Here is a 243,925-nt window from a genome sequence, read left to right on the forward strand (position 1 = left end):
TCCTTTGACTTTGGTTGTGGAGCATCCTTTTTAGGTTCTGGTCTTTTTACTGATGGCTATTCGGCAGGCAGTTGTGGCCTGGGCGTGCTCATGAGAGGACGTGGGCTCAAGGCCCTGCTACTCTGCCCTCCTGTCCCAGAAACCGAGGCCATGTAAGCCAAGGCCACCGTGCCCTCCACAAGATGGACGTGTGCACAGTAAGTATGAGAGACAAAACCCTTTACACCTCCAGCAGGAGACAGGAGGTCTCCTGAGATCTGTGCTCAGCGTGGACACAGCGGGCAGAGGCGAGGGGCTGGCACCACGCCTTTCTGAGCGCCAGCTAGCTCTGCACGTATCCTCCCATGTCCACGAGTGTGGGCGGCTGGCAGTCCGTCTGTGACTCGCTAAAGTGCTGCCCCGTGGTCTCGCTGCTCACTGTTGCACCCTGTGCTTGGCACACCTGCCTGGGATCTCCCTCGGACAGATTCCTAGCAGTAGAAATGTACAGCTAAAGAATAATTTAACCGTTCTGAAATTTTTGGACTTTTAGTATTACCACAGTACTCACAGAACATTAATTAACCTACCACCTGGAACACCAGCCTTTCCCTTTCTCGTCGGAGCTGGAGATGGCACCTTGTTCCACTTCTATTTCTTTGATTACTCTGAAACTGAACAGCTTTCATACTATATTCATGCTTCTACTTTTGTAACTTCGACTGTTGGTCTTTTTCATGTGACTGTTTTTAATACTATATTCTTGTCGTATTTTGCAGTTTTTTTAAAAACCTATTTGTCAATTGTCTTTTGGTTTCATTGATGGTAAGGGGCCTGCGTGCTAAGTTGCTTCAGCTGTGTCTGACACTCTGTGACCCTATGAACCATTCCCCGCCAGGCTCCTCTGTCCACAGGATTCTCCAGGCAATAACGGGATGGGTTGCCGTGCCCTCCTCCAGGGGATCTTCCTGACCCGGGGATCGAACCCCCAGCTCTTACGTCTCCTGCACTGCTGAGGTACTGGGGAAGTCCAGGTAGGGGTCTAGAGAAGTGAAAACATACTGTGTGATGATGTACATACCTGTCTTTTCATTTTGCTGCTTATTCTGAAATGAGTCCTGGCTTCCCCAGTGAAGTGACCACTGGCCCCATCCTCGTCCACGAAGAGGCTGCCATGCTGTGTTCTCACTGCGGGAGGCCAGTGTGCTCGTCTCCTTGCACACCCACGGTTGAAATCCACTTATGGTTCCTGCCTTTGCTCTGATACTGAGGTTATGTAAAAAATATTCGCCTGTTCTTACTTCTAGAACTTTGATGGTTTGCTTTACATTTAGAGCGGTTCATCTGGGATGATTTCTGGCACAAGGCGTGAGTTCCATCTGCTGTAGTCAGCATGACTCCCTCTAAGCCAGCCCGAACGTTGCTTCTTTAAAGAGAAGGTAGAAGTTGTAAGCCACTGGCCACAGTCACCAGGCACTTCCTGCTGCCCCTCTTCAATGCCACCCCAGGCTTCCATTCCAGCCTGTAGTGGGTGACTTGGTTCAGCCGGGCTGCTTGGTTCTAGGGGCAGTGACCATGGAGGTTCTGATCTGAGGAAGCTAAGAGGAACTGGCTGATGGGAGTTCCCATTTGTAACTTTGCTGAGGACATAAACAGTCCTGTTGAAACAGTGCTTTTGAAAGGGCCCGCCCTTTTGTTACTTTCTTGAAGGCTGTTCCAACCTGTCTCCTTTTTTAAAAAACTTTTTTGACACAGTTGATTTACGATGTTGCGTTATTTTCTGGTATACAGCACAGTGACTCAGTCCTGTATCTGTGTATATCTATTCTTTCATATTTTCCACTAGAGGTTTTCACAAGTTACTGAATATAGTTCACTGTACTATATATAGTAATGTGTATATGTTAATCCCAAACTTCTGTCCCTCGCCCCACCTCTCCTACAGTAGCCACAGGTCTGTTTTATATGTCTGAGAGAGTGTTTCTCTGTGCACGCTTTTAAAATTATGGCTGCACTGCAGCATGTAGAATCTAGTTCCTTGACCAGGGATCAAACCCCGGGCCGCCTGCTTTGGGAGCATGGAGCCTGAAGCCCTGGACCATCAGGGAAGTTCCTATTTCTAAGTTCACTTGTACCGTATCTTAGAGCCCATATATAGGTGACATACGTTCCTGTCTGACTTTGATCCTCTCTAGGTCCACCCGTGTTGCTGCAAATGGCATTCTTTCATTCTTTTCTATTCTGAGTAGTGTTCCATTGTGTGTGTGTGTATATATACACACACACACACCGCCCCCACACATCTTTATCCATTCATCTGCTGATGGACATTTAGGTTGCTTCCATGCAACCTATTGTAAACAGTGCTGCAGTGAACACTGAGATGCGTGTATCTTTTTGAATTCGTTTTCTCCAGATACATGCCCAGGAGTGGGATTGCTGCCTCATATGGTAACTCCATTTTCAGTTTAAGGAACCTCCGCACTGCTTTCCGTAGTGGCTGCACCAATTTACATGCTATGTGCTTTGCTGAAACATCAACCAGCGAGTTGGAACCATCTTTGACAGCTCCCTGCAGTGTCCACCCCCAGCCTCACACTCCTGTGCTGTAGTCGTGAGGTCTCGCTTCCTGCACAGGGTGACCCCCCCCGTCAGGCGGCCGAGTTCCCAGCGCTGCCTTCTGTTCTGGGCTGGCGAGCGCCAGCAGCTGCGCCAGTGGAAGGGCCGGGCCTCACGTCTGGACATCCTCTGGGGGCAGCACCTTCTGGCAAGAAGCCCTCGTGAAACTCTCCATGTGGAGGGGAACCAATGCTTCCTTCCTCCAAACGTCTTCCCTTACAAGCCTCAAGTTTTTTTAATGCAGTTACTGCTCTGCAGTATATGAACCCTAGTCCAGAAGCACAAAGTTCCGGGAGACAGCACAGCTCAGGGTGCTTGACGTGCCCCATACTGCTCACGGGGGCTGCCCAGAGGGAGGGCAGGGCTGCCCTACAGCTGGTGATGACTCTATATACTTTTAAATGTACCTCCTCTCAGAGGCCCTTTCCAAAAGCAGGAAGTAAGTACATTTACAGTGGATCAAATTGAGTATTTGAGTAAGGAAAACAAAAATGAAAATTCAGTCCTTCAGAGGTAAGATCTGCCTTGAGGTAAGATTTGCCTTTAATTCCCCCGAGCACCCAGCAGCACAGGCACTAGAGGGGGGAGTGATTGGAGAGATGGAAACTTGTATTTAGCACACGCCATGCTCCCAACAGGATCCTGGAAGCAAAAGAGCCCCGGCCAGAATAGAGCATCCAGTGCTTGGCTTATACCGACTGCGGGTGCTGACAGCCACGGGTCGGCCCAAGAATCAGCCCACAGTGTGTCTGGGCGTCAGATGGTGACGTCCCGTGGAGAGCGCAGGTGGGGGCCTTGCTGTGTCCTGAACTGCAGCAGGGCGCTGTGAGGGGAGCCACACAGGGTGCCTCCTGCGCCCACAGCTTAGCCTGTGCCACTCAGGGGAGAATCCTCTCCCCAGTCTGAGGTTGGGCAAATGGGTAACAACTTTGTCTTCTTTTTATTACCGCTCTCACTACCTAGGCTCTGACACAGATTCCACACTCCCAAGCGCCCACCTCGGACACCCTCTGGGCTTCTGCATTACTTGGCACTGACCGCTTCCTGCACCGGGCTTCCAGTGGGCCTTTTTGGCCAGTCCAGGCAGGTCTGCATTTCATCACTCTCTGTTGCACCCTTTCACACACACCAGCCAGGCTGAGGAGAACAGGAAATGTGCTCGCTCTCAGTGAGGAGGAGCCTGCCTGTGTCAGAGAGGAAGGCAGGGTGTGGCACTTCGCCCCACCTCCCTAATGCTCCCCTCGCTCTGGGCCTCTGTGGTTCCCGCTCCTGCTCCTCTCTACTCTGCCCAGCCCTCTTCACTCCCATCGGCTGTTGTCCTCCACCTGTCACCAGCACTGTGGTGGTCCCTCGGTTTCTTCTGTCACACTTCATATGCTCCTCCTGAAAAATCTTGTTAGTTTTTCATATAGAATAAATTACCAATTATTTGGTAAGCAGTTACCGAATAATTTGCTAATGACCCTTACATTTCCAGATCTATCCTAGACTCTGCCCAGACTCATCTGAATATCAACCACATGCCAGCCATTCCACCTGAGTGTCTCGTTGGTGTCCCAAACACAGCATGTCAACACCAAACTCACATTCTGTCCTCCAGACTAGCTGAGCTCTCCTAGGATAAATGACCTCCCCTTCCCATCAGCCACTAAGAGCCTGTCTCTTCAACCCATCCCATAATTTCCATCCACATAGTCACAGCCCTGGTCCCCGTCTTGAGTTCATTCTGATCTAGACCACTTCCCCTCAGCTTTCTTATTCCTCTTTTCAAGGCCCATTTCAGACAGATTGCCCTCTTTTACGGTAATTTCTATCCACAAAATGAGCTGACCCTTAAAAAAAAAAAGTTCCTCTAGTCAGTCTTGAATATATACCTATTATATGATGCATATCTCATTCATCATGTCACGTTCATCATGTTACTTACCTTTTACTTTGTCCAGCATGTTACTTTGAGTTTCAACAGCAAGTATAATGCCTCACACAGGAGCTACTCAAAAAAGTTTACTGAAGGGAAAGATGTTTTTGATCAATTGAAATCTTACCTGTTTCATTACTAGACTATTGCTTTTCTCTATATAATAGCTAAATATAAGGAATCAAATTCAACAGGCTCAAGGGAGAAGGCAAGCTTAACAGCATACATGACAAACACCAGGACAGTGGTTTTCTCTGGGGGTGAGCAAGAGGGTCTCTGAAGAATGTCAGGCATTACTGAGGGGTCAGACAGTATCCCACTGATCTGGATGCTGCTTATACGTGACCTACTGTATAGTTAATCGATAAATTATAAAAATACTCTTATTGGGACCAGCCTCACACACCCAGTGGACAGGCCCCAAATTCTGCAAGACAAAAGGCAGTGGCACAATATATTTAAAGTGATAGAAGGGAAAAGCCTACAAACTAATAATAATCCACCCAGCAAAGCTTTCATTCTAGGTTGATGGAGAGATCAAATGTTTTACAGACAAGCAAAAGCTATTTAAAGAGTTCAAGCACCACAAAACCAGCTTTATAAGAAATGTTAAAAGAACTTCTCTAAGTGAAAAAGAAAAGGCTAGGAGGAGAAAAATGAGAGTCACAAAAGGAAAAAGCTCGCTGCTAAAGTCAGTAAATTAACACCTTACTGACCAGGGAAATTCTGCAGAAACTAATGCCTGTGGCTGGTGATTGGTTATGTAAGTAAATGTTGAAATGTCTCTGGTCAGTCCGTAACCTTTGGGTAACAAAAGATATATTAATGTGTTTCTAGTCAATAATGTGTTAACCATGTACAAAGCTAGTAGGAGGTTAAAGTAGTAAAACCATCTGTGTCCTCAATAAGTAGTTACTGGTTATATAAATATTTAAAATATGAAAACTGGTAGTTGTTGAGGAGAGGAGCAAAATGTAGGGTTAGTTACAATGCATTTGAATTTATGAGATTAGAAACATATATAAAATAATGTACATACACACACAAAAAGAGGAATTATAACTCTAAAGACAGTCGTCAAATCACAAGGGAAGAAAACAAAAGAAGGAAGAGGAACAAAAAAGAACTACGAAAACAATCCCCAAACAACTAATGAGCTAAATGCTCCAATTAAAAGACAGTGATGGATATTTCTTTAAAAACTAGAACTAATTCATGTTGATGTATGGCAAAACCAATACAATATTGTAAAGTAATTAACCTCCAATAAATTTTATTTTTTTAAAAAAACTAGAACTAAAACTGCCATATGACCCAGCAATCCCACTACTGGGCATATGCCCTGAGAAAATCATAATTCAAAAAGATAAATGTACCCCAATGTGCACTGCAGGGCTGTTTACAACAGGACCTGGGAGCAACCTAGATGTCTGTCAACATATGAATAAAGATGTGTACATATACAATGGAATACTCAGCCATAAATATGAATACATTTGAGTCAGTCCTAGTGAGGTGTATAACCCTAGAGCCTGCTATACAGAGTGAAGTAAAGAAAGAAAGAAAGAAACACATTATTGTACACACACACACACATATATGGAAATCTACAAGAATGGTACTGACATGCCTATTTGCAGAACAGGAACATTGAGACAGACACAGACCTGTGGACACAGCAGGGGAAGGAGAGGGTGGGACAGGCTGAGGAGCACTGAAACCTATGACTGTATGTAAGACAGACAGCTAAGGGGTGTTGCTGTATACTACAGGGAGCTCAACCTGGTGCTCTGTGACAACCAGGAGCGGTGAGGTAGGGTGGAGGGTGGGAGGGCGGTTTCACAGGAGGGGACACATGTATACTTACGGCTGATTCTTAACTGCTCTAGGAGAAACCAACATGGTAAAGCAATTATCCTCCAATTTCAAAGGACAAGAGTGGCTGAGTAATAGAAAAACAAGACTTAATATATATACATTGCCTATAAGATACACACTTCTGACTATAGACACACACAGACAGAAAGGAAATGGGAAAAGGTATTTCATGCAAATGGTAATCAAAACAAAGATGGGGTAGCAGTACTTACGCCAGGCCCCCACAAACCTTTAAAATGAAGACTAACAAGAGACAAAGAAGGACATTTATAATGACAAAGAGACCAAGAAGATATAACAACTGTTATATATGCACCCAAGATAAGAGGGGCTTCCCTGGTGGCTCGGATGGTAAAGAATCTGCTTGCAATGCGGGAGACCCAGGTTCGATCCCTGGGTTGGGAAGATCCCCTGGAGAAGGGAATGGCAACCCACTACTCCAGTATTCTTGCCTGGAGAATCTCATGGACAGGAGTCTAGTGGTCTACAGTCCACAGAATCCCAAAGAGTTGGACACAACTGAATGACTAACGTTTTCACTTTTCACCCAAGATAGTATCTAACAAAAAGGTACAAATCATCATCAGTAACGTAACAGTCGGGACTTTTATATCTCAACTCCATCAACAGATCATCCAGAAAGAAAATCAATAAGGAAACACTGGCCTTAAATGACATTAAACCAGATGGACTTAATATATTTAGAACATTCTAGCCAAGAGAAGGAGAATGCATTCTTTTCAAGAGAACATGGAACATTTTTCAGGACAGATGACATGCTAGGCAATAAAGCAAGCCTTGGCAAATTTAAGAAAATTAAAACCCCTAAACATCTTTTCTGACCACAATTCTATGAGACTAGAAATCAACTACAAGAAGAAGACTGCAAAAAAACACAGACACGTAGAGGCAAAACTATATGCTGCTATAAGCAATGGCTCACTAAAGAAATCAGAGAGGAAAGCAAAACATAAATGGAAAACAAACAAAATGCACAGTGATCCAAAATCTACGGGCTACTGCAAAAGGAGCTCTAAAGAGGCAAGTTTATAGCAACAGCTTATCTCAGGAAATAAGACAAATCTGAAATAAGCAATCTATCCTTACACCTAAAGGAACCAGAGAAAAAACAAAACCCAAAGTTGATAGAAAGAAATCATAAAGATCAGAGAAGAAATAAATGAAACTGAGACTAAGAAAAAAAAAATTATCAATAAAATTAAGATCTGGTTCTTTGAAGACAAAATTGATAAGCCTTTAGCCAGATTCATCTAGACAGAAGACCCAAATCAATAAAATTATAAGAGAAAAAAGACATTACAACTTACCACTGAAATACACAGGGTCATAGGACTATACCACCAAGTATACCCCGATAAAATGGACAACCTAAAAGAAATGGAAAATTTCCTAGAAATATACAATCTCCCAAGACTGAACCAGGAAGAAATAAAAAGTATGAATAGACCAATTACCAGTAATTAAGTTGAATCAGTAATAAGAACTCCCAAAAACAAAAGTTCAGGACCAAATGGCTTCACAGGTGAATTCTACTAAACATTTAGAAAAGCTTCACAGGTGAATTCTACTAAACATTTAGAAGAGAGTTAACACCCATCTTTCTCAAACTGTTCCAAAAAATTGCAGAGGAATGAATGCTTCCAGAATCATTCTAGCCAGCAGCATCACCCTGATACCAAAGGTAGACAAAGATATCACAAAAATGAAAATTATAGGTCAAAATCACTGATGAAAACAGATGTAAAAATCCTCAACAAAACAGCAAACTGAATTCAACAACACATTAAAAAGATCACACACCATGATCATATGGAGTTTCTCTCTGGGAGGCAAGGATGGTCCACTGTCTGCAAATCATTCACTGTAGCATACGCCATTAACGCACTGAAAAATAAAAATTACGTGACCAAAGACCAAAAAAAGCATGATCTCAATGCACGCAGAAAGAGCTTTTAACAAAATTCAACACCATTCATCATACTCTCTGCAAAGTAGCTACAGAGGGAATAACCTCAGTGTAATAAAGGCCATATATCATAAGCTTATAGCTAACATCACACTTGACAGTGAAAAGCTAAAAGTATTTCCTCTAAGATCAGGAATAGAAAAATGCACAACTATTATTCAAAATAGTATTCAAAGTCTTACCCACAGCAACCAGACAAGAAACAGAAAATAAAAAGAGATTAAATTGGAAAGGAAGAAGTAAAACTATCCCTGTTTGCAGATGACATGACACTATATATAGAAAATTCTAAAGACACCACCAAAAAACTACTCGAGCTTACCAATGAATTCAGTAAAGCTGCAAGACAAAAACATACAGAACTATATTTCTCTACACTAACAATGAACTTTCAGAATGAGAACTTAAGAATTCCATTTACCACTGCATCAAAAAGAGTAAGATACCTAGCAATAAATCCAACTGAGGAGATAAGAGGCCATTACTCAGAAAACTGTGAGACAGTGAGGAAAGACCTGAAGACACGAACAGATGGAACAGTACACTCTGCTCACGAACTGGAAGAATGCTGCACAAGTGACCACACTACCCAAGGCAGTCGCGCACTCAGGGCATGCCTTATCCAAGTACCAATGACATTTTTCACGAACCAGGACAATTAATGCTAAACTTCCTAGGGAAACAAAAAACCCCAAATAGCCAAACCAATCTTGAGAAAGAGTAGCAGAGCTGGAGTTACACTCCCTGACTTCACACTATACTACAAAGATTCAGTCATTGAAACATGATGGCACAAAACATACACAGCACAGTGGAGCTGAAGAGGCCAGAAATACCCCACACGTGTGGTCACGCAGCCCACGATAGAGGCGGCAAGATCCACAATGGGCCAAAGGCAACACCAGACAGCTTCATGCAACAGAACGAAATCGGCACACTTCCTCTCACTGCATACGAAAATAAAATCAAAATGGATTAAAGACCTAAGTGTAAGACCGGAAACCACAGAAAAAAGAAATCCTAGAACATAGAACACTCTTTGACAAACTAGCAATACTTTTCTAGATCTGCCTTTTAAAGCAAAGGAAACAAATACAAGAATAAACAAATGGGACCCAATTAAACTTTTGCAGAGCAAAGGAAAGTATCGACAAAATGAAAAGACAACTTTCTGAACAAGAGAAAATACTTGACAATGATATGACAAAGCAGGGGTTGATATCCAAAATATATAAACAGCTCCTACAACTCAGCATCAAACAAACAAATAACCTGCTTTAAAAATGGGCAGAAAACCTGAATAGATGTTTTTCCAAAGACAACATACAGGTGGCCAACAGGCACATAAAAATATGCTCAGTATCAGTAATCATCAGAGAAAGGCAAATCAAAACCTTAAGATAGAACTGGCATCTACAGAAAGAACACAAGTAACATGTTGGTGAGGATGTGAAAAAAGGGAGCTCCTGTGCACTGCTGGTGGGAATGTAAATTGGTGCAGTCACAATGGAAAATAGTATGGAGACTGCTTTAAAGACTAAAAGTAGAACTACCATATAACTCAGCAATTCCACTCCTGAGTATATATCCAAAGAAAATGAAAACACTAATCTGAAAAGATACATGTTCTTAGCAGCATTATTTACAATAGCCAAACTATGGAAGCAACCTAAGTGTTCATCAACAGATAGATAAAGACATGATATATATACATGATACTACTCAGCCATAAAAAAACAATGAAACTTTGCTATCTGTAACAAGGTAGATGAACCAGGAGGGTATTAATCTTAATGACATAAGACAAAGACAAATACTGTATAATTTATATGTGGAATCTAAAAAATAAAAGGAATTAATACAGCAACCAGACTTACAGATATAATAGAGAACAAACGAGTGGTTATCCCTGGGGCGACAGGAGGAGGAGGAGCAAGACGGGTAGTGGATTAAAAAGTACAAACTACTATGCATAAAATAAATACACTACAGGATATGCTGTCCAGCACCGAGAACAGAGCCAATATTTTATAAAAACTTTAATGGGTTATAATCTATAAAAATTGTGATCCCTGTGTTGTACACTTGAAACTTATAAAACATTGTGAATCAACTACACCTTAGTGAAGAAATCAACATCTTATTGACTTTTCTGATATATTTAACAGTAAAAATTACCTGTTAATCCATCGTTTAATGAAAACTGAAAAATTTTTTAAATTCCACTTACAATAGCATCAAAAAGAGTAAAATAATTAGGAATAAACCTAATCAAGGACATAAAAGTCGTATACTCAAAAACTACAAAATGTTGCTGAAATTAAAGACAGAAATAAATGAGACGACATCCTATATGAATGGATTGGAAAACTCTGTATTGTTAAGACACCAATACTATTCAAAGTGTAGAGATTCAAAATATTCCCCATCAAAATCCCATTGGAATTCATTAAGAAATAGAAAAGTCCATTCTAAAATACACATGGAATCTCAAGGGACTCTGAACAGCCAAAACAGTCTTGACAAATAACAAAGTTGGAGGCCCTGTACTTCCTGATTTCAACTTAACAGAAAACTACAATAATCAAATCAGTGTGGCAATGGCATAAGGACAGACACATAGTGCAAAGGAATAAAGAGCCCAGAAATAAACCCTAGCGCTGATGGGCAAATAACTTTCCACAAGGAGGAAGACCATTCAAAGAGGAAACAACAGTCTTGTCAATGGTGTTTGGAAAACTGGACGTCCACGTGCAAAAGGCTGAGACTGGACCCTGACCTTACACATATCAGCTCAACTGGAACAGAAACCTAAACATAAGATGATACAACTCCTAGGAGAAAACTTAGGGGAAGAGCTTTCTTGGACTGGAATTATTTCTCGGCACAGGCAACAAAAGTATTAAACAGATAAACTGGTCTATATCAAAAAACTACACATCAAAAGAACACAACCAACAGAGTGAAACCAAGTGGGAAAAATATATTCAAATCATATATGTGATAAGGAGTTAATATCTAGAAAATGAAAAGAACTAGAATTTAAAAAAAAAAATCAAGCAACACTTTTTATATAAAAGGCAAAGACCTTAATAGACATTCCTCCAGAGAAGATCTACAGACAGCTAACAAACACTTGAAATGACAAAACAGTGCTCAACATCAGCAGACTTGGAGGACAGGGAAATGGGGAACTGTTTAATTGGTAAAGAGTTTCTGTTTTCCAAGATGAGAAGAGTTCTGGTGACTGGTTGCATAACAAGGTGAATTACTTAACACTACTGAACTGTTTCCTTAAAAACGGTTTGGAGAAGGAAATGGCAGTCCACTCCAGTATTCTTGCCTGGGAAATCCCATGGACAGAAGAGCCTGGTGGGCTACAGTCCATGGAGTCACAAGAGTTGGACACCACTGAGGCAGCAGGAGGCACTTGCTAGAGCCCCAGAGCTTTTGACGGCAGAGCCAGAACTGTGGCTGAGGGCTCCCAGCTCCCAGGCCTCTTGATCCTGGCCTCTCTCACTGGATACGTGTGTAAAAAACTACAATCTAAAACATGCCTGAGGGCTTCCCTAGTGGCTCAGTGGTGGGGAATCCGAGTGCCAATGCAGAAGACTTGAGTTTGATCCCTGGTCAGGGAAGACCCCACATGCCTCGGGAACCTAAGCCAGTGCGCCACACTTACTGACCCTGTGCTCTAGAGCCTGGGAGCCGCAACAACCGAAGCCCACGCACCCTCAAGCCTGCGCTCCACAAGAAAAACCACTGCAACAAGAAGCCATGTACCACGGCTAGACAGCAGACTGTGTTTGCCACCAGAGAAAAGCCCAGCAGCAACGAAGACCCTGGACAGCCAAAAAGAAACAAAATTGTTAAAAAGATTAAGATGGTAAATTTTCCATCATGTACATTTTACCACACCTAGAAATTTAAAATATAGGTACTAGGTATTATTTAAATGCATCATAGACCCATATGTAAGCCAAAACCATGAAGCACTCAGATGAAAACAGGAATAAATTTTCACAAGCCTGGAATAGGCAGAGGCTTCCTTTAGATACACCAAAAAGAAAAACTGGAATTCATCAAAATTAACAACTGTGCTCCAAAAGACAGCATTAAACAAGATAAACCACAAACTGGGAGAAAACATGTGTTTTTCAAAGGCCAGTCATTTGTCTTTAAGTAACTTGTATACATAATGTATAAAATAACCTCTTACAACTCAACAATAAAAAGACTCACTTGAAAAATGGGCAAAGGATTTGAACAGACATTTTCCCAAAGACATACAAATGGCCAATAAGCACACAAAAACATGTGAATATCATTAACCATTTGGGAAATGGTGGTCAGAATCCCAGTTAGATACCACTTCATATCTAGTAGAACGACCACAATCGAAAGGGTGAAAAGTACAGTGAGGTGCTCCTATGTTGAGTGCACGTATATATTTACAATTGTTATTTCTTCTTGCTGGATTGATCCCCTGATCATTACGTAATGTTCTTATCTCTCGTGTGTTAGTCACTCAGCTGTGTCCAACTCTGTGACCCCATGGACTGCAGCCCACCAGGCTCCTCTGTTTATGGAATTCTCCAGGCAAGAATACTAGAGTGGACTGCCATGCCCTTCTCCAGGGAATCTTCTTGTCCCAGGGATGGAACCCAGGTCTCCTCATTGCAGGCAAACTCCTTACCAGAGTCTGAGCCACCAGGGAAACCCCTAGCTCTTGTAACAGTCTTTATTTTAAAGTCTATTTTGTCTCATGTGAGTACTGCTACTCCAGCTTTCTTTTGATTTCCATTTGCAAGCAATATCTTTTTCTATCCCTTCAGTTTCAGTCTATATGTGTCCCTAGGTCTAAAGTGGGTCTCTTGTAGACAGCATACATATGGGTTTTTTTCTTGCACTCAACATAGGAGCACCTCAATATATAACGCAAATGCTAACAGCCATAAAAGGGGAAATCAACAGTAACACATTAACAGTGGAAGACTTGAACACCCCACTTATACCAATGGACAGATCATCCAGCTAGAACATTAATAAAAAATGCAACCCTTAAATGGCATACTAGACCAGAGAGACTGAACTGATATCTTATGGGACATTCCATCTGCAAGCAGCAGGATACACTTTCTTCTCAGGTGCACGCAGAACATTCTCCAGGACAGATCACATCCTGGGTCACAAATCAAGTCTTGGTACATTTAAAGAAACTGAAATTGTATCAGGCATCTTTTCTGACCACAACGCTATGAGATTAGGAATCAATTACAGGAAAAAAAAAAAACACACAAAGGCATGGAGGCTAAAGCAAATAAGCAATGGATCACTGAAGACGTCAAAGAGGGAATCAAGAACGAAGAGACAAGTGACAACAAAGCACTGCAATCCAAAACCCAGAGGACACAGCGAAAGCAAGTTTGAGAGTTTACAGCAATACGATGTTACTCAGAAAACACGTAAAATCTCAAATAAACAACCTAAACTTACACCTAAAGCAACCACAGAAAGAACAAACAAAACCCCAAATTAGCGGAAGGAAAGAAATCATAAAGACCAGAGCAGAAATAAATGAAATAGAGACAAAGAAAACAGTAAAGGTCAATGAGACTACGAGCTAGTTCTCTGAGAAGATGAAATTAAACCTTCAGCCAGAAAACTGATAAACCTTCAGCTGGGTTTCGAAAAGGCAGAGGAACTAGAGATCAAACTGGCAGCATCCACTGTTGGCACACACTGCTGGATCCCACACAAAAAATTCCAGAAAGACATCTACCTTTGCTTCCTGGACTTTTACTGTGTGGATCACAACAAACTGTGGAAAATTCTTAAAGAGATGGGAATACTAGACTACCTTACCTGTCTCCTGAGAAACCTGTATGCAAGTCTAGAAACAACAGTTAGAACCAGACATGGAACAACAGACTGGATCAAAATTGGGAAAGGAGTTGTCACCCTGCTTATTTAACTTACATGCAGAGTACATCATGCAAAATGCCAGGCTGGAAGAAGCAGAAGATGGAATCAAGACTGCCAGGAGAAATATCAACAATCTTAGATATGCAGATGATACCACTGTAGTGACAGAATGTGAAGAGCAACTAAAGAGCTTCTTGATGAGGGTGAAAGAGGAGAGTAAAAAAGTTGGCTTCAAACTCAACATTCAAAAAGCTAATAAGATCATGGCATCAGGTCCCATCACTTCAGGGCAAACAGAAGAGGAAAAAGTGGAAACTGTTACTTTCTTGGGCTCCAAAATCACTGGATGGTGACTGCAGCCATGAAATTAAAAGACACTTTAAAAAAGAAAAGATGCTTGTTCCTTGGAAGGAAACCTATGATAAACCATGACAGTGTATTAAAAACCAGAGACATCACTTTGCCAACAAAAGGCTGTATAGTCAAAGCTATGGTTTTTCCAGTAGACACGTACAGATGTGAGAGTTGGACCATAAAGAAGCCTGAGTGCTAAAAAATTGGTGCTTTCGAATTGTGGTGTTGGAGAAGACTATTGAGAATCCCCTGGACTGCAAGGAGATCAAAACAATCAATCCTAAAGGAAACCATCCTGAATATTCATTGAAAGGACTGAAGCTGAAGCTCTAATACTTTGGTCACCAGATATGAAGAGCTGACTCACTGGAAAAGACCCTGATGCTGGAAAAGAGAAGGCAAAAGGAGAAGGAGACAGCAAAGGATGAGTTGGTTAGATACCATCACTGACTCGATGGACGTGAATCTGAGCAAATTCCAGGAGACAGTGGACAGGGGAGCCTGGCGTGCTGCAGTCAATGGGGTTACAAAGAGACACAACCTAGCGACTGAACAATAACAGCAAGACTCACCAAGAATAAAAGGAGAGGATTCAAGTCAATAAAACTAGAAATGAAAAAGAAGTTACAATAGATACCACATAAAGACAAAGCATTTTAAGAGATAATACAAGCAACTACATGCCAATAAAAATGACAACCTAGAAGAAATGGACAAATTCTTAGGAAGTTACAACCTTTGAAGACTAAACCCAGGAAAAAATAGAAAATACAAACAGACCAATCGCAAGTACTGAAACTGATTAAAAATCTTCCAGCAAACAAATAATCCAGGATCAGGTGACTTCACAGGCGAATTCTATCAAACATGTAAAGAAGAGTTAACAGCTACCCTTCTGAAACTCTTCCAAAAAAATTTCAGAGAAAGGAACATTCCCAAGCTCATTCTACCAATACAAGGCCACCGTCATACTGAAACCAAAATCAGACCACGATATCACAAAAAAAATTACAGGCCAATACCACTGATGAACATAGAAGCAAAAGTCCTCAACAGAGTATGATCATATTGAATCTAAAAACACATTAAAAGGATCATACACTATGATCAAGTGGAATTTATACCCGTGATGCAGTTTTCAGTATCTGGAAATCGATCCAGATATACAACATTGTTGTATAAATACAATGTTGTGAGATACACACATCAAGAAATTGAAGAATAAAAACCATGTGATCATCTCAATAGGTTCAGAAAAAGCTTTTGACATAATTCAACACCCATTTATGATAAAAATTCTCCAGAAAGGGGGCATAGAGGGAACCTACCTCAACATAATAAAGGCCGTATACAACAAACGCATAGCAAACATCATTCTCAACGGTGAAAAACTGAAAACATCTCTTTATGATCAGGAACAAGACAAGGATGTCCACTCTCACCACTTTTATTCAACATAATTTTGGAAGTCCTAGCCATGGCAATCAGAGAAGAAAAAGAAATAAAAGGAATCCAAATTGGAAAAGAAGAAGTAAAACTCACTCTTTCCAGATAACATGATACTATACACAGAAAATCCTAAAGATGCTACCAGAAAACCACTAGAGCTCTTCAGTGAATTTGATAAACTGGCAGGATACAAAATTAATTAACAGAAATATCTTGCATTCCCATACACTAATAACAAGATCAGAAAGAGAAATCAAGGAAACAATCCTATTTACCATCACATCAAAAAGAATAAAACACCTACCTAAGGAGGCAGAAGATCTGTACTCAGAAAACTGTAAGATACTGATGAAAGAAATAAAAGATGATACACACAGATGGAGAGATATACCATGTTCTTGGACTGGAAGAATCAATATTGTAAAAATGATGACACCACCCAAAGCAATCTACAGATTCCATGCAAACCCTATCAAATTAACAATGGCATTTTCCACAGAATTAGAACAAAAAATTTTACAATTTGTATGGAAACATGAAAGACCATGAATAACCAAAGTAATCTTGAGAAAGAAAAATGGAGCTGGAGGAATCAGGCCCCCTGACTTCAGACTACAAAGCTAGAGCAGTCAAAATAGTATGGTACTGGCACAAAAACAGGAATACAGATCAACGGAACAGGTACAAAGTCCAGAGATAAACCCTTATTCCTATGGCTACCTAATCCATGACAAAGGAGGCAAGAATATACAATGGAGAAAAGACAGTCTCTTCACTAAGTGGTTCTGGGCAAACCGGACAGCAAATGTAAAAGAATGAACACCACAGACAAAAATACTCAAAATGAGTTAAAGACCTAAATGCAAGGCCAGATACTAAAAACTCCTAGAGGAAAACATAGGCAGAACACTCTGACATTAATTACAGTAAGATCTTTTTCAATCCACCTCCTAGAGTAATGAAAATAAAAATAAAGAAAAGGGACCTAATTAAAAGCTTTTGTATAGCAAATGAAACCATAAACAAAAAGAAAAGATAATCCTCAAAATGGAAGAAAATATTTGCAAGTGAAGGAATCAACAAGAGATTAATCTCCAAAATGTACAAATAGCTCAATATCAAAAAAGCAAGCAACTCAGTTAAAAAAAAACAAAACACAGATCCAAAAAAACATTTCTTTAAAGAAGATAGATGGCTAAAAAGCATATGAAAAGATGCTCAACACATCACTAATCATTAGAGAAATGAAATCAAAACTGCAATGAGGTATCACCTCATACCAGTCAAAATGACCATCCAGAAACAATAAATGCTGGAGGAGGTTATGAAGAAAAGGGAACCCTCCTACACTGTTGATGAAAAAGTAAATTGGTACAGCTACTATGGAGATTCCTTAAAAAACTGAAAACAGAGCTACCATATGACCTAGCAGGGCTTCCCTTGTAGCTCAGTTGGTAAAGAATCTGCCCGCAATGAAGGAGACCTGGGTTCGATTCCTGGGTCAGGAAGAACCCCTGGAGAAGGAAATGGCAACCCACTCCAGTTTTCTTGCCTGGAGAATCCCATGGACAGAGGGGAAGCAAGAGTCTGACACGACTTAGCAACTAAACCACCACCAGCAGCCATATGACCTAGCAATCCTACTCCTGGGCATGTATCTGGAGAAAATCATAATTCAAAAACGTACATGCACCCCAATATTCACTGCAATGCTATTTACAATAGGCGAGATGTGGAAGTATCCTAAATGTCCATCAACAGAGGAGTGGATAAAGAAGATGAGACACATATATACAATAGAGTATTACTTGGCCAAAGAAAAAGAACAGAGCTAGGCCATTTGCAGCAACGTGAATGGTCCTAGGAACTGTCATACTGAATGAAGAGAGGCAGACAAACAACACTAGAGCGGAATAACAAACAGCACTTATATGCGGAACCTTAACTGACACAGATGAACTCAGCTTTAAAAAAGAAAGTTGTAGAAAACAAATTTACGGTTACCAGGGAGTAAGGGGGGAGGGAATACACTGGGAGATTAGGAGGGACATACACATACGCTATATATAAAACAGATAATAAGGACCTACTGTACAACACAGGGAACTCAATACTCTGTAATGGCACATATGGAAAAAGAAACCTACAAAAGGGAAATATATACACACACTCACAACTGAGTCATTTGATTGTACACGTGAAACCAACAGCACACTGTAAATCAACTATACTCCAATAAAATTTTCAAAAAATAAAAATGACTTAAAAATAGTTATCATATAAAAAACAAACAAAAATATGAAAAATAACAACTGTTGGTGATATGGAGAAGCTGCAATCCTCCTACATTGCTGGTGGGGATATAAATGATATAGCCACTGTGGAAAAGTTTGGGAGTTCATCATTTAAAGCTGGAGTTACCATATGACACAGAAATAAAACATGTCCACGTAAAATTCATTCATGAATGTTCATATCATTAGTCATAATAGCCCCAAAGTACAAACAACCCAAATCTTCATCAACTGATAAATGGTTACATGAAATGTGGTATATTTATATTATGGAATATTATTCAGCAATAAAAGGAAATGAAGTACAGATGGATGCTACATATAGATGAACCTTGAAAACATGAAGAAAGAATCCAGTCACAAAAGGTCACATGTTACATAATTCTAAGTTTATGAAATGCCCAGAAGAAGTGAATCTACAGACAGAAAATGTGTAAGCGGTTGCTAGGAACTGGGGTACCCAAGGAGAGAAGGGAATGCCCGCTAATGGAGACAGGGCTTCTCTCTGGAGCGGTGTAAATGCTCTGGAATTGGACAGTGGTGATGGGTTCATGACTCTGTGACTACTAAGAGAAAAAAAAGCTGAATCTTTACTTTAAGAGTGAATTTTAAGGTATTTGAATTTCTCCCAGTGAAGCTCTCAAAAAAGCTGTAGCTAAGAAAAGATAGGGCTCTATAACATAATTTGAGTTTCTTAACAAACTTAACCTTTAATAAAAGTTGTGGCACTTAAACAGATATATACAAAAATTTATTGAAAAAAATCTATCATTTTCTTTTTACCAATGAATAATATATAAAATAGACCTCAGTGATGTTCTGCAGCAAGGACCAGTGCTGATAACAGAATTTTCACTTTAGGTGAACTTTTAAGAAAGCAAAGAGCTATAAAATACCTTGATTGTTCTAACTCCAGTGAACTGCAGATCTATGAAGAAGCAACGGCTCTTCCATCATTCTTCAATCCTGAAAATAAAACTAGAAACTTGGATTCATATCTGGCTCTACTGTATTATGTGACTGGAATAAAATCACTGTGATTGTAAACTTTTTCAAGTATTTCATAATTTTCAGTCTTGCCTTCTAACGTCAACACCTGCTATTTCAGTTTGCTCTGAATCCTTTCCTTTTAGGATAAAGGCCCACCACTCAACCAAGGTGATTCTGACATGAATTACCAAATACAGTGCCTAAGACCCAGCCCTGGCCAAGATCATGGGGTCCTGTCCCTTTTCCCACAGGGACTGGTCCAATTCAAAGGCAGTTGTTCCAGAGAAGACAACAGTTCTTTTGTGGAATCTGATTAGTGGACCCCAGAAAAGGAGGTTATCTTTCTTCTTTTGGGATCACAGACTTTAAGGATGTGTGCTTTGGGGGGACACTGGCCTCTTCCCCATTATGGAGAGAGGGCCAGCCTAAAAATGAGGTCAGGAAACAGAAAAACACTCAGGAGAGGAGGCCAGAAGGCCTGGCAGCATAGTCCCAGATTTGGATCCAGCTTTGCCTAATGAGTGGCATTAACGTTTTGAGGTTGTTACTGAATGAATCAGTGCAGGGGAAGCATTTCTTCACCAAGCAGTCAAACACAATTTATTTTAGAACTAAATAGTACAATCTGAATAAAAGAAAGTTTTACCCTAAACTTTCCAGACGGATTATCTTCTCATCAGGCTGCATGTTGATTTTCACAGTCCCATCCCTGGCCTCCACAGTACTGACAAAGGATGCACAAATTTGTGTCATCTAGTAGAGAAGTCAAGTTGGAAACTAACAATCTTTCCATTCCCTGTGCTTCAGAACAATTCTTAAAACACATCTATTATGTTCTCAGCTCATAACTATTCAATTGAATTTTTATTCTAAGAATAACTTAGAACAAGGGAATCATTTATACCTACTGAAAACCAGAACTCATCCATTTTCTTGTTTCATGGAGGAAAAAACTGGTCCACCTGAACAGATGTAACAAAAAGTATGTTTCTTATTTTGGCTTCTCTGGATTAATGACCAGAGTCCTTTCTTGTATCCATCTTGGTTTCAACATAGTAGTATCAATATCCTTTTCTTCCCCTGAATCTTGATCTGGCATCCAACTGAAAATAAATACACAAGTAAATCACATTTTGGACACCATAATCAAACACAGTTTTGGTAACAGGTGTCACTACATGAGAGGAGTAAACCAGCCTCCAGCATAATCAAAAAGGCGACTGTCCCAGCTCGGGGGAGGAAAAAATAACAAAGAGGGAAAGAAGGCGTTAGAAACAAGAGTTCCATTCACGGTCACAGTAAGAATTCTTAAGTCCAACTTACATTCATCTTTTTTTCTGGAGTACACTCAATATACATTATTCTTCTAACAAAGCTGACTTTCTGATTAAGCTTTATTTGGGTTAATATTCAAGTGTTTTTAGAATCTTTAAATAGTAACTGAGAAAAGAGCCTTGAAATATATGTAACACACAGCCATTTTGAGATTACAAACCCTTAAATTACTACTCATAGGTCAACTGCATATTCTTTCACTTAAGCCTCCCAGTAAGGCCACTTCTTAAGTGAGGCCACAGGATGGAGGGTCCTAGTCAGTACAGAAGGCAGAACTGCAGTCAATACCATTCCACAGAAATCCCAGAGGAATGAATTAGTTTAGAGCTAAACCCTGTTAATGAGGACAACACAGCCAGTGTGGGACAGACCACTATCTCTTCATCTGAGCATCAGATACAGTAGCTAAGAGCCACACTTTCAAAAACCAAGTAATCTTCAAACGAGAGTCATGATCAGGATGATGAGATGCTACTATTAGGAGGGCACAGCCGATTCAAACTGACCATTTTACCTTCACTCTGAGTTACATACCCATTGTTTGAAATAATAAGCAAAATTACCAGCACAATTTAAATCATTTTATTTCAGGTTTTGACCAACCGAAGTTGCAACAGTTATTCCTCACACTGGAGGACTACCAGTGCGTCCTAGTCTTGAAGAAAGGTTGCAAGGGTCTCTTAAATCTGCTATAAGGTTCCTAATACTGCTCCTTCTAGAGTCAAAGTGTGAGTCAAGTTCTGCCTCGTACTGATATTTAGAAATGGTCAGAAGCATGTTAACTTTTTTTTACTCAAGATTATTACAAATGTCTGCAGAAGGCAGATAAAACTGTGGAAAAGCTTTATATGTTCTGATTTCTTAATGTTCTTTGGAGATCAAAGCCTGAGTTTCAGGATAGGAATTAACAGGGAGTTTATTACAAATCCAGTCATTGTGATTAATAAGGACACCTCATTGCCTCCTACACTAACTGTTCTTTATGACTTCTCAATTATATAAACATGATTTAACATTCTTGGAAAGGTCTAAAGGCTTGCATTTTACAAGGGTAACAAAACTGTGTGGGAGAAGGCAAGAAAATCCTCTTTTCCTACATTAAATGACAGGAAAATATGGCAAAGAACTGTGTCACTTGAGAAAGCATTGCCAATTTTAATCTCACTTTACACCTCCCTGGATCTGATTAGTTAGCAAAGTTTTTCTCTGGCCTCCCAGATCATAATATCCTATACGCTCTGCTTCTCCTATCAACAAAAGGAAAGGGATGTAAGTGCTGCTGACCAATCGAGAGCATGTTCAAGTTAAAGTTACTGCTGTTTTTAAAGGGATGTTCATTTTTGTGATTTCTTATTTTCTTTTCACAAACACAAGGCTCCTGGTTTCTATTCCAAAGACCTTTGTGAATCTTTGAATCAAAGATGAGATTTGTAATGTCCTTCAGGCTGTCTCTCCACAGTTCATCACTACAGATTCAAACACAGATGCCAACATTTTTTCCAATCACATCAACATGTAAGGAGCAGTACACACCCTTTAGATCCCGCATTATGGCTGTGCAATCGCCAAATGACCCAAATACAGTGACCAACATCAACTCTTTTCCATTTATACTTGCCAAGACCATGGTCTTAACTCGTTTTTAGAAATTCATGAAGTTCAGCTACTGTGGTCAGCATAATAGAACAATCAGCTGTGGGTTTCCATGAACCTCACATTAATTCACTGGGTGAGAAAAAAGTACATCTTTTTTTCCAAGTGACACCACTGCAACCTATTTATAATTACTAAGTCACTAACATATTTGACTCTACAGAGCTAATTTTGAGCATAAGCTTTTAAAAATCTTTAGCCACTTACCATTGATCTTTTACACTCAAAAAATGAGTATTTCAAAGCTTTGCAGTTTCCTTCCTTCAGACACTGCCGAGGGGATTTTCCTTCCTATGACACAAAAACAATATAAATACAAGGGAAAATTTCTCACAAAGTACAAAGTAACTGTCCAGTGTTTTTTTTTTGTTTTGTTTTTTTAAGCTAAGCAAAAGGAGAAAACAGTAATTTATATAATAAATAATTCATAAATCATTTTAACTGTTGGTACCTAAGGAGAAAAAGATAAAATAAGAAATGTGTAAAATAATTTGGGGGCACTTTAAGGATACCCTTGAATTCTTGAAAACACTGGTTTCCATGGGACACTTTTCTTTAAAATGTTTGTATAAAAATTTAGAAACTGACATCTCTAGCTCCTTCTGTGTAAGAAAGGAAGAGAGTGGAGGTGAAAGTAGTAACGGGGTTTCTTCAGTGTTTTCCGAACTTAGACCCTCAAGGAGCCCTGAAGACAGGGAGGACAGTGGGTGTGACACAGCGGCAGAGGCGGGAGAGCACGCAGGTGAGACTTCAGCCACACTGTGGGAGCAAAGGGGAGGTGTCTGTCCTGGAAGCCAGGATCAAGTCGCTTTAAAGTCTCCAATCACATTATCTTTTTATACAAGCAAGTCTACCTGGAACACACCTTTGCTTTTCCCACCCCTTACCTTCACAGTCAAGTTCTCTATTCTGAGAAGCTCACTAAGAATTGGAAAAGGAAAGTGAAATTTTAAACAAAATTATATACACTAGTGAGGGAAGATCTTCCTGGGCGCAATGTGTAATTAACTTGTCTTTAAGCAGTGAAAGCTCATAAGAGCTTAAGAAAATTAGATTGAACCATTCCCTTTCTGCCAACAAGACAGGATACTGTTGAAGTTCAGAAGCAGGTACTGCTATAAGATTAGTGCTATTTCTGATTTTAACAAAATAATAAGACTTTAAAAATCACACTTGATAAAGTAACTGTGAAAAGTAGTAAGAGCTAAAATTTAGTAGTATTTTAGCAGGTAAATCCCAGACAACCGCCGGTTTTTCAGACACCTACTTGCAGCAAGCGGTGGCTGCGCGGCGCTGGCGTGGCCGAGAGGAGCTACCCCACGTCCAAGGTAAGAGAAACCCCAGTAAGACGGCAGACGCTGAGAGAGGGCATCAGAGGGCAGACAGACTGAAACCACAATCACAGACAACTAGCCAATCTGACCACATGGACCACAGTCTTGTCTAACTCAATGAAACTAAGCCCTGCCGTGTAGCGCCACCCAAGACACAGCTGACGGTGGCTCAGATCATGAACTCCTTATTGCCAAATTCAGATTTAAACTGAAGAAAGGCAATGCCAAAGAACGCTCAAACTACCACACAATTGCACTTATCCTCACACGCTAGTAAAGTAATGCTCAAAATTCTCCAAGCCAGGTTTCAGCAATATGTGAAGCGTGAAATTCCAGATGTTCCAGCTGGTTTTAGGAAAGGCAGAGGAACCAGAGATCAAATAGCCAATATCCGCTGGATCATCAAAAAAGCAAGAGTGTTCCAGAAAAACATCTATTTCTGCTTTATTGACTATGCCAAAGCCTTTGACTGTGTGGATCACAAGAAACTCTGGAAAATTCTGAAAGAGACGGGAATACCAGACCACCTGACCTGCCTCTTGAGAAATCTGTATGCAGGTCAGGAAGCAACAGTTTGAACTAGACACGGAACAGACTGGTTCCAAATCGGGAAAGGAGTACGTCAAGGCTGTTTATTGTCACCCTGCTTATTTAACTTATATGCAGAGTACATCATGAGAAACGCTGGACTGGAAGAAGCAGAAGCTAGAATCAAGATTGCTGGGAGAAATATCAATAACCTCAGATATGCAGATGACACCACCCTTATGGCAGAAAGTGAAGAAGAACTAAAGAGCCTCTTGATGAAAGTGAGAGGACAGTGAAAAAGTTGGCCATAGCTCAACATTCAGAAAACAAAGATCATGGCATCCAGTCCCATCACTTTATGGCAAATAGATGGGGAAATAGTGGCTGACTTTATTTTTTGGGGGTCCAAAATCACTGCAGATGGTGACTGCAGCCATGAAATTAAAAGACGCTTACTCCTTGGAAGAAAAGTTATGACCAACCTAGACAGCATATTAAAAAGCAGAGACATTACTTTGCCAACAAAGGTCCGTCTAGTCAAGCCTATGGTTTTTCCTGTGGTTATGTATGGATGTGAGAATTGGACTATAAAGAAAGCTGAGCGCCAGAGAATTGATGCTTTTGAACTGTGGTGTTGGAGAAGACTCTTGAGAGTCCCTAGGACTGCAAGGAGATCCAACCAGTCCATCCTAAAGGAGACCAGTCCTGAGTGTTCATTGGAAGGACTGATGTTGAAGCTGAAACTCCAATACTTCAGCCATCTGGTGCAAAGAGCTGAAGCATTTGAAAAGACCCTGATGCTGGGAAAGACTGAAGGCAGTGGGAGAAGGGGACGACAGAGGATGAGATGGTTGGATGGCATCACCGCTCAATGGACATGAGTTTGGGTAAACTCTGGGAGTTGGTGATGGACAGGGAGACCTGGCGTGCTGTGGTCCATGGGGTTGCAAAGAGTCGGACACAACTGAGCAACTGAACTGAACTTTTCCTTTTCAGCATTATTTTTTCTTTTGGGTAGTTTTGGTCACTGCCTCCTATAAAATGTTATAGTAACAACTTAACAGAAGCAGAAGAGATTAAGAAAGGGTGGAAAGAACATGTGGAAGAACTATACAGAAAAGGTCTTTATGACCCAGATAACCACAGTGGTGTGGTCACTCACTCAGAGCCAGACATCTTGGAGTATCTTGGAGTCCAGTGGGTCTTAAGAAGCATTTCTATGAACAAAGTTAATGGAGATAACAGAATGTTTACCTACTGAAATAGTACTAAATTTTAGCTCTTACCTAGCTCACATCATAAGCTCCTTACTGGAAGATTCAGGCTTAAACTGAAGAAAGTAGGGAAAAACACTAGACCATTCAGGTATTACCTAAATCAAATCCCTTATGATTATACAGTGGAGGTGACAAATACTTCAGGGGATTAGATCTGCCTACTAGATTCTTAAATGAATGATGCAAAGAAAGAGAGGAAAATAACAGAATGGGAAAAACTAGGGATCTCATCAATAAAATTGGAGATATCAAGAGCACATTTCATGCAAGGATGGGCACAATAAAGGACAGAAATGCTAAAGACCTAACAGAAGCAGAAGAGATTAAGAGGAGGTAGCAAGAATACACAGCAGAACTGCACCAACAAGGTGTTAATGACCCAGAAAACCATGATGGTGTAGTCACTCACTTAAGAGCCAGATATCCTGGAGTGTGAAGTCAAGTCGGCCTACAAACAAAGCTAGAGGAGGGAAGCAGTTCCAAGATGGCAGAGGAATAGGAGGGGGAGACCACTTTCTCCCCTACAAATACATCAAAATATCATCTGCGTGTGGAGCAACTTCCACTAAACAACTTCTGAGTGTTGGCAGAGGACCCCAGATACCAATTTCTCTAAAATTATGTAGCACAAAGGATAAAGACGAAAAGGGAGAGCAAGGATTTTCGGATGGAGACTAGTCCTGGGGAGGGAGTCGAGAAGTTTCCACACAACAGGAAACCCTCTCATAGGTGGGATCAGTGGGGAGCTTTGGAATCTCAGAGGCAGCATAAAAAATCACCACAGAAATCCTGCTGAAAGGCAATTACCAGCCAAGAAGCAGCTCCCAGGCTTGCAACTGCCCACAGTGAGTGGGGCCGGGTGCAGAGGTGCGTGCTGCAGTCGGTCCTTAGGGAAAAGGCCAGGGTTGAATGCCACGAGGACTCAATGAGGGGACCAATGTGACACAGCACAGACAGAATGGGGAAAACCCAAACCATGGGAAGGCCAGAGAAACAAAGAAAAGCAAGGGACCTTTCCCTAGGTAAGGCTCTAATGCCGCACCATGACCCCTGGTGCACTCACAGAGCAAAGGGTCGCACCCCTGCAAATATCAAAGGGGAGCTGCTGTTTGTGGCTCTCCCTGGAGGCAGAGAGACAGGTGTAGGACAGCCAGAGGCGAAAGGCAAGGGACCACTGCAATCTCAGCCCCAGGGACCATGTTTCCCAGCAAGCACTAAGCAGGCTGCCAACCGCTAACCACGTCTTCCTGGGATCCTGGATGGTTCCCATCTGCCGGCAGTGTCACAGCCTGAGACCAGCTCCCCTGAGGAAATGCACAGCCCACTGGGACTGTGCCCTCACAGTGCACCCGGGAGCCTGAGCAGCTTGGACTTGGGAGGCACATGCTGCCTTGCGCTGTGGCAGCCCCCGTGTGGTCCATCCACTGCAAGTGCTCCCCACACATGAGTGTTTTGTTAGCAGTGCCCCTCCCCCTCCAAAGCACAGCTGAGCAAGTGCACCCAAATTAGTGGGCATTTTCACCCTCTCATGTCAGGGCAGAAATTAGACACTGAAGAGAGACCTGCAAACAGAGGAGGCCAACCTAAGCAATGAAAAGGAGGGGGGACCGCTCCAGAACCGGCAGGTGCAACAGATTAAAACCCTGCAGTTAAGCTGCGACGGTACATTTGAGGGGCAACCGCAGACTTTGAGAACAAGCACGAGCTGGAACAAGGGAAAATCTGACACTGAACTGACCCCACACTACCCACAACAGCTCCAGAGACATTTCTGATATGTTTTTCTTGTTATTATTTTTAAAGTTTTTGTTAGTTTTTAAATTCCTTTTAATTTGTTATTATTATTTTATCTTTTTTTCCCTCTTTTTTCCCCTTCCTTTGCTTTTTCCCCTCATATTGTCCTAATATGCTTCTTTAGTACTCCTTTAACTTTTTAATAGCCTACTTATATCTTTCTTTAAAAAAACTTACTTTTTAAATAAATCCCACATTGTTTATTTTTATGTTTGACTCTGGCTTTTTGTATATTGTACTTTTGAGAGTCTAATTTTTACTTTAGTTTTTTAACTTTTGCTTTTTGGGCTCTTGTTATTAATTTTGTATCTTTAAGAGTCTGATTTTCAGTATCCATTTTCACTTAGGGATTTCATTACTGGCTTGATTGGTCCCTTCCCTTTTGACTCTCCCTTTTCTCCTGATCACCTCTATCTGCTTTCTCCCTCTTCTCTTTTCTGTATAACTCTGTGAATCTCTTTGTTTCCGGCTGTGGTGAGTTGTTTCACCATTAACCTAGTGGTTTTATCTTCTGTGCTGTGTGGTTGGAATCTTGATGCTACTGTAAAAGGTGGGGACCGAAACCCAGAGGCAGGAGGCTCAACTCCAGAACTTTGGACCATAACAAAACTCCTGACCCCGGGGAACATTAATAGATAAAGGCCTATCCCAAAACCTCCATACTACACTGAGATCAAGCTCCACCCAAGAGCCAGCAACCTCCAGTGCAAGACACCCCACACTGATCCTCCAGCAAAGCAGGAACACGACACTGAACATTAAAAAAATGAGAAGGCTGCCCAAAGGTATACCAAACCCATAAACTCACTACTGGACACTGTACTGTCCTCCAGAGAGACAACATCCAGCTCCATTCACCAGGAAACAGACACAAGTTCCCCAACCAGGAGACCTTCACAAGCCACTGGGCCAACCCAACCCACAGGCAGCAGACTCCACAATTGAGAGGAACTATGCCCCTCCAGCATGCAGAAAGCAGACCGTAAACACAGCACACTAAATAAAATGAAAAGGCAAAGAAATACCCAGCAGGTCAAAGAATATGAAAAAAACCACCAAACCAAACCAAAGATGAAGAAATAGGAAGTCTACCTGAAAAAGAATTCAGAATGATGATAGTAAAGATGATACAAAATCTTGAAAACAAAATGGAGATACAGATAAACAGACTAGAGACACAGATTGAGAAGACGTAAGAAATGTTTACAAGCACCTACCTAGAAGGAATAAAGAACAGCCAATCAGTAATGAACAATGTAATAACTGAGATGAAAAATACTCTGGACGGAACCAACAGTAAAGTAATTGAGGCAGAAGAAAGGATAAGTGAGCTGGCGGATAGAATGGTATAAATGAATGAAACAGTGCAAAAAAGAACAAAGACTAGAAAGAAATGAGGACAGCCACAGAGACCTCTGGGACAATGTTAAGTGCCCCAACATTCAAATCATAGGCATTCCAGAAGACAATAAAAGGAAAGAATATGATAAAGTACTGGAGATAACAGTCGAAAACTTACCTAAAATGGGGAAGGAAATAGCCACCCAAGTCCAAGAACAGAGTCTCATACAGGATAAACCCAAGGAGAAACACACCAAGACACATAGTAATCAAACTAACAAAAATTAAACACAAATAATAAATGTTAAAAGCAGCAAGGGAAAAGCAACAAATAACACACAAGGGGATCCTCATAAGGATAGCAATCGATCTTTCAACAGGAACTCTGCAGGCCAGAAACAAATGGCAGGATATATTTAAGTGATGAAAGGAAAAAGCAACCAAGATTACTCGACCCAACAAAGATCTCAGTCAGATTTAAAGAAGAAATCAAAAGCTTTACAGACAAGCAAAAGCTAACAGAATTCAGCACCACCAAATCAGCACTTCAACAAATGCTAAAAGATTTTCTCTTGACAGGAAACATGGAAAAGGTTTATAAAACAATAAAGTAAATGGTAATGGGATCATGCTTATCAATAATTACCGTAAACATACATAGGTTAAATGCTCCAACCAAAGACAAAGACTGGCCAAATGGATACAAAAACAAGACCCCTATATAATGCTGCCTACAAGAGACCCACCTCAAACCAAGGGACACATACAGACTGAAAGTGAGGGGATGGAAAAGATATCTCATGCAAATGGAGACCAAAAGAAAGCTGGAGTAGCAATTCTCATATCAGATAAAATACTTCAAAATAAAAACTGTTATAAGAGATGCGGGGAGCGAGCTCCGCCCATGGCAAAGGTCATGAGGAAGGAGGCTTGGCATACGCAAAGGCAGGATCAAGCCTCAGGAGTCTCCCTGGAAATTCTCGAGCATCTACCCCCAAAACCAGAGTCTGCCTACTTTCTGCTTTGTGCTCTCACCTACACCTCTGACTTTACGGGGGGCTATCCCCCCCTACCTCTCTCTGAAAAAAGAGTTAGCTTACAGCTCCAGTTAATAATTCCTGGGTGTGACAGTGTTTCAACCTACAAACTCCTTTGGAAATCCTCTAGCCTGCCAGAATAGGTTTTTCCGGCCACATGTGATTGTTCAGAGCCTCCCAACTGTGAGAGGCAGGAGATGTTCTAAACTGTCTAAACACAGATTCCTTTGAGTAGTTAAAAGATTGTTTAGAAATTGTATTGGTGAAGGGTTTTTCACTTATTGGGCCAATGTTTGCTTCTAAGTCTCCATACTCCCTACCTACTGTGTCCTTGGCAGTGTATTGATTGGTATAATGGGTGTATAGAAATGTAAGTAGTAGCCTCAATGTTTGTAACCTTGGACCCTTGAGTTAATTCTTTTCTTGATTGAGCCCACCTCACCTTTGCCCTATAGGAATGCAGCTTTGTCCAATGCTTGTTTAGAGGCTGGTGCCTGACTTTGGAATAATCACCTTTAGAGAAAGATAAGTTTCTTAAAATGTTAACAGACCTCCTGGCCAGAAGATGATGTAATTCACCTGAACTTTTGCATATGATAAATTTGAAAGCCTGGCTTCGATTAGGGCCAGGAGCTGCTGTCCTTGCATGACTCCACCCCTTCCCCCATTATCCTCTATGCACAATTTAAGGCAATTATAAATATATATGCACCCAACATAGGAACATCTCAATACATAAGGCAAATTCTAACAACTATTAAAGGGGAAACTGACAGTAACACAAAAATATTGGGGGGCTTTAATATCCCACTCACACCAATGGACAGATCATCCAGACAGAAAATTAACAAGCTTAAATGATACATTGGACCACACAGACCTAATTGATCTGCAGGACATTTCACCCCAAAACAATGGATTCCACTTTTTTCTCAAATGTGCATGGAACATTCTCCAGGACAGATCACATCTTGGGCCACAAATCAAGCCTTGGTGAGTATTAAAAAACTGAAATCATTTCAAGAACTTTTTCTGATCATAATACTGTAAGATTAGATATCAACTACAGGAAAAAAAAACTGTAAGAAAACACAAACATATGGAGGCTAAACAACACGCTTCTGAGTTACCAACAGATCACTGAAGAAATGAAAAAGGAAGTCAAAATATGCATAGAAACAAATGACAATGAAAACACAACAATCCAGGACTATGGACTCTACAGTAAAGCAGTGCTAAGAGGGAGGTTCACAGCAATACAAGCCTGCCTCAAGAAACAAGAGAAAATCAAACAAACCACCTAACCTTATACCTAAAGCAACTAGAAAAAGAACAATAAAAACCCAAAGTCAGCAGAAGGGAAGAAATCATAAAAATCAGCAGAAATAAATGAAAAAGATATTGAGAAGATAAACCAAAGAGACAAACTGTTAGCCAAACACATCAAGATACAAAAGAGGGAGATGACTCAAACCAATAAAATTAGAAATGAAAATGGAGAAATTACAACAGACAACACACAGATACAAACAAACATAAACTACTATGAGCAACTGTATGCCAATAAAATGGACAACTTGGAAGAAATGAACAAATTCTTGGAAAAGTATAACCTTCCAAAACTCAACCAGGAAGAAACAGAAATTCACAAGCATGGAAAACAGAACTATAATCAAAAATCTTCCAACAAACAAAAGCCCAGGACCAGATGGTTTCATGGGTGAATTCTGCCAAAAATTTCAAGAAGAGCTAATACCTATCCTACTCAAACTCTTCCAGAAAATTGCAGAGGAAGGAAAACTTCCAAACTCATCCTACAAGGGCACATGAATCACTCTGATAGCAGAATCAGATGAAGATGCCACATGCACAAAAAGTAAACTACAGGCCAATATCACTGATGAACACAGATGCAAAAATCCTCAGCAGATTCTGGCAAACAGAATCCAATGACATATTAAAAAGATAATACATCATGATCAAGTGGGCTTTAGTCCAAGGATGTAAGAACTCTTCAATATTCACAAATCAATTGATGTGATACACCATATCAACAAATTGAAAGATAAAAACCATATGATTATTCCCACAGATGCAGAGAAAGCCTTTTACAAAATTCAAAACTCATTTATGATAAAAAATTCTCCAGAAAGTAGGCATAGAAGGGACATACCTCAAGATAATAAAAGCCACATACAACAAACCCACAGCAAACATTATCTTCAATGGCTAAAACTTGAAAGCATTTCCTCGAAAATCAGGAACAAGACAAGGGTGCCCACTCTCACTACTGCTACTCAACATAGCTTTGGAAATCCTAGCCACAGCAATCAGAGAAGAAAAAGAAGTAAAAGGAATCCAGGATGGAAAAGTAGAAGTAAATGTCTCACACAGATGACGTGATTCTCTACACAGAAAACCCCAAAGATGCCAGCAGGAAATAACTAGAGCTAATCAATGAATGTAGTAAATTCAAAAGATATAAAATGAATACACAGAAATCCCTTGCATTCCTATATACCAACAATGAAAACAGAAAGAAAAATTAAGGAAACAATCCCATTCACCATTGCAATGAAAAGAATAAAATATTTAGACATACAGACACTGTAAAACACTGATGAAAAAAATCAAAGATAACACAAATAGACGGAGAAATACCACATTCTTGGATTGGAAGAATTGATATAGTGAAAATGAATATACTACCCAAAGCAATCTACAGAGTCAATGCAATCCCTATCAAACTACCAATGGTATTTTTCACAAAATTAAAACCAATAATTTCACAATTTGTATGAGCTACAAAAGATCCAAAATAGCCAAAGCAATCTTGAGAAAGAAGAATGGAACCAGAATCAACTTTCCCAACTTCAGACTATACTACAAAGCTACAGTCATCAAGACAGTACTGGCACAAAGACAGAAATACAGATCAACGGAACAAAATAGAAAGTTCAGAGATATATCCATACCTATGGACACCCTATCTTTGACAAAGGAAGCAAAAATATTCAATGGAGAAAAGACAGTCTCTTCAACCAGTGGTGCTGGGAAGACTGGTCAGCTGTGCTTAGAAGAATGACACTAGGACGGTGCTACCACCACACACAAAAATAAACCCAAGATGGACTGAAGACCTAGATGCAAGACCGGCAACTATACAACTCGCAGACAAAAACAGAACACTCTCTGACCCACCTCCCAGAGTAATGGAAATAAAAAAATGAACAAACAAATGGGACCTAATTAAGCGTAAAACCTTTTGCACAATGAAGGAGACTATGAACAAGGTGAAAAGACAGCCCTCAGAATGGGAGAAAGCAACAGCAAATGAAACAACTGACACAGGACTAGTCTCCAAAATATATTTAGCAGCTCAATACGAGAAAAATGAACAACCCAATCAGAAAGTGGGCAGAAGACCTAAACAGACGTTTCTCCAAGAAGACATACAGATGGCTAGTAAACACATGAAAAGATGCTTGACATTTCTCATCATTAGAGAACTGCAAATCAAAAACACAATGAGGTATTATCTCACACTGGTCGGAATGGCTATCATCAAAAAGTCTACAAACAATAAATGCTGTAGAGGACATGGAGAAAAGGGAACCCTCTTACACTGTTGGTGGAGAACAGTGTGGAGATTCCTCAAAAGCCAAGAACAGAATTGCCATGCAACCCAGCAATCTCACTGCTGGGCATAAACCCCAAGGAAACCAGAACTGAAGGAGACACAAGTACCCCAGTGTTCACTGCAGCACTGTTTACAATAGCTAAGACATGGAAGCAACCTAGATGTCCATTGGCAGATGAATAGATAGGAAGTTGTAGTACATATACACAATGGAATATTACTCAGTTATAAAAACTAATGCATTTGAGTCAGTTCTAATGAGGTGGATGAAGCTGGAGTCGATCATACAGAGTGAAGTATATCAGAAAGAGACAAATACTGTATATTAACACATATATATGGCATTTAGAAAGATGGTACCAACAATCCTACCTGCAGGGCAACAAAGGAGAAAGATGTAAAGAACAGACTTTTGGACTCAGTGGGAGAAGGCGAGAATGGGATGACTTGAGAGAATAGCATTGAAACGTACATATCACCATATGTAAAACAGAGGACTAGTGCAAGTTTGATGCACGAAGCAGAGCACCCAAAGCTGGCGCTCTGGGACACCTAGAGGGACAGGGTGGGGAGGGAGGTGAGAAGGGGATTCAGGATGGGGCGGACATATGTATGTCTATGGCCAATTCATGTTGATGTATGGCAAAAACCATCACAATACTGTAATTATCCTCCAATTAAAATAAATTAATTTTTAAAAAATAAAAACATAAGAAGCAAAGAACAAACAAACAAAAGCTAGAGGAGGTGATGGAATTCCAGCTGAGCTATTTAAAATCTTAAAAGATGATGCTATTAAAGTGCTGCACTCAATATGTCAGCAAACTTGGAAAACTCAGCAATGGGCAACGGATGGGGAAAGATCAGTTTTCATTCCAATCCCAAAGAAAGGCAATGACAAAAAATGTTCAAACTACCAAGCAACTGCACTCAATTCACTAGCTAGTAAGGCTATGCTCAAAATCCTTCAAGCTAGGCTTCAGCACTACATGAACCGAGAACTTCAAGATGTACAAGCTGGGTTTAGAAAAGGAACCAGAGATCAAACTGCCAACATTCATTGGATCATAAAGCAAGGGGATTCCAGAAAAACATCTACTTCTGCTTCATTGACTATGATAAACCTTTGACTGTGTGGATCACAACAAACTGTGGAAAATTATTAAAGCGATGGGAATACCAAATCCCCTTACCTGTCTTCTGCTGTCTCCTAAGAAACCTGTATGCAGGTCAGGAAGCAACAGCTAGAACCAGCCAAAGGGAGAAAAAGATGGCGGAGGCGGAGGTGGATGTGGAGTGCATCTCTCTCCATGGACACATCAGGAACGCACCTTCAGACACAGAAGCGTGTGCAGAGCACCAGCTGAGAGTGGGCAGGAGTGCCCGCCAGTGGGAAAGATACACAGAACCACGCAAAACTCGGCAGGACGAAGGAAGGAAGGGGAACAGGAGAGTTAGGAGAGTTAGCAGGACTGGACCTGCCCTCGGTGGGTGGGGGAACCAAAGCAAGGGTCTGATCCCCACACGGGACAACTCTTTGGGTCAAAGGAGAAACATTTGATGCTGAGAGTGAAGCAGCTGATCTGTGACAGTCTAAATGGAATGAGAATCGCACAGACAATCCTTGCTGCAGCTATACACATCCCAGACAGGTCTCCTAGAAGGCTCAGTGGCTGGGAGCTGGAGCACAGGGATTGTAGAGCAATTCCAGGGCGAGGATTTCTGTTGACTGTGGGGAGACAGCCCGAGGGGAGGTGAGGAGATTGTGGTGGGAAAAGCCTGTGGAGGAAAACCAGACACTGAGGGAACGCAATAAGCTCAGTCATGTGTAGGGGATGGAGCCATCACCATAGCATCTCTCTCGCCACATGCCAACACCAGTAGCTGAACAAGAGAGACACTGGCCCTTCAAGCTCTTGACTCAGGAAACAAGGGAGGGAAGTCCCTTTATGTGCCAGGGGAATCCCTTTATGTGCCTGACTTGAGGAGCTACAGAAAAGGACCCAAGCCAGGGAGCCCTCTAAGATGACCCACATGCAGAGGTGGAGATAAAACCCAACTGAAACCAGGGCACCATGGCTAAGGAAGAGGACCCAAAACCTTCCCACTAGCTGTACAAACTGTGGATTAAATCCATACAATCAACTACGCAGACTCTGTATCTATAGAATATATAAAAGGACTTTGAGAACTCTCACAAAAGAAAATGCATGTGCGTTCTGACAGCTGTGGCCATTAGAGGCAAGAACACACAGGAGTAGGACCAGATTAGAGTCTGAGCTGCCCCCACAGCAGACCCAGACACCAGCCCAGTGCTGGAGTGCATTCTAGGGAGGCAAGGAGGACTGTGACTCCCAACAAGGGAAAGGATGCTGACGGCAGAGACTCAAGAAAGACATTTATTATTCTTATATTTTGACTGTTCTGTGGTTACTTCTGGATTTTTTTTTTTCTTTTTCATCTGCTGTTGTATCTTTTGACTTTATTAGCACTATTAAATCTATTTAGCTTTATAAACTTTTTTAAATCACACTTTTTATTTCTGTTACATACTTCTGCCTCTACATTGGCCTTTCATGGTTCTGTGGGGTTTTCTTTTCTCTTCTTTTATTTCCTATCCTTTTCCTTTCTTTACTTTCAGCTTTTAAATTTTAAAATACTACTATTTTTTCCTACATGTATTCCTTTGTTTGCTTTTCCTACTGTTCTTTTCCCACTGCGGTTAATCTTTAATATGTCTTCTTCGTCTACCTCTATTTAACCCTGCATTTCTATTCTCTTTCTTTTTCTCACCGTATGTGTTTGTTTTGTTTTTGTTGCTTTATTCCCCAGTTGGCACCTTGCTTTAGTTTTGTTTTCCAGTTTGTGCTTTAGGTTAGTTTTGTTCTTAACTGATGGATATTATTTTTGGTTTTCTCTGTTCACGGGTCAATCCATTGTACTTTATTTTTTTTTGGACCGTTTGGCTTTGCTTATGGGTGTATATTTATGTACGTATATTCCATTATTTTAGCTATCAACTGCCTGATTATGTAACTGACATTTGTCTGTGGTGTGTCTTTTGTTTCTCGTTTTTGTGTTATTTGTTTTAATCTCATTTAATGTCATAAGAAACTACCTGTGGAATCTCCATTCCCATCAAGTGATCAAGCCCTGAGCCTTTGGAGTGGGAGCGCTGACTCCAAGACCCTAGACTACCAGAGAACTTGTGACCCTAGGGAGTATCAAATAATGAACCTCCACAAAGCTACCACGTGTATACAAGACCCAGCATCACCCAACTGCCAACAGAACCCTGGGCAGGACACCTCATCCAAACAACAAACAAGACAAAAACACAAACCCAATCATCAGCAGACAGAACTATCATCTCACTCAGCCCTGCCAGGGGGTAGGGGGGACAACTCACTCCCTCTACCAGAACACAAGCACATGCCACACCCTGCACAAAACTTATACAAACCACCGGACCGACCTCAGGAGGGCAGAAACCGAGAGGAAGAAAGAACTCAACCTCCAAGTCTCAGAAACAGACACCTCAGACACAATAAGTTAAAAAAAAAAAAAGAAAGAAAATAAGAAAGAGAAATACTGTGTAAATGAAAAAACAACCTAGAAACACACAAGTCCAAATAAATGAACAGGAAGTAGGCAAACTACCTGAAAAAGAATTCAGGATAATGAGAGTAAAGATGATCCAAACCTCAAAAGTAAAATACAGAAAATGCAAGAATCAATTAACAAAGACCTAGAAGAAATAAAGAATCAACATACAGAAACAAACAACACAATTAACTGAAATTAAAAATACTCCAGAAGGAATCAATAGCAGAATACCTGAGCCGGAAGGACAGCCAAGTGACCTGGAAGATAGAAGGGTGGAAATAACTGCCAAAGGGCAGAATAAAGTAAAAGGAATGAAAATAATTGAGGATAGTCTCAGAGACCGCTGGGACAATATTAAACACACCAACATTCGAATTACAGGGATTCCAGAAGAAGAAAAGAAAAAGGAAGGGTATGAGAAAAATTTTTAAGAGAGTCTAGTTGAAAATTTCCCCAACATGGAAGACAAAATAATCAATCAAGTCCAAGAAATGCAAGAGTTCCATTCAGGATAAAAGGAGAAACACGCCAAGACAGATTCTAATCAAACTAACAAAGATTAAACACAAAGAAAGAATGTTTAAAGCAGCAAGGGAAAAGCAACAAGTAACATACAAAGGAAATCCCACACCTTTAACAGCTGATCTTTCAGCAGAAAATCTGCAGTCCAAAAGTGATATATTTAAAGTACTGAAAGGGAAAAATCTACAACCAAGATTACTCTACCCAACAAGGATCTCATTCAAAATTGATAGCAAAATCAAAAACCTTACAGACAAGGAAAAGTTAAGATAATTTAGTACCACCAAACCAACATTATAACAAATGTTAAAAGGACTTATATAGACAGGAAGTACAAGAGAAGAAAAAGATCTACAAAAACAAACCCCAAACAATTAAGAAAATGGCAGTTAGAATGTATATATCAATAATTACTTGGAACATAAATGGATTAAATGCTCCTAGCAAAAGACACAGACTGGCTGAATGGATACATTCAAGACCATATATATGCTGCCTACAAGAAACCCACTTCAGACCCAAACACACATACAACTGAAAGGAAGAGGATCGAAAAATATACTCCATGCAAATGGAAATCAAAAGAAAGCTAGGGAAGCAATCCTCGTATCAGACAAAACAGACCTAAAAGTAAAGAATATTACAAGAGATAAGAAAGGACACTACATAATGATCAAGGTATCAATCCAAAAGGAAGACATAAAAATTGTAAATATCTATGCACCCAATATAGGAGCACCTCAATACATAAGACAAACACAAATAGACATAAAAGGAGAAACTGACAGTAACACATAACAGTAGGAGACTTTAACACCCCACTTACACCAATGGACAGATCATTAAACCGGAAAATTAATAAGGAAACACAAGCCTTAAATGACATATTAGACCAGGTCGATCTCATTGATATCTTCAGGACATTCCATTCAAATGCAGAAGAATACACTTTCTTCTCAAGTGCACACGGAGCATTCTCCAGGATAGACCACATCTTGGGTCACAAGTCAAGCCTCAGTAAATTTAAGACTAGATATCAATTACAAGAAAATAACTAAAAACACAAACACATGGAGAGTAAACAATACATTTCTAAATAATGAACAGGTTACTGAAGAAATCAAAAGGCAAATAAAAAAACTCCTAGAAACAAATGACAATAAAAACATGGTAACTCAAAACCTATGGGATGCAGCAAAAGCAGTTCTAAGAGGGAAGTTTATACAATACACCCCTACCTCGAGAAACAAGAAAAACATTGAACAGACAACTTAACTTTACACCTAAAACTGGAAACAGAAAAAGAACAACAACAAAAACCAAAATTAGCAGAAGGAAAGAAATCATAAAGATCAGAGCAGAAATAAATGAAGAAGAAATTTAAGAAAAAATAGTAAAGATGAATAAAACTAAAAGCTGGTTCTTTGAGAAGATAAACAAAATTGATAAACCTTCAGCCGGACTCATCAAGAAAAAAAGAGGAATCAAATCAACAAAATGAGAAAAGAAGAAGGAGAGGTTACAACAGACAACGCAGAAATACAAAGGATTATAAAACACTATTATGAGTAACTATATGGCAATAAAATGGACAACCTGGACGAAATGGACAGGTTTTTAGAAAAGTTTAATCTTACAAGACTGAACCAGGAAGAAATACAAATTATGAACCACCCAATTACAAGCACTGAAATCAAAATTGTGATCAAAAACCTCTCAAAAAACAAAAGCCCATAGCCAGATGCTTTCACAGGTGAATTCTATCAAACATTTAGACAAGAGCTAGTGCCTATCCTTCTAAAACTCTTTCAAAAAACTGCAAAGGAAGGAACATATCCAAAAATATTCTACGAGGCCACCATCACCCTGATACTAAAACCAGGCAAAGACAACATAAAAAAAAGAAAATTATAGGCCAATATAACTGATGAACATAGATGCAACACTCCTCAACAAATCTCTAGGAAACAGAATTCAATAACACATTAAAAAGCTCATACACCATGATCAAGTCGGGTTTATTCCAGGGATGCAAGGATTCTTCAATATATGCAAATCAATGTGATACACCATATTAACAAACTGAAAAATAAAAACCATATGATAATCTCAATAGATGCAGAAAAGGCCTTTGATAAAATTCAGCACCCATTTATGATAAAAACTCTTCACAAAATGGGCAGAGAAGAACCTACCTCAACTTAGTAAAGGCCATATATGATAAGCCCATGCTAAGTTGCTTCAGTCGTGTCCGACTCTGTGCAACCCCATAGACGGCAGCCCGCCAGGCTCCACTGTCCCTGGGATTCTCCAGGCAAGAGCACTGGAGTGGCTTAAGCCCATAGCAAACATTATTCTCAATGGTGAAACACAGAAAGCATTCCAAGATCAGTAACAAAACAAGGGGTTCCACTCTTACCACTACTATTCAACATAGTTTTAGAAGTCCTATCAATGACAATCAGAGAAAAAAAAAAGAAATAAAGGGAATTCAGATCGGAAGAGAAGAAATAAAACTCACTGTTTGCAGATGACATGATACTACTATATGCAGAAAACCCTGAAGATACTATCAGAAAATTACTAGAGCTAATCAGTGAATTTAGTAAAGTCACAGGATACAAAATCAATACACAGAAATCACTTGCTTTCCCCTATACTAACAACAACAAAAAAAATCAGAAAGAGAAATTAAGGACTCAATATCATTCACCACTACAACAAAAAGAATAAAATATCTAGGAATAAACCTACCTAAGGAGACAAATGGAGAAGGAAATGGCAACCCACTCCAGTGTTCTTGCCTGGAGAATCCCAGGGACAGAGGAGCCTGGTGGGCTGCCGTCTATGGGGTCGCACAGAGTCAGACACGACTGAAGCGAGTTAGCAGCAGCAGCAGCAGGAGACAAAAGAACTGTGTACGGAAAATTATAAGACACCGATGAAAGAAACGAGATGACATAAACAGATGGAGAGACAGTCCATGTTCCTGGGTTGGAAGAGTCAATATTGTGAAAATGACTACACTACCAAATGCAATCTACAGATTCAACACAATCCCTATCAAAACACCAATGGTATTTTTCACAGAACTAGAACAAAAAATATCACAATTCATATGGAAACACAAAAGACCCCAAATAGCCAAGGCAGTCTTAAGAAAAATGAAAGGACCTGGAGGAATCAACCTTCCGCACTTCAGAATATACTACAAAGCTAAGACAGTATGGTACTGGCACAAAAACAGAAATACAGACCAATGAAACAAGACAGAGAGCCCAGAGATTAAACCCATGCACCTATGGGTACCTTATTTTTGACAAAGGAGGCAAGAATATACAATGGGGCAAAGACAGCCTCTTCAATAAATGGTGCTGGGAAAACTGGACAGCTACATGTAAAAGAATGAAATTAGAACACTTCCTAACACCAAACACAAAGATAAACTCAAAATGGATTAAAGACCCAAATGTAAGATCAGAATCTATACAACTCTTAGAGGAAAACATAGGCAGAACACTCGATGACATAAACCAAAACAAGATCCTCTGACCCACCTCCTAGAGTAATGGAAATAAAAACCAAAACAAGTGGGATCTAATGAATCTTAAAAGCTTTTTCACAGCAAAGGAAACTATAAACAGGTGAAAAGACAACCCTTAGAAAGGGAGAAAGCAATAGCAAATCAAACAACTGACAAAGGATTAATTTCCAAAATATACAAGCAGCTCATACAACTCAATGCCAGAAAAACAAACAACCCAATCAAAAAGTGGGGAAAAGACCTAAACAGGCATTTCTCCAAAGACATACAGATGACTAACAAACACATGAAAAGATGCTCAACATCACTCATTATTAGAGAGATGCAAATCAAAACCACAATGAGATATTACCTCATACTAGTCAGAATGGCCATCATCCAAAAGTCTATAAACAATAAATTCTGGAAAGGGTGTGGAGAAAAGGGAACCCTCATGCACTGCTGGTGGGAATGTAAATTGATACAGCCACTATCGAAGATGGTATAGAGTCCTTAACAAACGAGGAATAGAACCAATGTATGACCCAGCAATCCCACTACTAGACATACACTCTGAGGAAACCAAAACTGAAAAAGACACCAACGTGTGTGTGCCCCAGCGTTCCCTGCAGCACTATTTACAATAACTAGAACATGGAAGCAACCTAGATGTCCACAGACAGATGACTGGGTAAAGACGCTGTGGTACATATACACAACGGAGTATTATTCAGCAGTAAAAACACACATATCTGAGTCAGTTCTGAGGTGGATGAAACTAGGGCCTATTATACAGAGTGAAGTTAAGTCAGAAACACAAGGCTATGGTTTTTCGTGTGGTCATGTATGGATGTGAGAGTTGGACTGTGAAGAAAGCTGAGTGCCAAAGAATTGATGCTTTTGAACTGTGGTGTTGGAGAAGACTCTTGAGAGTCCCTTGGACTGCAAGGAGATCCAACCAGTCCATTCTGAAGGAGATCAGCCCTGGGATTTCTTTGGAAGGAATGATGCTAAAGCTGAAACTCCAGTACTTTGGCTACCTCATGCGAAGAGTTGACTCATTGGAAAAGACTCTGATGCTGGGAGGGATCGGGGGCAGGAGGAGAAGGGGACGACAGAGGATGAGACGGCTGGATGGCATCACTGACTCGATGGACGTGAGTCTGAGTGAACTCCGGGAGTTGGTGATGGACAGGGAGGCCTGGCGTGCTGCGATTCATGGGGTTGCAGAGTCGGACACGACTGAGTGACTGAACTGAACTGAACTGAAGGCATATATATGGAATCTAGAAAGATGATACCGATTAACTTATTTACAGGGCAGCAATGGAAAAACAGACATAGAGAACAGACTTATGGACACAAGGCGTGGGGAGAGGAAGGAGAGGGTGAGATGTATGCAGAGAGTAACATGGAAACTTACATTACCATATGTACAATAGAATGCCAACAGTAATTTGCTATATGACTCAGGGAACTCAAACAGGGATTCTGTAACAGCCTAGAGGGGTGGGATGGGGAGGGAAATGGCAGGAAGGTTCAAGAGGGTGGGGACATATGTATACCTATGGCTGATTCATGTTGATATTTGGCAGAAAACAACAAAATTCTGTAAAGCAATTATACTTCAATTAAAAAATAAATTAAAAAAAAACAGAACTGGACATGGAACAACACACTGGTTCAAAATTGGTTAAGGAATACAACAAGGCTGTATACTGTCACTCTGCTTATTTAACTTCTATGCACAGTACATCATACGAAATGCCAGGCTGAATGAAGCACAAGCTGGAATCAAGATTGCTAGGAGAAAGATCAACAATTTCAGATATACAGATGATACCACTCTAGGGAGAAAGTGAAGAGGAACTAAAGAGCCTCTTGATGAGGGTGAAAGAGGAGAATGAAAAAGCTGGCTTAAAACTCAACATTCAAAAAACTAAGATCATGGCATCCAGTCCCATTCAGTTCAGTTCAGTCGCGTCCGACTCTTTGCGACCTCATGAATCACAGCACGCCAGGCCTCCCTGTCCATCACCAACTCCCGGAGTTCACTCAGACTCACGTCCATCGAGTCAGTGATGCCATCCAGCCATCTCATCCTGTTGTCCCCATCTCCTCCTGCCCCCAATCCCTCCCAGCATCAGAGTCTTTTCCAATGAGTCAACTCTTCGCATGAAGTGGCCAAAGTACTGGAGTTTCAGCTTTAGCATCATTCCCTCCAAAGAAATCCCAGGGCTGATCTCCTTCAGAATGGACTGGTTGGATCTCCTTGCAGTCCAAGGGACTCTCAAGAGTCTTCTCCAACACCACAGTTCAAAAGCATCAATTCTTCGGCGCTCAGCCTTCTTCACAGTCCAACTCTCACATCCATACATGACCACAGGAAAAACCATAGCCTTGACTAGACGGACCTTTGTTAGCAAAGTAATGTCTCTGCTTATGAATACGCTATCTAGGTTGGTCATAACTTTCCTTCCAAGGAGTAAGCGTCTTTTAATTTCATGGCTGCAGTCACCATCTGCAGTGATTTTGGAGCCCCCCAAAATAAAGTCTGATACTGTTTCCACTGTTTCCCCATCTATTTCCCATGAAGTGATGGGACCAGATGCCATGATCTTCATTTTCTGAATGTTGAGCTTTAAGCCAACTTTTTCACTCTCCACTTTCACTTTCACCAAGAAGCTTTTGAGTTCCTCTTCACTTTCTGCCATAAGGGTGGTGTCATCTGCATATCTGAGGTGATTGATATTTCTCCCGGCAATCTTGATTCCAGCTTGTGTTTCTTCCAGTCCAGCGTTTCTCATGATGTACTCTGCATATAAGTTAAATAAGCAGGGTGATAATATACAGCCTTGACGTACTCCTTTTCCTATTTGGAACCAGTCTGTTGTTCCATGTCCAGTTCTAACTGTTGCTTCCTGACCTGCATACAGATTTCTCAAGAGGCAGGTCAGGTGGTCTGGTATTCCCATCTCTTTCAGAATTTTCCACAGTTTCTTGTGATCCACACAGTCAAAGGCTTTGGCATAGTCAATAAAGCAGAAATAGGTGTTTTTCTGGAACTCTCTTGCTTTTTCTATGGTCCAACGGATGTTGGCAATTTGATCTCTAGTTCCTCTGACTTTTCTAAAACCAGCTTGAACATCTGGAAGTTCACGGTTCACATATTGCTGAAGCCTGGCTTGGAGAATTTTGAGCATTACTTTACTAGCGTGTGAGATGAGTGCAACTGTGCGGTAGTTTGAGCATTCTTTGGCATTGCCTTTCTTTGGGATTGGAATGAAAACTGACCTTTTCCAGTCCCGAGGCCACTGCTGAGTTTTCCAAATTTGCTGGCATATTGAGTGCAGCACTTTCACAGCATCATCTTTCAGCTGGAATAGCTCAACTGGAATTCCATCACCTCCACTAGCTTTGTTCGTAGTGATGCTTTCTAAGGCCCACTTGACTTCACATTCCAGGATGTCTGGCTCTAGGTCAGTGATCACACCATCGTGATTATCTGGGTCGTGAAGATCTTTTTTGTACAGTTCTTCTGTGTATTCTTGCCACCTCTTCTTAATATCTTCTGCTTCTGTTAGGTCCATACCATTTCTGTCCTTTATCGAGCTCATCTTTGCATGAAATGTTCCCTTGGTATATCTAATTTTCTTGAAGAGATCTCTAGTCTTTCCCATTCTGTTGTTTTTATTACTTCAAGGCAAATAGATTGGGGAAAAGTGGAAGCAGTGACAGACTTTATTTTCTTGGGCTCCAAAATCACTGTGGACAGTGACTGCAGCCATGAAGATGCTTGCTCCTTGGAAGAAAAGCTATGACAAACCTAGACAGCATATTAAAAAGCAGAGAGATCACTTTGCTGACAAAGGTCCATATAGCCAAAGCTATGGTTTTTCTAGTAATGTACAGATGTGAGAGCTGGACCATAGAAGGCTGAGCATGGAAGAACTGATCCTTTCAAACTGTGATGCTAGAGAAGACTCTTGAGAGCCCTTGGACTGCAAGATCAAACCAGTCAATCCTAAAGGAAATCAACCGTGAACAGTCATTGGAAGGACTGGTGCTGAAGCTGAAGCTCTAATACTTTGGCCACCTGATGTGAACAGCCAATTCACCGGAAAGGACCCTGATGCTGGGAAAGACTGAAGGCAATAGGAGAAGGGGTGGCAGAGGATGAGATGGTTGGATGGCATCACCAACTCAATGGACATGAATCTAAGCAAAATCTGCGAGACAGGGGAAGAGAATAGAGCCTGGTATGCTGCAATCCATGGGGTCAGAAAGGACTCAGTGATTGAACAACAACAAATGTGGGATATAAATTCTAAAACAACATGTTCATTACCTTAAAATATTTTGAACAAATATTCAGCCATAAATTGAACACAAAGGCACTTAAACATATGGGACACACGGAAGCACCTACAGAAAGTATATTTTACAATTTAGAGAGGCAAGACTAAAATTTTACTTTAAAATTTCACTACTTTAAAATTTCTTTTTGAATGCCATACCCTTTAATTTTTCTAGTAACTAAACACCCATAAGGACTACTCTATTAAAAAAAAAAAAAAAAATCAGAACTGCCCCAGATCGGTTTAGCAGGAGGTTAAAAGTAAACACAAGCTATTCCTGCCAGGGTTTCCCTGGTGCCAATGTAGGAGACAAGGGTTCCATCCCTGGTCCGGGAAGACCGCACATGCCGAGAAGCAACTAAGCCGTGCACAACTACTGAAGCCCGTGTCCCAAAGCCCACATGTCACAACTTCTGAAGCCCAACCAGTCTAAAGCTAGTGCATCCAGAGAGTAGCCCCTGCTCGCCACAACTAGAGAAAAGCCCACATAGCAACGAAGACTCAGCACAGCCAAAAATAAATAAATACAATTATTTTTAAAAAACATATTCCTGTTTACATGAGCCTCCAATAGCAGGTAGGAGGTGTACCCATGCTAGTGCTCCCTGCACTGTGAGCAAGCCACACAGCATGGTGGGGCGGTGCTGAGGGGAGCAGGGGGCGGTGACAGAGGGGAGCAGGGGGCGGTGCTGAGGGGAGCAGGGGCGGTGCTGAGGGGAGCAGGGGGCGGTGACAGAGGGGAGCAGGGGGCGGTGACAGAGGGGAGCAGGGGGCGGTGACAGAGGGGAGCAGGGGGCGGTGCTGAGGGGAGCAGGGGGCGGTGCTGAGGGGAGCAGGGGGCGGTGCTGAGGGGAGCAGGGGCGGTGCTGAGGGGAGCAGGGGGCGGTGCTGAGGGGAGCAGGGGGCGGTGACAGAGGGGAGCAGGGGGCGGTGCTGAGGGGAGCAGGGGCGGTGCTGAGGGGAGCAGGGGGCGGTGCTGAGGGGAGCAGGGGGCGGTGCTGAGGGGAGCAGGGGGCGGTGACAGAGGGGAGCAGGGGGCGGTGCTGAGGGGAGCAGGGGGCGGTGCTGAGGGGAGCAGGGGGCGGTGCTGAGGGGAGCAGGGGGCGGTGCTGAGGGGAGCAGGGGCGGTGCTGAGGGGAGCAGGGGGCGGTGCTGAGGGGAGCAGGGGGCGGTGCTGAGGGGAGCAGGGGGCGGTGACAGAGGGGAGCAGGGGGCGGTGCTGAGGGGAGCAGGGGCGGTGCTGAGGGGGCTCTATTTCCCGGGAGCATGATGTATGCAACACCATCTGGAAAAAGGAGACTGAACTTGGATTTTCTGAATCACATGAGGTTTAATGACATTAAACTGTCAATTCATGAGGGGAAAAAATTCAAAACCTAACATCTTATTACTATTAAAAAAATAACAAGTAAATAAAACATGTACTGCTTATAAACATTAGCTTCATGAATTACTTGACAATATACAGGAAGATCACGGAATCTTCCTCATCAAAGAGAGTTCCAATGCAAAATGAGTCAAGCATATATGTCTGAGAATAAAAATGATTCTGTTCGATGTGAACTTTAAAAGCCCAAACAGCTACAATTAGGTGCTCTAAAAACTGAACAGCTTTAGTGCCAGTTCTCAACACTTCAGAAAAATGTTAATAAGGCTGGCTGGAGTACTACTTAAGTAGAAACACCTGGTATTTAAATTGTGCCTGCGCCTCCATCATCAGGGATTTCCCCTCAAGCAGATTTTTGACACCACAACCCCACCACTACAGTCACTCCCCAAAACCTTTATTTTGCAAGTGCCAGTCACACTCCTAGTTTTCTCTGTGAAAAAAAGCTACAGGATACATCTATGGCATTCCTGATCCCAAGAATTTTGGCCACATTCCAGTCTTCATGGCTGCTTGGCCCTAGATTTGAATGGTCATTTACTGGGTTGTCCAAAAAGTTCATTCAGGTTTTGTAATAGAATGGTATGGAAAAACCTGGATCAAGCTCTTGGCCAATTCAATAAATACCACAGTGAACCTCAAAAGTGAACCAGAACAGAGCAGTAAGCTTCTCTGCACTGTTCCTCCTTCAGACTCTGTAATGAGGCTGCAAACACGAACAATGTGCAGAGAGAGAAAGGACTACAATTATACAAAAGACTGTAATCTATAAACTGACGCTTCCTTAAAATGTATTTAAGATGCCATCTTTTTCACAAGCTTTCAACCCATACTGCCAACTGCCTAGTGGGAAGATACATCTAGCTAAAACACCTAGGAGAGAAATGTTACTTCATCTTCCTCCAACCCCTTAACAATCACTCTTTTATGGCTCAGCTGGATTAACCAGCCATTTTGCAGCTGGGCAGCATCATGTGACTAAGTTCTAGCCAACGGAACATGTAGGGCACTGGAAAGTCAAACTTCCGAGTTGGTCCTCAAGGGAAAGTGGCTTGCCCACTCTCCCACTCACTCCACCAATGTCACCAGGCTTGACGACGTGGCAGCATGGCATTCTCAGACCATGAGTGTGAGAGTAACATCCTATCTCTCATCACAGCACCCAACCCCACAGATCAACAGTGTTTAGATCCATGAAAGGCAGGATCAAACTAGACCCCAATTACAGGCACAAGAGCAAAAAAGAGAATTCTCTATGGTATTTTAAGCCAGTGTTATTCCTGTCTCTGTAACATTTACCTGAATCTATAAACTAATTAATACACTCCCACGCTTATTTGCCTTCTGAGGTCAAGATTGGTGACTCCCAAACATGGCTGTGTCCAAAAGCCAAGCTGGGACACTTTTAATTTATAAGGGAGACAGAGAGCAGTGGAATCTGTACTTTTAAGGGCTCCATCCCCAACGCCAGGTGATTCTGATAAAAAGCCAGCAATCAGGAAGCTGTTAACAGAGACACAAGGGAGATAACTTGTAGTTGAGTTTCCTGGGCACAGTTTTCAACCTTTTTGATCTCCCAGGAATCATAAAATCCTAAGAAGTTTATCTGAAAGATGCCTTTTGAATCTGCTTTTTCCTGTGTCTCTTCTCCAGCCCCACTGGAGTTTACATCCTTAGCATCATTACTTGGCATTTCTCTGAGCCCCTACAGTTGCTGGACTCTCTCACTGCAGCCCCAAAACTAAATATTTTATGTTGAATTCTTCCCTAAAGTGAGGTCCAGAAGTTTTTCAGGTGGGGCTCACTATCTGTCAAAAGACTGGGTTAACTTCCTTACTCAAGGAGCAGAGAAATCAAGAACCTTATCATGAATGTGGCTGCCACACAAAGCAGGCATTTCCCTTGGTCTGAGTGCCCATGGGGAGGGCTGGAGCTGCAGTGACGCCAGGGGAAGGGAGGGCAACCTGCTGGGTGTGCATGACTCAGTGTTTTGCCTCACTATTGCCCCTTTCCAGTCCTGCTGAAGTGACCGTTCAGGATGAATTTAACACAAACTGCAAATGCACTTCCATTTAAGAGACTGTTTATAAATACAATGACACGTTCTCCTAGTTGACCACATTCAGCAACAAAAAGGCCGTGTACTCAATGGGGGCAAGGAGCGTCTGTGCCTCACATCCTGGTCATTCTCTCTGCCTACAGCTTTCCAGCTTCCCAGAGGTCATTTATCTGTGTCCTGCAATCAGACTTGGCACTCAACTGTTTGCTAAATCAACCCATCACTGCAAAAACCAATTCAGGGTTCTCCTTATCACCAGTGTCCTCTTCCACTTCCAAAGTTTCTTTCCTCAGTCCTACTCTGCGCCCAAGCCCTTCACTCTGACACACCAGGGCCATCGTCCATGGCAACCTTTCTCTCCTCCTCCAGCCCAGCTTCTGGGTGGCCCTCCCACATCTCCCTGATTTTTCTGTACATGCTGTTGTTTCAGAGTCTCCCCACAGCCACCACAGCCTCCACTCCTTTACTTCATCAACTGCTGCTGCTGCTAAGTCACTTCAGTCGTGTCCGACTCTGTGCGACCCCACAGACGGCAGCCCACCGTCTCTGGGGAGCCATAGACAGGCTCCCCCGTCCCTGGGGTTCTCCAGGCAAGAACACTGGAGTGGGTTGCCACTGCCTTCTCCATCATCAACTACTACTCAACCTTTAAGACTCAGAGCAAAGGTCACCTCCTCTGGTGAGAAGTTTCCAAACTCTCAAGCAAAATAAGCTGCTCTCCCTTGGGCACCCAAGGCACTTTGCTCCTCTACTCATTAAACAAGTATTTACCAAAGCTCACCCAGTCCTTCCTTGTAGCTCAGCTGGTAAAGAATCTGCCGGCAACATGGGAGACCTGGGTTTGATCCCTGGGTTGGGAATATCCCCTGGAGAAGGGAAAGGCTCCAGTACTCTGGCCTGGAGAATTCCATGGACTGTACAGTCCATGGGGTCGCAAAGAGTCAGACACGACTCAGCAACTTTCACTTCACACAGCCCCTGTCAACACCAGTGAACCAAATGTAAATCATCAATTAGCAGAAACACCAATATCGCCAATATCATTGATGTCCATATTTGGGTAGTTGTCTTTCCTTTGAAATAAGGGCAACTTTCTGAAATTACATCTCCAGATGCAAGAATAACCACAAGCAACTTGCTGCAGGATAGGCAGCACTTGAGTGCAGCAGTGTGTACCTGGGACCTTTGTACAAAGGAGGTCGCCATTATCCTCATTACGTCCACCATAGTTTGGCCTCAGGTCAAATGACATGGAACACAGACCCGATTATCAACAGAAAATTGAGTTAAAGACTTATTGAGCACGGCCCCGCCCATCAGAACAAGACTCAGTTTCCCCCTCAGTCAATCTCTCCCATCAGGAAGCTCCCATAAGCCTCTTACCCTTCTCCATCGGAGGGCAGACAGAAAGAAAACCACAATCACAGAACACGAACCAATCTAATCACATGGACCACAGCATTGTCTAACTCAATGAAACTATGAGCCATGCAGTGTAGGGCCACCCAAGATGGACGGGTCATGGTGGAGAGTTATGACAAAATGTGGTCCACTGGAGAAGAGACTGGCAAACCACTTCAGTATTCTTGCTTTGAGAACTCCATGAACAGTATGAAAAGGCAAAAAGATAGGACACTGAAAGATGAACTCCCAGGTCGGTAGGTGCTCAATATGCTACTGGAGATCAGTGGAGAACTAACTCCAGAAAGAATGAAGAGATGGAGCCAAAGCAAAAACACCACCCAGTTGTGGATGTGACTAGCGATAGAAGCAAGGTTTGATGCTATAAAGAGCAATACTGTACAGGAACCGGAATGTCAGGTCCATGAATCAAGGCAAACTGCAAGTGGTTAAACAGGAGATGGCAAGAGTGAACATAGACATTTTAGGAATCAGCGAACTAAAACAGACTGGAACGGGTGAGTTTAACTCAGATGACCATTATATCTACTACTGTGGGCAAGAATCCCTTGGAAGAAATGGAGTAGCCATCACAGTCAACAAGAGTCCAAAATGCAGTACTTGGGTGCAATCTCAAAAACAACAGAATGATCTGTTTCCAAGGCAAACCATTCAATATCACAGTAATCCAAGTCTATGCCCCAACGAGTAACGCTGAAGAAGCTGAAGTTGAGCAGTTCTATGAAGACATACAAGACTTTCTAGAACTAACACTCAAAAAAGATGTCCTTTTCATTAAAGGGGATTGGAATGCAAAAGTAGGAAGTCAAGAAACACCTGGAGTAACAGGCAAATTTGGCCTTGGAGTACAAAATGAAGCAGGCAAAGGCTAATAGAGTTTTGCCAAGAGAACGCACTGGTCATAGCGAACACCCTCTTTGGTCATAGTGAAACCCTCTTCCAACAACACAAGAGAAGATTCTACACATGGACATCACCAGATGGTCAACACCAAAATCAGATTGATTATATTCTTTGCAGCCAAAGATGGAGAAGCTCTAACAAGACTTCTGACTCTAGCAAGTCAGCAAAAACAAGACTGGGAGCTGACTGTGGCTCAGATCATGAACTGCCTATTGCCCAATTCAGACTTAAATTGAAGAAAGTAGGGAAAACCACTAGACCATTCAGGTATGACCTAAATCAAATCCCTAACGATTATACAGTGGAAGTGACATATAGATTCAAAGGATTCAATCTGATAGAGTGCCTGAAGAACTATGGACGGAGGTTTGTGACACTGTACAGGACGCAGTGATCAAGACCATACCCAAGAAAAAGAAATGCAAAAAAGCAAAATGGTTGTCGGAGGAGGGCTTAAAAATAGCTGTGAAGAGAAGCAAAGGACAAAGGAGAAAAGGAAAAACATATCCATTTGAATGCAGAGTTCCAAAGAATATCAAGGAGAGATAAGAAAGCTTTCCTCAATGATCAATGCAAAGAAATAAGAGGAAAACAATAGAATGGGAAAGACTAGAGATCTTTTCAAGAAAGTTAGGGATACCAAGAGAACATTTCATGCAAAGATGGACTCAATATTAAGGACAGAAATGGTATGGATCTAACAGAAGCAGAAGATATTAAGAAGAGGTGGCAAGAATACACAGAACTATACAAAAAAGATCTTCACAACCCAGATAATCACGATGGTGTGATCCCTCACCTAGAGCTGCTGCTGCTGCTAAATCGCTTCAGTCGTGTCCAACTCTTAGTGACCCCATGGACTGCAGCCTACTAGACTCCTCCGTCCATGGGATTTTCCAGGCAAGAGTACTGGAGTGGGGTGCCGTTGCCATCTCCTAGAGCTAGACATCCTAAAATGCGAAGTCAAGTGGGCCTTAGGAGGCATCACTACAAACAAAGTTAGTGGAGGGGATGGAATTCCAGTTGAGCTATTTCAAATCCTAAAAGATGATGCTGTGAAAGTGCTGCACTCAATATGCCAGCAAACTTGGAAAACTCAACAGTGGCCATAGGACTGGAAAAGGTCAGATTTCATTCCAATCCCAAAAAAAGGCAATGACAAAGAATGCTGAAATTACCGCACAATTATACTCATCTCACACGCTAGCAAAGTAATGCTCAAAATTCTCCAAGCCAGGCTTCAATAGTACGTGAACCGTGAACTTTCTTATGTTCAAGCTGGATTTAGAAAATGCAGAGATCAAGCTGCCAACATCTGTTTGATCATGGAAAAATGAGAGTTCCAGACAAACATCTACTTCTGCTTTACTGACTACGCCAAAGCCTTTGTGTGGATCACAATAAACTGTGGAAAATTCTAAACAGATGGGAACACCAGACCATCTAACCTGCCTCCTGAGAAACCTGTATGCAGGTCAAGAACAAGTGAGAACTGGCCTTGGAACAACAGACTGGTTCCAAATCAAAAAAGGAGTACATCAAGGCTGTATATTGTCATCCTGCTTATTTAACTTCCATGCACAGTATATCATGAGAAATGCTGGACTGGATGAAGCACAAGCTGGAATCAGGATTGCTTGGACAAACAGCAATAACCTTAGATATGCAGATGACACCACACTTATGGAAGAAAGCAAAGAACCAAAGAGCCTCTTGAAGAAAGTGAAAGAGGAGATTGAAAAAGTTGGCTTAAAGCTCAACATTCAGAAAACGAAGGTCATGGCATCTGGTCCCATCACTTCATGGCAAATAGATGGGGAAACAATGGAAACAGTGACAGATTTTATTTTGGGGGCTCCAAAATCACTGCAGATGGTGACTGCAGCCATGAAATTAAAAGATGCTTGCTCCTTAGAAGAAAAGTTATGACCAACCTAGACAGGATATTAAAAAGCAGAAACATTACTTTGGTAATGGTCCATCTAATAATAGTTCTGGTTTTTTCAGTAGTCATGTATGGATGTGACAGCTGGACTATAAAGAAAGCTGAGCACCAAAGAATTGATGCTTTTGAACTGTGGTGTTGGAGAAGACCCTTGAGAGCCCTTTGGACAGCAAGGAGATCCAACCAGTCTATCCTGAAGGAAATCAGTCCTGAATATTCACTGGAAGGACTGATGCTGAAGCTGATAATCCAATACTTTGGCCACCTGATGCGAATAACTGGCTCACTGGAAAAGACCCTGATGCTGGGAAAAATTGAAGGCAGGAGAAGGGGACGACAGAGGATGAGATGGTTGGATGGCATCACCAACTCAATGGACATGAGTCTGAGTAAACTCCGGGAGCTGGTGATAGGGAAGCCTGGAGTGCTTCAGTCCGTGGGGTTGCAAAGAGTCGGACACGACTGAGCGACTGAACTGAACTGAAGGGCAGAATCCAGGTTTGCCAGTCGACTTTGAACTTCACTGGGCTTCCCAGGTGGCGCTAGTGGTAAAGAACTCAGTTGCCAACGCAGGAGACACAAAAGACACGGGTTCGATCCCAGGTCGGGAAGATCCCCTGGAGGCGGGCACGACAACTAACTCCAGTATTCCTGCCTGGACCATCCCATGGACAGAGGAGCTTAGAGGGTAGGGTCTACAGGGTCGCAAAAAGTAGGAAACGACTAAGGCACGCGTGATATCAGATTGGCTCCAGAGAAGACCTGTGACTGTACTGAGGGAAAGATAGCAAATTCCTGTCTCCCATCACAGCACCTAAAACCACAAGATCAACGGTAGGGGGCGCAAGATACAAAGTGTGAAAATAAAAAAGCTGCCTCTTTGACAGCTTATCCTGGAATACACAGAACTCAGCAACAAGTTCAGACCAGCACAAAGTAAATACAGCATCTATTCAGCCACAACTGAACTGAGAAAGGAGGTTTCACGAGGCAACACAGTATGCCAGGTTCATGTAATTATCTGCGAATTTACTGGTTCTCATTTTCGAGGGCTCCAGAAACCTGTGATACTCTCCTATATGCCACCAGAACCCAGCAAAGCAGCAGCATTTCGTGTTTCAGGACTCGAGATGGTTTAAACTTTACAAAAACCCAAAGGGGCAGCACCGTTCTCTCCAATTTCACTATTGGGAAGTCAGGTTCCAACAGTGGACTCGCCCAAGTTCATTAAGTTGGTGGACACCTAAGACCGCGAACTCGGAGGCACGACTCAGCCACCACTGGGGCCCGCTAGGGACCCTCCGCCAGCCTCGCCTCCCCGCTTCGGGCCTCGGTCATCCGAGCGCCAGGCCGCGCTACCTTGAGCACGCAGTCAGACTGCAGCAGACACAAGCCCAGATCCTCCTTCACGCCCGCGCACGCGCCGCCCTCAGGCTTGTCCTCGTAATACCGGGGCATGACTGCGCCTCCAGCTGGCCGCGGCCTCCACCCTCTCCTTCCGAGATGGCCCAGACTCCTCAGGACGCCAGTGACGCTGCGGCGGGCGGAACCGGAAAAAGAGCGGTAGCAACCACTTCCGGTGGGCGCGCGGCGAGAGACGTAACGCGAAAGGTATCGCGCGCGGCGTTTGTGGGTCACGTGACGCGACGCGCCCCCTACGTGGTTGACGTAGCGGGGAGGGAAGTTGGCCCAGCGGCTGCTGGGTCGGCTGCTCGGCGGTGGTGGCGGGTGTATGTGAAGCCGGTGGACGCCGCCGCGGGGCTCCAGGTGAGGCCTGCCGACGGCCCCGTCTGCGCGCGACTCGGGCTCGCTGGTCAGCCTTTTCCTCCGGCAACTTGCGGCCCCACATCACCCGGCCCTGGAGTGACCGCGCCCGGGTCCGGCTGCTCGGGCTGCGGTGGGGCTGCCAGACACCATCGCGGAGGCTGGTTACAGCCGAATTTCAGATAACAGCGAATGATGTCTGCATAGCTGTGGGTCTCACGCAGTGTTTCGGACCTGCTTATATTACAAATTACTGTTGTATCTGCAATGCAGTTGTAACTGGACGTCATGTGTTTTTATGCTCAATCTGGCCGCCGTACCGGAGGCCCCGAGCGGGCGGGGAGCAGCTGGCGTCCTGGAGGCCTGGGGAGTGGAGCCCGACACTGGGCTGCCGGGGCGGGACATGGAGGCCGGACGATGACCAGCGCCTCCCTGGCTTCAGACTAGTTGGACTGGACCATGATGAACTATTCAGGAAGTAAAACACTATGCGTTTGAGTTTTGCCTTGTTTTTACATCCCATGCTAATGAACGAGTTGTTTGTTGGTGAGGCGCTGATGGACTTGTGTGATAAGCCATTTACTTTACCTCGTCGGGAACATCGTTTCTGTTTGGGTTCAGCAAAGGCTTTTCCTTAAAGTCTTGATTGTTAGCACAGATGACAGGTGGACTTTTGATTCAGACTGCCTGAGTTCAAATTTTGGCTCCATCACTATCTCTGCTTCTGGAGAAGGGGTGGGAGGAGGTGGGGAGAGGTGGAGCATGTCTGAGGATTGACAGAAATGAAGTACAGAGAATGGGTGGACCTTGTAAAAGCGTTATTATGAAGGTTCAGAAGGCCACGGGGCAGCCCTTTCCTGAAGTGCAATGGGCAGTTCTCCAGCTCCCAAATCAGCCTCAAAACCAAATTTACTCTGAGTCCTGCCTCTTCTCAGGGATCGGGGCCAAAATGTGAGGTGACTTCTCTCCTAAATAACTCAGAAGAGGGGTGCTAGAGGCTGGCAGTTTCTTCTGGTGATTTGTATTAATAATATAGTTTTCCCTCCCTTCTATCTAGGAAGATGTTACCAAGTACTTCGGTGAATTCCCCAGCGCAGGGGAACGGAGTGTTGAGTTCCAGGGATGCAGCCAGACACACAGCGGGAGCAAAACGCTACAAATACCTGAGGAGGCTTTTCCGTTTCCGGCAGATGGACTTTGAGTTTGCTGCCTGGCAGATGCTCTACCTATTCACTTCCCCACAGAGAGTTTATAGAAACTTTCACTATAGGAAGCAGACAAAAGATCAGTGGGCCAGGGATGACCCGGCTTTCTTGGTCCTGTTAAGTATCTGGCTCTGTGGTAAGTGTTTATCTGCAGGAGAGTTGAGAAATCAATTGAGTGTTTCAGGTTGGACTTGTCATTTGGAGAATCCTGTTGTCAGCGTGTTATGGGTCATAATTTGGGGTTCTCTGAAGCCGTTGTCTTCCTTTCTGAAGTCTCCAAAATCTCCTCACAGGAAAGAGAGTGGTATTCTTCCTGATTTTAAAGGTCCCAAGCAGATGCCAGAGGAAAATGGTTCCTGGGAACTTTGAAAAGCACAGTACAGAGTCACTCCATGTCTTTCAACTGCCATGATAAATACGTAGGGCTTCCCTGGTGCTTCAGATGGTGAAGAATCTGCCTGCAGTGCTGGAGACCTGAGTTCGATCCCTGGGTCAGGAAGATCCCCTGCAGAAGGAAATGGCTACCCACTCCAGTATTCTTGCCTGGAGAATTCCATGGACAGAGTAGCCTGGTAGGCTACAGTCCATAGGGTCGCAAAAGAATCAGATACAACCAAGCAATTAACACTTTCACATTTCTCATAAATTCACTGATACCCAAATGCAAACTTACTGTGAAAAAGGACTACTGAGATTGGAAATTACATTTCACCTCAGGCTGATCCAGGGCTTCCCTGGTGACTCAGTTGGTAAATAACCTCTGCAGTGCAGGAGATGCATGTTCAATCCCTGGGTCAGGAAGATCCCCTGGAGAAGGGAATGGCAACCTGTTCCAGTATTCTTGCCTGAAGAATGCCATGGACAGAGGAGCCTGGTGGGCTACCGTCTATGGGGTCGCAAAGAGTCAGACATGACTGAGGGACTAACACTTTCACTTCTCACTTTCATCAGGCCCATCCAGAGTGAGGGTTCTGAAAGTACTAATGTGATCTTGAGAAACTGCTTTAAGTTCTCCAATAGTGCAGTGAAAGGGTCTGAACCACTTTTAGTGTCTCAATCATGTCTGACTTTTTGTGACCCCTTGGACTGTAGCCTTCCAGTCTCCTCTGTCCGTGAAATTCAGCAGGCAAGAATACGGGAGTGGGTAGCCATTTCCTTCTCCAGAGGATCTTCCTGAGCCAGGAGTCAAACCTGGGTCTCCTGCATTGCAGGCAGATTCTTTACAATCTAAGCCACCAGGGAAGCCCACCTTTAACTGGGTTTAAACATGTGAGTGCCTTCTCAGTAATGGTCGTATTCTGAATGCTGGGGCTACCCTGGTGAGTCACAGATATATGGGGGCCTCCTCAGTAAACGTCAGGTATCTCAGTGGTAGTTGTGTGTTCCAGGGCGATCTGCATTTCTTAATCAGTTACATTTATTAGTAAGATAGCTTATTTTACATACCTGCATCCCATTCTGGAATGGGCATCTGAAAGGCAGAAACTGGCCTGTATGCTTAGAATCTAGCAAAGTGCCTGAATGCATCTTGTAAATCTTTCTTGCAGTGTCCACGATAGGATTTGGCTTTGTGCTGGACATGGGGTTTTTTGAGACGATAAAGCTGCTCCTTTGGGTGGTATTCATAGACTGTGTAGGCGTCGGTCTTCTCATATCAACTTTAATGTGGTAAGTACAGAAGCTTTGGTTTTTCAGATGCTACTGTAGAGCCTCCCTCTGTTTGCTTCAGAGAGTAGCTGATGGAAATGGAAACTCTATGAACTGAAAGCACTGATTTTGTCCGCCAGGATTACCATATCTCATTCTCCTGTGTTGGCACCTAGAGCAGAAAATACTTTTCGGGGGATGGTCTGCTTTGTCAAACTGCACCAGATAAGTGAATTGAAGTCATGATTATGTCGTATTAACAAAATCCCTGATTTTGCAAAAATGTTTTACAGCCAATTCTGCTGAAGTTGACTGATTTCTCAGTCTGACTCTCTCTGGGTTTGCTGTACCAGTAATAGTGTGCTGAGTATCAATTTGGCGTTTGATGTTTTGATGGGTGCTCTTGTGTGGTTGGTGGAAGGGGTGGACAGGCGGGTGAGCTCAGCAGGGGGCTGGTGGTTGCTGCTGTGTATCAGAGAAAACACTGGAACCTGAGTTGCAGAGAGACCTGGGTTCGAGTGCCAGCTCGGCCATTTACCCTGTCCTTGGAAGATGGACGTTAATTATCTATTTGTGAGGTATTTGAAAAGCTTGTACTATGAAAAGCACCTGGCATACAGTCTGTGCTCAATAAATGGTAGCTGTTAACATTTTGAGCAAGATTGTGAGAGGCTGGCCTCTGATGGATACAGCCTGTTTGCTTTGTTAACTCCTGACCAGTCCAATAGGTTTTGTATGTGCTGGGTAGTCAAAAAATGCATGCACCAGTAATCTAAAATTCTAAGTGAAAGTTGCTCAGTCATGTCTGACTCTTTGCGACCCCATAGATCCCATAGTCTGTGGAATTCTCCAGGCCAGAATACAGGGGTGGGTAACCTTTTCCTTCTCCAGGGGATCTTCCCAACCCAGGGATCGAACCCAGGTCTCCTGCATTGCAGGTGGATTCTTTACCACCTGAGCCACAAGGGAAGCCCCTTAAATTCTAAAATCTGTCCTAAAAAGGATACTGCTAACTAAGATGGCAAATAGATGTGGAAACAGTGGCTAACTGTATTTTGGGGGCTCCAAAATCACTGCAGATGGTGATTGTGGCCATGAAATTAAAAGACGCTTGCTCCTTGGAAGGAAAGTTACAACCAACCTAGACAGCATATTAAAAAGCAGAGACATTACTTTGCCAACAAAGGTCCATCTAGTCAAGGCTATGGTTTTTCCAGTAGTTATGAATGGATGTGAGAATTGGACTATAAAGAAAGCTGAGCACCGAAGAAGATGCTTTTGAACTGTGGTGTTGGAGAAGACTCTTGAGAGTCCCTTGGACTGCAAGGAGATCCAACCAGTCCATCCTAAAGGAGATCAGTCCTGGGTGTTCATTGGAAGGACTGATGTTGAAGCTGAAACTCCAGTACTTTGGCCACCTGATGCGAAGAACTGGCTCATTGGAAAAGACCCTGATGCTGGGAGGGATTGGGGGCAGGAGGAGGAGGGGACGACAGAGGATGAGATGGTTGGATGGCATCACTGACTCAATGGACGTGAGTTTGGGTAGGCTCCGGGAGTTTGTGATGGACAGGGAGGCCTGGACACAACTGAGCAACTGAACTAAACTGAACTAATGAAAAATCTGACTGTGGAAGAGGATGAGCTGGAGAGAGTGGTGAGGCTGGGTGCAGTTGTGTGATCTGCGTTTGAGCAGAGGAAGCCCAAACTAGTGTGGTGATTCCAAAAGTGGAGGATGGTAGGGAAGAGGGGGGAGCCCAGGGCCTCTAGGGTGGCCTGCAGGCTGTGGGCTTATGAGTGCCCATGTGGGCTTTGGGTGCTGGTGCATTCCATATGGGACATGCTGAGTTCAGGAGACTTGTTGATAATGAAATAAAGGTTCATTAGACACTGGCGGCGGAGAAGGCATTGGCACCACACTCCAGTACTCTTGGCCTGGAAAATCCCATGGATGGAGGAGCCTGGTGGGCTGCAGTCCATGGGGTCACTAAGAGTTGAACACGACTGAACAACTTCACTTTCACTTTCACTTTCACGCATTGGAGAAGGAAATGGCAACCCACTCCAGTGTTCTTGCCTGGAGAATCCCAGTGACAGGGGAGCCTGGTGGGCTGCCGTCTGTGGGGTCGCACAGAGTCGGACACGACTGAAGCGACTTACCAGCAGCAGTAGACACTGGGGGAGGGAACTTGGAGGCTGCAGCAGTCTGGCCAAAATGAGGATGTGACTGGCATTCTTAATCTGAAGGTGGGAGGGGAGGACTCAGCTGTCTTGAGCTGTCCCGGGAGGAGTGTCAGTGTTCTAGAGGTGAGACCTGGATGAAGGCCAGAAGCCTGGGAAGCACCTGTTTAAGGGCTGAGCAGAGGGGTGGGGCGGCAGCAGGACCATTGAATGGGAGCCCTTGGATGGGCTAAACGCTTCTTACTCCGTTCATTTTATAGCACAGCCTTGGCTCATGTGGAAGGTGTTTTGGTAAGTTCCAGTTTGTTCTACCAAAGCACTCTGATCTTGACATTTTCAGACAATTGAGTATAGGACTATTTTATTAGTACTATAACACCTCTCGTTTCTTTTTCTATTTTTATTTCCACTGTAGGCATAGCATTTTTCTTAACAGTATCCTTGAAATCACATGTAGAAGCAAACCATCAAATTTCCATTACTGTTTACAATCCTTTTTGTTCTTTTCCTTTGCAGACCTGTCTTTCTGTTACCTGAATGTCTGCCTTTTCATTTATTCATCTTTTAAAGGAACCATGAGACCATGCTGTGGAACAGAGGCACGAGCTTGAGTGACTGTTCCTGTGGCTGGAGATGTCACTGGCCACTCTTTCCTTACTGGTTCCTCAGGATTCCCTGAACTTTCCACAGCGGGGCGGGGGTTGGTGGGGTGTATGTGACCCCAGTCTTAGGCCACAGACCTGTTCCCTATTTGTGTTCACTCTGGGTGATCTCATTCAAGTTCATGGCTTTTAATAGCATCTGCACACATGAATCTGTATATCCCCTGTGTGGACTGCTCCTCTAAGCTTCTAGACCTTCTTTCTGTATTTCTTACTTCTTCACCATAACAGGGCCAGGTCCAAACTCCTGTGCTCTCCCCTTCCTGCACCCAAATCACTCTTGGTGCAGCCACTCCTGCCTCAGTGGCACCTCCATCTTTCAGTGGTTTTAAGGCAGGAGTCTCTCAGTTGTCCTTGACTGACCTTTTCCTCTGGCACCCACTGTCTAGTACTCCACTCTTGTCTTTCGGGCGTCCCTGCTGTAGTCGCCCCAGACCAGCGCCCCCGCTGCCGCCACCCTCTCCTCTCTTCCTCACAGTGCCTTCCCTCCTGCCGCTTCGCTTCCATTGTCCCCAGGGTCTGTTCTCAGACTGCAGCCAGAGGAACCCCGTCAAAACAGTAAGCCAAACGTCCTTTTGGGAACTCCTCAGTGACTTCTTATTCCACCAAGAGTAAGAGCCAAACGTCTGACAGTGGCCACAGGGTCTATAAGATGCTCCTTTTTCTTGTGCCATTTCATTGCCTGCTGTCTTCTCACCAGTTGCAGGCACTCTGAGCCCCTCCCCCACTCTGTGCTCGAGACTCCTCTCTGCTTGGCAGGCTCTGCCCCAGGGGTTCCCATCACTGCCCCTGGTTCTTTGCCCAGATGTCGCTCTCTCATGACTTGTCATAGTTAACATTTCACCTTGGTAGCCTCTGCCCTTCTGTCCTGCTTAGTCTTTCTCCGTAGGGCCATCTGACTGTACTGTCAGTCCACTCCCACTAGATTGAAGGCAGAAATTTGTTTACCACCATATCTCCAGTGTCTGGAATAATGCTTGAGCCATAGAAAATAGTCAGTAAATACGCATGGGGTTAATTTTATTGTATTATGAAAGAAATGTTACCTTTTTTTTTCAGGTTTATCTCCAATAAGTATTTAGTGAAACGGCAGAGCAGAGACTATGATGTGGAGTGGGGCTATGCCTTCGATGTGCATCTGAATGCTTTTTATCCTCTCCTGGTCATTCTGCATTTTATACAGCTTTTTTTCATCAACCGTAAGTAGCAGTTTCTTCTAAACTTGTCATCAGAAAGTCTTCATTGTACTCACTGAAAAAAGACTCATTGTCCGTGTCTCTTCAGCAGATGTCATCCTAACAGACACATTTATTGGATATTTAGTTGGAAATACCTTATGGTTGGTTGCCGTTGGCTACTATATCTATGTAACTTTCTTAGGATACAGTGGTAAGTAATTGATTTTTTTGGTTGACAACACTACGGGGAGGGGAGAAGTTGTAACAGTAATACAGTGAGCTTTATGGAGCTGGCACTGTCCCTGGTGTTTTACATAAATTCTCCCAGTTAATCTTTAGTTACATGATACAGGTTTACTATTCCCCATTTTTCAAATGAGACAAGCCCAGAGAGATTAAGTAATTTATCCATGGTCCCGTAGCTCCAAAGTGGCATAGCTGGTACATAACAAACTTTGTAATTTCAAGGAACCATGTTAAACCATACTGATGCTCTCCCGGTTTCTTGCAGGAACCCATGACGAGTTTTTTTTCTCCCAGGCTTTTGGGTTCTGGGTTACCAGCAGGCAGTCAGATGAGGAAAGGGTTGGGTCCAGTGTCTGGGCATGTTTAAAACCTTTGCCGTATTTTCTGTTTTATGATTGGGGGACGGTTCTGAAATATTTTTCATTTTGTAAACATCTGTGTTGGTCCCAGGCCACCTGCTGGACTGGAGAAGCCTAGGGGTGAGAGGTGCTGTGGATGATCACAGATGATCAAGCCCAGCTTGATCCTGCTGAACTCAGGATATGTTTATAAATTCATTATTCAATCCTGCTCTCGGTTCATCTTTCACAGTATGAATGAGAACCGTATTTATTTTTCTTCATGTATGTTAAGAAATGACTGCTATTAGGAGTTAAATTTAGAGATCGTATGACTTGTTAGTGTTATGTGTTGTAGCCCTTTCCTTTACTGTCCCTCTAGATGTTCAGGATCTTACCGTAAACCTAAGTCACTTGGACTCACGTGTGACTGATTCCACTGGTCAGAGAGTCCCCTTGACTTTGTCAGGAACCACTTGCCCCCCCATCTCCAAATTGTAACACCTCGTTGTGGGCATGAGGGAGGTCCTGTCTCTCGTTCGGGAGAGATGGAAGTGGATTTTGGATCACTGTCCTGGTAACTCCCTACAATTTAGAAGATTCTTTGGGCACAGCTCAGTTTCAGTTTGGGGACTACTTGTATGAGAAACACTTAGATTTGAATGCATGGGGTATGGACCCACTAACAGGAAGTGACAAGTGAGAAAGAAAGAAACACAGATATCTGGGGGTGGGTTTTATATTTGAGAGCTTCATTTCTTTCCTAAAGTCTGGGATCCTAGTTGAGAGCTCACCTTCTCAAAGTGGAGGTGTAACACTCCCTCGGTCGGGAAATCTCCAACAGCTGAAAGTTGGTTTTTTCCTATAACATCATCCATCTCTGCTGGTACATTAAGATGGGAAGCTTCTGAAGCATCACAGGCTTAAATTCCCCACTTCATCCATTACTAGCTGGCGATGTTGACTCTCACCCTTAACCCGGATCCTGTCCTTTTCCAGCGCTGCCATTTCTGAAAAACACGGTGATCCTTCTCTACCCGTTTGCACCTCTCATCCTGCTCTACGGGCTGTCACTAGCATTGGGCTGGAACTTCACCCACACGCTCTGCTCCTTCTACAAGTACAGAGTGAAGTGAGCCAGGGCGCCCCTTACATCTGAGCAGCAGTATTGGTGAGGTGGTGATTTCTTGTGAAACCTGTAAATAAACTATCATTGTAGATATCTTAAAGGTATAAAGTTTGCAAATTTGAAGAACTATAAATGTTAATACTTAGTACATTCCTTAAAACTAATTAAATGTACATTTCTACAATAAATATTTTTTAAACTAAAGTGTTACCTTTTATTCATAAATATTTGCACACAGAATGATATGCAAAGTACTAAGGCTATGAAGAAAATAAAAAGGTAAAACTTTTTAACAAATTATTTTTGAACACGTATCCACGTAATAGTCATGTGTGTCCCATCCCCTCCCCAACTGTTACTGACAAGGTACAGAGTCACCCCCATTTCTAACAGGCCACATTTTAAACTTTTATATAAGCCACAGGGTCCTAATTTAAGCTTTAAGAGTCTCTTTAGGAATCACTGAACTACAGGCTGTAAATGTCACTAATAGCCATTATTTATGCCAAAAAAAAAAAATACCCAACCAACAAAATGTAGTAGATGAAGAGTCCCCCAGAAGCTATTCTTACTCTGGGAACTGTATAACACACGCAAGGCATGAGTGAACCTCTGTATCACGCTGATAATCGTGGTCTTAACAACTAAGGCTTTTTTTTTTTTTAAAGACTTTCCAAAACACACAAATCTACTATTGTTTTCTAACTGAAAATAGTCCTGGTAAGCTATTATTATATATCAGTGTTAAACAAAACTATAATAATAAAAAAGCTTGGTACTCATGAAGTTTTACCTGTTTTTTATTAGAAGGAGTCTTGAATTCAACATGGCTTTTTAAACTTCTTTATTTCAAATACACATGAACGGTTGTGGCACAGAGAAACAGTGATGAAGGCACAGTCAACGGGACCAGTTATCAGGTTTTCAGTTTTAGCAGCAAATTAGAAAATAAATAATCTGCCTTTGAAAATCCAACAGGACCTAAAATAGTACTACAGTTATTACCAATCCAACCAATGAAGATGTTATAAGGGAAATATGTACAATATTATTTCAGGGGAAAAAAAAAAAACATTGGTACAACCTGGAAAAGCAGTTCTTCAGGCAGCTTCTCCCAGGGGTGCTTCCAAAAACACCCCCAATCGCAAAGACAGCCTTTCCAAACGAAGTTTGTTTTCAAGGAGAAATGCTTTAGTTTTTCACCCCATAAATGAAACAATGGTTACATTTAATCAGCTGATCTCTAAAATCTTTCTTAGAAAACACGACCGACTACACTGAAAACGTCAAATCTGCTGGCAGTGCATCTTACAGTACTGTCCACACCGGCCATCATTAAGGCTCAGAGACTGTGTCTTCAAAAGGTATTTTCACCCAAATTTCAGCAAACTGAGCATTTCGAACAAATAATGGAATGCTTATCAAACTCAAGTACCAAATCTTTGATTCCAGGGCAATTTGCTAATCACTAATGCTCTGAATTAAACAGCCTTCCTTGAGTCCAAGAATATGGAATGTTCCCCACAGCAGACAATCCTTATTCTAGAACAGTTTTAGCACCACAGTTCCTAACGTTTTTCCACACAAGCGTTTCCAGGCCAACACTCAGTTTACGTTTTTTGAATGACATCTAAATTGCCCACTCATACTCCGAAGCTCCAGCCCTTTCTGGTTTGTTCCTCTGGAAATGCTCTAGCTAGCACCCTAACAGGTGAAGCGAGTGTTTCGGGCAAGAAGAGTCAAGTTTCTGTATAGATAGTGATGATACGGGTATATAAATATAAAAAAATGCCTGTTTTTTTTTTTTTTTTTTTAGTAATACTCTTGTAGTGGTCTCTTCAGCACTGTAGGTTCACATGCATTGAAGAAATGAAGCATATTAGTTATGCCATATATATGTTAAGATTACTAATTAAAGATATACAATTCTCAAACTAAATCTCACACACTATAAACACTGCTCCATAGCTTGGAAATGTTTCCTTTCCTTTAGGACTTCAGATACGATTATGACTCAAGTCTTTGACTTTTTGATAACTTTAGCCTCTCATTTTCTTTCAACTTTTCTTATATCAGGGCTATGGCAATATAGTCAAAGAAGCACAAAAAATATGGATAAACCAAAATTAAACCAGCAATTAACAGTTTGGAAGCAAAAGTATTTTGGAAAATAAATGAATTACAAAACTTTGTTTAGCACATATAGGATTTGATCTGTGCTTAGATTATAAAGTAATACAGAGCAGATGATTTGATCTCTACACAAAGGCATACTTTTCTTCCTCTTAATAGCTTATTTAAAATAGCATTATTCATTCTTAGTAACAACTGACAGGCTCAGAACAATCAAAATCAACATAAAGTGACACTGATTCCAGGAAAAATATGCCTTACTGGATCCTGCTCCTGCAATGTCATGCTAGCAGTTCCTTTATGAAATGCGCTGCTAAGCTGCTGCAGGTTTTTGCCAATAACCTTCCAATGAAAATTAACTGAGGTCTTTGGGAGAGAATTCCAGATGAGACTTGGATATATAATCTGGTAGGACAAGACTTTATTCATGTGTTTATCAAGAAATAACCCAACTATGTATAAAAAAATGAAACTAGAACACTAACACAAGAAATAAACTCAAAATGGATTAAAGATTTAAATGTAAGGCCAGAAACCATAAAGCTTTTACAGGAAAACATACGTAGTACACTCTGACATACATCACAGCAAGCTTCTCCATGACCCACCTCCTAGAGTAATAGAAATAAAAGTAAACAAATGGGACTTAATGAAAAGCTTTTGCATGGCAAAGGAAACAATAAAGATTAAAAGACAACCCTCAGAATGGGAGAAATAAAACAACAGGCAAACAAAACAACTGATAAAGGATTAATCTCCAAGATACACAAGCAGCTTGTGCAGCTCCAAAACAGAAAACCCAATCAAAAAATGGACGGATGACCTAAACAGACATTTCTCAGAAAACATACAGATGGCCAACAAACATGAAAAGATGCTCAACATAGCTCATTATTAATGCAAATCAGAACTACAAGGAAGTATCACCTCATGCCAGTCAGAAGGGTCTTCAGTAAAAAACCTACAAACCATGAATGCTGGAGAAGATCTGGAGAAAAGGGAACGCTCTCGCACTGTTGGTGGGAATGTAAACTGATGCAGCTGGTATGACAATTCCTTGAAAAACTAGGAACAGAACTACCACATGACCCAACAATCCCACTACTGGGTATATAGCCTGAGAAAACCATAAATGAAAGAGACACATGTAATCCCAATGTTCATTGCAGCACTTTTTACAATAGCTAGGACATGGAAGCAACTTAGATGTCCATCAACAGATGAATGGATAAATAAATTGTGGTACATATATACAGTGGAATACTACTCAGCTATTAAATAAAAAAGTGTACATCGGAGTCAGTCCTAGAGATGGATGAACCTAGAGTCTATCATACAGAGTGAAGTAAGTCAAAAAGAGAAAGACAGATATTGTATATTAATGCATGCATATGGAATCTAGAAGGATGGTACTGATGATCCTATTTGCAGGGCAGCAATGGAGATGCAGACAGAGAACAGATCTGTGGACACAGTTGGGGAAGGAGAGGTGGGACGGATTGAGAGAACAGCATGGAAACGTACATTACCATACGTAAAACAGCAAGTGAGAATTTGCTCTATGACTCAGGAAACTCAAGCCAGTGCTCTGTGACAATCTAGCGGGGTGGGATAGAGTGGGAGGGGTTTTCAGAAGGGAGGGGACATAGGTATACCTGTGGCTGATTCATGCTGATGTATGGCAGAAACCGACACAATATTGTAAAGCAGTTATCCTCCAATTTAAAAAATAAAAATAACACACCAAAGGAATCAAGTAGGAAGACTTTTCTGCTTCACCTCTTTTAAATATCATATTCATTTTCTATTGCTGCATTAAATCACGGCAAATTTAAAAGCTTAACACAATACCCATCTATTATCTCACAGGTCTGTAGGCCAGAAGTCCAGGCAGACAGGACTGTGCTCTCTGCTCAAGGTCTCAGAAGGCTGGAATCCAGGTGCTGGTGGGGACCAGGCTCTTGGCTGCTGAAGCAGAGTCCATCTGCAGACTCCTTCAGATTGCTGGTTGAGTTCAGTTCCTGCGGCTGCAGGACTGCAGTTTCCATTCCCTTGGCTGCCGGCTAGGGCCTCTCAGCTCCTTTAGAGGCATTTCTCCTCATGTGGCTGCCCCCATCTGAAACCAGCCATGGTGTCTCAAGTCCTCCTGCTTTGAATCTCTGACTTCTGCTGACAGCCTGAGAAAACTCAGGGCCCACATGATTTGGCTAGCTGTTCCCAGATAATCTCCCTTTTGCTGTACAACATAATTACGGGTCATAATCACAGGTTTCACATACACTCAAAATCTAAAGTCACTGGGGGTCATCCACAGAAGTCTGGCTGCTACAAATACACACTGCTATCAATTAGAGCAATCTTTCCAAACATGCTGTTTGCATATAATCACACTTGGCTCCACGGACAGCACTGTGAGCAGACAATGTTTTCATTACCAGGACACATTTAAGAGAAGACTTCACAGCACTGCTGACGTTTTTCCTAATTATTTACTGATGCAGTTGTTGATCTAAAAAAGCTATAAAAGATATCTCCAACAGTTGAATTAACCTATACACACATGTCTAGAGCCTGCGTGCTAAATAAGCCACGTGCATTCGTGTTTTCCAAAGCTTGTCAATCACAAGCTTTGGAACCTCAACTTAAAGTTGTAGATCTTAACTGGACTCCAATAGCAGAGACAGTGAATGCCGTAAAGAACGCATGAGACTGAGAGCAAGGAATTTAGAACTGGATGTCAGGAACCTGGAAATAGGTCCTCAACTTTCTCTTCTCCCTGCAAATACTCATCATCATTTACACTATGACATATTCTGCATGTCTGCTTTTAGCTTCATGATTGCAACTCATTCTTCTGAATTCTAAAATGTTAATATTAGCACTCTTGACACAGTGCTGTCCTATAGAATTTTCTGGGATGATGGAGATGTTCTACATCTGTGCTGTTCGATCCAGTGGCCACTAGCCATAGGGAGGGCCAGTGTGACTACAGAGCTGAATGTTTTATTAATTTAAGTAGCTGCCCGGTTGTCCAGTGGCTACTGTAGAGGACAGCAGGGCTCCAGAGACAGCATGCCATAGACACACAGAAAAGTAAAATTAGTCCCACCGCTTGACACACTTTTCCCCACTCACTCTTTGGGCAAAAGTGGTTCAGCATCCATTCAAGGTCAAGCATTTACTTTCTCTCTGTTCCAAGTTCCCTAATCTTCTGTCCCAATACTTCAGTCCCTAACCTGATTCTTAGGGGCAACCACCAGAATTGCCTGTTCTTGGCAAGCTTCTAATTGTCTAGTGGAAACCAGGGGAGGAGCGCTCAGCAGAGAAGAGGCTCCATGGACACCTGTACAACAGGGGATGGACAGGAAGCATGACGTACACGCTTGCCCACGGGAGCTTGACATTTGGTCAGAGTGAGTACATGTCTGTGCACACACACACCCCACAAACAGAAACTAGACAGTTGAGACCGTGTGTGTGCCCGCACGCGTGCAAGTGTGTGGCAAGGACAGCAGCTGAAGAGAGTTCAGGAAAAGGAAGAGGAGTGTGGGCTGGAAGAGCTGGTCCCTTCCCGCAGACCCTGCCTGGGTACCTGCCGTGTGTCAGGCAGTGTTCTGGGCTCAATGAGGTGCTGGTAACAAATTCACAGGAAGGAAGGGGTGCACAAGGGAGTCCTTGAAAGACAAGATGTGGCTAAAACTCTTCTTAGGAACAGGAGGGATGAGCTAATAAGTTTTCACCCTCAGCTCTGCAGAGCTGCCTGGATAAGGCTCAGTCTCAAGACATGCACCCTGACAAAGGGCCAGGAGCTGCAGTTACTGCCACTCCTCGGACTCTCAGAGCATGGCCTTTCTTCCTCAGGTCACAGTCGGCTACTTGGGAAGCAGAGAAACAAGGGGGCTCTAAACCCACCCCCAGATTTTTACCTCCTGCCACTTGGTTGTTAGAGCAGCAATTTAGTATGTGAAGCTGGTTCCAATATTTTATAATGAGAGGCTATGCTTTTCCAGTGAAATTTCCCTGCCAGGCACTGGGCCAAGGAGAGTTGGGAAGAAAAGGTAAATTAAAGAAAATACGAAGTAAATTTTAAAAACCTTGAGGAAAATGTTTAACTAGACTTTGACATAAAAATAATCATTGTTGGCAACGTGTAACTTTTAAATCAAGAACCATTCAAGTAATGGAAAAAATTGTACCCTATCTGTGTTTTCCATCCTTTTTCACTGCATGACCCTGTACAGAAAATAAGGCTGTTTGAAAGCTATTTGTTCAGCCTGCTGGGTATGGGTGACACTTCTCCAAGCTAAACGCAACCAGCTAGAACCTCCAGTGCCCAAGGCCTCAGCCATGGGCTATTTGGAAAGCCCAGAGGGTTTAAGCTCTGCACACCTGTAGCTGTCTGCAACCCACCTGAGGACACCACAGTGGCTGGGAACTGATGTTGATAATTCATAATTTTGTAAAAGACTTCAGTTAAGATCACTGACTGCTAAGGCTGATAATATTTTTGTCTACAGTGACATCATGTGGAATTGCAAGTTTAAGAGTAATAAATACTCTCTGGATGTGAATTTACTTACAGTTCATACTGCAACAGAATAAATTATTTTGAAAAACATACACCTGTTACAATACCTTTCACCAAAAACCCACCATTACATTTTTCTTTAAAATTAAACCAATTGTGACTCGTACAACAGCATTACCTAGAAAACATTTTGTCAGAACTCAGAATGAGTGCAGATATAAAAGCCTCAAGAGAAAATGCATCTAATTCGTGGATTTTAGACAAAGATTAATACAGAAAGAAGAGTTTGTCATTTTACATATCAGAGGAAATGTAATGACTTCAGTTTATGGTAATTTGGGTTGAAATGCATCACCCTTGCACATTAAAATTTATCAGACTGATTTTTTGTGGCTATACACCATACATAGTATAGTAAAATAACCCTCAAGAAGGACATTGGTCTTTAAAATCCTGGCTTTAAGGAATGACAAACGGCTTTGAAAATATTTTGCTCAGAATCATTGTGATTATAAAAGTACTTCAGTTAGGAAATCAATCTAGAATCATTCTTAAATGGCAGTGCATTTGAAAAATGGCATTAACTTGTAATGTTTGCATTTCCAAAGAAAAATATAGAAAGAACTTAAAAAAGCAAGGTAACTGGTTTTCAAAAAAAGTATTGATTCAAAAATTTACTGCACAAAAATATGTACTTCTTAAGTATTTCTAATAAATTAACTCCATAACATTTTATGTATATTTATATATTTATATATATATAATCCCTGATCATCTATAAAAGAGGGTCTATAATACTAAAATAAATGAACTTCAAAAGTACCCCCTTCATAAAATGTATTTAACATTAATTTTTCTCAAATTTAATGAATGTAACAATATGTACAACTCTTATGTATTAGTATAATACCAAAATAGTACAAGTCATATTAACAGGCTGTCATAACTGTAAAACGTTTGAGTTGAGTTAAAACTGGAGGACAGCTTAGATTCAAATGAATACAATTATCCGTGGGAGATTCATTTTCCAAGTGGAAATATGACAATCATTTTATCTACAGTAGATTTCGCGAGAGGTAGAATTCAAGTTACCAAAAAAAGGTACGTGCTCAGCTGTCTTTAATCAACAAATTCACAGGGAAAAAAATGTGTTGGTTTCTTAGTAGAGATGGTCAGTTTGTGACTTTTTTAATATGGATCTGAAATACAAGATAGTGAACAGCATGATATGGCAATCAATTTTCAATTCGAAAAAGATCTTAAGTATGAAATCCAAATGTTGTAAAAAAAAAAAAAATGTAGAATCTAATCTGTTCTACTGATTTAATGTATTGTCTTACCTCATTAAGAATGGCCCAAACAGCAGAATTCTGAATAACTGAAAGTCGGAAGGCCGAAATGGGGTTTAGGTTGGGATCCACCATCCCTTCTGCAACACCGTTTTCAAATTTCCCTGCAAAGGAAAAATCAACACTCGCTGGGGTAAGACTGAAACAAGCACGCATAAACTATCACTAACTCAAAGCGGGGAAGGAAAACACCAAAAAAGTATTTCCAGTAGAGGTTTTTACACAAAGGATGGGCGAATTTGTTTTCTTCCTACTACCTTTATTCCAGGTTTAAATTTTTCACAAAGTAGTACATGCTTTAAAACATGAGCAGCAACCTGTTTAACAGGCAGAGCAATACATTTTATTGCACATTTTTAAAAAGTAAATATATTTATTCTGACATCAACTAACACAAGTTTTTAGTAAAATATGTCATACAAGCCTTACAAAACATACTCCTTACCATCTCTCAGTCTACTTTGAGGATTGAGTCAACAGTAAAAAATTTCACTGCTTAATTAGACACACACACACACACACACACACGATGGTTGGCCTTGAGTGATTTCCAAGGTCAAATCTAGGAGGAATTAAGATATGATACATCCTCAAGGCAGGTCTAATATAAAACTCCATTATAAATGACAAGCTCATAAAGCTTTCCTGTAAGGATAAGGATCAAGACCTAGAAAAGATAATAAGCTCTCTACTCTACTCTTCTTGCCGTGAGGAAACAGCAAGGAAACAAAACAAAAACACTGTTGAAAAAGTGTCAGAAAAATGGTTGTTCTGAATCACACTGCTCTAAGCCAGAGATTGGCAAACTTCCTAAAAATAGCAGATAGTAAATATTTTAGGCTTTGTGGGTCAAGACAGCATTTGGGAATATCACACAGGTACTCATATAGGAAAAGAGAAAAACTAATTTCCATAAAATTTTTATTGATGAAATTCAAAATTTCAACTAAGTATTAGACTCTCCTCCCCTCCAAACTGCCACATAACATATGAGATTTTGATATATCTTGAAGGTTTCCTTTCACACAGCCTAGATAAGATACTGCCAAATAATGTTACTAATCCATAAGCACAAGATTTAATGTAGCATATCCATGACTTGGAAGGTATCTGCCATCAGATTCTATTAAGAGTCTTTTCTTCAAAACATATATCTACCTTATCATAACATTACAGATGAATCATGTCCAATCAAAGGTTATGTGGAACCTCCTCGATTAGCTTGATATTTCCTGTAGTTTGGTGTCACCAAAGTGACTGGAATGCAATATAAGTTTTGCACATAAGAACTGTTTTATTTTAATAATTTTAGGTTGAATTCACTAAGAAACATTATCAGGTCTGAAGCAAAAACTATTTTCAAAAAGATAACAGTAGTCGAAGGCACTCAAAAACTTTCTCACTTGGAAAATTTTCAATTCTTATTCCAGAGCTTAAAAATAAATAAATAAAATTTTATCACTGCTAAGCCCCAGAACTGCTGTTTGGTAGGGCAAGTCAGAATATTCAGGTCTTATTTCTGACAAAAATTCACAGAACTGATGTTGATGAAGTCAACGAGAGTGAATAAAATTCACTGGCAATACTACTAGTTCAATAAATTAATCATACACGACAGATTCAAGCACTCTGTAAAGCGTCTATTGACGCATAATAAGGTAACCATAGGCTTGGAATACCTTGCTGCTGCTGCTGCTAAGTCGCTTCAGTAGTGTCCGACTCTGTGCGACCCCACAGACGGCCTCCTACCAGGCTCCTCTGTCCCTGGAATTCTCCAGGCAAGAACACTGGAATGCCTTATGGCTTTTTAAAACTTTTTATTTTACATTGGAGTATAGCTGATTAGCCATGCTGTGATGGTTTCAGGTGCACAGCAGAACAACTCAGCCATACACAGACACGTATCCATTCTCTCCCAAACTCCCCTCCCATCCAGGTTGCCGCGTAACACTGAGCAGAGTTCCATATGCAGTACACTGGGTCCTTGTTGGTTATCCACTTTAAATACAGCAGTAAACGACAAGCTTTGTAACTGTCCATCAAACCCTTCTCCTGCACAAGTATTTTCACCACCATTCACTGTAACATATCCTAGCAGACTCCACTTCAGATGTACAAATTCTGTGTCTTCTCAACTTGTTTGAAAACACTCTTGCCTGCACTTGTTCTCTACAGACTATGCACAGAGGCCAGTTGTTCAGTCGCTTCAAACCTGGCATTGACTCCAAATAACAAGGCCGCGGTTGTTAACAGATGAGGCAGTAGTATCTGTCAACTCAAGCCAAAAAAAAACTACTCAAATAATTTGCTTGCCTTTTGATTACTGACATTGCTCTCAAGGTCCCCAACTCCTCAATCAAAAGTTATTACTGAAAGTCTAATGGTCTGAAATAAGATTTTTCTCTGTACACGGATCTCTGGCTGTTACAGCTAAACACTGGTGAATGGTTTTCTTGCTTGCTAACTTTGGTTACAGCCTCATTAGAATCTTTTATTTTTGTGAAGAAACTCTCAGTGATGTTAAATTTTCTAGTTTTTCTGACCATTGCTTTCCTGTGAGCTGGGGATACTGTTGTGAGTGGTTAGTTTGGTAACATATTCTTCAGTACAGTTCCTTTACACAGTCAACACGATGACCTGCCATCTACCTTTGTAAAAAGAACCCAAATTCCACTGTGTTAAAAAGCACAGCATTCCAAGTCCACTCTCTTCTTGTTTTTACCTGAAGGGTAATCGCTGGCAATTTTCTTTGAAATGCCACAATAGACTGATGTGTGTGGCACATCCACACCGCCAAACTGTAACGCATCAGTGCTACTGGTGATACACTGAGCAGCAATTCAAAGCGACAGGAGCACCACCTCCATCTCTTGGCAACTGCTCGCTTATCTCTGCTGTTGTAGCAGAAAGACACTCACAGACAACCCAGAAACAAACGAGCACGGCCATGTTCTAAACAAATTATTCACGGGCACGGAAATGGGGATATTCTCTAATTTCTACATATCATGACATAGAAGGCAATGGCACCCCACTCCAGTACTTTTGCTTGGAGAATCCCACGGACGGAGGAGCCTGGTAGGCTGCAGTCCGTGGGGTCACTAGAGTCGGACAGGACTGAGCGACTTCACTTTCACTTTCCGCTTTCATGCACTGGAGAAGGAAACGGCAACCCACTCCAGTGTTCTTGCCTGGAGAATCCCAGGGATGGGGGAGCCTGGTGGGCTGCCATCTGTGGGGTCACACAGAGTCGGACACGACTGAAGAGACTTAGCAGCAGCAGCAGTACTATTTTTATTTTTTTCAACCACTCAACAATGAAAATAATGAAAAAAGTTTCAACATTCTTTGCTCACAGGCCATTCAAACAAGCAGCTAACCCTTGTGCTGTTACATGATGTATCAATTCTAAAGTCTTAAAACATAATCAGATCAGATCAGTCGCTCAGTCGTGTCCGACTCTTTGCGACCCCATGAATCGCAGCACACCAGGCCTCCCTGTCCATCACCAACTCCCGGAGTTCACCCAGACTCACGTCCATCGAGTCAGTGATGCCATCCAGCCATCTCATCCTCTGTCGTCCCCTTCTCCTGCCCCCAATCCCTCCCAGCATCAGAGTCTTTTCCAATGAGTCAACTCTTCGCATGAGGTGGCCAAAGTACTGGAGTTTCAGCTTTAGCATCATTCCTTCCAAAGAAATCCCAGGGCTGATCTCCTTCGGAATGGACTGGTTGGATCTCCTTGCAGTCCAAGGGACTCTCAAGAGTCTTCTCCAACACCACAGTTCAAAAGCATCAATTCTTCGGCGCTCAGCCTTCTTCACAGTCCAACTCTCACATCCATACATGACCACAGGAAAAACCATAGCCTTGACTAGACGAACCTTTGTTGGCAAAGTAATGTCTCTGCTTTTGAATATGCTATCTAGGTTGGTCATAACTTTCCTTCCAAGGAGTAAGCGTCTTTTAATTTCATGGCTGCAGTCACCATCTGTAGGGATTTTGGAGCCCAGAAAAATAAAGTCTTGATACTGTTTCCACTATTTCCCCATCTATTTGCCATGAAGTGATGGGACCAGATGCCATGATCTTCGTTTTCTGAATGTTGAGCTTTAAGCCAACTTTTTCACTGTCCACTTTCACTTTCATCAAGAGGCTTTTTAGTTCCTCTTCACTTTCTGCCATAAGGGTGGTGTCATCTGCATATCTGAGGTTATTGATATTTCTCCCGGCAATCTTGATTCCAGCTTGTGTTTCTTCCAGTCCAGTGTTTCTCATGATGTACTCTGCATATAAGTTAAATAAACAGGGTGACAATATACAGCCTTGATGAACTCCTTTTCCTATTTGGAACCAGTCTGTTGTTCCATGTCCAGTTCTAACTGTTGCTTCCTGACCTGCATACAGGTTTCTCAAGAGGCAGATCAGGTGGTCTGGTATTCCCATCTCTTTCAGAATTTTCCACAGTTTCTTGTGATCCACACAGTCAAAGGCTTTGGCATAGTCAATAAAGCAGAAATAGATGTTTTTCTGGAACTCTCTTGCTTTTTCTATGATCCAGCAGATGTTGGCAATTTGATCTCTGGTTCCTCTGCCTTTTCTAAAACCAGCTTGAACATCAGGAAGTTCACGGTTCACATATTGCTGAAGCCTGGCTTGGAGAATTTTGACCATTACTTTGCTAGTGTGTGAGATGAGTGCAACTGTGCAGTAGTTTGAGCATTCTTTGGCATTGCCTTTCTTTGGGATTGGAATGAAAACTGACCTTTTCCAGTCCTGTGGCCACTGCTGAGTTTTCCAGATTTGCTGGCATATTGAGTGCAGCACTTTCACAGCATCATCTTTTAGGATTTGAAATAGCTCAACTGGAATTCCATCACCTCCACTAGCTTTGTTCGTAGTGATGCTTTCTAAGGCCCACTTGACTTCACATTCCAGGATGTCTGGCTCTAGGTCAGTGATCACACCATCGTGATTATCTGGGTCATGAAGATCTTTTTTGTACAGTTCTTCTGTGTATTCTTGCCATCTCTTCTTAATATCTTCTGCTTCTGTTAGGTCCATACCATTTCTGTCCTTTTTTTTTTTTTTTTTTTTTTTCTCGTTTCATACATGATATTTCACATGTTTCAATGCCATTCTCCCAAATCTTCCCACCCTCTCCCACAGAGTCCATAAGACTGTTCTATACATCAGTGTCTCTTTTGCTGTCTCGTATACAGGGTTATCATTACCATCTTTCTAAATTCCATATATATGCGTTAGTATACTGTATTTATGTTTTTCCTTCTGGCTTACTTCACTCTGTATAATAGGCTCCAGTTTCATCCACCTCATTAGAACTGATTCAAATGTATTCTTTTTAATGGCTGAGTAATACTCCATTGTGTATATGTACCAAAGCTTTCTTATCCATTCATCTGCTGATGGGCATCTAGGTTGCTTCCACGTCCTGGCTATTATAAACAGTGCTGCGATGAACATTGGGGTACACGTGTCTCTTTCCCTTCTGGTTTCCTCAGTGTGTATGCCCAGCAGTGGGATTGCTGGATCATAAGGCAGTTCTATTTCCAGTTTTTTAAGGAATCTCCACACTGTTCTCCATAGTGGCTGTACTAGTTTGCATTCCCACCAACAGTGTAAGAGGGTTCCCTTTTCTCCACACCCTCTCCAGCATTTATTATTTGTAGACTTTTGGATCGCAGCCATTCTGACTGGTGTGAAATGGTACCTCATAGTGGTTTTGATTTGCATTTCTCTGATAAAGAGTGATGTTGAGCATCTTTTCATGTGTTTGTTAGCCATCTGTATGTCTTCTTTGGAGAAATGTCTATTTAGATCTTTGGCCCATTTTTTGATTGGGTCATTTATTTTTCTGGAGTTGAGCTGTAGGAGTTGCTTGTATATTTTTGAGATTAGTTGTTTGTCGGTTGCTTCATATGCTATTATTTTCTCCCATTCTGAAGGCTGTCTTTTCACCTTGCTAATAGTTTCCTTTGATGTGCAGAAGCTTTTAAGTTTAATTAGGTCCCATGTGTTTATTTTTGCTTTTATTTCCAATATTCTGGGAGGTGGGTCATAGAGGATCCTGCTGTGATGTATGTCAGAGAGTGTTTTGCCTATGTTCTCCTCTAGGAGTTTTATAGTTTCTGGTCTTATGTTGAGATCTTTAATCCATTTTGAGTTTATTTTTGTGTATGGTGTTAGAAAGTGTTCTAGTTTCATTCTTTTACAAGTGGTTGACCAGATTTCCCAGCACCACTTGTTAAAGAGATTGTCTTTAATCCACTGTATATTCTTGCCTCCTTTGTCAAAGATAAGGTGTCCATATGTGCGTGGATTTATCTCTGGGCTTTCTATTTTGTTCCATTGATCTATATTTCTGTCTTTGTGCCAGTACCATACTGTCTTGATAACTGTGGCTTTGTAGTAGAGCCTGAAGTCAGGTAGGTTGATTCCTCCAGTTCCATTTTTCTTTCTCAAGATCGCTTTGGCTATTCGAGGTTTTTTGTATTTCCATACAAATTGTGAAATTATTTGTTCTAGCTCTGTGAAGAATACTGTTGGTAGCTTGATAGGGATTGCATTGAATCTATAAATTGCTTTGGGTAGTATACTCATTTTCACTATATTGATTCTTCCAATCCATGAACATGGTATATTTCTCCATCTATTAGTGTCCTCTTTGATTTCAAATCATTTGAATTGAATGATTTGAAATCAAAATTGAATGATTTGAAATCAAATCAAAATACATTTGATTTGAAATCAAAGAGGACATTTCTGTCCTTTATCGAGCTCATCTTTGCATGAAATGTTCCTTTGGTATCTCTGATTTTCTTGAAGAGATCCCTAGTCTTTCCCATTCTGTTGTTTTCCTCTATTTCTTTGCATTGATCGCTGAAGAAGGCTTTCTTATCTCTTCTTGCTGTTCTTTGGAACTCTGCATTCAGATGTTTATATCTTTCCTTTTCTCCTTTGCTTTTCGCTTCTCTTCTTTTCACAGCTATTTTTAAGGCCTCCCCAGACAGCCATTTTGCTTTTTTGCATTTCTTTTCTATGGGGATGGTCTTGATCCCTGTCTCCTGTACAATGTCACGAACCTCATTCCATAGTTCATCAGGCACTCCATCTATCAGATCTAGGCCCTTAAATCTATTTCTCACTTCCACTCTGTAATCATAAGGGATTTGATTTAGGTCATACCTGAATGGTCTAGTGGTTTTCCCTACTTTCTTCAATTTAAGTCTGAATTTGGCAGTAAGGAGTTCATGGTCTGAGCCACAGTCAGCTCCTGGTCTTGTTTTTGTTGACTGTATAGAGCTTCTCCATCTTTGGCTGCAAAGAATATAATCAATCTGATTTCGGTGTTGACCATCTGGTGATGTCCATGTATAGAGTCTTCTCTTGTGTTGTCGGAAGAGGGTGTTTGTTATGACCAGTACATTCCAGGCTCAAAATAAGATAAGACACACGCAAGTTGAAAACCATACTGGTAAAGTTTATACTCATTTTCTTGAATAATCATGGCTATTGTTTTTAATTTAATTTTTATCTTATATTGGAGTATAGTTTTTGGGTTTCCCAGGTGGCGCTAGTGGTAAAGAACCCACCCACCAATGCAGGAGATGTAAAAGATGAGGGTTTGATCCCTGGGCTAACAGATCCCCTGGAGGAGAACATGGCAATCCACTCTAGTATTTTTGCCTGGAGAATCCCATAGACAGAGGAGCCTGGCAGGCTATAGTCCACAGGGTCACAAAGAGTCAGACGCGACTGAAGCAACTTAGCACGCAAAAATGGATTTACAGTGTTCAGGTGCACAGCATAGTGATTCAGTTACACATTTACATATATCATTTGCACAGAAAATATTCAACATATGAACTTCCTAAGTAATGTTTTTATTAAAAAATTATTAATACTTGTTTCATAAAGGTATGTCCATATTTGGACTGGGATAGGGAGTGTGTGCTGCAAAAATAGTACTATTTAATATTTAGTTAGGATGTGGATTCAGGGATGAAAAATACTGTGGAACTCGAAACATTTTAACTTATGAGATATCTGAGCTCACTTGATGAGCTCATTTAATTAGAACAATAATTAGTAAATGAAAAGACTGGCGTCATTAAAACCCTCTCACCCAGCAATTTTATGCTGAAGAAATACTCCTGCATGTGCAGAAAGCATATTGAGACTGCAGCAAAAATTGCAAAAGATTTTAGTAGCAATGATTAGTGGACTAATTAAATTAGGACATGCTAATATAAGGGAATATTAGGCAGCCAATTAAAAGAATGAAGGAAGAACAAAGAGAATGAAGTAAAGTTGTAGATAATGCAGTTGTGAGTTACTTCCATTTCTAAGCATACACTGGAGAGAAACTCTAGTACACGTGCATAAGTTTTTAGACCAGCAAAAAGATGAAGACAAACTTGATGACCAAAGAGAAGAACAGATAGTAATGTAATCATATCTGGAGGTCTACCCAACAGTGAAAATGAAGGATCCATAGATATACAGATCCACATGGTTGAATCTCACAATGGTGAGAGACAAAAAATTGTAGATTACAGAATGACAATCATTTATACTTTAAAATAAACAAAATAAGACTATGCATTATTCAGGGGTATATTACATGTGTATTAAAAGCACAGATGGAAACAGTAACCACAAAATTTAGGATAGTGGTTACCTTTTTTTTCCTTTTAACTTTCTGGTTGTACCCTGCAATATATGGATCTTAGTTCCCTGGCCAGGGAACGAACCTGTTCCCACTGCACTGGAAGGTGGAGTTTTAACCACTGGATGGCCAGGAAAGTCCCAAGAGGATTTTTATTGCCTATCTCTTTCTTTGGTTCCCTCTGCCATGGGCTACTGTATGGGCTACAGTTTAGCTTGAATGAGGCTACCAGTTTCCTCCCAGTTGTTTATCATAAATCTCCAGCATATTCCACAGCACCCTTGGGCGTGGACTTCCCCAAGCTCTGTTCCAAGTCAGTCCCCTTAGGGCGAGCTACGGAGCTCCGTGTTCTGATGGGCTGCCTCTCCCCTGAAGCACACCTCTGCACCACTGCTCAGGATCCATGGCAAGGACAGCAGCTGGGGGAAAGGGACACTCCTGCTGTTCAAGGTGGTAGCGGTAGCCCTTCATGTCCTGCTGACTTCTCCCAGCATGAGGGGACCAGTGGGCAGGGAGAGGCAAGGGGGACCAAGAATTCATGCTCTGCCAGGCCTGCAGCGAAACTCTGCCCTAGGAATGGAGGTGGGGTGGAGGAAGGGAGCCTCAGGTCTCCAAGGGTCTGGATAGAGCTGCTGCAACATGGAGCTGGGGTTGGGCGTGGGGAGATGCCAGGTGCTGGTAGCCTGCCTTTCCTAGTGAGATGCCTTCGCCCTGGAGCAGGAACTGGCAGGGGGCAGACTCAGCAATCATGGCTGGACAAGCAGAGAGGAGCTTCTGTGTCACTGAGCTTGGCCAGAGTAGGCAATGGTCAGAGCTCCAATGCCATAAACTATTTTTTTTTTTTTAATTTTTTGATGTGGACCATTTAAAAAATAAAGTCTTTATTGAAATCTCTAACAATACTGCTTCTGTTTTATGTTTCCATTTTTTAGTCAAAAGGCATGTGGAATCTTAGCTTCCTGACCAAGGATCGAACCTGTATTCCCCTGGAATGGAAGGTGATGTCTTAACTGCTGGAACACCAAGGACGTCCCTCTAATGTCACAGACTCTTAATGTTTTTACTGAAATTCAGATGTTATAAGTAAATGGTTCCCCATATGCTGCGCTTTTATGAAAAATAACTGTTACCAGTTATGGCAGAGTCACTAGGAGAAGGTCTGTGAAGCCCTTCACACATTATTCCACTAAAGCATGCTTCTTAAGGGAGGAGATTTTTTTATATTCGGTTGAAAAAAAATCAGTTGCTTTTGCTTCTGATGCATGCTTTTGTTCCACAAGTTCCTAGGTCTCATTGCCCAACAGTTCTCTTCTGGTTCTAAATATGTATGAGTTGATGTTTTAGATGGCCATTACCTTCAAATTACTGCAGAGACATTTAATCATAAATGTCTCTATTTTCTATGCTACTTTCATAACCTAGAACATTCTCAGAAATTAAATAACTGACAGGTAATAGGGTTAATAAATGTCTCACATACGCAGCTAATTTTATGAACATTTCTAAAGTGGGCTAAAATATAATCCAAATATAAAAATAATTAAACTCATCAATCCACTAAAATGACACAGAAATTAGTCAGGGTTATTGCACAAGCCTTGAAGCAAAAACTGAGTGACATTCACTGAACATAAAGCTGCTGGAGGGCTTCCCTGGTGGCTCAGTGGTAAAGAATCCACCTGTCAGTGCAGGAGATGCTGGTTTGATCCCTGGTCCAGGAAGATCCCACGTGCCCCAGAGCAACTAAGCCCGTGTGCCACAACCACTGAGCCTGTGCGTTCGAGCCCGGTAACTGCAACTACTGAGCCCGCGCACCCTGGAGCCCGTGTTCCACAACAAGAGAAGCCTGCACACTGCAGCTGGAGAGCAGCCCCCACTCACTACAGCTAGAGAAAAGCCCACACAGCAGCAAAGACCCAGATAGCCAAAAATAAATTAAAAAAAAGTATTTTAACAAAACAAAACTGCTGGAGAGAGTTAGAAGAATGTATCTGTTCTGTATACCTACAATAGTAATTGACCAATATAGTCTCTTCTTGCATACCACTAGGAAAAGCATTAATTTAAGTAAAAGAAAATACCTAATCATTCACTGAGTTGATGTCTATCAAGGGACGGGCTCTATTATTATACACCTGGTAGCTCAGGCGATAAAGAATCTGCCTGCAATGCAGGAGACCTGGGTTCAATCTCTGGGTGGGGAAGATCCACTGGAGAGGAAATGGCTACCCACTCCAGTATTCTTGCCTAGGAGATCTCATGGACAGAAGAGCCTGGCAGGCTACAGTCCATGGGGTCGCAAGAGTTGCACACAACTTAGCAACTGAACAACAGCTATACACTGACTGTGCTAGGCACCTAGGCGAACTTTGTTGGACTTAATGAACAAATTGGACTTACGAACGCACTCTCAGAACGGAACTCATGCACATGTAGGGGACTTAATGCAGATATCTTATGCTAACGGACACCAAAGGGGTGTGGGATTTCAGGGTGTCTCCTCAGGTTAGACCAGGCAGGTAGATGAACATTAACGGCACAAACCATGGTGATCAATAAAGAAATGTCCCTACTACAGATGCCCAGGGTAGATGGCCACATGGCCTCCAGGAAACTTTTCAATGGGTATCTCAGTAGAGCCTTAAAGCTCAGGAGGAAGGCAGGGCTAAAGACATGGATTCTGGCCCTTGGGTATTGGTGAGACCACGAGAGGAGCCTGCTAAGGGCATCCAGTATGAGACTGCAGAAGGCGGCTGAAGATGGATTATCTGCCAGTGACAACAATGAAACAGCAGAGAGAGAGAAAGAGGAACCAGGAAATGAACCACTGCTCTGAGATCCTAGTTGGGTCAAGATAATAATAAAAGAATGTACTAGAACACGAGAACAATAAAAGAGTACACTGGTATATATAATCCTAAAGCTGCTCAACGTCTGAAAAGAAGGTAAAATTACTTCAGAACTAGGTTCAGAAAAGGAAAGGACGTTTTCCTAGTGGAAAGTGAGTCTTACCTATTCTGAAATAGCCATCTTCTAATCGTTTGTCTTTGGTTTCTTTGCTGATGTCCAAACCTTCACTCTAAAACAGAACAAAGACATGAATAATTACTTCTATTTAAAATAAATCTAAGTCATTAATCCATTTTATAAACATAAAGTGACACCTGCAGCACAGCTACCTCTGAAGAGAAAATGCCACTTCAGTCTTGAACCTCAAAAGGCTTATTAATGTTAAGTGTTCTTTTCTTAAACCATCATCTGACTCTGTATATAATATACTGTTGGCTAGGAATTTTAAATTTTAATTATTTCCCAATTTAGATCAATTTAATAGAATGCAGTTTTCTATTAAAAACAGACAGAAGTAAAGAACTGCGTGTTAACTAGAAAGATATTAAGCATCCCCTGTGAAAGTCACTCAGTCGTGTCCGACTCTGTGACCCCATGGACTGGGAGCCCGCCAGGCTTCTCTGTTCATGGGATTCTCCAGGCAGGACTACTGGAGTGGATTGCCATCTCCTTCTCCAAAGCATTCCTAGGAGACCAATAATTTTCGGTATTATTCAACAGGCATTGAAACTACATGGTATTTTGGGATTCAAAATACAAACAGCAAGTAAGCATTAACATCAAATAACGATTCATTTATTTTCCCAGTACAAATGTCCAAGTCATCTTCCAATAGGCAACAAAATAAAGGCTCTTTCTATGAATAAGGCAAACAGGACAATATACTAAGTATTTCACAGTTCCAAAAAGAGTCAGGATGACTCACCACCAAGGTCCTGCAATCACAAGAATTTTCTTTCATAAGCAAGAAGAGCCTCAAATCAAGTCTATTAGTATTCGTTCTCAAAGGAAACTGAGGGGGAAACATAGTCTTACCTTCAAAGGCAGAACTTCCACTGTTGTGTTGAGCAGAATATCCCCTGGATGATCCTGGTTGCCACTATGGAACAAATAACTGGAAAGACAAATAAAAATAAGAATATGAATCAGACTTGACAAAGATTCGGGAAGATGGCCTTTACCTTAGCATAAGGTCGACACTAGAGTTTGTAACTACACATCGTGTGTTCTGAATAGCTCATGGATGTTAAAAAGCTAAGCGGATACGTCAACTCCTCTGTCAGAGGGGCATGCTTGCTGCTAACATAATAATGCACTTAACAGACCAAAAGGAAAAAAAATGATGACAGTTTTTTGTTGCTGTTTACACTGCTTTAAATATATAAACTTCTTGATGGAAAATGACAATTGTAGCCACTATAGAACACTACTGTATCTTTTTTTTCTATATCTATTTGTTATTTATTTGGCTGCATTGGGCCTTAGCTGCAGCTCCATTTCACTGCAGCATGCGGCCTCAGTAGCTGTGGTACGCAGGCTTAGCTGCTCCCCACGGCACGTGGGATCTTAGTTCCCTGACCAGGGTTCAAACCTGTGCCCCCTGCCTTGCAAGACGAACTCTTAAACCACTGGACCACCAGGGAAGTCCCATTACTGGATCTTGTATCAGACAAAATGTTCACTAGGACAGCAAGGGGTTGTGGCAAGTTCAGAGACTAGTTTTAGCCAATATAAATAATTTTGGTATGAACAGATAAAGTGAATTAACCAATTCCAAATATCAGAATCACTCCATTTGTCAACATTAACAAATCTTTGGATATCATGACTGATTACATGATATTGTTGTTCAATTGCTAAGACCTGTTTACAACCCCGTGGACTGCAGCACGGCAGGTTTCCCTGCCCTTCAGTACCTCCTGGAGTTTGTGCAAACTCATGTCTGTTGAGTTGATGATACCATCCAACCACTTCAAATACTCTCTGGGTATAATGTTCTAGTGTTCTGATACTTTGAAAACTAGTGTGTAGGTCCAAAGTGTGTGAGAGAGGGTCGAAGCTGGATAGGGTGCAAAGCACACCTAAGCCTAAACCTAAAACTTGAGTTGAGTGAAGTTCAGTGGTTAAAAGCTCATGCTAAGGAGCCAGAGGCTCCTCTTGGATCTCTCATTTCCTAGAATTCTCATCTTGTGCAAGTTTTGTTAAGCTTTCTGAGCCCGTGTTTCCTCAATACAATCAGCTATTTCCATCTATGTCACACAGTTATACCAGAAAGTTCCTGAGAATTAACTAAAACTACCTTCTATGTTAAAAATAGTGAGTAACAGTCACAGAATAGTTACGATACCATTACAGTATGGTATTTGTGGGCGAGAATTTGGTTTTCAAATGTCACACAGACCAGGGAACCCTAAGAAGAAGCTGCTTCTAAGCTAAATATACCGAAACTAACTCCCAGAGTTTCCAGATGAGATATATTTTTTTAAAGGCATCTTTGACTCAGAATGTCATATAACCACAGGCCACTCAATAACTCAGCTATAGATGCCAATGGGACGGGGAAGCCACTTTTTAGAAGAGAGCCCATGGATAAAACCTGGAGTTAAGACAGACTGATTCAGAGGTGTTCACTATGTAATTATTTATAGTGAAAACCTCCATAGCACCTAAAAAGTTTAACACTGGAAGATGTACACAATGGTAGAACCATGCAATGAGATACTGTGCAGTCATCAAAATACTCGACTGGCCCAAAACTTTGTTTGGGTTCTCCTGTAAGACGCTATGAGAAAACCTGAATAGATGTTTGGACCAACTCAATACTTGTGAGTCACAACAGAGTATAATGGAAAATGTAAGATACAAAACTACATGTAGACCATGGTCTTAAGGTCGAAAATACACAGAATTACCAAGAAAAAGAGGTGCCAATATGGTCATAATGGTTTCGTTGGGGTTATGATCTTTTCCTCAGTATTTTTTAAGATTTTTTTTATGTGAATCATTTTTAGTCTTTATTGAGTTTGTTACAACATTGCCTCTGTTTTATGTTTTTGGTCATAGGGCTTGTGGGATCTTAGCTTCCTGATCAGGGATCCAACCCACATCCCCTGCATTACAAAGCAAAATCTTAACCACTAGGCCACCAGGGAAGTCCCTTTCCTCATTTTCACACTTTAAAATTTTTGTATAATGCACACATATGTTACAGAAAGAATATTTTTAACACTTCATTTCTGTATTAATAAATTTGCTACTTCCCCTCTCAGCAAGCAAAAATCAAGTAATCCCTTTTTTCTGTCCTAGGAAGGTCAAGAAAATTCTTATATACTGTTATTTTAGAAGACTTGTGTTTCACTAGAAAAGTGCCCGCAATAGAGTCATCATAAATATTACTTCACAGAGGTTTACTGTAAATATATTTGTTGTTACTAAGTTTGATCTCCAATATATGATCTCTTTAGCAGATTCTTTGATGGAACTGTTTTTATGTGCTAAAAATAAACCCATAAATTGGTTTCCAGCTATTCTTGTTGAAGTGAAAACTGTTGTTTCTAATTCTAGGATGACTCATGAAAATGTGGTGAACAATACCTCTCAGGGCAGAGTTCCACTATACAGTATAAAATGAACATTAAATAACAATAAAACCAATATTAAATACTCATGTAAGTGAAAAATATTACTCATAAGTTTAATATGTTTTGCCAGTGATCTTCCCATTGCTTATAACATTTTTACGCTTAAATTCCTCTTTAGAATCAGCATAGAGTAAGAAAAGAAAACTAATAGCATTACATGTGGCTATGCACTGATACTGACCACCTTAAAAAGAATTATTAAGGTGGCCAAATATTTGACAAATTCTAAAAATCAAATGGCCTTCACAGGAAAACACATAACACCATATGCCACAGGCTAGGAAATTATATTCTATTCTGGGGATTTTATGTAAGTATGCCACAGACAGTCTAGAGAACATACCCAAAACAGGGGAAAGATTGAAGGAATTGTGACCATTAGGTGAAAAATGGGAAAGAAAAAGCCCCAAGGTTTTCAAAGTGAACACAAACGCCAAATCACAGAAAAGGGTTGTAAGACACACGTGCCCCAACGCTCACTGCGGCACAATTTACAACAGGTAGGACGTGGTAGCAACCTAGACGTCCACCAACAGATGAATGGATAAGGAAGCTGTGGTACATATACACGATGGAGTATTACTCAGCCATAAAAAGGAACACATTTGAGTCAGTTCTAATGAGGCAGAGCCTGTTATATACAGTGAAATAAGTCAGAAAGTAAAAGACAAATATCGTGTATTAATACATACATATGAATCTAAAATGATAGTACCGACAATCCTACTCGCAAGCCAGCAAAGGAGACACAGACATTTTGGACACGGTGGGGGAAGGAAAGAGTGGGATGAAATGAGAGAAACAGCACTGAAACATATACATTACCATGTGTAAAGCAAACAGCCAGTGGGGGTTCAGTGTATGATGCAGGGAGCCCAAAGCCAGTGCTCTGCGACAGCCTCGAGGGGTGGGGTGGGGAGAGGGGTGTTCAAGAGGGAGGGGACATGTATATACCTAATGCTCATTCATGCTGACGTATGGCAAAAACTATTACCATGTTGTAAAGTAATTATCTTCTAATTTTACAAAAAGAAAAAGAAAAGGGTTGTAAATTCCTCCATGGCATATACTAAAAGTCATCCAGCACTTGCAAAATCACTACCTAGGAACAGTCATACTCTGATAAATTTTATCATTTCAGCCAATTGCTTGGCCGTCCACCAGCTCACAGTCAAATCTTAAGGGATATTCTAAGGTAAGGGCAGGAGAACTAATTGGAGATTCTGAGGAAGAGTTCCACATAAAGTATTAGAAACCTCTACTAGGGACTTTCCTGGTGGTACACAATTAAGACTGCATGCTCCCTACAATTCTACAGGCCACAGCTAAAAGATACTACATGTTACAACTAAGACCCGGGGTGACCAAGTAAGTTAATAAATAAAAACAAGTATATTTAAAAAAATCCATACTAAATATACTTTCAGAAATACCAATAGAATTTATCTAACATACTAAATGCCGGTGTTCTATCCGGAAGCAACCCACCCATGATATTACTGAGTTGTAGGAAATGTATTTTATGTGCGTGCCTGAGTGCTCAGTCACTTAGTCATGTTCTACTCTCTGCAAACCCACGGACTGCAGCCAGCCAGGCTCCTCTGGCCATGGAATTCTCCAGGCAAGAATACTGGAGTGGGTTGCATTTCCTTCTACAGGTGATCTTCCTGACCCAGGGATCAGATCTTCATCTTTTACATCTCCCGCCTTGGCAGGAGAATTACTAACTTCGCCACCTGGGAAACCCCACATATTTTATAATCTAACATTTAGGACTCATTGATTCCTTATATGTGTTACATATAAAAAAAAAAAAATTCTACCATAAATCACATTGTGAAGAAAAGGTCTAAATTGTAAGACCAAATTTTATTTCAATAAGGACCTACCTTTCCACATTGACTGGCTTGTCGAATTTAAATAGGATGTAGTCTCCAGCTACTGGGGTTATAGCCCAGAAGAAGTCCTCACCCATGTAAGTTTTCTCCAGTGTATGACCTTGGTAGACCTTCAAAGAAGTAGATACCTCTGCAGGGGGGTTTACATGGATTTTGAGCAGTAATGGTTTCATGTAATCTTTATCCTAGGAGGAAAGACATATATGCTATTAAACAACATACAGCTTATTTTTTTATTTGTTCAGACTAGCTTCTTTTTATTTAACTTTTATTGGAGAACAGTTGATTTACAATGTTGTGTTAGTTTCAGGTGTACAGCAAAGTAAATCACTTATCAGGTCAGATCAGTCGCTCAGTCGTGTCTGACTCCTCGCGACTCCATAAATCACAGCACGCCAGGCCTCCCTGTCCATCACCAACCCGGAGTTCACCCAGACTCACGTCCATCGAGTCAGTGATGCCATCCAGCCATCTCATCCTCTGTCGTCCCCTTCTCCTCCTGCCCCCAATCCCTCCCAGCATCAGAGGCTTTTCCAATGAGTCAACTCTTCGCATGAGGTGGCCAAAGTACTGGAGTTTCAGCTTTAGCATCATTCCTTCCAAAGAAATCCCAGGGCTGATCTCCTTCAGAATGGACTGGTTGGATCTCCTTGCAGTCCAAGGGACTCTCAAGAGTCTTCTCCAGCACCACAGTTCAAAAGCATCAATTCTTCCGTGCTCAGCCTTCTTCACAGTCCAACTCTCACATCCATACATGACCACAGGAAAAACCATAGCCTTGACTAGACGAACCTTTGTTGGCAAAGTAATGTCACTTATGCATATACATATATCCACTTCTTTTTAGATTCTTTTTCTATCGAAGCCATTACAGAATATTGGATAGAGCTCCCGATGCCATATAGTAGGTCCTTATTAGTTATCTGCTTTGTTGTTGTTTTTTTTAATTGGAGTATAACTGCTTTACAATGTGTGTTAGTTTCTGCTGTACAAAAGAATCAGCTGTAACACACGGCTTATTTATATTTAAGAAGAACAATGATTATACATTAAATAGCAAATTGTCTGTGCATGAGAAAAATAAAATTAAATCACTCACCGTGAGTTTCTGAATTTTTCCTGTGAGTGAAGAATGCAGACCAACGTGTTGGAAAAGGGACGGTCTGAAACGAATTCGCAGATTTGCCTTCTGTCGATCACAGTGTTTCTAAATATTAAAGAGGAATGTTAGCGTTACATTAGAAAGTGACATCTTGTCCTCCTCTGAAAGCTGAGACATCCTTTAGAAAAGTAAATATTAAAAAGAAAATCCAATTGCATCTCATAATTCCAAGTCATGTGTTTTTTTTTTTAGGGTCCTTTCGGAGAAGTTAATAGATTTTCTACCAACTTAATAAATAGACATGAAAGAGAAATTTAACATAAGCACTTCTAAGGGAAGAGATAAGGATTTAATTTCAACCACCTTTTACAAAGTGTCAATATCAATTTGGCTTTTAATATTAAAATGCACCAACCCCAGAGGCTTGGTTCAAATACACAAAATAATACAACGAAGAATCTGAAGATAAGGCCAATTTTGTTGCATCAAAGCAATGTGAAAACGGGAGGCAGTAAGTAGACTAAAAGCAAGGAAACAGAGTCAAAACAGACAAATCCATCTCGACACAGCTGAGGGACATCTAAATTTCAGCTTCAAGTGTCCCGTGGCCCAGTCTTCCTTCAGATTACAAGCTGCTGTCATGGTGATCACACCTGGCGGACCCACAGCGCTGGCTGGGCTCCCGTGTGTTCACTAGTTCGGTTATGTCCTGAAGAGTTTCATAAACTCTTTCTGTTTTCAGTGACTTTTATAACTTTTGGGTCAAGAACATAATGAAGAAGACAAATGTATAAGGCATTTTGTTTTGAAAAACCTCTGATAATTTTCCGGGTGTTAAAATGACTAATTTTTCTCAAGACCTTTACTTCATTAGCATTATTGCTAACGGGAGAATAGAGGTGAAATTTTATATATACAAACATTTTGTAAGATAAAATTTTATAAATTTTTACTTACATATTTTAATTTTATAAATTATTATTAAATTTTATATATTTAATAAAAATAAATTTTATTGTTGATTAAAATTAATAAAATTTTATTTTAAAATTATAAAAATAAATTTACACAAACATTAAACATTTTTTTTTACACAAACACAACAGTCACGAGGAAGGAGAGGAAAGGGAAGGGAGGGAGGCGAGGCCAGGGGAGGAGCGGGGAGAGGAGGGATGGTGGGGTCGGGCAGAGGGAGCAGGGTCTGAGGCCAACCCCATCACTCAACACACAGGCAAACAGGTAACACATTTGAGCCTGAAGAGTCAGAGCAGGTCCATAAACCTTTGGAAGAATGTGTGAATTATTTTTATCTCTTTTTTATGGTAACACTAGTTTATAATACAAGTTCCATGTGTAAACATTATATCTCCACTACTTCACCTCCCCTTACCCCCTGCCCTTGCCCCTCTGGTAACAACTACTCTCTTTTCTGTATCAACATGCTTTTATTTGGTACTATTGGTGGGAATGTAAATTGGTGCACCAACTATGGAAACAGTATGGAGAGTGCTCAAAAAATTAACAAGAGAAGTTCCATGTGACCCAGCTATCCCATTTCTGGGTATTTATCCAAAGAACACAAAAACACTCATCGGCAAAAGCAGAGGCAGCCCTATGCTCATCACAACGTTACTTACAATAGGCGTGATACGGAAGTAACCCGAGTACCCATCAGTGGATGAATGGATAAAGATGTGCTGTGCGTACACACAGACAAATGGAATACTACTCAGACATATAAACGATGAAATCTCTTCGTTTGCAACAAGGATGGCCCTTGAGCGTATTACGCTCAGTGAAATAAGCGTACGCTTGGAAGAGTCTCCTAGACCACCCTCAAAGGGACTGATTCTGGAGCAAGCAAGTGCATGGCAACAGTTTCCTTGACATCCTAGTGGAAGCAACTGACATGCTATGGGCCACAGAAAGAAGAGTCAGAGAATGGGTCCTCATGGTTTTAATTTTTATTTTCAGAGACTTATACCTCACAAGCTCATTTTAGAACCTAACCATATATTAGATAAAACTGCATGGAAGCAGTTAAATGCAAGTATGTTGTATGAATGTGAAGATGACATTAATAGTTCTGTGTCCTACAGTAAAAATTCCTGTAAATCCACAAGGAAAATACAGGTAAGGGCTTACATCATAAAAATGAGTTGATTGAATCAATTTCTATGTTCAGTCATTGTTGGAAAGTAGGCACTCTGCTATTTTGCTACATTCTATGAGTTGCTCTAAGAAAGCTGGTTTTGTTTTTTTTTTAAGAGAGAGAATGCAACAATAGCTTACAAACATTGTTTTCAGCTACCTATTTAACTGTTCCTTTACAAAATCTGGTTCCCTAGGGTCATCACTTTCACTAAATACATAAAATAAGCCTGTTCCATTCTCCTAAGAGATAAGACTTACTGCATCTTTTTCCGGGTTGCAGACTTTGACCCACAGAATATGGTCCAAGAGCCAGTCGATGGGCTTCTCCTTATAGAACATAAATATGAATTCCACAATCAGAGTGAGGTCGGGTGCTTGAAACATTTTACCTGAAAAGATACTCCCAGTCAGTAACTATAAAAGAAGCCAACCATCAAAATGACTTCAGTGAGTGAAGTCCATGCAACAAATACACTGACGCTTGTGCTTTCAACCATAAATCATTATGAATAACTGTCCCATCTCTCTTGTCAAAAACAAATTTGCTCTAGCTAAGTTTAGTTGTCACCTGATATAAAGGGAACTCAATTTTCTCTCCTACAGAGTCTATCATACCACCACCAGCCCAAAGGATTCAAGGAGATTGGAGATGTTTCCTTCATGTCTCATTAAACTGCTTCTCATAAAAAAGGAACTTAAGTTTAAACAAAATTTTAACTAAATCAATAAAAGCAAAACATAAGGACTCCTAATTCTGTCTTCACTGAAGCCTTCACAAATATTTTTTGAGTTCTGAGTCTTGAGTTTTGACATAAATGATCAACAAGGTCAAAGCCTCAGCCTCTAATATTTACAGATTTAAAGCATTATAGGAAGTGAAATATTATTCTCTGGGGTGTTTTCTAAAAACCCATAAATTTCCTTCAATCTTCAACTTTAAACATATTCTCTTTAGTTGGATGATTTAGGAATTTTAATGGAAAAAAAACAAACTTTTAAAATAAGCACCCTGACTAGCCCATGAAAGCACCCATGAATACAAATTAATGACTGAACAAGAACTTCAGGTACTACACTGAATACCAGAAATTCCTATTAAAAAGCCATTAATGCAGCATTCTTTTTTAAAAGGACCTCAATCTTGCAAAAGCTCTGGGCTTTAAAACAGGGACTAGAGGCGTCAGAGAAGGAACCAGATGTACTCCCAAGGACCACGGCTGGTTCTGTCAGCATGGAAAGTCAGCAAGGCTGCCTTGCAGAACACTCCAGAGTAAATACTACCATGTGAGACCTCTCCAAATACTACTCTGAGCTGACTTCAACATTTTCTACATGGAAGTCTACCTAACTTATTAGGTAGTTATCATAACTACTTAAGTTATTAGTAAATTTCTTTAAAAGCAATCCCTTTCCAGAGAAAAAAAGAGACAACCTTTTTAAGGTGATAAAACAGTCCAAGATTCTAAGAGTCACAGTTATTTCTGAAAAGTAAATGAATCCGTCACTTTTCTTACCAATGAATCCCAGCTGGGAGAACTCAAGTATCATCCATTCCTCAGAAGAAAGTTGAAGTGCAAAATTCTTTATGGTGTTAAAGTAATTCTGTTTGACAATAATATCATCTTCAAGCTAAAGAAAGTTGAATAATCATATTAATGAATCAGAAAGAGAAGGGAAGATTTAGATGGGACACTCTTTGGAAAAACTCAAGTACACTTTTATAATGACAATCAAGAAAACAATGGTCAAAAATGATGAAAATAAAAATAAATTTTAGGACTTCCCTGGTGGTCCAGTGGTTAAGACTCTGAGTTTCCAATTCAGGGGGCCCAGGCTATATCCCTGGTCAAGGAAGATCCCACATGCCTCGTAATGTGGCCCCCAAAAATAATAATAATTTTTAAAAAATAATAAAAGGAAAAGCTAAAAAATAAAAATAAATTTTATTAAAGGGGAATGTAGAAAATAAAATGGCAGATGCACACAGCAAATCAATAAAACCACTCCCTCACTATGAGAAATTACAAAACAGTCCATGAATTACTCATCTTGGCCCTTTTATGGCTTCCAATAGGATTTCACACTAACCTGTTTTCTTTTCAAAGGAAAAGAATTTTACAGGCCTTTAAAAAATTTGTTTTTCCTTTTTACATAATACATGTAACAAGTCATTAAAAAAAACCAAAACACCTAGTTTTCCTTCTTTATCCTCCACCCTTCTAGTGGAGGCGACTAAAGTTCAAGGTTGGGTGTGCACCCACTGGACACCTTTAGAATCTACATACAACATGGGGAGTCAAGACAGGTAAACCTACCTTAAGGTTCCCACCACTTCAGACTTATATTAAACTGGACTTTTTCCTCCTAATATATCATGAATATCTTTCCAGGTTAATAAGTATATATTTAAAGCAGTCTCTTCAATAGGTTTATACTATCCCCAGGGATGCATGGACAAATCATCTGTTTGTTCACAGGCAGACACCCAGACTGTTTCTCATTCTTTGTCAATGCAAACAGTGCTTACGTTTCACATCAGTGCTATTCATTTCTGTAGGACTGGCTCCTAAAAGTTCTCTTTTTATATTTTAAAAGATATCCTCGAAATAATGAAATAGCTGTAGCAACTCAGTGTAGCCGTTAACCCATGTGCTCTGCCATCACCGTGTATGTTACGGGCAAGTTCAACAGGGAGTGGACAGAGATCGAGGCTTCTGAGTGTCTGCAAAGACTTCTTCCCCCAAATGTTCAGAGAATTTTAAAGTCACAAGATGATTTCTTTTTTACCTATGCATACATTCTTTTAAAAATATTCTTTACCACTGATGATTTTAATTATCCCAGGAAAACTCTTCCTTTTTCTAATGACACATTATCATTTTCAGTTATCTGCTAAGTAATTTTTACTTATTTCAGTATTTGGGTTTTTCACAGATTTGAGCCCTATAAGCTTTCTTCCTGTCTGTGAAGAAACAGTAGCCGTATTTGGAAAGGCATGATTTTGACTGGGGCTTCCCAGGTGGCACAGTGGTAAAGAACCTGCCTGCCAATGCAGGAGATGTAAGAGATGTGGGTTCCATCTCTGGGTCACGAAGATCCCTGGAGGAGGGCATGGCAATTGACTCCAGTATTCATGCCTGGAGAATCCCACGAACAGAGGAGCCTGGACATGACTGAAGTGACTCGGCACGCACGCATACAATTCTGACTCACCAGTATCTACAGGGCTTTGATTATGTTCCAGACACAATCCTAAAGCCTGGGAACTCATCAGTAAACAAAAACACAAGTTTTATACACTCAGAGCTTGTAGAGAAGCCTGGGGGAAAACCAGAGCACAGAGTTCCCACTAGCACTTAACCTTGCTCTCCCAGAGATGCCCACGCTCACACCAAATGCTGACTGTGGATGCCCAAAGAAAAGATGACCCCAGATACCAGGCAATCCCACGTTTTCCCAACAAGCAGATTAGAAAACAAGCTTGGTACTGACTGACATATACAGAAGTGTAGATGAAACAATTCAATGCCTATTTAAATTTAGTACACTAAACTTGGCTATCACAAAAAAATTCACTTTTATATTAAATTAGAAATATTGCTTTGTTCCACTCTCAGCAAACAACTGTGCTTTCTAAAAAGACTTTTCAAGATAATTGTATATCATATACAGCTATGAAAAAACAATAGAGAGACCCCAAACAGTCCCAAAATACATCTTCTGATAAAACTACAGCATGATATCACCATCAGTAACTTGACTGACACAACTCATCCAGCTTATTCAAATCTCACCAGTTTTACACAGACTTAGTTGTGTGTGGGTGTGGTTTGTGTGTCTCTGTGTTTAGTTCCATGCAATCTGAACATGCGTGTGTCTGTTTGCCCGAGCACCACTAGAGCTCAGGACAGTTCCATCACAGGGATTCTCACGCTGCTCTTTATATTCACAGCCGCCACCCCCTCCTTTCCCCTCTTCCAAGCCTCTGGAAACCAAGAGTCTGTTCTCCATCTCCATAATTTTGTCATTTCAAGAAAGCTATATAAGGACTTCTCTGGTGGTTCAGTGACTACGACTCTGCCTTCCAATGCAGGGGGTGTGGGTTTGATCCCTGCTTGAGGAACTAAGATCCCACATCCCACAGGGCGCAGCCAAACGTATTTTTTCAAATAAATAAATTTTTTTATAAAGACTGGGTTCTTATTACTTTACTTCTTTCTGGCTGTGCTGGGTCTTCGCTGCTGTGCAAGCTTTTCTCCAGTTGTGGGACTCCTCTCTATTGTGGTGCACGGGTCTCTCACTGCAGTGGCTTCTCTTGTGGCAGAGCACGGGCTTCAGGAGTTGCGGCACACTGGCTCAGGAGCAGCGGCTAACCGGCTCTAGAGCGCAGGCTCAGCAGTTGCGGCGCGCAGGCTTAGTCGCTCTGCAGCAGGTGGGATCCTCCCAGATCAGGGATCTAACTTGTGTATCCTGCACTGGCAGGCAGATTCTTTACCACCGAGCCACCGGGGAAGTCCCAAAACTGGGTTTTTTAACTGAGCTTAATTCCCCTGAGATCCAAAAAGCCGTGCATCACAGTTCCTCTCTTTTCATTATTTGACAGTCCATAGTATGGAGGCACCAGTTTGTTTAACCAGTCACCTGCCAAAGAACATATGGGCTGTTTCCAGGTTTTGCTATTATGAATGAGGCTGCTATGAACCTTCATGTATAGGTCTTTCAGTGAACATACGTGCTTCTCTGACATCAATGTTTCATCACAGCAAGACCCGCTCTAGGAAAATCTAACATATACCTCATTAGTGATCACTAGTTTATACAGGGAAGTGAAAATACAAGGTTGTTCACTATGCTTTTGCACTATGTACCTGCAGAGTCTGAAAGAAGTGGAATATTACATTTTTGTTCCAATTTTTAAAGTGTACAAGGAGAAACCAAAAACTCATGGTGGTTGCCCATGGGGAAGGGAGGAGACATGGGAAGACAACAGGGATAAAAAGGAGACCTCTGTAAACATATCTTGTTTTATATAAGTTTTGATTTGGGAATATTATACTTTTTACAACTAAAAAAGAAAAAAAATGCTAATCACTGAATACAAATGGAAATAAATGAACCTACTTTCATATCAGGTTGTTATTAATGTGGTCACATAATATGAAGAATTGTATCAACTGACTTTCAAATATGGAATTTTGACTATATATCCATATCAGGATATACTCTTCGGGAGGGAAACAAGAATAAAATATTTTTAATTGCATTTAGTAGTTTAATTGATACTGTTATTTTGAAACTGTTCTAGGTATTATTGTTGTTGTTTAGTCAGTAAGTTGTATCCAACCCTGTGAGCCCTTGGACTGTAGCCCACCAGGCTCCTCTGTCCATGGGCTTTTCCAGGCAAGAATACTGGAGTGGGTTGCCATTTCCCTCTCCAGGAGATCTTCATGACCCAGGGATTGAACCCATGTCTCCTGCATTGCAGGCAGGTTCTTTACCACAGAGCCACCAGAAGAGCCCATTCTAGGTCTACTATAGAATAAAAGAATTATGTTATTTAGATAATTTTACTAAAACCAAGGCTTTGAATGTAAGAGAAAAGAAGATACATAAAATTCAAAAAAGTTAAATAGAAATATTATAATCTTACACTTGAATTGGGATTATCATGTATATACATGTGATTTTTTGTCCTCTGAGAAATAAGATGTTCCTTTCCTTACTAAAATACGTAGAAGCAAAGACAGTAGCCATGAGCATCTCCAGTGCACAATGTGGTTCTAAATACTGTATACCGCTAAAACAAACAGGACTCCTTAAAGAAATGGCTGGTTCTACATCCGGGACAGGAAATGCGCAAGACGTGCCAGTCAATAAGGAAGTGATCCGGGTGATTACCAGGCTTACATGAAAAGAATACAAGAGCCCATTTGAAGAAATTCTCACTGGCTTAGGATGGGCCAGTACAAGCGTCAGTATCAATAATGATCGCAGAGACTTCCCTGGTGGTCCAGTGGCTAAGACCTCGTGATCTCAATGCAGGGGGCTCAGGTCTGACCTCTGGTCAGGAAACTGGATCCTGCATGCCCACAACTAAAAGTTGTCATGTGCCACAGCTAAGACCGGTGGAGCCAAATAAATAAATGAATGAACATTTAGAAATAATGATTGAAAGACTGAGGCAAACCAAATCTAGTTGTAAAAATCCATGAGTTCACAACAATACTTTGAAAATGGTCACCACTGCAGACTGCTACGGTGTCAACTTAAAAATTAATAAAGAGAAAGAATCAAGCACTTAATCTTCTTTTCCTTTGTAAACTATTTTTCAACATCACCAAACAGTTAAGAAGGGAGAGTCCTTTTACAGAAGAGCTCTATTTATAAGAACATTACAATTTATAGAATTAGAAAATTACCAGTTGGCAACCTCTAACAAAAAAAGCAATCTGGGGGAAAATAATTACAGAAGCTCAAACCATGCAAGAAATGGCTTCTGGGTAGCTTTTTAATGAAGGAGAGATGAGACTGACACCCCTACACCCATGGATTAAATCTCAGCATCCCTAAAAGTGGGGCAAGCTGACTCAGCGTGCATCATGGTGTGATACAGGAAGAACGAGGCAGTACCACCCACGAAGTGTCTGTATCACCGAATAGTTTTCCAGAAGACTGTCTTCAAGTCCAAGTCACTTGCAATAGAGCACTTTATGAATCCGGGTTTGCGGCTGTCATGGAAAACTTCGTGACAAGCCACAAGCAAAGCAGTGAGGCAGGTGGCGTTTTCTTTTCCCTTTAGATGTACACCTGTGATGACCACAGAGTAACCACTGAGTCTAAGACAGACCCACTGGACATTCTTAAAATTACCCTATTTGTCCAAAAATTATGCCTCGGAAAAGGTGACTATAGCATGTTAACTTCCCTGGTGGCTCAGAGGTAAAGAATCTGCCTGCCAATGCAGAAGACACAGGTTGGATACCTGGGTCGGGAAGATCCCCTGGAGAAGGAAATGGCAACCCACGCCAGCCTGGAAAATCCATGGACAGAGCAGCCAGTCAGTGGGCTCTAGTCCACAGGGCCACAAGAGAGTCAGACCTGAGTGAGCAACTAAACAACAACTGTACATTAAGTTGCAGCCAAACACACTTTGATCCAGGATGTACAGCACCTTTCTGTTATACAAAGGGTCATAGTAAATGGGTTAATGTGTGGAAAGCATGAAGTGTAAAAAATAATGCCTGACCGGATAAGTGTGCAATAAATGTTAGTTCATAGCAGCTGTTGTTTTAAGATCTCATATAATACTGCAGTATCTCATATACTGACCTTGCTTAAGGGAAATTTTCCTAACCACCCTCTTTCTTAACCCTGTCCTTTCCTCAATTTCTTAAACATGAACTTTTCCTACATTCCCTCCCAAGAGCTTTATTGGTTCCATTAATCATTCCCCTGGAAGAAAACTGAAAACAAATTTCAAAAGTAATACAGCTGCACTTTTTAATGCTGTGTATAAAGTTCTTGACCATAATGTAAATATTTATATACTGGGCCTGAAACAAACAGCAAGGTTCAACCACAATAATATTGTGTGTGTGTGTGTTAGTTGCTCAGTCGTGTCCTACTCTTTGTGACCCTATGGCCCATAGCTCTTCAGGCTCCTCTGTCCACAGGATTTCCCCCAGGCAAGAATACTGGAGGGGGTTGCCATTTCCTTCTCCCGGGGATCTTCCCACCCAGAGACTGAATCCGGGTTATCCGCATTGCAGGCAGATTCTTTCCTGTCTGAGCCACCTGGGAAGTCCACAATAATATTGGGGGTATGTTAAAATGCTTCAAAATTATTATTATTATTTTAAAATCAGACTTCTCTGAAGCATTTGGAGGAAACCCACGACCTATATCTAGGGTACCGTGTTTTTATACACACAGCTGTTGTATCCTATAATAGACATGTCATGCCCTATCACCATTTCTATTTTTCATCCTGTGACTCGAGGAAGGGTTCATGCCCACTTGAATACAGCTGGCCCAAGGTACAGCATCATGAGACAAAAGTCTGCCCTCAAGAAGTCCGCCGTTCCACGGGATGCCAGCCCCTTTCCTTCCATCTTTCCTTCCCTCCCCAGTCCCTGCCAGCAGCCGCCCAGCCATTTCCTTCCTAATTCAGGGACTCAGGGCTGCTTCTTGCCACTCTTATCCACACATCCTCCTAGCACCTAATAAACTTTTTATACTGAAAAAAAGAAAAAATAAAACCTGACACACTTCATGTGCTATATATACCTCTCAGGGGTATCTGCATTTTGAACAGGGATAAAGATATCTGACTGAAGAAGTGAAATCCCAGTGCAGAAATTTAAGCTTAAATATTAACTGAAGAACACTTGGAAAAAATAAGAGCTTCCTAGAATTACTTAAGCTGTTGCCCACCTGGCTCACTTAAAACCTGCATCATGATGGACTTACTGTTTCAGCCACGCTACTGAAAGTCGCACCTGTGTGCGTGTGTATGTCTGCATTAGTCACTCAGTCATGTCCGACTCTTTGCGGCCCCATGGACTGTAGCCCGCCAGGCTCTGCTATCCATAGGATTCTACAGCCAAGAACATGACAATAGATGTTGGTTTTATAATCCTGAACTCAAATGTAAATGTATTACTGCACAAAACCACTCTCTGCCTTAAGACCACTAAATCATTAAGAGATAAACCAGGGAGTGCAGCTGCAGAGCCCACGCTCTTAGAGATGTGTCTGACCCTTCTGCTCTGCTACACTACTATCATCTTAAATATTTTAGAGTGCTCATGCTTTTGAAACTCCATTCTAATGAAAACAGACCCTCGATATTATTTTTCTTTAAAAAACTGTGAAAAAAAAACTAAAGGAAAAACTTACCTGGATGTAGTATGTGCCTTTTTCCTGAGCATACATCATTAGAAAACAATAATCTAGGTTTTGCTTTGTTCTCCATCTGAAATAAAAATGTTCAAAAATAAGTTAGGAATCAGACTCAAAGTTAGCAAAAGAAGGTTAGATGTATATTTTGTAATATATAACAATGTTATATGCCCTATATATAATATCACATATATTGTATATATGATAATATGATATTATACAAAATGTACAGTTATATATTGGTTTCCCTGGTGGCTCAGTGGTAAAGAATCTGCTTGGCAATGCAGGAGACATGGGTTCGATCCCTGGATTAGGAAGATCCCTTGGAGAAGGAAACAGCAACCCGCTCTAGTATTCTTGCCTGGAGAATCCCATGGACAGAGGAGCCTGGAGGGCTCCATAGGGTCACAGAGTCAGACATGACTTAGCAACTAAACAACAATAGTCATACATTAGATAGATAGGTAGACAAATAAATGGATGGAGCCACACATACATGGTGTATCCACTTAGGAAAGAGTGCAAGAGAATTCACTTTTCTTTAAGAAGGTTTTATCAAAATACATTCTCAAAAACACTAATCCTCAAGATGTCCTGAGGGAAAAAGGAGTCTAATGTCTAGTAAGTTTGGGAAGGACATTTATTTCTTTTCTAGAGACACATTAATATATTAGAAGCATTGAAACATTCAGCAGTAAGTAGCATCTGTTGAAAAAAGTTTTTAATTCAATATTTTCCAAATTTTCTTGACTACAGGCCCTCTTTTCAGTGATATCTTAATGTCTCCATGAACTAGTGCTTCCTATATAGGTAAAAGTTTTTTTTAAAAAAATCTTAAACATTGTATTAAAATTTACAATATTAGGTCCTTTTGATGAATTCTTGGTAGCCTACAGAAACCCACTGACCAATGCTGAATATAGAGAAGTGGTTTTTTAAAAGCCAGTTAACACACACACACACACACACAATAGAACTAAAGCTCTGAACCACTAAGTAAACTTCTCCAGAAAATACCTTATAAGCTGTTCTGAATTTAATGAGTCTATTCACTGGGTTTTTTTTTTTTTTTAAACAAACTCAATCCTAAATGTTTTAAGTAACATATTCATTGAGAGACAATTAACCAATTATAGAGACATATCTGTCTTTGTGACAAATTAACAACTCAAGAAATACAATAAATCTCTTCCCAAAACATCATTTTTGTCCTTTTTTCTGGTTATAGACAATCCAAAAATGATGCTAATATCTCTTAGATTACTTTGTCTTTAACAACAACACAAGAAAAGCTTCTAACTCCTTCAATGTTAGAGATTTAGAGATAAATAAATTGACTGTTTTATTGCAGTATGATTCTGCAGAAGACTATTATTGTTTTTATTACTTTTATTGAATCAGTTCTCATTTATGTTTCATGCAGACATGAGATTTCTATCTGGACTAACTTTGAGTTATATTGAATATACTCTTAAGAAAAGTTATAGCAGCACAGAGCAGCACGGTTATAAAATTCACTATGTTGACCAAATTCAACCTCTCATCAGGAACTCCACAGAATTTCCAACCAAATAATCAAAAAGGCATTAGCTCTCACTAATTAGTTCAACCCTAAAATGAAGGCTTCCCTGGTGGCTCAGATGGTCAAGAATCTGCCTACAATGTGGGCGCCTGGGTTCGACCCCTGGATTGGGAAGATCCTCTGGAGAAGGGAATTGCTGGCTACCCACTCCAGTATTCTGGCCTGGAGAATTCTAAGGACAAAGCAGCCAGGTTATAGTCCATGGGTCACCAAGAGTCTGGACACAATTGAGTGACTTTCACTTTCAAAATGAGTACAGTTTTGAAAAACAAGGATGACAGTTATTACATATTATACTCACAAAGGTGGGCGATTTTAAACACCACAGGCTCACCTTACTCTTTCTTTAGAATCTCCAAATGTCTCCTTTAAGTTCGTCAGGTCAGGATAATAGCTTTCAGGAGGTGATATTATTTCCACCAAGCCAGAACTGATTTCTTTAGAAAATCTGTCATGAGAAAGGTGGGCTGAGTTATAGAAGTTCTGTGGGATTTTATATCTTAATGATCAACTTAAGTATTTAACAGAAAAATACACCAGTAAAGTATACTGCTACAGTCACAATGTGGTAAGTGAAGCAGCTCATCACTGATTCGTTGAAATTCTAGGCCAACTGCAGGGACTGACGTCCCAAAAAAATTAGAATTCTTAAAAAGCAATCAAGATGCCGCAGAAAATAAGAAAGAAACACAACCTAATGCATGTGTATGTATACCAATATACACATATATTAGCAAAACCAGTTTTTTCATTTTCAGGAACGCTTAGTTGTGGGATACAGACTGTATGTCACTTTAAAATAGTATTTCTCACCTGGGGGTGATCTTGTCCTGTGAGGGTACATCAAACTATGTCTCAATGTCTGCAAGTTGTGCAAGGATAGGAAAATTTGTCCTAAAGTTTTTAAAATCCATCTTCACTGATTCAAATGTAATTTGCTTTGCATCTGCCTTCTTCATTACTTCAGGTTTGCAAATCTCCACAAAACACAATTACTTGCCTTTACACAAAGTTTCCTGGTGCTTCACCACCCTTTTTCCTGGGCTTGGTTTTCTTGCACACTGAGCAAGAAGGAACCAACGGAATCCTTGTATAAGCCCCTCAGACCTGCCCATGTGCTCTGTGGGAAGGGGGACCAATGATTGCCTGGTACCTATATTTAAGGATTCTACACCAATTTGTGCTTGTATAAAGGCTGCCAAGAAAGTGAGCAATTGAGGGGAAATCTAACAAATGCACAATTTAATCCTGAACTATGCATATATTTGTAAAAATTTCTGGTTTTAGCATACTGATAGACAAAGATAGAGCCATATTATCCTAGAGTTGGCAAACTCTTTGGCTCCTCTTTTGTCTTGCCTAATTCACATAAAAATACGTCTTTTGGGGGCAACAACAGATACATTTCAATCAAGAAACCCATAGCAGGACTAATTTTATGATATCACTATGAAATCTACAAGGGCAGTGTTATAAAAACTAATGGTATCGGCGATGAAGAGTCGGATAGCATCACCGACTCAATGGACAGGACTTTGAGTAAACTCAGGGAGAGACTGGAGGACAGGGAAGCCTGGTGTGCTGCAGTCCATGGAGTTGCCAAGAGTCAGACATGACTTAGCCACTGAACAAGAACAACAATGGTATCTGCAACTTACTAAGCTGTCCACCTATTACCTGCTACGTGCTCCACTCACAATAAACTATTAATAAACCTTTGCATATTTTTAGACATTATTAGCATTGAGATTTGAAACTGGTTCCTGACTGGCTGCCCTGACAGCAGAAAATTTTTCTCTTGGTAAACAGAGCGTGAAAGATTTAAGTGATCTCATTTAGTGTCATTGTTATTCAGTCGCTAAGTCGTGTCCAACTCTTTCTGACCCCATGGACTGTAGCACACCAGGCTCCTCTGTCCTCCATTATCTCCCGAAGTTCGTGTGCATTATGTCTGTGATGCTATCTAACCATCTCATCCTCTGCCACCTCCTTCTCCTTTTGCCTTTCATCTTTTCCAGCATCAGGGTCTTTTCCAATAAGCTGGCTCTTTGCATTAGGTGGCCAAAATATTGGAGCTTCAGCAACAGTCCTTCCAATGAATATTTGGGGTTGATTTCTTTTAGGATTGACTGGTTTGATTTTCTTGCAGTCCAAGGGACTCTCAAGAGTCTTCTCCAACACCACAGTTTCAAGGCATGAATTCTTTAGCACTCAGCCTTCTTTACGGTCCAACTCTCACATCCATACATGACTACTGGGAAAACCACAGCTTTGACTAGATGGACCTTTGTCAGCAAAGTGATGTCTCAGCTTTCTAATATGCTGCCTAGGTTTGTCATAGCTTTTCTTCCAAGGAGCAAGTGTCTTTTAATTTCATGGCTGCAGTCACCATCTGCAGCGATTCTGGAGCCAAAGAAAATAAAATCTGTCACTACTTCCACTTTTTCCCCTTCTATTTGCCATAAAGTGGTAGGACCAAGTGCCATGATCTTAGTTTTTTTTTTAAATGTTGCCTCTCTCTCTACTAACTGTCTTCGAGGTTAAAGACTGTTATTTGATAGTGTTATATATGACATTCAAGTCTTCTCTATAATGAAATACACCAATGTATCCCATCAAGTAACCCGATATACATACGTATACTTTATGATAATTTACATATAAAAGACCAGTGGTAGGTGATCTAATGAACACTGAACTCCACAGAAAAATGAACTATAAAAGGAGGTATTTTCTTTTCACAAAAAGCAAGAGATCATAGTAACTAAAATATTTTCAATTCCATAATTAAGAACTTACTCTTTCTCCAGGTTGGCTACAACACCATTTACATAATCAGTATCTGTCTGGGAGAGAAAAAAAAAATTATACCAACATTCATGTTTCTATGTTTTTATATCTTTATTTCATATTTAACTTTTAAATCTGAACTTAAATAAATGATTAAAACATTCATTGGAAACATGAAATTTTCAGATAACTTATGGGATTTGCATAAGTTGTACTCTATGACCCTGCCATATATCACTGAGTATTTACCAATACAATAAGCAGATTCTTAAGTTTTTATTGCTTTCAATTGTCTCTGTCTCCATTCAATTCAGCAGAAAAAAGTGAGCACAGAAACTATTTCTACTTCTGCAACATCCAAACTATAAGTAGTGAATAAATACCAGACACAGCATGCAATAGGGAAAGAATTTCCACTTGGAATCATAAAATCTAGGTTCAAGATTTGTCTCCCGAGCTACTGGTCTGTGTGATCTAAAATCACTATGCTGAGCCTCAGTTTCCTATCCTATTTAAAAGAAAAAAGGGTGGGAGGAGATAATATCTCAGAGACTATGACATTAAATGAAAAAGCTATGTAATAAAAAGCTGTGTTATTCTTTATTACTTTTATTATTTTATTTTTAGGCTGATAATGAGAATCCAAGTCAAGAGCGTGTTAACAAATCAGAAAAAAAAGTTTAACAAACCTGTCAACTTCTAAAGTATATACAAGTGGACAGCCAATACTCCCAAACAATTTTAACTACAGTGACAGCTTAAAATGCTCAATTGTTAAAAGGAATCAATGATATATATAATATGATCTATGTTACAAAGACTGCCAAAACACTTCATACTTGAGGAAAACAAAACTCACCAAAAAAGATAAAGCTTTAAGCCTGGATATTACAAAACCACTGAATTTTTTTTTAAATTGTTTTAGCAGAAGTCTTTTTTAAAAAGTATTTCGACTGTAACTTCTGTTCATTGAAAGTAACTCCTATTTTACTGTTAAAGACGTAAGAGTGAGGAAACTCATTAAGAACGTAGCCTTCAAATTCTTAACAAAGAATTATGGGAATACAACTAACACACAACTCAAAACCCTCCATCCTTCCCCTACACAAACCCAAACACATCTCACCACTCATCAGGCTATGATTTTGGAGAACACAATCAATTCTGGTTTGTGTAACCTTTAGTGAGTTTACTAATACCTGAAATTCAATTTGATAAGCATTTATTAAGAGCCAGTTATCTGCCTACCCAAGGAAATGGGAATACAAGACACAGAAGAGCAGCTCCCTATCCCAGGAGTCTGTCCAAGAATAGTCTTATGTGAACACAGATCTATCATGTAATGTATAATAAAACCTAAAACGCAAGTGATCCATACCTAACAGTACACACAACCCTTATGTTGCACATTAACTGACATTAAGTAGCAAAAGATTCATTTAAAGGACTATACAGCCTTTGAGATTTTGGAGGCTTCATTGCTTTAAATTTAAAGAACCTTTTTCCTGCAATCTTTTTTATAAAGGTCTGTGGAGATTTTTTTTTAAGATTTTTTTTTTATGTGGACCATTTTAAAGTCTTTATTGAATTCGTTACATACAGCTTCTGTTTTGTTGTTTTATTTTAAGTTGAGAGGCTTTGTGGGATCTAGCTCCTTGACCGGGGATGAAACCCACACCTCCTACACTGGAAGGTAAAGTCTTAATCACTGCACTGCCAGGGAAGTTCTACATGAAGACTTTTTAAAACGTAATACTGTTACCCAATTATCAGAATGTATCTCTGAATCTATGACTGAAATATTTATTCCAAGGGTATGTAAGTGATACGATATGATTGAGATAGGTGGGGGAAAAGAGTAGACATACATTGAAAAGAAGAAAGAGCATTTACCCCCCCTTGGAATATCAAGTCTTTTTTATGGTTAAGCAAAATTATTTTTTAATTAAAACCAAAAGATGTATAAATACATACTGAAACACAGATGAACCCTGAAGACATTAGGCTACGTGAGAGAAGCCAGTCACAAAGGACCACGTACAGTTCATAACTGTACTTTTAAAAACTGTCCAGAATTTTTAAAAAAATCTGAGACAGAAAGTCTCAGAGACAGAGACAGAAAGTAGATTAGTGATCTACTAAGTAGTGTCTAAGCCTAGAGGTAAGCAGTATTGATGAGTAATGGCTAAGGGGTGCAAAATTTCTTTTTTAGATGATAAAAAAATCTTCTAAAATTGATTGAGATGATGGCTATAGAACTCTGACTTTAAATAGGTGAACTGTATGTTATGTGAATTCCAAATAAAAATCAAAAACATAAAACCAAGAAAAAAGTTAAACGTAGAAAAAGAAGGATTTCAGACTGTGCATACCAAACTGTGGGTCAGCTTCTCTTAGGGATATATAAGGAAAAGTTTAAGAAGCATAGAAGCAGGTTCAATAAGTCACGAATAGTGACAACTCACCACTGTAAAGTCACACATACGTAACCACGCATCAACATGTATGCTTGGCTTAAGAATCAATTTTACCAGTAGTGTGTAAATTAGATGAAATGAAAGTAACAAATTCCAATCTTTACCTTAAATCAGTAATTTATACAGTCCAATTTAAAAAGAAATAATTCTTTGCCAAATGTCATGGCAGTCAGGAAATTGCAATAGAGTCAAAATATTTCCAGAAACTTTTGATTAAACTCAATTAATATATAAAATATCATATCACTTTTGAATATGCTATAGCTGTTATGTTCTGTGATACTGCAAAGAACAAATATGTGAAACAGAAATCTGAGTAAAAAGATACTTCTACAAATAAATTATAGAAACTTATTTCTAATGGTCCAATGAATAAAACAGAATGTTAGAGGCAACCTCCTATGAAAAATAAATGTTGCAAATGTCAGAGAATTTTAACAGATATCAGCTGTAAAACAGTCACTTGGATGAAAAGAAGAAATTTTAAGCAGTAGATCAAAAAGAACATAAAATTAAAAAGACTGAATTTTAAATCACTTGAAGGTAAAAACTGTCTTTAAAAAACTGATTCTGTGTTTAAAGAACATTTTTAAAATGTCGTTTATATATGGACAGAGGGGCCTGGCAGGCTACGGTCCATCAGGTTGCAAAGAGCTGGACACGACTAAAACAACTTAGTACACTCACACTTTACACACATAAGTAAATTTACTATCTTCTTTCTACTCATTTCATTCCACAAATATTTACTTAGTGTCTACACCATAAGCAGGGATATTTATATCCACAGCATATCCATATCCTCAAACTCTGAGTGCATGCATGTTCAGTTGCTAAGTTGTGTCTGACTCTCTGCAATACCATAGACTGTAGCCCGCCAAGCTCCTCTGTCCACGGGATTCTTCAGGCAAGAATACTGGAGTAGGTAGCCATTCCCTTCTCCAGGGGATCTTCCTGACCCAGGGATCAAACCCAGGTCTCCTGCATTACAGGAAGATTCTGAGCCACAAGGGAAACCCTTAGACAGGGTATGTGTAAGATAATCCACTGGAATACATCACAGTGTAAATTTTTCTATTTTGGATATATTTTAGAGGCTATAATATACTACTATTAGTATACACATGTACAAGCTGGGAGTATGGGATCAATGAGATGCTGAGCAGGAAGGCTGGGCTCGCAATGCTATACTGGGTGAGTCCTGGTGAGATAGGAAGGTTGAACTAGCCAAACAAGCCACCAGGTGGTAATGAAAATAGGCCACAGAAATAAGGATGCTATCAGCCACCTTTTACAGTTACCTTCTAAATAACCCCTGCTGGCTCTCTGTTGAGGTCCTTTAATGGACTGGAACCTGGTGGTCCGGAGTCGACTGATAAGAAAGTAAAGAGCACGCAGCCCGGCCCCGTGGTGCCGGAGGATGTGGCTGGGGGCGCGGGGGTGGCAGCGGGGCAGTGCCGGCCTGGCGCAGCAGGGCTGAGCCCAGCAAGGGCCGGGCCTCGGGGGCGCCCTCCCTGGCACCGCGGGGAGGAAGATGGAGACGCACATCTCATGCCTGTTTCCCGAGCTGCTGGCCATGATCTTTGGCTACCTGGACGTGCGTGACAAGGGGCACACGGCGCAGCCTGCAGGCTCTGGGCATCCGCCGGGTGCAGATCCTGAGCTTGCGCTGCAGCCTCAGCTACATGATCCAGAGTATGGCCAACATCGAGAGCCTCAACCTGAGCGGCTGCTACAACCTCACCGACAACGGGCTGGGCCACACATTCTTGCAGGAGATCGGCTGGCTGCGCGCGCTCAACCTGAACCTCTGCAAGCAGATCACTGACAGCAGCCTGGGCCGCATCGCCCAGTACCTCAAGGGCCTGGAGGTGCTGGAGCTGGGCAGCTGCAGCAACATCACCAACACCGGCCTCCTGCTCATCGCCTGGGCCCTGCAGCACTTCAAGGGCCTCAGTCTCCGCAGCTGCCGCCATCTCTTGGATATGGGCATCGGGCACCTGGCAGGCATGACGTGCAGCAGGGCCGAGGGCCGCCTGGGCCTGGAGCAGCTCACGGGGCAGGACTGCCAGAAGCTCACGGACCTGTCCCTGAAGCACATCTCCCGGGGGCTGACGGGCCTGAGGCTCCTCAACCTCAGTTTCTGTGGGGGCATCTCGGACACCGGCCTCCTGCACCCGTCACACATGGGCAGCCTGCGCAGCCTCAACCTGCGCTCGTGCGACAACATCAGCGACACGGGCGTCATGCATCTGGCCATGGGCAGCCTGCACCTGTAGGGGCTGGACGTGTCTTTCTGCGACAAGGTGGGGGACCAGAGCCTGGCTTACATTGCACAAGGGCTGGATGGCCTCAAGTCCCTGTTCGGGCGCCACTTGTTGAGGTCCTTTAATGGACCAGAACCTGGTGGTCTGGAGTCCACCGATAAGAAAGTAAAGGAGAGAGAAAGAGGCTGATATTCCTTGGTTTACGCAGAAAGCCAATAAAGCTGCTGCACAGAGCTCTTTCTGTTCACGAAGGCCTCAGGCGCCCTCTAGATAGGGTGTAGGCGCAGAGCGCCTTCTTGAAAGGGTCTTAGAAGCCTGGGCAGGAAAGTGAACCCAGAGGACCTCTGCGCTCCAAGGAAATAGCCTGAGAGAGAAAGAGAGACAAAGAAAGCAAGACATGGGCACCAAAGCTCTGATGGAGCAAAGGTGTTTTATTCAACATTGTGTGGGTATTTACACTGTCTTACACGGTAGCTATTTTCAGCAGAGATAAAATCAAAACTTACAAGCTATCAAGGAAACATGAGGTCATCCATATGAAAGAGAGAGGGTTGTAAATAATCACTTTTACCATATGGTTCATAAAAAGGAAGAGGGTACTTATCACCATATAGAAAAACTAATGAAGGAAATGCCTGGATTCCTCAGCCCCAGGGAGAGGCTTGCCTCTCCTCTTAATTCCTGAATATTCAGGAATTAATAAGGAACAGAGAATTCCTGACAGATCCAAAACAGCACACTGTTCCTGACAATGCTTCCTGACAGCTCTCCATTATTCCATCGACAGCTTTGCTGAAGTCCTCTGTCCTTGCATCTAGTGGCTACATTTTCTTCCAGTTATAGGTCCCTTTTTTTGGCTCCTTGGCATGCAGGATAACAATAATAAATTCTTATTTGATACTGGACATCACAAATGGACAGGGCTTCCCTGGTGGCTAAGTAGTTAAAAAAAAAAAAAAAAATCTGCCTGCCAATGCAGAAGATGCATCTTCAATCCCTGGGTTGGGAAGATCAGCTGAAGAAGGAACTGGCAACCCACTGCAGTATTCTTGCCTGGGAAATCTGGGAAATCAAACCAGTGAATCTTAAGGGAAATCAACCCTGAATATTCATTGGAAGGATTGATACCAAAGCTCCAATGCTTTGGCCACCTGATATGAAGAGCTGACTCATTAGAAAAGACCCTAATTCTGGGAGAGATTGAAGGCAAAAGGAGAAGAGGGCAACAGAGGATGAGATGCTGGATAGTATCACTGACTCAATGGACAGGAGTTTGAGCAAACTCCAGGAGATAGTGAAGGACAGGAAAACCTGGCGTGCTGCAGTCCATGGGGTCATAAAGAGTTGGACACGACTTAGTGACTGAACAACAACAATAAACAACTAAAAAGCTGGGCAAAATATATGATCCAGCTGTTCTCAGACAGTGGACAGCAGGCTGTGCAGGATGGGATTCTCTGAGAGAGAACTGAGCATCACGATTGTCCCGACTTTCGCCTGGAGACATTTCCAGATCACACTGCAGGAAGGGAAATCTGAAGACAGCAGCTGGAGAGTGCAGAACAGACTTGCCAAAAGGAGACTGACTGCTGTACAGAAAATGACTGTGTCCTTGAGTGCGTGCTGGGTGGGGACCCAGTGAGAATTCCAGAAAGATAGCGTGTACACATGACAAAAGGATTAAAATGACAGGCATGTGCCACAATGCGGTTGGCAGCTCATAATAAATTGCAGACCTACCAATGAAGGTAGAACCTACCGGAGAAGGCAATGGCACCCCACTCCAGTACTCTTGCCTGGAAAATCCCATGGATGGAGGAGCCTTGTAGGCTGTAGTCCACGGGGTCGCTAAGAGTTAGACACGACTGAGTGACTTCCTTTTCACTTTTCACTTTCATGCATTGGAGAAGGAAATGGCAACCCACTCCAGTGTTCTTGCCTGGAGAATCCCAGGGGTGGGGGAGCCCGGTGGGCTTCCGTCTATGGGGTCGCAGAGAGTCAGACATGACTGAAGCGACTTAGCAGCAGCAGCAGCAACCAATGAAGGTAACAAGTACCACAGTTAGCGTGTAGTTTCTGAAACAGTCAAGCTATCAACCTAAAGGAAATCAGCCCTGAATACTCATTGGAAGGACTGTTGCTGAAGCTGAAGCTCCAATACTTTGGCCACCTGATGCGAAGAGCTAACTCACTGGAAAAGATCCTGATGCTGGGAAAGATTGAAGGAGAAGGGGGTGGCAGAGGATGAGATGGTTAGGTAGCATCGCTGACTCAACGGACATGAATTTGAGCAAACTCTGGGAGATAGTAGAGGACAGAGCAACCTGGCGTGCTACAGTACATGGGGTCACAAAGAGTTGGACGCAACTGAACAACTCATGAAAAGTCTCCGAGTTCATGAAACACAAGAAAAGACTGAAGAACTGTCATAGATAGGAGGAGATTAAGGAAACAGAACAACTAAATGCAATGTGATACTTTGGCTTGTATACTGGATAGACAAGTGACCTTAGATGTAAAAACATGGAATCTGAATCATGTCTACAGTTTGGCTAATAGCATTATGTCAAGGTTAATTTCCTGGTCTTAATCATTCAAATGTGGCTACGTGAGTTATTAACATTAGAGTCAGTGCAGTGAAGGGGATATTCTGCATCACTTTTCCAACTTTTCTGTAATTCTAAAATTATTTCCAAATAAAGTATTTTAAAGTGACTTACTAGAAAAGACCCTGATGCTGGGAAAGACTGAGGGCAAGAGGAGAAGAGGGGTGGCAGAGGATGAGATGGTTGGATGGCATCACTGACTCAATGGACATGAGTTTGCGCAAACTCTGGGAGATGGTAAAGGACAGGGAAGCCCGGTGTGCTGCAGTCCATGGCGTGGCAAAGAGTCGGACACGACTGAGCAACTGAACGACAACAAAAGTGCCTTCAAAGAAAAAAAAGCCAGTCAGGCATCTTTTCTACTTGAAGCTCTCAAATGCCTTTCTACATCAGCAGTTTGCAAAACAGACCCACTCTTTGTTTTCATAAACTAAAAACTTGACTGGAACACAAGCCCACCCTTTTATTTACGTATTGTTTCTGGCTGTTTGGGGGGCTACAACAGCAGAGTTGAGCAGTTGCAATAGAGACTGAATGTCCTGCAAAGCCTAAAACGTTTGTCATGTGGCTCTTTACCAAAAATAAAAACTTTTTGTCAGTTCTCTGACTGAGGGTAAAAGTCACATTCTCGTGATGGCCTGGACAGTCCTAAGCGATCTGGGCCAACCCTCTCCTCCACCTGCTGCCCACTGCTGAGCCCCTTACCTTCTCTGCTCCGGTCACACAGGCCTCTCCTTGCTGGTTCACAAAACGTGCCACGAAGTGCTCTCACCTCAGGGCCTTTGCACACACTGAGTCCACTTGGACTGTTCAGCTGCTGCACCCTTCAGGTCTTTGCCCAAAGGTCCTGATCACTCAAATAAACCGGTACTTCCTTTATTATTCACTCTGATTTATTCTCCACTACCATCTAACATATTATTCACTACCATCTAACATATTATTGATATATACTGGCTTTTTTATCTGTCCTTCTTGACAATGTAAGTTTCATTGGGAAGAGGCTTTGTTTCATTCAATGATATGTCTAACACCACAGTTCGGTAAATAACTACAAGCAACTTTTATAAGACATATAGATACACACACACACACACACACACACACTTCCTGATCAGCATCTGTGTGATTTATAATCAACGCATAAGTGTGTGTGTGTGTGTGTGTTAATCGCTCAGTAGTGTCCAACCCTTTGTGACCCCATGGACTTAGCCCACCAGGCTCCTCTGTTCATGGAATTTTCCAGGCAAGAACAATGGAGTGGGATGCCATGCCCTTCTCCAGGGGATCTTCCCGACCCAAAGATAAAACCCAGGTCTCCCACATTGCAGGCAGATTCTTTACTGTTTGAGCTACCTGGGAAGCCCAACATCTTAAAATCTAGCTGCTAAAAAAAATTACAGGTCAAAAATACTTCTGAAGTACCAAGACAGTTACCTGTGATTTAAATTCAAGAATAGAAACAACTAATAACTAGACAGATCATCAGCAAGTTTGCAAAAGGCATGAACACTATATTCAATAATGGAAAAGGTTGTGAAAAAGAATATATATATATGTATCATTGAGTCACTTTGCTGTATAGCAGTCATTAACATAATTCAACTATACTTCAACAAAAACTAATCAAATAAATAAAAATAAAATGAAAATATAGAAATGATAAAGGCAATAAAACTAAGAGTCAGTTCTTCGAAAAGATCAAAAATGATAATCAACTGAACAGCATCACAAGAAGTATTTCTACTTTCCCTGATGGCCAGTGAGCTGGCGATCTCAGAGGGGGAGGAAATGGGGAACAGAAAGGAAGGGAAATGGGGGTGGGGGAGGAAGAAGGAAGATAGGAGACTGCTGTTTTCATTCTATCGGACTCTTGTGCATATATAACTTAAATGCACTTAGCTTTGTGCATATATAACTAACACTAATTTTTCAAAAAAAGAAAAGTGTACAGAAAAAATTATTCTTGTGTAATTCCAGACTACAAGTTAAGGGCACAATCTACGGTCTAGTGGATTTTTTTTTTTAATCTCCTCCAGTACCTTCCCCATTTTAGTGCTTCAATAAATACTAGTTCAATGAGTAAAAGCATACTTAGAATGAAATCTATTCTTTTGCCTCTATTAAAAAAGATGACAAACAGGTAATGATGCGAGTTTGAGAAAATGTTAAGTCTAGCAATGGCCACCGTTTCTGAGGAAACTGCACTTGTCAGGTGCTGTGGGGTGGAAGCAAGTCCCGAAGCCTTCAGGTCAGAACTCCCGGCTGAACGCACAGTGACTGTCTAACCAACAAAGACCAAAGCGCTCACACAGAGCTCACCCAGGAACACCGCGCTGACGTCACACATGCTCACCGGTGAGAAACAGCTACGACTGCAAACTCCATTTTCGGTAAAACCAAAATTAATACTCAAAATTCTCACACTCAAAAGGAACCCAGTTTGATTCCAGTAATCCAAGGTAACATGCAGAAATGTGAAAACTAGCTATACTTGCAGGAAGCAGCCAGACTCTGTGGCAGTTACAAAGGCATGGTTTTTGATCAAAAACTAAAACAAATCACCAACTAGCCTGTGCCGCCTCCTCCTACAAATCAGGAGTCTAGAGAAAAAAGCCATTTCCCTCAATGATGATTCACAAAGAAGGAACCAACACAGCAACTAAGGAAAAATACAAGAAATAAAGAAGAGCTTCATCAAAACCTGTGAACAAAAATAACTACATCAATAGCCATAAAACATAAAACAGGACCAAATACTTCTTCATTAATTTAAAAGAAAAACACACCCAGTTGAAGCTGTTGTGAAGCAACTGCAGATAGTAGAAATGATTGGAATGATTCTAAAATATACACAGAAATGCAAAAGACCTAAAGTATCTAAAATAATCTTGAAAAGAAGAGAATTGGAGGACTTAATCTTACCTGACTTCAATACTTCAAAGTTATAGTCATTAAGATAGTGAGGAGTTTGTATAAGGATCAACCTACAGATCAATGGAATAAAACAAAAAAAGACCCACACTTATAGGATCACCGGATTTTCAACCAAAGCACCAAAGAAATCCAATGGGGAAAGGAACGTGTTTCAGTACCTGGTACAAGAGTAAATGACATCCATATAAGAACAGTGAACTTTAATGTGACCAAAAAATTACCACTAGATGGACTGTAGACCTAAAGCAGGAGTTGAAGTGTGAATTTTTCAGAGAAGAAAATCTTTATGATTTAGGGGGAAGCAAGGGTTCCTTAAGTCATGGAGAGCAACAGTCATAACTGTTGACAAAGTCAGAAACACTGACAAATTAAACTTCATCAAAATGAAAAGGTTGTGCTCACTAAGACAAGGCAAAAAGAAGCACAGACTTCCACAGATTGGGGGAAACATTCACAAAATCATGTATTTGACAAAGGAATGGCATCCATTATATACAAAGAACTCTGAAAAACTCAACACCATCATCCAAATTTTTAATGGGCAAGGTTCAAATTATGATAGATAGAGATGTGATAAACACAAACACGAAAACATTAGTAGAATTCAGTTAGTCTGTAAATAGGTATTTACTGTAAAATTCTATCAATTTTGTTGTATGTCTTAAAGTTTTCATAATAAAAGGTACCATTCCAAAGTTCTTTCTTGAACTTAAAGAAGACTTGACTCCATATACCTAAAGAATATATCGTGTGCCAGGAAAAATGATCCACACATAGTTGTTAAAATCAAGACATATTATAGCAAAATTAGTAGGCTTTAAAACTGAAAAAGAATCTTTTGGGCAATCAGACTAAATATGGATTACTTGTAGCAAAAATAAGAAAGCTGGAATAACATCTGTCTAGTTTCAGCAACGGCACTATACTACTCCCCTAACCTCTTAGGGAAAAAAAAGAAATTCCTCACATGAACCTTTCTTGAGGAAAACGAGAAAATGAACTTCAATCAACAGATTTAAGTAGGTTAAGCAAGTAAGTAGATGGGGTTCCCAGGTGGAACTAGTGGCGAAGAACCCGTCTGCCAATGCAGAAGATGTAAGGGACACGGGCTCAATCCCCAGGTTGGAAAGATCCCCTGGAGCAGGAAATGGCAACCTGCTCCAGTACTGTTTGAAAAGGTCCACGGACAGAGAAGCCTGGCGGGCTACAGTCGCTGGGGCTGCAAGTCGGACACAATTGAGCACACACACCAAGGAAGTAGCTACACTATGAAGCATGAGGACCAAACTTCTCATCGTTGGAGCAAAAGAGATAAAACTAAGGAATGAGCTCGGAGGCCAGAATAAACCCTGTGGTATTGGGCTGCACCTCCCAACAGACACACACAGGATGCACACAGATGCACACTATGGCCATGTACGATGCCGACGTTTGGGGAGATCGGCGACAGGGTACCTGGGAACTCAGCATAACTTCTGCAAATTTCCTACAAGTTGAAGATTATTTCAAAATAGTTTTTAAAAATGAAATGTGAAACTTCCCCCCAAAATAACCAATGCAAAAAAACAAAAAGCCCCTACCAACAAGAAAATTTAAGAACACTCTTGGTCATCTCCTTGGTCAAAGAGGAAACACAAACCAAAATCACAGATGGTGCAGGGAAGCGGTAGGAAATTAATAGATACAAAAAATATAGCCATTTATAATGACTTTAAATGGACGATAATCTGCAGAAACACTGAATCCCCATGTTGGACACCTGAAACTGTAACACTATAAATAAACTATACTTCAATTTCACAAATCATGGACTAATAAGAATTGAAACATTTCACATTAGAACCTATGGGATACAGCTAACACAGTACTCAAAAGAAAATTTATATTAGTTCTTATATTAGCAAAAGGAAAAAATAAATAGCATATAATAAATCAGCGTAGCATCTGGGTCAAGATGTTTGCAAAGTATAAAATGGGAACAACAAAAGCGAAAAATTAATAGTGTTAAAAGCAGACATTAATAAATTAGAAAACAAAAGAGAGAAATTATGAACCTAAAAGATGGTTTAGAGGATAATGAGTAAAAGCAGACCCACTGGCTAACCCATCAAAGGGGAAGGGCATACAAACACACACATGAACAAAGAGATTACGGCGGAATCATCACAAAAAGAACAGTACTTTGCTCCACTCTATATGAAGCAAATTTTCAAACTTATAAAATGAACCACTTTCTAGGAAGGCATTTTATCAAAACTGACAAGAAACCTAGGTAGCTCTTACTGTTCTAATATGAAAGTCTGTTAGTATTATATCATCTATGTAGAAACGGGGAGAAAAATAACACATCCACGCCTACACTCGTGAAGCATCTCTGAATGGGGAGAAAACCGTAACAGGCGAGGGGGCCGTACCGAGCGCCGTGCTGAGTGAAGGCAGGCAGAGAAGGGCACGCATCACACGCCACCCCTTACGTGTGGAATCTAAAGAGAAATGATGCAAATGGATGTATTTGCAAAACAGAAACACACTCACAGACTTAAGAGAATGAACTTACCGTTGCCAGGGGTGGGGTAGGGGAGATGGAGGCGGGAAGTTTGGGAGGGACACATACACACGGCTGTGTTTAAAGTGGATCACCAGCAAGGACCTACTGTAAGCACAGGGAACTCTGCTCAGTGTTATGTGGCAGCCTGGATGGGAGAGGAGTTTGGGGGAGAATGGACACATGTATATGCATGGCTGAGCCCCTTTGCAGTCCACCTGAAGCTATCACAACATTGTTAATTGGCTAATGTCCAATATAAAAGCTTAAAATAAAAAATCCAACAACAACAGGCAAGGGGAACAGCCTTACAGGAGAGACTTTTTGGGGTATATAACACACATTTATAATTTTTAAACCATATGATCCTATTACCTGACCAAAAAATTAACTAAGTAGCAAATAATTTTCCCTTGCAAATAAAACATAGAACAAAAAATTAAAATCCACAGCAACTGGATCAATTCTCTCTGGTTATTATTCAATTTGTTTTCATTTACAAATTTACCTGCTCTGCAAATCCTGCCCACAGGCCTGCTAACCAACTAGCACTACTGACTCAATTTAAATCAAAGAACTTAAAGAAAGCATACTAAAGGTCTCTGGCACTCTCACCGCAAAACTCAAACTAGGATGTGTGCAGCAGTAAAACCGGAAACCGAGGAAAAAGCAAAACTTACTCACACCAAATATTAAAACACTCCAAGGAGCCAGAAAGTCTCTAAACTCAACTTTTCAGAGACTACTTTTAGGTATTTTCCCAACATGATGAATTTGTTATTTCATTGTAGGATCACAACTTGAAATCTATTGTTTAGGAACTTAAAAATAATTACATATGGCTTTCAGATTGTTTCTAGGCAAACAGGATCTTAGTTGGAACCAACAGAAATTGACTCAGGTAGAATAGTTAGAAAAACAATTTACTGAAGACTACTGGTTAGAATTCGCAGAACCTCCAGTGAGGCTGAGGAACCAGGCTAGGAAGGCGGCAGAAATAAAGCGGGGTCAGAGCCAAAAATCACAGAATGGTCACAATGCCATAGCTTTCAAGTCCTCACCATCCATCAATAGTCGGTGCTCTGGACTTTTTCCCTGTAGTCCCTGGAGACCCCAATACCACCACTGTCCATCACCAGAATGCACTGTCCATGATCTCTGCTTCTTTAGAAAAATAATGCTAAACATATTTTCCAATTTTTTGCTATTGGCATTTAGAAGTATAAACTGATCCTGTATCCAGCCACCTTAATAAATTCTCCTCTTACTCAAAGCAATCTGCCTGTTTTGGAGGGGTTTTCCATGTCATCTGAAAAAACTGAAGCTCCATGCAAAGTCCGGGAAAGGAACAGCCACATAGCTGAGCTTAGGTCACATGACTGAACGAGTCAAGCAAATATCTGGCATTTTTTAGTTTCCACAGTGGGAGGAAGACACTTTCTTTCAACAAGATTCATTAAATGGGGAATTCTCCAAAGATAAGAAAGGAACATAAAAAAATAATTTTTGCTAAAATTCAGAGTATACTGTAGGAAAATATTCTGCCAGAAATGATGGTGACAGAAATAACATTATAGAAATGATTGTGAAATAAGAAATATTATAAATTAATAGTAAAATATATACATAAAAATAAGACAACCAAGGATCACTGGGATACAAAAATAAGAATTATATTCTAAGTATAAGGAAACACAAGAATGATGCAATCTTCAAATAGGAATACCACCCTTGGTTGGTATCACAGATCCTTCAGAGCATGTGGCATTCATTCCTCTCTACTCCTGCAATTTCAGAATGCAGTTACTGAACTCTCAGTAATGCACCAACAGCCAACTGTTCAAAACCTTGAATTTTCTGTAAATATCTCATCAAGTTAAACCAATGGATATTTAAGGAAAAATCATCAGAGAGGAACAAAGAAATAGAAACACAGCAGATGATTACTTTTCTGACTCTCCTTTCTTCCCCAAGGGGCATCTTACGGTTCCCCACTTCAAGGAAAAAACACAAAGAACAGAAAGTTCAACAAGGATGAAGAGACTATGACCTGCTTCACTGCCTATGTGTCTTCTTGTCTAGTTTTTTCAATTCTAATTTTCTCCTCACATGTTAAAGTAGACTCATGGTAATTCATACTTTTCTAAAAGCTGAAAAGGTTAGCCAAACACAAATTTACTTTGGCCAATTCACTCTAGGTTAATTTCAAATGGGAGAGTAGGGGAAACTTTCATAAGAGGGATGAGCTGGGAGCTGAAGGAGGAATAAGAAAGAAAAAGGAAGAAGCAATGTTTAGGGTGAGAAATAACACAAACGGAATCAAGGCCATCCAAGGTCTATGTAACAAATTGACAGCAGAATGACCACAGCCCAGACCTACTAACCCTATGATGTCAAATGACAGTGAAAGTCGCTCAGTCATATCCGATTCTTTGCGACCCCATGGACTATACAGTCCATGGAATTCTCCAGGCCAGAATACTGGAGTGGGTAGCCTTTCCCTTCTCCAGGGGATCTTCCCAACCCAGGGATCGAACCCAGGTCTCCTGCATTGCGGGCGGATTCTTTACCAGCTGAGCCATAACGGAAGCCCACACTATGATATAAAGAACCTTTAATAAACAGACCAGAAACCTGGAAGAGAGGCAGTTTGGAGAAACCAGATTAATTTAGTTATGGACAGATTAAGAGTTGCCCATAAAATACTTCAAATAATGTTATCAAGTCAGCAGTTGAAAGTAGAGACTCAAGAAGAAGCTAGAGATCTAGATTAGGAACCACCTTACACGAAGATCATGGTCAGAGTCATAGAACACACATTTGGGAATAGTATTAAATGAGTCCCAGGCTACCAGACACTTAAGTGAAAACTCTTAATCAATGTTGAACCAAATGTGGGGATTAATAATTTTATACTGGGACTTTCCTCAGTGTGATCTCATTGCACCTCCCTGCAACAATGTTGACCTCAAAGGCATTATTCTCCTTTTAAAGATGAAGAAACTGAGGCTGACCAAAAAAACTACCTGCTCCAATGGCAGAATCCAGACCCTGAACACAGGTCATGTGACTCCAAACCCAGCATTATTACATCTTAGTGATCAGAGAAACAGCTACAGCAAGAGGGCCCTGAATCTCCATAGTGTTCAAAAGCTATAACAAACCTAGACAGCACATTAAAAAGCAGAGACATCATTTTGCCAACAAAGGTCCATACAGTCAAAGCTATGTTTTTTCTAGTAGTCATGTACAGATGTGAAAGGTGGACCAGAAAGAAGGCTGAGTGCCAAAGTACTGATGCTGTAGAACTGTGGTGCTGGAGAAGACTCTTGAGAGTCCCTTGGACTGCAAGGAGATCCAACCAGTCCATCCTAAAGGAACTCAACCCTGAATATTCATTGGAAGAAGTGATTCTGAAGCTGAAGCTTCAATATTTTGGTCACTTGATGCAAAGAGCTGACTCACTGGAAAAGAGCCTGGTGCTGGGAAAGATTGAGGCAGGAGATGGGGAGACAGAGGATGAGATGGCTGGATGGCATCACCAACTCAATAAACATGAACTTGAGCAAATTCCAGGAGACAGTGAAGAACAGGAAAGCCTGGCGTGCTGAGGTCCATGGGGTCGCAAAGAGTTGGACACAACTGAGCAACTGAACAACAGCAAGCGTTTATCTCTGTCTTTAAGCTGAGTACAACTTTTCAAATGAATAAGGATAGTTTTTTATTCTATAGTTTTTAAATTTTAAGGCTTTTTTCCTGATAAAAATCAGTACAAGCTCGTTGCAAAAAAGTTCTAATCTTAGGTCTTTCCTGGTGGTACAGTGCATAAGAATCCACCTGCCAATTCCTGGGACACAGACTTGATCCTTGGTCCAGGAAGATCCCACATGCCATAGAGCAACTAAGCCGTGCCTCACACTACTGAGCCCACACACCCCAGAGCCCATGCTCCCCAACAAGAAAAGCTACTGCAATGAGAAGCCCGGAACCACAACTCGAGAAAGCTCCCACACAGAAACAAAGACCCAGCACAGTCAAAAACAAAGAGAGAGCAATTTTTTCAGTTTTAATTTTACAAAACTAAATGCAATATAAAGTGGTATCTTCCCAAAATCCCCGTTCTCAAGATATCTGCTACTAACAGTTTCAAGTCTAAGAAAGTCTAAAAAAGAGGGGATATATATAAATATATACACATATATAAAACTGACTCACTTTACTGCACAGCAGAAACTAACCAACATTGTAAAACAGTGAGACTTCAATAAGAATTAATTTAAAAAATGGTTCCCAGTCTATTTCACGAGACCATTTTCTCCATTCATTTGTCAATGCACTTTAAGAGCTGTATGAATGTGTCATGTGCTGGAATATATTTAAATACTCAAAAATGTTTCTACTGGATCAATTTTTAGAAGCAGGATGTTAGCTCACAGAGGAGACCTGACATTTTAACAGCAACTGACAAACTGCTTTCTAAAGAGGTTGTACCAATTTCTACTGATATACAATGTGTGATTGACAAATTTGATTAATTAAAATGTAAAATTTCTATAACAGACAAAAACATCATAAACAAAGCTCATGCAAAAAACAAACTGGACAAGAGTTAAACAGTCAGAGTTCATTCATATGAAAATTTCTTATAAATCAACACTTACAAATGAAAATGAGCAAAGGCTACTCAACATCACTCATTATCAGAGAACTGCAAATCAAACCCACAATGAGGAACCATCTCACATCCGTCAGCATGGCTGCTATCGAAAAGTCTACAAACAATAAATGCTGGAGAGGGTGTGGACAAAAGGGAACCCTCTTACACTGTTGGTGGGAATGCAAACTAGCACAGCCACTATGGAGAACAGTGTGGAGATTCCTTAAAAAACTAGAAATAGAATGCAACCCAGCAATCCCACTGCTGGGTGTAAACATCGAGGAAACCAGAAATGAAAGAGACACATGTACCCCAATGTTCATTGCAGCACTGTTTACAACAGCTAGGACATGGAAGCAACCTAGATGTCCACTGGTAGATCAATGGATAAGAAAGCTGAGGTACACATATGCAATGGAATATTACTCAGCTATAAAAAAGAACAAATTTGAGTCAGTTCTAACGAGGTGGGTGAAACTGGAGCCTATTATACAGAGTAAGAAAGAAAGTCAGAAAGAAAAACACCAATACAGTATATTAACGCATATATATGGAATTTAGAAAGATGGTAACGATGACCCTATATACAAGATAGCAAAAGAGACACAGATGTAAAAAACAGACTTTGGACTCCGTGGGAGAAGGCAAGGGTGGGATGATTTGAGAGAATAGCATTGAAGCACATATATTACCATATGTGAAACAGATGACCAGTCCAAGTTCAATGAATGAAGCAGGCCACTCAAAGCTGGTGCACTGGGACAACCCAGAGGACAACCCGAGGCGGAGGGAGGCGGGAGGGGGGTTCAGGACAGGGGGACACATGTACTGCTGCTGCTAAGTTGCTTCAGTCGTGTCCGACTCTGTGCGACCCCATAGACAGCAGCCTACCAGGCTTCCCCGTCCCTGGGATTCTCCAGGCAAGAACACTGGAGTGGGTTTCCATTTCCTTCTCCAGTGCAGGAAAGTGAAAAGTGAAGTCGCTCAGTCATGTCCGACTCTTAGCAACCCCATGGACTGCAGCCCACCAGGCTCCTCCGTCCATGGGATTTCCCAGACAAGAGTACTGGAGTGGGGTGCCATGACACATGTACACCCGTGGCTGATTCATGTCAATGTATGGCAAAAACCACCACAATATTTCAACTAGCCTCCAATTAAAATAAATGAGTTAAATAATAATAATATTATAAATACAAATGGCCCAAATATATATAAACCATGTAAACCCATTCAATAGACAAATCCAAATTAAACAAAAGCAATGTATTATCATTACCTATCAAATTAGCCAAAATAAACTTGAAGAATAGTAACATTATCTCACAGAGCCTGGGGACAGGGTACCAAGCTCTCTCCCAGACTGCTGAAAAGGGACATGAGCAGCTTAACTTCTGCACGGCATCTTGCCCAGGTGTGAAAATTTAATGTATGTGGACTTTATCCAGTAATTCCATGTTAGTTAGGAATTGATCCTGCATCAGTACCAGCCAAGTGCACAACCATTTATTTATAGTCATGTTCAGTGCACTGTGAAAATAGCAAAAGTGTGAAACAGTCTAAATCTGTCAATCAGAAACTAAATCAAGAATGTTAAAAACCATACAGTGGAATGTTACGATGCCATAACAATGATGGTGTGACAGCTATCTGTTTTAGCTTGGGAAAATGTCCATGATACTAAGAGATATACAGAACAATTCCATTTACATATATGTATACAGCCAGGGGAAAAATGTCTTAAGATATATGTATTTCATATTTCATACCTCAAGATATATGTATTTCAAAATAGTGACAGTAGTTATATCTATATGGAGGAATTACAGGCAATTTTTCAATATATATTTCTGTAATGTTCTGAACAATATACATGTGTTTATTCTTTATATATAAACAAGAACATTTTCATTTAAAAAGAGACAGGAAACACTGAAAAGTTGGCAATCAGTGGGCCAGAATCATCAGATGAGGTTATAAAACCTTCTTATGTTCTGAAATTCTATATAATAATTAAGGAAATATTTATTCCAGGGTGCTTCTTCCTCATTAAAAAAAACTTGCTCCAGATTTACTCTTTCCCCATATCTTTTGAGGAGACTAAAATAAAAGAAATATAGTATTTATCATTAACATGATGTTTGACTTTTCATTTTTTGACTTTTTAAAGTTTCTTTGTTTTGAAATGAAGGACAACTGCTTTACAGCACCGTGGTGGCGTCTACCAACACCACCATGGATCAGCCATAGGTTTACGATAATGTGCTGGACCTTGGCAGTGCAGAGAAGGGGGAGGGAGGATAGAATTGATAGAAACACCACCATGGATCAGCCATAGGTTTACGATAATGTGCTGGACCTTGGCAGTGCAGAGAAGGGGTAGGGAGGACAGAAATGAGAGAAACACCACCATGGATCAGCCATAGGTTTACGATAATGTGCTGGACATTGGGAGTGCAGAGAAGGGGGAGGGAGGATAGAAATGAGAGAAACCCCAGCCTAGGCTAAACCTTTCTCAGGTTTCAAAGCTCCCCAAAGACATTAATGCAAATCTCCAAGTTCAGGTCCTGGAGCTAAAAATGGAGACTCGTTCGTAAAGGATCTATATATATAATATCATCCAACTGACAACAGATATTACCATTCCTGGATTGTGAATACAGAAAGGAAGTGAATGCAAAGATTACAAGTTAGATTTATATTTAACTGTCAGATGGAATAGACCACCTAACCTTTGCTGCTGCTCATCACATTTTATACAAAAAGTTTATAAGAGCATATTCAAAATATGGTCTCAATTCTTACAGATTATACATAGTAAAAATATATATATATAACAAATAATTACCTCTCCTATGAAGACTACTATAACACAGTCCAACTTCTCTTCAGGATACAGATTATCAATAAGGGAATGAAGAGTTTCTATGAGGTAAGATTTAACTTCTCTCTTCACTGTAGGAATTCCCATTACTATTGAAACTGAAACAAAAAAAATGATAGTAATTATATTAAAAGATGTCACAGAGACAATGCAGAAAAACTCCACTATTTCAAAATTATACACTCTAAAATTGATAGAAAGAATTGGGTGATCAAAATATACTACATTTCAGAAAGAAAAATAATCAAAGATATGGGGTATGCCTATTACACAGTAATTCTTTTCCATATGGCTTCTTCGTAAGGAAAGCAATAATGTCAAAGAACTGATAAAGATGAAAGACATTAAACCACACAGTAAAAATGAACAGTAAAGTATAAACAACAGATTTTATTATATAACTGAAACTTAGAAATATTAAACACATCCTAAAAATTAATGTCTCACATGTTATGTATGAGGCGCCCTAAGGAGGACACAACAGCCCTTCTGTGGCTTTTTTCCAAATTCATAACCCCAATCTAACCATGAAGAAACGTCAGACAAATACAAACTCAGGGGATACTCCACCAAGACCAGGAAAGAAAGGATGAGGAACTGTCCTTGACTGGAGAAGACTAAGGGGACCTGACAAGTACATGAAATACGGGATCCTGAGTTATATCCTGGAACAGAATAACAGCAACAACAGTAATAAAATGACAGAATCTGAGTAAGAGCCAAGGTTAACAGCATTAATGCTAATTTCCTGGTTTTGATCATTATACAACAGCTACAAAAGGTGTGAATGTTTACAGAAACTAAGTGAGGTAATGCGGAAATTGTGTTCTGTTTGTGCAACTTAAAGTCTTAAAGTTACAGTCAGGTCTACCATAATGCTTGTTTTAAAGCATTCTTCCGACATGATGAATACACTAGAGAACAATCTGAGCATGATGTGGATTTTATGTTGGCTTTTATGCAATTCCCCCCCGGGACAAACAAACACTAGGTGAGCACAGAAAACCGTACCCATTTGGACTGAGTTCAGAAAAGTGAACCAAGCCGGGTAAAAATAATGCACAGCTGTCTCACTTCACTGCACGCTGAGAACCACACCCGTCTATTTCTGGTGCTACAACTTTCCACCAGATTTCAGTCCGCCCACTTTGCACCACTTCACAAAAACCTTCCAGGCTGCAGTCCCTCCGAAGCCCACTTCAACAAGCAAACCTCAAGTCTTCATCACAAGGTACTGATGGAATATGGTATTTCTTGTAGTGTTTACGCATTTCTCTGACAATGAGTATGTGCGACATCGTGCCACCGCTTTGATTAGCTCATCTTTTCTTCGTGTGCAACTGACAGTGTTTTTGAGTGTTGTGATCCTAACCCCATTTTTAGCATTTTATGACACAATTCTGCACAGCACAGTAATATTTAGGAACACATATATTACAGTATTTCACAATGCTTTTAAAAATAACATCTTTCAAAGTCTTAGTATCCTAAGCATTATTTATCAGTGGAGAAGTAGCTTGCAAAATTTTAAATGAAGTTTTAATAATGTAACAATTTATTGGAGATACTGTACTACAAAATATCAGCTTTTCCCATAATCCAAATGAACTTTTTGGCCAACCCAATACTTAGAGGTCATAGACTTCTAAAGCTAGAAGGAGGCTTAAAGATTATGGGTCCATGATTTTACTACCAGGATTGTGCAGTTCAGAATACTAAGGTCCAAATAGCTTAAGGGAAACCCCCAAGTGTGAATATCATAATCCTCTCTCTCATTCTGGGCTGAAGAGTTTTCAAGGACTCAAAAAAAGAAGTGCTATATTTGTTTTGAACATACATATTGACCACATTAAACACAAGGCATTATTCTAGGTGTTAGGGATATAAGAGTGGCCAACATAGATAAGGTCCTTGCCTTCATGGGACCTTTCTTACTGAACACATTCTAGAGGATGGAAAAAGATAAACAATTTTTAATAATCTTGATGTGAAAAGCCAATTCAATGGTAAAGACCCTGATGCTGGGAAAGAATGAAGGCAAAAGGAGAAGGGGGCGCCGGAGGATCAGATGATTAGACAGCATCACCAACTCAATGGATAGGAATCTAAGCAAATACCAGGAGATAGTGGAGAACAGGGGAGCCTGTTGTGCTTCAGTCCATGGGGTCACAAAGAGTCAGACATGACTTAGCACCTCAACAACAACAAAAATCTTAAAACGTGGCAATATTAAAAAGAATGTGCAGAGGACAGGGGAAGGAAAGGTACCTCTACAGACAGTACAGTCATGAACAGACTCTCTAATATCAACTGAGCTGGTAATTAACGATGAGAGAGAGAAGATGAAGAAGATGAGGAAATAGCTGGGTGCTGAAGACAGAGTGGTCTTAAGCTAGTCATGCAAGAGCAAGAATAGAACGTATCCAAAGCAGAATGAGATTAGACTCAGATGAATCAGTTCAGGATCAGATCACATATAACCTTAAATTTAGTTTTAGTTTTGTGCAAGGGAAAGCCATTGTAAGGTGGTAAGTGGGGAAGTGACAGTATCCATTTGCAATTTTAAAAGGTTACCAAACTTTGTGGAGAACAGACACAAAGAGTTAGATGGCATGTTTAGAGAAGAAGCCATTTTTCCCCAATAGACTGTTTTGGACCTGAAATAGATATTCTTTAGTTTAAATCAAGGCACTCAAGGTCTCCAAAAGCACTAAAAAGGAAAGTACTAATTTCAGCTAAATCTACAGAATTAAGAGTATCCATGCCAGTGGTAATTCACAAAATACCATAAAAAAAGGACAGCTCTTTCCTGCCTTCTGGAGGTGTGGTAAAGTCCTCTTGGTGCATGCTGTGTGCTAAGTCGCTTCAGTCGTGTCCAGCTCTTTGTGACCCCACGGACTGTAGCCCACCAGGCTCCGCTGTTCATGGGATTCTCCAGGCAAGAATACTGGAGTATCATACCCTCCTCCAGGGGCTCTTCCCAACCCAAGGATCCAATCCATGCCTCTTATTTCTCTTGCATTGGCAGGAGGGCTCTTCACCACTAGCACCACCTGAGTGGCTGGGGAACTCGGGGGGAGAGGACATGACTAGTAACAATGAGTCACCACCACGTGTAACTCAGGTCCTGAGTACCTGGAACTGTAGTGTGAAATCTTTTCTGCTCAGCAGAGCAGCCATTTAACATTTAACATGGCAACTGCTCCATCAGCCTGGATCCTGAGTGGTCAGTGATGCATGAAGTCCCCTGCTAACCCTAATGAACATGTACTTTGAGCAGAAATAAATAAACCTTCAACCGCATAACCCAGCCTGTCCTGTTTGCTACAATTCTTCTTCTATGGTTTACAAGGTAGAAAATGAAAGTATTCTAAAGGGTCAGAGTTCGGAAGAAAAACTTGAGGAACATCAACAATAAGGCCGTATCATCCTCCCAGTGGGGGCTTCCCTCATGGCTCAGATGGTAAAGAATCCTCCTGTGACTCAGGAGACTTGGTTTCAATCCCTGGGATGGAAAGATCTCCTGGAGAAGGGAATGGCTACCCACTCCAGTATTCTTGCCTGGAAAATCCCATGGACAAGAGGAGCCTGGTGGACTACAGTCCATGGAGTCACAAGGAGTCGGAAGCAACTGAGCACACTCGTCATCCTGACGTGAGGAGCAAGGTGCGTCGAGTAGCCAAACAGAAATAGAGCCCGAGGGCTGGACTAGGTACTCTGTTCCATTGATTCACTGTCCAGTATTTCCCATTCAAGTATGAATTATGCATCTGTAATACATCTGTCTGGTCTGTAATGTACCAGACAATCTAAAACCACAGTTGCAACTTACAACATAGAAACTCTCAGACTTAGAGAAGGAACTCATGGTTGCTGGGGAGAAGGCTGGGAAGAGGAGAGAGGGAGTTTGGGATGGACACATACACACTGCGATATTTAAAATGGCTAAGCAACAAGGACCTACTGTAAGCACAGGGAACTCTGCTCAGTGTTATGCGGCAGACTGGATGGGAGGCGAGTTTGGGGGAAAATGGATACATACGTATGTATCGCTGAGTCCCTTCACTGTTCACCTGAAACCATCACAACATTGTTAATTGACTATACCCAAATACAAAATACTGTTTGTGGGTTCTCAAGGTAATTATACTCAAGTGGTTTGCTGTTCCCTTCTCCGGTGGACCACATTTTGTCAGAACTCTCCACCATGACCTGTCCATCTTGGGTGGCCCTACATGGCATGGCTCAAAGTTTCATTGAGTTAAATAAGGCTGAGCCAAAGACGGAGTCAAAGCAAAAAAAAAAAAACACCCAGCTGTGAATGTGACTGGTGTGGAAGCAAGGTCCGATGCTGTTAAAGAGCAATATTGCATAGGAACCTGGAATGTTAGGTATGTGAATCAAGACAAATTGGAAGTGGTCAAACAGGAGATGGCAAGAGTGAACGTCGACATTCTAGGAATCAGCAACTTAAAATGGACTGGAATGGGTGAATTTTACTACTTCAGTATTCTTGCCTTGAGAACCCCATGAACAGTATTTTGTATTTGGGTGTAGCCAATTAACAATGTTGTGATCCTTTCAAGTGAACAGCAAAGGGACTCAGCGATACATACATATGTATCCATTTCCCCCCAAACTCCCCTCCCATCCAGGCTGCCACATAACACTGAGCATTGTATCTACTACTATGGGCAAGAATCCCTTAGAAGAAATGGAGTAGCCATCATAAAAGAGTCCAAAATGCAGTACTTGGATGTAATCTCAAAAATGACAGAATGATCTCTGTTCGTTTCCAAGGCAAAACATTCAATATCATGGTAATCCAAGTCTATGCCCCAACCAGTAATGCTGAAGAAGCTGAAGTTGAATGACGCCATGAAGACCTACGAGGTCTTATAGAATTGACACCCAAAAAAGATATCCTTCTCATTATAGGGGACTGGAATGCAAAAGTAGGAAGTCAAGAAACACCTGGAGTGACAGGCAAATTTGGCCTTGGAGTACAGAATGAAGCAGGGGAAAGGCTAATAGAGTTTTGCCAAGAGAACACACTGGTCATAGCAAACATCCTCTTCCAACAACACAAGAGAAGACTCTACACATGAACATCACCAGATGGTCAACACCAAAATTGGACTAATTATATTCTTTGCAGTCAAAGATGGAAAAGCTCTATACAGTCAGCAAAACAAGACTGGGAGCTGACTGTTGCTCAGATCATGAATTCCTTATTGCCAAATTCAGACTTAAATTGAAGAAAGTAGGGAAAACCACTAGACCATTCAGGTATGACCTAAATCAAATCCCTTACGATTATACAGTGGAAGTGAGAAATAGATTCAAGGGACTAGATCTGATAGAGTGCCTGATGAACTAAGGATGGAGGTTCGTAACATTGTACAGGAGACAGGGAGCAAAACCATCCTCAAGAAAAAAGAAATGCAAAAAGGCAAACTGGGTATCTGAGGAGGCCTTACAAATAGCTGTGAAAGAAGAGAAGCAAAAAGCAAAGGAGGAAAGGAAAGATATACCCACTTGAATGCAGAGTTCCAAAGAATATCAAGGAGAGATAAGAAAGCCTTCCTCAGTACTCAATGCAAAGAAATAGAGGAAAACAATAGAATGGGAAAGACTTAGAGATCTCTTCAAGAAAATCAGAGATACCAAGGGAACATTTCATGCAAAGACGGGGTCAATAAAGGACAGAAATGGTATGGACCTAACAGAAGCAGAAGATATTAAGAAGAGGTGGCAAGAATACCCAGAAGAACTGTACAAAAAAGATCTTCACGACCCAGATAATCATGATGGTGTGATCACTGACCTAGAGCCAGACATCCTGGAATGTGAAGTCAAGTGGGCATTAGGAAGCATCACTATGAACAAAGCTAGTGGAGGTGATGGAATTTCAATTGAGCTATTTCAAATCCTAAAAGATGATGCTGTAAAAGTGCTGCACTCAATATGCCAGCAAATCTGGAAAACTCAGCAGTGGCCACAGGACTGGAAAAGGTCAGTTTTCATTCCAATCCCAAAGAAAGGCAATGCCAAAGAACGCTCAAACTACTGCACAATTGCACTCATCTCACATGCTAGTAAAGTAATGCTCAAAATTCTCCAAGCCAGGCTTCAGTAATATGTGAACTGTGAACTTCCAGATGTTCAAGCTGGTTTTAGAAAAGGCAGAGGAACCAGAGACCAAATTGCCAACATCTGCTGGACCATAGAAAAAGCAAGAGAGTTCCAGAAAAACATCTATTTCTGCTTTATTGACTATGCCAAAGCCTTTGACTGTGTGGATCACAAGAAACTGTGGAAAATTCTGAAAGAGATGGGAATACCAGACCACCTGACCTGCCTCTTGAGAAACCTGTATGCAGGTCAGGAAGCAACAGTTAGAACTGGACGTGGCACAACAGACTGGTTCCAAATAGGAAAAGGAGTTCATCAAGGCTGTATATTGTCACCCTGTTTATTTAACTTATATACAGAGTACATCATGAGAAACGCTGGGCTGGATGAAGCACAAGCTGGAATCAAGATTGCTGGGAGAAATATCAATCACCTCAGATATGCAGATGACACCACCCTTATGGCAGAAAGTGAAGAGGAACTAAAGAGCCTCTTGATGAAAGTGGAAGAGGAGAGTGAAAAAGCTGGCTTAAAGCTCAACATTCAGAAAACAAAAATCATGGCATTCGGTCCTATCACTTCATGGCAAACAGATGGAGAAACAGTGGAAACAGTGGCAGACTTTATTTTTTGGGGCTCCAAAATCACTGCAGATGGTGACTGCAGCCATGAAATTAAAAGACGCTTACTCCTTGGGAGAAAAGTTATGACCAACCTAGATGGCATATTCAAAAGCAGAGACATTACTTTGCCAAGAAAGGTCCATCTAGTCAAGGCTATGGTTTTTCCAGTAGTCATGTATGGATGTGAGAGTTGGACCGTAAAGAAAGCTGAGTGCTGAAGAATTGATGCTTTTAAACTGTGGTGTTGGAGAAGACTCTTGAGAGTCCCTTGGACTGCAAGGAGATCCAGCCAGTCCATTCTAAAGGAGATCAGTCCTGGGTGGTCATTGGAAGGACTGATGCTGAAGCTGAAACTCCAATACTTTGGCCACCTGATGTGAAGAGCTGACTCATTGGAAAAGACCCTGATGCTGGGAAAGATTGAAGGCAGGTGGAGAAGGGGATTACAGAGGATGAGATGGTTGGATGGCATCACTGACTTGATGGGCATGAGTTTGAGTAAACTCCGGGAGTTGGTGATGGACAGAGAGGCCTAGCGTGCTGCAGTCCATGGGGTCACAGAGTCGGGCACGACTGAGCGACTGAACTGAGCTGAACTGAAATACAAAATAAAACGTCTAAAAAAATAAAATAGAACACAGTCATGAGATAGCTAAGGCCACTGCCTCGTGGAGTTTATAAACTGACAGAGATATCAACAGTTGTATCAGTTTTCTTCAATTTTCTAGCAAGTTTTCAATCGAGTACTTATTTCCTTTAAAAATCAAGAACAACCTTAATTTGGCATTTCTTCAATTACTCAGTTTGTTAAAAACTAAATGACTCATTGGAAACGGATCACAGAGCAACTGTGTGGTTTCCTTTACTCACAGAACTACCTGTTAGATCTGTGGGAAAAGATTACACGACCGAGGTACCAAGTAAACTATGAAAGCCCTAACAGTTTTTACCTTAGGTATTGGCATAGCCCAGTGATCTGCACTGCTCTAAGGTGTAGCAATGAAGCTAAAGGGTCAGATTCAGGGGGAAATCTGAAGATGCTATGCTCTGAAGATAAAAGGGCCCACAGACTAAAAAACAAAGGTGTCTCTAGAAGCTGGAAAAGGCAAAGAAATCGACTTTCCTCCAGAGCTTCCAAAGGAAACACGCTCCTGTTGACACACTGATTTTGGGACTTCTGACCTCCCGAAATATAAGATAATAAATTTGTGTGGTCTCAAGTCGCGAAGCTTGTGGTAAGGTGCCACACAGCAACAGGAAACTAATTCACCCATCTTTACCAGTAAACGACCTACTCCTCTGATCTCAGGTCAAATGTATTTTTCAAGACTAAACTCTTTAATAGTCTTTCTATTCATTCTCAAATCATCCTTCACATCATTAACATTGTTTAACTGTACAACTGTTTATATAATTGATTATTTGACTAAAGCATTCTTCCTGTAGTAGGAGGAGGATCACAAGACTAGGAATCACTTCTGATTTTGTGTAACAAAACTCACACAAGCGCATGGATTTTTTTTGGCTGCTCTGGGTCTTGGTTGCAGCCTGCAGTTGCCACAAGCTTTAGGCATGGCATGTTAACTCTTAGTCGAGGCATGTGGGATCTAGCTCTAACCCGGGCCGCCTGCATTGGGAGCACACAGTCTGAGCCACTGGACACCCAGAGGAGTCTCCCCATTTTTTCTTTTAACTTCAGCAAATATTTAAAGAATTACCCACTGTCCTCTACCAATCAGTAATGCCATTCTGATAGGTAACCTGTGGAGGGTCTTTTTTCAACCACCTTGCCCAGCAGTGAGTCCTTCATCTGAAGACACATGTGTTTCTTCAATCAAAGAAATTTTCTTCTACTATTTATTTGATTATTTCTCCCCCTCACTGTCTTTGTTCTCCTTCTCATATTCCTCTTTAGATAAATGTCAGAATGTTGGTCTGAACTCTTTGTATCCTTTATGTTGCAGTCCAGAAGAATTCCACAGCCAGCTCAATCTTTCTGATCACTAATTTGATCTTCAGCTGTATCTATCCTTAAAATATGCAAACTTAAAATACAAATATCAAAATAAAAACACAAAAATGTCTAACCGATCCTTTTATAAATAGTCACTTATGAGCTTTCACCTCTAATCCCTCTGAAAATATGTCTTAATATTATAGTCTGCTTGCTCTGTGAGTCATTAAGTCATTCATGATGTTGGTTTTCTTAACTATCTGGGAACCCTCGTTATACAAGACAGCCTTTGATCCATCTGTGCTCGCTGTGCCTGTTTATTGCAGATCTAAATCTGCGGGAGGATGGGTGGATGTGAGAATTCCTTTCCTGAGGAGGTCAGTAGCTGCCCTGACCATCTTCTCCCTCCTTACCCTTAGAAGGATATGCTGGTCTGAGTAGTGTTCCTTAATCAGCCTGACCTCGGAAGAACAGAATTGTAAGCAAAAAGCAGTTTTCTTTGATCTGAAACAACTGAAGCTCCTGGGAACTTCTCTGGCAATCTAGTGGTTAAGACTTTGTGCTTTCAACGCACGGGGAGGAGGTTCGGTCCCATACGCCAAGTGGTGTGGCCAAAAAATTTAAAAATGAAAAAAAAGGCTCACTGGGGAGTCCACAAAAAAATAATTAAAATAAATAAACTGAAGTTCTTCATGTATAGTGCCTAGATAGGTTTTAGGGCTCCACAAAACCCCAGAAATTACATATAAAATTACTTTTCTAGGAGCATGTTTCTAAGTAGAAGGTTAATAGCTTTCCTAACATAACTAAAGGGTTGTATTACTGTAAAAATATTAAGAACCATTGCCTAAAGATTTAGGAACGAAGATTTTTAAAGAAAATCTGCAGGTTCTCTTGGCCGTTCTCCCCCAAGTTGCCTGCTTTTTCTATCTTTAGAAAACAGTTTCAGCTTAATAAGAATGTTAACTACTGAGAGGCTGGTTGACTAAGATTTTATTATATTTATGATGGAAAAAATCTTTAACAAATGGGATAGAAAAAGCAACTTCAAAAAAGAGAGAGAATGTCCCATTCATGAAACAAGAACTGACTATAAAAGAACCTATAAGAGACCTTAGAGGTTTTAAATAACTTTAAAAACACTTCTACTTTCTTTTGATTTGATTCTTATTAATAAATAAATAGTCTAAAACAACAAATGCATGAAATGGCTACGGCATCTTGTCCAGATGGTGATTTTTTTTTTTAATAAACTAAAACTTTTATTAAAGTTTTATTAGTAAGCATATTGAATGCTACAAGATTCACAAATGGCTCTTTTGCACGAGGATGCTGGTATAAATTAATTTTATTTATATAATATACAAATACTTAATTTGCTTGTAACTATTTAAATGGAGACTATTCAACTAAGAGTAGTAATGTGCATTTTTCTTTTTTCCTCTTATTTTTAAATTATTTTTAATTAGAAAATTAAGATTTTAGTTGCAGTTGCAATATCAAACTCTCAAAAATTAATAGACTGAAGAGACAGAAATGTAGAAGGATATAGTAGACCTGAAAAGTACCGTGAACCAACTGAACATAATTAAGATTTATACAATTTTCACACAATAGTACGTTACAAATTCAAGTTCCCATAGACTATAAACTAGGAGACACTGGAATATATCCAGGGATAAAAAACAATTTTATGGTCTAAACGTACTGAAATCATACAGTGTGTTCTTATCACTGTGGATTAATGTTAGAAATCAGTATCAAAAGATATTTGAAAATAACCTGCGTATTTTCAAGTGCAATGTGACATTTACAAAGAGATATTTGACTTAGCCATTGAAAGCCTCAGTAAAGTTAATACCACATAATACCCCAAGACACAATTCTGACCAGCAACGCAGCTACAACGGGAAACAAAATAAACATACCTCCTGTTCGTCCATTTCCGATCTGCACGGCAGGTTGAAGGCTTCCTTCATTTTGCAATAAATGAGGCAAATGATAATAAATACTTGGCACTTGAAGAGACTTTTTGCTTGTTAACTCCTTTAATATCTTTAGGGTATCATCTGAAACACAGAAGTATAATCATTCCATGCTAATATCTTACTTTTAGATGTTATGGATGCTACCAAGACAGCAGTAAAAATATATGAAAACTAAAAGAATTTTCTCTCCTAAATTTTTCTCTCATGCTGTGGTGAGTCAGATTTCCATGGACACTTGCAACCAGAGTCTCACAGAGTCATGATATTGAGAATAGTCTAAATAAAGCTAAAAATGTGAGTTAAAGTACTATGAAAAGGTGGGACATGAACTCCTCATCTTTGTAATATGTCAGAACTCGAGCCCAAGGGGACAGACTTTAAACAAGTGACCCATTCATAAAATGTAATAATAATAAATACAACAACCACCAGTAGCTTCCACTTTTTTATGCAACTACATTTGCCCAAAATTTCACATGGAAGATTCTTCTTTTAATTCAAGTACAATAATTTAAACAGCACAAGTTGAGAATCTTTGGTACTGTTCATAACTTTTAAATCATTTTTCGGTTTTTATGAGAGGAACCAATGAACCACTTAATATAAAAATAAAACCTTGATAGGATAAGGAATATTGTTTCAAAATTCCACTGAACTAGAACTTAACTTTTGACATAAGAAAGTAAGCAGGAAGGACTGGTAGCCTCGACAACAATTTCATATAGAACAATATGAAAACTCCATTAAAATATTCCAAAAATTCAGAACCAAAATTTCACAGAAGAAATGCAAAAGGACTATCATACATGAAATTCAAGTTTAATCTTATGTTAAAGCAACAATTACAAATTACAAGACAACAATATTCACCTTCAAATTAAATTAGCAGATTATATAATATATATTAAAATTGTGGTGATAATATAATAAATGTTTCAGCTATTCAGAACAGCATAAAAAACCTGAAAACATTTTACCCTATTGTTCAGTAATTTCCCTTTTAGGAATTTAACTTTTATGAATTCAAAGTACCCATTGTAAAACTATGTCTTTTTTATTTCTTGTAAGTCATATTTAAGAGCGCTACTTGTTTCAAATAGCTCAAAGATTCCCCAGAGTTCATCTGAAGTCCATACAGGTCACAACAGAAAGGATCATAAACACCAAGTTAAATTTTAGCCTCATATTGTATGTTTTTAAAAAGAGGCTGTTTCTTCACTATTGTCAATGAAACGTATATAACTGAAATGTAACTTAATATTACTCTCTTTAAATCAAATTTAGCAATTAATGAAATTGCTTTATAATTAACAACAACAGAAAGAGTTTTACGTGGTGATTTTTCTCTCTGTAGAGGTTAACAAATGCTGGCTGGTAAGCAACCGTCGACAGCTTTCAAAGAGAGTAGTTCACGTGACTCTGAAAATATAATCTTTCCATAAAACAAAAAACAGTGCCTGTACCTGAAAATTTATTCACTGGATCCTTACTCCTGTTTGTTTCTGCTTCTACACGCTTGAATTGCTGTACAATGGCACTGAGCTCAGAAGAGCGCTGAGAGATTCGATGTTCAGCTATTCGGAGACGTTCTTTCAGAGCAAGAAATTCTCGTTGATAAGCAATCACTTTTTCTAAAAACAAAACTAGACGTTATTAGTGCATTTCTTAAAAAAACACATAAAAACACCATTATAATCAAATCTGAACTGAAACAGCAGAAATTTTAAAGCTGCACTTTTCAGAAACAGATACTCATTTTTGAATTCACTGAGACAGAACTGAAAATAAAAAAGAGTCTGAACTAACAAAGTAGCAACAAAGCCACCAGTAACAGAGTGCTATCAATATCTGTAAGGATGTGAGCACTTTCTAACTAGCACTTTGGAAAGCTAAAGATAGGGAGAAAAAGACAACGTTTTTGGAACTAACACTTCAAGCATGATACCAACATCATTTCTTAAAAGGTAGAGACAACCATAAAGACCCAATTTATGAAGGTAGAGACGGATCATTGAAACTGATGATAATATATCTAATAATATAATAAATATAACATTTATAGCATAACCATCCATTTCCATAGGCTATTTCTTCTGTACTTTCTATTCTGCAAAAATTTCCCCAGGCCAGACTGGGGTCAAATTCCTAATGCCTAACAAATCACTCAGGTGGATGTAAGAGGACAACAGTCAATTATTTCAGGGACTTCCCTGTGATCCAGTGGCTAAGACTCCGCTCTCCTAATGCAGGGGGCCTGGGTTTGATCCCTGGTCAGGGAACTAGATCCCACATGCTGCAACTAAGAGGCGTAGCCAAAAACATAAACACAATTTTTTAAAAAGTCAGTTACTTGAATTTGAGACAGTCGCATGCCAAGAAAGCCTACTCTGGGAAATACAAGGGGGTAAATGTAGACAGTGAAATAACGGAACAAGACAGCTCAATATGAAGTACACTGTGTATAAGAGGCCCCAGGACAGAACGGACACCAAAATCTGAGAGATCGCAGAAAAGAAACCATGCATTTATCTTGATCAGCAGCACTGAAAGGAAGCTGAGGCTGGTGAAGCAATTTCCACAACCTCATTAGACAAGAGAAATCAGAACGGTTTTGGCATCTCTATCAAGCTAGATAATCTAAGGCTACTACTAATTTGACATCTAAATGAAACAAATCTTGGAAAGACTACTTTTAATTCATATTGTAATCTCAGTTTTACTTAAGGATGGACTCAGTAAGAAACAGAAGGAACAGAAATCTGCCTGTTTCATAAAGCTAGTCTTAAAAACAGTCAATTGCCTTATTCCTTGTCCCTCACATAAAGGACCACACAGTAGATATCACATAAGAATTTTGTGGCAAATAAGGTCTTCCTGCTTAACTGTCATGTTTCCTTGTATTGAACAATGTAAACAGCTTTAGTTTCTTAATTTGCTGGCTGTAGGAGGGAAGGAAGGAGGCAGGAGTTGTGACTAGGAAAGGGTATACAGGGAGTCTCAAGGTGCCAACAAGGTTCAAGTCATTGGCCTGGCTTATATAAAATTCATTACTATACACTCATGGTCTAGGTACTTTTCCATACATGTACATTTACAACAAAAGAAATGTTATACAAGTACTATTCACAAACACAAAACTATTAACAATTATACTGTAAGAGGCACTCAAGAGTTATGTGATAAAAAACTAAATGCCTAAAAAATTAAATTTAAAAAAATCTATAAGCCTTTTCCTAGAGCCTGTAATGGAAGAAAAAAATTAACTCAGTTATTAATTCTAAGTGGGAAACCCAATCTTGCAAAAAATAAAAAAGATAGACCCTACGCTAAGCTAAATAATAAATGCAACGCCTTTCAAAATAGCAAAAAAAATTTGGAACTTCATTTTTGACATGTCATTCTAAAATTCATGTAGAAGAATGTTTTTAAAGGGTCAAAAAAATCTAGAAGCAGCAACGGGGAACTTACTCTGAGATGAGAATGCACTCTATGGCTCTAGAAATGAAAACCGTGCTGACTGCCAGGTGCAGACAGTGGGGAAAAGGCTGACCACACCAAGCAGACTGTGTCCAAAATTAGCATGCGTGAACTGTCCTTGAGTTCTTCCCCTCGTTACCTCTTACCACCTACAAGGTGCCAGACAGTGGCTTCTAGACACCTGCCACTAACAAAGGATTAGAACCCTTGAAGAAATAACTTTAAGATAAACTTGGAGCACACTTGGGTCAAGTAAGAAAATGTTATTTAAAAAAGAAAAGCAGGCCAAGGGAATTCATGGTGGTCCAGTGGTTAAGACTCTGCACTTTCAATGCAGGGGGTTGGATCCTCGGTTGGGGACCTAAGATCCCACATGCTCTGCAGTATGGCCAAAGAAAGAAAGAAAGAATATACTTCAACTTAAAGAACAAGACAGGATATGTCAAAAGGACACAGGAAGCTCCCCGAGGGGCTCTCACTGGCCAAATTCAGGGCAATTTAAGTATCAAAACAAATATTGATGGTAATGACTTCTAACTTACTAAATAAAGTAAGAATCTTGAGTCCATTTTAATCAATAACAATTAACAGATGATGGAAAAGTGTTTCTTACAGTGGAATGCCAGCTTATAAATTATGAAAAAAGGATGAATGTTAGAAAATCACCCCTTTGCAACTGTCCAAGCAATAACAGATTCGAGTGAGAATCAAACATGGATGCAAGACAGAGAAAGGCAAACAATGTGTGATACAACTAAATACAAATGACAGTCCTGGATGGGATCCGGAACAGGAAAAAAAATGCTATAAAGAACACTATTGGGACAAACCAGTAGAAGACGGATGACAGGGCCTTCCCCAGCAGCCCAGTGGTTAAGACTCCACCTTCCAATGCAGGGGACGCAGGTTCCATCCCTGGTCAGGGAACTAAGATACCACATGCGTCGTGGTGTGGCGAAAAGATTTTTTTTTTAAAAAAAGAAGACTACAGAGTATGCAACATGGTGCATAAATTTTTAAGACTTGACACCTGACTGTCATAAGAGAATTCCCTGTTCTTAGGAAATAAAATTATTCAGGAGTAAAAAGGCATGATTTCTGTAATGAACTTTCACCTGGTTCTGAAAAGAAACAAGTTTCTACAGATAGATAAAACAATAAGAGGCAACAGGTTCACAATACGCAAAATGCATAGAGAAGTTATAACTTCATCTTAGTTGAAACTTTTTTAAAAATAAGAAGTTTTTTAAAAGTAAGCAGGAGGATGGGATGGCATACAGGTTCGGTCTTTCAGCAGCTCTTTTGTGGTAGGAGGGATGTGGACCTGAGGCCGCTCTCTGCCCTCATGCACGTCTTGGTACTTTTGCAAACTACCTTCCCAGAGGCCAGCCTCACCAAGCAGGGAGACCAGCCAGTGCCAGCAGAGGAAAAACCCCCACTCCAAATTCCAATCTGCACCCCATACTTTGGCTTTCAAAAGCCATGCTTTTGAAAAGATGTCTTGGGTTGAGAGTCACACATATTTTCTTTCAGATTCAGACACTACGGCTACTCTTACTCCACAGCATATAGCTATCAAAGTGCTCAAAATGGGTCATCTCCTGTCTGTTCTTTGCTTCTAACTCCACCCTTTCATATTAAAAGTGTTCTCTCTTGGGAGTTTGGGATTAACCGATACAAACTATTATAGAGAATGGATAAACAATAAGGTCCTACTGTAGGGCAGAGGGACCTCTATTCAATACCCTGTGATAAACCATAATGAAAAAGAATACTAAACAGGAATGTGTGTATGTATGTGTATAACTAAACCAGTTTGCTGTACACCTGAAACTAACACAACACTGTAAATCAAGTACACTTTAATACAATAAATTTTAAAAAGTGTTCTCTCCATGACATCAGAGCAAGTCTACACTACCTAACTTAAGACTTTGTGCAGTAAAGCTCTCAGCTAGTCGTGCTTGGAATTCTAAGGGACACCACTGACTCTTCTAATCAGGGAACAGTCACACATGGTTTTCCTACAACCATCCCTCCCAGCGTATCCTCCACTGTCCACCCGAACACAGCATTACTAGTGACTTCCAGAATTTTCTCCACGCATATTTTCCATAGTACCACCCTACTCTCTTGGGGAGAGTGGCTTACCAGCGCTCAGAAAAAGTTCAAACTCTATCATAATAGAGAAAAAACTTCATCAAATTAGTGATATGTGTTTGATGATGTCCTGTTTTCAATGTTACTGACAAAATTTTTATTTTTGTATTTCTTTGAATCATATCAATCAGTTTCTATGGGAGAAGCCGGCAGGAAGCCATGAGGGAACTTTTACACAACCTTACTGAAAGTCCCTGGTTTCGGTCACTGGTTTGTTTTTATTGAAGACTGAATCTAGCTTCTTTTTTCTTAATTGTAGAAAAGCACATACCCACATTAGACATTAAAAGTATAAATCACATTCCGTGAACCTAAGAATCTGAAACATACAAAATTTCTAAAGAAACCACTTTCATTTCTTCAAATCAGTAATCAAGTCAGTTGTCCAATGAAAACAGTACCTTTAGGTTTTCAAAGAATTACTAGCTGAACCGTATAAAATTGCCGGTGTTTGAACATTTTTGACCAAAAAAAATGGTAATTTCATACGGTTCAACAATAATAGCTTCAGACTCAACAATTCAATTTAAAAATCTATAAATAAATAGTAAATCTATAAATCTACAGATGAAAACATAAAGAAGCACTAATAACTAATATCCAACATGTAGTACATAAAAGTCAAACATAAAACATTTTTTTCATTGTTATCAGCAAGATGTTGGGTGGTACTACTTAATTTAACATTTAAAAACTGGCTTTTTATGTTGAAATTAAATTATTTTAGTATTTATTAAATAATAAAATTCTGGCACTGGAAAGAAGGTTGACAAACCATCTGATCCATCCCTCTGTTCTTTGGTAACCACACTGAACTATTTCATACAGAAAAAATTTTTCTTAAATATATGAAAAACTCCCTGTAACAGATTCTAAAATTTAACAAGCTGCACACTTCAGGAAGTCACTGCTTTTGACAACATCTTATTCCACATTCACCATTCTTATACAACCATTTTTAAACAGAAAGGAGAAGGCCTACATGAAATTATGGACACTTTCCCATGAACAGATCTCTTAAAGAAAAAAATGAAAGAACTGGATTCAGAAGATAGTTTAGGAGACTAAAAGCCTAGAAAAGTCAAAGACAGGAGACTGAATGAAACAGGTTATAAGAACAGAAACTGAAGACATTTCTAAGGAGAATGGATAGCTAAAAATTACAAACAAGATGTGGTATCTCACTGTTTCTCTAATCTTTTTGTGCATCAGAACCACCAGAAAGAGCCTGTCAAACATAAAATTCGGGCCCCATCCTCCAAAGATTCTGATTCAGTAGGTCTGACATGTGTATGCTCAGTTGTATCCGACTCTTTGTGATGCTATGAACTGTAGCCCACCAGGCTCCTTGGTCCATGAGATTTTCCAGGCAAGAATACTGGAGTGGGTTGCTATTTCCTTCTCCAGTCTGACACAGGGCCTGAGAATCTCTAACAAGCTCCAAGTTGATGCTGAGCCACTGGGTGAGTAGCACTGACAGACCCAATACTGTCCTCAACGTAGGTCTAGACTCCAGCAGCCTGCAAATTAATACTGTTCTGCCCCCTACCCCCTTCTCTCCTCATGTAAGAAGCAAAAAGAAAACTCGGGGCACTCACTGTTATGTAATTCCTGGGGTCCCAAGATCTCTTCTCTCATCTCTCAAGAGATGAGATGTTAAGAGCTCCAAGGAGAAGAGGGGTTCATCAAAAATTTTAGGTCCATAATCCTCAATTCAGGGACTTCGCTGGTGGTCCAGTGGTTAAGAATTCACCTTGCAATGCAGGGGACGCAGGTTTGATCCCTGGTCAGGGAACTAAGATGCCCCATGCCAGGGAGCAACTAACCCCGTGCACTGCAACTAAAGACCCTGAGCACCACAGCTTAAAGAGCCCACGGGCCGCAACGAAGATCCCATGTGCTGCGACCAAGACTGACACAGCTAAATAAATACACCGCTCTAAAAAAAATTCTGAAGTTACACCTGGGGACAGAAAGGATTTTGAAATGTTCAGCCAACACCTATTTCCAAGGTCTCTTTTAAGAGTTACAGGAATGAACAAGATCACTGCCTACTTTTGGAGTCTTTCAGTCAGAATCCATCACATAAACATGAACTGTGAAGAGAACTTGTACCCTTCTAAACTCAAAAGGGAAAATGGGGCTCACAGATATACAGAACCAAATATTTTATTTACATTAAAACAAAGACTATAATTCAATTTGTTCCCTTACATGATGTTTTCACTATGCTTATACAACAGGACCCTAGTGAATAACAGATATGCTACGGTTGAAGAGTCTTCTGGAACATGATCACTATTTGTAAGTTGTCCCCTAAAGTAATATAATTATTAATGATGTCATTCAAAACAAAACAAACTTCCAAGTAGAGGTTTAACAGGTAAAAATCTATCCACTGACCTTGTAAAGCACAAAACCTTAAGATATAAAATGATGTTGCATATACCTATCACCCACACTTTCTTAGAAATATTATCTTCGTCTAAATAGTTGCAATCACTTCCCTTGATTTCCCTTGAAGACAGGGTAGTCTCTCTTTAGGAATTTTACTATCAAGTCCCAAAGTCCATTATCATTGTGAAATGAGAAGAAAAACAATAATTTGCATAACCTGGGATAAAGGTACTTAGCCATAACAACAGTTCTTTACTTCTAAAAAATATAAATGATTTTATGCAACCTGATTTTGTCAAATTCAATAAGCCGTAAGGAACTCAGGGTAAAAATCACCAGATGGTTATTAACTATTTTCCTTCAGAACTTAAACTTATTGGCAGACATTTTCCATAAAGGTGTCGCTTTGCTCCCAAAAGGAAAAAAAAAAACATTTGTATTCTAAAATATAGGGGCTTCCCTGATAGCTCAGTTGGTAAAAAAATCCACCTGCAATGTAGGACACCCCAATTTGATTCCTGGGTTCGGAAGATCCTCTGGAGAAGGGACAGGCTACCCACAACAGTATTGTGGCCTGGAGAATTCGCAGAGTCAGTGAATTATATAATGGTGACTGAGTGAAATATATAATGGTATATATTTTTCTACGAAGAATCTTTCAAGACAGAGCATTTTATTCATTAGAATCATCTTTACTTAAAAATAATAATACTGGTAATTAATCAATTCTATCAATTCTACCCAGTGGACTGGCTCTACTAATGAAAGTGCTAGCTGGACATGACTACCCCTTTTATGACCAATTTCATGATTCTTTCTTCCCTCGCCTCACTTTCCTCTTTTCCTCATTTCCCACCTTTTCCCCCTCCTATTCTTCTGTAAAACTCTTTCCAAATTCTTCTTTGTGTCTTTTTGGACCTTTCATTTTCAGCCACACACTTCACACCTCTCACTTCTTCTTTCACATATTTCCCCCCCTGCCATCCACTCCACGATATCTTTCTCTGCTGTCTGTTTCAAATTACCAAGCACTTTATTCTCCAATTGACGTAAATAGGCCACTTGCCTGGAGACCCTAACTTTGTAGTCTTTTGTAATCTTTAATGAATACAAATGAAAATTTAGGATTTTTCCTTCTTGTACTCATCATGGCAAAGAGAAGAAAACTGCCAGAGGAAAATGTTTCATAATGATTAAGATAAATCAGAACATGAATGTGGAACTGTAAACTCTTAACAATGTTGATCAATTCAATCATAAAAGTGAAATCTCATACTACAAGTCTTTAGATGACAATATCCTAAATGACTTTTCTCAGGTTCAAGATCAGGCTTTCCAATTACAGACCAAAACAGAGCAGACACATTTCTCCCTATCCTTCACACTGCTGCTGCTGCTGCTGCTGCTAAGTCGCTTCAGTCGTGTCCGACTCTGTGCGACCCCATAGACAGCAGCCCACCAGACTCCCCTGTCCCTGAGATTCTCCAGGCAAGAACTCTGGAGTGGGTTGCCATTTCCTGCTCCTTCACACTAAGTACAATGAAAACCCTGCACATTATATATTAAGCATACAGAAAACTCTACACAGCAGGAAGAAGACAGCAGACAGAAGAGATCCTGGGACCCAAGGAATTACCTAACAGTGAGTGCCATGAGTTTTCTTTCTGCTTCTTACATTCCAGACTGGTATCAGAGAAGCCAGCATCCTGGAAACACCAACAAGAGGGCACAAAAATGCCCCAAGAAAGTCTCACTCTGTCTACCAAAGTCCAAGGGTGGCCTCGTAAGATAGAAAAAATGTTCTACAATAACTGTTCTATTTCAAAGACTATTAAAAAAAAAAAAAAAGTCCCATCTCTGCTCTATAGGCAAAAGCCATGAAGGGAGCCTAGACGTCTACCCCCGCCTAACTGTAACAAGGACACACACACACACACACACACACTCAGGACTGAGTGAGAGGCCAGGACTTTCATTTAACTTGCAGCAGTAATGAATACCCATTTGAGGTGTTAGTGGGACCTCTCCCACTGCCAGCTAGAGTGGAATCAGAAGAGGCCAAGCAAGAAGACTGGACTTCTATCCTCACCTGGTGGTAACGAGGTAACATTCCCTTTTTCCCTCCCAGAATGGTGTCAGAAGGGGGTCAGTGAAGATGGACAAATTAAATAAGACCCAGATTCTCATAATACCCCAAATGCCCTGGATACAACTGAAGTCACTTATCATGTTAATAAACAGACAAAGCTCAACTTGAATGAAAAAGGACAATCAATATATGCCAACACTGAGGATGACACAGATGTTGGAATTATCTGATAAGGATCTTTAAGCAGCCATCATAAAAATGCTTCAACAGGCAAACTAAATAAATGGAAAAAATAGAAACCTTAAGCAGAGAAACAGAAGACATAAATTATAAAAACAAGTGAAAATTTTAGAACAGAAAATACAATTGTTGAAACAAAAATCTTAATGGATGAGCTCAATAGAAGAATGGAGAGGGCCCCCAAAAATATTGGTGAATCTTGAGAAAAATTATCAGTATAACCCAATCTGAACAACAAAGAGAAAACAGACTGGAAAAAAAAAAAATTAACAGAGGCTCAGAAACCTTTGGCACTAAAACAAAAGATCTAAAATCTAACATTCGTATTATCAGAGTCCCAGAAGGAAAAGAGAGAGGGCAGAGTGGGAAAAATATTAGAAGAAATGATGGTTAGAATTTCCCAAATTTGGCAAGAGACAAACCTTCATAAAGATTCAAAAAGCTGAGAAGATCCAAAACAGGATAAAGCCAAAGAAACCCATGTCAAAAAAATGCCACAAATAAACATCAAAAAACTAGGAACAAAAACATCTTGAAAGCAGTCAGAGAGAAACGACACATTATCTACTAGAAAAAAAAAATTTTTGAATGACTGCAGATTTCTCATCAAAAACCATGACAGCCAGAAGGAAGTGGCACTACATTTTCAAGCACAGATCTTCCTCGAATTGTAATGGAATTACATCCCAATAAAGCCAGTGTAAGCTGAAAACATTATTAGTAGAAAATGCATTTAATACACCTAACCTACTGAACATCATAGCTTAGTCTAGCCTACCTTAAATGTGCTCAAAACACATTAGCCTACAACTGGACAAAATCATCTAACACAAGCCTATTTTTCAACAGTGTTGAATATTTCAGGTAATTTATTGAATGTTGTACTAAAAGTGAAAAACAGGATGTTTGTATGGATACAGCATGGTTGTAGGTATATCGGTTATTTACCCTCATGATCCAGTGGCTGATTGGGAGCTGTGGCTCACGATTCTGGCACTGCCCAGTATCATGTGAAAGTATTATACTGCATATTCCTAGCCCAGGAAAGATGAAAATTCAAAGTATGACTTCTACTGAATGCGTATAGCATTTGCACCATCATAACATCAAAAAGAAGACTTCTGAAAGTCCCTTGGACAGGAGATCAAACCAGTCAACCTTAAGGGAAATCAACCCTGAATACTTGTTGGAAGGACTGATGCTGAAGCTGAAGTTTCAGTATTTTGGTCATCTGATGCAAACAGCCAACTCATTGTAAAAGTCCCTGATGCTGAGAAAGACTGAGGACAGAAGGAGAAGGCGGCATTAGAGAATGAAATGGCTGGATGGCATCACTGATACAACAGACGTGAATTTGGGCAAAGTTCAGAGACAGTGAGGGACAGGGAGACCTGGCCAGCTACAGTCCATGGGGTCGCAAAGAGTCAGACACGACTGGGCAACTGAACAAGAACAACATCAAAAAATCATTAAGTAGAACCATCATAAGTTGGGGACCATCTTTACTGGGGAAAAAAAAAAAAAGAATATCAACTCCAATTTCCATATCTGGAAAAACTATCCTTAAGGAATGAAGGAGAAATCAAGATACTCTCAAAGAAAAACTAGTGGAATTTGTCATCAGCAAACCTACCCTGACATGATTGCTAGAGAAAGTTCTTGAAAGAGAAAGTAAATGACAGAAGAAATCTTGGAATATCAAGAAGAAAGAAGGACCAAAAAAGAGCAAAAATACAGGGAAACACAATGGATGTTTCTTCTGTTTTTGAGTTTTTCTTAATTATGTTTGATGACTGAAAGCAAAAACATCTGATTTGGTTCTCAGTGTGGAAGAAATTGTTAAACCAATTATAAACTGGGGAGGGAAAAGGAGTTTTAAAGGAGATAAGGTTTCTACATTTCACATAAACTGATAGAATGCCAGTGGCTGTAGACTGTGATGTCATGTCTGTGCATTGTATACCTAAAGCAACCAGTAAAACATCTGTACAAAAGGGACACGTTCATTAATAAAAAAATATTAATGGGATTTAAAAAGAAATGTTCAAGTAGCCCATAAGAAGTCAGGAAAAAGACAAGAAAAACAGAGAGGAAAAACAGTGAACAAAATAAAATGACAGACTTTAAGCCTGACATTCCTAATCACACAGAATGTAAATATTCTACATATACCAATTAGAAGAGGGGTTGGAATAGTGAATTAAAATACACGATCCCACTACATGCTGTCTACAAAGCTGACCTCCACAGCATGGACTCTTACTCAACAATAAAAAGGAATGAACTACTGAAGTAGCCAACAGCTTGGATGGACCTCAATTTTGCCGAGTGAAAAATGTCACTTTCAACAGGTTATGTACGGTATGACTCCATTTATATAACATTTCCAAAATGACAAAATAACAGTGATAGATAACAGATTACTTGTTGCCAAGAATCAGTGATGGTGGGAGATGGAGGAGCAGGTGTGATGATAAAGGCGGCACAAAGGGAGATCTTTGTGATGATAAAACTGTTGTTCACCGTGTTAGCAGCAGTGGTTATAGGAATCTGCACATGTGATAATGTGACATAGAATTATACACACCTATAATACCAATGTCAACTTCCTGATTTTGAATCTGTACATTATTCCATAGAACTGTCACAAGAAGTAAGCATTTGAGGAAAATGGATCAAAGTTACCTTGCATCTCTCTGAACTGTCTTCACAGCTGCCTGTATTTCTATAATTCTTTTAAATAGTTTTTTAAAAGCAAAACAAAAAAGAATCAACGAATGAATAATCATTTCTGAAAACTAAAAGGAAGCACAGAATTTTCATCAAGTTAGTCATTCATCTGGGAGGACTTCATCATAATGAACCATAAGAACCCAGAACATCCTGTTTTGCTAAAAGGATGGGTAACAGCATTCTTTTGTCTATGATGTGATTGTACAATGGGATTTACTGAGCAGGTTCACAAGCAGATAAATGATAAAGGCTTGTGGGCATACTAGAGTGATCAGAAAGGATTTTGGAATGAAAAAACTTCATTGGACTAAGCATTCTAAATTTAATAATGAAAACGTTTACAATCAAGGTGCAAAGAAGATGGATATACTCTCTTCAACGAAATACTGAGCTGCAAATGCTTTCAAAAATTTTGTGTTTTGATAATAGAGGTCCAGAAGAACCAGAAGCAACGAATGATGAACTAGAACCCATTAGACGTGCATCTGAAATCTGGAATTAGAATTTACTAGCAAGACGTGTACCAGGGTCACATCCTGTAGTCAAAGGATATCGTCCATTTTAGTTTATACACCTAGCAAAGTGGAAACAGGAGAATAAAAATGTGGCTTTGCCATGCTTAATTTCTTGTTAAAATTTACAAGAGAGTTGTTTTTCACTGTCCTTCTATTCTTATGTATTATTTATAAAATCACTTCCAGTAAAAGTAAAGATGTCCACAGGACCCAGACGACTGGGTAAACACTGATGTCTATTTTTCCTGGTAGAATGAGGACTTTTAAACCGGGTTTAAGGAAATGAGCACTTCCCTCCATTCACAGTTCAACTCTTCCCACGTTATCTAGAGCAAACCTCAGTGGATGGGGGTCTAGTCCTCAGAATCGCACTGGACAACACAGAAAGGACCAGTGAGTTCATCAAGTTTCCCACGGTCCCACCCACTCTAATAGTTCCTACAAGGTCAGCCACATGGTGAAGCCAACGTGACAACTCCTACATCTGGGGAGGTAAAGAGGACGGAGGGGACAGTCATCCTCTTTGAAACAACAGAGGCTGCAGTTGCTAAGAAAAATACCCACATCCTGAAGTTCTCACTTATAGGCTGAAAATACCTCTCGAAAATTCCTTGGGCCCCACTCATCCACCCTTCTGAATGCTGAAGCTTTTCATAGGCTCTGAAATTTCATCACCTTTGCTTACCTTAGTATAAGGTAAGTACCTATCCTCATCTTCATCCAGATGCCATTGTAAGCCCTCATGTTATCCCCCACCTGGATCAGAACACAACTGTTCCCCATGCCTTCTTGCATCCCTGGACTATCACATAGCATATTTCCTAAACTGAAAACCCTTAAATCTCTCTCTGCTTAACTCTCCAACAGTCTCTCTTCAGTTCAGTCGCTCAGTCGTGTCCGACTCTCTGCGACCCCATGAATCGCAGCAAACCAGGCCTCCCTGTCCATCACCAACTCCCGGAGTTCACTGAGACTCAACGTCCATGGAGTCAGTGATGCCATCCAGCCATCTCATCCTCTGTCGTCCCCTTCTCCTCCTGCCCCCAATCCCTCCCAGCATCAGAGCCTTTTCCAATGAGTCAACTCTTCACATGAGATGGCCAAAGTACTGGAGTTTCAGCTTTAGCATCATTCCTTCCAAAGAAATCCCAGGGCTGATCTCCTTCAGAACGGACTGGTTGGATTTCCTTGCAGTCCAAGGGACTCTCAAGAGTCTTCTCCAACACCACAGTTCAAAAGCATCAATTCTTCAGTGCTCAGCCTTCTTCAAAGTCCAACTCTCACATCCATACATGACCACAGGAAAAACCATAGCCTTGACTAGATGGACCTTTCTTGGCAAAGTAATGTCTCTGCTTTTGAATATGCTGTCTAGGTTGGTCATAACTTTTCTTCCAAGGAGTAAGCGTCTTTTAATTTCATGGCTGCAGTCACCATCTGTAGTGATTTTGGAGCCCAGAAAAATAAAGTCTGACACTGTTTCCCCATCTATTTCCCATGAATTGATGGGACTGGATGCCATGATCTTCGTTTTCTGAATGTTGAGCTTTAAGCCAACTTTTTCACTCTCCACTTTCACTTTCATCAAGAGGCTTTTGAGTTCCTTTTCATTTTCTGCCATAAGGGTGGTGTCATCTGCGTATCTGAGGTTATTGATATTTCTCCCAGCAATCTTGATTCCGGCTTGTGTTTCTTCCAGTCCAGCGTTTCTCATGATGTACTCTACATGTAAGTTAAATAAGCAGGGTGATAATATACAGCCTTGACGTATTCCTTTTCCTATTTGGAACCAGTCTGTTGTTCCATGTCCAGTTCTAACTTGCTTCCTGGCCTGCATACAGATTTCTCAAGAGGCAGGTCAGGTGGTCTGGTATTCCCATCTCTTGAAGAATTTTCCACAGTTTCTTGTGATCCACACAGTCAAAGGCTTTGGCATAGTCAATAAAGCAGAAATAGATGTTTTTCTGGAACTCTCTTGCTTTTTCCATGATCCAGCGGATGTTGGCAATTTGATCTCTGGTTCCTCTGCCTTTTCTAAAACCAGCTTGAACATCAGGAAGTTCACAGTTCACGTATTGCTGAAGCCTGGCTTGGAGAATTTTGAGCATTACTTTACTAGCATGTGAGATGAGTGCAATTGTGTGGTAGTTTGAGTATTCTTTGGCATTGCCTTTCTTTGGGATTGGAATGAAAACTAACCTTTTCCAGTCCTGTGGCCACTGCTGAGTTTTCCAGATTTGCTGGCATATTGAGTGTAGCACTTTTACAGCATCATCTTTTAGGATTTGAAATAGCTCAACTGGAATTCCATCACCTCCACTAGCTTTGTTCGTAGTGATGCTTTCTAAGGCCCACTTGACTTCACATTCCAGGATGTCTGGCTCTAGGTCAGTGATCACACCATCGTGATTATCTGGGTCGTGAAGATCTTTTTTGTACAGTTCTTCTGTGTATTCTTGCCATCTCTTCTTAATATCTTCTGCTTCTGTTATGTCCATACCATTTCTGTCCTTTATTGAGCCCATCTTTGCATGAAATGTTCCCTTGGTATCTCTAATTTTCTTGAAGAGATCTCTAGTCTTTCCCATTCTGTTGTTTTCCTCTATTTCTTTGCATTGATCGCTGAGGAAGGCTTTCTTATCTCTCCTTGCTATTCTTTGGAACTCTGCATTCAGATGCTTATATCTTTCCTTTTCTTCTTTGCTTTTCTTTTCTCTTCTTCTCACAGCTATTTGTAAGGCCTTCTCAGACAGCCGTTTTGCTTTTTTGTATTTCTTTTCCATGGGGATGGTCTTGATCTCTGAATCTTATAGACAGAGAAGCCTGGTGGGCTACAGCCCAGGGGATTGCTGAAGAGTTGGAGAGAGCTTCAAGGAGAAGATAACGGTATTTTGAAGGATGAATGGAATTTTATCAAATGAAGAAAGAGTAGGGTGGGTCTGTTAAGCCTGAGCTAAAAGAGATAAAACTCTTAGTGTGTTTGTAGAACTCTAGGCAGTATGAGATCGTTGACACAATACATGATTTTGGGCAAGAGTAAGAGAGACTTACAGTCTGTAAGCTCAACAGTCTATTGCCGTTGTTTAGTCGCTAAGTCATGTGCAACTCTTTGTGACCCCATGAACTGCAGCCTACCAGGCTCCTCTGTCCATAGGATTCCCTAGGCAAGAATACTTAAATGGGTTGCCATTTCCTTCTCCAAGGAATCTTCCCAGCCCAGGGATTGAACCCACATCTCCTACACTGGCAGGTGGATTCTTTATCATTGAGTCACCAGGGAAGCCCCTAAAGACCTTTTGTTTATATGAATTATAACCCATTGCATGTTAACATAAAAAACTATATCAAAAATAACTACATTTTCCAAAATAAAAAATTTGGTAGAGTGAAATCTGCTCAAATCTCTAATATTTGGCTTAAAGTACAGCTGAATTCTTGTATCTGTTTTTCTGCTATTTCTTATGAGAGTGAAAAAGGGATATAACCAAATAACATATCAGTGTTATTAGAAAAACAGTCTTAACTTCATAAATTTCCTGAAAGGGTCTCAGGAACCCTCATGGGTCCTTGAACCAAACTTTGAGAACCACTAATCCAGAAACATGAAAGCTTATGTACCCCAAAAGTTAACATTGCTCTAACTGCTGGATTCCATTGATTAGCACTTTATTTAAGATTTTCATGCAGTTACATTCTATGAAGTAAGACTGATCTATTAATCTCCTTTTTTTAAAGCTATTCTTTTCCACTAGTGGCTAAAGAGCCCAGGGCGCCTTTATCTGTGTACTTCATTAAACAATCAAGTCTGGAGCTGGGCAATTACTCACATCCTTCAAGTCTGACTGGCAGTATTTCTAAAGCAGCACACACACGCAAAAAAGTCAGTTAGCTAATGTCCTGTAATAACCCAATGTTCTCAATTTAGTCTCCACTAATATGTCAGCCGTGAATAATATCCTTTTAGAGTTAAGAACACCTCAAGCACAGATTCCAGACAACCTCTGAGCAGAATACATTTCCTGCTTTCCAACCTGGAAAAATTAGATTAGGAAACTGTTTTAGGAAATGGATGCTGGCCAGCTGAGCTGAACATAAAATAAATACCCCAGGCAAGTCCAAGGGCCAAATGTGCCAACTTTAATATATAAACAAGAGAGGCTACTGGCCAACTAGGCAGAAAATGGGTCTACACTGTAGCCCTCTTCAGTTCCTATGTTAAAATTGGGTCCTTATTTATAAAATCTCGGATGTTAAAGACTTTAAAAAAAAGAAGTTCAATATGGCAAAAAACTTTGCTATGCTGTGATTTTATGTGTATGTATTTAGAGCTTGAGGGCTTCCCTGCTGGCTCAGAAAGTAAAGAATTCACCTGCAATGCAGGAGACCCAGGTTCCATCCCTGGGTTGGGGAGATCCCCTGGAGAAGGAAATGGCAACCTGCTCCAGTATTCTTGCCTGGAGAATCCCATAGACGGACAAACGGGCCCCGTGGGCTACAAACCAAGGGTTTGCAAAGGAGTTGGACACAACTAAGCAACTAAACAGCAGCAACAATTTAGAACTTGGAGAATCACAGGTATGGTGGTTCTCTATGCTGGCTGAGTATCAGAATCACCTGAGGGAACATTAAACAAATGCTCGGGGTGAAACTTCTCTGGTGGCCAAGTGGCTAAGACTCTGCTTCTATTGCAGGGGGCCCAGGTTTAACCCCTGGTTAGGGAACTAAGCTCCTACACACTACTTGGTGTAGCCAAAAAGTAAAAAAAAAAAAATTAAAAATTAAAGTAAAAAAATTTTTTTTCTTAAATGCTCAGGGGATTTTTAACTTATGGCATAAAAGACTGAGGGAGCCCACAGATTCAATGCTTTCTCCAAAAAGCAACTATAAAGCTACAAGGGGTGGGGGGGGAATCCCACCATTTCAGCACTATGGGAAATGAACCAAAGACAGAGTAGACTGAGAAGAGTTTATTCATGAAGACGACGGCACTTCGGGGGAAGAACAGGCTAAGTCTTTGACTGTCTTGGCAGCAGCTATTCTCTTGCCTCCCCAGCTATACAACTTCAGAGGTTCAACAGGGCAGACATAGGTCTGGACACGTGCCAGTTCCCTGGGGCGCGGTGGGTGGGTGTGGGATAGCGACTCATCAGATTCAGTGTTGTTGGTCAAAGTGTCATCTAGAGGCAGGTGCTCAGGGAGGGCCAGAGGCCGTGCAAGCCTGAGATGCTGCTCTGTTTGGGGAGAGCACTGGACTTGGACACTGCAGACCAATCAGAGATGGGGCAGGAGCTCTGGGCACTGAGACAGCTATGGGGGCTTACAAGGCTCTTCCCATCTCCCAGGTTGACAGGGAACTGTCAGCATGCACAGCAGAGACCAGAGAGGGGCCTGGGCACCCACACACACCTGCACACAGAGGAACAGAAAGAGGCCGGAGGAGGAGAGGAGAGCCTCAAGTCTGACTGCCCCGCCAGCCACATGCACCGCCAGCAGGGGAGGGAGCTTTACTGCTTCGAGCGCTTGATCACAACCTCTGAGCTACCTGAGGCTGGGCACAGTACTATGCAGACATACGTGCAATCCCACGAGGAAACCAGGCTTAAAAATAAAAATACACCAAGACAAAAGTGGAGAGCATCAGTAGTCACACTGTGGAGAGACAGACTCGAGAGATTTAGTCCAGTCAAGGTACTGAACAAATGAGTGAACAAAATCACTACCGCCACTGTCAAAGGTAAAAAGAAAGAATCTAGAGCTGCATCAATATACTTATAAAAAAAGCATGCATGCACGCTCAGTTGCTTGGTCATGTCCGACTCTTCTGTGACCCCATGGACTGTAGCCCGCCAGGCTCCTCTGTCCATGAGATTTCCCAGGCAAGAATATTGGAGTGGGTTGCCATTTCCTCCTTCAGGGTATCTTCCCAACGACCCAGGAACCAAACCCACAACTCCTGTGTCTCCCACACTGGCAGGCAGATAATTTACTACTGAGCCATCTGGGAAGCCCAAGTAAAATATACAGTAGTCAACAAATACATGGAAGACAAGCAAAGAAGAAAGGAAGGGTGACCCACAGTGAAAGTGAAAAGTGTTAGTTGCTCAGCCTTATCAGACTCTTTGTAACCCTGTGGACTGTAGCCTGTCAGGCTCCTCTGTCCATGGAATTCTAGGCAAGAATACTGGCGTGAGGAGCCATTCCCTTCTCTAGGGGATCTTTCTGACTTGCGGGTCAAACCTGGGTCTCCTGCATTGCCGGCAGATTTTTTTTTTACTGTCTGAGCCACCATGGAAGCCTGGGTTAAACAGCAGTCAATGGCAATATCTGAGTGTTCCCAGATGTTGGATTTAGCAGATGAAGATTTCAAAACCGCTACCATCAAAGAACTGAACAAAACCACATCTGAAGGATTAAAGGGAAGTGTGATGAAATTGATGCTATGAATAGAGAAAACAGAGAGGAAGAAATTATAGAACAAAATGGAAATTCTGGAGTTGAACAGTAACTAAGATGAAAAATTCGTGGTAGGGCCTCAACAGCAGATGTCTGGTGGCAAAAGAATGAGTGAATTTGAAGCTAGAGCAGGAGAAATTAACCAATCTGAAGAACAGAGAGGAAAAAAAGATTAAAGAAAACTGAAGAAAGCTTTATAATATGAGATATCACCAAGTACACCCAGATGAAGAGAGAAAATATGTGGAAAAATCAATGGCTGTCCCACAAACTAAGGAACACGGGGACTTCCTCAACTTGAGAAAGAACATCTACAAAAATTCTACAGCTAACACTGCACTGAATGTTCAGTGATCAACTAGACGCTTTACCCCTATGATCAGGAAAAAGGGGAGGATGTCTGCTCTCACGACTCCTACTCAATATCATATTGGAATAAAACAGGAAAAGGAAATTAAAAGCACATATACAAGGACTTCTCTGGTGGTCCAGTGGCCAAGACTCCACGCTCCCAATGCAGGGAGCCTGGGTTCAGTCTCTATTCAGGGAACTAGATCCTGCATGTCACAGCTAAGAGATCGCATGCTACAACTAAGCTCCAAGACCTCACACACTGCAGCTGAGACTTGGCACAGTCAAATACACAGAAATGAGTATTTTTTTAAATAAATAAAGGTAATTGTACAAATTGAGAAGAAAGAAGGAAAAGTGGCTTTGTTTGCAGATGACAACTGTCTATGTAGAAAATCGCAAACATCAACAAAAAAACTCCTGGAAATAATAAGCAGTTATAGCAAGGTTTCAGGATACAAGGCTAATATACAAAAACCAACTGCATTCTTACAGACCATCAACAATTGGATTTTGAAATTCAAAACACAGTACCATGTACATTAGCAGTCCCCAAAATAAATAAATCTAACAAATTATGTCCATGGTCTCTACCCAGAGAACTACAAAACTTTGCTGAAAGAAATCAAAGGAGATCTAAATTGATATTTCTTGATATCAGTTCTTCCAAATTTAATCTATACAGTAAGATGTCTGTTCTCCCCAACTTAATCTACAAAGAAAAATCAATAAAGCCAGAAGGTAGTTCTTTGGTAAAAATCCTCCCACAGGAAAAAAAACCAGGCTCAGATGGTAATGAATGCACGGTTGGTTCAATATCATAAATCAATTAATACAGCACATTAATAGAATAAAAGATAAAAGAACATGATTTTCAATAGATGCATTAAAAAGCAATTGACAAAACTTAACAATCGGTACTTCCCTTGTGGCCCAGTGGCTAAGACTCCCACACTCCCAAATCAGGGAAGCTGGGGGTTCAATCCCTGGTTGGGGAACTGGATCCAACTTGCCACAGCTAAGAGTAAAGACTTTGCATGCTGCAACTAAAGACCCTGCATGTTGCAACTAAGATCCGGCACAGAAAAATGAAATATTTTTTAAAAATCCAACACTTGTGATTTTAAAAAACTATAATTCACATCATATTTAATGGGAACATGCCAGTTTTATTCAATGTCGCACTGGATTGTCTAACCAGTACAACACAGAAGAAGGGAGAGTTGGGGGAGAGGGGAATGAAGAAAGAGAAAAAGAAAGATAAAATACATTTTAAAGGTTTCTAAAGGGATAAAGGCAATAGGTAATATACCAAGAATATAGGACTCCATAGCCTTACTGGCTGCTAGAAGATAGTAAGAGCATTTTTCTTTTAATTCAGAAAAAACAAAATTTTCAACTTAAAACTCTTTACCCAGTCATCAATGAAGTATGAAACTAGGATTTTAAAATATTCAAACACGGACCTATTCAGGAAGCTGCTGGAGAACATGCAAAGGAAAAAAGCCAAGAAAAAGAAACACTCACAATCTGGAAAACACTCCCCAGAGGGTGGAGCTGGTGATGCTTTAGTCCCTCAGTCATGTCCAACCCTTTTGCAACCCTGCAGACTATAGCCCACCAGGCTCTTCTGTCCATGGAATTCTCCAGGCAAGAATCCTGGAGCAGGTTACCATTTCCTTCTCCCGGGGATCTTCCCGACCCAGGGATTGAACCCAGGTCTCCTGGACAGCAGGCAGACTCTTTACTACTGAGCCAAAAGGGAAGCCCTTCCCAAGAGGGAGACAAAGGGATAACTGTGACTGCAAAGCCAAAAGACAGCTCTGCAGAGGCCTGGCGTGTGACCGTCCAGATTGGAGAAGGACAGGGAGTCTCAGGAAGGAAGTAACTGGGAAGAAAATAAAACTGGTGAGTTATCTGGTATGCGAAAAGATTTGGAGAGAACTACTGACAGACATATGGCCCAGAGAACCAACTGGAATAAAACAGGCACGCAGAAAATGAAACCAGAATAAAAACTGTTTAATATCGGGGAAACAAAAAGCTGTACACTGAAGGAAAGGTACACAGACAATAGTGGCTCAGAAGGTATATTTATTCAGTCTCAACAATGTAAATATGGTGTCACAATTTAGCTGAAAACTGTGATGTGATTACACTGGAAGAATGAGAAGGAAAGAGGAAATCAGAGCTAAATTTTCATCTATAATAGGAAGTCCATAGATGGTATCTAGGAGAAGGCAATGGCACCCCACTCCAGTACTCTTGCCTGGAGAATCCCATGGGCGTAGGAGCCTGGTGGGTTTCAGTCCATGGGGTCGCTAAGAGTAGACACGACTGAGCGACTTCACTTTCACTCTTCCCTTTCATGCACTGGAGAAGGAAATGGCACCCCACTTTAGTGTTCTTGCCTGGAGAATCCCAGGGACAGAGGAGCCTGGTAGGCTGCCATCTACAGGGTTGCACAGAGTCGGACACGACTGAGTGACTTCACTTTTAACTTTCATGCACTGGAGAAGGAAACGGCAACCCACTCCAGTGTTCTTGCCTGGAGAATCCCAGGGACGGGGGAGCCTAGTAGGCTGCCGACTATGGGGTCGCACAGAGTCGGACACGACTCAAGTGACTTAGCAGCAGATGATATCTAAAAGATGTCTAAAAAAATTAAGAAAGTAGTATACACACACACACATATAATTTATAAATATGGAACTGCCAAAAGAACTGAACATATAATAGGTTCTTTTAAGATTTAGGAGATTTAGGAAACTAAGAGACTAAAAAGGAATGAAACTGGATGTTAGTCTTCCAATATCACCTTTCAGAGTTATCAAAAAAAATTTTAAACTATGGGCATATTTTACTTTAATAAAAATTTTGACTTAATTTGAAAGCACACAACACACAAACGTGCAGCAATAATACCACTGTCACTGAAGGACCTAGAAACCACGACTGGAAGAGCCACTCTGCAGTACAGGAGGATGAGAAGAAACGAAAACCTGAGGAAGTCATGAGATGGCAGAACTCGGGAGCAGAGCCCGTGGAGAAGAGGGGCATGAGGAGGGTCAGCAAGGCCACGCCCTGGGAGGCGCTGCTGGGAGGCTGAGCACATCTGTGCACCAACTTCTAAGATCAGGCCACGCGGTGACATACCGGCTGGAAGGTGCCACGAGGGTGGGCAGCCCGAGATTATGGGACTGCTGAGTCACTGCAGCCAGAACCTACGGGGCAGATACAGCTGTGGCAAAGGGGGCTAGGGGAGGGACATTCACAGGAGTAAAGAAGGTCAACAAGCCAGGGTTAATATCAAGTACTCAGGATGGAAGATGAAGATGAACAGATCCTGGAGACCTCTGACATGTCAGGATGAGAAACTCAAAACTGCACACAAAACGGGTCTGTCCTCATCTTACACAACCTCTCAGTAGCATTCCAAGTGGCTGATGACTTCTCTCCGCCTGAAATTGCTCCCCTGAAGGCAACCTTTCACGCCACAACCCCTAACATTCTGCCTGCTTCTCCGTTTTTCCTGCTCCCCTTGACCTCAGTGATGGAGTGTGCCAGGACTCAACCCTCTCACTTTTCTCGTCCATCCCCAGGACACTCAGTTTGTCTATATGCCAATAACACTCACACTTCTTTGTTTTTAGTTTTTGTATAGGAGTATAGTTGATTGTTTGGTTTTGGTGTTTTTGTTTTTAATAGGCGTATGGGTGTACAGGGCTTCCCAGGTGGCGCTTGAACTCACTTGCAAATGCAGGAGACTCCAGAGACACAGGTTGGGAAGATCCCCTGGAGGAGGAAATGGCACCCCACTCCAGTATTCTTGCCTGGAGAATCACACAGACAGAGGCACCTGCTGGGCCGCAGTCCATGGGGTTGCAAAGAGTTGGACACGACTGAAATGGCTTCACACACATAACATACTTGCTTTACAATGTCTTGTTAGTTTCTGCTGTACAGAAAAGTGAGCCAGCCATAGGTATACATGTGTGTGCTAAGCCGCTTCAGTCGTGTCCAACCCTTTGCAACCCCACGGACTGCAGCCTGCCTCTGTCTGTAGGCTCCTCCGTCCATGGGATTCTCCAGGCAGGGAATACTGGAGTGGGTTGCCATTTCCTCCTCCAGGGGATCTGCCCAACCCAGGGATCGAATCTGTGTCTCTGGTGTCTCCTGCATTGGCAGGTGGGTTCTAGTGCTACCTGGGAAGTCCTACATGAATACACACATCTATCCCCTCTTCCATGGATTTCCTTCCCTTTCAGGTCACCACAGAGCACTGAGTAGAGTTCCCTGGTAGGTCCTCACTAGTTATCTGTTTTATACATGGTATTGATAGCATATATGTGTCAGTCTCACTTTCCCAACTCATCTCTCTTGGTATCTATACAGAAAAATTTTTTTTTCTTTTTGGCCACACCATGCAGCTGCCAGTAACACCCAAATTTCTATCTCTGGCCTAAGCACCTCGCGTTTATCACAGAACTCACAATGGCATCTCTACCCTCCTCCCGACGCCCCCATCCTCACACTGCGCCTCACCTGGGCTCACTTTCCCTCGATGGTCTTTCAACACGCCAAGCTCGTTGTTGACTTGTACACATCCTGATTCTCCTGCTGGGACTCCCCTCCGCCTGCTTCCCTGGCCTCTTATCACTCAGGCCTTGATTCACCTCCTCGGAGAGGCCTTGTCTGACCACCTGCATGTAAACAGGTGGCCCTCGGGCCCACCTGTCACTGTCCACCCCATTCGCGTGTTTCACTGCCAGCATTAAGTCATCGAGTCTGGTCAGCTGCTCAGCTATGACTGTGCAACCTCTCCCCACTGAGCATCTCGATTATCCACAGACACTATGGTAGCAAGGATGTTGACCACCACACTGCCAGTACCTGGTGAAACATTGCCTTGTCCACATTCAACAAGCACGAGGTGAATAATAAATTAACTGAGCTAAAGAGACAAAAACAAGCAATCTGAAGAAAGCTACTTTCAAACCAAAGAGCACTGTGGCAATAAACCACCATTATCCTATAACTGGGGTTAGTACATCGCCTTCAAGATTGAATTCATCACCAAGCAGGGAAAGCTGTAACACTCATGGGTGCACTGTTCAATTACTCAGCGATAGTTTGCACATTAACTTCTGGCCAGTGTATCAAAAGAACACAAGAGGCATAGTTCACAAGCAGGAAGAAACGTCCCTTACAGAGGGTGACAAGGGCATCTGCAGTGTTCTATTTCTACCTTACCTTTATCTTGAGTTTTCTGATAGGGAAACTCCAGTGATCTTTACTCTTTTTATCAATCAGGTGAGAAAGAGTACAGCTTATTTCCCTTGAGAAGAGAGTTGATTAACCTTCTAAATTGCAATCAACACACTAAAAAGTAACTTCCTTTCATGACTGCGTCAGCACAAGCTTGCCACCACCCAGGGAACAATTTCCCCTTCTTGCTGGTTGTATTTCCTTATTTAGGAATTAACTGCAACCCTGGGTTGGTTCCATGCAGTGTTTAATGAGTGCACTGGATCACACTCTCTCTCAGGTACACAGGTTCACAGTGATTCTGAGAACCACTGAGAACTTCACTTCCCATCACGAGCAAATCGGTTTCCCTGTTTTGCTCGAACATGGCCATTTTCTTTGTGTGTGCTCAGGCGCTTCAGTCCTGTCTGACTCTCTGTGACCCTATGGACTGTAGCCCACCAGGCTCCTCTGTCCACGGGTTTCTCCAGGCAAGAATACTGGGGTGGGTTGCAACTCTTATCCCAGGCTAACTGTTAATAGTAATAATAATTACTCTCTAGTTCATCAGTTTGGACAATAAATTATATGATCATCCTAACTGTTGAGGAAATAAATGATGCCCATTAAAAATATTATCTACAGCTGAACAACTGATATGTAATCTTGGAACACTCTGACCTCCTTAATGAAGATCAACTAGCCATAAAACTCCTATGACTCAATACCAAGAATAAAGTGTGCGCAAACACTGAAATGAGGACTACAATATGTATGTTGAAGACGTCAATAAAACTAATAATTCAAGAGGTTTTGTTATCACGTGCTAAACGTTAACTACCATGTATACAGGGACAAAAGAGTCAAGGCAAGCTGTTGAATGAACAAGGATGAAAATGTTATACAGCTAGTTCAGAAGAACTGGGACCAATCTTATAAGCACAGAACAGTGTAAAAGATGACTGCAGAGTAACATCTGCAAAAATGACGGAGTAGGGGCTCCAGGTGTTTACGGACCTCAGAAACACTGAAATGATGTGACTGAAAAAAAAAAGACGAGATGTTACTATACCTGTAGAATAATACTTGCGTAGCACTGTTACACAGATCACTATACAATTTGTGTAAATGTTATAAAACACAAAAAGGTTATGTCTATACATACATACAATTTATGGGCATTAGCATGCATAAATTAACGTATAAACACTGGACTAGAAGGGCACACAGACATGACATAGTCTGCCAGGGTCAAGGCGGGGGCAGAGGCAGAAAATGCGTGAAAGAGGTCAGAGACGCATGCCACGCTTCACTTAGTAACAGTTAGAAGACTGGAAGTAAGTACGGAAATCTGGGGGTGGGGGGGAATACTTCTGTGTCATTCATTATATTTTTTCTCTATACTCTGAAATTTTCAAAATGGGGTCAGGTAGGGTGGGGACATGGTCACTGTCCTGTAAGAGGCTCACTGTCTAGACTTAATCCTAGTTCATTTTTGCTGGCTGCCAGAAGTCACTGCTTCTTTTTATAAATATTCATGCTCTGAAACTACTCAATTAACATGTCCCCAAATGGCAAGTTCCATAATTGACAGGATCCACCTTTTTTGTCCTTGGAGGGGGGAAAAAACCCAAAAAACCTGTTTGCTTACATTTTACCTTCAAGCACTTCACCCGGTCTTCAGAATTCCTCCATGACGTTAACAGGAAAATGAAAGGCAAAAAGAAAAACAAAAACTCAAACCCCAAACAAAGCCGGAAAGGTAACGTGACTTTTCCAAAATCCAAGAGCAAGCTCTAAGAGAACCAAAGGCTTCAGGCTCTTGTTTTTACCAATGATAATACTGCCATCATTCCTCAGGAAAAGAAAATACTATCAACAGCTTCGTAACACTTTTAAATATTCTCCACATTCACCTTGCCTTTCACTTCTAAAAAGGAATCAAGTCCTACTCTGCCAGAGGAAGGCTGGTCATCTGTCATCTCCAGAGTTCTTTCTGGACCTTCTGTTAATCCAAATATTTAAACATTTGTTACAAGTCAAAAATTTCACACATTCCATGATACACCTGACCTTCATTATAACTCACTCCCCGAAAATGATTTCAAAGTAACAAGTTCCACACTGCAAACTTACATTTTCTAAATACCTATAAATCTTTTTGCCAGCAGCCTCAGGTTCACCTTAATCAACTCTGTTATAAACCAAACTATGTAAGTCAAGTCTAGGACATTCTCCTCGGTGATTTACTCAATGTCAAGGTCCTTTCAGGCTAGCACAACTGAAATAGCCTGCTTTTTAGGTCCATAATAAAAGGAAAGATACTAAATTTGATGTTTGATAAAACACATTGACTATGTGTTTTATTTTGATCAAAATTCCCCAGATTTATGTGTCCCCTGCATCAGACCAATAAACCTAAACTCTGAAAGTTTAAGATTCTCTATAATTATATCTGGGGGAAAAGAAAAGGTTATAACCATCCTAAACTATGACAACATGTTGCTAGGAAGACTTTAATGTGCCAAAATAAAATCTCACCATCATCAGTCAAATGAACACATACTTCTTCAGCAACCAATAACAATAGACACTTCAATTCGAAGGGAATTTGCAACAGATTACCTGCATGACCTAAGTACCCTTTAAGTAAAGGCAGAGTGAACTGACTTTTTAGCTGAAAAACAATCAAATTAAACTTGAGTTTTTTCTAAATTTCTTAAAATCGAAATCTCATACTCTAAAAGAAAATCACAACATAAATGAACAGGGCTAGAACATGATTAAATACTATCAAAGAACGTATTATTTTAGAAAAACCACGTGAAAGAAGCCATGTTCGGTGACCAACAAAACGGGACTTCCAGAAGCTCCTCTGTGGAGACCGTTCTCTGCAGCAGTGGGCAGTCGGCTTCAGGTGGTACGAGCCACGGCATCAGATCCACCTGTACTCAGATTCTATCATTCTCCGATCACATAACAGTATGGGACGAAGTAATTTACTAACTGCCCGAGTGTCTTCACGTCAAACATGGATTTCATACTCCCTTATCTCCCTAGAGCTGTGGTGAGGATTGAATGAGACCATCAAATGGCATTCTTTACCATTTCCAAATGCCAATTCTATGCTTATCTTCAATTTTGAAACTACAGGCTTATTTCTCCTGAAACAGCAGCAGTAAATAGCAATTGTTGTTTAGCTATTAAGTAATGTCTGACTCTTGTGCGACCCCAGGGACTGTAGCCCACCAGGTTCCTCTGTCCATGGGAGTTTCCAGGCAAGACTAGAGAAGTAGGTTGCCATTTCCTTCTCCAGGGGATCTTCCCAACCCAGAGATCAGACCCATATCTCCTGCATTGCAGGTAGATTCTTTATCACTGAGCCACCTGGAAAGCCCAGGAAATAGCAGTAACAGAGGTCTAATCAGTATTATTATCTCTCTGCAAACTGCTTATAAATTAACAGAACCTTGGGTTTGTGTTAGTTGCTCAGTCATGTCCTACTCTTTGCAACCCCATGGACTGCAGCCCACAGGCTGTCCGGTCCATGGGATTCTCCAGGCAAGAATACTGGAGTGGGTAGCCATTCCCTTCTCTAGGGGATCTTCCTGACCCAGGAACTGAACCCAGGTCTCCTGCACTGCAGGTGGATTCTTTACCATTTAAGCCATCAGGGAAGCCCACTGATTAAAGAGGGAAAAATAGGAACGGATAAAAGATCTGGAGGAATGGTGCAGTTATGAGACAATCCGAGATAAATTCAAATTATGAGAGGCAACAATAAAAAAAAACTTTACAACAAATCTTGTTGTAAAGTTTACTTTCAAATCTTGAAGGTCAGGTTTTTAAACTTAACCTCCACTGGCTTAATTAATCAACCATAAGGTACCAGGGAAAACTCTATCATGGCTGTAAGCCACCAGACATGCAGTTTAGGGATATCATATTTCCTGGAACATTTAGGCTCTTTTTCCATAACTCAGACACAGGATTTGTGAAGAAACTTTTCTCTAAGTTTATCAAGGCATCAACAGAAGTTTCTTTACACTGAAGATGCCCAGGATTAACAAAGAAGTAAATTCGAGTAACCACCAGGTGAGGAAAGAGATGAACTATTGACAGGACGCAAACTTCTCCCAGGGGGGTTCCCAGGTGGCGCAGTGGTAAAGAACCCACCTGCCAATGCAGGAGGCACGAGAGAGGCAGAGGAGCTCGGCAGGCTCCAGTCCATGGGGCCACAGGAGAGCCAGGCAGGACTGAAGTGATTGAGCGCACACACATTTTTCCTACCCCACACATGACTTTTCACACTCTCCTTTAAGTAACAAGTCCCAGGCGGCCTGGTTGCCCTACAAAACTCCAGTCCTATCAGAACGCCTCTTTCAAGAGCTGGAGTTCATGAACATAGAACAAAGTCTTCGAGATCAAGAAAACCTCATAAAGAAAGCAGAGGACAGCACCACGATGGGTTAAACTGGAAAAACCAACCAATGACCATCTCCTAAGAACAACAGCAACACTTTTCTTCATCCGTACAGGGAGTAGCCTGTACCCTGACAGGCTCCCCAGTCCATGGATTTTCCAGGCAAGAATACTGGAGTGGGTTGCCATTTCTTCATGAAATCCTAAGACCCAATATTGGTCTTTAATATGATCCCTCCTGAAAGGAAGTAGCACTCTTAAGGCACAACTTATTCCACACTTTCTATTTCAGAAAAATATTAGGATTGTCTGCAAGCATTGAAATTGGATTAAGAAAGCAAGCATGCTTCCAAAGTTGTCAGAGAGAGTTTTTATGAGATAAAGACATCAGCTTCTTCTCTTCTCCTTTTTTTTTTTTTAATCTTTTGGCCATGCTGCATGGCATGTGGGATCTTAGTTTCCTGACCACAGATCAAACTCACACCCCCTGAACTAGGAGGCCAAGTCTTAACCACTGGACCACCAGGCAAATTTTAAGGCAACAGCCTTTTTAAAAGGACCTTCAGTAGACAAATTGTGACAGTAGAAGGAAAAAAAAAATATTAAGTAGATGTAAACTCATTTTGTAAATAGTACTAAAAAAGAAAAATCTTCAGAAAAAGGTTGATATGATGATAAAAGAGGTAAAGAATATACGGTTAATTTTTTGTTAATGTAAATAAGGAGACTGTCAATAAAACTGAGTATATGCTGTTTCTAATAAAGCATATCTCCTTATAAAGTATGTATATAATTTTGTATCTAGCTGTGTATACCAAGAAATGCAGCAGGGGGAGATTCTGTGCAAGCCCAAGAGTCTTCAATCAATGTTAAGAAGTGTAACAAGAGTGGGAGAGGGGAAGGGATGATCAGAACAATGGTCATACAAAAAATTAAAAGAAGAATGATTTGCCCTAAAATGATCACACTTCTAGACTAGATTCCCTCATCTCAGAGGAAAAAACTCTAGCTGGCCTTATAATCAGAAGATGCTAATAAAACATGCTTAAGTTTACAACATGTCTACCAGGAGGACAATCAAGAATCCTAGGGAAAATACCAGCATGGAAAAAACTAACACCATGAACAAAGGGTGCTTAAAAGGCCTTATTAACCTAACAAAGTATATTTCATTGCAAAAAATACCCAAGAGGCTCATAAGCATCTCGGGTGTAAATAAAGCATCCTCAGAGAGGCAAGCAGACCCGCCAGTGTAAGAAACGCAAGTTCAATCCCTGGGTCAGGAAGATCCCCTGGAAAAGGAAATGGCAACCCACTCCAGTATTCTTGCCTGGGAATCCCATGGACAGGGGAGCCCCGAGGGCTACAGTCCATGGGATCGTAGAGTCGGACACGACTGAAGTGACTGAGCACAAGCACACTAAAGGAATAGGATATTTTACTGGAAGTAAGATTTAGAGAAAGTAATAGAACCATGATACTCTTCATCATGAACTCCTTCCCGGCCCTTCAGATCTCTCATCACCTTTCCTGCTACTGCACCAGCTCTTACCATCTCTGCTTCTGGTCTGTCAGAAGCTTCCAGTCCCCACTCTCCTACTCCCTCCATCTCTTCCTGCTTGCCTTCCATCCTTTATGCATCTGGGCCTCTGATCCAGCAGGTCAAATGCTACTGCCATCCAAGGCCTCTCTGCCACCAGCACACACCTTGGTTCAACCCAACATCCACCTTCCACTACTGCAGGGAATCCAATCCTCCTGTTATCGAACTCCTATTTGACAGGAAACTGCTCTGAAGACAATAAATACTGAAATCTGCTGAAATGAAGATGGGATACACATGCCACTTCTGCTTCCTCATGGCTAGAAAATATCTAGTCATCTCAATTGGGGAGAAAGTAAAATGTCTCATGTGATTATTTATTACTTTTTAAACTGCAGACATAAACTTTAAAAAATGAACAATGATTGCAATTTGCTTTAACACGTTATTGACTGGGGGATTTTGCAGAAATTAATGCCTGTGGCTATGATAAGTCTCCGGTCAATAATGTGTTAAGTCACCCTTCAGGTTCCTGTTGAAAAAGTATGGAATAGAGCCTCTAAAAAACTGGCCTATCTTCTGTCTTCTGGTTTTGAAAACTAAATATTAAGTTAGATAGGCAAACAAAAAATACTTCAGCAAAAAAAAAAAAAAATTTTCCTGCCTGAATAAGGTATTTAAATCTAAATGTTAATCAAAACTATTCTACCCTCAGACTTTCATGTTTACAACAGAGATGACAACTCCAGTTTTCTTCCAAAAAATTAAGATCTTGATTTCCCATGATCTGGATAAAAAATTAAGGCTAAAATTAAACCAACAAATAAAAGCCTCTATAAGCTAGATTTCCACTATTCAAGGCTCTGCACAATGCCTGGCAGAAAACATGCACACACACACACACACACACACACTGCATGGATGGGAGATGTATAAAACCATATGCACATGTCCCTGGAGAGGAGGGTAGCTGGAAAACTATGGTTCATCCACACAATGGAGTATTATGAAATTGTTTAAAAAAAAAAAAAGCAATGAAGATTATTTCTATGAAATGAAGTGACAGGGAATGGTTTCCAGCATACACTGCTAAGTGAAAAACCAAGCGTTATCTATGGTGTGTTATCCCTCATGGAAGAAAGCAAAGGATGTGGAAAATGTCTGTGTATCTGCTCCTGGGTACCCCAAGAAATACAGGAAGGAAAAAGCCAGAAAATAATGAGATTATTTACCTGCAAAGGACAGGTGGGAACACTGGAGAAAAAAGGAAAGGATGGAAATGGGGCAGAGGGAATGAGAACATTTCTCTCAGGACACATTTTTTTCCTCAACTGGTGAGTCTCAGAACCAAGAAAATGTTTCACATATCCAAAATGTACATGACTGCAATTACACAGGATATGGGGGAAATCCAAAATAGAATATTCACAGTAATAAATGGACCTATGTGTGTTATAAATAAACAGTATAACCACACCGAAGAGGAAATGACTAAAACAAGGAATAAGGAACTCTGCAAAATATTTGACTATATAACTGTGAAAGTAAATACAAAAAGAACCACGTACAAATAATGTTACTTTTCACTTGGGTATGGGTTAGCAACTCTGAAACTCTACTAAGAAAAAAGAAAGTGTAAGATGCTCAATTGTGTCTGACCCTTTGCGACCTCATGGACTGTAGACCGCCAGTTTCCTCTGTTCATGAAATTCTCCGGGCCAGAATACTGAAGCGGGTAGCTGTTTCTTTCTCCAGGGGATCTTCCCAACCCAGGTCTCCTGTACTGCTGGCAGATTCTTTACCGTCTGAGCCACCGGGGGAAATCAAGAATACTGGAATTCGTAGCCTATCCCTTCTCCAGCAGATCTTCCCAACCCAGGAATTGAACTGGGGTCCCCTGCATTGCGGGCAGATTCTTTACCAGCTGATCTACCGGGGAAGTCCTTGAAACTACACACACCCTGAGATTTAGCTAATAATTACTATATTGGGATATTAACAGCCATGTTTTTTATGGATACAGGGAAATGTGGAGACAAGAATGAATACTATAGCACTGGATTAAAGTCAGAGGGACCAGCATGAACTCCTGGTGGTTCCATATATATATATATCCTCTCTCTATATACATATATAGGTTTCCCTGGTGGCTCAGTGGTAAAGAATACGCCTGCAATGCAGGAGCCACAGGAGACTCAGGTTCGATCCCTGGGTCAGGAAGATCCCCTGGAGGAGGGCATAGCATCCTACTCCAGTATTCTTGCCTGGAGAATCTCATGGACAGAGGAACCTGGCAGGCTACAGTCCATGGGCTCACGAACAGCTGGACCCTACTGAAGCAACCTAGCACGCACATACGCATGTAGAGAGAGCCTTACACTGTCCACTAAGAGGAACAAGAAGTGCTGGTACCACAAAGGAATGAGTCCACCAAGACTCCATTCCTCAAGAAACTAGAGGTTCCTTGAAGAAATGACGACTTCCAGGGCTGGGGCAGAGAAAATACAAGGTGATCCTGGACCATATTATGGGAATAGAATATTAAAAATTGCTCAAGAAAATGAATGGAGACTAAAGATGGTGGTTGCACATTTTGAATGTACTAAATTATTCACTTAATAAGGTTAATTTTGTTATGTGAATTTCACCTCAACAAATTTGAAACTGAAGCAATGCTTAAGTCACAGAAGCCAACTCAAAGAGATCCCAATGGCCACCTCTAGACAATCTAACGATAAAATAATTAACGACTGTTGAGGGTTATAACCCATAGGACAAAATACATACTCATGAGTTCACACTCATATAACAAGAAATAAATAAATGAGAGAGAATAGACATCTCTTCCTTTCAGTCAAGTTCCAGTTAATAAACACAGAAGGAGCGATGGAAACAGAAAATCATATTTGGCAGAGAGCACAGCCGTGACTGTCGCCGACAAAAACCATCAATACTTGTTTAGCTCTGAGCAAACGTACGATGAGAAACAGGACGTCTGCTTGGTTTTAAAGACTCTTTCACAAAATACGTATTAATTACAAAGAAAAGAACAGCAGCTTTTCAGGGGAGAAGCTTGGCAGATGGCACTTGAGCCACGTGAGCAGGGTTAACACAAGACCTGTCAACTTCAGGCAGCCCTTGATGTAAGGCACTACTGCTGCTGCTGCTGCTAAGTCACTTCCGTTGTGTCCGACTCTGTGCAACCCCCTAGACGGCAGCCCACCAGGCTCCCCCGTCCCTGGGATTCTCCAGGCAAGAACCCTGGAGTGGGTTGCCATTTCCTTCTCCAATGCATGAAAGTGAAAAGCGAAAGTGAGGTCGCTCAGTCGTGTCCCCGACCCTCAGCGACCACACGGACTGCAGCCTTCCAGGCTCCTCCGTCCATGGGATTTTCCAGGAAAGAGTACTGGAGTGGGGTGCCATTGCCTTCTCCGATAAGGCACTAAGGAGAACACAATGTCATTTCTCTGGTATTCTCACCAAAAACGCGTTACCTCGGTCTAACCGTGAGGAATAATCAGACGAGTTCCTTATAAGGAACATTCTACATGGTAACTGACCAAATCACTGTAAAAATGCTGAGAACAAAATAAGGAAATTTTCCACGAAGGAGGAGGCTTCTAGGAAGATGACAAGTAAATGCAGTGTGGGGTCCTAGTCTCAGAACAGAAGAAGGACGTTAATGGGAAAAAACTGGTGACAGCACAATGAGCTTTGTAAATTAGTTAACAGTCTTGTATCAGAGTGAATTTTTTGGCTTAGGAAATTGTACTCTGTGTTTATGTAAGCTGTTCACATTACAGGGCATAAGGGAACTCTGCATACTACTGTGTAAATTTTTGGAAAAGTCTAAATTTCAGAATAAGAAAGTTTAAAAAACACATTATTCTTTAGCTTATTGTTTATTATTATTATTTTTTTTAGCTGTCTTCCCTCTCCTCCCAGTCCAAGGGTTTACAAAGAGTCGGAAATGACTGAACTACTGAACAACCACCTCTCCTCCCTTACACTACAGCAGGAATATTTTTGATATACTCACTAAAGTCACCCAAACTTCTAACCATGCCTGATACACAGATCAGATCAGATCAGATCAGTCGCTCGGTCATGTCCGACTCTTTGCGACCCCATGAATTGCAGCACGCCAGGCCTCCCTGTCCATCACCAACTCCCGGAGTTCACCCAGACTCACGTCCATCGAGTCAGTGATGCCATCCAGCCATCTCATCCTCTGTCATCCCCTTCTCCTGCCCCCAATCCCTCCCAGCATCAGAGTCTTTTCCAATGAGTCAACTCTTCACATGAGGTGGCCAAAGTACTGGAGTTTCAGCTTTAGCATCATTCCTTCCAAAGAAATCCCAGGGCTGATCTCCTTCAGAATGGACAGGTTGGATCTCCTTGCAGTCCAAGGGACTCTCGAGAGTCTTCTCCAACACCAACAGTTCAAAAGCATCAATTCTTTGGCGCTCAGCTTTCTTCACAGTCCAACTCTCACATCCATACATGACCACAGGAAAAACCATAGCCCTGACTAGATGAACCTTTGTTGGCAAAGTAATGTCTCTGCTTTTGAATATGCTATCTAGGTTGGTCATAACTTTTCTTCCAAGGAGTAAGTGTCTTTTAATTTCATGGCTGCAGTCACCATCTGTAGTGATTTTGGAGCCCAGAAAAATAAAGTCTGACACTGTTTCCACTGTTTCCCCATCTATTTCCCGTGAAGTGGTGGGACTGGATGCCATGATCTTCGTTTTCTGAATGTTGAGCTTTAGGCCAGCTTTTTCACTCTCCACTTTCACTTTCATCAAGAGGCTTTTGAGTTCCTCTTCACTTTCTGCCACAAGGGTGGTGTCATCTGCATATCTGAGGTTATTGATATTTCTCCCGGCAATTCTGATTCCTGTTTGTGTTTCTTCCAGTCCAGCGTTTTTCATGATGTACTCTGCATAGAAGTTAAATAAACAGGGTGATAATATACAGCCTTGACGTACTCCTTTTCCTATTTGGAACCAGTCTGTTGTTCCATGTCCAGTTCTAACTGTTGCTTCCTGACCTGCATACAAATTTCTCAAGAGGCAGATCAGGTGGTCTGGTATTCCCATCTCTTTCAGAATTTTCCACAGTGTATTGTGATCCACACAGTCAAAGGCTTTGGCATAGTCAATAAAGCAGAAATAGATGTTTTTCTGGAACTCTCTTGCTTTTTCCATGACCCAGCGGATGCTGGCACTTTGATCTCTGGTTCCTCTGCCTTTTCTAAAACCAGCTTGAACATCTGGAAGTTCACAGTTCACATATTGCTTAAGCCTGGCTTGGAGAATTTTGAGCATTACTTTACTAGCATGTGAGATGAGTGCAATTGTGCAATAGTTTGAGCATTCTTTGGCATTGCCTTTCTTTGGGATTGGAATGCAAACTGACCTTTTCCAGTCCTGTGGCCACTGCTGAGTTTTCCAAATTTGCTGGCATATTGAGTGCAGCACTTTCACAGCATCATCTTTCAGGATTCGGAATAGCTCAACTGCAATTCCATCACCTCCACTAGCTTTGTTCGTAGTGATGCTTTCTAAGGCCCACTTGACTTCACATTCCAGGATGTCTGGCTCTAGGTCAGTGATCACACCATCGTGATTATCTGGGTCGTGAAGATCTTTTTTGTACAGTTCTTCTGTGTATTCTTGCCATCTCTTCTTAATATCTTTTGCTTCTGTTAGGTCCATACCATTTCTGTCCTTTATCGAGCTCATCTTTGCATGAAATGTTCCTTTGGTATCTCTGATTTTCTTGAAGAGATCCCTAGTCTTTCCCATTCTGTTGTTTTCCTCTATTTCTTTGCATTGATCGCTGAAGAAGGCTTTCTTATCTCTTCTTGCTATTCTTTGGAACTCTGCATTCAGATGTTTATATCTTCCCTTTTCTCCTTTGCTTTTCTCTTCTCTTCTTTTCACAGCTATTTGTAAGGCCTCCCCAGACAGCCATTTTGCTTTTTTGCATTTCTTTTCTATGGGACTGGTCTTGATCCCTGTCTCCTGTACAATGTCACGAACCTCATTCCATAGTTCATCAGGCACTCTATCTATCAGATCTAGGCCAGAAAGCACTCAATAAGCACAATTACACAATTTTGGTGAGCCAGAACCATGAAAGGGCTCCCCTGATAGCTCAGACGGTAAAAAATCTGCCTGCAATGCAGGAGACCCAGGTTTGATTCCTGTGTTGGGAAGATCCCCTGGAGAAGGAAATGGCAACCCACTCCATATTCTTTTTTTTTTTTTTTTAATTTATTTATTTGACTGCAAAGGGTCTTGGTTGAAGTATGAGACATCTATTTCCCTGACCAGGAATCAAACCCCAAACCTCTGCACTGAGCATAGAATCTTGGCCATTGGACCACCAGGGAAGTCCCCCACTCCAGTATTCTTGCCTGGAGAATTCCAAGGACAGAGAAGCCTGGAGGGCCTACAGTCCATGGGGTGGCAAAGCGCTGGACACAACTGAGAGACTAACACACAACACACACAGAACCATGAAAGCGTACTCCAAATCCTAGATTTTCCATTAATTTTCTTTATATTCTATTTGAAAGAAGCTTTGCTTATTCCAGGCGTCCCTGGTAGCTCAGATGGTGAAGAATCCGCCTGCAATGAAGGAGACTCCAGTTTGATTCCTGGGTTGGGAAGATCCCCTGGAGAAGGGAACAGCTACCCACTCCAGTATTCTGGCCTGAAGAACTCAATGAACTGTATGATCCATGGGGTCACAAAGGGTCAGACACAACTGAGCAACTTTCACTTTGCTATTCCATAAAGAAAAGCTAAAAAAAAATCTACAAGCTCTGGTTCACTGTTTTGTGTCCAATGAGAATCACAATTTTAAATAAAATGATATAAACACACAGACACCAGATACAGCAAATGAGATATGACCTCTGACCTTCTCAGGCTCCTAGGCTCCACCTTCAGTTCAGTGTGCTGAGAACACTGGGGTCCCCACAGACCTTCCTCCAGCTGGTGAGGCAGACCCAAGGCTACGGGCCCCTTCTCCTTCACTAGGGCTCAGCTCCTAAAGTGGGGGTGCCACCCAGACAGAAGCCTGTCTTTTGTCCCCACCCCACCTCCAGAGCCCTGGCTCAGAAATTCTGCCAGGAGGAAAAGTGGCCCACAAAACAAATAGCTCCTAATTGTTCCCAAGGAAATCAGCTTCATTTGCGGCAGAGCACAGAGTTGTTGGAACTAAGAGCCCTCTGAAAGACAGCAGAGGTTGGGGTGAAGGGAATGGAGAGCATCTGGATTTCATGAAGAGGCAGCCTGTGCTGTAGGCATCTGTGGCTAGTTGGCTAAAGAGAACCAAGGAAAGTGACAGCTAGGAGGAGCCTTCCTGTGGTCAGAACAAATCTCAAACACTGAACTCAGGAAGTTTCTCCAAGGGATCCACAGTTGGATTAATTTGTAGCAGAATGTATGTTCCAGGGCATTGTGATAAACAATTAGACAGTAATTAGTGTAGTGGTCACCGGAGGAGTCATCCCAGGATGACTGTGGGTGCACCCAAATCATGCACCCCCATCCCCAAGGAAGCACCAACAGAGACTTAACCTTGAGGGGGGTGAGGAGGACAGATTTCACTGAAATAATCCAGCCAGTCATTAAGCAAATAGACAAATATTAATAAACAAGCCCTGAGGTGAGGAAGTACCCAGTGTTACTAAAATATATTACCTAAAAAATGTCCAGTGTCAAAAAAAAAAAAATTATGATGTGCAAAAAATAGGAAAGTAGGATCCACAGACCAGAAAAAAAGTGGGCTGCAAAAACTGCCTGTGAGCACAGCTAGATACAGGATTCCAGATAAGTACTTCAAAGCAGGCATTACAATTATACTCGGAGATCTAACAAAAAAGCCCCACTAAAGAAATAAAGGAAGGTATGACAACGGTACATCAAATAAAGAATATTAAGAAACAGCAATTTAAAGAAAGACCCAAATGAAAATTCTGGAGTTGAAAAGCCCAATGACAGAAAGGAAAAAGTCCCCGGAAGGCTTCAACAGATTGGAACCAGCAAAAGAAAAACCAGCAAACCTGAAGACAGATCAATAGACATTATGCTGATGAAAGAGGACAAAAAAGAACAGAGCCTCAGAGAGACACTGAACACCATTTAACATATCATCCTAAATGGAATGGGAATACCAAGAGCAGGGGAAAGGTTGAAAAAAATTCAAAGAAATAAATGACTGAAAAACAATAACCTACACATCTAGGTTCAGAGGGAAGCTGGCCATCTGACCACAGGCATGAGACAGAGTACTACATCCCAGGAAATCACTATTCCAGGGTCTAGAGAGCCTCTTGCGTGTTGTTCTAGCCAACGATTCTTCAAATGCTCATAAACACAAACATCTATGCGTGCATAAGGTATAATTCCTGGCAAATTAGGGATATAACCTTGGGAAAAGGCTCTAGCACCTTCTCGCTTCAGAAGCTGCTTGCCACAATCAATAATCCCTGAGTACCATCCAGTTTTACCTACAGCCAGTCTGGTCTTTTTCACAGGTCCCTTGAGCGCCATCTCAGGTGCAATTTTTAAAACATTTACACCATTTCCTCACCAAAGAGAACGAATTCCTCCTTCTTTTACCATCTGCTTAAACCCATCCAGCAATCTCATTTTCCCTCACTGTAAACTATGAATCTTTTGAGGGAAGCATATGGACACAGAAGTTGCTGCTGATGCTCTGGGAAAAGCATGGGAGGGTTGTGTGGGCCGAATCAGTGGTGGGCATGACAAACAAGCTTTCTCCAGTAGGCCCGGTGGCTTGACCCACGGCCATGTCACCTGGCACTGAGGAAGCAGCAATCCTGCATCATGACCTTCAAGCAGTCAAAAGGTGCCGCACACGTCCTTGGAACTCTGCTGGCTATCCCTCCTGCCACCAAGCGCTTCCACCAATTTCCAGAATGTTCTCCCTGTTCAGTAATGTCATCTGGAATAGCTATGCTAGAACTGGTACGCAGGCTCAAGTATACAACAGAGAGCGCCAGGCTGCGACGGCGCAGGAGCAGCCAAGAGGAGCTACCCCACGCCCGGGGCCAGGGGTGGCAGCCGAGAGGAGTAACGCCACGTCCAAGGAGCGGCAGCTGCATGGGTGCTGGAGGGCCGAGAGGAGCAATGCCACATCCAAGGTCAGGAGAGGCAACCTCGTCCAAGGTAAGGAGCAGTGGCTGTGCTTTGCTGGAGCAGCCGTGAAGAGATACCTCACATCCAAGGTAAGAGAAACCCAAGTAAGACACTAGGTGTTGCAAGAGGGCATCAGAGGGCAGACACACTGAAACCATAATCACAGAAAACTAGTCAATCTGAAAACACGGACCACAGCCTTGTCTAACTCAATGCAACTAAGCCATGCCCATGGGGCCACCCAAGACAGGTGGGTCATGGTGAAGAGGTCTGACAGAATGTGGTCCACTGGAGAAAGGAAAGGCAAACCACTTCAGTATTCTTGCCTTGAGAACCCCTTGAACAGTATGAAAGGGCAAAACGATAAGATACTGAAAGAGGAACTCCCCAGGTCAGTAGGTGCCCAATATGCTACTGGAGATCAGTGGAGAAATAACTCCAGAAAGAATGAAGGGATGGAGCCAAAGCAAAAACAATACCCAGCTGTGGACGTGACTGGTGATAGAAGCAAGGTCTGATGCTGTAAAGAGCAATACTGCATAGGAACCTGGAATGTTAGGTCCATGAATCAAGGCAAATTAGAAGTGGTCAAACAGGAGATGGCAAGAGTGAATGTCAACATTCTAGGAATCAGCGAACTAAAATGGACTGGAATGGTGAATTTAACTCAGATGACCATTATATCGACTACTATGGGCAGGAATCCCTTAGAAGAAATGGAGTGGCCATCATGGTCAACAAAAGAGTCCGAAATGCAGTACTTGGATACAATCTCAAAAATGACATAATGATCTCTGCTTCCAAGGCAAACCATTCAATATCACAGTAATCCAAGTCTATGCCCCAACCAGTAACGCTGAAGAAGCTGAACAGTTCTATGAGGACCTACAAGACCTTTTAGAACTAATACCCAAAAAAGATGTCCTTTTCATTACAGGGGACTGGAATGCAAGAGTAGGAAATCAAGAAACACCAGGAGTAACAGGCAAATTTGGCCTTGGAGTACAGAATGAAGCAGGGAAAAGGCTAATAGAGTTTTGCCAAGAGAACGCACTGGTCATAGCAAACACCCTCTTCCAACAACACAAGAGAAGACTCTACACATGAACATCACCAGATGGTCAACACCAAAATCACACTGATTATATTCTTTGCAGCCAAAGATGCAGAAGCTCTATACAGTTAGCAAAAACAAGACTGGGAGCTGATTGTGGATCAGATCATGAACTCCTTATTGCCAAATTCAGACTGAAATTGAAGAAAGTAGGGAAAACCACTAGACCATTCAGGTATGACCTAAATCAAATCCCTTATGATTATACAGTGGAAGTGAGAAATAGATTTAAGGGCCTAGATCTGATAGATAGAGTGTCTGATGAACTATGGACAGGGGTTCATGACATTATACAGGAGACAGGGATCAAGACCATCCCCATGGAAAAGAAATGCAAAAAAGCAAAATGGCTGTCTGAGGAGGCCTTACAAATAGCTGTGAAAAGAAGAGAAGAGAAAAGCAAAGGAGAAAAGAAAGATACAAGCATCTGAATGCAGAGTTCCAAAGAATAGCAAGGAGAGATAAGAAAGCCTTCTTCAGCGATCAGTGCAAAGAAATAGAGGAAAACAACAGAATGGGAAAGACTAGAGATCTCTTCAAGAAAATCAGAGATACCAAGGGAACATTTCATGCAAAGATGGGCTCGATAAAGGACAGAAATGGTATGGACCTAACAGAAGCAGAAGATATTACGAAGAGATGGCAAGAATACACAGAAGAACTGTACAAAAAAGATCTTCACGACCCAGATAATCACGATGGAGTGATCACTGACCTAGAGCCAGACATCCTGGAATGTGAAGTCAAGTGGGCCTTAGAAAGCATCACTACCAACAAAGCTAGTGGAGGTGATGGAATTCCAGTTGAGCTATTTCAAATCCTGAAAGATGATGCTGTGAAAGTGCTGCACTCAATATGCCAGCAAATTTGGAAAAATCAGCAGTGGCCTCGGGACTGGAAAAGGTCAGTTTTCATTCCAATCCCAAAGAAAGGCAATGCCAAAGAATGCTCAAACTACCACACAATTGCACTCATCTCACATGCTAGTAAAGTAATGCTCAAAATTCTCCAAGCCAGGCTTCATCAATATGTGAACCGTGAACTTCCAGATGTTTAAGCTGGTTTTAGAAAAGGCAGAGGAACCAGAGATCAAATTGCCAACATCCGCTGGATCATCGAAAAAGGAAAAGAGTTCCAGAAAAACATCTATTTCTGCTTTATTGACTATGCAGATCACAGTAAACTGTGGAAAATTCTGAAAGAGATGGGAATACCAGACCACTCACCTGTCTCTTGAGAAACCTATATGCAGGTCAGGAAGCAACAGTTAGAACTGGACATGGAACAACAGACTGGTCCCAAAAGGAAAAGGAGTACATCAAGGCTGTATATTGTCACCCTGCTTATTTAACTTCTATGCAGAGTACATCATGAGAAACGCTGGGCTGGAAGAAACACAAGCTGGAATCAAGATTGCCGGGAGAAATATCAATCACCTCAGATATGCAGATGACACTACCCTTATGGCAGAAAGTGAAGAGGAACTAAAAAGCCTCTTGATGAAAGTGAAAGTGGAGAGTGAAAAAGTTGGCTTAAAGCTCAACATTCAGAAAACAAAGATCATGGTATCTGGTCCCATCACTTCATGGGAAATAGACGGGGAAACAGTGGAAACAGTGTCAGACTTTATTTGGGGGGGCTCCAAAATCACTGCAGGTGGTGATTGGAGCCATAAAATTAAAAGACGCTTACTCCTTGGAAGGAAAGTTATGACCAACCTAGATAGCATATTCAAAAGCAGAGATGTTACTTTGCCAAGAAAGGTCTATCTAGTCAAGGCTATGGTTTTTCCAGTAGTCATGTATGGATGTGAGAGTTGGACTGTGAAGAAAGTTGAGCGCCAAATAACTGATGCTTTTGAACTGTGGTGTTGGAGAAGACTCTGGAGATTCCCTTGGACCTCAAGGAGATCCAACCAGTCCATCCTAAAGGAGATCCGCCCTGGGTGTTCTTTGGCAAGACTGATGCTGAAGCTGAAACTCCAATACTTTGGCCACCTCATGCGAAGAGTTGATTTACTGGAAAAGACCCTGATGCTGGGAGGGATTAGGGGCAGAAGGAGAAGGAGATGACATAGGATGAGATGGCTGGATGGCATCACCAACTCGATGGACATGAGTCTGGGTGAACTCGGGGAGTTGGTGATGGACAGGGAGGCCTGGCATGCTGCGATTCATGGGGTCGCAAAGAGTCGGACACGACTGAGAGACTGAACTGAACTGCACACATCTAGGAGGCAAGACCCATAAACAGATACATCATGGTAAAAAGGATGAAAGTCAAACACAAGAGAATCTTGAAAGCATCAAGAGAAAAATGATTTATCACTGACGAGGGGGACCCCAATAAGATTAAAAGCTGACCTCTCAGCAAAAATAACAGAGGCTAGAAGCAGTGGATAACACAAAGTACTAAAAAACAAACACACACACACGCAAAAAAAAAAACCCTGTCAATGAAGATTCCCACATCCAGGAGAGCTATTTTTTTTAGAAAATAAACATAAAATTCACATATTACAAGATAAACAAAAATTAACAAGAATTCATTGCTAGCAGTCTTGCCTCATAAGAAATACTAAAGGAATTTCACCAGGCTGCAAACAACTGATACAAGTGATCCAATCCATACAGTCTGCAATTATATAATTGCTGATGCCCATTTTCTCCTTTCCCTCAACTGATGTATAAACTTCATAAAATGATACGTATATAATGCATTGTTGAATCTGTAATACATGGGAATGTAATAAAGTTGCTAAAAACAGCAAAAAAAAAGGTAGAGGGGAAAAACACTGCTATGTGCTAAGGGAAAAATAACAGGTGGTGTAATAATTAATCATTGTAACAATGTATTCTTGGGTTTATAACATTGACAGATGTAATGTGTGTAACAACAGTGCCACAAAACAAAGGAGAAAAGGAACAGAGCTAAATAAGAGTAACTTTCTATATATTACTAGAATTAACTAGTATAAACTCGAATTTGAATCCAATAAGCTGAAATGTACACAGTGAACTCTGGAACAATCACTAAAAATACTCAAAAAATAGTGAAAAATGTCACTAACGAAATGAAAATGCTACGTTAGAAAATATTCAATCAATGCAAAAAAAAGTAAAGTGGGAATACAGAAACAAAAAAGACATGAGACATATGAAAACTACAGAGTAAGATGGCATCTGTAAATCAAACTACATCAGTATCATATAAATGTCGATGAGTAACAGTCCAGTCTAAAGGCAGACACTATTAGGCTGGATTTTTAAAAAAGCATGCTCCAACTATATGTTATTTACAGGAGACACAACAAATGGTTATGGGGCAACTGGATAGTCACATGCAGAAGAATGGAGTGGGTCCTTTACACCACACACAGAAGTGAACTTGGAATTGATTAAAGACCTAATGTAAGAGCAAAACATGCAGCACGTGGGGTTGCAAAGAGTCTGACACCACAAGCAACTGAACTGAAGAGCAAAACAAAACACAGGAGAAGCTTCACGATCTTAGATTTGGCAGCGGGTTCTTAAATATGACGCCGAAAGGACAAGCAGAAACAACAGCAAAAAACAGACTGGACTTCATCAGAATTTAAAACTTCTGCACTTCACAGAACACCGTCAAGAATAGGAAGAGACAACTCACAGAACGATAGGAAATATTTGCAAATCACATTTCTACAAGGAACTTGTATCTAGAAAGGACTTTTTCTTTTTTTCCCTTTTTAAATACTGAAATATAGCTGATGTACGATGTGTTAGTTCCAGATGTATGACATAGGGATCTGACAATCAAATACATTATGAAATAATCATGACAAGTCTGTGACATTACCATACAAAATCAGTGCAGTATTATTGACTATTTTCCCTATGCTATGTTACATTCCTATGACTTAACTGTAAGCTTGAATCATTGTTGATCATGTTAGTGGTATGTCATATACGGCCTTTATTATACTGAGGTATGTTCCCTCTATGCCCACTCTGTTAAGCGTTTTTATCATAAATGGATGTTGAACTTTATCAAAATGTTTTTCCGTATCTGTTGAGATGATCATATGACTTTTAACCTTAATGTTTCTAATGTGGTGTATCGTGATTGATTATGATGTATGAAACTTTTAATGTATTGTTGATTCAGTTTGCTAATAATCTGTTGAGAGTTTTTACATCTATGTTCATCCAGGATATTGGCCTATAATTTTTTGTGTGTGATATTTTTGCCTGGTTTGGGTACCAGGGTAGTACTGGCCTCATAGACTGAATTTGCAAATGTTCCTTCCTCTTCAACTTTCTGGAATACTTTGAGAAGTATTTAAATGTTCTTTAAACGTTCGGTAGAACTCACCTGTGGAGCTATCTGATCCTGGACATTTGTTATTCCGGAGTTTTTTTTTTTTTTTTTAATTACTGATTTAACTTCATTAAGGTAATCAGTTTGCTCAGATTTTCTATTTCTTCCTGATTCAATCTTGGAAGACTGTATGTTTCTAGGAATTTATCCATTATTTCTAGGTTGTGCAATTTGCTAAGATACAAATTTTCATGGTAATCTCTTACATTTTATATTTCTGTAGTATCAGTTGTAACTTCTCTTTCATTTTTAATTTTATTTGGGCCTTCTTTTATTCTTGAGGAGTCCAGCTAAAGGTTTATTGATTTTGTTTATCTTTTCAAAGGACCAGATGTTAGTTTCTTTCATTCATATTTGCTGCTGCTTTTTTCATCTCTATTTCATTTACTCCCACTCTGATCTTTATTATTTCCTTACTTGTACTAACTTGGGGCTTTGTTATTCTTTTTCTAGTTCCTTTATGTGTAAGGTTAGATTGTTTGAGATTGTTACTGTTTCCCAAGGTAAGCCTGTATTGCTATACACTTCCCTCTTAGAAGAGTCTTCTGTGTCCCATAAATCTTGGAATGCTGTGTTTCCATCTTCATTTGTCTCAAGGTATATTTTTATTTCCTCTTCGATATCTTCAATGACCCACTGATTGTTTAGTAGCATATTGTTTAGACTCCACATATTTTTTTTTTCCAGTAGTTGATTCCTAGTCTCATACTGCAGTGGTCAGAAAAGGTGCTTAATATGATTTAAATCTTCTTAAATTTTCTGAGACTTGCTTTGTGGCCTAGCAGGTGATCTATCCTGGAGAATACTGATCACATGCACACTTGAGAAGAATGAGCATTCTGCTCGTTTGGAGTTGAAAGGCCTATATATATTTAATCCATCTGACCTAATGTGCCATTTAATGCCAATGTTTCCTTATTGATTCTCTGTCTGGATGATCTATCCACATTGATTTAAGTGGAGTGTTAAAGCTCCCTACTCACTATATTGTTAATTACTCCCTTATGTCTGTTAGTAACTGCTATATGTATTTAGGTGTTCCTATGTTGGGTACCCCATGGACAGAGGATCTGGCAGGCTACAGTCCATCGGGTCATGAAGAGTTGGACACGACTGAAATGACAGCACACTTTTTTTTATTCCACCCCCTCATTTTACATTTTTGATCTCATCTTTTATGTGTTTTTACTTTGTCCGCTCCCTAATTAGTGTGTGTATACATTTTTATTGATAGTTACATGATTTTACTAGCTTTGTCTTTTAAGCCTCAGGTGGTTGATCCCCTACCCTTACTGTATTTTGGCCTTAGAATAAAGAATTCTTCAAGTTTAAATTTTTAAATAGGCAAAGACCCTGAATAGACATTTTTTTCTGAAGAAGATATACAAATGGCTAATAAGTACATAAAAAGATGCTAGGTATTATTAGAAATACAAATAAAAACTACAATGATATACTACTTCACTACCGCTAGGACAAGTAGAATCCAAAAGCCAGGAAACACGTATCATCAAGAATGTAAAGAAACTGTAACCCTAATATCCTGTTGGAGGAAATGCACAATGGTCCAGCTTCTTTGGGAAAAAAGTCTGGCAGCTCCTCAAGTGATTAAATATAGAGTTTCCACACGACCCAGCAGTTCTACTTGTAGATAAAGAGAAATGAAAATACATGTCCACACAGAAACACATACATGAATGTTAGGTATCCCTAGGGACAGGGGTCTAAGATGTCCAGTTTCTGGGTTGTACCTGACCAAAATAGGAAATTCATCAGGAGAACCACCTCCCCCCCTCACACACACACACACACACACGAGTAAGACATGCAATGATTCTCGTCCCACTTGCACACCTGCATACAGCTTTCCCACTGTGCTTTCCATACACTTGAAATTCTGTCTCATTTTTTAATGTGAGAATCCAGTATACCCTGCAGAAACTTGTACCCTGGCCTGAACACCAGCTTTCCTAGTGGAGTTACTGATATCTTCCTCAAATTATGCCAATCCCATGGACCAGCTCATTTATTCTTTCAAGTGGTAAATGAAGACCTAGGATAAATATGATAGGGACCACACTGGGATTACCAGCTAAGCCCTGGGACAGTCCTGGAACGCTGCCAACCACAATGAATATCTTACAATTCCAAAGCACAAATACTCCACACTCTCTCAGAGCTTCATGAAAGTAAAGGCAGCTCCCTCTACCTGCCATGCCCACTCTCCCCTAATCTGCCTGGTCTCTGCTCTTCTGGGCAGCAGACCAATAGCTAAGAGCATCATCTCTGGAACCAGCCTGACCGAGCTTAAACTTGACTCTTCCACTTAACGTACGACCTTGACAAGTTTCTTATACTCAGCCTTGGTTTCCTCATCTATAGAAAGTGAGTAATCATACTTCCTAGGGTTGTTATGAGGATTAAATGAGACTATGTTATTGTTTCATAACTTATAATATGCACTCTGTTACTGCTCTATCTATCAGATGGTATCACATTTTTTACTTGCACCTTCCCCTACTGGTTCTTGAGATTTCCAAAGGTGAGTAGTTTCTCCTTCCTTTTCATATTTACAGCATATAACACAGAGATGGGCACGAGGCAGGTACAGGAAAGGGAGTGATGCATGCATGAAAAATAACAACTCTGAGCCCAGCAACATCCAGCGATTACGGAAACCACGCTTTCAATATAAAAAGCAGAGCATGTGGTTTATGAGTATACAAGAATTAAACATCTGAAATGAGGCCGGCTCTGGAAAATCCAGGCTGACTGCCAGAACCATCTAGAAAGAATCCAAATGCTCAGCAGTTAAGAGTGGTTACATAAACGATGTCATTAAAGCACAGGGGATTTTACATAAGCACGACAGGAGACCTCTGTTGATACCTGAAAGAGTTCAGACAAAACACCAAACCGAAAAACAGAGCAGAAAAATATGCACAGGAGGATTACAGCTGCTCAGAGTGCCACCCGAAGCAGAGAGACTGTGTGTGTGTGGCTTGAATACCACATTCTTTCCCCTTCTGGTGACAAAACCTGTATATTCTTTTTGATTAATATTGATTCTAAAGACAACCTAACACACACAAAAATAGTGCTTAGTAATGGCTTTACGTAAGAAATCAGATAAATGGAATGGAGATGCCAAAAGTTTTAAATAAGACCCAGTCAAAAGGGTCAATTTTCTGTTACTATAACTTTCTGGGTAGATAAGTTTCCTGATAAGGAAAAATTCCATATACTCTCAGGATTAACTCTCTTATTTTCTAAGTTGACCGCTAAAGCCAGTCATATGTTCTACTCACATCAGGGCCAGCCAATAGTTTGATTAACTAAGTTCTTCCTAAGTAAGTCCTCTCCTTTTGGTATGATTAAAAAATGAAATCTAAAATGTATGTATTTGTCTGCAAAGAAGAAAGATCTTCAGTAAGTGTTTTATTCATTTTCCCCCCAAAGAATGCCTTCCAAAATTAGAGCCCAACTCAGAGAAAGAGAAAAACAATACTAAACTTGCTCAAAGCACAGAGTACATTTGCCTGCTTATATCAGCTTATTTCATGAATATATGCACACTGACACAGATATATACATATCTACACACACACTGAGCAACTTCACCTTCACTTTTCACTTTCATGCACTGGAGAAGGAAATGGCAACCCGCTCTGGTGTTCTTGCCTGGAGAATCCCAGGCACGGGGCAGCCTGGTGGGCTGCCGTCTATGGGGTCGCACAGAGTCGGACACGACTGAAGTGACTTAGTCACAGCACACACACACCAGAGAAAAATTAATAGAGAATAAAGTTACCTTCATGCAAGTCAATAATGCCAACAATAGCACCTTTTGATAACCAAGTGATGATTACTACTCTACCCTGACTCTAACAAATCTCCATTCTTCTTGCCATTAATATTTCCTAGATTAATATGAGGAAAAGAGATATGTAAAAGGAAGAGGTAGGAGACTTCCCTGGTGGTCCAGAAGGTAAGAATTCACCTGCCAATGCAGGGGACATGGGTTCACCCTCCAGTCTGGGAAGATCCCATATTCTGTGGTACAGCTAAGCCTGTGCACCCACAGCCCACTCTGCAACGAGCCACTGCCAGAGAAGTCCATGCACTGCATCTAGAGTAGCCCCTGCTCACCGCAACTAGAGAAAGCCCACAGGCTGCAATCCATATGGCTGCAACTAGGGCAGCCATAAACAAGTACATTATTTACTTAAAAGTCTACAAATAATAAAAATAGGGGTAGGAATTTACTGTATATATTTTAAAAGAAATACACTATCCTTCAATACAGTTCCAATCTCTAAACAGATAACCTTCCTTAAAAACACAGTTCAATAGTCTCAACAGAATTAATTTTTAAAATTTCAGACGAATTTCTCACCCACTTCAAAAATACTTTTACCTAAAGAGCAACCTATCAACACATGCGGTTTAAATCATTAACTACACAGCACCAAATCATCAGGATAATCAGCGTATAAATTTCATGAAGCCGCTGTGTCCTTCTAAGTGTTTCATACAACATCCGGTACAAGGAAGCTTATTAAACATTGATGATGTTTAATAATGAAAAATAAAATGCCAAAATGAAAGTCTTCATTACTCAACTTGGCTGTCATTTATAATACAAACCGCTGATGAGCATGTTTCTACACGAGCAATTACAAGAAATCAAGAAACAAAGCAAACCCCATTCAAATGAGAAATTTTGTGTCCTCCGTCCAAGAATACTGTTTCATTTCGGTGTCAGAAAGAAACTGGCAGGCCGCCAGCAGATAGCATGAAATACGCAGACTGTAGGGGTGTTCAACTCAGAGCATTTATGCACCGTCGACAAAGCAAAAAGCCAAACACACTGCATGCACATTTTTTGGAGACGTTTTCCTTACCTTTCCCATTTTGCCATGTTGTATACCAAGATAAAGTGAGGAACGAGGTGATAAATGCTAAAACAGTGGCTACAGTTCCATTTCGGAGCCTCATCTCATTTCACCATCACACTGGTTCATATGTTTACGATGATAACCAAGTCCGTTTCTTTTTATCCTGAAGTCAAGCAAACCCAGTACTCCTGGCTCGGGGCCAACTGAAACAATCAATAGGAGAGGTTCATTTCAGATGCTCAGCAGAACTAGTCTGGCAGCCACACCATTCACAATTATTATTCAGGACTGTCTGCACGGTCTTCATAGGTGGATGCTTCTTTCTCCCTATTCAAGGGGAAAAGGGAAAGAAAAACTTGCTCAAGGATGCAAAATACTCATTTCTTCATTTATCAGTCACTGTTACAAACAGATTCTTGGCTGGGCTACACTGTATCTGTAAAGATAACCCCCCACATCCGAATGACTCATGTGATATCCTTGAGCGATATGGTTCTTCTCCTCTGGGGAAAAAAGCTTTCAACTATACTCCCTGCTCGTTGGTTCTGTTGTGTCTGTGGAAAGAGAGTCATGGTTACTTATGTAAAGGAAGAAGTGGTGGGGCCCAGGAGAACTCTAAGGATCACCCAATGGTTCCTGAGGAACATTCTTCACTCTCTACAATCCTCCTATTGCACAATAATAGTTAATGGCTCAAAATGTTTAAAGAAAACAGACAAAACTTACAAGGGTCAAAAGCCCTGGTCCTAGATCCAGCCCCACCATTACTTGCGTGACTCCAGGCATGTCAATTATCTCGGCTTTGTGGTTTCATCCAGGAACTGAGAAAGCTAACTGTCTCGGCTCCTCCTGTTCTCATAAATAATAAAAAGGTTACAGTGATGACCGCTGCTGATCATCAGCATAAGATAAATGTAGTTTTTCCAACAATTAACCTACTCCTCAGGTGTAAACTGGGATTATTTTGGCATTTTGAAAACATGGCGATCCAACCAGGATGCCACCGGACCCAGGATTAACCACTGAGCACTGCTTTAACTCAGGAAACCTGGAGATCACCTCCCATCCAGCAAACCTGTTCAGAAAACGGAATGAGGTGGTCTAGTGGTTGAGAATCTGGGTCAGGGGGTTGATCCCTGGTCTGAGAGGATCCCACGTTCCGCAGAGCCACTGAGTCAATGCGCCACAACTACTGAGCCCACACGCTCCACTCCTGAAGCCTACGAACCTGGGAGCCCATACTCCCCAACAACAGAATCCACCTCAATGAGAAGCCCGCACACCGCATTGAAAGAGCGTAGCCCCTACTGGCCACAACTAGAGAAAGCCTGCTCAAAGCAACAGAAACCCAGCACAGCCAAAAATAAATAAATCTTTTAAAAAGAAAATAGAATGAAATCATGTCCCTGGAAGTACTTAAGCATAGTACTACATAGTACCTACTACAATTCTAGGTTCTGAATAAATGTCAACTGTATTAATAACAACAAATAAAACCAAAAACCTGCAGCCAGTCACTGGTTTAGGCCTCTCTGCAAAGAACCAATTTCACTCCCTCGGGGAATGTCAGGCCAGACAAGATATGCATTGATTCCTGGTGGCCCCAGGGGACCACAGAGGCACTTGGCAGTCCACCACGTGTCACTCCAGTAGGTGAGTTAATGCAGCTCCAAAGAGGCCTCGGAAGCCCGAGGGACAATTCTCTCTGGCTAACGCAGCCATTTGTAGGCAATTCAGAAATTATCATCTCAGCTGGTTTGTAAAACCGACCATGGCTAGAAAGCTCCACTAGTGAGAAAAGATCATCTGGATAAATAACGATAATGAGACACTACAACTCACTAAGCATTTCCTCACACGCTCTAAATCTTCCAAACTCCTAAATCTTCCAAACTCCGCTTCCCCTACTGTACAATGAAATGAACCCAGAGAAGGAACCCTAATTTGCACAACTCTGAAGTCCAAGTTCTCATCCCCCACCCTCTGCCCCTCTGCACTGCAGTCCTGTGAAAAGAAGCTCCCGGGGCACTCCAAGCCTCAGGTTACACTGGAGAATCTTCCCGAGGTGTTATCTTTACCCAACAGTTTAAAGTGTGAATTAAAAAAAAAAAAAAAAATTAGACTCTACAACAAATACGGATCTATTATGGAATAAACTGCAAAATTCACAGGCAACTTCAAAGTTTCAGCTTAAAACCTGAATGAATTTCTCACTTCCTGTACCCTGGGCTGGGCCCTCCTCTCCCCTACTCACACTCAAGCAGCCTGTGAACCCTCCTTGACCAGCAGCTCTGTAGTAGTGATATAATACTCTAGAGGCACTGAACTTTTCTACTTCCTCCCTTCCCCTTACTCTCTGCAATCAAGAATTTCCAAAGATACTCTCGCGTTCAAATTATGATTATTTTCTAAAACCAAAGTTATTCATATCCATGTCAACAGTCTTCATGGTGAAATCCCAGAATTTCAACTCAATTCCATAAGTACCTAATATACTGTCTTATTAACGTATCAATAGGCACTCAAGGGGCTTCCCTGGTGGTCCAGTGGCTGACTCTGTGCTCCCAATGCAGGGGGTCAGGGTTTGATCCCAGGTCCGGGAACAAGATCCCACATGCTGTAACTAAGACTCAACACAGCCAGATAATTTTTTTTTAAAGCACTCGATAATGATTCTGATTATAAAAAAATGAAGGGTTAACTCAGTGAATTATGTAACTTGGAATTTTAATTTTTTCATGGCATTATATGAAGATGCATATAATTTTCTGTTGCTATATCCCCACCTGAGCCCCACTTTACTTCAAAAAAGATACTGTCCTGATAAGAGATCCAGAAGTATACAGATTATTAGAATAAACATTCAATCAGTAATCACAGGGAAGGTGAAGTGAAGAAGTAGAAAATGAAAGATTTTTGAAACACAGTTTTATTACTTATTTGTATGAAAGTCAGTATAAAGGGGTAGAGAGACAAGTAAAAGTGAATGAACTCTATAATGAAAGTAGATTATAGATACAGTATTGGTAACATGAAAAACATAAGGAATATTAAATATTGGATCCAGGAAGTTATTCATATCTGGTTTGAAGAAAATGCAAATAATGAACTCTACCAACAAACAGGACCTGAAATTCAGCAAGAGAAATATGAGGGCATTTTACTCAGAATATTGTCATACATTTTTAATCAGGGTTTCCACACTAATGAAGTTTAGTTGCACCATAAAAGAGCAAAACCAGTGATCCCTATGCTCTCAAACCAGGAGAGGTAGTTCAGACAGCCAAGAGCCCTCTGGGTTGACTGACTACCTAAGGCAGGAGAAGTGATCCATATTTGTTGTCAGAGTCCACACTCAACAAAAATTTCAATCTAACACCTTGACGCTCTCTGAGACTATCCACTTAACACATCGGAATCCTTAACAACAAAAAGGCAGTGGCTAAAGTTATTGGTCATCTCCTCCATCCTGCCAAAGATATTTCCAACTTTCAACTCCAGATCTCAGGCTGGAGAAAAACCTGTTTTATTAACAGTCTTTTAAGGGCTGCAGTCCTATGTTATTATTAGATACATAACCTTTGATTTTAAAGTGTTCTCCGAAATAGTATGTTCCATGGCTAAAAATGCTTGACATATGATTTCACTGCCATTCCAGACAGAACAGGGGTGCCTGAAGGAAAGACACCCTCATAAATACCATGATGTAAGCCCTGTAACTTTATTCATCGCGGTTTTATTAAAATTCATTGGTTTTATATTTATAATAGGATTTCTATTTTTCCTTAATACAGCTTACATAACTTCATCGTCCTGTGCGTTTTCAGATTTACACGGTGCGGGCTAAAGAAACCTTTGTTAGGATAACCTGTTAATGACAGTGGTGTTGTTTTTTAACATTCAGAAAAAGAAAGATAAACCATTAAACGCATATTATTCACTTCTAAATTTAGCTTCTAAATTCAAACGAACGACGTTGCCATCTTCTTTGGCCAGAAGTCGTCCGACAGCAAAAGCACAACAGCAAAATATATGAAGAGGGCTGAAAACAGACACTGCGCCTGCTTCTATTTCGCAATCCGGATTGTAAGCAATGAGCGGGCTCCAGAGAAACACTCGCTGCGAGAAATAAAAAGCGGGCGCGCGAGTGGTCTGACTGCCAGCTCATAAAGCACGCCTTCCCGCTGTCACCTGGTGGTACCCTCAGTGGAATCACCTGGCCCCGACCCGGGGATCCCACTCGCAGCTTCCTCGATAGCGGGGAACTGAGGCCTGGGTATGGGGGTGCGCTTACACATAGGACCCGCAGGTCTTGACTTTGTAGGAAAATTCGCCAGAACGGTGCACGTCTCGGGAGCAACCCCGGCCCGCCTCGCCCCCGCCCCACCTGCCCGCGGCCCCGGGACGCCGCCGACTCCGGGACGGGCGTGAGCCCTGGGGCAGTCCCGCGAGCAACTCTGCCTCACCCCCAAAACCCCCACTTTCCTTCACTTTGCCCCAAAGTCAGCGAGCCCCGCCGCGCCACGGAGCGCGGAGAGCGCATCAGGCGCCCGGTGGGCCACCGAGAGAGCGCGCGGCAACGAGGGGCTGCGGCGGCGGAGCGGGGCTGACGGCGCGCCCAGGGCGGCCCGGCCCGCGCCCGCCCCCAAGGCCCAGCCCGCCCGCGCCCCGAGACGGCCCCGCAGCAGCCGGAGGCGCACGAGCTCCGGGCCCGGCCGCGGCCCCGCGGCTCCGTTACCAGCAGGTGGATCTCCCGCGACCCGGCGCCGCCCCTCCATCCCGCGCCCTCCGCGCAGCCGCCCTGCGCCCCCGCTCGAAGCTGCCCGCACGCCGCCGCCGCGAACCCCTCACCCGCCGCCGGCGCTGCCAGTCCTGCCGCGGCCGCCGACGAGCCGCCACCGAGCAGCCGCCCGGCGCCCCCGCCTCCCCGCGCGGCTCCGCCCCGCCGCCGGAGCGCCGCGGCCCCCGCGCCCGGCCCCGCCCGGGACCCCGCCAGCCATTGGCCGCCTGTGCCGTCCCCCGGGCGCCCCCGCGCGGCCCAGCCGCCGGCCGGAGGCCCGCCCGGTTGTCATTTAGGGGCGCCGCCTTGCAGCCTGTACCGTTCTCGTGAGATCTCCCCGCTTCACTCACTGTCACCGCCGGGTCTGGAGCGGCGTCTCCGGCCCGGGCTCTAAGCGCTCGGCGGCGCCGGGCCGCCACATCTGGCTTTAATCCTCTCGGGCGTGTGCGCGGAGGCAGCACAGGCTGCCAACAAAAGGCCCCGGGGAGCCCCCGGCCTCTGCCTGGCGCGCGACCCGACCACCCGGGCTGCCGCGGCCTCAGCGCCTTCCCCCAACTGCGGTCCGCAACCCGCCGCACCCCGCTGGGCAGCATTCCCGGTGACCGGTCCCGGGCCAGCTCCCGCCCTAATCCAGCAAGAGCTTCCGAGGGTCCAGGAGCCTCACCCACTGTCTGTGGCCCTTGCGACATCCCCACTAATGGGCATTATTATCCTCAGTTTACCTACCAAGAGTCCAGGACTAGCTTCAGCAAGAAGATAAATAAACTAGGGTTTAAATGCAGATCATTTGAGTGCTAAAGCTTCTGATTTTTCCACTACACCACCCTCTCCTGTCCCTTTCTCGCGAGCTCCATGTCCTAATCACCATTTCTGTAAAGTTGGAGGTTAACTTGAGAACCAAATAGATAATCATCTATTGAGAGATCTGAGTGGTCTGCCTGTTTTTCTTAGTATCCTTTGGTACTAGGACTTGGGTTAGTAACTGGCTTGAGGGCCAGATTTCCTATAGTCTACTGCTGCTACTGCTAAGTCACTTCAGTCGTGTCCGACTCTGTGCGACCCCATAGACGGCAGCCCACCAGACTCCCCCGTCCCTGGAATTTTCCAGGCAAGAACACTGGAGTGGGTTGCCATTTCCTTCTCCAATGCATGAAAGTGAAAAGTGAAAGTGAAGTCGCTCAGTCGTGTCCGACTCCTAGCGACCCCATGGACTGCAGCCTACCAGGCTCCTCCCTCCATGGGATTTGCTAGGCAAGAGCACTGGAGTGGGGTGCCACTGCCTTCTCCTCCTATAGTCTAAGATAAAGACAATTCCTAGTAGCAAGCTGGCAAAAATTTCATGACCAGATGTAAGTAATAAAGGCTGAAACCTACTCCGATACAACCTTTGATACATTGATATATCTTGGCTGACATATGTCTTGGGAATGGAAAGACCAAAGCTTTCCATTTGGTGTACAATGCTCAATGACAGGCAATTTCCATGCAGAAGAGAGCACTAGCATTTAACAAAGCCATGTCCACAAGACTGGCCAAAAGCTTAAATTGCCCAGGGAGCTCCCCATTCTATGGGAAGGAAACTGGAAGCCCTGAGAGATTAACAGTACAAATAATAATACAATACAGGACTTTCCCGGTGATCCAATGGTTAAGAATCCACCTGCCAATGCAAGGGACACAGGTTCGATCCCTGATCTGGGAACTCAGATCCCACATGCCGCAGGGCAACTAAGCCCCTGCGCCAAAACTACTGAGCCCCAGTGCCGCAGCTACTGAAGCCCACTTGTCTAGAGCCCTGTGCCTGCAACAAGAGAAGACACTGCAATAAGAAGCCCCAGCACCGCAACTAGAGAAAGCCCGTGGGCAGCATCGAAGACCCAGCATAGGCATAAATAAATAAATAACACAATACAAACTGATACAAACAGTGATGTAGGCACTAGTAAGTGATCCAACCAGAATTCAAACCCAGATCTGTTTGACTGGGTTTGAGTCCCTGCAGCATTCCTGTACCCCTCTGCTTATATCTTCAGCAGCTGACCAAATCTTGTTGAGTGGATGACTATTAAAAAGATACATTTCACTCTACTTTCTCCAGTTTTTTTTCTCTCTCAGGAAGGAAATGAAAGCATTCAGAAACATTCTAGAAGCAGAGGCATATGTCAGAGAGAAAGGACAGCTGCAAAGGGCAAGCTTCAACGATGGACTCAATGGGCTTATCCAGGAAGACAGCAGAATTCCCCCTGGACAAAGGTTAGTGGAGAACTGACATCAAAAGACAAAAAGCAGGACAAACAGAACTGCCTTCCTTTGGGGCCCTTCTTGATAGCTTATTGCTACTCCATCTGGCAACAGAAGAACGGGTTTCAGGAGAAATCTGGTGTTACAGTTAAACTTGTCGTAAACCAATCACTTTTAGCTCCACAAAGTCTGGATTTCAGTTTGTTGTCCTAAGAAATGAGAACATCACAGGATATACACCAAGGTATGGGTTAGAATGGATTTGTCATTCACCTTCATTTTGCAGAGTACATGATCCTGGATTTTCCAATCACTTCTGTGCCAAGTGGTTCAGATGATAAAGAATCCAGCTGCAATGTGGGAGACCGGGGTTCAGTCCCTAGGTTGGGAAGATCCCCTGGAGAAGAGAAAGGCAACCTACTTCAGTATTCTTGCCTGGGGAAATCCCATGGCCAGAGGAGCCTGGCGGGCTACCGTGTATGGGGCCACAAAGAGTCAGACACGACTGAGCAACAAACACTTTCACACAAACTCCACTGAATCTCATCTAGTTCTTTTCTTCATCTTTTCTGCAAGATTCTTTTTTTTTTTTTAAGATGTTTTTTATGTGGACCATTTTTAAAGTCTTTACCGAATTTGGTACAATATTGTTCCCATTGTACGTTTTGGTTTTTTGGCCCCGAGGCATGTGGGACCTTAGTTCCCCGGCCAGCAATCAAACCAGATCACCCTGCTTTGGAGGTCAGAGTCTTATTCCCTGGACCACCAGCGAAATCCCTGTGATACTTCACTAGTTCCATTATTCTGCAGCTTCTCTTTTTGCCTTCTCCTGGCCTTTAAGTCCACACAATCAGTGGAAGCTGGGGAGGTATCTAGGCTAAAGTTCTGCCTGTAACTTCACCATTCTATACTCTGTCTCCAACAAAACTGTGATGTGGTGACTGTTCTGAGTTCCTCAGAGGTGTGGAGGCAGCTGGTGCCTACCCATAGGTGCTTCCAGACTAGTGAGAGAGGTGCAGAAGGAATTAGACCACAAGCAGTGCCAGAAGCTCTGGTTACTGGGACAGAAGACAGACCGGGGCCCTCTATCAGATTTTCAGGGCGGGGAAGGCTTCCTGGAGGTGACACTAAAAGCAGAGTACACACAGGAAGCTAATCTTTCATCACTTTGATGGTGAGTAGTTTTTGGTGGGGCAGTGCCTGTAGCAATCAGCTTCTAAGAAATCAAACACAGGATCTTTAGTTCTTTTCTGCTCCAGTCCCCTCCATGCATGAACAATAAAACTTGCAGCATTTTATGAGTGTTGATGAATGTTGTGATTCTGGTTTTTTGGCTACTGGCTCAAATGGGATCTTTTTCTTTTCTTTTCGCAATTGTAAAACCTTCATGAGAATCACATTGGAGGGCCTTCCGGGTTTTGTTTTGACTTTTTTGTAAATGGCTCATGCAGAGGTGTAAAGACTCTGATAGTCTTTACTTTTATAAAGACCCTGATACTGGGAAACACTGAAGGCAGGAGAAGAAGGGGGCGACAGAGGATGAGATGGTTGGATGGCGTCACTGACTCAATGGACAAGTTTGAGCAAGCTCCCGGAGATAGTGAAGGAGAGGGAAGCCTGGCGTGCTGCAGTCCACGGGGTCACAAAGTGTCAAACACGACTGAACGACTGAACGACTGAACAACATGTACAGGTGGCAGGAGCCCTCCCATTTTTCTTCATAAATTGTGTGTTTTATCTCTTTAGTCTAGAAGCTGTTGGGGAACTAGGACCCGGCTGGGCAGTAAGAGTTTATTAACTCTTTCTTAGCCACAGAGTGTTTCAGACAGAGTGTACGCAGTATTTCTGTTGTGTAATCAACAGGGCACATAAGGTCCAATAAATTAATGGGAGAATTCAAACTGAACTAACCACCATATTTAATATTCAACTCTAGGTGGTCATTAAGGTTTATCCAGATGAAAGAGAGCAGAGAGCTAGATTTAGAAATTTTTTTTCATTTCTACATGTTCTCCCCACACCTTTGCTCATCTCTTTGTGAGAGAACCCCTGAATGATCCCTTTCCTGTTTGTCCACATTCACCCCCTCGGGGTAGATGTACCTATAAGGCTATTCAACAAAAGCCAGGCTGTGTGGCTATAGGATTGTGGAATTATAAGCCCGTGCCATACTGAACGGGCTTCCCAGGTGGCCTTAGTGGTAAAGAACCCACCTGCCAATGCAAGAGACTTAAGAGATGTGGGTTCAATCCCTGGGTCAGGAAGGTCCCCTGGAAGAGGGCATGGCAACTCACTCCAGAATTCTTGCCTGGAAATCCCATGGACAGAGGAGCCTGGAAGGCTACAGTCATAGGGTCGCAAAGAGTCAGACACGACTGAGCGACTTAGCACGCAAGCAAGCCATACTGAAGTGTTGTGGCCAGTGGTGTTCACATATGTGTACAGGGACAGCAAAACAGCTTTTTCAAGAAAATCCCCAAACAAAAGGGAATCCAACCATCTTACTGGGAACTGGTGCCCTCAGCATGCCATGTGGCAGGAAGTTTAGAAGGCTTAGCGAGACCTCTCTTTCCTTCTAAGTGACTTGGCCACACCATTAAAGCTGACTCACTGGTTTCATTATATTTGACATATATTCCAAAGGTCGGGTGGAAAATAATTGTGTGCCAGAGGATGGCAGAGCCTTGGGGATTTTTTTCTTTTCTCACTCTTCCTCTATGAATTTGGTACTTGGAAAAGATTCTGGATCAACAGCCCTGCCTCTGAAATCCATTCATACATGAAACCAATTTGAGCAGCTCAACTGTGCTACTCCATCAATACCTTTCAAACGGGATAAAAACCTTTACTTGAATAATACACTCAGGACCATGACTGTCCAATATTAGGCCATTTGGAGTTCTGGATAACAGGACAACATAATCTATGTCATCTTTTTCATAGATCTAGTGCTTCTTTACCCTTTTTTATATCAACTGATTTCCTAAAGGAAATCAACTCTGAATATTCACTGGAAGGACTGTTGCTGAAGCTAAAGCACCAATACTTTGGTCACCTGATGTGAACAGCCGACTCATTGGAAAAGACCCTGATACTAGGAAAGACTGAAGGCAGAAGGAGAAGAAGGCAGCAGAGGATGAGATGGTTGGATGGGATCACCGATTCAGTGGAAATGAACTTGGGCAAACTGGGAGATGGTGAGGGACGGGGAGGCCTGGCATGCCGCAGTCCATGGGGGTCACAAAGAGTTGGACATGACTTGGTGACTGAACCACAGCAACAACAGCAGTAGCAACTGAACACAACTCTGCAAGTGTCATCAGCCATGGGCCAGACAGGAAAGAAAGAACAAGAAAGGAAGAAAGGAAGGAAAAGGGGAAGGCAGGAACTATTCTAGCTTTTTTTGGATGGAGGGAATATTACACAGGAAATTGCTTGCAAAGGTGTTGGAAGGGTTGAACAAAGAAAGAAGGGTCACAAAGAGCAGACAGAATGTATGACTGATACCCAAGGATCAGAGGCTGCTAGTGCCCCTGGGTGGACACTTGGAGCTTGCGTCTGCTGATGCATTATTGGAGAACTGTTGCTCTTGGTCTGGAACCCTGAAAGATGCTGTCTTAGCCTAGGTGGCTGGACACAGGAATCACTCCACAACCCACTGTTCTGCAACTATTGGCAACAACTTCCAACAGCTGCCACAGTGTTGCAAGCAGAAGCAGGAAGCTTCTCTCCTTCCTCTGCCTTCTAACCTCCAGCCACTGGCCTTCTATGGGCAGCTTTATACTAACAGAAAGCCCATTCCAGGAAGCCCAGCAACTGCAGCCTGCCCACTGGCAGCTCCAGCATCACACAGCAGAGGATAGAAAGGCAGCAACACGGGAGGCTCAAGACAACGGGTAAACAAGCAAATTGGTTTTCAGGATAAAACACCACCTTAGGCATTCTTTAAAGCGAAACCAGAGCTTGTCCTGGAAACAAGAGGGAATGGAGCCTGTCAGGTTTTTCCGCCCCAGTGGGACTCAGGAACTCTAGAAAACACCTTTCACATTCACACAGTCTTCTGAGAGACCTGTCCACATGTCTCGTGGCAGCCATCTTGATATTGTCACTCGGAACGGGAGACTTTCCTATCAGTTGGGGATGCTGTATTGAGCCCTTCTGTGATTAGGGGTTTAAAGACACAGACTTATAAAATGTGGTCTCGACCCTCTAAGAATTCACAGTCTGGTTGAAGGAACACCCACAACTCTCCTCATCTCATGCCTGCTTGTCACAAGAACCACATTCTAGCCTCTGTCCTGCAAGCCCAGTGTCACCATCCTGAACCATTCTCTGCCTGCACCACATCCTGGTTTTTTCTAGCAACTCACTCCACAGCCCCACCACACCGCCCTCTACGGCTAACATTCTTTTTTTTTTTTAATATACTCATTTTTAATTGGAAGATAATTGCTTTACAGTGTTGTGTTGGCTTCTGCCATACATCAACATGAATCGGCCGTAGGTAGACACATGTTCCCTTCCTCTTGAAACCCCTCCTATCCCTCTACGTTGTCGCAGATACGGCTGACATTCTTCAAATTTCAGCTTGAGGCCAACTCTGCAGGAGGATTTCCTTTCTGCCAAGACTGGGAGAGGGACCCACTGTACTCTGTTCCTGCTCCTCCCGGTGGGTTTATCACACTGGAGTATCACCCTGAGTTACCAAGCTGGTGTTAGTTAGAGGACGGGCATACTTCAGTGCTTCTCAGCCTTTGAAGTGTTTGGTTCAGATCTGGGCAGCTGGAACCTTCCAGTTACAAGCAGCCTGAGAGTCATGGCAAATATCATTATCTCTGTGTTCTATTTAGTGAAAGGAAAAAAAAAAAAAAAGCTGGGCGGCACCAGATATAATCATCTGCTGACTTATCTGCCTCATTCATTCAGCTGCTACACCGCTCGAGGTTGGGGACCGTCTGATTCATCACTGTGTGGCAGGCACATGGGAGCCACTGGCAGCGTTCTCTGACAGAATGAAGGAGGACTTTGTGGCAGAGGACGCGCTTGCTCTGAGCCTTGGAGAAAGGGTGTGGGATTTGCGCAGATGTAGGGGAAAAGGAGATCAAACCAGCCAATCTTAAAGGGAATCAACCCTGAGTACTCATTGGAAGGATTAATGCTGAAGCGCCAATACTGATGTGAAGAGCCAACTCATGGGAATAGACCCTGATGCTGGGAAAGATTGAGAACAGGAGGAGAAGGAGGGCAGAGGATGAGATGATTGGATGGCATCACCAACTCAATGGACATGAACCTGGGCAAACTCCGGGAGATGGGGAGGGATAGGGAAGCCTGGCATGCTGCAGTCAAAAGAGCTGGACAAGATGACTGACCAACACCAAGAAGGGGGAAAAGGAAATAAGCATTCAGTGAGAAAGAGGAAGACACACACAGAGGGCGACGTGCCAGTCTGCACGGCACCTGGGCAGGGGCAAGGCTAGGAGATGAAGACTGTACAGAACCTCAAGCTTTGGTGACAGGAAGACACTGAAGATTGCAGAATATAAAGGCAACATTATAACAGGAATCCTCAAGGCCAATCCTTATGTCATTGGCCCCAGCTACAAAGTTGCTGTGGTATTTTTACCTGAGTGAGAAAACAATGTGTCTTATGATCATCCAACAAATATTTGCTGGGCTGCTACTGTCTGCCCTGTCTACATTCTTTCACTAGAGGCTCCCAGTAAATATTTGCTCACTGCTTTGTTTTTGTTCCTATTTTAAATTTCACACTGGCCTAGGATCAAAATCACAAGGCTTGGGACTTCCCTGGGGGTCCAGTGGTTAAGAATCTGCCTGCCAATGCAGGTGACATGGGTTCCATCCCTGGTCCAGGAACTAAAATTCCCACATGCCATGGAGCAACTGAACGCATGCGCCACAACTACTGAGGCCTGGGCACTACAGCTCGGGCTCCGCAATGAGAGAAGCCACTGCAACGAGAAGCCTGCGCGCTGGAGAGTAGCCCCTGCCCACCACAGCTAGAGCAAAGGCCACATGCAGCAATGAAGACCCAGCACAGCCATAAACACATAAATAAACATTTTGCTGCTGCTGCTAAGTCGCTTTAGTCGTGTCCGACTCGGTGCGACCCCATAGACGGCAGCCCACCAGGCTCCTCTGTCCCTGGGATTCTCCAGGCAAGAACACTGGAGTGGGTTGCCATGTCCTTCTCCAATGCACGAAAGTGAAAAGAAAAAAGTGAAGTCGCTCAGTCATGTCCGACTCGTAGCAACCCCATGGACTGCAGCCCACCAGGCTCCTCCGTCCATGGGATTTTCCAGGCAAGAGTATTGGAGTGGGGTGCCATTATATTTTAAATTACTTTTAAAATCACAAAGCTTCAGATAAGATAGAGAGTAGAGAAACAGATCATTCAATGGACAAGCTAACTTTAGTGTCTCAAATGCAACTGAAAATGTCGCATCGCTTCAGAAATTTAAGAGAGTGAGAGCTCAGGTGTCTCTTCAGGGAAAAGCATCTTCCAGAATTCTGAACACTCCATTCAATAGCCTTGTTCAAATTGGTCTCTATAGAAGGCATTCGGGAAAGTAGAAATGGTATAAGAAATCAGGAATGTCCTTGGAATAGAAAATCTTGGTGCATGGAAATGTCAATAAAACATTCCAAGACAACCTCCACAGAGTGTTTCACAAAATTAATTTTGTCAGAACTCTCTAAAATGCTTTTGGATGGCAATTTGCTTTGTGAATTTAAAAGTGCTTATTGAAGTGACACATCATAAGACTGACCCGCCTCTGGTTCTGCATGGGAAGGCACAGAGGGGCCGCAGTATATATCTTATCCTGGAGGTAATGGAGAAGTAAGCAAATCTTTTCTAGGCTAAGGGACAAGAGAACAATTTTAAAAGAGGTACCTGAACATGCATGAGTACAAACACAGAGTCTTCCTTCCAAAGGAACTCAAGTCTTGTGCCAATTGGGTTCCTGTTCCTTTTTGTTGTGGGGAGGCAGGGCAGGCCTGGTTCACAGCCTTGAACCATCTTCCTTTCCCTAGATGTTGACTTCTTTCACCAGTTGAATACTTGCCCCATCCTTTTATCATTGAGAATTTTCTGTTCCTGTTGATTTTCCTCCTAAAGACTCTGGCTTATCTAAAGCCTCCCTGGTGGCTCAGTGGTAAAGAACCTACCTGCCAATGCAGGAGATACAAGAGATGCACATTGGCTTCCTGACTGGCGAAGATCCCTGGGGGAGGGACTGGCTACCCACTCCAGTCTTCTTGCCTGGAGAATCTCATGGGCAGAGGAGACTCGCAGGCTACAGTCTATGGGGTTGCAAAAAATCGGACACAGCTGAGCAACTAAATAACAAGGCTTCCACACAGCAAACCAGCTAAATGAGTATTGCTTACTCATTATCCTATTATTAATCAGGTGATACATGGGTAGGCAAAAAATCAAAAGTCCTGTTTCATAACAGTGCGACAGATGGTCCAGCTGTTTTACAGACTAGCCGATATCCCAGGATATAGGGCCCTGACACACGGACCTCTCTGTAGGCATGACTTAAACAGAGCTGAGACCAAGGGGACTCATCAAATCTCTTCTTCAAACATCTTTGAAACAAAGACATGTGGTCTCATTTGCTGTCAGGGCAGAAGTGGAAAGACAGGAGAGGAAGTAGGCAGAAGCCATGAGCAGAGAGGAAGCAGCAGCCAAAAGATAAAAAGTAAACAGAAGTGGGGGCTTCCCAGGTGGCTCATTGTAAAGCATCCACCTGCAATGCAGGAGACACAGTTTCGATTTCTGGGTCGGACAGATCCCCTGGAAAAGGGAATGGCTACCCACTGCGGTATTCTTGCCTGGAGAATCCCATGGACAGAGGAGCCTGGTGGGCTACAATCCATGGGGTTGCAAAGAGTTGAACATGACTGAGCAACCAAACAACAGAACAGAAGGGAGAACATAAAAGGGTCAGAGCAGCAGGCGCGGGAGGAGCAGAGCCCGAGGCAGGGGCAGGAGCTGCCTCTGGGACCCAGCTGCGGTGGGGAGGGTGCCTGCTGCTGACAGGTCAGGGACAGACGGACTTGAACTTGTCCATGAGGCTACAGGTTTGAGTTCCTGCTGTCAGAACTTTCCATCACGTGACTTTGTACAAAGGGCAGAGCAGAGGGGTCAGGCGTTTGGGGAAGGCAGCTCAGGTCTTCATAAACAGGACTTGATCGTTTTTGTTGTCGTCACTTTTTAAATGTTTTGTGGCCATGTGCTGTGAGGGATGAGGGAGCTAGTTCCCCGATCAGGGATGGAACCCATGCCCCTTCAGTGAAAGTGCAGAGTCTTAACTGCTGTACTGCCAGGGAAGTCCCCAGGACTCGATTGTTTTCATGAAGGAAACTGAGCTCTTAAAAAATGACATACGCCCATTCAAATGGGAAAGCTAAAACATTCTGGAATCAAAAACAGAAACAGGCTCTTTAGATTATCCACAGTGTGTCTTGCTCCATTGCGCCACACTCCTGTCACCTACTAGCTGAAAAGAGTAGATTGCTGTTGTTAGTCACTTAGTCATGTCCAACTCTTTGCAACCCCGTGGACTGTCCCTGGGATTTTCCAGCCAAGAATATTGGAGTCAGTTGCCATTCCCCTCTCCACGGGATCTTCCCAACCCAGGGATCGAACCCATTTCTCCTGAAGTGGCAGGCAGATTCTTTACCGCTGAGCCACCAGGGAAGCCCGAAAAAAGTAGGTAGTTATACTTATTTTCAGTTTGAAACTTGAATTTAAGACAATTGAGCATGGATTGAAGGGGTAAAGAGACCAAGATGCCAAACCTCATCGAGGTGGCCCAAGATGCAAAAAAGCTAAAGTTTCAGTCAATGCGTGGCTTACAGGTATACATGTCTTAAACCATCTTAAAGAGGACAAAAATGACCTATTTCTAATCATGATGATCACAGTTTCCCCATTCTGTTAATCCTCCCCAAACCCAGGACTTGAGATTACCTGGATAAATCCTCTTGCATTTCAGCATTTATAGAACTCCATATATATATATATATATATATATATATATATATATCTCAATCAGTTTCCTAATTTCCCACCCTGAATCCTATCTCACTGGCCACATTTACGTTGCCATTCAGCAACAACAGAGCCAGGGAGAGTGGCGCTCAGCAATGTTGGAGAATGGAACCCTGACACTTCCAGCAGGATGTGGCACTGCAGGTTTCTAATGAAAAAAAAATCAAAGAACTGCTCCCAGATAATGGGAAAATAAATTGGAATTGTATTGGGAAAGTGCCCAAAAGAATTTGCCTCAAGTGAGAATTGAGTCTTTATTAGAAAAATCGGATAAAGAGGGAGGAAAAAAACTCCCTTCCCATCATCTAATGATCCTTATAATTCACCATTTCATTGCCCTCCTATAAAGGCACATTACATTTGAGTGTCTGTCAAATGTTATTGTAATGGTGAAGGTACCTTCTGCCCAGAAACCTGAAATAATTTCTCCTTTCAAGTGAAAGCCTCAACTTAGTGGGGAAAGTACGTGCCAGTTTCTTCCTCTTCCAAGCTCCAGGGGAAAAAGTTATCATCATCTTGGCCTCAACAGAAAAGAACAAATATTTAGGAAGCTCCCTCCTCCTGAATTTTGGCATTTGCCATAGCTGCTATCTGACAATGTATCGTATTTCCTTCCTGTTGGACAAATATTTGCGGAGGGCTTACTGTGTTCTGGCACCAAGCACCATGTGGCCCAGACTGAACTGGGGTGAGGGGCTAGAACAAGAAACGAGACTGCATAGAAAGACTGGGCTTTGGGGTCCCCTTTTTTGCAGGGGGATCCCGGGGGGAGGATTCAGCGCTCGCATAAGGAGCTTAGGATGGGGGTGGGAGGGAGGATCAAGAGGATATTTATATAAACACTTACGGTTGATTTGAGCTGTTGTACCGCAGAAACCAACACAACATTGTAAAGCGATGATCTTCCAATTAAAAACATTTAAAAAATTTTTTAAATAAGGAGTTTGGACTTAATTCAGTAGATAATGTGGACATTTTTGAGAATGACTGGTCAGAGCTAAGGGTCAGGAGATCTTCCTGGTGGCAGCCAGGGCAGTGGGTGGCAGGGGAAGGAGGGTGGATCCTCCAAGTGAGAACTAATTGGTCCCAATTTCAGGCTGTTACAGGGACAGGTGGGGCTTCCCTGGTGGCTCAGATGGGAAAAGAATCTGCTGGCAATGCAGGAGACCTGGGTTCGATCCCTGGGTTGGGAAGATCCCCTGGAGGAGGGCGTGGCAACCCACTCCAGTATCCTTGCCTGGAGAACCCCATGGACTGAGGAGCCTGGTGGGCTACAGTCCACAGGGTCACAAAGATTTGGACACGACTGAAGCAACTTAGCACACACACACAGGGAGAGGTGAGTGGAGGAAGGCAAAAGTTACACTGAGATTTTTAGGTCAGAGATCAGGCTGATAGCAGCTCTCCAAACCAAAGCAGAGATCCCAGGGAAGGAGATATTTAGGAGGAAGATGATTTGACCCTACTGGACGGGAGTTGTTAAGAGACACAGAGGTCGTGCTCTATGGCAGGAAGGGGACACAAACGTTAGAATATAAGAGAAAGATCAGGTGACGTCAGCAAGATCAGGAGGGATGAGGGGTGAGTAGAAGCTATCGGGGTTTACCAGCTGCCTTCACAAGGGACATTTTAGAGGAGTGGCGTCAGCAAAGGCGACATGGCCATTTGCCAAGGATGAGTGGGTGGTAAGGAAGTGAAGACAGTCTGGACTGTGTTTTGCAGCATGGTGTGAAGTAATTCTGGTTTTATTTCTAAGATCAGAAACATCTGGAGAGCAAGAAGGGGATCTAAATGGTAAACGACGATCGCCCCCCATCACAGGCTACCTCCTACTGAACATCCCCTTCTGGATTTGCCAGCCCAGTGTCTTTAAACCATTCTCCAGGCCTCTGCTATTTTTCTATAATTGCAAATAAGATTGAAATAATAGTAAATATAGCTAGCACTCCCGGAACATTCACGTTCTGTCAGGCATCCCAAGAAGAGATTCATACATATTAATTAATTCAATCTTCATGACGACCCTAAAAGGTTGAGCCACTGATTTTACTTCTTTACACAGGAGGAAACTGAGGCAAGAGATTTTAAATAAGTTGCTTAAATTCACAAAACTAGGAAGTAAGGGGGCTTCCCTGGTGACTCAGTGGTAAAGAATCCACCTGCCAATGCAGGAGACGCATGTTTGATTCCTGGGTTGGGAAGATACCCTGGAAAAGGAATGGCAACCTGCTCCAGTATTCTTGCCTGGGAAATCCCATAGACGGAGGAGCCTGGAGGGCTACAGTCCATGGGTTCAAAAGAGTCAGACACAACTTAGCGACTAAACAACAACAACAATGGGAAGGAACTGGGCCTGGATTCAGTCCTGACAACCCGCAGGCATCTGTGCCCTTGATCATGATGCTGGCCTCCAGCAGCCCCTGCAAAACCACTTAAAGGAGTCCTAGGAATTTTGCGAAAACTAAACACAACTGTGGAAAACATTTTGTCATTTTGTTTATCTTAGCAAATGACACAGGCTAAGTTTGGCACCACTTGTTTTGGGGCAAACAGCTATGTAGGTAAACTGAAAAATATACCAGTATCATAAGCCCAGAACTGAAGGCTCTTGGAACTAGGAGGAGCCTCGAGTCCCCTTTGATCATTCTTTTCACTTGTACATAAAAAGAAACCACCATCCAGAGCAGCAGAGCATCTGGGTCGAGGTCATATACCGCTAAGGGCCAAATAAGACTGGATTCCATATTCCGAGTCTTTCCATTGCGCCCAGAGGAGGTTAAGTGGGGGAGATGGGGAGAGGCGTTCGGTGAGAGAGGAGGAAGTGGCAGGTAGTGAAGCAAAGCTGCACCCCAGAACCCAGCTCAGAGTGAGGGTGGCAGGTACTGACCTGTCCACAGGCTGCGGCCCCCGCAGGCCTTTCCGTGAGTCTGCATGTTCCTTTCAGCCCTTTGGCCTGACTCCTTTTCTTGCTGTCTCTCCAACTCCCACCCCCATTCCCATTCCCACTCCCACTCCCTACCTCTGGGTCCCACGATCTGCACCCACATGTTGGTGAGGCCCCAGCACATGAATGCTTTAAGACTGACTTTAAATTAGTTAATTAATGAAACATGCACCTCTATGTTCATAGTAGTACTATGTACAAGAGCCTAGGCATGGAAGCAACCTAAGCATTCACTGAAAGATGATTGGATAAAGAAGCTGTGGTGCATATACACAATGTAATATTACTCAGGCACATAAAAGAATGAAAGAATGCCATTTGCAGCAACATGCATGGACCTAGAGAGGATCATAGGAAGTGAGATAACCCAAAGACAAATACCATTATGATATCACTTATATGTGGATCTAAAATATGATACAAATGAACTTATTTATAAAACAGAAACAGACTCACATAGAAACCAAACTTACGGTTACCAAAGGGAAAAGGGAGTGGGGGAGGGATGATGAGTTGAGATTAACAGATACATACCATTAGATATTAAATATACAACAAGGACCTACTGTACAGCACAGGGAACTGTATCAATGTTTTCTCATAAACTACACTGAGAAAGAATTGCTGTTGTTTAGTTGTTAAGTGTGTCCAGCTCTTTTGTGGCTCCGTGGACTGTAGCCCACCAGGTTGCTCTGTACATGGGATTCTCCAGACAAGAATACTGGAGTTGGTTGCCATTTCCTTCTTGAGGGAATCTTCCCAACCCAGGAACTGAACCCAAGTCTCCTGCATTGGCAGATGGATTCTTTACTGCTGAGCCACCAGGGAAGCCCATGGAAAAAAAGAATTACACAGATGAAACTGAATCGCTTTGCTGTACCTCAAAAACCAATACCTTGTAAATCAATTATACTTCAATATAAATATTATTTAATTGATCTATAGATAAGTGAACAATCAGAGGAGAAACATGCACAGGAAAAGTCGTTTCATGGGTCTGCTCTAGATCCACTAGGGAAGCAAGAAAGTAACCTCCACAGAATCCTCTTGGATCCAACAGGACAGAAACACACGGTCACACAAAAACACGTGACCTGAGCTGTGTCATGTTGGTCCTGGTTCTCTTTAGGATTTGTCTACCTCTTTCCAACATTGAGGCTCTGAGTATCTGAGCTGCAGATGCTAACTTTCACCTTCTAATGGCATTTCCTCTTGCTGCCAACAGGGAAGCAGTACTGCGAATACACGAAATGAGTGTCTCTTGCAAAAACAGCTTTCCACCAAAAATCTGACTGTGCAAATATGGTTGTTCCCTAAATGGCCCCACCCACAGACTGAGAAACAAAAAGCACATTTTGCAAAATAACGGCCTCTCCGCAAACTGGTCCAGCTTTTTGGGTGGTGTCAAATCTGAGGCAGGAGAGGGAGAAGTTATCACTACTCAAGATCATCTTTGGCATTCAGCTTGGAGACGGGTTCTATGTTGAGGCCACTCTTCTGTATGATTAAATCAAATTAAATTAAATGACTTATAGAATGACTGATAGAAAATATTTTAAAAAAACACATTTACAAATATAAAAAAAACACATTACAAAAATGTCACTTGTTTCCAGCTTGAATTTGAGACTCTATAGAATAGGCCCTTATTTATATGGGCTTGATTTTATGGACACCAGGGGACAAAGATACTTTTCTTGGTGATTAGTACTTTGTTATGTCATATCACTCAGTTTAAGATTTTTCCCTTTGTTCGTTATCTTGGTCTTCTACAATCATTCTACAATGATAATCATTCTACAATGTCTATGTGTAAAATCATGTTGTACATTGTATTTTTATATTTGTTTAAACTGGATTTTTCTTTTAAACTGTTTATTTGGGAGGTTTTTTGGTCATGCTGCATAGCATGTGGGTTGTTAGCTCCCTGACCAGGGATCAAACCTTGACCCCGGCACTGGAAGCTCAGAGCTTTAACCACTGGACTGCCAGGGAAGTCCCTATACACTTTAAATGTATACAATTATATTTGTCAATCATTCCTCAATAAAGTTTTTGTTTGTTCTTTTAAAGTGAGTGATCCTAGCAAGGACCCTGCCTTACACCAAGACTAACACAGGTCTGTGGACCCAGACAGGCATCAAAACAAGTGAGAAGAGCTGAGCTGAGAACGCGTCCCGCTCAGTTACCATTCTGAATGACAGCTGGTCTCAGTCCCCGATGCAGGAAGGCCGGGGCGAGTGATGGGGCGGCGTGAACAAGAGGGCACCCAGGGTGTCTGAAGGGGTGGTCACCGCACAATCTGGTCACTTGTTGTCTCCTGGGGACCCACCGTTTCACAAGAAGCTGAAATTCTGATTCTCATGTAAATGATCCTATTTTAAACTAGCAGGAGGACCAGACAAGACACATTTTCTAGCCACATCTGGTTTGTGGGCCTTGGCTTCCAACCTCTGTGACACCCTCTCGGTCATCATTGCCGTGATGTGAACCAGTGGATGTGGTCTTTGGACTTAGGGTTTCCATTCAGTATATGTGTTATACATGAATTTGTGGTATATATTTTAATGATGTGCATGTTACATATTAGAATATGTTTTATATATTCTATATATATTACAAATACATATATATGCACTATGCCGCTCAGTCATGTCTGACTCTCTGTGACCCCATGGACTGTAGCCCACCAGGCTCCTCCATCCTTGGGATTCTCAAGGCAAAAATACTGGAGTGGGTTGCCATGCCCTCCTCCAGGGGATCTTCCCGACCTAGGGATCGAACCCAGGTTTCCCACATTGCAGGTGGACCTTTACTGTCTGAGCCAACAGGTAAGTCCATATATATATATGTATATACACACACACACGTATATATAATGCTCTATTTTAAAAAAAGAAAGAAAGGGTACACATATGTGTGCAAGTCTGAAAACCATCCTCTGTGGAATACACTGAAGTGTGGAGGGGAATGTTCCCACTTTTATCTTTGTGTTTGCCGAATGGACAGTTTTTCCCAGGACCACAGACTCCCGAGTCTGAGAGGTCTTGCCAATGTGATTTCCGGCCCCTCTCAGCAGCCTTCAGCTCTGCCTGGCCCTTTGCGAACCCTCCGCTCCGCACAGCATCTCACGATTTTGTACCTTTCCTCCTCTGAGCCTGTCGCCCTTCCTTGTCTCCTCTTGACTCTATACCTTCCTCCTGCCCTGTCATGTCAAGAGACGCAAGGTCTGGTCCTCGGCCCTCGGCCGTCCCCTCCCCGCCTCCCTGAGCGCCCTCAGCCTTTCTGCCAGCACCTCCTCCATCTGTGTTTCTGTCCCCCGCAGAGCGCCTGGTGAGCCAGGACCCTGACTTGAGCCAGCTGGCCGCGTCTTCACCTGATTGTCCCCTGACTGTACACCAGGGCTCTCTGTACGTGTTACAAACTGCTTCCTGTCCTTGCCCTTTCTCAAACCAAGCTCATCATCTTTCTCCAAAATACATCTCCTCCTCCTATGTCTCCACTGACGGCGGGGCTTGAGGAGGAGATGGTACCCTCCTGCTCCCAGGGCCTGAGGCTGGAATCTCAGACTCAGCCATGGTCCGTCCCCCCTCCCCATGTCTCCCCTGCACTTGGGGTCTGCTGCCTACTCCTATCTGTCCGCCTTTCACAAACTCTCCAAGTGTTTTGTCTCGTTTCTCCTGTCTCCTCATTAGGCCCAGCCCTGGTGACCTCAGCCTCTGGCAAAGTGTTACAGAAACCTCTGCAACCGAACATAAATGTAAAAAGAGGGCAATATCTGGGCTTTGTGAAGGATTGAAACCAAGAACTAGAACCAAAAACCGAGGTGCATCCAGAAATAAGGATTTAGTCTTTATAGGAGAGGAGGCCTGGGGAGTGGAGGGCGTGTCGGGGGCTCCATCTACTGGAAGGGGTGAGCCCCAAACTCGCAGCCTGGCCCTCGCCCCGGCCCCTGATCTGCAGCCTCCTGCATCACCTCATGGTAGTTTCCCTCAAAAGCACCGTGAACAGGGACTTCCCTGGGAGCGCAGTGGTTAAGAATCTGCCTTCCAATGCAGAGGATGTGGGTTCCATCCCTGGTTGGGGAACTAACATGGCACACAGCGCAGGGATACCGAGCCCATGCGCCACAGCTAGAGGGAAGCCCGCACACCACAACAAAGGGTCCCACATGCTGCAGTGAAGGCCTGGAACAGCCAAGTAAAAAAGTAAATATTGTTTTAAAAAACACGTATCATGAGCATTCCTGCTTCTCCTTCCTCATACTATTCAGAAAATTATGATTTTAAATCATAAGAGGTGTTAACAAGAGAGAGCAGGCCCCAAATGGAGTCACTTGTTCTAAGCCCCATGTCAGCAAACTTAATAACTAATTGCAGTCTCAACTCCCCTAGGAATATAACCTTTAACCAGTCCACCTGGAGTTACCTGGTTAGTACTACTGAGATAATCTGCCCAGTAGGCTCTTTGGTCCCCATACGATGGAGACCTTGTCGGAAACAATGCATTCTTCGATAACGATTTCTTTTTTCTGCCCTCTTTCTACCTTTGAAAACCTTTCCTTTTCCAGTGTTTGATGGAATTCCTTTCTATTTTCAAATGGGATGCTGCCTGATACACAAATTATTTAAAAATCCAAGGACTTCCCTGGTGGTCCAGTGGTTAGGAATCCACCTTCCAAAGCAGGGAACAAGGGTTCAATCCCTGGTCCAGGAAGATCCACACACACCGTGGGGCAACTAAGCCCATGTGCCACAAGTACTGAGGCCACGCACTCCAGACCCTGTGCTCTGCAACCAGAGAAAGCCTGCACGCTGCAATGAAGACCCACTACCACATTTATATATATACAGACACACATACACACACACCAAATATACCCAATCCAATTTGATAAATTTAAATTTACTCAGTCGAAGTTCTGTTCTTTAACAGATCTGGTGGCAGCAGCAGGACCAAAGAAGATTTCCAAGGGCTTTGGGGACAATAAGAAGCACAGAGAGAAACACACCCCTTCTGGGTTCACTCTCTCTCTCACTGTTTCTGGGGCCATGGTTAACCTCCCTCTCCATTCTGAGCTCTGCTCCTTTTGCATCAAGCTCTCCCATCTAATTGGTTTTCCAGCCCAGGGCTTAGCAGGTCAGCTGGAGGTAGCAGAGAGTTCCACCTGGGACCCAGTTGCTAGCCGTGGTTCAGTCTGCAATTCCCCATGCGTTTGCCATCTCTTTCCCCAATTCTAGCCTGCTTACTAGAGTCTCCTGGGTTAGTCCACGCTGGGAATTACTGGGGATGGGCCTGGCCTTCTCTTGGCCAGGCTGTGGTAACATCTTGTGGTTACTGCTGGTGTGTTAAAGTGCACATTTGTCTTGTTTTGTGTAGATAAAGGCTATCACTAATAAGAACGCATGCTCATTTGCTCAGTCGTGTCCAACTCTTTGCGACCCCATGCACTGTAGCCTGCCAGGTTCCTCCATCCATGGGATTTCCCAGGCAAGAATCCTGGAGTGGACTGCCATTTCCTTTTCCAGGGAATCTGCCTGACACAGGGATCAAACCCACATCTTCCGTGTCTCCTGCACTGCAGGCAAATTCTTTACCTCTGAGTAAAGACTAGTTTGTCGTGTTAAGAAGGACCTCAGAGGCCAGAAAGCTGCAAACATCAATGGGCATGGATCAAACACTTCAAAGCTGCTGGAGAGTCTGACACCAAGCCCGAAGATGTCTGTGTCAGGACAGGCTGTTCACAGAGCAGGTCAGACACTGGGTCACCTGCCTCCCTCAAGAAAATGTGTGTGTGACGATGCGTGCTGTGAGATACCACACCATCCCCTGGTCACACAGCCCTCTGAGGGATTAGTTTCTCTCTGAATAACCCAAAGGCTTAGTTAATGGGATCCTCAGGCACCCCCGCTTCTGGCACTCCTTCTTATCTTATGTCTAAAATCTGTGGTTCCATGCCGGAGTCCCACTCCAGCAACCAGGGATTGATTCAACCTGAAGAGATGACGGTGTCACCCAATGAGACAGCCTCTCATTTCTCTATGGACTGCCTGTTTATTCCAAGTTTAAGATTCTCTTTTATGCTTTTACAAAAACAGTACGCCAGAGGTTTGACATTTTCAGTTCCCCCTCTCCCGGATTTATTATCTCCATAAATTATTGTTGCTCTTCAAACAGAGTTCCTGCTTCAGTGATTCTCTCGGAATCAGCCTTATCATCTATTATCTACCTCCTCTAACGCGTCCTATAGTTAACTTGTGATTACATTGTAGCTCATGCTACATTCCTCAGTTTACTACTTATCTTCCTAAGTCCTGTTTGCCCCTAACATCCTGAGCTCACTATCTCTTAAAAAGGCTTCTAGCTATAGTGTCTCTAAAAATTCCTAACTTCTATAAGCTATAGTAAAATATGCTAACTTTACAACATTCCTTAAATCTATAACTTCTAACTATTTTAATTATTTCTAAACCCTACATTCAGTAAACTCCTTTGCCATAAACATTCTCCTCACAAATAGGCTTCATATACAATCCCTCCCATGGCCTCAAGCTACGACCTATGTACTCATCCTAGAACACTCTTTTGTAAAAGTCCTTCAACAAATGTCAGTGATTAACTTCATGAATTATTTTCTGAGCAATGCTGCAAAAGGCTTTGTGCCTTCTCATGCTCCTCTCAAGACCAATGCTACTGCTGCTGCTAAGTCACTTCAGTCGTGTCCGACTCTGTGTGACCCCATAGACGGCAGCCCACCAGGCTTCCCCATCCCTGGGATTCTGCAGGCAAGAACACTGGAGTAGGTTGCCATTTCCTTCTCCAATGCATGAAAGTGAAAAGTGAAAGTGAAGTCGCTCAGTTGTGTCCAACTCTTAGCGACCCCATGGATTGCAGCCTACCAGGCTCCTCCATCCATGGGATTTTCCAGGCAAGAGTACTGGAGTGGGGTGCCAAATAAGCACCTTAATATTCCTTTTCAGTCAACTCAGCCGAGGAGAGGAAAAGACAAGTCAGAATTACAAGGCCTAACTCCTTCATCCCGGGATCCATGCCTGCGGAACGAGGAGAGGGGTCTGGGGCCGTGCCTCCATTTTGTCAGTAATGCCTAACGCGGGTCCCGACAGTTCCAGAAGCTACAAACAGCTTCAAAAATGGCCCCACACTTACTAAAGACAATCTAGAATTTTGTGTTGAGAACTTAGCTTGGTAACTGTCAGGTTGGGGGCCCCAAATTATGACTGGACAGAGATGTGGGTCGTACCTCATTTGTGGCTAAGGGTCCTAAGAAGCTACTACCAGCTCTCAGGGGAATTTCACCCTAGAATTACAATGGCCATCAGGAGGAATGTGCCAATTAGGTGAGATCATTTAAGAAGTGCATTTAAAAGTAAGAGATTTCGAACTAAATGAACAGAATGAGCTACCTATTTTAATTGGTACGCAAAAGCTTCCAAAAGACTTCAAGATTCCAAAATAGCTGCACTGAGAGATTCATTGTAAAAGGCTGAGTGGGACTTCCCTGGTGGCTCAGTGATAAAGAATCTGCCTGCCAATGCAGGAGACATGAGTTTGATCCATGGTCTCCAAAGATCGCACATGCTGCAGAACCACTCACCCCTCGCATCACAACTACTGAGTCTGCTCGAGCCCAGAGGCTGCGACTACTGAGCTCATGTATGGCAGCTACCGAGGCCTGTGCGCCCAGAGCCCTGGCTCCACAGCAAGAGAAGTCACTGCAATGAAAGCCCGCCACCACAGCCAGAGAGCAGACCCTGCTCTCCACAACTGGAGCGAGCCTGTGTGCAGCTGTGAAGACCCAGCACAGCCCAAAATAAATAAAATTAAAAAAAAAAAAGAATCTCCCTTCCAATGCAGGGGACACAGGTTGAATCCCTGGTTGGGAACACTGACTTCCCACATGCTGTGGGGAGGCTGAGTCCGCACACCACAGCTAGAGAAGGCTGCATGCTGGAACACAGACCCAGCACTGCCAAAGGTTTTAAAATAAAATAAATAAATAATAAAACCCAGTTCCTAATTTCTACGGGGAAAAAAAAGCCGTTGATAAATTCAAGGTATATGAGACACCTAAAAAGAAAGACTGTAAGACTGAAGTAACTCCTCCTGTTCCCTGCTAGCCTCCTAATTTTCACACTTTCTCTTCATAGTAATCCTGATCTAAACTGCCTTTCCACCAGAAGGAGTCTATTTAAAGACTTACCTTTATTTATGTTTAAATTTTATTTACTTTTTAACTGGAGGATAACTATTTTATAATATTGTGGTGGTTTTTTGACAAACATCAACACGAATCGGCCATACATGTACACGTGTCCCCTCCCTTTAAAATAATACCGCCTGAAGCTATAGAAGATTCTCTTCTTCATCTTTCACTCCTTGGTCAAAGGCCAAACCAAGGGCCAGAGTTTAAAAATTTCTTCAACTCAGGCAGGATCTTTAAAAGTATTTGTAAATGGATTACTTCCTGAGATTAATGGATAGATTTTTTTTTAAATACAGTAAGATGGAAGGCAGGCCACTGAGCTGGCTGAACGAATAAATTAAACTAAAAAATTCCTGATAGGAATTTTTGTTTTCAGGCCTTTTTCTAAGCTAAAATAAAACAATCCACCCAGAGGGAAAGAAACTAACTGGGGTTAATGTAATTAGGCCAGTAGATCATTTATGGTATCATTTAAGTTACAATCCAATTCCATGAGGCATTAGAAGCAACTGTCTTGCAAAGCTCTACAAAACCATAAATGCAACTCTAGAAGCAATTCACAGCCCATTTATCTTTACAATCCACCAAACCTCATCTATTCTTCTCAAAATGACCGTAGACATTATAAAAGATGATGATATTGGAAACAAAATAGTCCTGTACTTATGAAAATGAAGAAAAATGTTAACTAAAATTATCCTAGATTTCTGATGATATGTATATACTCCAAAACTCTGAGGGAAAAAACGTGCATTCTTTCTTTGTTCCCTGAACTTGTAAATCTCATAATGTCTTTGAAATGTAAACACAGTCCATGATCTCTGGAGACTGAAGGAAAAATAAAAAGGGAAAGAGGCATTTTAAAAATACCAACTGCTGTAAATGCTCCTTTGCCACTTCCTCCATAAGATGACTTGTCCACAGCAAATAGAGATCTTAAGTCTTCTCCACGAACAGCAAAAAACGTTAGCCATCTGAGTGGATAAACATAGCTGATTCCAACTGCTATTTATAAGCCAGTGAGTTTTTTCATTCTTATACTTGATTCATGGCTAAAATTTGAGCCATGAGCATTATAAGATCTCTGTACATTTATGATGTATGTTTTTCAATGGTTTTTCCAGTAGTCATGTACGGATGTGAGATGCAGACCATAAAGAAAGCTGAGCACCGAAGGAACTGATTCTTTCAAACTGTGCTGCTGGAGAAGACTCTTGAGAGTCCCTTTGACTGCAAGGAGATCAAACCAGTCAGTTCTAAAGGCAATGAACCCTGGATATTTATTGGAAGGACTGATGCTGAAACTCCAATACTCTGGCCACCTGATGTGAAAGAGGGGACTCATTGGAAAAGACCTGATGCTGGGAAAGATTGAAGGCAAAAGGAGAAGGGGGAAGCAGTGGATGAGATGGTTAAATAGTATCACAGACTCAACGGACATGAATCTGAGCAAACTCCGGGAGATAGTGAAGGACAGGGGACCCTTGGCGTGCAGCTGTCCATAAGGTTGCAAAGAGCTGGTCACAACTTAGCAACTGAGTAACAACAAATGTTTTCAATATGATATTTTTCAACTTCTGAATGGTTACTACAATTAACTTGTAAAAGAGCTCTACTTAATTGGCTTAAACAAGCAAGCACCTATATAAATTTACTATTCATAAAAACTTTCAAAAATATAATAGAAACAAATCCAAATATTTTTCAAGGTCACATGATCAATGTGAATGTCGACATTCTAGGAATCAGCGAACTAAAATGGACTGGAATGGGTGAATTTAACTCAGATGACCATTATATCTACTACTGTGGGCAGGAATCCCTCAAAAGAAATGGAGTGGCCATCATGGTCAACAAAAGAGTCTGAAATGCAGTACTTGGATGCAATCTCAAAAACGACAGAATGATCTCTGTTCGTTTCCAAGGCAAAACATTCATTCACAGTAATATCACAGTAATCCAAGTCTATGCCCCAACCAGTAACACTGAAGAAGCTGAAGTTGAACAGTTCTATGAAGAACTACAAGACCTTTTAAAACTAACACCCAAAAAAGATGTCCTTTTCATTATAGGGGACTGGAATGCAAAAGTAGGAAGTCAAGAAACACCTGGAGTAACAGGCAAATTTGGCCTTGGAATACGCAATGAAGCAGGGCAAAGACTAATAGAGTTTTGCCAAGAAAATGCACTGGTCATAACAAACACCCTCTTCCAACAACACAAGAGAAGACTCTACACGTGGACATCACCAGATGGTCAACACCGAAATCAGATTGATTATATTCTTTGCAGCCAAAGATGGAGAAGCTCTATACAATCAGCAAAAACAAGACCAGGAGCTGACTGTGGCTCAGACCATGAACTCCTTATTGCCAAATTCAGACTTAAGTTGAAGAAAGTAGGGAAAACCACTAGACCATTCAGGTATGACCTAAATCAAATTCCTTATGATTATACAGTGGAAGTGAGAAATAGATTTAAGGGCCTAGATCTGATAGATAGAGTGCCTGATGAACTATGGAATGAGGTTCGTGACATTGTACAGGAGACAGGGATCAAGACCATCCCCATGGAAAAGAAATGCAAAAAAGCAAAATGACTGTCTGGGGAGGCCTTACAAATAGCTGTGAAAAGAAGAGAAGCGAAAAGCAAAGAGAAAAGGAAAGATATAAACATCTGAATGCAGAGTTCCAAAGACGGAGCAAGAAAAGATAAGACAGCCTTCCTCAGCAATCAATGCAAAGAAATAGAGGAAAACAACAGAATGGGAAAGACTAGAGATCTCTTCAAGAAAATTAGAGATACCAAAGGAACATTTCATGCAAAGATGAGCTCGATAAAGGACAGAAATGGTATGGACCTAACAGAAGCAGAAGATATTAAGAAGAGATGGCAAGAATACACAGAAGAACTGTACAAAAAATATCTTCATGACCCAGATAATCACGATGGTGTGATCACTGACCTAGAGCCAGACGTCCTGGAATGTGAAGTCAAGTGGGCCTTAGAAAGCATCACTACCAACAAAGCTAGTGGAGGTGATGGAATTCCAGTTGAGCTATTTCAAATCCTAAAAGATGATGCTGTGAAAGTGCTGCACTCAATATGCCAGCAAATTTGGAAAACTCAGCAGTGGCCACAGGACTGGAAAAGGTCAGTTTTCATTCCAATCCCAAAGAAAGGCAATGCCAAAGAATGCTCAAACTACCACACAATTGCACTCATCTCACACGCTAGTAAAGTAATGGTCAAAATTCTCCAAGCCAGGCTTCAGCAATATGTGAAACGTGAACTTCCTGATGTTAAAGCTGGTTTTAGAAAAGGCAGAGGAACCAGAGATCAAATTGCCAACATCTGCTGGATCATGGAAAAAGCAAGAGAGTTCCAGAAAAACACCTATTTCTGCTTTATTGACTATGCCAAAGCCTTTGACTGTGTGGATCACAATAAACTGTGGAAAATTCTGAAAGAGATGGGAATACCAGACCACCTGATCTGCCTCTTGAGAAATCTGTATGCAGGTCAGGAAGCAACAGTTAGAACTGGACATGGAACAATAGACTGGTTCCAAATAGGAAAAGGAGTACTTCAAGGCTGTATATTGTCACCCTGTTTATTTAACTTATATGCAGAGTACATTATGAGAAACGCTGGACTGGAAGAAACACAAGCTGGAATCAAGATTGCTGGGAGAAATATCAATCACCTCAGATATGCAGATGACACCACCCTTATGACAGAAAGTGAAAAGGAACTCAAAAGCCTCTTGATGAAAGTGAAAGAGGAGAGTGAAAAAGTTGGCTTAAAGCTCAACATTCAGAAAACGAAGATCATGGCATCCAGTCCCACCACTTCATGGGAAATAGATGGGGAAACAGTGGAAATAGTGTCAGACTTTATTTTTCTGGGCTCCAAAATCACTACAGATGGTGACTGCAGCCACGAAATTAAAAGACGCTTACTCCTTGGAAGGAAAGTTATGACCAACCTAGATAGCATATTCAAAAGCAGAAACATTACTTTGCCAACAAAGGTTTGTCTAGTCAAGGCTACGGTTTTTCCTGTGGTCATGTATGGATGTGAGAGGTGGACTGTGAAGAAGGCTGAGTGCTGAAGAATTGATGCTTTTGAACTGTGGTGTTGGAGAAGACTCTTGAGAGTCCCTTGGACTGCAAGGAGATCCAATCAGTCCATTCTAAAGGAGATCAGTCCTGGGATTTCTTTGGAAGGAATGATGCTAAAGCTGAAACTCCAGTACTTTGGCCACCTCATGCGAAGAGTTGACTCATTGGAAAAGACTCTGATGCTGGGAGGGATTGGGGTCAGGAGGAGAAGGGGATGAAAGAGGATGAGATGGCTGGATGGCAACACTGACTCGATGGACGTGAGTCTGAGTGAACTCCAGGAGTTGGTGATGGACAGGGAAGCCTGGCGTGCTGCGATTCATGGGGTTGCCAAGAGTTGGACATGACTGAGCGACCGATCTGATCTGATTCATAAAAACTTTCAAAAATACAATAGAAACAAATCCAAATATTTTTCAAGTTCACATGATCCAGGATGATTTTCAATACATAAAAACAAGTTTGTATTTGTTGGTTTAATTAATACAGACATGTCTTTGGAGTTATCAGCATTAAGTATAATGATTTTATTCTACCTAGGTTTCAGTTCAGTTCAGTTCAGTCACTCAGTCGTGTCCAATTCTTTGTGACCCCATGAATCGCAGCACGCCAGGCCTCCCTGTCCATCACCAACTCCCGGAGTTCACTCAAACTCATGTCCATCGAGTCGGTGATGCCATCCAGCCATCTCATCCTCTGTCGTCCCCTTTCTCTCCTGCCTACCTAGGTTTACTAAAAGTCAAATAAGCCCACGTTATCTCTGTTATAAAATTTTTCAGAAAAAAATTGCATGTAACTTGGAATGATGGTTAACTGCTTGAATGTCTCATGAAAATTTCATGAGTAATCTAAGTATGCTCGTTAAGAACAATAGATATAGATGAGATAAAAGTTTTTAGATGAACTCTTTAGTGATAATTGTTTCATATGTCTATTTACATAATTTCCCGAATCTCTTTGGTAACTTACACCATTAGAGTTTTCAGAGTTAAATGATGGAAATTCACTGAATACTTGGATTATTTCCAAGTAAGATAAAGTAATGAAATATTAATTACTGAACACAGGTTTATTCATTTTTGGCTCCCTTTTATAGAAAAATTAAAGCCATTTGGGATTATTAGTAAGCATGTTCTATAAAAATTGTACTATGAAGAGATGTATTTGTAGAAATTTTAAAAACTATTTCTGAATTTGCCAGTCAGAATGCTAAAGGTCAGAAAGTTTAAAATTGTTTACTTTTTTATTTGCATGAAATGTTCTCTTGGTATCTCTAATTTTCTTGAAGAGATCTCTAGTCTTTCCCATTCTGTTGTTTTCCTCTATTTCTTTGCATTGATCACTGAGGAAGGCTGTCTTATCTTTTCTTGCTCCGTCTTTGGAACTCTGCATTCAGATGTTTATATCTTTCCTTTTCTCCTTTGCTTTTCCCTTCTCTTCTTTTCACAGCTATTTGTAAGGCCTCCCCAGACAGTCATTTTGCTTTTTTGCATTTCTTTTCCATGGGGATGGTCTTGATCCCTGTCTCCTGTACAATGTCACGAACCTCATTCCATAGTTCATCAGGCACTCTATCTATCAGATCTAGGCCCTTAAATCTATTTCTCACTTCCACTGTATAATCATAAGGAATTTGATTTAGGTCATACCTGAATGGTCTAGTGGTTTTCCCTACTTTCTTCAACTTAAGTCTGAATTTGGCAATAAGGAGTTCATGGTCTGAGCCACAGTCAGTTCCTGGTCTTGTTTTTGCTGATTGTATAGAGCTTCTCCATCTTTGGCTGCAAAGAATATAATCAATCTGATTTCGGTGTTGACCATCTGGTGATGTCCACGTGTAGAGTCTTCTCTTGTGTTGTTGGGAGAGGGTGTTTGTTATGACCAGTGCATTTTCTTGGCAAAACTCTATTAGTCTTTGCCCTGCTTCATTGCGTATTCCAAGGCCAAATTTGCCTGTTACTCCAGGTGTTTCTTGACTTCCTACTTTTGCATTCCAGTCCCCTATAATGAAAAGGACATCTTTTTTGGGTGTTAGTTTTAAAAGGTCTTGTAGTTCTTCATAGAACTGTTCAACTTCAGCTTCTTCAGTGTTACTGGTTGGGGCATAGACTTGGATTACTGTGATATTGAATGAATGTTTTGCCTTGGAAATGAACAGAGATCATTCTGTCGTTTTTGAGATTGCATCCAAGTACTGCATTTCAGACTCTTTTGTTGACCATGATGGCCACTCCATTTCTTCTGAGGGATTCCTGCCCACAGTAGTAGATATAATGGTCATCTGAGTTAAATTCACTCATTCCAGTCCATTTTAGTTCGCTGATTCCTAGAATGTCGACATTCACTCTTGCCATCTCTTGTTTGACCACTTCCAATTTGCCTTGATTCATGGACCTCACATTCCAGGTTCATATGCAATATCGCTCTTTACAGCATCGGACCCTGCTTCTATCACTCCTTGGAAGGAAAGTTATGACCAACCTAGATAGCATATTCAAAAGCAGAGACATTACTTTGCCAACAAGGTCCGTCTCGTCAAGGCTATGGTTTTTCCTGTGGTCATGTATGGATGTGAGAGTTGGACTGTGAAGAAGGCTGAGTGCTGAAGAATTGATGCTTTTGAACTGTGGTGTTGGAGAAGACTCTTGAGAGTCCCTTGGACTTGCAAGGAGATCTGACCAGTCCATTCTGAAGGAGATCAGCCCTGGGATTTCTTTGGAAGGAATGATGCTAAAGCTGAAACTCCAGTACTTTGGCCACCTCATGCGAAGAGTTGACTCATTGGAAAAGACTCTGATGCTGGGAGGGATTGGGGGCAGGAGGAGAAGGGGACGACAGAGGATGAGATGGCTGGATGGCATCACTGACTCGATGGACGTGAGTTTGAGTGAACTCCGGGAGTTGGTGATGGACAGGGAGGCCTGGCGTGCTGCAATTCATGGAGTTGCAAAGAGTCGGACATGACTGAGTGACTGAACTGAACTGATTTTATTAATATAAATGTTTCAGAAATTATATGAAATTTCTAAAATTCTGGTATGTCCTCGTATAATGCTATTAGTCATAATTCCAGTTATTATCTTAAAATGCTGTGCTACAGAAATAACCAAATTTTCCCTGTCAATTCCACTACAATGAACTTTCATCAAATCTTTAACAATGGCCATTTTTAAGAAGTCTTTTGTCATTTATAAAGAGTTATTGCTTTACTCTGATGTTTTTGCAAAAGTGCTTCATCTTCATGAGGATTCATGGTACGAACTTTTTTGACAGCTAGAGGTTTCTCATAAAAGGAAGATCATAAAACTGAACTGGGTAAGAATTTCCAGAACTAATAGACAAACTGGATTCAAGCAGAACAAAAACTGGTAACATGGAACTGAATGAACTGAGGAATAGACTACAACTTGTATGACTCTTTGTTTTAATCTATTACTGGTTCCTTAATGTTTTGCTTTTCTGGATCTAAGGAAAGTTCTTCTCTCATGCTATCTATAATTTACAACAATTTGATAAAATATATCTTTGTAAAGTGAAAATCACTCAGTCATGTTCAACGTTTTGCGATCCCATGGACTGTAGACCACCAGGCTCCCCTGTCCATGGAATTCTCCAGGCAAGAATACTGGAGTGTGTAGTCATTCCCTTCTCCAGGGGATCTTTCCAACCCAGGGATCAAACACCGGTCTCCTACATTGTAGGCAGATGCTATACTATCTCAGCCATCAGGGAAGCCCAAACCTTTGTAAGCAAAGCTGAAACAGTTACCTTCGTCCCTCCCTGACACCTTCAGAATTTGGAAGCTCTTACATATCCTTTTCCTGGCAACATAATTATTTGCATAAATTCAATTAAAAAATCTGTTCTCCTTGTAACAGGACACAATTGGAAATAGTGGTTATATTACCAAGGCTTTCACAGAACTGTCATATTTGAGAAAGATACACAGAGACTCAGATATGACCTTTAAGAAACTAAGATTGACTTTATGGAGCTAATAAGAACCCTTGGAAAAATTGACCTGATACTTTGTATACAAGGTTCTGGCAAAGCAATCATAAAGAGAATCTATATGGCCAGTTGCTTTTCTTGCCACACTTATGTATTCAGACCAAGTTTAACACAAACAAATTGGTTTTATGGTGATTATCTCTGATAAAGAAATGGGGTAATTGTAAAGAGAAAAATTATATTCGTACCTTTGTCTACATTAAATTCTAGGCCTGATAACTTTCTTTGAGGTTTTGATATATCCCTGTAAATTGGAATGAATCCTAAATTCTAGTTTCTTCAAATATCTAGCCCGGACTCTCCAAACTAACTTTTTCAGTCTTCTCCCACTCTTGATTTGGAATCAGTAAGAACAAAGATGGGCTTCCCAGGTGGCGCTAGTGGTAAAGAACCCGCCAATGCAGGAGATATGGGACACGGGTTTGATCCCTGAGTTGGGAAGTTCCCCTAGAGAAGGGTATAGCAACCCACCCCTGGAAAATTCTGTGGACAGAGGAGCCTGCCATGTTACAGTCCATGGGGTCACAGAGAGTCAGACACCACTGAAGCGACTTAGCACACACACTCATGAACAAAGACGGCCCGTGGCTTTCCTTGGAAGAGACTAGACCAGGTCCCCCTCATCCCCAGATGGCAGCCAAACTTCAGGGATGTGAACTTCGGATACACACTTTGACTTCTGTCTGTGCAGACCCTAGAGACCTCTGAATCAAATGGATGGGGAAGAGAAATAACGGGCATCCATGTAGACTGCTTCCTCCCAAGATGCTGAGTCCAGACTTCATACTTTAAACATGAAACCATTTATTCTTCTCTTTTCTCCCTTTACACTGGCATTGGCTTAGAAAGATAACACTACCTGTATCTCCCAGACCACTGCCAGTGAGGGGGGGCAGAACCTCCAGAATTTAGAACAACGTTTGATTTCAGGCCAGAAGAAAACCAAACTGAACTGTGGCTTGAAAGGGAAAATGCAATAATCCCTGGGTGAATCCATTCACAATGTCACCTGAGCAGAAGTGGTTTGTGCCCTGACAGGATTTATCTTGTCTGTGGTGATTATCACTCTCCTTGAACCTATGAATGTCCAGACGCTGTGCACGGTCAGGCAATGACCTTGAGGTTCTCTAACTGTGCCCCATGCTTGGTGCTAAGTTGCTTCAGTCGTGTCTGACTCTCTGTGATCCTATGGACAATAGCCTGCCAGGCTCCTCTGTCCGTGCCTGGCCCTCCTGGCATGACCAACACCACTTTCTCCACCTGGATTAACATTTCTGGGGAGCTTGAAACTCAGTTACATAAGATCACCAAGCAAGCCCCTTGGCTTTAAAGGTGACTTTCATTTGAGTCTTTCTTTGACTTACGTGACTTTGATCAGTTTGGGTCTTAAGGACCATGGCTCTGAAGTGCACTCCAGACACTGGAAATTCTTCTGCTTATAATAAGTATAGCAATCTCTGGTCCACCAGTTTCTCAAAACCTTTAAATGCATGTTTGCAGCTGCCAAGCACCAGGCAATGACCTCCCTAAGAATGGAACATCAGAAAATGAACGAAGACAGTGACCAGCTTCAACATGTAAACCTGAAGCCATGGCCTGCAAATATCACAGAGACTCAGAAGAAAAAGGGCCAGGTCTACAAATACACACAGAGGATCAGCAGAACCCATGAGAACTACAAAGCAACAGACAAGAATGCTGCTGAAGCTTTAAACTTTGATTCCATCACTCAGCCAAGCTGAGTGTCTGAAACAAAGAGAAGATGGTCATTGTTTAGCCACTCAGTTGTGTCCTACTATTTTTGTGACCCCATGGACTGTAGCCCACCAGCTTCCTCTGTCCATGGAATTCTCCAGGCAAGAATACTGGAGCAGGTTGCCATTTCCTCCTCCAGGGCATCTTCCCAACCCAGGGACCAAACTCGTGTCTCCTGCATTGGCAGCTGCTGTCTTTGTCACTGAGCCACCTGGGAAACCCAAGAGGGGAATTGTTCGAAGGAAACAGCAGGCCCGAAACGGAGTCACTGCACTAAACCCCAAGTCAACAATAGAAGACTCGACACCCAAGCTAACTGCAGTGTCAACCACTCAGGAATATAAACTTTAACCAAACCATTTGGATTTAACTGGTCAGCACTGGTGAGGCAATCCACCTGACAGCCCCTTCCATTTTCCTTAGGAAACTTTGCCTGAAACAATGCATTCTTTGCTAATAATTTGCTTTTTCTGCCCCATTTATGCCTTTAAAAACTTCCCGTTTCTACAGCTCACCTGAATGCTTTCCTATATTGCCAGGTGGGATGTTGTCCAATTTGTGAATTATTTAATAAAGCCAACTTGATCTTTAAATTTACTCAGTTGAATTTTTATCATTTAACAGGGATCTAATGCAGTAAAAATGTCTCAAAAAAGAAATGTAACCAAGCAGGGCCGTATAGGGTCTTCTTGGACCCCTCCCTCACCCCCAATGTCCTCTGTCTGCCTCTTGTCTGTAGGAAAACTTTAGACTCCTAGGTCTTCCTCGAGTTGTGGAGAATAATCTTAATCAGAGAAGTGAGAAAATGCAGAAAGAAAGGAAAACAATCGAGACGAAACGGTAGTAGTTTAGCCATTAAACAAAGTCAAGGACCTTTGTTTCCTCCTCAAGGGCTATAGATAATATTCTGAGCCATGTCCTTTGAACTGTTTTGCAAATACTGAAACCCCACAGGGTGGAAGTTAACCCTCTGCTTTCACAAGGACATACACCCCAGACCGGTTGAACCAGAAGGTTGATAATGTTAACTACTGGTTATCTCATCACCAACCAATCGGTTGGTTGATTGGTCAACTCCACCCCTGTCTTTAAAATCTATTCTCTAAAAGCATCAGGGAGTTCAGATCTTTCAAGCGCCAGCTGCCTGGACTCCTTGTTTGGCGCCTGCAATAAACTCTGTCACTTTCCTTCATCACAACCTGATATCAGCAGATTGGCTTTACTACCACCTGGGCAAATGGACCCAAGTCAGGTTTGATAACAAAAATATATCTCTTTAAGTTGAAGACCTCTTTTTCAATAAGACAGATGTAAAAATGAGACAATATATCTGAATCTTTCTAGAAAACATGTTTTGGTTTACAATTAGACTATATGGCATAGAGGTTTCTCCCACTACAGACTGAATGGACCCTAGGAATGAAGGAATTCTCTCTAATGGGCAGCAGTTCTTGTTTTGTTTAACAAGAACTCTTGGGGAAGAAACACAGTGTTGCCTATTCTATGTCCTCCACTCTGCTTTGCTAATGGGACCTCAGTTTTATTGGGAATGATGATGTGCCCAACTAAATTAATACATTCCCCAATCTCCCTGACAAACCAGATGACAATATGATGAGTTTCCTGCCGTTGACAGTCAAGCAGAAATTGTCAGGTAAGGCTTTTACCTTTGACTCTTCCTCCTTCCTGTTGTGTGGAATGGTGCTTTTTTTGCTATTTTTGACTCTGAGGACATAGGCCTCATCCACAGAGATAGGAGGGCTGAAGGCAAGGTGGAACCTGGGTCCCAAGTACTTAGTGAAGCTGCCACATCTCGCTTCAATTGCCTAACTTCAGATTTTGTATCATTTAAAAGAAATGAACCCAATAAACCACCCCTATTCAGTGGTTCCCAAAGGGCTGCCCTTTGCACTCACCAGAGATTAAAAAATTATTGCTGCCCGGATCTCACTTCAAAAGATTCTGACGTAACTGATACGCAGTGTAGTCCAGGCATACAGTTTAAAGCAAACAAAAAACAACGTTAAAGCTTTCAGATGATTCCCGTGAGCAGCAAATGGGGCCCTGCTTGGTTTAATGCTGTGTTCTTGCTGGTTTTAAATTGTGTTGTTTTATTACAAATTCAATAGCCCACAGATACCAGCTTATTTCACTAGGGAACTGCCTGCCCTCAGACTCCCAGTGTGTTTCTAGTTAGAATGACAATTGGGTGCTGTGGATGTGGACACGCAAGACAGTACCTAGAACAGAAAAAGGAGGTGGTTGCACAAGCTGACCAGGCCAATAAAACAATAAAACTGTTAGAGGACAAAATAAAGAGAATAACTTCATGACCTTGGGGGCAAAGATGTCTTCAATAATATATAAAAAGCACTAGCCATAAAGGAAACAATCAAGAGATTTCTATTTTCATTTTACTTTCATTAAAAACTTCTGTTCACCAAAAGATACTGAGTGATTGAACAGGAAAACCACGTGTGGGAGAAGATATTTGCACTAGCCCTGATATTCAGGATATACAACGGACCTCAGTCCATCAGTCAGCAAGAGGAATGGCCCAACAGGAAAATGGGAAAAAAGAAAGGAAGAAAATGGGCTAAAGACTCGAACAGGCACTTCATGAAATACAATATCCAGATGGCCATAAACTTATGCAAAGGTGCTCAATCTCCTTAGTCATTGGGAAGATGCAAAGTAAGACTATAATGAGAGGCCACTCTCTACTCACTGTATAGTGGTGTAAAATGACTAAAATGAATAAGACTGACAATATCAAATGTTGCTGAAAATATGGAGTAACTCCAGTTACTCCATACTCTCCACACTGCTGGGGTAATTAACACCAATACTTTGGAAAACTGTTTGACATCATCCAAAAAAGAAAAAGCCAAGTCTTAAATCTTTTGAAGGGAGAAATGTGAAAGAATTTTTGAATGTCTTCAGTAAGGGCCCAAAATTCCCCTCCTCACCCCTAAATTCTCAATACTAAAAAAGGAAGGAAGGAAGACACGAAGGAAGGAAAGAAAGAAAGAAGGGAGGGAGGGAAGGGATGGAAGGAGGAGGACAAATTCTGCAAACTTTGACATAAGTAAAATCTGTAGGGCCAAATAAATTGTACACTCTGTTTACAGTAATGGTACACTGCAGTGCCATCTTGGTTGGAAACTGGAAATACCATCCAGTATAAATCATAAAAGGTCTTTAGGAACACACCCCCAACATCAAATGCAATTCTGTTGTCCTTGCTCCTATGGGCAGCATGTCACCCAACTTCACTATAATCATCAGGACAATTTCATTGCAAGTGATAGAACCCAGCTTCCCTGGTGGCTCAGATTGTAAAGAATCCACCTGCAATGTGGGAGACCTGGGTTTGATCCCTGAGTTAGGAAGATCCCCTGGAGGAGGGCATGGCAACCCACTCCAGTATTTTTGCCTGGAGAATCCCATGGACAGAGGAGCCTGGTGGGCTATAGTCCATCGCGTCGCAAAGAGTCGGACATGACTGAGCGACTAAACACAGCAACAGGTAGAACCCAATTAGAAGAAAATTTAGCAAAAAGGGGGGCTTGGGGGAAGATTGCTAGGTCACAAGCTGTGGGAGATGAGCCTCAGAAACAGCAAGACACAAACACCCCCAGGATGCCCTCCCTGCTGGCTCCGCATCTCCCCAAATGCAACTCCGTCTTCCTGCTAACAACACGCCCGCCGCCAACTAGAGTCCTAGGTTACAATTTCCTCCACTGGGAAAGACACTCATTCTTTCTGATTTCCAGTTTCAAAATTCCAGAAAGGGAGGTGCCGGGGTCCAGCCCCGGTGGATCCAGGGAATCCGAAGCGGGGACGGCGTCGGCGAGGATCAGGAAACAACTGCTTAATTAAACTTTAATTAAGGATATAAAGAGTAATAGAATAAGGATAGCTCAGTGAGGAAATTCAGTGGAGAAAAGAGGCTGAATAATTCAGCCAGAAGGTGAGAGAAAAAACGACATGGTGAGACCAAGTTTCGGTGAACAAGGCCCGCACTTTATTTTCCAAAGTAGTTTTTATACCTTAAGTTATGCATAGAGGATAATAGGGGAAGGGGTAGAGTCATGCAGCAAGCCAGGCTTTCTTCCTGCAAACTTATCATATGCAAAAGCTTAGGTGATTTGCATCATCTTCTGGCCCAGAGGCCTGTTAACATTTTAAGACCCTTTCTTCAGAAAACTTATTTTTCTCTAAAGGTGATAAGTCAAGTGCCACCCTCCAAAAGCATTAGATAAAGTTGCATTCCTACAGAGCAAAGGTGTGGTGGGCTATAACAAGAAAAAGAATTAACTCAAGGGTCCCAGGTTACAAACATTAAAGCTACTATTTACACCAATTATATTAATCAATACACTGCCAGGGACACAGCAGGTAAGGGATATGGAGACTTAGCAGCAAACATTGGCCCAACAAGTGAAAATCCCTTCACCAATACAATTTCTAATCAATCTTTTAACTGCTCAAAGGAATCTGTATTTAGACAGTTTAGAACATCCCGTGCCTCTCACAGTTTGGAGGCTCTGAGCAATCACATGTGGCCGAAAAACCTATTCAGGTAGGCTAGAGGACTTCCAAGGGAGTTTGTAGGTTGAAATACTGTCACACCCAGGAATTATTAACTGGAGCTGTAAGTTAACGCTTTTTTCAGAGAGAGGTAGTGGGGGACAGCCCCCCCGTAAAGTCAGAGGTGTAGGTGACAGTCCAAAGCAGAAAGTAGGCAGACTCTGGTTTTGGGGGTAGATTGCTCGAGAATTTCCAGGGAGACTCCTGAGGCTTGATCCCGCCTTTGCGTATGCCGAGCCTCCTTCCTCATGACCTTTGCCACAGGCAGAGCTCGCTCCCCACAGGGAGGGGTCATGACTCCCCTCTGGCCGGGTGTCCATTGCTGTCCATTTGTTGGTGGCTGGGAGGCAGGTTTTCCAAAGACCTGCTCCTGAGTTATGGTGAGGATAGGATGGGCGTGAGGGGCAAGAACAGGGAGCCCTTGGTGATGGGGCCACATTCACTTTGGGGAAATTTAGATTTTCTTATTAAACGCCAAGGTATAGGATTGTGTTGTTCTGTAGGACCCTTTCTCCAGGGCAGCCTCTCTGGGGACTAGGGTTAGAAGAACAGAAGCCACAGCCCCCAGCCACTGTATACTTGGAGGTTTATGCACAGAGAGCCTGGGATGCCTCAAACAGGAGACTATCACACACCATAGGCTATACACTGACACTCAAACCTTGGGAAGCTACGAGTGCCCAGAACACAAAACGTTAAGACGTCAAGATGTGCCTAGCATCAGAACATGTGGACCATGCAGTGCGCCCTAAAGCAGAACTCAACAAGTGCGAGATGAAGCCTAGTTACAAAGTGTGGGGCAGCAAAAGTGTCCCCAAACACCAAAGGCAAGCCAGTGTATGTCGCTCAACACAGAACAGGGAGGCAAAAATGTGTGCCTGCAGACGTGAGACACAGTCTCTGAATGTCCTGTATCCTCAACAGTGGGGATCCGGCTGCTCCTCTGTTCCCTACAGAGAATTTTGAAATCTTTATGTTGGCATTATTAGCTGCAGAAATCTCAGAAAATCCCACAGGCTTCAAGACTGGGTAGATAAAACTTTTGTAAAAACTTATATTATGAGGGCATTTATTTTTATTGATATATTTGCAATGTTGTGTTGGTTGCCACTGTATAGCAAAGTGATTCCATTATATGTACGCATAATTCATTTTTATATTCTTTTCCTTTATGGTTTATCACAGGATATTGGATTTACTCCCTTGTACAGTAGGACCTAATGCTGTTATTGACTAAGTTGTGTCTTTTTCTTTGCGACCCCGTGGACTGTAGGACGCCAGGCTCTCCTGTCCATGGGATTTCCCAGAGAATACTGGAGTGGGTTGTCATTTCCTTCTCCAGGGAATCTTCCCGACCCAGGGGTCAGACCCACATCTCTGGCATTGGCAGGCGGGTTCTTTACCATTGAGCCCCCTGGGAAGCAAAATCAGCTGTATGTATATGAAAAACTCTTAAACAACAGATTCTGTGTGTGCTGGATCTCAGTGGACAGCAGTGTAACTTTACACTTTGTATCATGTTTCTTCTACCAAATAGGAGTATTTTACAGGAAATTGTTCTTCCTGTGTTGCTACCAGTAGACACGCTGTGGCAGAGCCCAGTCTGATCCCTGCCATCAGCACAGTTACGAGTGCTCCAGGTGTGACCCCAGAGTACAGACCTGGTGGACAAGCTGCCGCGTGCCTGGGTTTCCACGCGAGTAGACGCTAACGTTGCTTCACCCAGCGTTTCTCAGTTCATTTCCTGAAAAGACAGCTGTCTTCTTCCAGTTCCTTAAAAAGTGCTTCAGAATCTTTTTAAAAATACTCATTTATATTTATGCATTTGACCGCACTGGTCTCAGCTGCAGCACACAGCACCTTCGGTCTTCGCCGTGACACGCAGGATCCTTAGCTGTGCCCCGTGAACTTGTGGTTGTGCCATAGGGGACGTAGTTCCCTGACCAGCGATCGAGCCCAGGTCCCCTGTACTGGGAGCGCGGAGTCTTTGCCCCTGGAAGTCCCACAAGTGCTTTAGTATCTTCTCCAGCTGTCTTGTAGTTCTCAAAATGTCGACTTCGTCAATAAAGAAATGGTCTGGATCTGCTCTCTATGGACAGTAAGTCAATTTGTGACTTTACCGATACTACAGAAACAAATAAATAAAAAATAAATGGCCTGTTAGACTCAAAAGAGCCAGGGATGTCACTGAATTCTACCTGATGCTTCTGGTTACTTGAGGGTAACCAGATGGGATCTGTCATCAAACACAAAGTACTGGGCTGAGTCGGGGAGAGCATGAGGGAGCAGTGGGCCCCCACCACAGAACACGTCCCGGAAAAGGGAGAATGTCCCCACAGATGGTGGGACCTGGGAGCAGGAGGGGCGGAGGATGCTAGGAGGCGAGTCGGGTGCGCATTAACTGTTGAGTGCCGCCTTACACGGAAGGAGAGGCCTTTTGGACTCTACACTGGAATTCCTCCCTTTTTCTCTGCTAAACTCCTGCCATCTTGGCAATGACCTGGCTTCGAAAGAGAGAAAATGCTGTCTTAGAGATGAAGGCGTGTTGTCAGTAGACAGTCATTACTGACTCCTGTTCATGCTGCCTTTCCTTTCGAGGTGTCTGGAGGCCTTTGAGAAATGAGGAGAAGACACAGAAAGCAATAATGAAGAAGAAAAAGAACCTGGAGCACAGAGTCTGGGATACCAGAGCAGTAAATTGGTGACTGAGATTGAAGATCATAACTGATATAAATGCTACATGTTATGCAAAGAATGATGTGGTGTAAGAGAGGACAAAAGAGAATGTGGGAGAAACAGTGATGTCCCTTCCTGTGAAAGGCTACCTTTACACAGGGAAACAAATAAGATCAGAGATTATAAACAATCTAGTTGAACTGGACCAATGGAAGTATTCACTCAGCACTTAAATTTAAAAACTAGGAGATTTCCACATTAAAATCTGGGAATCCAGTTTCTTGTGAAAAGTCAGAAGATGCAATAACCCAAGACATGCGCCCTCAGAAGCCAACAATCTGTGCTGGGTCTGCAAGGAGCCGTCCGGAAGGATGGGACAGGCAATCTCCTCTCGGACATTCCCCAACACGCCCTATCATCTTACTCCTTTTTAAAAAATAAAATTTATTTATTTATGGCTGTGCTGGCTCTTCACTGCAATGCACAGGCTTCTCATTGTGGTGGCTTCTTTTGTCGTAGAGAATGGGCTCTAGGAACGAGGGCTCGGTAGTTGTGGCATATGGGCTTAGCTGCTCTGTGACATGTGGAATCTTCCCTGAGCAGGGATTGAACCCATGTCCCTTGCACTGGCAGGCAGATTCTTAGCCACTGGACCACTAGGCAAGTCTCTCATCTTACTCTTTACCACTGTGACTTCTGGGCCCCTATAGCACATGAATTTGTTATTCCTGACTAGGACATCTGAAACATTAGATGAACAATTAGAGGATGATTCTGTACCTGCAACAAAAGGCCACTTACGCAGTCCAGCCTCCACTGCGTTCTCATGGCAAGAGGAGCACCATAAATCAATTCCAGACATTATCACCATTATCAGGGGGTATCGGGCTGGCCACTGAATGAATCCATCTGTCTCTGGCAGTTGGACAAGGAAGCCTAGTTGCACTGGCCAGCCTTGCACTGTGGGCCCCCTTGGAGGACACAGTGGATTTTAGGATGGATGGTGTGTCGACCCTGTACACCGCGGCTCAGCTCCAGAGGGGCAGAAGAGGAAGTCAGGGTCCTGTCCTGACATCAGCCTTCAACACAAGGGTGCCGTGGGGAATGCATGAATAATTTACGTCACGGCCAGACCACGCTCAGCAAGCTTCAGTGGCAACGAATTAGCCTTGTCTGCACTTCCTGTCTGTACGTCAGTGTCTTTTCCACCTCGTCTCTCTGGCGAGCTTATGAATGAGTGCATTCTCTGATGCCTCTGCTGTCGGACAGGCAGTCTCAGGATCCTGGCCTGAGCTTCCAATTTCTGACTTGCCGTTTACAAACTGTACATTATAAGATTTCTAATAACACATGACTTTAAAACCGCCTCTGCTAAAGAGGAGTCTGGATGGAAGTGGAGAAACGGTGGTTCTTTTAGCGTTTCTGAACATGTGTGCACGTGGGGATCAGGAGACCTGGGTGTTCCGGTGGGAGAAAGTGAGGTGGGGCGTTCGGTGGGAGGAAAGCAAACATTTCAAGAACGTTCTCTGACTTGGGCACGTTACATGTGTTTTCATTGCTTATATCACTTTATAGTGGCAATGGACAGGGAAGCCTGGCGTGCTGCAGTCCACGTGGTCGCAAAGAGTCAGACACGATTGACTGGTTGAACTGACTGATAGCCTTTTACAGATGAAGAAACAGGTTCCTCCAACATGAATCCCTAGAAACAGAATGTGCATCACATTTGCAACTTCAGATTTTCCACAACAAGGACCTATTCTGTAATGAGCTACATGGGAAAATAATCTCAAAAAGAATGAATACACACGTATGTATAACCAAGTCATCTCACTGCACACCTGAAACTAACACAACATTGTAAATCAACTACACCACAGCATAAAATATAAATTTTTTTTCCAGTAAGCACGTTTTCAGAAGGTAAAAACAAAAGTAAAATGAGTTTTGATGATGTATTTTATTTCACTCAAAACTCCAAAATAATTCATTTAAATATGCACATACTAAGTCATTTCAGTCGTGTCCAACTCTTTGTGACCCCAGGGACTATCACCCCTGCAGGCTCCTCTGTCCATGGGATTTCCCAGGCAAGAATACTGGAGTGGGTTGCCATGCCCTCCTCCAGGGGATCTTCCCAACCCAGGGAGGGAACCTGTGTTTCTTACATTTCTTGCATTAGGAGGCAGGTTCTTTACCACTAGCACCACCTGGGAAGTCCCTTTAAATACATAGTCAGTGTGAAAAGTTATGACTGGGATATTTCGCTTTATTTTTTCAGATGAACTCTTTGAAGTTCAAGATGGAGCTCACATTTAGGGCACCTTTCAGTGTGGACCGGCCACAGGAAAAGCGCTTAAAAGCCACGTGTGCAGCAGCACGGAACTCTTTATGCAACAGTACAGTCCTGGGCAGGAGGGTGCACTCAAAGCTGTGCGACCTTGGGCAAATTGCTTAATGTCTCGGGCTTCCTGTTCCCTTATCATAAAGCCTGAAGGATAGTAGTTGGACTTTGCCCAGCTCGCGCCTGTATGCTCAGTCCCTCCTGGTTTTATGACAACAGATTAGCAGGACACAGTGGTCATTGTGTCACAGAGGCAGGGAAAGCACAGGTGCAGACAAATGGCAAAATGACTTACGTGACGTAATTCCCAGTCATATCTGAAATTTAGGTGCCACAGTTTGTGAAAGGCAGTTTTCACAACATGTGGACAGTGGGTCACGCCTAAGAGCATTTGAAGCCTGGTCAGCCCTCCACCCCTCGGTGCCCCAGGGGGCTTCCAACAACTGTCAACTGGCCTTTACCGGGACAGGAGGGCACTGTCACCGCCAGCCATAAGCATTTTCTATGAGACACTGGGGAGATGACAATCTGCTTTAACCTCATCACAGGACTCTGTACTTCTCTGAGATTCGTGTGTCGATATTTGTTGACGATGATGACTTGCCAAAGCAAGAAGGCGTGTGCAAAAACGCTGCAGGCAGGCTGCTTGAACAGCTTTCCTGTTTTATTCAGAGCAATCAGGCTGAATTTCTAATAAGAGTATTCAAAGAATTGGTGCTAGTTAGCCAAAATCTCGGGCTTCCCAGGTGGTGCTAGCGGTGAGAAACCACCTGCCAATGCAGGAGACGTAAGGGACGCGGCTTTGATCCTGGGTCGGGAAGATCCCCTGGAGGCGGGCACGGCAGCCCTCTCCCGTGTTCTTGCCTGGAGAATCCCATGGACAGAGGAGCCTGGCGGGCTACAGGCCATGGGGTCGTAAAGAGTTGGACAAGACTGAAGCGACTCAGCACAGCACACAGTGCAAAATCTTAGCTAGAGAGTTAACTAGGACGAGAATTTATGAAAAACAGAATATCTTTGTTAACCAAAGGGGAAGTTTATTCTGATAAAATCAGGTTGCTAAGGTACAGATTAAGATGCAACTTAAAATTATCACAAGAAGGGACTTTGCTGGCGGCCCAGCGGTTAGGACTGTGCCTCCACTAGAGGGGGCCTGGATTTGGTCCCTGGTCAGGGAACTAAAATCCCACACGCCACTCAGTGCAAGCCAGAAAAAAATCTTTTTAAATTATCACAAGAAGAAATCGCACAGAAGTGAGGAGAACTTACCTTTGGACCAAACCAATTCCCTCACGTCTTGGTTTTCCCGCCTTTTTCACCGTGACTTTGTTTCCTTACTTTTAAAATGGGAAAATATATACCTTCCAGAGATAAGGGGTGAAGTTAGACTCTTAGCATGATAAATGTTAGCTCCTCTTTTATCTATATTACTGAGAAAAATGAGGTGAAACAGTTAAGAAAAAAAGGCAAAGATTTTGGTGGTTTTGAGTGCTTTTGCCTTTTTCTGGCTTAATTTCTTTGAATAAAAGAAATAATTGTTTCTCTGATTAGGAAAGTAACACGTTGATTGTTGGATACTTAGAAAATACAGAAACATGTATTTTTTAAATGACCAGTAATTCTACCACCACCCAGAGATAAATACTGTTAATACTTTTGGTTCTGTCATAAGCATGCCTACATGCAAACATTTTTATTTCTCTGTACAAAACTGGAATATTACAAAAAATGTTATAGCCCAATTTTCACTTGTATACTTTTATTTTTAAAAAATTCTTAAAAGTTTTGGAATTTCTCTTATTTTAAAAATATTGTGTGAGAAATGACTTAATAGTTACATAATATTTCACTATTGGGTGCACCATATTTTATTTACCCCTATTTTTGGAAAAGTAGGCTGTTTCCAAGATTTTCAGTATAGAAAGTCTGCATGATATTCTTGCACACAAATTTGGGTGCACATCTGTTGATGTCTTTAGGATAAATTCCTAGGAGTGGAATGAAAAATTCTAAGGGCTTTTAAGAGGCCCTGACACATTACTGGGCTCCCCTGGTGGTTCTCCAGTCTTCTTGCTGGGAAAATCCCATGGACAGAGGAGCCTGCAAGACTACAGTCTTGGGGTCACAAAGAGCCAGATGTGACTGAGCGATTGAGCAGCAGCAGCAGCAGCAGACACACCACTAAATCACCCTCTGAAAGGATGTAACGACTGACAATGGCTCTCCCGTGGGCGAAAGATCATTCTTGCACCATCTGGCTCCAGACCCAAATGATCAACTCCAATTTGAAAGCAATAGATTGTGAATGGATGGGTTGTAGGTATGTATAGGAGTTCTAGCTTTCTCTGAGGCTTGATATATGATTTCCCAACTTTTGGAATTGGGATGCAGGGCTCAGAAAACTGAGAGTGGGCCAGTTTCCAGAGATGAGAACTTCACTGAGAATGGGAAGCACTCGTCAGCTCTGGGATCAAATATAGTATTGTACTAAGAATGAGGAAGGTCCATACAAATGGCAAGATGCTGGGTGGGTTCAAATTCTCTAAGGGGAACACGTTCGCTCTAGACGACTTCCACCCTTGGCGGATGAGGCTTCTGGCTGTATGCCAGCTGTAATCAGCTAGAAACAGAGCAGCCCAGAAAAACAGAAAACCAGGCTGGGGGGCGCAGCTGGAAGACAAGGACCTGGGGGCCGGAGGAGCCAGGAGAGGAGCTCAGGGCGGGAAAAGCTATGAGGAGGAGGGACTGGGTCTGCGGTGCAGCCACACCAAGAGTCTGCTGGAGACTAATGACAAGCTTTCCACTTTTATTCAACATAGTTTTGGGAACGTCCCTGGTGGTCCAGTGGTTAAGAATCCACCTTGCAATCAGGGGATGTGGGTTTGATCCCTGGTTGGAAGCTAAGATTCCCACATGCCACGGAGCAACTAAGCCCACAGAGCAGCAATTACTGAGCCTGGGCACTCTGGAGCCCACGTGCTGCAATGAAAGATCCTGCATGCTGCAACCAAGACCCAACACAGCCAAATAAAGAAATATATATTTTAAAAAACACATAGTTTTGGAAGTCCTAGCCACAGCAATCGAAGATGAAAAAGAAATAAAAGGAATTCAAGTGGGAAAAGAACAAGTAAAAATGTCATTGTTTGCAGATGACATGATACTATACACAGAAAAATCCTAATACGTAGAAAATCCTAAAGATGCTACCAGGAAACTATTAGAGCTCATCAATGAATCTGGTAAACTTACAGGATACAAAGTTACTACACAGAAATCTCTTGCATTTCTATACACTAACAGTGAAAGATCAGAAAGAGAAATTAAAGAAACAATGGCATTTACCATCACATCAAAATAAATATACCTAAGGAGACAAACGACCTGTACTCTGAAAACTATAAGACGCTGATGAAAGAAATAACTAATTATATTTTATATTGTAGTATAATTGCTTTACACTGTTGTGTTCATTTCTGCTGTACAAGTAAGTGAAACAGCTATTGGTATACATGTGTCCCCTCCCTCTTGGACCTCCCCCCCACCCCTCTAGGTCATTCCAGAGCACTGAGCTGAGCTCCCTGTGCTCCCACGAGCTTCCCACTAGCTAGCTATTTCACAGCTGGTAGTGTATGCATGTCAATCCTAATCTCCCAACTCATTCCACCCTCTCCTCCCCCTCCCCCAGGGGGTATCCACACACCCATTCTCTACATCTGTGTCTCTATTCCTGCCCTGGAACTACATTCACCCGTACAATTTTTCTAGATTCCACCTACATGCATTAATACACAACACTGTATGTGAAGCACATCTTGACAAAGCTGTACTTAAAAAAAAAAAAACAACAAAAAACAGCTTGGCAATGTTCTGAGGAGAGAAAAAGACAACATCTGAACGAGGTTAAGGAGGGTGGGAGGGTAGGGTGGGGAGGGGGGCCGGGGGAGGAGCCAGCCGTGCTAAGATCCTCCTCCTCTCTGAAGCATCATTTGCCCCCTGAGATCCTGCTGGGCACCATCTCCTGTCTCCTTGCCTTCCTGTCCCTGTGCTTGCCTGAGACAGTTCCATGGAATCAGATATTTCCTATTGGCTCTGGTTCTGGAAACTGCAGAGTTGTTCAAAGCCAGGCTCAGAAGTCAGAAAGACCTGGGTTTCAGGAAGGGTTGTGACACCATCACTGTGATACTGGACACATTTGGTACCCTCTCTAAGCCTGTCTTAAGATTGGGGTAATATCTATTTCAAAGAGTTGTTTTGAGGCTTAAATGAGGTAAAGCTCAGAAGGTTGCTTGGGAAGAAGAGAGCAGACAGGATCTAAGGAAAATGTCATCACGGAGGAAGCCAGAGTCCTCAGAACATGGCCTCACTGGTACTTATTTTGGCCACTTGGTTGTGTTTAGATGGGTAAGGACATGAGTGTCCGCAGATGTTCCTGCCAAGTGAAGTGTTGCTCAATTACCAGCTTCCCTTAAACAGAGGAAGAGGGAAAGCATAAACAGTAGCTGAGCATTTACTATATGCCAAGGCTTAAAACTCAACATTAAAAAAAAAAACTAAGATCATGGCACACAGTCCCATCACTTCATGGCAAAGAGATGGGGAAAAAGTGGAAGCAGTGATAGATTTTATTTACCTGGGCTCCAAAATCACTACAGACAATGACTGCAGCCATGAAATGAAAAGAAGCCTGCTCCTTGGAAGGAAAGCTATGGCAAACCTAGACAGTGTATTAAAAAGCAGAGACGTCACTTGGCTGACACAGGTCTGTATGGTCAAAGCTATGGTTTTTCCAGTAGTTATGTAAGAATGTGAAAGTTGGCCCATAAAGAAGGCTGAGTGCTGAAGAATTGATGCTTTTGAATTGTGGTGCTAGAGAAGACTCTTGAGAGTCCCTTGGACTTCACAGAGAGCAAAGGAGTCCATCCTAAAGGAAATCAGTCCTGAATACTCATTGGAAGGACTGATGTTGAAGCTGAAGCTCCAATACTTTGGCCACCTGATGCAAACAGCCAAGAGACTGGGAAAGACCCTGATGTTGGGAAAGGTGGAGGGCAAAAGGAGAAGGGGGTAGGCAGAGGATGAGGTGGTTAGATAGCATCACTGACTCAATGCACATAAATCTGAGCAAACTCCGGGAGATAGTGGAGGACAGAGGAGCCTGGTGTGCTGCAGTCCAGGGGGTCATAAAGAGTAGGACGTGACTTAGTGACTGAACAAGAACAAAAGCGCTTGACGTTCAGTATCTCATTTGCTACTTATAACAATAGCTGTAAGTCACAGATGAGGAAAGCAAGACTCGCACGGCTAATCATTACAACAAGGCCACTAAGCACTCTTACAATGTGTGCAAATCATCTACTAACTCGTCGGATCCTCACTATCCTAGAAGGAAGTGTCATATTGTGATTTATAAGAAGTAAATAATTGGTCTTGTCCCTGGGAGCACAGAGCTGAGCGTTGAGAGTGAAGGTGTCGTGTCTTTTGTTATGTTAATGAGCTGTTCAGTTTTGGATGAGAGGGAGACCCAACGAGGGCCTCTCCCTGCTCCATAGTTACGAAACACGCTTAGGGAGAACTGAACTCCATGCTAATTTAACAGTTATTAATAATTTATAACACTTGTTCCTCAAGGATTGTTTTTCCACGGTGCTCAAAGCTCAAGAATTAGAAGATAATAAAATTTTAGCATTAAGATAAAACTGGGTTAAGAGCTTTTCTGCCTCCATTTTAGGTTATAAAGTAATAAACAAAGATGCCCCTGCAGGCTCCCATGTGCAAAACTCTAATGCAACCACGTAAGTCAAGAAAAAAGTAATAAACAAATTAGAAGAAAATGACCATCTGGTACACATGAATAGATGATTAGAGTAATAGGCCCACATGAAGAATGGGAACGGGACAGGACGGGGCTCGTGTCCAGCGCCAGCTCTGTGGCCTGCAGGGACGTGTGACCTGCAGGCCTGGCTTCACCCTTTCAGCAGGCGCTCAGTGGGCAGCTGTGACTTGACACCGGCTGGGCTAGTCTCACCAAAATCAAGGAGACGCCTTCCGTGTGTGGTCCTCACCCACCTTCCTGCCCTTCCCCTCTTTTAAAACAATTCCAGGGACTTCCCTGGGGGTCCAGTGGTTAAGAATCCACTCTGCAATGCAGGAGATGCAGGATTGATTCCTGGTCGGATAACTGAGATCCCACATTCCACAGGGCCACTGTGCCTGCCTGTCGCACCTAGAGAGTGCATGTGTCGGAACAGCAGATTCTGCACGAGGCAACGACGATCCCACGCACTGCGACTAAGACCCAACGCAGCCAAATAAGTGTTCTTTTAAAACTTGTACAATTAAAAACAAAATTCCATTTAAAAAAAAAAAGGTAAAATGGAAATGCTTTGACTGCCTGGGGCTTCCCTGGGACTCAGTGGTAAAGAGTCTGCCTGCAATGCAGGAGACCTGGGTTTGATTCCTGGGTCAGGAAGATCCCCTGGAGAAAGAAACAGCAACCCACTCCGGTATTCTTGCCTGGGAAATCCCATGGACAGAGGAGCCTGGTGGGCTACAGTCCATGTGGTCACCTGCCCAGCCTTTCCTACTTAGAGGCTCTCGTGCTGGTGATGCTGGAGGTCTCTTGGCTCTGCTTCTGTTTTCTCTGAAGTGAAGTGATCAGTCTCTCAGTTGTGTCTGACTCTGCAACCCCATGCACTGTAGGCTGGCAGGCTCCTCTGTCCGTGGGATTGGGGATCTTCCCAACCCAGGGATCAAATCCAAATCTCTGGCATTAGCAGGTGGATTCTTTAATGCTGAGCCACCAGAGAAGCCCTAATTGAAATGCTTGCACCTGGACAAACACTCATTTCCTTGAGCAACAGAATACAAAGAAACTATAAGGAACTAAAAATAACTCAGCAGAGTCAGGGAAATTATGAACCATAACATACAAAAAGGCCACAAACTAACTGCCAACTCTGAGCAAAAGCAGGATCCTGGGCATGCCCCCCTGCACACAGCACCACCAAGGGGGCGGGCAGACCCTCTCAGCCACCCCTCCAGCTGGACCCACTGAGCCACAGCCACGCTCACCCCATTTAAGGGACAGCCCATCCCCACTCAGGCAGCAAGCAAGGGCACCTGTTACTTGTTTTGCTACCTTGTACTGTAGCCCTGAGCCTCAATAAAGCCTTGCCTGAATTCCTCTAGGGGCCCACTTACCAATTTCTATTGATTAAAGAATCTAAGGCAATGTGGGAGATTGGGTTCAAGCCCTGGGTTGGGAAGATCCCCTGGAGAAGAGAATGGCAACCCACTCCAGTATTCTTGCCTGGAGAATCCCCATGGACAGAAGAGCCTGGCGGCCCACAGTCCATGGGGTCCCCAAAGAGTCGGACGCCACTGAGCAACTAAAACTTACAGAGAGTCCAAGAATCCAGATTGGTAACAAAACAAAAGCACCATACCACGGGCTTCCAGTTCGTAACCCCCCTGTGACCTGGCATCAGCATTTCCTTTTATTTCCTCTAGAGCCGGGGCCGCCAACCCCTGGTCTGTGGCTTGTTAGTCCCTTTCCATCGCTCCTCATCTGCTCGCATTACCCGCTAAGCCGCTCACCACCTCCCCCATGTCCCCCCGCCCGCGCCGTGGAAAAATTGTCTTCCGTGAACCCAGTCCCTGGGGCCCAAAAGCTTCGGAACCCCTGTCCTAGAGTGCTCCCCACAACGCTGTAATTGTTTCTTCCCGGGGTGCCTGTCTTCCTCACCAGAATGCAGGACAAGGTCCAAGCGTATCTCGGTCGCCACGCCTGCAGCGCAGGGCCCGCGCATCAGACCCTGTCAAAAGGCAGCGCTCTGAACGCCCATGCGCACATCCGTCTCCCCAGCTTTCCGCCCTGCCCAGGTGGTACGCGTCCTCCCCTGCCTTCTCAGCTCTTCCTATTTATCCATCCCCGCGGGCCTTGCATCCCCTTGCTCTGCTCTGCACCTCCCAGCACTTCGGTTTCTAAGCTGAGCTGGTTTGGATCCATGGCTCTAGGCTTCTGTCCTGTTCGGCTTCTTCATGCAAGCAGCTGACTTCAGAGAAAAGTGGAAGTCGACAGGGAAAAAAAAGCCTCATTGTCTCACCATGAAGCCCACAAATCTACCTGAGTGTGCTGTCCTTTCCTCCTTTCTGTCTGCCAAGATGACAGCATCACCCTCTTTCTCCACAGTGTGCTGGAAGATGTCTAACAACTGGCTCTCTGGGGCTATTGAAAGCTCTGATGTGTAAAGGTCCCTGATTTCTGTGGTGTCAATACTCCCATCACGGCCAGCTTCAAGCTCCCAACTTGCTATCTCTAAATGCAGAGATGGAAGAGAGGCACAGCAAGGTGTCATCCGTGTTATTCTCAGCCTATGGACATAGTGACTTCCTAGTGGCTCAGGGTAAAGAATCTGCCTGCCAGTACAGGAGATGGGGGATCCTGGGCTAGGAAGATTCCCCGTAGAAGGAAATGGTAGCCTACTCCAGAATCTGTCCAGGAGAATCCCGTGGACAGAGGAGCCTGGTGGGCTATAGTCCATGGGGTTGCAAAGAGTTGGACACGACTGAGCAACTGAGCATGCAGCATGCAATCTATGCTCCGACTTTCTGGACACAGTCTGGGTATCCTAGAATTCACTTCGATCCCATCACTATCTCCCTGGAGCTAGAGTCACAGCCCTCAAGTTCAGGGCTCAACTCCTCAAAACTGCCTCCAATTAGACTCCAGTTACCAGTCACAGGCCTGCTGCGCTTCCGACGTACTAGCCATCAATCAGGGGTTCCCACGACTGCCTCCTCAGGGTCATCAGAGTGCTAGACTGACTCCGCAGATCTCAGGGAAACAGTTTCCGTATATTTGCCAGTTTCCTATAAAGGATACAACTCACAACCAGATGGAAGAGATTCCTGGAAAGGGCGTATGTAGAGTGGTGAGGGGAGGCATGGGAGGGGGCACACAGATCTCTCCTGCCTTCTCTTGAACCCCACCCTTCCCTTGGTGTGTTCCCCAACCCGACAGCCTCCAAAACCTGTTGTTAGGGTTTTACGGACATTCCATGTTTGATTAAATCACTGACTATTGGTGACTGAATGCAACCTCCACCCCCTCCTCTCCCTGGCAGTGTGGGGATGAGGTTGAAAGCTCCAATCTTTTTTTTTTTTTGGCTGCATCCCAGGCGGCACGTTAGTTCCCTCACCCAACCAGGGATTGAACTTGCGCCGCCCCGTTCCCTGCATTGGAATTGCCGAGTCTTAGCCACTGGACCCCTAGGGAAGTCCTGAAAGCTCCAGTCTTGAATCTCAAGGTTCATTCCTCTGGCAAACCAGCCCCAAACCTCCAAGAGTCACTTTATCAGCATGAGCTTTGAAGTAGGGCTTGTTCTGAACAACGATAGCTGCTCCTCTTACCCCACCCGGAAGTTGCAAGTGTTTCAGCAGCTCTTGTGCCAGAAACAGTACAAAGACGAAATCCACCTATTTCTTACTATATCACAGTCTTTCAGGGACGATGGAAGGAAGAGCAGATCTGTGCAGGGATGTGGTCTAGAGCTGCAGGTGTTTACTCTACTGGGAGTCTGGAGATGCTGAGGATGTTGATGGGGCCAGAGCAGTGGCCTGGGATGCAGGGACAGAGCTGTCAGCATGTGGACGGTGGTCATGTCATATAGATTAAAACAAAAGTTTTCAGAGGGCTTTCCTGGTGGTCCAAACATAACTTGTAAATGTATGGTTTCAGTTGTGTTCGGCTCTTGTTGTGTCTGACTCTTAGCCTCCTCATGGACTGCAGCCCTCCAGGCTCCTCTGTCCTTGGGATTCTCCAGGTAAGAATACTGGAGTGAATTGTCATGCCCTCCTCCAGGGGATCTTC

At 42.0% G+C, this 243,925-nt stretch overlaps 3 protein-coding genes, 1 long non-coding RNA gene and 1 pseudogene across 7 annotated transcripts; 3 read left to right on the forward strand and 2 right to left on the reverse strand.

Moving 5' to 3' along the window:
• Positions 1 to 19,966: 19,966 nt before the first annotated feature.
• COA5 (cytochrome c oxidase assembly factor 5) lies at positions 19,967 to 54,615 on the reverse strand. Its single transcript, XM_019969765.2, has 3 exons — positions 54,417 to 54,615; positions 22,589 to 22,672; positions 19,967 to 20,496 (listed from the first exon to the last, which is right to left on the reverse strand). The coding sequence occupies exons 1-3, from the start codon at positions 54,513 to 54,515 to the stop codon at positions 20,455 to 20,457; spliced, it is 225 nt and encodes a 74-aa protein (XP_019825324.1). The 5' UTR covers positions 54,516 to 54,615; the 3' UTR covers positions 19,967 to 20,454.
• A 51-nt stretch (positions 54,616 to 54,666) lies between these two features.
• On the forward strand, positions 54,667 to 63,611 carry UNC50 (unc-50 inner nuclear membrane RNA binding protein). Of its 2 annotated transcripts, none has more exons than XM_019969762.2 (6): positions 54,667 to 54,824; positions 55,879 to 56,162; positions 57,574 to 57,694; positions 61,576 to 61,715; positions 61,801 to 61,905; positions 63,278 to 63,611. In XM_019969762.2, exons 2-6 carry the CDS (start codon positions 55,883 to 55,885, stop codon positions 63,412 to 63,414), a joined length of 783 nt encoding a protein of 260 aa, XP_019825321.1. In that variant the 5' UTR covers positions 54,667 to 54,824; positions 55,879 to 55,882; the 3' UTR covers positions 63,415 to 63,611. The 2 variants fall into 2 exon arrangements, with proteins under 2 accessions (XP_019825321.1, XP_019825322.1); XM_019969763.2 differs by having other exon boundaries at positions 54,668 to 54,824; positions 61,804 to 61,905.
• A 623-nt stretch (positions 63,612 to 64,234) lies between these two features.
• MGAT4A (alpha-1,3-mannosyl-glycoprotein 4-beta-N-acetylglucosaminyltransferase A) lies at positions 64,235 to 192,212 on the reverse strand. 3 transcript variants are annotated; one of them, XM_070798279.1, is made up of 17 exons: positions 192,126 to 192,212; positions 187,281 to 187,601; positions 145,768 to 145,911; positions 137,561 to 137,728; positions 136,038 to 136,178; positions 125,362 to 125,495; positions 105,034 to 105,080; positions 102,569 to 102,682; positions 100,650 to 100,725; positions 93,266 to 93,380; positions 92,010 to 92,140; positions 89,595 to 89,702; positions 88,487 to 88,680; positions 83,992 to 84,070; positions 83,119 to 83,185; positions 71,409 to 71,521; positions 64,235 to 71,267 (listed from the first exon to the last, which is right to left on the reverse strand). In XM_070798279.1, exons 2-17 carry the CDS (start codon positions 187,372 to 187,374, stop codon positions 71,241 to 71,243), a joined length of 1,752 nt encoding a protein of 583 aa, XP_070654380.1. In that variant the 5' UTR covers positions 187,375 to 187,601; positions 192,126 to 192,212; the 3' UTR covers positions 64,235 to 71,240. The 3 variants fall into 3 exon arrangements, with proteins under 3 accessions (XP_070654380.1, XP_070654381.1, XP_070654382.1); XM_070798280.1 differs by having other exon boundaries at positions 187,281 to 187,477; positions 192,126 to 192,209; XM_070798281.1 differs by lacking the exon at positions 145,768 to 145,911.
• On the forward strand, positions 109,036 to 109,957 carry LOC109565471 (F-box/LRR-repeat protein 14-like; annotated as a pseudogene).
• On the forward strand, positions 126,544 to 174,551 carry LOC139185710 (uncharacterized). The gene is made up of 3 exons (XR_011569192.1): positions 126,544 to 126,628; positions 143,978 to 144,038; positions 174,329 to 174,551. It is a non-coding gene; the product is annotated as an uncharacterized lncRNA (long non-coding RNA).
• Positions 192,213 to 243,925: the final 51,713 nt, after the last annotated feature.

The sequence above is a fragment of the Bos indicus genome, chromosome 11, assembly GCF_029378745.1.
Source record: "Bos indicus isolate NIAB-ARS_2022 breed Sahiwal x Tharparkar chromosome 11, NIAB-ARS_B.indTharparkar_mat_pri_1.0, whole genome shotgun sequence".
NCBI classification, from domain to species: domain Eukaryota; kingdom Metazoa; phylum Chordata; class Mammalia; order Artiodactyla; family Bovidae; genus Bos; species Bos indicus.

Coding starts and splice junctions, on each gene's coding strand:
- COA5 (XM_019969765.2), bottom strand. CDS start 54,515: ATGCCCCGGTATTACGAGGACAAGCCTGAGGGCGGCGCGTGCGCGGGC. Junction 22,673..54,416: donor AGTCTGACTGCGTGCTCAAG/GTAGCGCGGCCT, acceptor TTTGTGTCATAG/GAAGGAAAATCCCCTCGGCA. Junction 20,497..22,588: donor TTGAGTGTAAAAGATCAATG/GTAAGTGGCTAA, acceptor ATTTATTTTCAG/TTGGATGCCAGATCAAGATT.
- UNC50 (XM_019969762.2), top strand. CDS start 55,883: ATGTTACCAAGTACTTCGGTGAATTCCCCAGCGCAGGGGAACGGAGTG. Junction 57,695..61,575: donor CTCATATCAACTTTAATGTG/GTAAGTACAGAA, acceptor TTTTTTTTTCAG/GTTTATCTCCAATAAGTATT. Junction 61,716..61,800: donor ACAGCTTTTTTTCATCAACC/GTAAGTAGCAGT, acceptor GTGTCTCTTCAG/CAGATGTCATCCTAACAGAC.
- MGAT4A (XM_070798279.1), bottom strand. CDS start 187,374: ATGAGGCTCCGAAATGGAACTGTAGCCACTGTTTTAGCATTTATCACC. Junction 105,081..125,361: donor TAGTAGTCTTCATAGGAGAG/GTAATTATTTGT, acceptor TTTCTCTCCCAG/ACAGATACTGATTATGTAAA. Junction 88,681..89,594: donor GAAAAATTCAGAAACTCACG/GTGAGTGATTTA, acceptor CTTTCCTCCTAG/GATAAAGATTACATGAAACC.